Below are 288358 nucleotides of genomic sequence, written 5' to 3'. Positions count from 1 at the left end.
AGCCTTGATCTGATCAAGCTGATCATCTAACTCAGTACTCCGTTCCCACTTTATCCCCAAATCCTTTGAACCCCTTTGGCTCTAACAACCCTACATCTAACTCCTTCTAGAAAACATTCAATGTTTTTGCCTTGACTGTTTACAGCGGCAGAATGTTCCACAGCTCTACACTCTCTGGGCGAAATTTCTCCCCTGATTTATATTCTTGAACAATTAATCAACAAGATAATCAATAGTAATATGATTAAGTGTGGACTTGTTTCACTCAAGGGGTCCTTTGCAGCTACTGTTTTATTGAGCTGTTGTTTTGTACACCTCTTGCGAGATTTGTTAAAATAACATTGTTTTGTCCGTCTGCCATGTTCAGGGCAATTCCTGAGGCACAGAAACTGTGAAGGACACCCCCAGACTGATAGTGCCCGACCTGGCGTACCACAGTGCTTTAAAGACAGCACTGGCACCAGGCATGCACGGAGCTCTGGCAGTGCTGAGAGGAATCTACGAAGACCGAGGCGCCTCAGGGCAGGGTGTGTCAGCAATAAGGAGTGTTTCGGAGAAGAGTGTAAGAAAGCTCACTCAGCCTCACAGAGAGAAACCCTCAATGTACCATGACAAAACTGACACTTTGCCCATTTCTAGTAAAATTCAGCCCCATAAACTCCTCATTCAGATGACTGCTGTCAGTCTAATGTTTCAAGTTTATATGTGGCTTAAAATTAGCCATGCTTACTGTTGTGACTTTATCACAAGCATTGAATATTTCTTTCTTCTACACTTTGCCCTGCATTGTGATTACTATTAGAGATGCCTCTAGACAACTTGCACGAGAGACCCCCCTTTTTACAATCCATCATCTCCAGCCAAAGAGATTCTACATCCTTTTCTCCTGAATGATGTCATATCCAACCATTGCACCAATCCTATGGTTAATTTATAGGTCAGTCATTTTGAATACTTAGCAGTCATGGTCTTGTATGAACAACGTCCAATATAGCTTTTCTCTTTGCCACAGATGTAAACAATACTGTGAAACAAATGCATGCCACCTTCCACTCCCAGCTGGCTTTGTGATCTGATTGGTTCTAGATTTCTTTTTCATGGGATGTGGGCAATACTGGTGAGGCCAACATTTACTGCCTCATCACTGATTGCCCCAGACAACGTGGTGGTGAGCTAACTTCTTGAACCACTGCAGTCATTAAGATGTAGAGACACCTACAGCGCAACACCATTATTAATGCATTTCGAGAATGTTTAACGAGATCGGAACAAACTATAATAATTTGATTATTAAACATTGCTGTAATTTCCCAGTATTCAAACAGGAAAATGATCTTACAATATCCTGGAACCACCAGTGATTCAGAATTTCAAAAGGATAGGTTTACCAATTCAGACAATGAGCATATTAACATTGTAATTGCCTCCCAAGTATGAGCTGTAGAATTATTCATTAGATTTCCTGTCCTGTCAGTTACAGCGAATATGTCAAAATTTCCATGCCGCTCAGGTTAATAAGGGTGTGAAGTGATTTAGGAATTCATGTCACTGTATCCCCACCCAGTTTTGTATCATGTTAATTTCTTGTTGGGAGAGATGTCAGCCACTGTAAATGTCTAAATATTTAAAGTAATGGGCAACACCTTCTATTTTCCTGATGTGAATGACAGACCTACAAATTAAATGGCCCTTACTGTCAAGTCATTGTGATAAGGCAAAAATGAATATATATTGTGAGCTAATTTACAGAATATTGACATTACTCTGCTACAGTTCATTTTCATAAGGCCATAATTTTGCATTCTTTCTCTAATGCATTTTTTTTCATCCTGCTGCGTGCTTGATTTCTACAAACAGAGACTTTTCTTCCATGTGGAAAATGGTTGCACAAAAACATAGCCTTGGAGCTTTTGTGTTATAAATGACAGAAACTGGATCCAGTCACACATTTGTTGAACGCTGGGCTGCTTTGAGACAAGGCGTAGCCTAGTGGGTAGCTGCCAAATAAAAATGGTGTATTATTAAAAATATGTTTCTGTGGAGTCTGGAGGGTGAGAACTCTTGATCATACAGTCTGAGGGCTTTTGCTCAATCTGAGGGTCACAAAGAGCGGCAATCACTCTCACCTCCACCTGTCTTCACCCCCTGCCAGAGTTTTCGAAAGTGAGGCAAATGGTTCAAATGAGTTCATGGAAATTAGCAAACCATCCCTAAAGGAATGTCTGGCAACTATTAAAATAAGGTCCACATTTGGACCAGCCTTAGGAGCCCTGCTTCAGGTAAAGGCACAATCACTGAGGGATGAATTTCAGCCCTTCCTTGGAAGTAAGAGTCCTGTAATGCAAGAAACTTGAGGTGAAACAATGACAGAAGTGTTTTACTAAAAAGAACGCAAGTAAAACAAGCAACAATGGGCAAAAATCATCCCTGCCAGAAAACTTAAAAAGTGCTGCTTTCCTTTAAGAGACCTGTGTCTGCAGGCGCTGACTGTTTCATACCGGCAAGCTGTGCTACTGTCGAGAAGCTGGCCAGGAACATGCAACCATGGTGCAGCAAGGAACCTATTTAATTAATTGTTGGAAGATTAGTGCCATCAGCAAAGAATTCCGAATGCTGCTATGTTTTTTTTTTAACCACTGTGAATTGTGCAATCGTGCCTATGTGCCGATCACACAACATTCATGGGGAAGTGGCACAGTTTATTTTCCTTTCTCTAAGTTGGCGGCACAAAACCAATTGGAATGTTTCTCTTACACTTTGCAGCTGAGAGCAACCAAAGCAGCACAGAGAAGGAACTGGAATTTGTGACCTCGCCAGTCCACATCGCAGGTTGAGTTGCCAACAAGGCTATTGGTACAAGGCAATCCTGCTTTACTTGTAGCAGAATACACTGTTGATTATTCTGCTGCATTCAAACTGCACGGAAAATGTTGGGCCTCTGCTCATGCTCCTTAATTATACTTTTATTTTGCTTTTGCACAGGCGATAATGCTTGCAATCAATTCACATCACAATATGCTGCACAAAAGTACTGTACATTCTCTGCTTATTTTCTATTTTTCGAAAATTTCCACTGAGCATTAAAACACTGCTGCATCCAGGATCACTCTACCCATGGTCATTTGTTCTTACTGAAGTTCACAAGGGAATGACATACTTTCCATATTGTTCCACTGATCAGTGCCACCTTTATCACCATGTCTCACACACACATGTAAAGACAGTTCAGCTGCTGGCTGTGCACTACATATACTGTGGGTGAGACAATAAAAATGTTGCTTTAATGAAAACAACTTGGGTGTTGCAGGTTCTTGATTATTTTGTCCCATTCTTGACAAGACAGCAGGGAAACCACGTTAAATGGCAGAATTGCTCTCTGCTAGTCCTTCAAAATCTTTGCTGTTTGCTTCCCTGACATTTGTATCTCTCAAATGATGAATGTACTGAGCGATTCCTCCAGAAAAAAATGTTGAATGAACTTAAGAAATTGAGATTTAATACTTTACAAAGAAATAGCAAATGGCGTGCCTTTCTTAAATGTACCAGGATCATTCAAGGTCAAGTCCAGCAGAAATTCTCCTGAGCACATCCTCCACCCAGTACTTTAATAGCTCTCAGTCTAGACATTCAATATATCATAGAGCTAATAAACTTCTCTTTAAAACAAAAGACAATAAAGCAGTCATGTTAAAATGTAATTCACAAGGGCTCAAAGCAATAAGAATAGAAAGCTGCTCCCTTGAACATGTTGGGAAATGTTCCACTTGACAACATTCTGATATTTTTCACAATTTATCTTCATCCGCTAATAGATAAATGATGGAGAGAAAATGAGAAAGGCAACAGAACAGCGTTTATTCCCCTCAATGTACCTTTAATCTTCTGGAGGATCCGACCTGAGGAAGCAATGTAAACAAAAGCCCATCATTTGGAGTCCAAGTCTCTCTGAAGAGGAAGACAGGCTGACTTCTGTGAAACTAGTTCCACTGTCTGTTTTTTTTTATTACCACCGAGAGACATGTAAACAGTGGATGTGGTTGATGCTTGTGGTTCCACTGCCTCAGTGAAAACATTTTCACCATTTTGTGAAAACCACTCTGAATGAAAATAGGATTAATGAAAGTGTAGAAGCGATATGCCAATTTTCCAAAAGCTTCCATTAAAAGTCCAAAATTGGATGGGAAGTGCGCTTAAATGATTTCTTCATTGTCCACTCCAACTTCCTGCTGTCAACGTGCAGCTGTGAAAGTGAACGTTAATCCTCTAAATGGAATGAACAAAATAATCTGCAGTATTTTCCTGGCTGACCACTTCTAGTACTTTGTAATCCTTCCATCTCCACCAGAACGTGGTACTGGGTAAGGGTTGTTTGAGCTCATTTACTGTCACCAGGCCTCCTTTGCCCTAGCTTTGTTTTGGGCCTATCTTGTGATTAATGGCAGAGGACACACTCAAAGCAGAGTAATTGCAGAAGATAAGAAAAAGGTTTATTGCATGCTAGCAGTGAATACATCTACATTTGTTCAGGCACAATTAATAGGACCATAGGGAGCTGGTACAGATGCATATGCTCCATCCAAAAACTAGAGAATTCCTTATCTCCACTCACAGTCTGTGTGTGACATTTGTTGAATGGGTACAAGTAATATAAAATGAACATTAGAATTATTACTTATCAAACATAATAGAACAAATTATATATAGGCACCTTGCACCAATTTCCTCAGTGTTCATCTAATTTACAATCATGCATATTACTATGTTACATTTACCACTACCCCATTTCTAACTTCACAAATAGAGGCAGTCTGGATGTGTCACACTGTTGTCAGAAAGTACTGTCTGTACTTTCTCAGAAGAATGTTAGGTTTCTTGTTTGTGAACCATTGACCCCTGATTCTGATTTGTGGGTCTTTCCTCCATTGAAGGATCTTTTATCTGTTGGATATCCTTTGCAGGGATGTTGTTCTTTGAACACCTCATGTTGGCCCATTACTTTATTTGGAAGATGCTTAATCTCCTCACCTTCCTGCCTGGATGACAGCTGCAGTGTTGAGATAAATACTCTTTTACATGTAGTGTCCTAAATCAGGGAATCACTTTCTATAGGGAAGAGGCAGTCTCTTTTTTTTACAAGATCCTGGATGCTTAGATGAGGCAGTTCCTTCTTCTTGACTATTTCCCAAATAAATAGATGTTGTTCTAGTTCCCATAGAGGCATATTGAGTGTATCTTCTTGAGGTACTGAGTAAGCTGGACATTCTCAGTTACCCATTGTGATGACTGGTGAAAGGAATTTTTCAGATTCTCAGTCATGTTACTGAGAGACTGCTGCTCACTCAGTACTACATCTGTCATTGATAATGACCATTCTATTTTAGTAGACACAGAACTGAACATTTCGACCAGTCCTGTGAAGCCTGTGACCACCTCTCTTAGGTCAATATAAGTGATCTCACCGGGTTCTCCTGTTGGGATTCTGTCATGAGTATACAAAGCCCTAAGCAATCTTTGACTCGTTACCCCTGATTGATTGGTCCACCGTGGTTTGGTTGTGAACCAGAGAAGAATGTTATCGATGACCAAGCAATGTGGCCTGTGGCAAGATGTGTGGCACTATTGGGTGAGGCCCATCTCGACGTCAAGCCTACCTCACTCCACCTTTTAAGCTTTTTATAAGAGACATGGTGAATTCTCACTAGACACTGGCAAAATGCCAGTGATGACCATGATTGTTAACACCTCCAGTGGACCCCAACATCACAGATGCCAGTCTTTAGCCAATTTGATTCACTCCATGTGATATGAAAGAAACAACTGGAGGCAGTGGATATCACAAAGGCTATGGGTCAGACAACACTCCAGCAATAGTACTGAAGACTTGTGCTCCAGAAAATGCTGTTCCCCTCGCCAAGCTGTTCCAGTACAGCTACAACACTGCAGTCACAGAGTGCCTTTATCATGTGTGTACTGACTCAGTAAATCAACTAGAAATCGTTCCAAATGATACAGCCACTCCCTTGTTACATTCAGACTTCTAGACTCATACCTGATAGGAGCGGGTGGTCTGACTGGTTGAACAGGCTAGTCTGGAGTAAGAAGCGATTTGACTGAACCAAGTGAACTCCAGACAGGTTTTGACAAGTTGAATGTACGGGGGGGGGGGGGTGGGCATTTTCTCTTACGGGAGATTCCAGAGCCAGAACAGATATTTATTTTCTCTCAGAGAGTCATCAGACTTTGAAATTCTGAAAAAGCAATAGAAGCAGAATTGTTTAATACTTTCAAGACAGTGATGGACATATTCTCATTAGACCAGGGGATGAAAGGTTATCAGTCAGGAATGTGAATTTGGAATGCGTAGTTTCTGCCTGCTCCTTGTTTATGTGCTCACTTGTGTCATGTTCTACACAAAGCCAAGTTGAGACAATCCAAAACTCTGTTGCCTGAGAGGTAGCAGAAGAGCAATAGTGCCCTGAGTGCTACCTGCCCACTCCTGCCTGCTCCCATGACAATTTTACTACCAGGCAGGGAGGTGTTCATGACCAGTTTGCCGATAACCAATAACTAATCAACTAATGGCCACTTAAGAGCCCGAACTGCCAACGTGTGCCACGGGTTCAGTGAAAGGGAGGGTGAGGTGGAATGCCTTACCCATTGATGGCTCTTCCGCAGTGACTCTATCCTCTCAGTTTCCTCTCCCCATCCCTGGGCCGTCAACCTCTCACTGGCTATGTAGCCTGACCACAGTAAGAGCCCAGACTCACCTTTACAGCTTCACCGGCATCTCCTTTCCAGTACAGACAGCCATCCCAGAAATGGAAATGGGAATCTTCGCCCGTGGAGCCTCCAACTCTCTGTTGGCTGGCAGTTGTCCAAGGCAGGAATTCCTCATACAATCAGGTGCCATGCCTTCCTTGAGCCAGCTGTAAGCCTGGATGAAGGTGAGGACTGCAGATGCTGGAGATCAGAGTCAAGATTAGAGTGGTGCTGGAAAAGCACAGCAGGTCAGGCGGCATCTGAGGAGCAGGAGAATTGATGTTTCGGGCAGGAGCCCTTCATCAGGATTCCTGATTTTCCTGCTCCTCGGATGCTGCCTGACCTGCTGTGCTTGCCTCAGCCATAAGCCTGGCAGCTGTTAAATGGCTGTGGGGTGTGCTGGCCAAGTGATGGCAGACATGACCATAACTCTTCCATTAGTGATTGTGGGCCATGGCCTCAGTGTAACTTTCAGTCCTGAAGAAGGGTCACTGAACCCAGAATGTTAACTCTGCTTTCTTTTCATACGTGTTGCCTGACTTTCTGAGCTTTTCCAGCAATTACTTTGTTTAGTTTCTGATTCGCAGGTCTTTTAGATTTTTTTTGTACAACAGGCATCCCATCGCTCCGGGTTCAACAATGCCTGGGTTTTAAAGTGCTTTTCCATGTTTTCAAATGAATTCCTATCCTTATCCCTCCTTATCCCTGCAGTCTCCTCCAGCCCAGCAGTCATGACTACTCATGTGAGTCCAGACTTTTGAGTAACCCCAATATTTTGTTCTTTTTCTTCACCTGGAATCCTTAGGGTCTGGAATTCTCTCCCTGAGCCTCTCTGGGGGTCTCTGTCATGTCATGGTTTCTTTAAGATTCTCCTTAAAAATCTCTACCTTGCTCAAGCTGTTTGTCATCTGACCTAACATGGCTCAGTGCCTGCATTTGATCATGCTTATGTGAAGCACCGAGGTAAATTTGAATACATTAAAGGTCGTTGTTGTAGGAGATAGCAGGTGAATTGATTTCTGCTATTTCCAAGATTACCAGAGGGATATTTGTTCTTGAAATCTATCCATATCAAAATGGGAAAAAATATTCATCAAATAACATCAAACATTGCAGAGATGCCCTATTTAAAGCTAGTTCCTTTTTCTTCATACACGTGTTTTGGAAGGTTGTTATGCAACTGGTTGGCAATCCCTTATGAAAAAACTGAAGAACAAAGCTTAGAAAAAAAGTCTTTGACATTGTCTTCAGGGGTTGTTCATCCATTTCATTTGGGAACCCCTGCTGCAACTTTGCTGAGATTTCGTATTCTGGCTGTTGCAAACTCCTGCTTGCTGGACACGGCTAAATAAATGTGTGCTTGGAAAATGGGCCAGGGTCATGCTGGCGTTGGAATCGCACGTGGAAACCCTGTCTCAGTGAGAAATCACCGCAAAAAGCAAAGTCATGCTCAAACTGAGTCTCCCCTGTTCTCCTGAAAACAGCGATTAATGCGGCAACATGGTGTGGTGGACACTGGAATCCTGCTGTATCTCATACAAGTAAATGTTGTCAAGGTGCTCAGACAGCAACCACTGTATAAATTAATTAGAAAGAATCTGATACAATTCATTGTGAAGCTGCTACAACAATATAGGATAACACCAGCTCCTCTATCCTTGCAAGCTATTATGCTATAATCAGCTTCTATCTTGGTTGAGTTTCCATCTTCCAAATCCATGACCACTTTTCTAGAAACTTCCTGATTCTATTGCCACAGGCCGGGTTCTAGCTATTTGACAGTATGATAACCCAAGTCATGACTGACCACCTCTGGTCATCATTGTGGCTGATTGAAGCATTTTCCATCCTCATCCTCCTTTGCCTTTGGCATGGTCAGGCACACTTTCTTTATTCAATCTTACTTCCATTGTCCAGACTCATGGAAGTAACTTGCTTTTGGTTTGATTTTCACTAATCTGACTGCAGATAGAGACTGACCCCACCATCTCATCTTTCACAGGTATTCTCTGATAGCCAACTCTACCTCTTCATCACCTCACTCAACTCCTTTATTGTCTTTGGCTGGGTTATATCCTTGAAGAAGCTAGATTAAATTCCAGTACTTGATTTACTTTAAAACACCGACACAATCTTACACTGTCATTTGCCTTTGACAGTAGCACAATGGGAGGACTCCATTTACTCTGTTTGCAATAAATGTTCTCCATCCCTTCTTTTCACCTTTTGCTCTAATTTCTCCCTTAGAATCAGGTCTGTTGTAAACTGGTCTGGTATTCATCTGAAGTCATATTTTATAATCTTCAATTATTGTCGTGCTAGTTTCACTTAACACTAAAGGTATTTGGTGATCATGTCATTTCATGTTGTGAGTTTTAATTCTGTGTATAAAGGATTGTTTGAGTTTAATTTCAGTCTTAAAATTTGTTCCTTTCAAGCAAGATCGGATTTTCACCCTCGGCACATTTCTGCTCTTTGCCCATTGTACATGATTGGACTGGAACGATCATCCAACCAATTCGGGGCACTTTCTCTCCTCCAGTATTTCTTAATTCTATGTGATTGCCTCCAACTGATACTGACAGTATAACCATTCAGGCATCACTCAGACTGATGCTTCTGCATCAACTTCCATGTCCTCTCGGATTCCCTCCAATGTACGTTGGACTGCGATGCCAAGTGAATTTCCTTGAGCTTCTGACTGCACAGAGCTCAACTCACCCCATCGTTGACCTGCTCCTGGGCAACAATCATGTCCTTGCAACAGAACTTTCCCCATTTAGCTTCTTCTGACATGTCTTGGTGAAATGACCCTTCATTTTGCAGCTCGAGACTTCTGCATTTACAAATGGACAATTCCGGGCCCAGTGTTGGTCCAGACAATGGGAACAGGACTTTGTAACTGTCATTTATGCATGTATGGCTGGATAAGCTGGGAGCTTTATCCTTGGAGCATCCAAGGCTGGGGGAATGGATAAGGTGAATACCCAAGGTCTTTTCTCCAGAGTAGGCGAGTCCAAAGTTAGACAGCATAGATTAAAGAGAGGAAAGATTTAAAAGGGACCCTTACTAGTGGTGTACCGCAAAGTGGTCCACTGCTGTTTGTCATTTTTATAAACGACCTGGGTGAGGGCATAGATGTAAATTTGCAGACAACACTAAGGTCAGTACAGTTGTGGATGTCATAGGTTACAGAGGGATATAGATAAGCTGCAGAGCTGAGCTGAGAAATGGCAAATGGAGTTTAATGCAGAAAAGTGTAGAGATGATTCACTTTGGAAAGAGTAACAGGAATGCAGAGTACTGGGCTAATGGTGAGATTCTTGGTAGTGTTGATGTGCAAACTGATCTCTGTGTCCATGTACATAGATCCCTCAAGATTGCCACCCAGACTGGTGATAGGTCTATTAAGAAGGCATATGGTGTGTTAGCTTTTATTGGTAGAGGGATCGAGTTTCAGAACCATGAGGTCCTGCAGCTGTACAAAACTCTGGTATGGCTGCACTTGGAGTATTGTGTACAGTTCTAGTCACCATATTATAGGAAGGATGTGGAAGCTTTGGAAAGGGTTCAGTGGAGATTTACTAAGATGTTGTCTGGTATTTAGGGAAGGTCTTACAAGGAAAGGTTGAGGGACCTGAAGCTGTTTCTGTTAGAGAGAAGAAGATTGAGAGGTGACTTAACTGAGACGTAAGATAATCAGATGTTTAGATTGGGTGGATAGTGAGAGCTTTTTCCTCGGGTGGTGATGGTTAGCACGAGGGGGCATAGCTTTAAATTGAGGGGTGATGGATATAGGACAGATGTCAGAGGTAGTTTCTTTACTCAGAGAGTAGTAGGGGCATGGAATGCCCTGCTTGCAATGGTTGTAGACTCACCAACTTTAAGGGTATTTAAATGGTCATTGGATAGGCATTTGGATGAGAATGGAACAGTGTAGGTTAGATGGGCTTCAGACTGGTTCCACAGGTCAGCACAACATCAAGGATCAAAGGCCCTGTATTGCACTGTAATGTTCTATGTTCTATGTTCTATGACTTGGGGGGTAACTTTTTCACACAGAGAGTGGTGCGTATATGGAACAAGTGGCCAAAGGAAATAGTACAGGCTGTACAATTACAATATTTAAAAGGTATTTGCACAGGTACATGGACAAGAAGGATTTAAAGGGATATGGGTCAAAAACAGGCAAGTGGGACTAGTTCAGTCTAGGAAGCCTGGTTATAATGGATGAGTTGAGCTGAAGGCCCTGTTTCTGTGTTGTTTGACTCTATGACTCTATATTAGAGTAAGTCATGGTGGCTCAGTGGTTAGCACCGCTGTCTCACAGCACCAGGGACCCAGATTTGATTCCTGCCTCAGGCAACCATCTTTGTGGAGTTTGCTCTTCTCCCTGTGTCTGCGTGGGTTTGCTCTGGTTTCCTCCCACAATCCAAAGATGTGCAGGTCAGGTGAATTGGCCATGCTAAATTACCCATAGTGTTAGGTGCATTAGTCAGGGGAATGAGTCTGGGTGAGATACTCTTCAGAGGGCAGGTGTGGACTTGTGTGGCCGAAGGGCCTGTTTCCTCACTGTAGGGATTCTAATCTAAAAAAGTTCTAAGGCTGTGGTCTTCTACTCAATATTTATTGCTCAATGAATTTGACAAAAACAGATTATTTGATTATTATCATACTGTTGTTTGTGAGGGTTTGCTATGTGTATGGGAACCTCGTTTTTCCTACAATTCAACAGTGACCATACTACATCGGTGGTGAAGTATGTGGCATTATATAAATGGAAGTATTTCTTTCTCATAAAAGTTAGTCAAACCAGAACTCTTCCTCTAGAGATATATCTGATTCTTGCTGACTTACAGAGTGATTTTTGCTTCTTCAATATTTCAAGTTGAATTACTCTTGGTTACATCTCCCCATGGCCTCCATCTACTGTATCTTTGTAGCTTTGATCAACTCTGCAAGGTGACATAGTGACTGAGTGGTTAGCATTGCTGCCACACAGCCAAAGATATACAGTTTACCTGGTTTGATCATGGTAAATTTCCCACAGTGTCGATGGATGTACAAGCTAGATGGATTAGTCATGGGAAATTCAGGGAAGGAGTAGATCTGGGTGGGATGCTTTTCAAAGGGTCAGTGTGGACTCGATGGGCTGAACAGCCTGCTTCCATACTGTGGGGATTCTACAGCTCTCAGTGAACTCTCCATTTATGACTTCAACATCTTGTGCACCCAACCTACCTTGCATTTGCCACCTTTTGTTACAGATGGAATGTATGGCTTTTTACTGTTCATGACCATGTCATAGAGTCATAGAGTCACAGAGATGTGCAACATGGAAACAGACCCTTCAGTCTAACTCATCCATGCCGACCAGATATCCCAACCCAATCTAGTCCCACCTGCCAGCACCCGGCCCATTTCCCTCCAAACCCTTCCTAGTCATATACCCATCCAAATGCCTTTTAAATGTTGCAATTGTACCAGCCTCCACCACATCCTCTGGCAGCTCATTCCATACACGTAACACCCTCTGCATGAAAACGTTGCTCCTCCGGTCTCTTTTACATCTTTCCCTTCTCACTCTAAACCTATGCCCTACAGGTCTGGATTCCTCCACCCCAGGTAAAAGACCTTGAATATTTACCATATGGAACGTGTTGTATCTTTTCTTATCCCTTTGAGTATGAATTCCAAGTAATATGAGCAGCAGTAAGCCTTTGTTGGTTTAATAAAAATGCTGTCATTTATTCTGACATGCCCTGAATTAAACTCAATGACTTAAACTTGTTCTGACACATGGACTCATACAGATTCACTTGAATAGATTACAGTTATCTGAGTCACAAAAACAGAAGTTGCTGGACAAGCTCAGTAAGTCTGGCAACATCTGTGAAGAGAAATCAGAATTAATGATTAAGGTCCAGTGACTCTTCCTCAGAACTGATGGTAGCTAGGAAAATATCAGTTTATACGCAGAAGATATGATGGTGGAGGGGTTAAGGAGTAAATGATAGGAAGGCATAGAGCCCAAAGAGAGAGGAGAGCAGTTGGACAGACAGAGGAGTCAATAACAATCTGGCTGGGAAGGTGATAGCTGTTAGTAGACACTGTTAGTGGCTAACAATGGGTAATCTGTAATGGCAGGCTATGTGATAACTGGTTATCTTAGCCTCCAATTTACAATATCCAGTTTCCCATAGGGCAGGTCAATAGTTTTTTGATTGTTTTGATGCTTGGAAGTTCTTACAGAGTCATAGAGATGTACAGCTTGGAAACAGACCCTACGGTTCAACCTGTCCATGCTCACCAGATATCCCAACCCAATCTAGTCCCACCTGCCAGTACCCAGCCCTTATCTCAACAAACCCTTCCTATTCACATACCCATACAGATGCTTTTTAAATGTTGCAATTGTACCAGCCTCCACCACTTCCTCTGGCAGCTCATTCCATACACATACCACCATCTGCGTGAAAAAGTTGCCCCTTAGGTCTCTTTTACATCTTTCCCCTCTCACCCTAAACATATGCCCTCTCGTTCTCAACTCCCCCAACCCAGGGAAAAGACCTTGTCTGTTTAGACGCCAAAGGTCACATGAAGCAGCTATTTCAGCAGTTTGTTTATAACCAGTTTTAAAATATGAAATGTCATTTGAAGTTCAGAAGAGGACATGACAATGTAAGGGCCCTGTGTGGTAATTTGGGATTCTCTTACATGAGGAGAGGCTACTTCTGAATTGCAGTGAGGTGAGGGGGCAGGGTTCATATCCATGGCCTCAGCACCATCTTGGTGAGGATGCGAGGTTGCCATGACTATGTAAAAGTTCAGGCCCAAATCTCAGGCCACTTTCTATCCTTTCCTGATGTAGTGTCTATACGTTTCATCTTCCATGTTGGATCACTGGTTAGCAATAATGAAACATAGAATCAGAGGACTAGATATTGCATTCCCCTGTTAGTGGGGGCCAATCTCAGACATGTGTGAAATTTTATAGGAGTGGCTGGAAGGTGATGGGCATCCCAGCCACCCTTCGGCTGTTTGAAGTCCATAAATAACCAATTAAAGACCACTAAAGGGCCTCATCTTAGTGGCACGGTGGCTCAGCGGTTAGCACTGCTGCCTCACAGCACCAAGGACCCGGGTTTGATTCCTGCCTTGGATGACTGTCTGTGTGGAGTTTGCACATTCTCCCCGTGTCTGTGTGGGTTTCCTCCGGATGCTCCGATTTCCACCCACAATCCAAAGATGTGCAAGTCAGGTGAATTGGCCGTGCTAAGTTGCCCACAGTGTTAGGTGCATTAGCCAGGGGTAAATATAGGGTAGGGTGGGTTACTCTTTGGAGGGTCGTGTGGACTTGTTGGGCCGAAGGGCCTGTTTCCATACTGTAGGGAATCTAATTTTACTTGCATCAGTGTTTTACCTGCTGCTGGGGTGGGAGGGACAGAGTATGATGGACAGCTTTAACTGCATTAGAATAGGGCAAAGTGACAACCACTTTTTAGGGAACCTCTAGGCCCATCAGAGGCACTATTCCATAAGGAGTTAAGCCCTCTTAAAGCTTCCCCTGCCCTTTCAAACGCAGGGCCTCAGCCTCCCTCATCCATCCTAACCGAGGCCCCAAAACCCAGCCTTGTCTGGGCTCATTGGTGTGATGGGAATCCCATGGTCCCAGCAGTGGTGGCTGTTCACATCTGTCTCTGGTGGGATACAATGCAGCCAGCTCTCGGAGGCTGGACTACTTTCTGAAAAGAGATGAATGTTCACCTTCAAGCAATTAATGCTACTCTCAGTGTTAAATGGCAGCCATCAGAGCCATAGGTGGACTTGCTAGAGACTTACTTATGAAAGAAGTGAAACTAACATGATCATTCTAACAGGTGGGAGACCTATCAAACAATCAAGGTATTTTTCAATGTTTAATTTCAATTACATCACACTGTAAGCTTTTGCGATAAATTCTGTGTCTTACAATTGTGTCCTCCACAACCACTTGATGAAGGAGCAGCGCTCCGAAAGCTAGTGCTTCCAATTAAACCTGTTGGACTATAACCTGGTGTTGTGTGATCTTTAATTTTGTACACCCCAGTCCAACACCGGCAGCTCCAAATCATTGCTAGAGACTGTTAGCCAATTGGTTGGGAGGGCTCAAGGTGGACTGTAAAATCCAGCCTATAGAAACTTGAGTCAAAAGTCCCACAGCACCATATTATAATGCAAGAGTTTTATTTGAAATCCCAAGCTTTCAGAGCGCTGATCTTTCGTCAGGTGAAGTCACTTCTGACTTTGTCCACCCCAGTCCAACACCACCTCCACTTGAAGCAAAGAAGGAGGCTATTTGACCCATCATATCTGCTGCCTGAGAAACAACTGGATCGCCTCAGCAGCTTTCCAGTCTTGGTCCATAGCTTTTCAATGTAAGGCACCTCAGGTACTCATCTAAGCATCTCTCTAATGATGTTTTCTGACTCAAATATCCTTTCTGACAATGCATGGCAGGCACAACCCTGTGGATGGAAACAATTCCCAACTCTCTTCTAAACTCTTCCCAGTATCCCAGGTTTCCGGCCTTGCTGCTAGACCCTTCTCCATCTCGGTTCCTCATATTTTATACACACCATTGAAATTTTTCCCCTCAAACTCTGCCATTTCAAAGAAGATAAGCCCAGCCTGTACAATCCTTCCTCAGAGTGAAAATTCTAGGTGTCCTGCCTGATTTATTAGGTCAGGAATCTCACCTCTCAAACAGAGGACAACCACTTTGGGCTTTCCTGGCCTCTCCGTCTCAATATTTCGTCACATTGAACATTTGACTACTGACTTCTCATGGGATTCTGCTTTCTACCATTATCAAATCTCCCACTGGGCGAACTATAACTAATACATTGCTTAGTCAATTGCAGCCAACTTTGCAAATAATTTATTCAGGCAACCTAATAAACTAAGTTTTTGTATATTCTCAAACAGTATAACTGCATTCGTACTTTGATAGATCTAGACAGATTGATGTGCTGCACACATGTAATTTTGCCCAAATTGGCTGATTAGTCTGTCAATTTTATTTGCCCAACACACACCATTTATTTAATGCATGCAGAGCGATCTACAGTTTTTGGCTACAATTTACAAATTTTCGCAGTTATTTTACAATTAAAGCTCACTGTATTCTGTTTGTGAAAAAAAAAAGACAAGGATTTTTTATCAGGCTTATCGCAAAATTGCAATAACCCAAAGTGCTCTACAGCCAGTGAACTGCTTTTGACGTTTATTCACTGCTATAATGTCTCGCAATTCTCATATTTATGCGATAGCTGTAACATGATAAAACATCCCCCAGGCACTAGAGTATGAGAAAACTGTGCCACAGAAGGCAATCTGAGATGATCAAGAGCCTCAGCAGAGGTAGGTTTTAAAGAGGTTCTTAGAGGAGAAAAGTGATGCAGAGGGACAGACAGGTGCAGAGTCACTCCAGGGCTTAGTGCCTAAGCAACAACAAGTATAGCCACCAAAGGCAGAGCATTTAAAATCCAGGATGCTCGAAAGGCCAGAACTAGATATAGGCTCTTGTCGCTGAGGGACTGTGGGGTTGAAGGTAGTTACAGAGACGGGGAGGGGAGAATCTGAAAATAATTTTAAAATCAAGATGTTGCTTAACAAGGTGCCGAAGGAGTTCAGTGAGAGCAGGAGTTATGAGTGAACAGGGGTTGGTCCAAGCTAGCATAATGAAGTATGCACAAAGAAGATCCATGAATAAGTCTGTCAAAAGCAAAAAGTGAAGAATATTCATGCACCCATTCTTCCATCTATTCCTTCGATTGCAGTTTATTACAATTACTTCAGGCACAAGAGATGGAATCTTATGATATGAATCTTACGATAGTCTGAGCTATGTGGTCCAAGACAATGCATTTCTGTGCCTTGTCCCTGCAAGCAGAGCTCCGAGCTTATATTAATTCAGTCTTGCCTTGTCATTTGGTACATTCAGAAAGGCAAGAAGCTTGTCATGATTGGTATTAGGCCTCAGTCAAGTTATTGCTGATAACCTTTGCTCAGAGGTCCTGGATAATTCAAGGGCAGCATCCAATACTGGCTATGTCTTGGCCATAGTCAGTCAGCCAGTTAGGATGGTCAGAGTCCAGATCCTCTCCATACATGGGGTGGTGTTCTGAATGTTGGGCATCATACCACCTTTCTAAGTCAAACACCGCTTAATGGGTAACATCCAACTTTTTTGTAACTCATTTAATTTTCTTGAGACGTGATTCATCTTGATTTGATCATCCTTGCTGTCAGCTGTCTTTGTTGCAGGGGAGCAGCTTTTGTAGCTCTACCTTGAACATCCAATGAGGATCAAGCAGAACAATACTGACTAAACACCATGGGCAGCAGAGACAACAGCAGCAGTAGCACCAGGTGCTTTCTCTTCAGCTTTGTCCCACTTTCCAGGACTGAGGGAATGGTGTAAAGTTCCAGTTTGAAGTTGCCAATATCCTCATTATGAACAAGGGAGAGAGGGGTGTTGAATTATCTTTACTTTTCTCCTCTCTCATCCATAAACTGAAGTTTTCTCTAGTTGTTTTTTACTGGTTTTTCTTTTCCCTTTCAAAACAGGCTCTGCTGTATTCCCCCAAAACCTGTTATTTGTGAAGTCCAATTTTTGAATGACCTGCAACAAACCCTCTTTGAATTGAGTTGAAATCCGGGTTGATTGTTGTAGCACATCCATGCACACAAATACACAAGGAAGGCAGAAGACAAAATACTGAAAAGAAAAAAGGATATTTTAACGTCAAAGTTATGAACTTAAATGCATCTAGCAGGCAATCCCCAAGTATATTTATGTGAAACCTGGTCCTTTGTGCAGGGAGGTTGGCTACCATCACACGCAAGAGGATATCTACTGCATGGATGTGGTGTTCAGAGCTACCTGACATCATCCAGGCAGCATCACGAACAGGAAGGGTTATTGCTCCCTCAGTGTCCAGCCTCTTAATGACCACAGCTAACAATTCCTGCAGGAAGCCCAAATGTTTAATCTTCTACATCATCTCTCTAGGGCTGGTCAATGGTGACAAGGGGTACCCTCAGACAGCATGGCTCACGACCCCAGTGTGAAACCCTCAGATTCCTACTGGACTGTGTGACAATGCAGCTCACTCATCCACCGGCGGCCTTATTGAACAGACAATTGAACCACTGAGGATAAGCCTTGCTAGCCCTGACCACTCATGAGCAACACTCTTGTACTCCTGGGACAAGGTCTCTAGGGATTGTTTACTGCTTTCTGAACTGAGCTCAATGACAAGGTGGGAACGTAGAAGGGAATGAGCTGGATCTGCTGCCTGTCTCCTCAGATGAGGAAGCATGAGTTTGATGGAGTTGCTGAGGGAGTGAACACTGATACTGAAGGATTCAGGGTGACAGCGAGATAAAATAATAACTGGAAGTGCTACAGAAACTCAATGAGTCTAGCAGCATCTGTGGAAAAACAAACGAGTTAACTGTGAGTCCGATGTGAAGTGTCAAACTGGACTCAAAATAGTGTCTGTTTCTCCCTCTTCACGGATGCTGCCAGTTGATTTAGCAGTTATTTTACAATTAAAGCTCACTGTATTCTCTTCGTGAAAAAAGACATGGATTTTTATCAGACTCATCGCAAAATCGCAATAACCCAAAGTGCTCCACAGCCAGTGAACTCCTTTGAACAGTGTTCACTGCTGTTTGTCTTCACAGATGCTGCGGCTGATTTTCTGCAGCATTGTCTCTATTTCCGATTTGTTGCTGCTGTTGCATGAACATTTGTGGAGACTCTGAAGACATAGCGAGCTGTGTTTTAGGAGCCTTGCTACTCAGAAGAGGATGTCTGGGTTTTTTTTCATTACAGTGCAACTTCACATTGCTGTGGCTTGCCAGAAATTGTACCCTTCTTTGTTTCCTTCAAAGCTAAAGCCTCCTGTTCACTTTGGTGGCTGGAGCATCAGGATGCAGTTTCATGCATTTACACGGGGGCTGTACCTGTACCACACAAACGTTTATTTGCCAGGAACCTTCATCTATTACAGAGATGATGGAGGTCTCCACCATCCTAACTGACTCATGCAACATAACTACTGAGCAATCTCTTCCCAGATCAGGTGCGTGTGTCAATGTTCTTTGCAATGCTGTATATGATTTGCATATGAGGTGATCATCAACCCTCAAGTATTCTAGAAAGGAAAGCAAAACGGTTACAAATATAAGTAGATTGCACAACAATGTAGAAAATTATGGTGCATTTATTTACATTTCAGTGTTTCCCATATGATTGACACGCCTGCATTCAAAGTGAATTTGTATTCTTTCATCCTTCTCTTCCTGCCATGGCAGTGACTGCTATTTCAGCTGACCTGGCATAAACCTGTGTACTGCTTTGCTATCTCAGTACAGCATTCTCAGTATCTCCCGCACAGGGGGGGATCACAACCACCTGTGATTCCCTCGGCCTGAACTCAGGGAGACAATTCAGAGGGAAGAGTGTGCAGCAGCACATTTCTGGAGTGTGCTGAGGAGATAATAGCGAGGTGCTGTCTCTTGCTGGAATGGGGCACCTAAAATACCTTGGCCCATTCTGGTCAAGCCAGCGAATGAAAGCACCTATGGCTGGAGCAATGGAGTAAAGGTCTCTGTGCACAGCAGCAAATGCTGATTCTTCTACTGGGCCTGGCGCTCCATACTTGAGGCAGCCATCAGCTCATATGCCAAGGCCATTATGCCAGATAGTAAGTGGTCAGACTTCTCTGCCTTTCACTCCAGTCTAGACAAGGTCTCTGGCACCTCTGTCAGAAGTTCCCCTGCTTGCTACTGCATCTTCATTAGCTCATTAATGACTGGGTCCAAAGACTCACCATCTGTTCTGGACTCAACGCTGCACTGTTGCCTGTACTCTAGCAGACCTCAGAGCGTCTGAGACTTCAATCATGCCTTTCATCTCCAGCTGTGGGCCTGTGTCAGTGCTGTACAGAATGTGACCCTGAGACTACTCAAGATCAATTACCCACTGAGGAGGGAGACTGTACCTGTGGAAGATGAGGAGTAATACATTGTCAGTACTTACTCAGAAAGTCCTGAATATTCCTCCTTAGGGGTGTGCTGGGAGAGCAGGATCTACGGAATGGAATTCTTTGCCACTTTCGAAGGGTCTCCATTTGTGATCTGAAGGCTGCTGGGGCACGCTAGCCCCCGTCTTGGCGCACTTTCTCCAGTTGTGCATGATCTTCTCCAGCAGAAAGCTGATGCATTAAAAGACATCACTGTGGGGGCATGAACTGTTTGGGTGCATTGGCTGCATGAGAAGGAACTGTTCTGGGGAAAGGTGTGACTGGGATAGCTCTGAAGGAATGGTGGTTGTATGTGGTGAAAACATTACAACTGATGGATTTCAGTGAAGATTCAAATGATGCACATGTATGATTGTCACCTGAGGTGTCAGTAATCAAGCCACCGTGTCCTATTTCAACATTTAGTGAGAAACTACATGATGTCACAGTTTACAATACTTCCAAGTTTTGTGTCATCCAAAAACGTTGAAACAGTCTCCTCTGCACCAAGTTCGAAATCATTAATCTATGTCAGGAAAAGCAAGAATCCCAATACCAACACTTCGGGAATTCCAATTCAAACCTTTTTCCAGCCTCAAAATATATGTATTGAACATCACAGCCTGTTTCCTACTATCTCTCAGCTAATTTCATTTCCATGTCTCTCACTTTGTAACCATTCTCAACAAGTCTGTTGTCTGGCACTTCTGAATTTGGATGTTGTTTGGAAGTCCCTGTACATCATATCAACAAAATTACCTTCATCAATCCTTTCTGTTATCTTTCCAAAATGCTCCAGCAAATTAGTTTAATTTGATTTCATCTTTAGAAATCCATGGTGTCTTCTCTTAACCAACTCACATTTTCCATGTAATCTTTAGCTTAGTTCCAACTAAGCAACCAGTAAACTGAAGGCTGACATTGCTATACAGAAAACCTCAAGGTACCATTGCAGAAAGGAACAGGACTACAGAACCTATCTATCGAATTTGTGATTTGGACTACTGACACAAAACATTATTATTCTGATTGTAGTTTTACCTTCCACTTGCGTGTGTAGTAGTTTTAAAAAGGATAAAGTTTAAGTTGATAAATTAAAAATCCAGTTTTCTTACTGTTCTTGTTAAAGTTAAGAATGTTACAAGGAACAGAATTTTTTTTGTTGTTACTGGAAGAACCTGATGTGATTTTCTTCTATCCTGGGTCACAATCTGTCAGGGCGGGAAATGTGTTGCTGGAAAAGCGCAGCAGGTCAGGCAGCATCCAGGGAACAGGAGAATCGACGTTTCGGGCATAAGCCCTTCTTCAGGAATCCTGAAGGGCTTATGCCCGAAACGTCGGTTCTCCTGTTCCTTGGATGCTGCCTGACCCGCTGCGCTTTTCCAGCAACACATTTTCAGCTCTGATCTCCAGCATCTGCAGTCCTCACTTTCTCCTCACAATCTGTCAGAGGCAAACTTGGTCATTTCATTTGTCATGACTCTGGGAATAGTAGGACTTGATTTCCAGAGCAATACCCCAGTGGAATGTGATAAACTGAAATGCAAGTTAGACTTCTACATAGCTAAAATACCAGGAGGGTTTTGCAACAAGTGTGTATATTCTTTATTATGCAATACAATGATGGTTTTTGAAGAAATGAGCAAAGGGATTTGAGAATAAAAAGTACCAAAAGTCTTGGCAATTAAAGAAATTTTGCCTGAGGACAGCCTTCCAATTGGTTGAGCTACAGTTTATTACAAAGCTGTGGTGTAAGGGAATAGAAACATCTAGAAGCTATGAATTGAAAGCATGCATCTCTCCCACACTCTCTCTTCATCTGTACAGGAAAAAGACAGAAAACCCAAGATAGTATAAAAGAAAGAAATCTAACAAGAGCTATATTCATTGATCAACTATTGAAAACACCTTTGTTTTACAGTAATACCGTCGGTGCCAAAAATCAAGAGGAACTGAAGATGACACCATAAAAAGTCTTTGAAATCTGACGATTTGTAACTTGGAATTTTGCTTAGCTGGTCTGTTTTCTTTTTCTACCCACCATATTTGTGCCAAACTTTCTGTCTTTTGTCTGTTTTTATTATGTGCATGTGGTAGACGGATTCTGGGTAATCCAAGATGGAGGATGGGAAAAATTTCTGGCTGTTCCTTTTTTGAGGTATTTTAAGTGTTGGAGGTGATTTCCTCGAATTCCAGGAGCAGCAATTCCTGTTTTATATGCTGTTGCATTGTTTTGGAACTTTGAGAAAAAAGTCAAAACAACAGCAGTTTTAAAAGGGAGAAAAACAGACAAAGGCAGCAAGCCCATGGTCTGTAAGGACGAGAGAGAGAGACCCACACTGCTAACTGACACAGCAGTGAACCTGCACAGTTACTGCATTTGCTGTTTGAATTCATATATCGCTGGACATCGGAGTGTGTCTCGGAAAACTTAACAGCGAAATTCACAGCTAATCTTGGAGGAAACTGTTTGAGAGGGGTCACTGCACAGAAACAGATAAGTAAACAGTTCTAAGTGCAGCCTTGCTGTAAATCTTTCTTGATTATATGTTTTTATTGGGATCTGTCTCTTGATTAAAGTTTAAAAATATAGGCCATAAGTATTAAGTTAGCCTGGAGCAATCTTTTGTAGATCAATAAAATGGTGCTATTTCTTGGGACTGTAGATTGGAAGGAACAAAATGGCCTTTAGTAGAGTGATATGCTCTTCTTGTCAGATGTGGGAGTTTCGGGAGAGTTTAAGGGTTACAGAGGATTATATCTGCAATAAATGTTTTTGGTTGCACATCCTGTCAGATAGAATGGATCAGTTGAAAAGACAGTTAGAGGCAATGAGACATTTACAAGAGCAAGGGGATATGATGGATGTCAGTTATAGGAAGGGAGAAAATCTGCAGATACAGTCAGGTAGATGGGTTAACCTCAAGAAAGGTAGGGGAGGTAGGTGGGTAGTACAGGAGTCTTCTGCAGCTATCCCCATTTCAAACAAGTATGCTGTTTTGGAAAATGTAGAGAGTAATGGATTCACAGGGGAATGTAGCAAGAACAATCAGATTTCTGGTATCGAGACTGGCTCTAATGTAATGAGGGGTATGTCAGATTCCAAGTGATGGATTATGTTAGGGGACTCTCCAGTCAGGGGCAAAGACAGACGTTTCTGCTAGCAGTGAAAACTCAGAATGGTGTGTTGCCTCCCTGGTGCCAGGATCAAGGATGTCTCAGGGAGGGTGCAGAATGTTCTCAAAGGGGAGAGGGACCAGCAGGAGGTCATATTGGAACCAACGACATAGGAATGGAAAAGGTTGAGATTCTGAAGGGAGAATATAGAAAGTTAGGCAGGAATTTAAAAAGGAGGTCCTTGAAGGTAGTAATATCTGGATTACTCCCGGTGCTACAAACTAGCGAGGGTTGGAATAGGAGGATAGAGCAGATGAATGTGTGGCTGAACAGCTAGTATATGGGAGAAGGATTCACTTTTTGGATCATTAGAATCTGGGGTAGAAGTGACCTATACAAGAAGAATGGATTGCACCTGAATTGGAAGGTAAGTAACATACTGGCAGGGAGATTTGCTAGAGCTGCTCGGGAGGGTTTAAACTAGCAAGGTGGGGTGGGATGGAGGGTGGTGGTGGGACTCAAGGAGACAGTGTGAGGAAAGAGATCAATCTGAGACGGGTACAGTTGAGAACAGAAGTGAGTCAAACAGTCAGGGCAGGCAGGGACAAGGAAGGACTAATAAATTAAACTGCATTTATTTCAATGCAAGGGGCCTAACAGGGAAGGCAGATGAACTCAGGGCATGGTTAGGAACATGGGACTGGGATATCATAGCAATTACGGACACATGGCTCAGGGATGGGCAGGACTAGCAGCTTAATGTTCCAGGATACAAATGCTACAGGAAGGATAGAAAGGGAGGCAAGAGAGGAGGGAGATTGGCATTTTTGATAAGGGACAGCATTACAGCTGTGCTGAGGGAGGATATTCCCGGAAATACATTCAGCGAAATTATTTGGGTGGAACTGAGAAATAAGAAAGTGATGATCACCTTATTGGGATTGTATTACAGACCCCATAATAGTCATAGGGAAATTGAGAAACAAACTAGTAAGGAGATCTCAGTTATCTGTAAGAATAATAGGGTGGTTATGGTAGAGGATTTTAACTTTCCAAACATCGACTGGGACTGCATAGTGTTAAGGGTTTAGATGGAGAGGAATTTGTTAAGAGTGTACAAGAAAATTTTCTGATTCAGTATGTGGATGTACCTACTAGAGAAGCTGCAAAACTTGATCTACTCTTGGGAAATAAGGCAGGGCAGGTGACTGAGGTGTCAGTGGGAGAGCACTTTGGGGCCAGCGACCATAATTCTATTAGTTTTAAAATAGTGATGAGAAAGGATAGACCAGACCTAACATTTGAAGTTTTAATTTGGAGGAAGGCTAATTTTGACAAAATTAGGCAAGAACTTTCAAAAGCTGATTGGGGGCAGATGTTCGCCGGTAAATGGAGGTCTGGGAAATGGGAAGCCTTCAGAAATGAGACAACAAGAATCCCGAGAAAGTATATTCCTGTCAGGGTGAAAGGGAAGGCTGGTAGGGTAGGGAATGCTGGATGACTAAAGAAATTGATGGTTTGGTTAAGGAAAAGAAGGAAGCATATGTCAGGTATAGACAGGAGAGATCAAGTGAATCCTTAGAAGAGTATAACGGCAGTAGGAGTATACTAAGAGGGAAATCAGGAGGGCAAAAACGGGACATGAGATAGCATTGGCAAATAGGGTTAGGGAGAATCCAAAGGGTTTTTAGAAATACATGAAGGACAAAAGGGTAATTAGAATGAGAATAGGGTACCTCAAAGATCAGCAAGGCAACCTTTGTGTGGAATCACAGGAGATGGGGCTGATACTAAATGAGTATTTTGCATTAGTGATTACTGTGGAAAAGGATATGGAACATACAAAATGTAATAAATAGGTGGTGACATCTTGAAAAATGTCTATATTACAGAGGAGGAGGTGCTGGATTTCTTGAAATGCAGAAAAATGGACAAATCCCCAGGACCTGATCGGGTGTACCCGAGAACTCTGTGGGAAGCTAGGGAAGTGATTGCTGGGCCTCTTGCTGAGATATTTGTATCATCGATAGTCACAGGTGAGGTGCCGGAAGACTGGAGGTTGGCTAATGTGGTGCCACTGTTTAAGAAGGGTGGTAAGGGCAAGCCAGGGAATTATAGACCAGTGAGCCTGATGTCGGTGGTGGGCAAGTTGTTGGAGGGAATCCTGAGGGACAGGATTTGCACGTATTTGGGAAGACAAGGACTGATTAGGGATAGCCAACATGGCTTTGTACGTGGGAAATCATGTCTCACAAACTTGTTTGAGTTTTTTTGAAAAACTAACAAAGAGGATTGATGAGGGCAGAGCAGTAGATGTGATCTATATGGACTTCAGTAAGGCGTTCGACAAGGTTCCCCATGGGAGATTGGTTAGCAAGGTTATATCTCATGGAATACAGGGAGAACTAGCCATTTGGATACAGAACTGGCTCAAAGGTAGAAGACAGAGGGTGGTGGTGAAGGGTTGTTTTTCAGACTGGAGGCCTGTGACCAGTGGAGTGCCACAAGGATCGGTGCTGGGTCCATTACTTTTTGTCATTTACATAAATGATTTGGATGTGAGCATAAGAGGTACAGTTAGTAAGTTTGCAGATGATACCAAAATTGGAGGTGTAGTGGACAGCGAAGAAGGTTATCTCATAATACAATGGGATCTTGATCAGAATGGCCAATGGGCTGAGGAGTGGCAGATGGAGTTTAATTCAGATAAATGCGAGGTGCTGCATTTTGGGAAAGCAAATCTTAGCAGGACTTATACACTTAATGGTAAGGTCCTAGGGAGTGTTGCTAAACAACGAGCCCTTGGAGTACAGGTTCATAGTTCCTTGAAAGTGGAGTTGCAGGTAGATAGGAAAGTGAAGAAGGCGTTTGGTATGCTTTCCTTTATTGGTCAGAGTATTGAGTACAGGAGTTGGGAGGTCATGTTGCGGCTGTACAGGACATTGGTTCAGCCAGTGTTAGAATATTGCGTGCAATTCTGGTCTCCTTCCTATCGGAAAGATGTTGTGAAACTTGAAAGGGTTCAGAAAAGGTTTACAAGGATGTTGCCAGGGTTGGAGGATTTGAGCCAAAGGGACGGGCTGAACAGGCTGGGGCTATTTTCCCTGGAGCGTCAGAGGCTGAGGGGTGACCTCATAGAGGTTTATAAAATCATGAGGGGCATGGATAGGGTAAATAGACAAAGTCTTTTCCCTGGGGTGGGGGAGTCCAGAATTAGAGGGCATAGGTTTAGGGTGAGAGGGGAAAGATATAAAAGGGACATAAGGGGCAACATTTTCATGCAGAGGGTGGTGCGTGTATGGAATGAGTTGCCAGAGGAAGTGGTGGAGGCTGGTACAATTGCAACATTTAAGAGGCATTTGGATGGGTATATGAATAGGAAGGGTTTGGAGGGATATGGGCCGGGTGCTGGTAGGTGGGACTAGATTGGGTTGGGATATCTGGTCGGCATGGACAGGTTGGACTGAGGGGTCTGTTTCCGTGCTGTACGTCTCTATGACTCTATGTGGTGTTTTATGGAGAGTTATGGTTTATTGTGCATTTATAAATCCTTTCATTTCTCTGTCATTTGTTAAAATTAAACATTTTACAATAAATAGGGCAACCTTCTGTTAATGGTGAAAGCTGGTGTGAATTGCTTGTGTGCTTAATAGTTGTCAGGGAGAAAGTGAGGACTGCGGATACTGGCGATCAGAGTGAGAGTGTGGTGCTGGAAGAGCACAGCAGGTCAGGCAAAATCCGAGGAGCAGGAGAATCGAGATCTCGGGCATAAGCCCTTTATCAGAAATGTGTGGGGGAAGGGTGGCAAAGTGGCTAAGAGATAAATAGGAGAGTGGGGATGGGTCTGGGGGGGGAGGGTAACTTGGAAGGCGATAGATCGATGAAGGTGGGGGTGATGGTGATAGGTCAGAACGGAGGGTAGAGCGGGTAGGTGGGAAGGAAGATGGACAGGTAGGACAGGTCAAGAGTAGTTGGGGGGTTGGATCTGGGATAGGGTGGGGGAAAAGGAGATAAGGAAACTGGTGAAATCAACATTGATGCATGTGGTTGGAGGGTCCCAAGGTGGAAGATGAGGCGTTCTTCCTCCAGGCGGCGGGTGGCTAGGATTTGGCAGTGGAGGAGGCCCAGGACTTGCATGCCCTTGGCGGAGTGGGAGGGAGAATTGAAGTGTTTGGTATAGGGTGGTGGGGGTTGTTTGGTGTGTGTGTCCCAGAGATGTTCTCTTCAACATTCCACGGATCTATGAGTTGGTGTCCTGTCTTGCCAATGTAGAGGAGACCACATTGAGAGCAATGGACATGGTAGATGAGGTGTTTGGATGTGCAGGAAAATCTCTGCCGGATGTGGAAGGTTCCTTTGGACGAAGGTGAGGGGGGAGGTGTGGGCACAGTTTTTCCATCTCTTATGGTGCCGGGAATGGAGGGTGGGTTGGAGGTGGGCGTGGACCTAACGAGGGAGTCGCAGAGGGAATGGTCTCTGCGGAATGTTCATATGAGTGGGGAGGGAAATATATCTCTGGTGGTCGGGTCTGACTGCAGGTGGTGGAAATGGCGGAGAATAATGTGCTGTATCCGGAGATTAGTGGGATAGAAAGTGAGGACCAGTGTAGGTGGGGGTGTTTCTATCCTTTGCAGTCAGAGAGGTGGGATTCAAGGTCAGAGGTGCAGGAAATGGAGGAGATGCAATGGAAGCATTCTTGATCACACGGGAGGGGAAATTGCTGTCCTTGAAACAGGAAGCCATCTGGGATGTTCTGGAGTGGAATTCCTCCTCCTGGGAGCAGATATGGTGGAGTCAGAGGAATTGGGAGTAAGGGATAATGTTTTTACAGGGTGGGGGCGGGGCAACAGGTGTGCTCCAGTTAGCTGTGGGAGTTGGTGGGTTTGAAGTAGATGTCTGTGTTGGGTTCCTCACTGGAGATGGAGACGGAGAGATCCAGGAAAGGGAGGGAGGAGTTTGAAATGGTCCAGGTGAATTTGAGGTCAGGGTGGAAGGTGTTCATAAAGTTGGTGAACATTTCAACCTCCTTGTGGGAGTATGAGGTAGCAGCGATACAGTCAATGTAATGGAGGAATAGATGGGGTATGATACCAGACTAACTGCAGAAGATGGACTGTTCCACATATCCAATGAAGCGGCGGGTATAGCTGGAGCCCATGCGGGTGCCCATGGTTACCCCTTTGGTCTGAAGGAAATGGGAGGATTCGAAGGAGGAGTTGCTGTGGGTGAGGACCAGTTCAGCCTAATGAATGACGGTGTCAGTGGAGAAGTACTGTTGGGTTGGGGAGAGAGGAAGAAATGGAGGGCTTGGAGTCCTTTGTTATGGCAGATGGACATGTCCAGGAACTGGATGTCCATGGTGAAGATGGGGCCGGGGAAATGAAAGTCATGGAGGAAGTGAAGGGTGTGGGCGGTGTCCCGAATGTATGTGAGGAGTTCTTGAACCAAGGGGGACAGGACAGTGTCAAGATATGAGGAGTTAGGATTGGTGCAGCAGGCGCAGGTGAGACAATGGGTCAACTGGGGCAGTCAGGATTGTGAATTTTGGGTAAGAGATAGAACCGGGCGGGGTTGGAGGCTATGGATGGGAGATCCCCTGAGGTGATGAGGTTGTGGATGTTCTGGGAGATGTTGGTTTGGTGATGGGAGATGTGGTCATGACAGAGGGTGGAGTAGGAGGAGGTGTCAATGAGTTGATGCCTGGCTTCAGCGGTGTAGAGGTCAATGCACCAAACTAGCATTTGTCAGTCCCACTAATAGTTTTCAGTCAGGCAATTTGATCACCTTGGAGGTTTAATGGAGAATTTATACATTTTTTAACCAGTTGGCCGAACGATGGGGCATGGATTTTGTCAGGCAGTGATGACACACAGTGTCCAGGGATGCCCCTGGCTGACAGTGAGTGCCTGGGTGACAGTGAGGTCTGCAGATGCTGGAGATCAGAGTTGAGAGTGTGCTGCTGGAAAAGCACAGCAGGTCAGGCAGCATCCAAGGTGGTGGGGTCCGTTTTTAGTTGACGGAAATGTCGGCGAATGATGCAATCTAGGTGGAGGTTGGTGGGGTGGAAGGTGAGGGGGGGGGGGTGCGTTTCGAGGGCGGAGGTGCGGGATGTGAACGAGATGCACTGGAGGGCATCTTCAACCACTTGGGAGGGGAAAAGAAGGAGGCCATCTGGTGTGTTCTGTGGTGGAACTGGTCCTCCTGGGAGCAGATGCAGCAGAGGCGGAGGAATTGGGAATACGGGATAGTATTTTTGCAGGAAGTAGGGTGGGAGGAGGTATAATCAGGTAGCTGTGGGAGTTAGTGGGTTTGTAAAAAATGTCAGTATTAAGACAGTCCTCGTGGATGGAGATGGAGAGGTCCAGGAAGGGAGGGAGGTGTCAGAGATGGTCCAGGTGAATTTAAGGTCAGGGTGGGAATGTGTTGGTGAAGTTGCTAAACTGTTCAACCTCCTCACAGGAGCACGAGGTGGTGCCGATGCAGTCATCAGTGTAGCGGAGGAAAAGGTGGGGAGTGATGCTGGTGTAACTGTGGAAGATGGACTGTTCTACATAGCTAACGAAGAGACAGGCACAGCTGGGGTCCATGTGTGTGCCCATGGCTACCCCTTTTGGATGGATTGGAAGGAGAAATTGTTGAGGGTGAGGATCAGTTCAGCCAAACAAATGAGAGTGTCAGTGGCAGGATACTGGTGGGGACGTCGGGAGAGGAAGAAACAGAGGGCTTGGAGGCCCTGGTCATGGCAGATGGAGGTGTGAGAGGGACTGGATGAGTGCCGGAGTGCCTATTAAATTGAGTTCCAGAACCTTTGATGCCAGAGGGTCCTGGTGAGGATGATGGCATTGGGGATAACCTCTATTCACCAGTGACATGATTTGCTGTTAAACTGGTGCCTCAACATGGTTCCATATGAATGAAGCTGAAAAGTGTGTAACAGTGTGAGAAACATTGCTCCACCCTATGGTGAAAGTGATGTCTCTGAGATGCCTGAAACCAAATTTGAACTCAAGTATGCAAAATCCATGCCTAGATTCAGGCAATCCTGCCGCTCACTCCCTCAGCCACTCCAGGTTTCCTCTAGAGGCTGGTGTCACTCTCTAATCAGTGGTAAACAAAATGTCACTTCAGTCCTTCTGATTGTGTAGCAGGACCTCCGGGGAGAATGCCAGACCTGGAAATGCTCGGCTTTCCATGTCTCTTGTCTATTCCTGCTTGCTAAAGCCTTAGGAGGCAATGTAGAATTTGGCCATTCTAAGACTTGCCAGAGTACCATCAACCAGAGATCCTCACGTTAACAGATGGAGGCCATCCTCATGGGAGGTGATGGTCAAGTGGTATTATCACTGGCCTGTCAATCCAAAGGTCCAGGTAATGTTCTGGAACTCGAGTTCAAATCCTGCGCGCTGATGGTGGAATTTAAATTGTGTAAAACTCTTGAATGAAGAGTCAAATGATGACCATCAATTCATTGTCAGAAAAACCCATGTGGTTCACTAAAGCCATTTGGGGAAGGAAACTGCCTGATCTGGCCTACAAATGACTCCAGACCCACAGCAATGTGGTTGACCCTTAACTGCCCTCCAAGCAATTCAGGGTGGACAACAAATTCTGGTCTGGCCAGCGATGCCCTCATCCCATGAATGAAAAGGAATTTTCGTTGCGGTCTGTCATTGACCAGGAAACATGGAAGGTGAAGTCATCACTGTGGCTGAGTTCAAGAGCTAATGTTGAAGATTGGTGCTGTGATAGACAGTTACCCAACTGCTGCTTGTCCAAACCCAACTGTGAGCCACTATGAGTAGATTGAAGCTCTGTCCTCGTCAGATAAAATGATCCTTTATCCTAGTGATACAGATTGCAGGTGGAATGTAAGCTTTTGTGTACATGTCACCTGGTATTTTGCTTTCTTTCTACTGCATACGATTCAAGATTCTTGATGTTTTGGAGATTGCCCTACAGAAATTGTTCTGTTTATAATTAGGGCCAGTGATTTATTGGATACTGACTAAATTACTGAATAATATGTAGTTACAGGATTGTCTCGGAATTTTCTGTTGGTTGGGTTCTTCTGTTATCGATTTCTAGATGGGCGCAGTGTGCAGCGTTTCCAATATGAACAGAAAGTTGAAAAGTTCACAGCCAGAATAATTTGGTTCTGATGAATACACCAGAGGTGATTACAGGCAGAACATGGCTCAGCCTGGCACTTTGCCAAACCCAGTCATGATCTGCAAGCTATTCTTTCTAAACCCTCTCTCCACAACATATTGCTGCCACAGTCTACTGTAAACAAACTGGAGGAATGCAAATAGGTCACGACATTTTAATTACCAACCCTTCTATATGTGAGCCAAGCTCTCAGCTTTCATTGAGAGATTTTGGTGGCATCAAATTTCTGCATCACCGAGATATGATTCAGATAAAGACAGCACTAATCTCAGGAAAAATGTTGTTGGTGTGGTCAGACTATTCAATAATTATCTCGTTTTGAAACTGTGGATCGCAAGATGGGGTTATTTTAAAATGATTGGCAAGTGTCAATTTTGTAATGTCCTCTCCATGAGGACAGGTATGATTTCTTAACATATTGTATGAAGCTTTCCTCATTAACTACCCACCCCAGCATTATGGGGATGCTGTCACCCGATACTATCAGAGAACCTCAATGTGGAAACAGGCCATTTGGCCCATTGAGTCCATACTGACCCCCTGAAGAGCATTCCACTCATACCCACTCGCCTACCCTGTAATCCTGCATTTCCTATGGCTAATCCACCTAACCTACATATCCCTGGCTACTATGCCAATGCATCCAATCTGCTCATCATTGGCCTGTGGGGGAAACCAGAGCACCCAGAGAGTGCTCACGCTGACACAGGGAGAGGTGTAAACTCCACGCCCAAGGCTGGTGTCAAACCCAGATCCTGGTGCTGTGAGGCAGCAGTGCTAACCACTGAGCCACTGTGCCACCTCATTCTAGCCTGATTCTCCCACTTGTCATATCTGGAAGAACTCATCACTCATCAAATATCCTGGGATAGGCCAGTATACCCATGCCATATTTGAAAGGATGGTGATCACTAGGGTAGGCACTGGCATTCCAAAGCTGCCCTGCTTGGTACAGGACTGATTTGGAAGGATATTGGAAGAGGGGAAATTAGCACTGTTATTCTCTGACATGGACTTGGAGGTCCTAGTAACAGAACCACGCAGAGGGTTGTCCTCTTCCTGAATGACCAGCAGAGGAAACAGCAGAACCTACCAGCCTGCTCCAAGGATGCAAACCTGTGTCAGTGCCATCTCCACAATCTAGAGAAAGCATACAGGATGTAGGTTAATGGCCTTCTCCACTCCTTCAAGGGAGGTACCACACTCTTCTCTCTGCTACCTCACACTCACTTTATCTCTGCTATTGCATATACCTCCCACCAAGGCTCATGCTCTATCACTCTCACTGTTGTATACAACATCTTCCCTCGTTGACCCTAACTCTAATTCACACTATATATACCCTTCACATTGGCCCCCGGGCAGAAAGCTGGAGGAGTAAGTGACAAGTTAAAGTTGCCAAGTATCTGCTTGGACTTTCATGTCAGGAATTGTCAACATCTTTTGTGGTGTTTCCTCATGGTTAGTGGTAGAATAGGAAGAGGCATTTTAATGGAGTGAGATTTACTGTTTACGAGACTATATAAGAAGCAAAAATCCCCATTGATAAGAATCTCATGCTGTGCCCAGAGCTCTGTAAGTTGACATCAAGAAAGGCTTAGTTCACTTTCTCACGTGGTTCTCCTGAATCTCTCTCCATATCTCATCACTTCGTGCTCTTTAAAGTACTGCCCTATGTGACTTATTACCATTCCTTTTAAGTTTCATTGATATACCCTCACAGGTCTTTTTTTCTGTTTAATTTCTAAATAAATTATCATGTGAATTTAAATATTCTACTAAAAATTGCCTTAGCACTAAGTAGCAATATTAACATTTACTGACCCCCTTCCTCTCACCAAATCAGCACAAATAGTGAAAACTAATTGCCACAGAAATTTGTATCTTACTTAATAATGAAGAAGATGGTGTGAAGATTTACATACCCTTATACCTTAGTAAGAAATTATAGTTAATGCATACTAGTAACATCGCTGAATTAACTGTCAGCAGTTTAGATTTACTTTCATTTTTGATCTTAACTTCTAAGTAATGACTATGTTAATATATTTAAATATCATCTCAGTTTTTAATTCACATTTATAAGCCATAAAAGTATGCTTGACAATTCCTCTTGCTTCGTGTAGCTCTTCCACATTTTCTTCTGATCCTTTTTTACATGCACAGCACTCACTACTTTCCTGCTAAATTACCTCACTTTATCACATTTGGCCAAAGTTGAAACCTGCCTTCAACAAAATTCATTGCTTTGATTTCAGGCCATTTACTTCAAAATTAAACCAAGCTTGACAAAAGAAAAATCCTGAGAGAATGGCCTGCTGGAAACTTGAAACAAAGGCAGAAATTGCTGGAAAATCTCAGCAGGTCTGGCAGCATCTGTGGAGAAAAATCAGAGCTAACATTTTGGGTCCTGTGACCTTTCTTCTGTTCCTAAGCTTCTGCCAGACCTGCTGAGACTTTCCAGTAAATTTCTGATTTTGTTAAACCAAACTTGAATTATTTGAAAGGGATAGATCATGAATGGTACAGATTTCCAAAGACTGTTCTTGTCTGTTACTTCACAAAATATCATAAACATTTTTACCATTTAAATTTTATTCAGTCATCTTCTGCGTGGACACTAAGTTAGTTGGTGCCTATATTGTAATTTTTCTGCTAACATTCAGCTATGAGGACATACTGTAATTTGTCTATTTTCCCAAGAGAAACTAGCACCAGTACTATCCGGAGGTATTCAGTGTGGAGCAGAATGGATAATGTGGGTTTGAAAAACAGAAAAAAAACCTCAGCAGTGACTTAAATAACCTTCACCAATGGGTGCAGCTTTGGGCTTGATTGTGAGATGGAGGAAAAAGGAAACCTTGTTCAGCAAAATTGATTGCAGTGTTCCAAGTTGAGATTTTCCCCCTCCACTGAGACCTCTGCAATGTGCCCCCATACAGCTATGCCCCTGTTGATCTTACCTGCCCACATAGCCAATTTGCTCAGAGATCCTTTGCCCTACTTTGTCCACCTGTAGCTTTTAATATGAATGACCACACAATCTTCCTCTAATGGCTTTCACTGTCCTCCAGCTGCTCTTGTCTGATTCCAGTCTTACTGCTCTCGTCAAAGGCCAGGATTTCCATGCCTCAGGAGGAAGTCTGAGAGCAGGAACGTTTCATGGACAGAAACGCACAGCCTACCTTATTTGGAAGACTCACTGGGTCATCGATCAATAAGGCAGCTGATTGGCTGTCAGCGACCTTTCCATCGCAATGTAGAATATTGAACCAGGAGTTCTGCTTACCACCAGCTTGTGCTGTGATAAAATCACCACCCTCTAACCCCCATAGAGGATCAGAGTGGGAAGGGTAAGTGCTTTTTAAGGGTGTGGCTGCTAGGGCTCACAGGGAAAGAAGCCAGAGTGTGAGAAGTTGACTTTCCTGCTCCTCGGATGCTGCCTGACCTGCTGTGCTTTTCCAGCATCACACTCTCTGATCTCCAGTATCTGCAGTTCTCACTTTTGCCGCCTGAATTCTCTGACAGTCAATCTCCTGTAAATGTTGGCACCGGTCACTGTCCCTGTGACACTACAGTGAGCAACCTCCTCCTAAAGCTCTACATCTGCATGTTGAGAGCTTGTAGTGATCATGCGGAAAGTTAATTTCTCTTAAGTGTTAAACTAAAGGGTCCCAGCCTTTGGCAAACTTGTCTTGTTTATTTAAACACTCAATGCAATAAACTCAATCCTGGTAAACATTTCATCATGTTGTTTGCATGACATAAATAACTGGGAAATGAAAGAAAACCTTCCACTTATATCGTACTTTCATAACATTTATTCATCCCAAAGGGCTTTGCAGGCAATAAAATACTTTTGAAATGTAACCATTGTTATAACATAGGACTATTCCTGCTCCCCTCCCCCCCCAGTATTGCTTTATAACAGTAGTGCCACTATATTTTTTTTTAACCAGTGCAAATGTCTTCATAAAAGGAACAGCCACATATAAATTCTGACTGCACTCTTAACATCAAATAAATTCCTATCACACATAGAGCTGGAAACCAAACCACGTACATTTTAGTTCTGGAAGTTGACCTTACATCATGTCCCTCCTTGCATACAACGTGCGGATATAATAATCCAATAATTACAGCCAGTTTGTTTTCTTTCCATTTATTGCTCATCTCTACTTGCTATTCAGCTACCTTCTTGAACCAGCCAATGGGGTTAGAGACACCCACAGACAATGAGGAAGGGAGCTCCAGGATTTTGACTCAGCGACAATGAAGGAGTAGCAATATAGTTCCTTGTCAGGATGTGGTGGGGCATGGAGGTGGGGGAAGTGGGGCCAGTGGGATCATGAGACAGCATTTTCTGAGACCTTGATTGTAGCTTTGGAGCAACAGGTTGAACTGTGACAGTCTGGAGTGTTCCATTGTAAAAATCTGGCTGGTAATTACAAGGTCTGCTGGAGTTTAATCCTGCGATAGTCACCATTTGGTGAATGAGAAGGAAGTGTCAATGTTTCTGTTACAGGTACCTCCATTGGATAGCGCAGACTGAATTACCCATTTGAAGGAAGTTCTGTTGAAACATTGACTCCATTTTTCTTGCCACATATGCTGACAGACCTGCGGGAGCTTCTCCAGCACTTACTGTTTTTAATTCTGGTTTCCAGCCTCCATAATATGTTGTCCTTATTAGACCATAAGGCCAAGAAGCAGAATTTGGCCATTCGGCCCATCAGGTCTGCTCCACCATTTGATCTTGGCTGATACATTTTGCAACTGTAGCCCTTAATCTCCTTACTAATCAAGAATCTATCTATCATAGAATCCCTGCAGTGTGGAATCAGTCCCTTTGGCCCAACAAGTCCACAATGACCCTCCGAAGAGCAACCCACCCAGACCCATTCCCCCGCCCTATTTTTCCTATATTTACCCCTGAATAATGCACCTAACCTACACATCCCTGGGCACCATGGCCAATTTAGCACGGCCAATTCACCTAAACCTGCACATCTTTGGTTTGTGGGAGGAAACTGGAGCACCAGGAGGAAACCCACACAGTCGCCTGAGGCTGGAATTGAACCTGGGTCCCTGGTGCTGTGAGGCAGCAGGGCTGACCACTGAGCCACCGTGCCACCCCAATGGTCTAATATGTACAAACTATCTATCGGTGCCCTAAGTACACTCAATGATTCAGCCTCCACAACCCTCTGCTGTAATGAGTTCCATGGATTAACCACCCTCTGGCCGAAGAAATTCCTCCTCCTTTCAGTTCTAAAGGATTGCCCTTTCACTATAGGCCCTCAGGTTCTAGTCTCTCACACTAGTGGAAACATCTTCTTCACATCCACTTTACTCAGGCTTTTCCATATTCTATAAGTTTTAATCAGATCCTCCCTCATCCTTCTGAACTCCATTGAGTGCAGGCCAGAATCATCAACTGCTCCTCATGTGACAAACCTTTCATCCCTTGAATCATTCTTGTAAACTCCTCTGGACCCTCTCCAATGCTGGCATATCAGTCCTTAGATATGGGGCCCAAAACTGTCACAATATTCCAAAGGTGGTCTGACCACAGCCTTATACAGCCTCAGCAGGTACATTCCTGCTCTTATATCCTAGCCCTCTTGAAATAAATGCTGACAAAGCATTTGCCTTCCTCACTGCTAACCGAAGCTGCATGTTAACCTTAAGAGAATCCTGAACTAGGACTCCCAAGTGGAGGATATGAATAACACGCCAGTAATTGACAAAGAGATGAAGGTAGGTGAGGACCTGGAAACAATCATTATCAAAAAAGAGTTAGCGTTGGGCAAGCTAATGGAGCTAAGGGGAGACAAGTCTCCAGGTCTTGATGGAATGCATCCCAGGGTACTAAAAGAGATGGCAGGAGAAATAGCAAATGCATTGCTGGTAATTTTCCAGAATTCACTGGTCTAGGGCAGTTCCAGCAGATTGGAAAACAGCAAATGTGACTTCACTGTTTAAAAAAGGAGGTAGACAAAAGATGGGGAATTATAGACCGGTTAGCTTAACCACTGTAGTGGGAAACATGCTTGAGTCTATTATCCAGGAAGAAATAGCAAGGCATCTAGATAGAAATTGTCCTGTTGCTTTTAAAGCTAATATCTTGAACAGTAAAGGAATGAAGGGTTATAGTGAGAGATCAGGTATGTGGAGCTGAGGCCACAAAAAAACTCAAAGGGCCAGATGGCCTACTCCTGTTCCTAGTTCTTATGTTGTCAGTCCTTTTGTCCTTCAAATTTCCAAAGCCTTTTTCTCCTTTAGAAAATAGCCTAAGCTCTATTTGTCCTACAAAGTGCACAACCTCACAGTTTCCTACATTGTGTTCCACCTGCTATTTCCTTGCCCACCCTCCTCCTCTGTTCAGGCCCTTCTGCCAGATTGTTCATGTATAAAGAGAATAACTGTGGTCCCAACATTGCACTCTGGAATTCCATTAGTCACCAACTGCTATTGGCTGAAAAAGACCCCTTTATCCCTATTCGTTTTCTTCTGCCAGTCAGCCATGCAGGTACATTGCCCTGAACATCATGGACTCTTACCTTATTTTGCAGTCTCTTATGTGGAACCTTGTCAAAAGCCTGTCATCGATTTTCCTGCTCCTCGGATGCTGCCTGACCTGCTGTGCTTTTCCAGCACCACTCTAATCTAAACTCTGATTTCCAGCATCTGCAGTCCTCACTTCTGCCTAATCTCTTCAGCTATCTCCTTCAGAACTCCGGGCTATAGGCCATCTCTTCCAGGTGAATAATCCATCTTCAGACCTTTCAACTTCCCAGTACCTTCTCCTTAGTGATGGCCACTGCACTCACCTCTGCTCCTGACCCTTCTGAAGTTCTCGTATGCTGCTGGTATCTTCCAATGTGGAAACTGATTCAACGTACCTTTTCAGTTCCTCTGCCATTTCTTTGTTCCCCATTACTATTTCTCCAGCCTCATTTTCCTTGTGGTCAATGTCCACTCTTGCCTCTCTCTCACCTTGTAAGTATCTAAACTCCTGCAACCTTCTTTTACATTACTTAGTTAGTCTACTCTCAAATTTCATCTTCTCCCCCCTCATTGCTATTTTCGTTATACTGTGCTGGTTTTTAAAGGCTTACCATTAGTCAGTGATTTGGCCTCCACAGCCCTTTGCAGTAATGAGTTCCACAGATTACCCATCCTCTGGCTGAAGAAATTCACTCTCATAGCAGTTCTGAACGATCGTCCCCTCACTCTTCATCACATTGTTTTGTTTGCTTTTATGCTTGCCCTAACTTCCTTTGTCAGCTACAGTTGCCTCATCCTCCCCCTTGGTATATTTCTTCTTCTGTGGGATGAATCTCTGCAGTGTCTCCTGAATTACTCCCAGAATCCCCTGCCATTGTTGCTCCACTGTCTTCCTTGCTAGGCTCCCCTTTCAATCAACTCTCACCAGCTCCTCCCTCTTCTCTTTGTCGTTACCTTCACACAATTGTAATACTGTTACATCTGATTTCAGTTTCTCCATCTCAAGCTGCAGGATGAATTCTATCACATTGTGGTCAATGGTCCCTCGGAGTTCTTTCACCTTCAACTCCCTAATCAAGTCTGCCTCATTACACATCACCGAATACAGAACTGCCTGTTCCCTAATGGGCTATACTAACATCTGCTCCAAAAAAAAACATCTCCCAGACATTCTATTAATTTATTTTCTTGGGATCGACTATCACCCTGACTTTCGCAGTCTACCTGCATATTGAAGACCTCTTAATTATTGCAACCATGCCTTTCTTACATGTCCATTCTATCTCTTGATTTTTTTTTCCCGATCTCCTCACTATTGCGAGGGGGTCAGTGCACTACTTCAATCAGTCACTTTCCGTTTGCGGTTTCTCAACTCTACCCGCATGGATTCTGTGCCTTTCAATTCTGTGTCACATCTTGCTATCAATTTCAATTTTATTTCTTATTAACAAGGCAATGCCGCCTCCTCTGCCCACCTGCCTGTCCTTTCAGTAGGATATGTACCCTTGGATATTTAGATCCCAGCCCTAATACCCTTGCAGACACATCTCTGTAATACCTACATTGACTGCCTTCCTTCTCATAATTGTCTCCTTATCTACTATGCCTGAAGTTAGATTCCTGACCCTTTCCACACTCTCTGTCCTAATACTTATTGGGGAAACTTTAATAACCTCAGCTCAGCCCTCCCCCACTTTAACTTTTGACCATATACTGAATCCACACCATCCTGTTTAATTTAAAGCCCTATCCATGGGGTGATTCACCAAGACTCCGGACCCAGCATGATTCCATCAGAACAGCTCCGTCCTTCCCCAGTTCTGATGTCAATGTCTCATGAACATGACCCCATTTCTCCCACACCAATCATTGAGCCACACGTTTATTTCTCTAACCTTGTTGACCCTGTGCCAATCTGTCCAAGGCTCAGGTGATAGTGCGGAGACTATTACCTTTTCTGGTTCTGCTTTTTAATTTAGCCACAAACTGCTCACATTTCCTCAGCAGAACCTCTTTCCTCATTCAACCTACATTGTTGGTGCCTACTTGCAGCACAACAGCTGGACTTTTCCTCTCCCTCTCTAAATTCCTCTGCAGCCCAGATGAGCTATCCTGAACCCAGGCACCAGGCAAGCAATACAGCCTTCGGGACTCTTGATCCAGGCCACAGAGAGTAGTGACTATTTCCTTGACTGTGCTATAACTGATTACAACTACATTTCTCTTTTCTCCCCTCTCTTGAGTGGCTCCCTGTACCTCAGAGCTGTGTTCAGTTTGCTCACTGTCCTTACACTCTCCAGTCTCATCCACACAGGGAGCAGGAATCATGAATCTGTTAGCAAGACCAAGGCTCCAGCAGCACTATCTCCTGGATTCCTTGACCTGCCTCCCACCCTCCTGTCGCTGACCACACACTGAATTTGAGGTACTCAATCTAAGGGGTGTGACTGCCCCCTGAAACACAGCATCCAGGTAACTTTCCTGAACACTGCCAGATGGGTCACAGTGTTCGAAGCTCAGACTCTAGCTCAGTGACTCTGAGCTGGAGCTCCTCCAATAACCAACACTTACCAAACGTGTGGTCACTATGTAATATGTTTGTGGTTCACTAGATCCATAAATAGAACATGAAGTAATCGGAGGGTAAACACGAACAAGGAATGCTTTACTGTATGTCCTCTATGTTCCAAAATCAGCTTAAGATGGCCTCTCCTGGCTTCCAACTCAGTGTCACCTAACCCGCTCTCTTAAAGGGGCAACACTCACCTAACTACGTACATGATACCCTTCTCCCTTTATTTCAATACTCCACTCAACATTATACACTTACACATCCGACAATACAAATAAACATAGTCTACATTGACACTATCAGTCTCTCAGGGGATGGTGGTTCCTAGAAAACCACCTCCTTGTTTCAGGAATCTTTTCCAGTGCAGTCTCCTGATCTTCTGGACACTTCTATTGTTCCACAGATACATCCCTTTGTGATTGGCTGTTGCTAGGTTACATGAGATTCCCTACAGTGTGGAAACAGGCCCTTCAACCCAATAAGTCCACAAAGAGTAACCCACCCAGACTCATTTACCCCTGACTAATGCACCTAACACCACGGGCAATCTAGCGTGGCCAATTCACCTGACCTGCACATCTTTGGACTGTGGGAGGAAACCGGAGCACCCGGAGGAAACCCACGCAGACACGGGGAGAATGTGCAAACTCCACACAGACAGTCGCCCGAGGCTGAAATCGAACCCAGGTCCCTGGCACTGTGAGGCAGTAGTGCTAACCACTGAGCCACCGTGACATGTGATGCTGCTGTTGTCTCCTGTCTAAATATAGCCAGTCCTGACTCAGAGACCCATGATTCGGTCAATACTGCTAGTCCCACCTGGACCGGTTCGATATTGTAAGGGACCTCCCCACATTGGTGAGGTACAGTGACTAGCTGGTCCACGTGTCTCCTCCAGGCCGTTCATCCCTAGTCTATACCGTATATGACAATGGTCCTGTTTGAGCCATCACAGTCACTGGGATCTATTTTCCCCAGATGTATAGTTCTGCCAATATGGTCTCTCCTCTTTGGAACACCCTCAACAGTGAGGGTCCCACCTTTCTGAACATCTGTCCTTGGTGATTTCACTCTACCATCTCTCTGGTCTCTTCCAGCCGCAGCAAGTCAAACTTGGTTCTCAGTTGCTGGTTGTTCATTAAGGACGTCGGCGAGAACTGGATTGTCCCTTGAGGCGTGTTGCTCGACATGCTGAGGAACCTGTTCAGTCACCGTCCCACTGACCCCTTCCCTTGTGAGGCCTTTACGGCCTGCTTCAAGGTTTGTACAAATCTCTCCACTTGGTTGTTTATCACAGGGTGAGACAGAGCTGATTTCACATATCTGACTGTGTAATTTTCCAGATACACCTCAAATTCTGGGCTAATGGCAAGATTCTTGGTAGGAGAGATGAGTAGGCAGATCTCGATGACCATGTACATAGATCCCTGAAAGTTGCCACCCAGGTTGGCAGGGTTGTTAAGAAGGCATACGGTGTGTTAGCTTTTATTGGTAGAGGGATCGGGTTTCGGATCCATGAAGTCATGCTGCAGCTGTACAAAACTCTGGTGCAGCCGCACTTGAAGTATTGTGAACAAGTTCTGATCACCACATCACAGGATGCGGAAGTGATGGAAAGGGTTCAGAGGAGATTTACTATTTGCCTTGTACGGAGGGAAGGTCTTATGAGGAAATGGTGAGTGACTTGAGACTGTTTTCATTAGAGAAAAGAAAGTTGAGAGGTGACTTAATTGAGACATAACATGATCAGAGGGTTAGATAGGGTGGACAGTGACAGTCTTTTCCTCAGATGGTGATAGCTAGCACGAGGGGATGTAGCTTTAAATTAAGGGGTGATAGAGGATAGATTCCAGAGGTAGTTTCTTTACTCAAAGATTAGTGAGGGCATGGAATGCTCTGCCTGCAACAGTAGTAGACTTGCCAACTTTAAGGGCATTTAAATGGTCATTGAATAGGCATATGGATGAAAATGGAATAGTGGAGGTTAGATGGGCTTCAGATTGGTTTCACAGGTCGGCACAACGCCGAGGGCCGAAGGGCCTGTACTGCGCTGTAATGTTCTATGTTCTTTCACCACAAGCTGTGAACCATCATCACTCACGACTTGTTCAGGGTTCCCAAACTTGGCAAATATTTCATCCAGTCCGTCCATCATTGCTTTCACTGATACTGACTTCATGACCACCACCTTGGGCCACTTGGAGTGGGCATTCATAACCACTTGTAACATCCATCCCTCTACTGGTCCCACGAAAAACGACATGAATCTGTTGCCACAGTGATCGATGCCATTCCCATGGGTGAAGGGGTGACAATGGTGGTGCCTTCCTCACTAATGCACAGGAATCACATGATTGCATGTTCTCCTCAATCTGAGAATCCACATTCGGCCACCAAAAGTAGCTCCTGGCTATTTCTTTCATTTGCACCACACTGGGGTGGTATTGATGCATTTATTCCAGCATCTTTCCTCGTAACAGGATAACAACTCTTATTGCCCATCTTAAATACCCATCTGATACGGACAACTAGCACCTCTTGGACAGTAAGGGTGTCATTCTGGATGGTTTCTATGAGAAGTCCTTCCTCCCAGGACTAAGTCCACCACTTGGGTCAAAATGAGGTCATTCCAGGTAGAATTTCCCATTTGATTCGCTGACACCTTGCCTTCCTGGGAAAGATACATAATTTTCAGATTCCGGTCAGGAATATTCTTATTTCCCAGTCACGGTAACCTTGACAAAGCATCTACATTGCTGTATTTCTCCCACTGTCAGTATCTGATTTCAGATGAGTAGGCTGACAGAGCCAGCGCCCATCTCTGCATGTGTACTGCTGCCATTGACAGTATTCCTGTATGCAGGCTCAAAGTGGAGGTTAGCAGCCTGTGGTCTGTCAGCAGCACAAAGTGCCCGCCACAAAGGAAATGGGTGAACTTCTTAACACTGAGCACGATGCTCAATCCACCCTTTTCCACTTATCACACACTTCACCACCTTTGTTCATGACCTTGGTGCGAACGTGATGGGTCTTCCCCTTCCGTTCGTTAAGATGTGCGATAGTACAGCACCAATCCCGTAAGGTGGAGGCATCGTAGGCTAACTGCAGCGCCAACTTCAGGTTGAAGAGCATCAACACCTCTAACCTTTGTAAGGCTTGCTTCACCTCCCAGTAATTCTCCTCACATTTCTGGGTCCGTTTCCATGGCCGCCCTTTTCCCAACAACCAACTCAGGGCTTCTTAATATTAATAAACAAGTCTCAAGAGTGGTCTCAGCTCAGCCACATTCTGTGGTCTCGGGCCCTTCATGGTAGCCTCTATCTTTCTGAGCACCTTGTGTCAATCCCTCACCATTGATTACATAGCCAAAGTATTTTATGCAACCTTTAAAAATACTCGCATTTCTCCCTTTTCACTTGTAAGCTTTGCTCCTGCAATATTTTTCGGGTTTCTTCTTGATTTTTCAAATGCTCCTCTTAGAAGGAGACCGTAACTAAAATATCACCCAGGTAACACTTGGCGATCCACTTAATATTTGGTCCATGGTCCTCTGGAACACAAAGTTAAAAAAATCACCTGATGAAGGAGCGGCGCTCCGAAAGCTAGTGCTTCCAAATAAACCTGTGGGGCTTTTGCCTGAAACATCGATTTTCCTGCACCTTGGATGCTGCCTGAACTGCTATTCAGAAACCTGTTGGACTATAGCCTGGTGTTGTGTGATTTTTAACTTTGTACACCCCAGTCCAACACTGGCATCTCCAAATCATGACCTCTGGAACATGGAGGCACTGGTGTGGACAGAGTCAGAAGTTACACAACCACAGATTATAGTCTGACAGGTTTATTTGAAATCACAAACATTTGGAGCACCGCTCTTTTGTCAGATGAACTTGACCTGACAAAGGAGCAGCGCTCTGAATAATCCTGTTGGATTATAACTTGTGGTTGTGTAACTTCCAAGTCTGGAACAGAGGCAGTGTCGGCATGATTCCGAAAGGTAGTCGTTTGTAGTGGAACAGTCCCCTGCATTCACTGTCATCAGCAGTGGCTGGGACTTCTTTATGACCACCACCACACCATCCCCACCTACCTCCCCTCCACCCCCCCCCCCAACCCCCCAACTGTGGCTAGGCCTAGGACAGATCAGTTTTGAGAATTTCTATCTGCCAGTTCACTGACCAGGTCTACTATGAGTGGAAAGAATTTTTGGGGCGGGGCTGACTATGACCTTAAGGTCACCACAGATCCTCATTGTGCTATCTGTTTTTCAAGACCGGAATGAAGCGAGTGATTGTCTATGGAAACCATTTTTTATGCAGTTACTGTATAACCACCTGGTAATGCTTTCAACTCATTTTCTGCACAACGGAATGTCTGAAAACCCAGAAAGGGTTGCAGGAGCATGGCCTACAAGTAAAAAGGGAGAAATGTGAGGTTTTTAAAGACTACATTGAGTACACTTAGGCTATATAATCAACAAACCCTCCTAAAAGCTCTACACAACTTGATCTTAGCCAATAAAACATAAAATCCAGCCCATAATTGTTTTGGTGTTCCTGCAATCTTTTTCCCAGGTTGGTTACAGCAGCACCCAGGACATTGGTCTTTCAAGCCAGAAGACTCCAAATCAATCCTGCAGCATTTGTAATCCTTCCTGCAGTATTTGTAATCCTGTCATTTGGGAGGTTAATCTGTTGTGATGGTTAGTAAGGCCTATTCCAGGTCTTGATTTTACCAGAAAATTAGACTGTAGGAAACAGGCCTCATTTTGCAATGCATTCACCTGACAGGCTTCCATAGAAGTCTTGTGATCTGTGCAAGTGCTGCAGTAATGACTAATGCTTGCAGTGATATAAGAACGTAAGAAAAATGATTAGCATTTGGCCACTTAGCCCACAGTATCTGCTTGAAATTCAATGAGCTCAAGGTTAAACTTCCTGTATCAACTCCACTTTTCTGCATATCCCTAATCTGTGGAACCCCAAACATCTAGCAACTTCAGTCCTGAATGCAAACATGGCCTGTGCATCTAAAGCACTCTGGGATACAGAATTCAATTCAAATCACTTTCAGAGTGAAGACGTTTCTTCTCATGTCAGTTCTAAAATTATTTCTCCTGATAATGCGATCTGCAGTTCTACGCCCTGTCACAGTCTGCTCTGTCAAGCTCGAAAAAGCTTTATATGTTTCAATCAGATATTTCATTAGCATATCATACCTTGTTGTGAAATGATCCTGTTGTTCCAGATTACAACAGGAATCAGAGTATGGGAATTGGCACAGCAGCCCAATTCTTGGGCACTTCTTGGATTGCTGGGATTTTTGTCATTTTTGGCACAGCAAAAATAACTGAAGTGTAAAAAGCACCAGGGCAAAACACTTTGTAAAATGATCAACACAAAATCTGCAAATCAAGTTTTATTATCACCTTCAAATGTATTTCTGGTCCTCCCATAATACAGCGGTCAACTGGAATCAGCAGCCGATGGACTAAATTGAAAGGGATGTTGCCATGGAGGCCTGTTTCATTATGTTTTGTCCTTTTTTGCTAAAACTGCATTGCTGTTATTTTATTTCGCAGCAACTGTTTCTTTCTGCACTGTTTAACCTTACAGAACAAAGCAAGATTTTGAAACTTGTTGGGGCATTTGTGTGAGAACTTAAAGCCGGAAGGCATTTTTGTACTTTTTTTTTTCAGGAGTAGTTGTTCAAGAATTCATTAACATGCAAGTCATGGGTACCTTAATTTCTATCCGTGCGTCTCTGTTTGCAGATTCTGAAGGAGGAAAAGCATAGGAGATAGGTGAGATTGCACATTTGATGTTGTATTTGGATGCACACATTTACTTTGACAATAAGATATCTAATCTACGCCTACCTCAAGAAATGTGTCAGTGCTGATTTAAAGATTCCGTAAGTAAACTGTCACTAAAGTCTGCAAAGTACTGCAGACGGTCTTAAAGAGCTGCTTCAGCACATACTATCTCTGTCTTTAGCTGTCAAAGTTTTGCGATGCAGTCAAGCACAGAAACTCTCAGCCACCTCTTGTACCCTATAGTTCTCAATTTGAATCCAGTGGATAACTGGTACATTGTTTGGCTGTGCTGGGCTCTCAACACATGCCATCCGCAGAAAAGGCCTATCACTTCTGTAATGAGGCAGTGTCAGATTTCAGGATTTTGAGCACATTTCTACAGAAGTAATTGCAATGCAATTCATAAAGAAGAGTGTGACCTTTAAATTTAATTCCCGTTTTTCAGGGATTAACTTTAGTGCAGCAGCCAGACGGTGGGGAATAGTAAGTATATTAAGGGTAAACAGATCAAGTTGTGGAACGTTGCTGCACAGGTTGCCACCTTTAGCTGAGACAAAGAGATATGGTTGACTCTTCTTCATCTCGCTGATACTGAATTTTCTTATGAGTTCCTGAAAATGTACAGGGATGCAGATACAGGAATGTCAAGATGCTGGATCCCTATTGACTCGGCAAGTTTCTGGAGAGCTTCATAAGGAGTGAAAGCTCAGCAGGTCCATCCAGAGCAAGTGAAGTCAAAGTGATGGAGGAACTGGTGTTCAGGACTCCTCACACTGGAAGAACTTGCTTCCAGTCCAGGAGGGCCCCATTGTAAGACCGGGAACCAGTACACCAACAGAGATAAGTGAGGTCCTCACAGCACAGCAGCAGACTGAGTCGAAGTCTTGGTAATGGACTCATGCCAGAAAATCAAATAAAACATTAGGTGATTTGCACAGCCAGAACAACAGAGGGGTAGATTCACTTGTAATTATGTATTTTCTCAGCAGCTCCCATGACCCATTCATCCTGCAGAAAGCTGTGGTCCTATTCTTACCTGAAGAGCCAGGAAGGTAGAGGATGATGATGTGCTCTACAGCCCTAGCCCATGATGATGATCTATGATGTAAGGACAAGGAAAGTACAATGTGGCCCCCATGGTTGAATAAAGTTTCATAGATTCCCTTCAGTATGTAAACAGGCCATTTGGCCCAACAAGTCCACACTGACCCACCAAACAGTATCCCACCCAGACCCATTCCCCTATCCTATTACTCTACATTTACCCCTGACCTACACTACCTTATACACTATGGGCAATTTAGCATGGCCAATTCACCGTAACCTGGATATCTTTGGATTGTGGGAGAAAACCAGAGCAAACCCACACAGACACAGGGAGAATGTGCAAACTCCACACAGCCAGTCGCCCGAGGCTGGAATTGAACCCAGGTCCCTGGCGCTGTGAGGTAGCAGTGCTGACCACTCCGCAGCTGTGCAGCCTTCTTATTCAAAAACACATTGCTAGAGGCAATGGTTGTCTATATCATCTACTGCTAACCTTATAGAATCAGTAAAGGTGTCCTTTTCAGGTAAGAACCATTTTTGTCTCTCCTTTTTTCCTTCCACCAAGTTTTTTTCATGTAATCATTGGATAATCACTTTCATGCTCAACAAAAGGGACTGTCAGCTTCAACCCACGCTTCTGTCTGACTTTCACAACGTTTGCTGATTGCGGGTGGAGAAGGTTTGTCATCCAGTATTGCCATAACATTGGAGAAGGTACCTTTTTCTAGATCTTTCATTCAACCCTTCAAAATTCTCTGCATCAGAAGAACCTCCCACAAATTTAAAACTGGGTAATAGATTTCTCCATGTCCTCGAGGAGAAAGTGAGGGCTCCAGATGCTGGAGATCAGAGCTGAAAATGTGTTGCTGGAAAAGCGCAGCAGGTCAGGCAGCATCCAAGGAACAGGAGAATCGACGTTTCGGGCATAAGCCGTTCTTCAGGAAGGGCTCATTCCTCATTCCTGAAGAAGGGCTTATGCCCGAAACGTCGATTCTCCTGTTCCTTGGATGCTGCCTGACCTGCTGCGCTTTTCCAGCAACACATTTTCAGCTTTCTTCTCCATGTCCTCTTCAATTTCCAAACACAGGCCACATTAAACTTGTGCCTTTTGTGCCATAAACAGATTGAAAGTTCTGTATAGTGGCTCCATGTTTGATCCTCTCTGTCATCTCTTGAGTAACAACATTTCGCATTCTGATTGACACCCTCATCCATAGATTTCATTAATGACATTGCACTGGCAGGCAGGAAATTGCTAAAAATGTTACCATTCACTCACTCAGATTCATAAGGGCTCAGTGATTAATATTGTTGCCTCACAGCACCAGGAACCCGGGTTCGATTCCACCCTCAGGTGCCTGTCTGTGTGGAATTTGCACATTCTCTCTGTGTCTGAGTAGGTTTCCTCCCACAGTCCAAAGATATGCAAGGTTAGGTAGACTGGCCGTACTAAATTGCTCACAGTGTCCAGGGTTATGGAGGTTGGGTGGACTAGCCACAGGAAATGCAAGCTCACAGGGATTGGGTGGGGGAGATGGGTCTGAGTGAGATGCTGTTCAGACAGTCAATGTAGGCTCAATGGGCTGAATGACCTGCTTCCACCACAGAACACACCAGATGGCCTCCTTCTTTAGAGACCGCAATTTCCTTTCCCACGTGGTTAAAAATGCCCTCCAACGCACCTCGTCCCTCAGACCCCACCCCTCCAACCGTAACAAGGACAGAACGCCCCTGGTGCTCACCTTCCACCCTACCAACCTTCGCATAAACCAAACCATCCGCCGACATTTCCGCCACCTCCAAACAGACCCCACCACCAGGGATATATTTCCCTCCCCATCCCTTTCTGCCTTCCGCAAAGACCGTTCCCTCCGTGACTACCTGGTCAAGTCCACACCCCCCTACAACCCATCCTCCCATCCTGGCACCTTCCCCTGCCACTGCAGGAATTGCAAAACCTGCGCCCACACCTCCCCCCTTATCTTCGTCCAAGGCCCTAAAGGAGCCTTCCACATCCATCAATGTTTTACCTGCACGTCCACCAATATCATTTATTGTATCCGTTGCTCCTGATGCGGTCTCCTCTACATTGGGGAGACTGGGCGCCTCCTAGCAGAGCGCTTTAGGGAACATCTCCGGGACACCCACACCAATCAACCACACTGCCCTGTGGCCCAACATTTCAACTCCCCCTCCCACTCTGCCGAGGACATGGAGGTCCTGGGCCTCCTTCACCGCCGCTCCCTCACCGCCAGACGTCTGAAGGAAGAATGCCTCATCTTCCACCTCGGAACACTTCAACCCCAGGGCATCAATGTGTACTTCAACAGTTTCCTCATTTCCCCTTCCCCGACCTCACCCCAGTTCCAACCTTCCAGCTCAGCACTGTCCCCATGACCTGTCCTACCTGCCTAGCTCCTTTTCCACCTATCCACACCACCCTCCTCCCTGACCTATCATCTTCATCCCCTCCCCCACTCACCTATTGTATTCTGTGCTATCTTCTCCCCAGCCCCTCCCTCCTCTCACTTATCTCTCCACCCTTCAGGTTCTCTGCCTGTATTCCTGATGAAGGGCTTTTGCCTGAAACATCGATTTTCCTGCTCCTCGGATGCTGTCTGACCTGCTGTGCTTTGCCAGCACCACTCTGATCTAGACTCTGGTTTCCAGCATCTGCAGTCATTGTTTTTACCTCCACACTGTAGGGATTTTATGATAAAGATGAGTTCAACAATTATCTAGCTTCTCAGTCTTCTAGCTTGTTAACTTTTCTAAAATGTACTTAATTGTGGATGGAAAAACATCGTGAAATTATTCTTGTGAAAATGTCTATGCCCAATTTTGCATTACTCTGTGCACTGTAAATTACAGGAAACTGCGCACCACCTTTAATTAATCCAGGACACTTAAAATTTCCTAACAACCAAAAGGTTTATTTTGTGAGGCTGCAGCCAATTGCATACATAAGCACTGAAATTCTATCTTTATTCTGTTTCAAAGCAGTACAGTCAGATTCATTCACACCTGCCAGGATACATTTCAGGAAATAGCAACAACCTAAGTCAGTTCGGCCCACATTACAGATTGGAGCAAGAAATAGCTTATGTTCAGGATGAATTTGTTACAAAACTTTACAGTATCTTCCTGCAGATTCATGGCCAGCTGATCTCCATGCATCCAATACATCTGACCTTCAAATGATGTGACAACATTTAAAACATGAAAGCCTTCACGAAATGTACACGGTTCAGTCAATTTCATCTCCCTTTGAAATATTTTTGCTTTCTGAGTGAGCATTCAGCTGAAAATCGGGCCTTCCTCAAACATTTCAGTGGAAACCATTCACACAAAACACTTCTCAGCTCCTCTTCCTTTGTACTTTAGTACAGCATCCATTCAGAACTAGCAGCCAAAACTTCAGCAAATGTCCTTTTTAAACCTCAACTTTGTATTTCATGGATGAGCCAAAATACTGCTATCAAAACCCCTAATTCTCAACCTCTTCAATAGATCCACAGCAGTCAATCTGCGACTTCAACGCCAACACAACTTTTCTGCATGTCTTACCTCATCACTTCTCTAGTTCATTGGATACCATTATGTCAAGGTGAAGTTTATGTTGTAAAAATTAAAAATTACAGCGACAGCTACATACATGGAGTACCAGTGCCTTTAATGGAAACTTGCCAAGCCAGTACTGAGGTGACCTATCAGAGACCAAGCGAAAGCAGCTTCATGCTTTAGTGATACCTCCTGGAGGTTCTCCTAAATATGTCCAGGAGAGAAGGGAATTGATTTCCTCTGGGAACAGCAACTGGAGGCCACTCAGGGACAGCATTCGCAAACTTGACTGTAGTGCTGCAAAAGGATGACTGATCTGCTGCGCTCTACCACGTCATACACTGCCATCTACTCAATGCTTTACAGTTATGAAGAGGGCAAGTAACTGAAGAAATTGGTACTCAATGGAACTTAAAGGAAGAAATCTACCTTGCTGAAACATGCCTCACATAAATAGTTGGAGGTTTGGAAAACTAGCATTTCCTATTTTTGGCTTACAGAATTCTAGTTGTGAGTATAAATCCAGCAAGTTGGCATGCTAATGAGTATTCATGAGATGCTAATAAATGCAGGATAGGTTCCTGACCATGAAGCTGCAGAAAATCTGAAAGATACAAAAAAGCCAATCGCAAAAATGTAAACTATCGTTCAGAAAATGAATCTTCACCTCCTACCACAGTGCTCCCGATTATCCGTCGAAAGCTCTGGATGGGGAAGTACAAAGATTTCCACCCATCAAAACTGACCATTTATAACTTCCTCTTTATGTTCAGTTTTCATGTTAAAATCAAAACTGGATGAAGGTTTGCTCGCTGAGCTGGAAGTTCATTTTCAGACGTTTCGTCACCCTACTGGGTAACATCTTCAATGACCTCTGGATGAAGTACTGGTGGTATGGCCTGCTTTCTATGTATGTGTTTACATTTCCTTGGGTTCGTGACATCATTTCTTGTGGTGACATCATTTCCTGTGCTTTTTCTCAGCAGGTCGTAAATGGGATTCAAGTCAATGTGTTTGTTGATAGAGTTCCAGTTGGAATTCCAAGCGCCTAGGAATTCTCATGCGTGTCTCTGTTTGGCTTGTTCTAGGATGGATGTGTTGTCCCAGTCAAAGTGGTGCCCTTCCTCATCTCTATGTAAGAGAGAGGATCATGTCTTTTTGTGGCTACTTGATGTTCAGGTATCCTGGTGGCTAGTTTTCTGCCTGTTTGTGTAATGTAGTGTTTGTTACAGTTCTTTCAAGGTATTTTGTAAATGACATTAGTTTTGCTTGTAGTCTGTATAGGGTCCTTCAAGTTCATTATCTGCTGTTTTAGAGTGTTGGTGGATTTGTGGGCTATGTGTCCAGAAACCCTAGCCACTCTCCCCTATATCAAAGACATCTCAGAAATGACTGCCAGACTACTCAGACCTCTTGGCATCAGGAAATGACATCACCAGCCCAAGGAAACCTAAACACATAAATAGAAAGTGGACTACATCACCAGTGCTTCGTCCGGAGGCCCACTGAAGATGGTTCCTAAAATGGTGTCGAAACATCTGAAAACAAACCTTCCAGCTCAGCGAGCAAACCTACATGCAGAACCTCAACCTGAGCTACAAATCGTCTCAAAACTCACTAAAATCAAAACTTTCCATTCATTAATTCTTTGGATACATCAGGACTCTTACACACTCCAACATTTTTTTCCCAGCTACTAAAATTTAGCTTGTACCAAAAGACTATTCAGGATGCATTCCAATATCTATTGGCAGAACGTTTTGATAACCTATACAGGAGATAAAAACAAAATAAGAACAACATGGCTATGCTCTTGGAAAGGGCCTCCAAAATCCTTCTCCCTCATATTTCCTTTTCTAACCTCCACACCCGTTGGCCTACTTCTCATATGGACTAACTATGCATAGCTTTGATGACTATTTCCTGTTTGCGAGTGTTTCTTGTTACATGTTACCTTTTCCTGAAAACAGATGTGAAAGGTACTTTTGCAGGATAGAGATCAGAGACGGGAGGATTGGTTGTGCTAAAAGACCTGATACAGCGTTTGAGTGCCTGGCTATGCTGATGTAATGGAATACTTTATTGCGATGTAATTGATACTTAACATGTTTAATATCCAACAAGGGCAGCCCTCTGATACCATAGAATGACACAGCAAAACATAAGAACGTACATTTTGAAAGACCAAGGCAGGTTCCCTCCCTTGTCTCCTTGTAATTATAGTTAACAATTAAGTCAAGAGTTTAAAGGAACTTAGCAGAGAACCAACTAAGATGTTACCATATTAGAAAAGTTACACAATAACCTTACTTAGGACAAACAAATCTTTGACATCTGATCTCAGGTTGATGCAACAGATAAGATTACATTGGTAGGACCATCCGTCACCATGCAAGTTGTTTTGATACACTGCATAAAGCAACATTGATGCCCAGTAAATTTAAGGAGAGTGAACTGAGTGAGTCACTGTGAGTCATAGTATGGATTGACACCAATTGGTTATAACAAGGTAAGGAACAGGAATCTGTTTTTGCAGAAAGCCAGTTTTCATCTTCTACAATTCTTAAACTTTGGAGCTGGATATTCTCGTGCGTGAATGTAAAAGGAAGATGCTGTATGAATTGAATTGAATTGAATTTATTGTCACCTGTACCGAGACACAGTGAAAAGTTTTGTCCTGCGAGCAATACAGGCAGATCACAGAGTTAAGTAGCATAGATAAGTAGATAATAGGTAAACAGCAGCAACACAAAACCACAGGTACAGGCGAATGTTAAGAGTTTGTGAGTCCATTCAGTATTCAAACAACAGTAGGGTAGAAACTGTTACGAAACCGGCTGGTGTGTGTTCAGGCTTCTGTACCTTCTCCCGGATGGTTGAGGTTGTAGAAAAACATTGCCAGGGTGGGATGGATCTTTGAGAATGCTGGTGGCCTTTCCTTTACAGCAGGCCTGGTAGATGGATTCTGTAGATGGGACGTAGGCCTTTTTGATTGTCCGGGCCGAGTTCATCACTCTCTGTAACCGTTCCTCAATCCTGAATGGTACAGTTGCCATACCAGATAGTGATACACCCAGACAGAACGCTCTCAATGGTGCACCTATAAAAGTTGGTAAGGGTATTCGCCGTCATGCCAGATTTCCTCAGCTGCCTGAGGAAGAAGAGACGTTGTTGGGCCTTTGTAACCAGTGTATCCGCATGAAGTGTCCAAGAAAGCTTGTTGTGGATAACTACTCCCAGGAGCTTGACACTGTCCATTCGTTCCACCTCTGTGCTGTTAATGTGTAGGGGGGTATGAGTAACATCCTGCCAAAAGTCAATAATGAGTTTTTTGGGTTTTTTTTGACAGCATTGCGAGCGAGATTGTTCTCAGTGCACCATTTTTCCAGGTCTTCCACTTCCCGTCTGTAGTCTGTTTTGTCGCCATCTGAGATTTGACCAACTATGGTGGTGTCATCAGCGAACTTGTAAATGGCATTAGTCTGGTATTTGGTGACACAGTAATGGGTATACAGTGAGTACAGTAGGGGGATGAGTATACACCCCTGGCGAGCTTCAGTGTTGAGTGTTAGTGAGGATGAAATATTGTCTCCAATCTTTACTGATTGTGACCTGTGGGTCAGGAACCTGAGGATCCAGTTGAAGAGAGTGGGGCTTAGTCCGAGATCACTAAGTTTAGTAATCGGTCTCGAGGGGATAATAGTGTTGAAGGTTGAACTGTAGTCAATGAGTAGGATTCTTACGTACCTGTGCTTGGTGTCAAGATGTTCTAGGGAAGAGTGAAGGATAAGTGATACGGAAGCTGACGTGGATCTATTGGTGTGATAGGCAAATTGGAGTGGGTCAAGAGTATTGGGGAGGCTTTCCCCTTGTGGCATGTCCTAAGCACGATACAAAACGTGACAGTGATTGGAGCAGTCCACCTTCTCACATCTGTTTGGCTGTGCTAAATTATTTCTCAACAGCATCTACAGTAACTTCAGGGATACGTTCATCAAGTCCTTCAGGAAGGGACCTATCCTAGACAGCTATATAAAGGTTGCTTGAAGGAATATTTTGCAGCTATTCCAACAACACATTTTGCTCTGTGTGCCTCCAGTATTGCCCAGAGAATTATGTCAGGTACATCACCGCCCCAACTCCCAGTCAGTAACTCAGTATCTTGCATTGAACAGTCTGTCCTGAGGAGAAAGAAAAACAATGCTGTTTTGATAGTCAGTTTGAGGAAAGTGTAATGGTGAATTACAGACCACATGTGGAAGTTTCTCTGAGTGCACTGAATGTTGTTGTAGAATCAGGAGAAGTGTTCCAATGTCGTAGTGACTGACCCTGATGAACTTCAACTTAATGGGAAAATAAGCTAAAGGAAGGCGTTTCACAATCTTTGTTGTTGTATAGAGGCATCTGCTGATGGCTGAAGTAGCAGAAGTTGCTGTGTATCAGACTGATTCATTATTCAGACCCTTCAATTTCCCTCTCACTCCAAACCTCCAAGTACAAATGATCCCAGTGCCTACAGCTGCATTCTTGACACACCTATCGTCCATGGCTGTCATAATGTTATTAAGAGTCTATGTTGAAAAGGTTAACTGTTTCCCAGGTTGTTGATTTTTCCCTTCAAATTATCTACGCATATGGGTGCATTAGAGAAAAATAAAGGTATTGTGACCTACCTAGTGGCATTCATTTATCTGCAAAGTATTCTCCAGTGCTGCAGTAAAAAAAAAGAGGCTACTGGGCCCTTGCTGCATCTGCCATTTATTTGAAAGAGCTGTCTATCTAATGTAATTCATCCCACTCCTTTTTCTAAGTGTGATTTTCTCATTTTCAAATAAATATTCAATTCCTTTTGAAAGCTACAATTGAGTGCACTTGAAATCATAACAAATAGCCAACTAAAAGAAAATTCTCATTTCCCCCGGTCATTAGCCTTAAATTTGTGTTCTCTTGTTATAGATTTTATTAGAGGAATTTATTCCTTTAAAGCCCATTACTTTGAACATTTCCCTCATATTTCACCTTACGCACCGTTGCTTGAAGGAGAACAATCTTAGCTCTCTTCTTTGTCCATCAAAATTAAGTTCCACATCGCTGTGTTGATTTGCATATTACCCAAGGCCATGCACTTTCATCTCCATTGCACTGTCCAATTCCAGGTCTCCTTCACTTCCTATGCTGATGAATCTTCTTCCTTGCTTTGGTTATTGCCATCATCCTGGTCAGACTTTCCCCTTTCATACCTAAACTGTACATCACACAAAATTCTGCAGGCTTGGTCCTAACTAGCAGCAAGTCTCATTAACCCATCACTCCTATGCTTAATGACCGAGATTGGTTACTGATCCAGCAACACTTCAAGTTTAAAATTCTTGCCTCTGTTTTAAAGTTCGGGGCCATGAGCATCTTAAGTGTTACTTGAGTGCTGTTCCTGAGATGGCATCAGTCCAATTCTAGCAGACAGCACAACCCCGCCACTGTTTCTATAAAACAGTCTAGCCCTGAAAGGCAGCTTTCTGCAATGTACAGTAAAATTGTAATGACTCAAATCGCAGGGGGCCTGTCCACAAACTTGTGTTAATCGCAGCTTTGAGATAGTTGTGGAGGCCGCTGTGCAACCTGACTTTGCCTACAAACAAGCTCTATGTCATAAAATAAAATAAAAACAGTGACACAGTAAATATGTGAAACGTATTTATTTTCCAATATGTTCACACCTTACCTTGTACAGTGAAAGACATTGAAAAATGTTTAAAGTTAGCTCTGGGAAAACGCAGTAATATTTATCTGTTTAGTGTGCTATCTTCAGATGAGTGCAATACAGTCCACAATGTCGTAATTGTAGTTAAACATATTTTCCATGGTTTTGTGTTGCATTGCGAAATCCTGGAGCATCTCTATGGTCTCTGTAGCTTCAGCTAGGAAATCAAGTTGGTAAATGGACAGACAAACTGAGCTTGCTTTCATCGGAGTTTAAGACAAGACTTATTAAAGTCTGCAGGTTTCTCAATGGTCTTGATAAAGTAGAGGTGGAAGTGATGCTCCCTTTTATGGGGGAGACCAGAACTAGTAAGCACTATTAAAAAGTAAGGGGATCGATCATCTAATCATTTAAGACAGGAATGAGATGGACTTTTGTTTTCAATCAGAGGGTCATGATCCCTTGGAACTCCCTCCCTCAAAAGACAATGGAAGCAGAGTCTTTAAGTAATTTAAAGACCGAGATAAATAGTTCCTTGGCAAACAAGGTTATCAGAGTAGGTGGGAACGTGGGAGTTGAGGTTATCCATGATCTGAAGGGGCCTACTCCTGCGTTTAGCTCATATGTCTGTGTGGGAGAAACTCCACTATCCTGTCCACCAAGCCACAACAGAAACTACCCAGAGTGTCTCAGCCTTGACCAAACAGGCTAACTAAGACACTAGGCAGCAAACAGGAGATGACTCAAGCCACTTCCAGACTGGGGAATGCACCTCCCCAGACAGCCTGACAGTAGACTTGCTAGCTCTCAGTAAAGCACAACCGCCCCCGAAGCCCTAACAGCGGCTTCACTCCCCACACAAACTGGAACTCCACAAAGGGTGCCCAGACTGAAAGGGACCAAGGTGCCTCACTTGTGGACTAACCTCGACGGAAACCCATTGATGTCAGGATGAGAGACATTAGCACCTACTCTCACAGAGGAGCGGAATCTCCTGACTCAGTCACGGACTGACTGCTGCTACTGGACGGCTGATTGTCCTCCCACTGATTGTACTATAACTCACAACACATTACTGTACCCCTATAAAACTGCCTGGGCCCAGTGCTCGAGGAAGAGACCCCCTGATCTACCTGCACAGACTGTCAGTTTTGTGTCAGCCTCGTCGATTTCTCTTCCAGCCATGTCGCTTGTAATAAACAGCTTGTCAATTACACCCGCCCTGCGCTTGTGTGGCCTCTGTTCAATATGGGCTCAATTCTCCGACAGTTTGGATGGATACCATCACTGCCCCTCAAGACCTCCAATTAGTACAGCAAAGAGAAATTCCCTTTCAGAGCAATTGTAACCTCATCCAGTTGGACGGAAACTGATGTGTTCAGATCAGCTGCCCATGTTGCAAAGCAACCAAATGTACTTTCTGCTGGTAGAGAAAACTTAAATGCAGGTAAAACATGTGGCCAATCTGATTGCTTTTGTTCCTCACCAGTCAGACCAGACTGAAATTACTGTCCTGATTTTTTAGTTTTGTTTAGCTTTGTGAGAATCTGCAGGCATCCTCCCCACGTTGGAGAGAGAGAGCACCAGTATGCTTCCAATTAGGTTAGAGCACCTCTGGGCCACCCGGACGAACCAACCCAACCACCCTGTAGCACAGCATTTCAACTCCCCCTCCCACTCCACCGAGGATATGCAGGTCATTGGACTCATCCACCGCCAAACCACAACAACCCGACGGTCGGAGGAGGAGCGTCTTATCTTCCGACTGGGAACCCTCCGACCGCAGGGGATGAACTTGGACTTCACCAGTTTCTTCATCCCCCCTCCCCCCACCTTGTCTCAGCCGGATCCCTCCAGCCCGGCACCGCCTTCCTGACCTGCAGTCTTCTTCTTGACCTCTCCGCCTCCATCCTACTCCGACCTATCACCCTCACCTTGACCTCTTTCCACCTATCACATTTCCAACGCCCCTCCTCCAAGTCCCTCCTCCCTACCTTTTATCTTCTCCTGCTGAACACTCTCTGCTCATTCCTGAAGAAGGGCCTGTGCCCGAAACGTCGAATCTCCTGTTCCCTGGATGCTGCCTGACCTGCTGTGCTGTTCCAGCAATAAAGTTTCAACTTTGATCTCCAGCATCTGCAGACCTCACTTTCTCCTCCAATTAGGTTAGGGCTTGAGTATGCACTAAACCACCAAAAATGATCACCATGTCCCCATACGAGACTTTCCTCCACGGACATGGGATTCTTCCACCATCGTATGTACACAAACTGACGAGTTAGGTTTAACTGTGAAAGCTCAGCCTGCAGAGCCAAAGTTGCTTAACCACCTGGCAAGAGATGAAATGATCCGAGCATCAGTTCTAGCAGGGGTAACGTCACCAAAATATCTGTGCCTACCTTAAGAATGAAAAATGCTTCATGCCACAACCCTGTTTAGGTCTTACAAGATCAAACACACTTTACAAGGGGTTTGAATTAAGGTACCCCTGTCTCTTGAGTGCAATAGTCACCATTCAGAGCCTGTCTGTTTCAGTTGTGCAGCTGGTAAAATTGATGCACCCACTTTTTTTTACATTCTATGATCACATTGTGACCCTGGGTGGTTTGCACACTGAACTGATTTCTGTGGCTCTGTCAGAGATTAGATTAGATTAGATTAGATTACTTACAGTGTGGAAACAGGCCCTTCGGCCCAACAAGTCCACACCGCCCCGCCGAAGCGCAACCCACCCATACCCCTACCTTTACCCCTTACCTAACACTACGGGCAATTTAGCATGGCCAATTCACCTGACCCTGCACATCTTTGGACTGTGGGAGGAAACCGGAGCACCCGGAGGAAACCCACGCAGACAAGGGGAGAATGTGCAAACTCCACACAGTCAGTCGCCTGAGGCCCCTACAGATTGCAGGGGGCCAACTAGAGTTGTGAGCAACCATTGGCTGTAATTGAAACTGAACTGGACTAGCTATGAGAAAGTGAGGACTGCAGATGCTGGAGATTAGAGCTGAAAAATGTGTTGCTGGAAAAGCGCAGCAAGTCAGGCAGCATCAAAGGAACAGGAGAATCGACGTTTCGGGCATGAGCCCTTCTTCAGGAATCCTGAAGAAGGGCTTATGCCCGAAACGTCAATTTTCCTGCTCCTTTGATGCTGCCAGACCTGCTGCGCTTTTCCAACAACACATTTCTCAGCTCTGGACTAGCTATGTAAATACAATGATTACAAGAGCAGGTCAGAGGCTAAAATTCCTGCAGCAGGTAACTCACCTGCTGACTGGCCAGAGCCTACCTACCATCTACAAGGTGCATGACAGAAATTTGATGGAATGTTCTCACTTACCTCATGAGTGCATCTCCACCAATATTCAAGAAGCTTGACACCATTCGACTTGATTAGAACCACATCCAGAAAATTTAGCTCTTTCCAACACCGACACACAGTAGCAACAATGTGTACATCTACAGGATGTACTGTAGGAATTCAGTTAGGCTCCATAGTCAGTAACCTCGAAGGTCAGGGGGAGTGGATTGATAGCAGCACTGCCACCTGTGAGTTCCCCTACTGCTGCTCAATATTGGGACTTGGAAATATATCATCATTCCCTCAATGTCACTGGGTTAAAATCCTGGATCCCTGAATCACTGGGTTAAAATCCTGGATCCCTTAATCACTGGGTTAAAATCCTGGATCCCTCAATGTCACTGGGTAAAAATCCTGGATCCCTGAATTACTGGGTTAAAATCCTGGATCCCTGAATCACTGGGTTAAAAATCCAAATCTCTTAATCACTGGGTTAAAATCCTGGATCCCTGAATCACTGGGTTAAAATCCTGGATCCCTGAATCACTGGGTTAAAAATCCAAATCTCTTAATCACTGGGTTAAAATCCTGGATCCCTGAATCACTGGGTTAAAATCCTGGATCCCTGAATCACTGGGTTAAAAATCCAAATCTCTTAATCACTGGGTTAAAATCCTGGATCCCTGAATCACTGGGTTAAAATCCTGGATCCCTGAATCACTGGATTAAAATCCTGGATCCCTGAATCACTGGGTTAAAAATCCAAATCTCTTAATCACTGGGTTAAAATCCTGGATCCCTGAATCACTGGGTTAAAATCCTGGATCCCTGAATCACTGGATTAAAATCCTGGATCCCTTAATCACTGGGTTAAAAATCCAAATCTCTTAATCACTGGGTTAAAATCCTGGATCCCTGAATCACTGGGTTAAAATCCTGGATCCCTTAATCACTGGATTAAAATCCTGGATCCCTGAATCACTGGGTTAAAAATTCAAATTTCTTAATCACTGGGTTAAAATCCTGGATCCCTGAATCACTGGGTTAAAATCCTGGATCCCTGAATCACTGGGTTAAAAATCCTGGATCCCTGAATCACTGGGTTAAAAATCCAAATCTCTTAATCACTGGGTTAAAATCCTGGATTCTGGACCCCATCCCCCAATAGTATTGTAAGTATACATATAACAAATTGACTGCAATAGTTCAAGAAGGTAACTCGTTAACACCTTGTCAAGGGTAACTAGGGACAGGAAATAAATGGTGGCACAGCTAGCACTGTTCACATCACAGGGGAGGATGAAAAAAAGTGTTTTGATGTGAGTTTGATGGTTTGTTTGGCTGGTGGTGCAGGCTGTGTGTGTGTGTGTGTGCACGTGTGTGTATGCGTGCGTGTGTGTGTGCATGTGTATGTGCGTGCGTCTGTGTGCATGTGTGTATGCAGGGTGTGTGTGTTTATGTGCATATTCACGATCATGTGTGTGTGCGCGTGTGTGTACGTGTGTGTAGCGAGTGTGTTTGTGTGTGTGCATGCGTAGGTGTGTGTGTATGCATGTGTACGTGTGTGTGCACGTGTGTGTACACGTGTGTGTAGCGTGTGTGTGTGCATAGGTGTGTGTATGCATGCGTATGTGCATGTGGGTGTGTGTGCGTGTGTACCGTGTGTTTTTGTGTGTGCGCATGTGCGTGTGTGTGTGTGCACGTGTGTGTGTGTGGGGGGTGTTAGTTGGATATGAGTAATGACTCATGAAAGAGCAAGGTCAGGGTGGATGAAGCAGTTATGGTGAACTGTGATGAAGAGTGTGAGGTAAGTACTTCAGCAATGCAGCTAAGTCACTTGAGGATTCACCAATAGTGATCTTGACCACTTGTGTTCAGTCATTCAGGCCACTAGGTCAAGACGGTTTGCATTGACAGCAATAGCTTTCTGCTCCCATTGCCTCAAGACGTAGAGGGTCCTAACCTTATTTGGATACAGAGTGTCTCTCCTCTGCATCAAGATCTCTGGAGTGGGGTCTGAGAATATTCAAGCATGTTCTATTCCTCGTTGACTTCATTATTTGCTCTTTTTCCTGCCAGAATTTCTTCCCCAGTTACTTCTAAAATGCTCCCCAGAATATACCTCTGCATTAATGGATGCAAGCTGCCGTTGAATGGTCTAGGATAGCTTTCGGTGTTATTAACTGTGCACTAACTTGGGCTCCTTGTGAAGGTGCACAGCAGTTGGTTTTAGCTCTGGGCTGCACAATACCGAGCAGGAACCATAAAGCCTGCGTGCTGCTTGCATCCTGAGAAACAATTGTGCAACTTAATCTCTGACAAGTATGGAGCTACTGAATTTCATGCAAAGCTGTTACATTAAGGGCTATAAATGTGTCTGTGCATTTTGTAGACATGAAGACGTGTAAGAAGAATACTTGCATAGGCTATTTTCTAAATGGGAAAGGCTATGGAAATCTGAAGCACAAAGGGACTTAGGAGTTTTAGCTCAGGATTCTCTTAAGGTTGACATGCAGGTTCAGTTGACAGGTAGGAAGGCAAATGCAATGTTAGCATTCGTTTCAAGACGGCTGGGAAATAAAGCAGAGATATTCTGTTGAGGCTGCATAACACCTTTTCTGGATTATTATAGCAGCTTTGGGGCCTGTATCTAAGGAAGAATGTGCTGGTGTTGGAGGAGGCCCAGAGGAGATTTACAAGAACGATCCTGGGGAATAAAAGGCTTGTCATATGAGGAGTGGTTCAGGACTCTAGGTCTGTACTCAATGGAGTTAGGAAGGATGAGGTGGGACCTGATTGAAACCTACAGGATACTGAGAGGCCTGGTATGAGTGAATGTGGGGAAGCTGTTTCCATTAAGTGGAGAGACTAGAACCTGAGTGAAGGGATGACCCTTTCGAACTGAGATGACGAGGAATTTCTTCAGCCACAGGGAATCTTTGGAACTCATTGCCACAGAGGGCTGTGGAGGCCAAGACACTGAGTGTATTTAAGACTGAGGTAGATAATTTCTTGATTAGTAAAGGGATCAAAGGTTATGGGAGAAGGCAGGGGAATGGAGTTGAGAAACATATCAGCCAGGATCAAGTGGGGGAGCAGACTCAATGGGCTAAATAGTCTAATTGTGACCCTACATCTTCTGGTCTTCTGGTCCCTCAGTGGATGTTGCTTTCTGTTGAGAACTTCTCTCTCTCTCTCTCTCTCTCTCTCTCTGAGTAACTCTTTAAGGCACTACTACATCTTCACTGAATCAGTTTCCAGGCCAAACAGACCCATATGTTGGAGAAAACAATCTGAATAGAATTCATCAAGTTAGAACCATTTGCCACAATACTCATTCGACAACTTTTGTTATTTTAATCAGCCTGTCATGGTACACCTCTGCACAGGTGAATCCCGAACCTGGAGTTTCTGGTCTGGGAGTGGACAGTGACCTGTGCCATTAGGTGCTCTTAATGTGTAGCCACTTGCTGCTCAGGCATGGTATGCACATGGGGCATAAACCCAGATCTTCTGGCCCAGATGTAGCACCACAAAACCTTCAACAGTTTTAAACAGCAGTAGCATGCCAATCACTTTCCTAATGCAGCAACAACCAGCAGAAATCAATAAGCAAGTTGCTCTGATGATCCTTTGAATACTGCAAGTGCGGGTCCTTCCTGTTACTCAAACATGTTTAGCTGTATGAGAAGAAGCATTAGCTGCAGTGCTTAGGACAGGTGGTGGGGAAATAGTGCCAAATCAGCATTGCATTCCACCTGATACCACAACCTGCCTACTTGACACACGTCTGGCATATAGCTCCTGGGTCTGCACTAACACTCTCTCCAAAATGATCCAGTCTGGTCAGCATAAGAACCTTTCACACACTGTCAATGCCATCATGAAACTTAAGCATATCCACAGCCTCCAAGGCATATGTACTGTGCAACCTATTTTTGAAGCTCTGTTTTGTGTGTGTTTTATTTAACCAGCTGTTCAATTAGGTTTCACCAGTTGAAGTATGGGAACATGACATCAATCTGATGTTCATATAACTCTCATAATGTTTTAGAGAGATCTGTAGCAGGTGTACTGAGGCTAAAATGACTTTCTACCACATTGCAAATATCCCTGACCTCACCCCATGCATCTTCTGGCTACCTCTGCTGGCATACATCATCAAAGTGTAATCTTTCTTGAACCTTTCGGATTAACTGCTCTGGTGCCTGGCTGTTCCTGGGTAAAGGACACAACTTGACCTTTCCAAACGGTGTGGAGAAAGTGAGGACTGCAGACGCTGGAGAGTCAGAGTCGAGAGTATGGTGCTGGAAAAGCACAGCAGGTCAGGCAGCATCCGAGGAGCAGGAGAATCAACGTTTCAGGCATAAGCCCTCCATGACGAAGCCTTTCAGTCGTTATCCCTACCTACTGGTCTTTGAGATGCAGGACCACCCCACACACACTCCAGGCAGCACGGCAACTTGAGAACAGGGGGATGGCATTCTGTCTCCTGAGACTGGTCTGCAACCAAACTCCACACCCCTCCCTTAATCTTGCTTCTTCAATTAGAAATTGATCAGCATGAAACTTCCATTTGTATAAAAGAGGTCAAACCTTAACCATCTTGCATGTATAACAAAAAGTTCCCTAATTTTATTTCTAAACTTATATGTACAGGGCTCTTTGCCACTTTTTCTGGGCATCCTGCTAGTGAATAACCCAGGAGCTAAGAAAGAAGATTATTAATGTCCCCTGAAAACTCATTAAGCATGCCTCCAGTTGGCAAACATCGCTGCTTTCTTCAGGGCAACATGAAAAGGAGAAAGATTTGACATCTGGATCTTGGTTTCTTTCCCTATGAGCTCATAAGAATAACAGCTCCATCTGTAATGTGCATATTTTAATCAACTTCTTCAGACATGCAAAGGCAAATGGCTGGAGCAGATGGGATTCGAACCTAGCTCTTTAGGCACAGAGGTTAGGGACACTACCACTACACCACAAAGTTTCAGAAAGGGATTGGTTGGGTCTAACTTGCACAAGAAGTTGGAATTAGACTGCCCAAGGCTGTTTGCTGAATGCTCATGTAATGAGCAAAGTGGCACAAATAGGCACACCCAACCCTGTTCCCTGGTGAACATCTCTGCCTCAGGCTTGCTGCAGTGCTCTAGCACCTCATTTTCTGCTTGGGAACTCTACAACCTTCTGGACTCAATATTGAGTTCACCAGTTTTAAGATTTGAGGCACCTCCTCCCATGTCCTTACCCCAAACCCCACACACCAGGCCTTGTTATCACATGACCTACTATTACACACAATCCACTGTTAGTCATATTAATCCCCATTAGTAGCTAAAATAAAAGCAAATTACTGCAGATGCTGGAATCGGAAACCAAAAGAGAAAATGCTGGAAAATCTCAGCAGGTCTGGCAGCATCTGTAAGGAGAGAAAAGAGCTGATGTTTCATTAGTAGCTACTCATTATCCTATGCTAATTGTTATCTATTCCTTTGACTGTCCAACTGTTCTTCTCTCTCTTTGGGCTCTATCTCCAACTGTCATTGACTTCTTACCCCCACCCCATCTTCTGCGTAAAAACCAACCCTTTTCCCACCTGCCATCAGTTCTGAGGAAGGGTCACTGGGTCTGAAACATTAACTCTGATTTCTCTCCACAGATGCTGCCAGACCTGCTGAGCCTCTCCAGCAACATCTGTTTTTGTTTGTGACACAAGTGGATGCTGCTAACATTAACATTAATTAACATTAATTAACATTGCTCCAATTTGGAGAGCACAGGTGAGGTGGGTGATGAGGATTTTCTCCTTCAGTTCATGGAAGTCAGTGCTGAGCTCTCTTAGCCAAAATGCCCTCAGTTTTCAAAAACTCACATTAAATTTGCATATCTTCTCCTTTAAGTAAACTAAAATAATCAGTGCTTCAGCAGCCATATAAGATAAAATACTGTATTTAATATTTCAGTTTAGAAATCATGTTCTCTTTGTCACATTAAGTCTTACAATGCAATGTGTTTAAGGTAATTTCTTGTTTTTTTTTGCTTCAATAATTTTTTGATTAGTTTTGCATCGTCAAGGAATAAAATAGACATCTTACTTTCCTGAGGATGATTCAAACCCCAGGCTAAACAGACAATGTGTTGACTGCTCCTTAAAATGTGGTCAAATGTTTCTGGATCAAACTTTGGACTGTTCTCTTTCAAGAAATGATTTTGCTATCAAATCACCAACAACCTGGATATCAGCTTTCTTTAGGATCGGGTGCTTGTACACTGAAAAAGAAAATAAAAACAAAGAACTTATATTTGCATTGTCATATTTCTCTATTAATTAACAATTTAAACTGTTAGCCTTCAACTGATTATACTCTGTTCACATTGTGCCAATGGGAAATTTAAGCTATTGGTGAAACCAGGAAAGGGATTTTTCACCTTTAAGATTCTCCAAAGAATTGTTAGAAACTTTGGTGAGTTGTACCATAGGAGTGCCCTTCTGGGTCCCACAAGGAAAATGTCAGGCACCCCTGTCTACTCCTAGTAATGTGTCTTTCTGTAACCTCTTCCCTCACACTTATCTAAGTGCCAGGGACTTTCCCTTTAATCTTTGGAAGCAGCCTCTGATCACCAGATGTTTGTCTCTATCCCTCAAATCTAACCATTCCTAATGGATGCATGTGGGAGATTAAGCCTATAGAGATGAGGCCCAGAGGTTAAAATTTTCTAGGCCTAAAGATGTCAAAGTTGTGAGGTTGCTACCCATTTCTAAATATTGAAAGAGGGAGAGAGAGACATACAGACAGACAGAGAGACAGAGAGAGAGAGAAAGAGTTCCAGCTACAGGAAGAACCTCAAAGATGGTCATGACCTATGAAGTGCTAACATTAAGGGTCTTTTATCCTGATCAATGTTGAAGGAATTATGTGAGAAAAAGTACAGAGGGGGTTAGGAAATTCTGAAATGTAATCAGCAGAACATCCTTGACCAGTATGTTCTCAACCCAGTTAGCAAGAAGCAATGCTAGAGATGGCAGTGTGGAGCGAGGTAGGCCAAGGGAAACAATTGCAGCCGTGGGCCAAGACTTGAGTAAGAATGACCATAGGATCATAAAGTTTAGAGCAAAGAATAATCTTAATCGTAATCTTTAAACTGGAGCAGAACTAACTGAGGGGATGAAATGGAATCTAGCTTGGGCAAACCACAAGTAAAGACTGGTAAGTAAATCTGTAGGAGTGATCTTTAACAAAGATTGATTTCAAACACAGAATAGGTGATTTCCAACGGGGACAGAAAAACAACAAATTTCTTAAGTGATGACAGAGGTGGAGAATTTAATAAAACAAAAAAAAAGTGAATTCTTCAAACAAGCAATTGATCAAATACATGTTGACAGGAGAAATGAAAAGGAAAGTAAGACTGACAAAAAAGGGACTATGAGAATGGAATATGGCATTTAACAAAAGTGGTAGCTCAAAAATCTTCTACCAGCATGTGAATAAGTGGATAGCATGAAATGGTGTGCGTCCTGTTTATTATGCCTAACATACCTTGAACTGTAAGAAAGGTTTGAACATTTGATGAGTACTTTCTATCAGCAGCAAAAAGGCTGCTGAACAAAATATTGCTGGAAAACAAATTGTCAGAAGCACTATCTGGGATGAAAGCTGACAGGCTGCGTATGTGCTGGGTATGGATAACTCACCTGATCAAACTTGCATCCCAGTTTATTAAAGCAAGTACAGTGGAGATAGCAGAAGGCCTTTTCATGATCGTCTAATCATTCCTAAATACCAAGGGAAGCGCCAATAGATTGTAGAGGGGCAAATGTCACACATTTATCCAGGAAAGGATGTAACTACAGGTTGGTCAATTTAGCATCGGTGATGGGTAAGCTTTTGGAAACAATAACAGACAAAGCTCCACAGAAAAAAGCTTGTTCACAAAATTGAGGCTCCTACAATAGGAGGTTGAATGTCAAGTTGAATTAAAACAAAATTGCTTAAGGACAGAAACCACAAATCGTGGCAAATGATCTGTCTCTCAAAATGGAGGACAACAGACAGCATACCATTCCACTAATGTCATTCCCTCCCTCCCATCCATGCCTGTTAACAGCTATTTCGTCCTTCCCCTAAGTATAGTGACCAGTACTACACTCAGTACTCCAGATGTGGTCTCACCAATGCCCTATATAACTGAAAGATAATCTCCTCATACTAGCATTCAATTCCCTCACAATAAAGCATAACATTCTGATGGCTTTCCTGATTACTTCTAGTAACGACAGACAAACCTTCTGAGACTCATGCACTAGGACACACAGATCCCTCTGCATCTCAGACCTTTGCAACATCTCATCATATAGATAATCTGTTTCCTTTTCACTCTTTCTGCCAAAATTGACAATTTTACACTTTCTCACACTGTACTCCATTGGGCAGATCTTTGCCCACTCACCTAACCCATCAATATCACTTTTTAGGCTCCTTATAACATCTTCACAACTTACTTTCCTACCTATCTTTGTGTCATCAGCAAATTTAGCTACTTTACCTTCGAAGCCTTCAACCAGATAATTTTTATGAACGATAGAGGTTTGAGTCCTCAGTAGGGACCACGGCACACCATTTCTGACATCCAGCTAGCCTGAAGCAGCACTCACTTATTCCTACTCTTGGCTTCGTGTTAGCCAGCCAATCTTCTATCCAAGTCAATAGGTTATTCTCAACACCAAGAGCTTTTATTTTACACAACATCCTTTGATGTGGCGCCTTATGAATTGTCTTCTGGAAATCTAAATACAATACATCCACTGGTTTCCTTTAATCCTTTCACAAATTACTTCTTCAAAGAACTCCAATTATTTGGTTAAGCCAGATATGCCTTTGACAAAGCCATGTTAGCTCTACCTGATTACCTTGAACTTCCATGATCTCTGTTATAATACCCTTGACTGTAGTTTATAATATTTTCCCTATTGAGATATGAAGCTAACAGATTTGCAGTCTCCTGTTTAGCAAAAATCACTCTACTTTTGTGTTCTATGTTTCTATTTATAAAGCCAATTTGGTAGTTCAGTTTTCATTATGACATGTTTTAGAACAAACAATTATATACAACTTGGTCATTCATATTGTGCAATCAGCTCCACTTCTTTGATCCTGGCCACACACAATATCCAGATAGCAAAATCCAAAGAATTTGGCTTTGTTCTTAGTAAAAATGGGACGTTTATAATGAGTGGCCATTACTTTCTCATTTAGCCCTGACCATTGCCTACAGCTCCTGCTCTAGTGTGCAAGCAGTTTCCAACAACTATGTGGTGTCAATCCCACTGATACATCATGAACAGATGTTCCCGTCTGCAACCTGACCCTTAACAATTGTGGCCATGGCCTGCCAATTGTGATATCATTGTTGAGAAATATGAAAAAAAAACAAGAGTGATAACGTCCCTGGCCAGAGGGAGCCAAATGGTTCACTACCATCTTTTCCAACAGCACCAAATCCTGCCCCAGCACCTGCCAAGTTAATAAAAAGCAAGCATTTCAATTTGATAACTTGTGTGACAAAGAAGTAAAGTACTGACAGCAAGGAAAGAAAATGATGTTGAATAAAAATCAAGACCAGACTGTTGTGCATGTAATTTAAAAAAAAAATTAAAAGTGCAGGTAAATGGGAAACGAGCAAGGGGAATGGAATTAATAGGAAACCTCTTTCACAGAGCCAGCAGACACATGAAGGATCTAATGGCTTTTTCTGTGGTATGTGATTAAATGAGAAATAATTTAATTTCACTGAGTACAGATCAAATGCAAGTTACAGTTTATCACACAGCTGTAGACAGGTATCGATATGGCATCATGTATTCCAGGGTCCTTCAGGTTCTTCATAATCTAAATTGCAATTTTAGTGCATTGTTGTCTCCTGAGCAAAATTACAATTAAAAATATAAAATTGACAGGAAATTAATGGGTTTCTTCTGATAAAGGCTGCTGCTGCGACAGGATCAGGGAACATTAAAACAAGACATAGCTCACAATCTTATGCTAATCTGCTGTGGCAGAGCCTGAGATGCAAAAGTAATTAGAGGGAAAAAGAGCTCTTCAGGAAACAGTCGACAGCACATATAAAACAGTAATCACAATCAATTGGTAATTGCTTATTGAATAAACAGTACGTCAAATAATTATTTAAAATAGATGATTTAACTTGATGCTTAATTTACACTGTGAGTAATCACACTTGTGTCAATTAATTTTATGATGTGAGCTTTGCCGACACAGCCAGCATTTGTTGCCATCCATGACGGTCTTGAACGGAGTGGTTCGCTAGACCTTGTTAGAGGGAAGTTCAGAGTCAACTATATTGTTGTTGTTGGTCTGAAGTTACAGAGAGGCCAGACCAGGTAAGGATGGTTGATTTCTCTCTTCTACAAAGAACATTGGTTTATGGATTATTTTTAAGTAGTTGTTAATGATACTTGACAGTCATCAGCTATGAGACCAGTTTTTCATTTTACATTTAGTAGAGTCATAGAGATGTACAGCACGGAAACAGACCCTTCGGTCCAACCTGTCCATGTTGACTAGATATCCCAACCCAATCTAGTCCCATCTACCAGCACCTGGCCCATATCCCTCCAAACCCTTCCTATTCATATATCCATCCAGATGCCTCTTAAATGTTGCAATTGTACCAGCCTCCACCACATCCTCTGGCAACTCATTCCATACACGTACCACCATCTCAGTGAAAAAGTTGCCCCTTAGGTCTCTATTATATCTTAGGCCTCTATTATATCTCTCTCACCCTAAACCTATGCCCTCTAGTTTTGGACTCCCCCACCCCAGGGAAGAGACTTTGTCTATTTACCCTATCCATGCCCCTCATAATTATGTAAACCTCTATAAGGTCACCCCTCAGCCTCTGACGCTCCAGAGAAAATAGCCCCAGCCTGTTCAGCCTCTCCCTGTAGCTCAGATCCTCCAACCCTGGCAACATCCTTGTAAAGCTTTTCTGAACCCTTTCAAGTTTCACAACATCTTTCCTATAGGAAGGAGACCAGAATTGCACGCAATATTCCAAAAGTGGCCTAACCAATGTCCTGTACAACCGCAACATGACCTCCCAACTCCTGTACTCAATACTCTGACCAATAAAGGAAAGCATACCAAATGCCTTCTGCACTATCTTATCTACCTGTGACTCCACTTTCCAAGGGCTTCAAGGCTTTTTACGAAAATTATAGCCAATAGATTAAGTAAAGTCATAAATTTAAATAAAAGGCAAAAAGGTTTTATGACAGGTGTGGCAGGGTGTGAAGAAAATATTAAAATCCTGGAGAATATCATAAATGGAGCTAAGAAGAATAAAATTGATTTAGCAGTGGTGCATTCCAAGGGCTCGTTGTTTAGTAACACTCCCTAGGACCTTACCATTAAGTGTGTACATCCTGCTAAGATTTGCTTTCCCAAAATGCAGCACCTCGCATTTATCTGAATTAAACTCTATCTGTCACTTCTCAACCCATTGGCCCATCTGATCAAGATCCCATTGTATTATGAGATAATCTTCTTTGCTGTCCACTACACCTCAAAGTTTGGTGTCATCTACAAACTTACTAACTGTATCTCTTATGCTCACATCCAAATCATTTATGTAAGTGACAAAAGGTAGAGGGCCCAGCACTGATCCTTGTGGCACTCCACTGGTCACAGGTCTCCAGTCTGAAAAACAACCCTCCACCACCACCCTCTGTCTTCTACCTTTGAGCTAGTTCTGTATTCAAATGGCAAATTCTCCCTGTATTCCGTGAGATCTAACCTTGCTCACCAGTCTCCCATGGGGAATCTTGTCGAACGCCTTACTGAAGTCCAAATAGATCACATTTACCACTCTGCCCTCATCAGTCCTCTTTGTTACTTCTTCAAAAAACTCAATCAAGTTTGTGAGACATGATTTACCACGCACAAAGCCATGTTGACTATCCCTAATCAGTCCTTGCCTTTCCAAATATATGTACATCCTGTCCCTCAGGATTCCCTCCAACAACTTGCCCACCACCCGACTGTCAGGCTCACTGGTCTATAGTTCCCTGATTTGTCCTTACCATCCTTCTTAAATAGTGGCACCACGTTAGCCAACCTCCAGTCTTCCAGCACCTCACCTGTGACTATCGATGATACAAATATCTCAGCAAGAGGCCCAGCAATCACTCCCCTAGCTTCCCACAGAGTTCTAGGGTACACCTGATCAGGTCCTGGGGATTTATCCACCTTTATGCATTTCAAAACATCCAGCACTTCCTCCTCTGTAATATGGACATTTTTCAAGATGTCATCATCTATTTCCCTACATTCTATATCTTCCATGTCCTTTTCCACAGTAAATACTGGTGCAAAATACTCGTTTAGTATCTGCCCCATCTCCTACGGCTCCACACAAAGGCTGCCTTGCTATTCTCTCCCTAGTTACCCTTTTGCTCTTAATATATTTCTAAAAACCCTTTGGAATCTCCTTAATTCAATTAATCAAAGCTATCTCATGTCCCCTTTTTGCCCTCCTGATTTCCCTATGAACCATACTCCTACTTCCTTTATACACTTCTAATAATTCACTCGATCTATCCTGTCTATACCTGACATATGCTTCCTTCTTTTCCTTAACCAAACCCTCAATGTCTTTAGTCATCCAGCATTCCCTATACCTACCAGCCTTCCCTTTCATCCTGACAGGAAGATACTTTCTCTGGATTCTCGTTATCTCATTTCTGAAGGCTTCCCATTTTCCAGCTGTCCCTTTCCCTGTGAACATCTGCGCCCAATCAGTTTTTGAAAATTCTTGCCTAATACCGTCAAAATTGGCCTTTCTGCAATTTAGAACTTCAACTTTTAGATCTGGTCTATTCTTTTTCATCGCTATTTTAAAACTAATAGAATTATGGTCGCTGGCCTCAAAGTGCTCCCCCACTGACACCTCAGTCACCTGCCCTGCCTTATTTCCCAAGAGTAGGTCAAGTTTTGCACCTTCTCTAGTAGGTACATCCACATACTGAATCAGAAAATTTTCTAGTACACATTTAACAAATTCCTTTCCATCTAAACCCTTCACACTAAGACAGTCCCAGTTTATATTTGGAAAGTTAAAATCCCCTACCATAACCACCCTATTATTCTTACAGATAGCTGAGATCTCCTTACAAATTTGTTTCTCAATTTCCCGCTGACTATTAGGGGGTCTATAATACAATCCCAATAAGGTGATCATACCTTTATTATTTCTCAGTTCCACCCAAATAACTTCCCTGAATGTATTTCCAGGAATACCCTCCCTCAGCACAGCTGTAATGCTATCCCTTATCAAATATGCCACTCCCCCTCCTCTCTTGCTTCCATAACTCAATTTAAGTTCCAGCAACTACCATAGTAGGATTTGAACCTGTGAGCATCAGCTAGGTTATACTCACCAACACATCGTTTTGATTCTTCATTGTTTATATACAGGTCATGCTGCTATAATGCGACAGCTGTGTTCTTCTGTAACCTCATACTATAGAAAATCACACTATGGAAAACTGCTGTAGAAAATCGTGCAGTAAAAGATCACTAATAGAAAATCACTCTACCCGGTCAGTCGAAAGTTTGCATTATTCAAACAATGCCCATAATTCGTCAGTCGCGTTATAGCCAATTCACGCTGACGTAACGTGTGTTATAGCAGAACAACCTGCAGTTTATATCTATTTGCTGACTCTTGTCCTTGGGTGCTAAGTTTAATTGGAGGGCATTTTGCCAGACGAATTTGAGATCAATATGCATATTTACAACAGCATTAAATGAATGTTGATAACAGATTAGGGCTTTTATAACAAGCTCACCATTTTGAATTTATTTGAACTCTGCACATTTTCTTTTGTTACGACACGGGGTAAACACCCCCCCCCCACCCTACCACTAATCTAAACCAGCAACACAGAAATGATTTACCCCGTGCAGTATTCTGTGCAAATTCAAGAGGCAAAGAATTATCCCAAAAGTCACTCTTTAAAGTAAAAATTAACAAGTTTATTTTTTAAAGTCTAACAGAGAATAATTAACTAACAACGATTTACAACTCATCTATCTAAATCTATCTTTTACTGTCTCCTCTCCAAAACTGGCCCAATAAAACCCTCGATTATGATTTACATAAAAATTCAAATTTCAAAACCAGCCAGCTGTCGAATCTTCTCTTGGGACCTTCCTCTGCAGATTTGCTCTCTCGGTCTATGTTGATGTTTCTCTCTGTGCAAACCCCTTCTCTGGACAGGTACCTCTCAGACAGTTTTGACTAGCAGCCTACATCTGTCGGTCTTTTGGCAGTTCTCTCTCAATTGTTCCATTTTTTCCAGTTTTATACCCCAAAACATTGGATCATTTCATTGATTTTAATATTGTCAAAATAGCAAATTCAAACTTGTTTGGAATTTGGTATCTTGGGGTATAATTTAAACTGATTGGCTGAATTTGAATTTGTTTTTGTCTCATAGCAACCCAGCCAGTGCTAGCTGTTCTGACCAAGTGTTACATTTTTACCTTGTTCCTGATTCTCTGTGCCTCTCTATGTCCTTGTGAGCTGTCAACTCTCTTAAAGGTACAGTACCCCTTACACCTTCCTAACACTTTACAGGGTTGAATTTTGGGTTTGTGTAAGCAGCTTGGTAACATCCATCCTTCATTCTATTCCCACTTTTAAAGGTCAATTTTCTAAAAGAGATTTGTTGATTAGGGTGAATACTGGGCTCCAAAAGCAGCAGATATTCAGAAAATCAAAAGTACAAATTAGTGGGGGTGGGGGTGGGGGGGGTGGGGGGTGGAGGGTGTTTACCCCGTGTCGCAACAAAAGAAAATGTGCAAGGTTCAAATAAATTCAAAATGGTGAGCTTGATATAAAAGCCCTAACCTGTTATCAATATTAATTTAATGCTTTTGTAAATATGCATATTGATCTTCAAATTTACCTGGCAAAATGCCCTCCAATTAAATTTAGCACTCAAGAACAAGAGTCAGCAAATAGATATAAACTGCAGGTTGTTCTGCTATAACACACGGTACGTCAGTGTGAATTGGTTATAATGCAACTGACGAATTATGGGCATTATTTGGATAGTGCAAACTTTCGACTGAATGTCTATAGCGATGTTCTTTTAGCCATGGAGGTTTTCCATAGCGTGATTTTCTATAGCGCGAGGTTACAGAGGAACACAGCTGTCACATTATAGCAGAATGACCTGTATATAAACAATGAAGAATCAAAACAACATATTGGTGAGTATAATGCTAGTGGATGAGTAATTCAGACATCCTAGCTAATGCTCTGTACTGTATTTCAAATTGAGATTAGGTTTTCAAGATGAAAAATGCCCTGAGCTTATATGTTGATTTCTGTGGGAATTTAAATCACTCAGCAGGACTTTAAGAGAAAAATGACTACATTATGTTACATTCCTGACGTGTACCTTATAAACGATAGCATCTGAAGATTCAGGAAGTGAGTTTCTTGCCATAGAATGCCAAGAATCTGTCTTGTTGTCATGCTGGTCCAGTTAAATTTCTGGTCATTGATAATGGGGGACCCGGTGATGGTAATACTGCTGAATGTCAAAGGGAAATGGTTTGATTCTCTCTTGTTGCCTGGCAGTTGTGTGGCATTCAAGTTATTTGCCACATATCACTCCTGAATATTGTCCAGGATTGCTGGAAATGGAAATGGATTGTTTCACTTTTCCCTCATATCTTTTGATCCTTTTACCTTCAAGTACTATATCCAAAGTTTTGGTCTCAGCTGCTTTCTGTGGTAATGAATTCCACAGACTCACCACACTCTGGATGAAGAACTTTCTCCCCATCTCGGTCCTAAAAGTTTATCCCATATCCTTAGCCTGTGACCCCCCAGTTCTGCACTGCTCTATCATCATGATCATCCTACCCTGTCCAGTCCTGTTAGAATTTTTAGGCTTCTACAGGAACTCCCTCTCATTCTTTTGGAATCCAGCTAATATAATGCTGGCCGGTTCAACCACTCCTCAGATGTCAGTTCTGGTTTCTAAGGAATCAGTCTGGTAAAACCTCTCACTACAGCAAGGATGTCCTTCCTCAGACAAGGAGACCAGAGCTGCACGCAATACCTCAGGTGTGGTCTCACCAAGACCTTGTACAATTACAGCAAGACATCTCTGCTCCTGTCCTCATATCCCCTCTCTATAAAGGCTAACATATAGTTTACATTCTTAATCACCTACTGCCATCTGCATGCTTACTTTCAGAGACTGGGACACCAAGGTTTGGTTGCAATTCCTTGTCTCAATATATAGCTGTTCAGATAACAATCTGCCTTCCTGTTTTTGCTCCCAAACTGGATAACCTCACATTTCTCCACATTTTACTGCATCTACCATGCATTTCCCCACTCACTGAATTTGTCCAAATTATACTGCAACATCTCTGTATCCTTTTCACAGCTCACTCTCCCACCCATCTGCCATCTGCAGATTTGCAGAAACTGTACTCAGTTCCTTCATATAAATCAGTAAAAGACATTGTGAACAGCTGGTGTCCGAGCACTGATCCCTGCTGTACTCCACTAGTCACTGCCTGCTATTTGGAAAATAAACCCATTTATTCCTACTCCTTGTTTCCTATCTGTCAATCAGTTTTCTATCCACCTCAATACACTACTTCTAATTCCATTTGCTTTATTTTTACGCTCTAAACTCTTATGTTGGATTTTTGTTGAATGGGTTCTGAAAATCTGAATATTGTAAGCCACATCCACTAGCTTTCCCTCATAAACTCCAAATCACACGCTCAAAGAATTCCAGTTGATTTGTTGAACACGATTTTCGTTTTTAAATCATGCGGAGTCTGTCTTTTGTCACAGTTTTCCAGGTGCTCAGCTATTAACTCTCGATAATAGACTTTGGCATTTTCCCTACTACTGACATCAGGTTGACTGGTCTATAATTCCTCATTTTTTTCCTGCTTCCATCATTAAACAGAGGGATTACATTAGCTTCCCTCCATCAGAGAATATAAAATCTTGAAAGATGACTATCAGTGCATTCACTATTTCTACGATCACTTTCTTAAGCGCTCTGAAATGTAGATTATCAAGCCCTAGGATGTATTAGCCTTCAATCCCATCAATTTCCCCAACATCATTTCCTTCAGTTCCTCCCTCTCACTAAACCCTGTGTTCCCCAACATTTCAGCTATCCTATTCCTGTCCTCTTTTGTAAACACAGAACCAAAATATTAGTCAGTCATCCATTTCTTTCTCGTCCACTATAAATTCCCCAGTTTCTGACTAAGGTCTTCACCAATCTGTTTAAGCTTTAGTGTTTAAGTTCCCCATAAGCTTATTCTAGGACTCTTTTTTTTTCCTTTCTTAATCAATCCCTTTTTCCAACTTTGCCGAAATCTAAACAGCTCCCACTCCTCAGGACTGTGTTTTTTTCTGGCCAATTAGTATGCCTCTTCCTTGGATTTAACACGATATCTAATTTTGCATCTCAGCAATGGTTTGGCCCATCTTACTTCATGCCAGACAGGAATGAACAACTTTTGCAGTTCACCCATGTGCTCTTACCATTGCTTTACCACCATCATCTCTTTAAGTAATGTCCCCCAATCTATCATAGCCAATTTGTGCCCCAGACTATTATAAATTCCCCTATTAGATTCAGACGTTAGTCTCAGAATCAACTACATCTCTCTCCATCTTAATGAGGAATTCTGTTTATGTTATGGTCATCCAAAGGCCTCGTTCAACTAGATTGCCAGTTATTCCTTTCTTATTACAAATACCCAGTCTAGGATGGTCTGTTCTCTAGTTGGCTCCTCAATGTATTGGGCGAAAGTGGGTACTGCAGATGCAGGAGATTGGAGTCAAGATTAGAGTGGTGCTGGAAAAGCACAGCAGGTCAGGCAGCATCCGAGGAGCAGGAAAATCGACATTTTGGGCAAAGGCCCAGAAAACAAACCCACGTCCACATTTGGATCAAGGCCATAATGAACTCAAGCCACCGATTTGGCTGAAGACTGGCATCTGTAATGCTAGGGTCGCACAGTGATGACTCATTCACTCTGCACATTTAGCTAAAGATGGTTTGAAATGGTTCCATTGCTTGCATTGAAAATGATTAGCCCCCCTATGATTGAGGATGTGGATGTTCAAAGAGTCTGTTCTTTTGGTTAGTTGTTTAATTAGGAGAAAGTGAGGACTGCAGATGCTGGAGATTAGAGTCGAGAGTGCGGTGCTGGAAAAGCGCAGCAGGTCAGGCAGCATCCGAGGAGCAGGAGAATCGACATTTCGGGCTTAAGCCTTTCACCAGGAATTGTTTAATTGTCCACCACTATTCATGGCTGAAGGTGACAGAACTACAGAGTTCTGACATGCTTAGTTGGTTATTGTGCTTCGACATGCTGCAGTTGCTGTCTGGCATGTGTGGATTCCTGTGTCGATTTGCAGATTGGCATTTCATTTTCAGTCTGCCTGAAGCGATACCCTGGAGGGCCAAACATATGGAGGAATGTGAAAATCAGAACGGGAATTTTAAAATCAAATTACTTCCGAACCAGCATTGTAGGCCAATGTCCCCATGGTGCTGGACAAATGGGATTTGGTGTGAGTGAGGACACTGGCAGTAGACATTCTGATGGCCTCAGAATAGAACGTGGAAGGCTAGCCTGTAGTGCTAGTCAGAAGCAGTCAAGTCTGGAAACACCAGTGTCATGGATGAGGACTGGTGTAGAAGAAGAGCTGAAGCAATGGTAGGACAGGCAACGCTAGAGAGGGCAGTTTTAGTGATTCTGTGAATTTGCAGTTGGAAGTTCATCTCACAGTCAAATATGACAGCAAAATCGCAAACAGTTTGGTTTAGCCCCAGACACTTGCCAGGACGAGTCAGAGAATAAGTGGCAGATTTGTTTCTGGAAACCAAAGGTAATGGGCAGGGATGAGGTCTTAGGTTCCAGATTGCCAGAGTGCAACAGGAGGAGAGTTCTGATCATGGACAATTGCTGAGGCCTAGATCCTAGGTAAGAGTCCAAATTGAGGGGGTGGGGAATTTGCATGGCATTTCGAGAGTTCCCAATCGTGGAAATCAACAGTGATTGCAAGCCTGGAATTGGTCAGCAGGATGGTGGAGGCAATGTGGTTGGTTGTCCACTACTGGATTAGATGGAGTCTGGGTGCAGGGAGGGGGAGGGAGGTTGGTTAAGTAGGGAGATACAATAATAGCAGATTGTAGGATTTGGGTTTTACTGGCTAGCTTCTCAGGCTGATTGGAAATACTCCTGTTCCTCCTCCTCCATTATCACTTGCCTCACAACTCGGCCCCACTTGCCTCTCCTAAACTGCCAAGTTCCTTGGAACCTCCAGGAGAATGTGAAGACCACAGATGCTGGAGATCAGAGTCGAAAAGTGTGGCACTGGAAAAGCATAGCAGGTCAGGCAGCATCCAAGGAATAGGGGGAAGTGTGGGGGGAACACTTTATCTTCTATCTTGCGACCTTCCAACCACATGGCACAACCGGTGATTTCACCAGTTTCCTCATCTCCCCTCCCCCCACCTCAACCCAGATCCAACCCTCCAACTCGGTACCGCCCTCTTGAACTGTCCTACCTGTCCGCCATCCTTTCCACCTATCCGCTCCACCCTCCACTCTGACCATCACCCCCACCACCTGCATCTACCTATCACCTTCCAAGCTACCTTCCCCCAAGCCCCACCCTCCCCTCCTATTTATCTCTCACCTCCCCACCCCACATTCCTGATGAAAGGCTTATGCCCGAAACATCCATTCTCCTGCTCCTCAGATACTGCCTGACCTGCTGTGCTTTTCCAGCACCACCCTTTTTGCCTCAGAAATCAAGTCATGAGTGAAAAACAAAATGGTTGTCAAAATGGAGGCAGGCAGCCCTCATGATACCATTTAAATATACTACTCATTTTTTGTGAACAATCTGATTTTAATAATGACAATAAATCGAAATCTGATTGTGGTCACTTGCCCTGCCTTCACTAATTCTGGAAATGGTCGTGCTGTAGGCCATTGGGATTCCAGTTTCAGATTTCTCACATTTTAACCTCTGACATGATCCCAAAATATATGTATTTGGGAGCTAATTACAGCCCTTTGCTCAAGTGAGCCCAGGTATTTCATTTTTGTACCAAGAGAGACAGCAGATGTTACATCGGTCGTTCAGCCACTTGGAACTGCTCTACCATTTGAGTTGGATTAATTCTTCCAGGAATCTAACTGTGCTGTTTTGTAGGCTAGTGACATAGGTCAACCTAATGAAGACCATAAGACCATAAGACATAGGAGTGGAAGTAAGGCCATTCGGCCCATCGAGTCCACTCCGCCATTCAATCATGGCTGATGTGCATTTCAGCTCCACTTACCAGCGTTCTCCCCGTAGCCCTTAATTCCTCGAGACAACAAGAATCTATCAATCTCGGCCTTGAAGACATTTAGCGTCCCGGCTTCCACTACACTCCGTGGCAATGAATTCCACAGGCCCACCACTCTCTGGCTGAGGAGATGTCTCCGCATTTCTGTTCTGAAATGACCCCCTCTAATTCTAAGGCTGTGTCCACGGGTCCTAGTCTTCCCCTATTATATATCTCTCCCTCAAGAAAATGATTTCTTTTCATACAGCACAGGAAAACTGAATCATGGCTCCTCCTCTTTGTGCACTGTACCAAAAATCAGGTTGAAAATTTCTTTTTTGGACTTGTATAAATTTTCCCTTGGAATTTGGAAGATTTCTGAATTATCAGCCCAACTCCACGGCACCACCTCCTGAAAATACTTTTTGTAGTGACACGGCAAACATGAAGTTGATGTTCTTATCTTTGAACTAAATATTCGGTCCACTCAAAGTTGGTTATGGTACAGCTTTGGCTAGTGTGATTGGAGGTTTTTTTTTTTACTTACATATGTATTTCTGTCCCTCTTCTCCTTCCACTATTGGCTTTCTCCATGTTGACAGGTGAATGGACCTATTATCCAATCTGGCTCCAAGAGGTGGATACATCGTAAATGCCAATTCTAACACTTGATGCTTTTTCAATTTGTCAGGCAGCTTCACAGAGGAGTCTAACAAAAGGGAAATATAACATAAAGTTATAACTTTTTAACTAGTTTTACCCTAATAAAAATCAGGCCAAATTTCATTACATTGATAGAGATTTATTCAGTCACTTTAATATGTATTTGTTTCTTACTCCTCTCTTAGCCAATCCAGTTTCCTTTTGTCTGCCTTAAAGGATCATTGAGGAGAGCGAAATCTATGATTGCAACTCCTTGTATAGTCCACTGAACAAAAAGGGAAACTATCAAGTCTCACAAATCTCCCTCCTTCCACTCAAAATCAAACAACCAAAAAACAAAATTCATTCTCCAGAAGACCAGGAGGAAGTGATGGAAATTCAACTGATATTTATTGCCTTTGCAACTTGTGCTCTCCATTCCAATTCAGTGACCTCGCACCATGAGCAGATTTCAGGGGTCTTGATGACAGCAAATAAAATTAAGTTTGAAAAGTATAATTTAGCCTTCATTAAAATTCTAAAAAACCTACTAAACTTCAAGTGGTTAATTTTCTATAAAAACAAACTTCTATTCGAAAGCTTATGCCAAAGCCAACTAATTATTTCATATTCTCTTTAAGTTGCCAATCAGTGAACTTCAAACTCACTGCTGAAAAATAAGATAGCTTTTGGAAATCAGCCAAGTATTCATAATGAGCACTTAAGGAAATGTAAACAGCCCTTTTTTAACCTTACAGTCACACTGGTAGGATGTTTCTTTTCAACATTGAAGAATAGGCAGCACGGTGACTCAGTGGTTAGCACTGTTGCCTCACAGCGCCAGGGACCTGGGTTCAATTCCAGCCTTGGGTGACCTTTTGTGTGGAGTTTGCACATTCTCCCCATGTCTGCGTGGGATTCCTCCCACAGTCCAAAGATGTGCAGGTTAGGTGAATTGGCCATGCTAAATTGCCCATAGTGTTCATGTGCATTAGTCAGGGGTAAATATAGGGTAGGGGGAATGGGTCTGGGTGGGTTACACTTTGGAGGGTTGGTGTGGACTTGTTGGGCCAAATGGCCTGTTTCCACACTGTAGGGATAATATTGTGTAAGATTTTTAAAATCGTCATATCATCACAGTTCGAGTGACATTATGCAGTCTTTTACAGCTTATGTGTCTACGCTGTAAATTTGTGACTGTCATAAGTGAGAGTTAATACTCATGATACATTCAAACTGGGTCACCACTGAATTCTGGAGTGAGCCTGCAGCTGTCCCCAGATGCAGATCAGAGGCAGCCAAGTGGCAAGCTAAAAGTTCGATCTCCACTCTTCAGAAATGTCTTAATTATGTTGTAGAATTTTGACCCTCTAGTCCCCATGCAGCTCCTAACCAGATGAGCTTGAGCATCAGATTATTGCTGAAATGGTTACTAATTCAAGAGTTACGACCCCAAGAGAGATAGATGGAGATGGTCAACAAAAAGGTCCACTTCAGAGCAAAAAAAGAAATCACTCAATCTCAAATGATAGCCCCACCATAACACACTTATTACATTCCCTTGCAAGAAGAGGAGGGCTGTCCTGTTTTTGGAGGATGTCGACAAGAGGTCACTCTGAGTGACCAAGGTTACATGGAGTGAGTTAGCATCGCACGTCAGTGCCCACTGAGAGACTGGATTCAGTCCTGCAAGAGGATGAATGATGTGCTGTGGTTTGGATGGTATCTACTTAATACGCTTGGCCCTCTAAGCAAAAGGGTGTACAATGCTAACTGACGTACACGCTACCAGTGGACTGAAGTTTCATCATCACTCAAAAGACCTGGTCTGGTAGCTTTCCAGCAAAGACTGAGGTGTACAACAACAAAAGGTATCTTTGGGATGAACACCTCACAAGAATATCAGGTATTCACGTCATATCAAGGCTTATTCATCAACCCTGCAACCAACCCCCAGATCAATTATAATTCAATTATATGCAATGTCAAAGTATCTTATCATTTAAGATTAAAAATGTAAAAATTCCCTTGAAGACAGGTTAACTCTTCCAAGTATCTAAAGCAATCATAAAAAGTCATTTAGCCTCAAGTCTATTCGGTATTAAATTTTTGTGGGCCTGTGTGCCTCATCTCACTGTTGAGATTAGAGCGGTGCTGAAAAAGCACAGCAGGTCAGGCAGCATCCAAGCAGCAGGCAAATTGACGTTTCGGGCAAACGCCCTTCATCAGGAATTCCTGATGAAAGGCGTTTGCCCGAAACTTCGATTTTCCTGCTCCTCGGTAGCTGCCTGACCTGCTGTGCTTTTCCATCACCACTCCAATCTAGACTCCGATCTCCAGGATCTGCAGTCCTCACTTTCACCTCATCTCACTGTTGCCCTGGCTTCCACAATCGCGTCATCAGCAGTGTCAGCTTTCTTGGCAACTGTGAAACGCCACTTCTTCCTTATCTGAGGAGACATCTCCCCCTGGTGGCTGGTCCAACTCCCCTCTCTACTAAGTTCTGACCCAATCATTGAGCCAGTTGTGCAGGATGGAGCAAGCAATGGAGTGCTGCTCTTGAGCAGTGCACGCAACAAAGACACATCTTCAAAAGCTGGGCTATCTGTTCAGTAATGGCCCCAATTGCATGGGAAGCACTGAAACATTGTTCTGCAGTTGGCCAAGTGTCTTGCACTGGGGCCAATGGCCATTCTTTCTGGTGTATTCCTTCCCTCATCCTCCAGCCATGGAGATGATGCAAGGTGGGGAAAAGCATTTTCAAAACCTGGGAATTGTGCAGTACGTTAAGTATTATGACAGCTCCCCAGGTAGTGGGTGGACAACTTCAGGATGGGGAGCATGTGGTCACAAACAAGCTGGATATTGAGGAAGTGAAATCTCTTCCCTTCTTGAATAAGACTGGATGGTGCCAGAGCTCTGATTGCTGCATGTGTATAACCTCTTGTACCTGAAGGAATCCAGCGATGGCCACAGATCCCATGGTTCAAACAGCTTGGTTCTCTGCACTGATGGTAATCTGGACAAATTGTGTTGCTTTCCTGGATATGACACTGATAAATTCTCAAATGCATTTGTGAATTGCAATTCGGGAGATGGCATACTTGTTCCCCAGTGAGATTTGAAAGTAGCTGTGGAAAGAATTTATGATACAGCTGTAACCTTCAGCAGCACTGGCATTACATTTCCTTCCAAGCTGACTGACCACAGATCTGCCTGTTGGCAGATGAGGATGATGACTTCTCTACTGGAAGATGCTTCCAGTGTTGCCTGAGGGGAGATGGAATGACATTTATAGACCATTCCTCAGTAAATTGATCAATGGCATTGAAGCCTTTTGCTCCCCTCTTCAATGTGCTGCTGACTTGGCCACACCTGCAACCCGTGAGCCCCAAGCTCCTGATTCTGTTGTTGTAGTAATTCTTCTGTATTCTCCGCCTTCGTCTTCTAAATATTGGAGAAGTTAAGACAACTGTTAGTTAAAGTAGATCAAACATGTGACACAGAAGTACCGATCTATTAAGAAATATCAGGAATCAGATGTATGCTTTTCATTCAAGATACTGACATTATCATCACAACTAGTGAGCCTTTATCTGGTTCATCATGTGTTGGGTGACAGCTTGTCCTACAGCCATCTCTATAGGACGAGAACATCCTTCATGATACATGGCTGGTGTTCCCCTTCTTGATGCTTCCATGTACGTACATATCTGGAGCAAAATTAGACCATTCAGACCATTGAGCCAGTAATATCATTCAGTAAAATCACAACTGATCTGACTGCAACCTAAAATCTGCAATTCCTCTCGGGTAACTGAAGAGTTTGGGATTGTTAAAAAGATAGAGAGAGAGAGAGGGGTGTTTTGATCTCTAACAGAACAGGAGCTGTTTCTCTGTTCTCTGTCATCAAAATTCATTTTAAACCTGAAGCCAACCAGTTGATCTTTTCTTCAGCAGTTGTTGTAAACTGTGACATTTAACTGATAAGACAGAGAGATTTCATCAGTGAACCAGCCACCGTGTGTCGCTTGAAAATAAGGGGATGCATCTAGAGAAAGATGATTGCAAAACAACTTTCTGATTGGCTAAGAACCAAAAGGATCATCTCAGCAACCCATGAAAAAGAACCACTGAACTGCCTCTCAGATTCCCTTTGCTCATTATCACTTTTCTCTGTCTCTTTGTGAGTGTGCATGTGTGTATGTCTGTCTATCTATCTGCCTGTGAGAGCACGTTTATAAAGAGATTAGATTTTTAAATTGTAGTGTTATACGATGATGGTTTATAATTGGTTTTTTGTAGCTAGAGTCTACTTACTTGTAATAAACAGCAATTCTTCTTAAGTACACAAACCTGGCCCATGCTTTCCATCAACTCTGAAAATTGGGGAATATTATCACTTATTTTAAAATCTTTAACTTTTCTGAGGACTTGGGAATAGCAAGGCTTGATTTCCATCTGGAAACTCTATTTCTGCCTCCCACTCAATTAAATCCCCCTACCAACCTTTGAAAAACCAAAATGGGCCCAGAAGATTCCTCCTTTCTCTATAAAGTTCTCCCCTTTAAGCTTTGCTTTATGTTAGACAGCTCCACCTGAAAATAATTACTTCAGTTCCACTTCTTTTTTGAATACACTATTATTGTAGATTGTAAGATGGCACCCATCCAACCTTTGCGTAAAATACCAACATCAATCCTTGAAATGGAAGACTAAACATTAATATTAACCAACATTACCAATGTTTTTAATAAAACATATGTTGAAATAGCAATACACGCTAAAACGAGAATTAGCCACATTAAAGTCAGCATAATGCATAAAGAGGTTGTGCAACTCCAGCCTACATAATAGATTGTTTTCTGTAATTCACTGCTTCTCAGTATGTACACTATATTAGACTTAACGTGCTGATATCAAACAGTTACGAGCTTCGACAGGATGTGGATCACTGATTTCAAACAAATTAAACAAGCATCTGGTAAAATTACTGTACAAGAATAGACATATTCTTTGAGTTCAATAAATGGAAGGTGTGTGTCACCCAGTACTAGCTGCTAGTGAGGATGTTGGTGTGAACATAGAATGCCTTTAAAAGTTCTTTGTGAAACTGGTTTCTTATTTTGGTAACTTAATAGTAATTACATTCAAGCAAAATTTTATTTTGAATATTCAAAAAAATACTTGCCAATCGATCATAAAACTTTAAATAAATCATGGAAAATGATGATAATAACAGTACGACATTCAATCCATCACACCCATACTATTTGGGTCTGCATTTACAACATCACTTACTCTTACTCCACTCATAAACCTACAATTTTACTTCTCAGATAATTCCCTTTTAAAAGTCAAAATTGAATCAGTTGCAGGCCATGCATTGTGGATCCTAATCCTGCATGTTGCTCATACAGCTGGAGTACAAACACACATTGAACTGCAGTGAAAGCATCCTCCTCAAAGAACACCACTAGCTGACAGCAACAAAACACTTCCATTGACCCAGCATGAATAAAAAGTTGTTTTGAATCCCTTACCCACTATCAGAACACACTCCACGCACTGCAAACGGATGACAGCTCCACTGTTTGACGGTGCACATCCTGCTTGATTGCAGTTGGTGATGAAGCCCCAAGCTTCAGACTTGTTCGGAAAATCTGGGCAACTCTAAACTGCAACAGGGAAGGTGTGGTCAATAGCTCCACACAGAGAACAGTGCGAATTGTGGGAATTCATACCTGGGGGATTATTACACCTGGTCCCAGTGTGTCAGCTGAAGCTCTTGAAAGGATTGTTAACCTGGAAATTGAGCTATAATTGCTTTCCCAGCCATTCAAATAAAAACAAGGCACTGCATAAAGAACTTTTTCCTGATGCTTTGCCAAAAACCACCAATGGAAACAATTTTCCCTACCTACTTTGTCTAGACTTCTCATCATTCTGAACACCGCAATCTTAATGTTTTCTCCACAATAAACAGTACCGGCTTTTCCTAACAAGAATCTATCTACTTTTGCCTCAAAAATATTCAATGGCCATCCCTTCCCATCCCACCTCACCCACCTCCCCCTCTCCCCACCCCAGAAAGAAAAGATATCTCCTCACCACTGTCCTAAAGGAATGACCAATAATTCTGGACTAACTCGCAAGAGGAAACATCCTTTCCACATCTATCTTATCAAAGTCATTTGGGGATCGAATACGTTGCAACCAAGTCACGCGTCACTCCTCCAAACCCCAGTGGAAATGAGCTGGGTTTGTTCAACTCATCCTCAAAGTGAACTTGCTCATTCCAGGTAGCACACAAATATAGTGGTTACAGGGGCAGGTCAAAGGCTAGGAGTCCTGCAGCGAATAAATCGTCTTCTGATTCCCCAAAGCCTGTTCAATATCCATGGATTTCCTCTCAACTTCCAGCATTTTAAATGAATTTGTCTCACCTTGTCACATTGGAAATACCTTCTGATTTTCAATTCCAACTTTAGTGCCTTCACTTCTGATCTGAGGAGGAGACCTTGGGGCATGCCTTCTCTTTGCTTTCACATTTTCTAACCCTTTCGTATTTATGAGGGTGACAGAAAAAAGGTTTTTTTTTTGTATTCATAATAATCATCACCATTATGTTTTGACACCTCTGGTTCTGCAACATCAGTTCTTAGTTCAGGTGGTAATGAGTTTTACAATTCCTCTAAGAGAATCATCTCTCAGCAGCTTGACATGTGAATTCTGTATAAGAACATAAGAATTAGGAGCAGGAGTAGGCCATCTGGTCAGTCGAGCTTGCTCTGCCATTCAATACGATCATGGCTGATCTTTCTGTGGACTCAGCTCCGCTTGGCCACCCACTCACCATAACCCTCAATTCCTTTGCTGTTCAAAAATCTAACTTTTCCTTAACCCCAAGCAATGAGGTAGCCCCAACTGCTTCACTGGGCAGGGAATTCCACAGATTCACAACCTCTTGGATGGAGAGGTGCACCCTCAACTCAGTCCGAAATCTAATACTCAATGCACCTGTCAAAATTACTTTGCTTAACCCTTTCGAATTTGATATAGGTTGCCCTGGCTGTTCCCTTAAATCCCAGAATTGTCGCCTATATGCATTAGGCACTAATCTGTATGTAGCCAATGCAGTCATCTTTATAGCATCACAATCCCTAGCAGCTGCATCTGACAGTAAAGCAGACATTTCCTGTGATTTACCTCTCAACGTACACTTTATGAACAATATCCAATCTGCATTTGCCCAATTTATTTATCTGGCCATTTCCTCAAATGACATGAAGAATCCCTCCACATCCTTCTCCTCTAATTTTGGTAGGGCATGTACAAAATTAATCATTTCCTACTGACCTTAAATTAAGATTCAGTTTCTCCCCATCCATGCCTGCATCAGCACTTGACATCTCTAGTTCCAACTGTCTAATTTTAAGTTTATATTCATATTGTGTCTCTTGCGATTCTAATTCTTATTTTATCGTTCCAATTCTTTTTAATTCCATTTCGCTTTTTTTTTATTTCTCTGCTTTTTCTTGGTTGTCTTTTCCCTCTATCTATAGTTTCTTAATTCTCTCCTCAAGCTCTAGCTGCTTTAACTACAAATGACTTGGATAGTTCATGACCCAGAGTGTGTGGTTTCTCTTGTATTTCCTCCAAACCCAAATGCCATGCTAGTACCTTAGCTTTCTCTGCCGTCCTCATTCTGTCAGTCAGTGCTACAACCGGTTTACCCATCAAGCCAACCTACCTGTTCTTTGAAATTTTCCTTAAGGCTGCTGGAACAACACTGCTACCTGCAGGAAATCCTTTGTTGTACTTTGTCTTAAACACTGGATAGAACCTGGTGTTTTCCTTCACCTGCCTTATTTACGAGTTTCACACCAAAATCCACATTCCTTCTGTTTGAAGATAATCTCAGATGAGCCTCCAAACGTTGTCGTGCCTGACTGGGCAGCATGGTCGAAAATGGACTCTGCTATTCCCAGTGTCATCACAAAAGTTAAAGATTTCAAAGAGTGTGCTTATCTTTTACTCATCTTTTAGACACAGGTTCATTGAAATCATGGAACAGACCTCTGAACTTAGCAAGATTACTACTTATTATAAATAAATAGACCACAGCTACATAGCGCCTCATTCATTTTAACCTCACTTAGAATCCTCTTCCAAGAATGCCTATTTTGAAGACGTTCTCCTTCTCAGTGAATCTCTCTCTCACCGCAACTCCTAGGTCAGGCCTCATACCTGACGAAGGGCTTTTGCCCGAAACATTGATTCTCCTGCTCCTTGGATGCTGCCTGACCTGCTGTGCTTTTCTAGCACCACACTCCTGACTCTAATTTCCAGCATCTGCAGTCCTCATTTTCACATAGCTACATATAAACAATTATGAACCATTGACATCTAACTCTACTAGTTAAATCTTTAATCTCTTATAAACACCCCTTCATATATACAGACCCCAACAGAAAGAAAAATGGGCGGCATGGGTGGTGGGAAAAAATGGGAAAGTGGTTCAATGGGGCCTTTTTACAGGATCTGGTGAGATGATTCTGATCAGAATGTTACTTCTCTGTTTTCTTTCTCTAGATGCTTTCATTAGTTTGCAGGCAAGCACAGGGTGGTTGCGTCACACATTTTATAGATCTCTGACTTATGAATTGAAAATCACGGCTATATGCAACTGGAGAAGGAAGAATAAACTGGTTTTCTTCAGTCTTCAGGTTTTGCTGCAGATAATTGAGACAGTTCCTGAGCTGGGTGGAGAATGGCTCACTTCTTCCTAGCCTCATTACAGCTCTAAGCTATCTGAGAACCAATTACAATAATGGTTGGCAGGCAGAAAGTCTTTGTCATCGATAAATGGTCACTAGCTAAAAAATGGTGGCAAACAATTAAACAACTAACAGGAGGAGAATGCTCCACAAATCCTCCCATCCTTAACGATGGTGTAGGCCAGCACGTTAGAGTAGAAGTTGAGGTTGAAACATTAAAAATCATCTTCAAGAGAAATGCTGAATGGATGATCCATTTTTGTTTCCTCTTGAGCATCAGAGATGTGCCAATTTGATTCGGTCAACGTGATTTTAAGAAATGGCTGGAGATGTTAGATGCTACAAAGCCTATGGGTCTTGTCATACCCACGCAGTAGCGCTGAAGTCTTGTGTGCCAAAACGAGCCAGACCTCGAACAAGTACAGCTACAACACTGGCATCTTCCCCACAATTTGGAGATTGCCCAGTACGCCTTGTACGTTAAAAGTAGGTCAAATTTAATTTAGCCCATCACCAACTCACGAACCAACTCTCAACTATTAGCAAAGTGATGGAACGCTTCATTGACAGTGATTTCAAGTGGCCCTTAAACAGCAATATCTACCCCCGTAATGTTCAGTTTGGATTCTGCCAGCACCACTCATTTCCTGAGCTTGAGCAACCTCTCACCCTCACAACGCGCAGCCCTCCAATCCCTCTGCTCTAATCCCAACCTCACCATTAAGCCAGCGGATAAAGGGGGCGCAGTGGTAGTCTGGCGCACTGACCTCTATACCGCTGAAGCCAAACGCCAACTCGAGGACACCTCTTCCTACTGCCCCCTCGACCATGACCCCACCCCCCCATCGCCAAACCATCATCTCCCAGACCATACAGAACCTCATCACCTCAGGAGATCTCCCACCCACAGCTTCCAACCTCATAGTCCGGGAACCCCGCACTGCCCGGTTCTACCTCCTTCCCAAGACCCACAAGCCTGACTACCCTGGCCGACCCATTGTCTCAGCATGCTCCTGCCCCACTGAACTCATCTCTACCTACCTCGACACTGTCCTATCCTCCCTAGTCCAGGAACTCCCCACATACGTTCGAGACGCCACCCATGCCCTCCACCTCCTCCAAGACTTCCGTTTCCACGGCCCCCAACGCCTCATCTTCACCATGGATACCCAATCCCTCTACACCTCCATCCGCCATGACCAGGGCCTCCAAGCCCTCCGTTTTTTCCTCTCCAGGCGTCCCCAACAGTACCCTTCCACCGACACTCTCATTCGTTTGGCCGAACTGGTCCTCACCCTTAACAATTTCTCCTTTGAATCCTCCCACTTCCTCCAGACCAAAGGGTAGCCATGGGCACACGTATGGGCCCCAGCTATGCCTGTCTCTTTGTTGGTTACGTAGAATAGTTGATCTTCCGTAATTACACCGGCACCACTCCCCACCTCTTCCTCCGCTACATTGATGACTGCGAGGAGCCGACTTTTAAAATATCGGCATCGGGGGTGTGGATGTGTCCAACCCCTTGCCGAAAGGGGGGACTGCAAGCGGGCATCAGAGCCGCCCTGCTTTTGCCACGGGACTATGCCTACATCAGGAAACTATAAGAATTCATTTTGTGTTTTAAACAGCAGTCGCAGCTTTAAACCCACAGAACTCAGCAGCTGCCGGTCCGCCCACGTGACTGGGAGATAGGAGGCAGAGGACAGATCAAATCCATACTAGACCAACACTACCCATGACTCATAGACCAAAACTCCGGAATTAATTAATATGGAAACCCATCTCCTAATCACATCAAGAGACTGATATCAGACCAATACACACCAACACCCCAAGGGAACAAAGGGGGGTGCTAGTCCCTGCCCTCACAGAGAGAGACAAGCAGATAATACCCGGACCCGTTTTACATAAACCAATTAGCACCCTATTGTGCGTGCCCTGCAACTCTCCTGGGACGGCAGGAAACATTCTATTTGCACCTACTCCAGTGATGATGGGGAACTATCATCCCATTCATCCTCAAATCCCACACATCCTGACAACTAAAAGTATATAATATGTAGCTGCGCGCGGGAACAGCATAGCAGCCGAGATTCGGACCTCGGTTGGTCTCCGCCGGCGTTACTGTAGCAATAAACGTTACCGATTGTTGAACCGCACTCTGGGCTCGGACTGATATCATTTCATCTGCGCTAACAATTGGGGGCTTCGTCTTGGTTAACGACGTCTGCTGGATCCCTGCGACGGCACTGGGTGAGTATCTTTACTCTTTTACTTCTCGTGTAAAAGTCTCCCAGTGCCCCGCAAGGGACTTCACTGCCGGCCGTTATCTGAACCTGTGAACAGAGTGAGTCCGGCAGTCGTGTAATGGTAGAGTACTCTTTAAAAGTGTGTGTGTGTGTGTGTGAGTGTGTGAGTGATCCTTCGCGGGTGGGCGATTGGGGTCACGGAACACTAGTAAAAGTGTGCGTGATTATTATTATTGTCGTTTATTGTCAATGTGCTACTGTGACTGACGGACTATCCTTGGACCGACGACTTTAGGTACGAGACCTCGACAGATTGACCCCCCTGTTTAAAAACCGACCAAACAAGCCTTCCTGGTTGACCTCTGCAGTGGGAGTTAGGGGACCCCATTGTACGTTGAGCCCGGTTTTAGCGTCTTCCTTGCGTACGCGGTAGAGGCTGGGAGGTCTACGCGTGCTACAAGAAGGGAAGTCCTCCAAACCAGCCCGAGATACGGGGCCTTTGGGCCAACCGGCGGTTATACGCTCTGCCCATTGACCTCGCGGTCCCGAGGTATTGGCCTCTGTAGGATCAGGCGCGGTTAGGTCTGACTTCACGCCCCCCCCTTGCACACTGGGGTACACACGGCCGCTGAACGTCAGGCGGTGAGAGGGAGACTCACGGAAACCCGGGGTTGCACGCTCGGGAATCGACACGCGCCCCGTCTGTAACTATTCCCCCCCCCTGCCCAGGTTGACCCGCGGGGCTAGGGTTCGACTTACAGGGAGTGGGCTCCCCGACTGGGAGATTAATAAGCCAGTGCCAGCAACATCCCTTATCACGCCTGCTGGCTTTACTTTAAAGTAGCTTCTGTTAAGTTACACCTGCTGCGCCCCTACCATGGGTGGGAGCGCGGCCGAAGACCTAGACTGGGGGCCAGAGGGTTCCCTTACCCGTTTTATAGCCGACAAGAATAAGAAACTTATTAAGGCTATGCTTCATTTCAATCCTGATGAGTGCAAGCCAAAAAGCTTCAACCTCATGTCTCTTTTTAGACATGTTTTAAGTTCAGTACTACCAAACAATTATTTTTACAAGATGGTTACATTTTGGGGCTGTCAGTAAATTAGGGTAACATAAAGGCAGATTTGAATTTCACCGACAGGAAACTGGATTGTTAAGATTAAAGGTGTCCCTTAGTTGTTTTCGTGGGAAGATATTCACACTTGTAGACAATGGTAGATTATGTTAAAAGTGAATAGACTGTTAGTCTCCAAGTCTCAGATATTGAGAATGCCAGACTATAATTTTTTTTTGCTTTAAATTAGTTACTTGAGTCCAATAGTTGGAAACTAAAGGTTAGCTAATGAACATTTCTATCTGGCTGGATACAAGAAGACATCCCAGAAGTTCACAAGTTAATCTGCCAGAATCGCAGAGGAAGCCAAATAGCAAAGTTAACAAGAACAAATTTCTATGTTTACCTTGCGGGAATGCAAGATGGAATCTCATGCTCAAATTGGAAAGGCCAAATTTTTAAGGATTTAAAATGAGGCTGCAAGATTTGCTTAACTTGAGCTGGGGAGATAATGTCCAGGAAGCTGCTGGAAAGGAAGACTATTAGCAAAAATATGACAGAACAATTAGAATTTGAGCTTGAATTCCACATTGACTAGACCCAAATACTCCATACAATGAAGGTGATGAAGGGTGATTTAATTGGATTGTGTAAGATAACTAAAAGAGTTGAAAGGGCAGACAGAGAGAAGCGATTTCCTCTGGCAGGAGAATCAAGAGCCAGACTGTGTAAAATTAAAGCCAGACAGCAAAAGGATAATGTCAGGAAGCATTTCTTCACACAAAGAGTATAAGAAACCCTAACCTTTCACTTTGTAAAAAGCCTTGGACCCTGCAGGTCAATTCAAAATGTTTAGACTCAGACCAGGGCACACGCTTCACCGGACGCGCAATGAAACTGGCCTGCCGCCTCCTGGGCATTCAGGGAGCGCTTCCACGTCCCGTTCCATCCCCAGAGCTCCGGGATGGTCGAGCGCATGAACCGGACCCTCAAAGCTGCGATTGCACAGGCGATCGCCGAAACAGGGCAGGGTTGGGTGGACGTTCTGCCCTGCATACTGATGCGCTTAAGGGCCACCCCGGGCCGCTCCACTGGCCTCACTCCCTTCGAGCTCATGACAGGGAGGGCCATGTGACTACCAGAGAATGTCATGGTCGGGGGGGAAGACATGGCCCCCCTGAGGGACAGGGTGACGTGCTATATCAGGCAGCTGGACACGCAGCTGCGGGCCCTTAGACAAACTGCGCGCGACCAGCAGGACATTAGGGACCAGGCAAAACTGCAGCCGCATCTGCCCACCCAACCCCTTCCCAGCGTTGGGGACAAAGTTCTGGTCAGGGCCGCCCCCGACCGGCCTGGCTTCGCCCGCCCCGGTGGCTAGGACCGCACGAAATCATCCTCACCAGCGACACGTGCGCCTGTGTCGACATGAAAGGAAAAGGGCAGGTGGAAACACTGGTCCCAGCTTAAACCCTACGCTTAAGCCCCGACCGGACAGACACTCCCCCCCCCCCTTTTGACTTGACTCTAACCGCCCCTCTTTCTCCTTACAATGCAACGGGTGGACCGGTTCCAGGGAGACCTGCTCCTACATACACTAACCCTACACCCTTGGTAAGGGTGCCTCTCTCCCTCTCTTCCCACAGATCATGCTTCACCGGTGCACCGCTCTCCTCCCTGCTCTCCTCTTCGCCCTACGACTAGTGCCTTCCTTCCCCGAAATATATGACAACTTCTACCGCCACGGTGTTGCCTTCAACGCGTCCGACGCCATCTGTATTCCTGCAAGGGACAAGCCCGATGTGATCGACGCGTTCTACAACCCCTGGCTGGAGGTCCTCCCGGGCGTACAGACACTCTGTCTATTCTGCACGTCGGAGCACGACCCGCGGCCGACCTGCCTCGGCGTGCTGAGGCGATGGACTTGGGGGGGTTACATGTTCGGGACAATGTGTGCCATGCCAGAGGACCTCTCCTCTGCCCCGGCCTTTGATGCCTTTACTGTACGGGATCTGTCTGTTTGCGGATATTACGAGCCTACTAATGCTGCGGTAGTCTCTTTGTATTTGTGCTTTTCCACCCGCCCCGACCACACCGCCCCCGACCACGACTCCCGAGATATTGCCATGCCCCACCCTGGGACCGGGGCCCGCGGGGGGCCTGGTATTGTGGGATGAGGGAGAGGCCCTTTATGGCAACGTCCGACATGAGGTCGTGCCTGTGCTGGTCAATATATCGGGCATCTAGGTACCGGACTATTGCACAGCACAGGTACGCAACCTATACGCCATGATGGGGAAGGAGGTTATAGAGAGGGCCATAGACGCCATGGGGGAAACCCACTACCGAAATGACATACATAACACGCACACACAACGACACAGACGGGACATAGTCAACGATGCTCTCACAGGACTCAACACGGGGACATCCGTAGTAAACTCCCTAGACATCCAGGGCTTTAACGAAAAGATCGAGCAACTAAAAGGGGTAATGAGGGACCTACTACAGAGGTCTCTCACAAATCAGGCAGACCAGGCACGCCTGGGGGAAGAGGGAGCGTACACCCAGCTCGACGGCATTGCAGTCCTGGAGACACACGCCTGCACCATTAACCGCCTTATAGACCGGGCCATGCGTATGGCCTGTGGATGGTAGCCCAGATCCGGCATAATCTTGACCAGGTCCAAAGGGGGGAGGTGCCCGATAGGATCGACAGTGCCAAACTGGCCTCACTCGCGGGGCGCTCCGGGCCGCTCGACAACCGGACTCTGAAGGGTATGACCAGAGTATACCAAGTGATGCCCGACTTTGAGGTCAGTGAGGCGACAGGAGTCGGGATTGTCCTCCTGACCCCCGTGGTCACCCCAGAGTCGGGGCCATTTCCCCTGTTTCACATTGAGAACATCGGAGTCATACGGGAAAACGCTTCCCTCAAATATCGATTAGCTCACCCCCCAGCTATATCTCGAAACGGCGCTGTGTACGGGGTGCAGCTTACAGGCTGCAAGCAGCGGGGGGCAATTACCATCTGCCCTCACCCCTTACAAAGGAGTAAAACAGCGGACTGCGGGTTCAACCGGACACAGGGCTGCACCCTTGAAATCGAACCCACAGGCCCCCACTTCACTAGGGCGGGGTATGGTGGGGGGGGACGATATTGTGTCTCCACTCTTGAAACCTCATTTTGGTATAATGGACTGCAGTGCCCGATTCCCCAGCACGAGTTCTGCTTCACCCCCAGGCGTCCAGTCACGGTTGGGCAAGCTCACATCTCAGAGGTCGGACGACGGAACCCCGAGTCCATACAAACTACTGATAAATTCAGGGACACCCTCAGGGAATATCAGGAGCCTGAACAAGCCCCCATCCCACATTTGGCTGAGGTCTTACGGGAGCTTAGGACCCGGGTAGGACACTCAGTGAAATTGTATCACCAGTTGCGGTCGCATGTAAAGGACCTAGAGGAGGACTCAGACACAGCTCTGCAGTCCCAGGAGTGGGCACAGAGGGTGTGGGATTGGGGCCTGAACGTAAACATCTATCCCTGGATCTGAATCATCTCGCACACCATTGTAGGCACACAGTTACTGCTGACTCTGGCCTGGCTCCTGGTGGCGTGTCATTCATGCCGCCAGCACAAGAAACGAAAGGCCAGGAAGACCATGCTCCACACCATCGACTCCTGGCGGGCAATCAAGCACCGTGAGCTCACAGGGCTCAAGTTAATGTGACCATCTCCCGGGGCTATCCAAAGGCCCCATGACTGCAGCATGACGGCCGGCGGAATGTACCGGGCGAGGAGCCGACTTTTAAAATATCGGCATCGGGGGTGTGGATGTGTCCAACCCCTTGCCGAAAGGAGGGACTGCAAGTGGGCATCAGAGCCGCCCTGCTTTTGCCACGGGACTATGCCTACATCAGGAAACTATAAGAATTCATTTTGTGTTTTAAACAGCAGTCGCAGCTTTAAACCCACAGAACTCAGCAGCTGCCGGTCCGCCCACGTGACCAGGAGATAGGAGACAGAGGACAGATCAAATCCACACTATATCAACACTACCCATGACTCATAGACCAAAACTCCGGAATTAATTAATATGGAAACCCATCTCCTAATCACATCAAGAGACTGATATCAGACCAATATACACCAACACCCCAAGGGAACAAAGGGGGGTGCTAGCCCCTGCCCTCACAGAGAGAGACAAGCAGATAATACCCGGACCCGTTTTACATAAACCAATTGGCACCCTATTGTGCGTGCCCTGCAACTCTCCTGGGATGGCAGGAAACATTCTATTTGCACCTACTCCAGTGATGATGGGGAACTATCATCCCATTCATCCTCAAATCCCACACATCCTGACAACTAAAAGTATATAATGTGTAGCTGCGCGCGGGAACAGCAGAACAGCCGAGATTCCGACCTCGGTTGGTCTCTGCCGGCTTTACTGTAGCAATAAACGTTACCGATTGTTGAACCGCACTCTGGGCTCGGACTGATATCATTTCATCCGCGCTAACAGCAGGAACTGTAAAACCTGTGCCCACACCTCCTCCCTCACCTCCATCCAAGGCCCTAAAGGAGCCTTCCACATCCATCAAAGTTTTACCTGCACATCCACTAATATCATTTATTGTATCCGTTGCTCCCGATGTGGTCTCCTCTACATTGGGGAGACTGGGCGCCTCCTAGCAGAGCACTTTAGGGAACATCTCCGAGACACCCGCACCAATCAACCACACCGCCCTGTGGCCCAACATTTCAACTCCCCCTCCCACTCTGTCGAGGACATGGAGGTCCTGGGCCTCCTTCACTGCCGCTCCTTCACCACCAGACGCCTGGAGGAAGAACGCCTCATCTTCCACCTCGGAACACTTCAACCCCAGGGCATCAATGTGGACTTCAACAGCTTCCTTATTTCCCCTTCCCCCACCTCATCCTAGTTTCAAACTTCCAGCTACGCACTGTCCCCTTGACCTGTCCGGACTTGTCCAGCTCCTTTTCCATCTATCCACTCCACCCTCTCCTCTCTGACCTATCACCTTCATCTCCTCCCCCAGTCACCTATTGTACTGTATGCTACTTTCTCCCCACCCCCACCCTCCCCTAGCTTATCTCTCCACGCTTCAGGCTCACTGCCTTTATTCCTGATGAAGGGCTTTTGCCCGAAACGTCGATTTTGCTGCTCGTTGGATGCTGCCTGAGTTGCTGTGCTCTTCCAGCACCACTGATCCAGAATCTGGTTTCCAGCATCTGCAGTTATTGTTTTTACCTTATAAATAACACAATCCAACTCAAAAGGTGAAGTGATGGTGACTTTGACATCAAGACATCGGCATTTGATTTAGTGTGGCAGCAAGAAACCTGATCAAAACTGAAATGAGGGAAGCTCTCCACCGGTTAGAGTCATACCTAGTGTCTCTTGCTGATTAGGTCAGAAATATGGATGTTCACTGATGATTGCACAGTCTTTAATACTATTTGCAATGCCTTAGAGGCTGAGGCCATTTGTGTTCTTATGCATCAAGATCTGGACAACATTCAAGTTTCGGCTGATAAGTGGCAAGTGATATCTGTGCCATATAAGTGCCAAGCAACGACTATTTCCAACAAGAGAATCTAACCATCTATGCTTGACACTCAATGGCATTACCATCCCTGCATCCCCTGCTATCAGCAGCCTAGAAGTTGAAAATGCTGAGGCAAGTTACTCAACTCCTAACTTCCTAAAACGTATCCATCATCTATTAGGCACAAGACAGGAGCGGATGAGTGCAATTCTGACAACACTCAAGATTTTCAACACTATTCAGGCCAAAGTAACCTGCTTGAATGGCATCCGGTCCATCACTTCTGTCTTTATCATGGATCATAATCCTTTTTTAAAAACTCATTCACATGATGTGGGCATCGCTGGGCCAGGGATTTACTACCCAGTGGACAGTTAAGAGTCAGCCACATCACTGCAGGTGTGGAGTTACATGCAGCTCTGCCGACATAAGGATGCCAGTTTCCTTCCCTAGTGAGCCACATGGGTTTCTCCTGACAATGAAGCGGTTTTGTGTTTCAACATTAGATTCTTTCCAGATTTTTATAAAATTCAAATTCCACCATCCACCATGGCAGGTCCCTGCAGCATGACCAGAGTCTCTGGATTAATAGTCAAACAATAATAAATTTAGGCCATTAGATAATTTCAATGGATTTTAACAATTAACAGCTGTTATATCGTTGCCATTAGGCCAGGTTTTTAATCAGATTTATTTATTGAATTCAAATTTCACAATCGGGATTTGAATCCATGACTAGTTCTAGTGACATCACAAATATGTCAGCATGACACCCCCCCCCCCCAATTAGATTTGATTAGATTACTTACAGTGTGGAAACAGGCCCTTCGGCCCAACAAGTCCACACCGACCCTCCGAAGAGCAACCCACCCAGACCCAGTCCCCTACATTTATCCCTTCACCTAACACTACGGGCAATTTAGCATGGCCAATTCACCTAACCTGCACTTCTTTGGACTGTGGGAGAAAACCGGAGCATCCGGAGGAAACCCACGCAGACATGGGGAGAATGTGCAAACTCCACACAGACAGTCGCCTGAGGTGGGAATTGAACCTGGGTCTCTGGCGCTGTGAGGCAGCAGTGCTAACCGCTGTGCCACTGTGCCGCCCAATTCTATGGAGATATCAAGATTTTAAGCACAGCATTTTTTTTTGTAAAATAAAAGACAACGTACAGTCAAAAGGTGACTGAGAATATACAAAGCAATTCAGGACTGCCAGGAAGGCACTTCAGCCTTGAGAGTGACCCTGAAATGTCATATCTGACCAATATCAAGGAAACTTCAAAGATACGGACTTCAAAGACAGGAAACACATGGCAAACTGGATAGTAATATCCTGTGCTTTATCTCAGTCTGCGATGGGAGCAAAGAGAGCTGTCTGGGGGAGTGACTCGTTTGTGTTTTTCCCTGCCAGGAGTACACGAGAGCAGGGATTGAAAACCAGTTTCAGTGTTGTTCTGTGTGGACAAATGAGTAAAGGTTTGTGCTGTAGGGTCTGAGAAATACCCTCATCATCATCGCGCTGCAGGTATAACAAAAAAGTCTCTTTCTTTGATCAAAGCCAGAAAGTAAGTGAAACCTGAGTCAAAACAGGACAAAGGCCTATTAGCTCACCTGCAAAACCAAGCATCTCAAATCAACCAGTGACCTGCCAGAATCAGTGCTACTGGTATCACCCAAAATGACAGCCACAACATCCCATTATCTATGCATCTTGGAACTCAGATTGATCCACATATCTCTTTTAGACCTACCTGTCATTTTGAATCTGTATGCATCTAATTTGCTTTATTATTTCCATTTTCATTTAGTAACTGATAAACTTCACTTCCTCTTTAACTGAAGAAAATCTGGTTAAATTGACTCCTTTTAAAGTGTAAAATAATTTCAATCTTGGAGAAAGGTGTCCACAAGGAAAAGCCAGCTTTTGTAATGAACCTTGCGGCAAACAACCAAGAGGGAGAGCTGCCAAATTTAATCCACTGATTTTCCATCTATTATTCAATCCAAAAAAGACACTTGCACAAGGATCATATGAATACATATATTGTCAACATACACAATAGATTGTTTCTTCATGAGTTGAAGAAGAAAATAAATTGCAACAAATGATTGTTGGACTTTCAATGTGGATCAACAAATGTTCATAACTAAAGGGGCCAGTTTTTGTGTCCTCAGTTTCAATCTGAGTGGCTTTAAGGAGTGCATGACATCAGTTATTTACTTTCCTTTCATTATTGCCAGAAAAAACATTTAGACCGGCAGTAGTCACAGAAGTAAACAAGGACCAGGCAGAACCTAATGGGAAAAACAGGTTTTTAAAATTTGACAGTGAGCCCTTTTTCAAGAAAAAGACAAACTCCACAGCTGTGGTAGTTAACTTTAACATTTATCGAGGTTACATAGCTCACTGGCTGCTAGTGAATAAAATCATCATTGTTACAAGCATAATGTGACTGGTTTTGCTGACGCTTCTACGAACTAAATTGCATTCTCGCTAACGCAGTGCACATTTCAAACAATTCTGTAAATGGGCTGAAAAGTGAACATTTAAATTATTGTTACACTGTTTGGATTTAGTGTAAAAAAAAGTCAGCCCCCAGATTTTTATTCAGAATTCATGGTAAGCAGATGATAAAATGTTAAGGTATGAACTTAAGCCTTTCCTGCTGCAATCAGCATCACTATTTTAATATTACGAGAAACTAATATGAGAGTCTGCGATCCAATAACGCCTCCATCTTATTGAAAGCTCCAAACAATCTGAATGTTAGAACCAAATGTCTGCACAGACCATTAATTTAGAGCTGAAAACTCCAGCAATTTCCTCAAGAGCCCTTTCTCATCCTTGTGCTCAATTTAACTGACTTAACAGTTCATTGCAAATTCACTGACATCAAGATGTAATGTGTCCTTAGATGAACTCAGATTCAGTGCCACGAGCTCAGACTGCCAACAACATACTCCAGCTCTTGATAATGCTGCATTTCTTTTATTTGCAATAAAACTTTTTTTCTCTCTCTCTTGAATTTTCCTCTTCTGACACGTCCTGCCCTGAGCAATGTGGCTTAATGGGAGAATGGAAGTCTTGTTTCCCAAACTGAGGCGAACATGTATAAGGCTTGAAACAGTCACTTCTGGAGCCACCAATTGAGGTGGGCTCCCAAGGCAGACTGGATTTTCACCACAAGCCGACTAATATTATCCTCATTTGGCTGGACCCTGAGAAATTCAACAGGAACAGCGTGGATAAGTGCAGTGCGTACCACAGCACCGAGTTTGCTGGATTTTTGTCCAGGCTGATATCAGATGGACAAATGGCATGCTGAGGTTCTCACCAATTTATAGTAATTAATGCTTATTCAGGTCCGTGTTGACTGCCCAACTCACCTCATTGATATTCCAGTTGAGACCTTACCAAATTCACCCAACAATCTAGATGTGAGGAAAACCAGACATCGAGACCAGAATGGGTGGTTGATGGGCCAGATGACATCAATGTTGAACACTGGATACCAACATTTCATGGTCTATGGCCAATGGCCCAAAGCATCCCACCACTGTCGATGGACAATGATGTCCAACATGTGCCAGACTCAAACCTCATGGCACATCACTGATTTGCTTGTAGGGTGTTTCTGCATCAGAAACTATTGTTTTAATGCTGCAGCAAAGTCACTACATGTGGATTGAACCAGGATGCACCTCCGGGCTCTTCCTCACTACCATAAAACTCAGTCAACCTCATCCTATGTGGATGCTTACGGGATCCCTACTCTGGCATTGCCATGCCTTGTGTTTTTGAGCTTTGCCTCCTCAACTCCTGTTACTACTGTCTTGCCATCATTTAGCATGGATACAAAGTCAGGAAGCTCTTCACTGTTGTCAGCAGGCCTCAATCCACTCAAGGTAGATAGTGTTCTCTCAAGGGATTCTGGCACAGAAAGTTATGGGCGTCTCCATTACCAGCTTAGGGCCTGCTCAGGGCAGTCACAATCAGAATCCTTACCTCACGTGAGGTGAGGAGCTGAATGACAGGATTTCTGCCTTATTGTGGGCTTTCCTTCTGAAAACAAGAGAGACAGGTATTACAGATGGTGCAAATAGGTGGCACATCTATTACAGTTGGTGAAGGTGGGGAGGTGTGTTGAAGGAGAGAATAAGCAGCATAGAGAGCATGCAGGGCTAATGCTGTCAGGGGTGGCAAGTGGGAAGCTGCTGCTGGCAATCGTGAGAGTGATAGAGTATGACGTTTGGTGGGAGTTGGGTACAATGGCAGAGGGAGTGTGAGGCCTTGGATAGAAGGTGGCAGCACTTGCATTGGTGGGAGATAGACCTTCTTCCCACCATGCTGGGTTTTCCTTGAGATAGCTAAGAATTCTTCAACCAACCTCAGCCCAGACTGTCATGGCTTCCACTGCTGGTCCTCAGAGCAAAAGGACATACAGCCTATGCATCACCAAATCTAGTAGAAGCTCAATGTGCCAGTCCCTCTCTGTCTTCCATGTGGGGGCAACTGTCAGAAAATGCCCAGAGTAGCTCCAGATTTGCTGTGGTTCTGTTGGCCGAGCTGGAAGTTTTTGTTGCAAACGTTTCATCCCCTGTCTAGGTGACATCCTCAGTGTTTGGGAGCCTCCTGTGAAGTGCTTCTGTGGTGTTTCCTCCGGCATTTATAATGGCCTGTCCTTGCCGCTTCCGGTTGTCAGTTTCAGCTGTCCGCTGTAATGGCCGGTATATTGGGTCCAGGTCGATGTGATTGTTGATGGAGTTTGTGGATGAATGCCATGCTTCTAGGAATTCCCTGGCTGTTCTTTGTTTGGCTTGCCCTATAATGGTAGTGTTGTCCCAGTCAAATTCATGTTACTTGTCGTCTGCGTGTGTGGCTACTAGGGATAGCTGGTCGTGTCGTTTCGTGGCTAGTTGATGTTCGTGGATGCGGATCGTTAGCTGTCTTCCTGTTTGTCCTATGTAGTGTTTTGTGCAGTCCTTGCATGGTATTTTGTACACTACGTTAGTTTTGCTCATGCTGGGTATCGGGTCCTTAGTTTTGGTGAGTTGTTGTCTGAGAGTGGCTGTTGGTTTGTGTGCTGTTATAAGTCCTAGTGGTCGCAGTGGCCTGGCTGTCATTTCAGAGATGTTCTTGACGTATGGTAGTGTGGCTAGTCCTTTGGGTTGCGGCATGTCCTCGTTCTGTTGTCTCTCCCTTAGGCATCTGTTGATGAAATTGCGAGGATATCCGTTTGTTGCGAATACCTTGTATAGGTGTTCCTCTTCCTCTTTTTGCAGTTCTGGTGTGCTGCAGTGTGTTGTGGCCCTTTTGAACAGTGTCTTGATGCAACTTCATTTGTAGCTCCAGATTTCTTGTGCTTGTCTGGGTGCACAACAGCTTTGTAATATAGTACCTGTGCTTGGGTGCCAGTCAACTCTGGGACATCTAGTGAGTACTGAGCTGTTCCAGGTACTGCACATGGTGAGATGGGTGGACATTGGATATGATATATAGTATAGAGGCAAGAATGTCAAATAATGAGGAGATTCAGTGAGAAAACTGACTTGATCTTGCACTAAGAATCCTACCAACAAACCTGATTTGGATTTAACCAAAAATCTGTAAGATTCAGCCCTGTGTGTTCCTGAGATTTGGGCACAACATTTATTGCCCATTCTTAATTATCCTGGAGAATATAGGAGCATAAGAAATAGGAGCAGGAGGCCATTCAACAGCTTGAGCCTGCGTTGTTACTCAGTAAGATCTAATCTGATTGTGGCTTCAACTTCACTTCTGTGTCTGTCCTCCCATAAGCCTAGACTCCCACTAACAAACCTCGGAAAGAAGACATTTTTGCTTACTTCTGTCTTAACTGAGACATCTCTTATTCTGAAACTGCATCCCCTAGTAGAACATCTTTATCAGCATCAAATCTGTTAAGCCCCCTCAGAATAAAAATGTAAGAATATAAGAATTTGGAGCAGGAGTAGGACACTCAGCCCTTCGTGTTTTGCTGCACACTTCAATGAGATTAAGGCTGATCTTCCACCTCAGTGCCACTCTCCTGCACTATCCCCATGCTCCATGCTAGCTTTAATATGTGAAAGTCTACTGATGTCAGTCTTGAACATACTCAATAACTGAACTTCCACAGGTCTCTGGTGGTGAAGACAGTTCCAAAGATTCACCACCCTCTGACTGAAGGAATTCTTCTGATGTCAGTCCTAAATGGCCTACCTCTTATTATGAGACACTATTTCCTGGTTCGCGATCTCCCAGTCAGGGGCAACATCTTTCTTGCATCAGCCCTGTTAATCTCTGTAAGAATTCTGTAATCTGAATGAGGTCACACACCCCCATTTTTCTAAAATTCAGCGTATGTACACCCAGTATATAATATTGATTTTCCTTCATTAGACAATCGCAGGAAATAGTCGGTGATGTTTTGTTTCACTCCTGCTATGGCAAGTATGTTTTTGTATGCATAAGGAGATCAGACTGAACACATTTCAGAAGTGTACTTGCTAAGACACAAAACAATTGCAATAAGAATTCTTTATTCCAACACTCAAATTATCTAGCAATGAAGGCTAAACATTCCATTTGCCTCCTTAATTGATGCTGTAACTGCATGTTAATTTGCCATAATCCATGAACAAGAATACATTTCTATTTCAGCATTTCCCAGTCTCTGACCATTTAAGAATACTTAGTTCCCAACCATGATCTCTTTGTGGCGATCAGTAATGGCTATAAGATCATGTCCATTAACCTCTATTTGTGCCGTCGATTCATTTCTTTTGTTCTGAAGACTGTGTGCATTTAAGTAAAGATCAAGTAATGTTGCCATGTTACTTTCTGTTCCTACTTTAACCTTATTTTGTTTTAGTACTTGCAGTGCCGCTCTAGGTAACATTATCAAAATGGTTGCCCTGCAATCCTGCCTTATCCTTTTGCCTTGCAAGCCTGTGTTCCCCACCCCAACCCTCTCAATTAGTTTGAAGCCCTCTTTATATTTCTACTGTACAATTCACCAGATCACACTCAAATGAAGCCTGTCCAACTGGAACAGCTCTCTTCTACCCCAGTACTAGACAATTGCGGAATGTTTTAAGGGTATGAGTGATGTGTACAATGTGGAATTGAGTGTAGAATCATGCGAAGAGTCCACAGAGGCCTACATCCACGTTGAGAGAATTTTGCTGCATCTCTTTTGCCTTTGCAAGGTGGTGAGAATCTCGCTGGGGAGTGGTGAGTTGCCGGTTGACAGGGATTATAATTTGTTAAACACATAATTAATCCTGCAACTTGTCGCATTACTCTTCAACTATGTTACCAAATCGGTCGAACAGATAGACGTCAAGAGAACTTGACAGAGAAATCAGAGTGGGTACCTGATGAATTCAACTCCACTGGCTCCATTGCCTTCTGACTAACTATCATGACACTGTCTGGACTCTGGCTGGCCACTTAGAAACTGCAGATCTATATTAGAGGGTGCATGCCCAACCTGATGTAAAATGTTACTACAAGGACCAGACCAGGCCCCCTCAAAATATTTTAGGAAGATAGATTAGACCCTAGATATGAAGTGCTGTGTTCCATTGCAATGCGACTGGTAGGACTACTTGATGTGATGCAAAACACAATTAATTTAAACACTATAGTTGAATAAAAACAAAAGAAAGAGGAATTAGTTATGACTTAACTATTGGAAACCTTAACTGAATAATAGTACAGTACCTATTACTAACTAACTGTCCAATATAGTAACATCACAAAAACACACTGCTTGGCAAAAAGGCAAATTCAGACACAGATTCTCACATGCAGGTCTCCAATCCAGGAGGAAAAAGACATCAAGAGAAGATTCAGAGTGTGAGGCAGCCAGGAGACATTCACTGAAGCCCCCACTCTTTCGAGACCTCAAAGGCTTCTCCTGAAAGCTAAACCTAAAAACTAAAAAACAGGAAAGCCTGGTCTGAGAGAGCTGGCCACACCCAGGCTGTTTCCATTGTTCCAACCTTCAAAAAAGAACTTCCAAGGCCTGACATGTTATTTACTTTCTTAGAGACAGCTCGGTAACTCTGCCTTACAACCTCTCTTCAAACAAAAAAACAGGACAAGATGACAGCATCTTAAAGTGATAGTGTCATCACAAAGGACATATAGGGACAGCCAGCCACGTCACAGATTGGAGCTGGCTGCATCTCAACGCTGCTTGTTCTTCTCCGAGCACCTACCTGCCTACCAAAAAACAATTGCCCCTCGGCTTGCCATGCCAATTAGCATAGTCACAAAACCAGGCTGCTGGCTTACTGGTCACCCAGTCCTGTTAAGGGGTGCATGTTTTTCTATATGGCAGTGGACCATGTCAATCTCACACCTGCACCATTTGCCAGCAGCTTTGCTATCAAATACTTGCAGCTTGTGATGTAACCATGACTCAAAATCTCAGGAGAGTGGGCCTCACCCAAATCCATGGAGGCACCCATCAATTAGGGAGTCCCAGCACATTAAGTCCAGGCCAGTCTCTGATACTATTCCAGGGAATTGACTAAGGTCACTCAGCTGCTTAGGGCAGTCAGAGTCAGGATCCTGTTCTCCTAAAGGGTGAAGAGTCAAAGAACAAGCAGTCATCACCATCTTGATAGTTTCTGCCGTACTATGAGCTGTTGTTCTCATGAAATGACAGAGGCAAGTATTAAGGGAGATGAAAGCTGTTACTGTTAGAGCAGGGTGGGTGGGGGTAAGGTCAAGCAGGGCTAGTTGTGCCAAGATTGGAGCGATGACAACGAGTGAGCAAGCATCGAGCATGAGCCTTGATGGCAGGTGGCTGCAGAGACACAGATAGTTTGACTGTGAGGTTTCAGGGAGAAAACAGTAGCACTTACGCTGGCAGGGTGGAAGTCACTGACCGTCTCCTTACATCGCTGTCCTCTAGATGGCTGAGACTACAGTGACCCCCAGGGTTGCCCTCAGACCAGACTGGCAAAGTCTGATAGTGTGGTCTGTGCTGCTAGTACTGGTACCACTCTGTCCAGCAGGACTTCCTAGTCTGAGCCCACAAAGTGGGGCAGACCAGGGGAATTTCCTGCCACACCTGGGAAAATGTTGTGACTGTGCAGGACAGCTCTGATCTGATCACACTTGTTCAGGTGTGCAAGGACACTAGTGTGTCACTAGTGCTGGGGATGTTGGTCAGTTTTGAACTATCCTAGCAGTGGTGAATTGTTTCGGGAATGGTGCATAGTAAGATAATGCCAGAATTGCGTGAGGGGTGCCATGGGGTAGAGCAGGTAGGTAATTAGGCAAATTTGGTAAAATATGGTGAGAAACGTCATTAGGCTTCACAGAGAGAAACAATCCGAAAATCCCAATGCTTCACAGATTTAGCCAAAACAAAATAGGGCTCACCCAAAGTGACAGAGCCAGAGCAGTTTTTCAGATAAAGCCAGAAGATGGTTTTGAACAAACAATATGATGATATTAGCCCTTTGCTTTACATGAAATGTATCCAGCAAGGTCATCCTCTTTTTAGTATGATAGCATCCTGTGTTACATGCACTAACTTTATTCAATGTGGAAATGCTGAGATCACTGATTCAAATGTATTTGTTCCACTGAATGTAGCAGAAAATTAAACAAATGAAAAACTACCCGCACAAGGTCAAATAATTTCACCTACTTGAAGCAGATCAGAAAAAAGTGCTATAATTACACAATTCCTTATCTCAAACGTGTTTTGACCTTCTTCGTCCATTGTTTGCACGCTCACTTTGCAACCCATCTTTCCAACCCCACCTCCATCCAACTCACCAGTAGCCTGGTCTTTCCAAGAGTTTGACATCATGGGTAAATGCTCAATGACCTCACCGGTCACATCAAAGCCAGACCACTGTGACAGGGAAACAATGCCAATTCATTAGAACCATCTGGCACATGGGCTCCATTCCTCCTTCCTGGGTAATTAGTTGTGGTGTAAAAAGCATGTCCATTTAACAAGGCAGTTCTATCCTATTTTACAAGAAGTCTTGTCTGGACTTGTTTCAAAGACAAATGCATACTATAAACAAAAATCATACCAGCACAGTTGTCTAATTTAATTTTAAAATACTAATTAATCTGAGCTTATTTCCAATTAGATTAGATTCCCTACAGTGTGGAAACATGCCCTTCGGCCCAACCAGCCCTCCGAAGAGTAACCCACCACTCTCTGACTAATGCACCTAACACTACAGACAGTTTAGTACAGCCAATTCACCTGACCTGCACATCTTTGGAAGGAAACCGGAGCAAACCCGTGCAGACATGGGGAGAACGTGCAAACTCCACACAGACAATCGCCCGAGGCTAGAATCAAACCTGGAACCCTGGTGCGGTGAGGCAGCAGTGCTAACCACTGAACCACCGTGCCACACCACTATGACTACTGAATAAGACTTTGTGATAGAGGTAAAAACAATGACTGCGGATGCTGGAAACCAGATTCTGGATTAGTGGTGCTGGAAGAGCACAGCAGTTCAGGCAGCATCCGAGGAGCAGTAAAATCGACGTGAAGGGCAAAAGCCATTCATGCGATAACCTAATTTTAAATTCGCAATATGCTGATGCTGCATTGTTTAAGAAAGACTGTGCGTCTTGTGAGCTTACTTTTTTTATTTCCAATGGACAAATACTGCTAATATTTTGCTTTCTAAAGCTAATTGCAACACATTGCACTGAATGAAACAAATGTTTGTGTCTTGTGACATTTTTAATGCAAAGGATTATGAAATTACAATATTTTTAATTAGATAAAGCATCTTCACATGTTTTGTTTTTCCTCAGTGCATAAATTTAAACATCTAATCTTTTGACTTGACAAATTAATAAATAATTCACAGTGCAGAACCTACCCCACTAAGTTCGGGAAGTACCAGTTTTGCCATATTTTCATTTTCATCACCTGCAGCTGCTGTTTCCAAATTTTCCACAAAAGAAATGACTTGTCCATCAGGCTCAGGGTGCATTACTTCCTCACCACCTTCTAGGCTTATGGAACTCTGCAGAGACTTGGACTCTGCTGCTCCCTCACCCACACTAGACTCATGCTCAACAATTCCTTTACCATGCAGCACCATCCCACTGCCTGAGAACTTTGCAACCCCAATAAGCAGCCAGCAGTAGTCCATGCTCTCATGATGGGCTAAGAGACAACAACAGTGACCGGGTTCAGGCGGGGCTGAATGGCAGCAGTTGGGAGTTGGGTCCAGAAATGGCGTGCGACAGGGATCCCCACTCTGGAGGTCAAAGGTTGTGCCCTTGTTAGCCTGAACTTCAGGAACTGGCTGAAAGCATGAGATTGAGATTAGATCAGATTAGATTCCCTACAGTGTGGGTCATTTTGCCCAACCAGTCCACACCGACCCTCTGAAGGGTCACCCACCCAGACTCATTTCCTGACATTTACCCTTGACTAATGTACCTAACACTATGGGCAATTTAGAATGGCAGATCCACCTAACTTGCACATCTTTGGACTGTGGGAGGAAACTGAAGCACACAGGAGGTAATCCACGCAGACACGGGGAGAACGTGTAAACTCCACACAGACAGTCACCCGAGGCTGGAATCGAACCCGGGTCCCTGGTGCTGTGACACAGCAGTGCTAAACCAAGGTGGCACAATGGCTCAGTGGTTAGCATTGCTGCCTCATAGCACCAGAGACCTGGGCTCAATTCCACCCTTGGGCAACTGTCTGTATGGAGTTTGCACATTGTCTGCGTGGGCTTCCTCCCACAGTCCAAAGATGTGTAAGTCAGGTGAATTGGCCATGCTAAGTTGCCCAGAGTGCTAGGTGCATTAGTCATGGTTAAATGTTGGGAAATGGGTCTGGGTGTGATACCCTTTGGAGAGTCAGTGTGGACATTTTGGGAAAATGGCCTGTTTCCACACTGTAGGGAATCTAATCTAACTGAGACTGCATATAGCATCAGTTACAGAAAGACATAGGTAGAAAGTCAGAATTCCACCAAATGGCATAAATGTCTCATCTGTGATAGCATGTTATATGTGGTCAGACCAATATGCTTTGTAACTTTGTAACTACTCTATCCTATTGAAGTAGACATCAACACTTCACTTGTCTTCTAGTTAATTGGATCTGCACACTAACATTTTGTGATTCTTGTATAATGACACCTATATTCGTCCTTGCAGCATTCTGTGGCCTCTCTCCACTTAATGAATATCCTATATTTCTATCCTTCATGACAAAGTGGATCACTTTACATTTCCCCAAATTATGTTCTATCTGCCAGCATCTTGACCACTCATTTAAAGCTTCCTGTATTCCTTTGTAGAGGGATTCACGAGGAGGCGATTTGTCGTGGTAATATCACTGGAACAGGAATCCATAACCCGATTAGAACTCGACTTGGGTGTGGATCCCCATGTAGCAGATGGTGAAATTTAATAATGATCTGGAAATAAAGAGTTAGCCTAATGGCAACGAAGTGATGTTGATTGTTTTAAAAACCCAAAAAGGTCACTTTAATCGAGAGTGGCCTCTAGGAGCCTTAGCAAAACAGAGTCAATGGGAATCAGGGAATAAACTCTCTCCTGGATAGTCATGTTTGACAGAAAAGAAGATAGTTGTGGTTGTCAATTGGACAGTGAGATATCAGTCATCACAGCTCTAGGACATCACAACAGGAGTTCCTCAGGCTAGTGGCCTAGCCCAAACATCTTCAGCTGCTTCATCAATGAATTTCCCTCCATTACAATAAGAACAGAAGTGGGGATTTTCACAGATGATCACACAAAGCTCAGCACCATTTGTGACAAGTTAGATACTGGGGGCATCCGTGGCCAAATGCAGCAAGACCTGGACATTATCCAGGTTTGGGCTGCCAAGTGGCAGGTGATATTCATGCCACACAAACTCCAGCCAGTGACCATCTCCAATAACAGACAACCGAACCATCACCCCTTGACATTCAATGGCATCACCTTCACTGATTCCATCACTATCACATTCTGGGGCTTACTGCTGACTAAAAATTGAAATGGGCAAGCCATTTAAATACTGTGGCTATAACAGCAGGTTAGAGGTGAGGAAACCTTGCAGTGAGTAAGTCTGCATCCCAAAAATCTGTCCACTGTCAGGAACAACTCAGGAGTCTGATGGAATAGTCTGCAACTATCAGATTGAAGATATATACTCGAGACATCCTTACCCATATGTTTTATGGTCCAAAGTGTGAAATGTGCAGCTCCTATACAATGTACAGGCTTTGGAACCTTGGAAGGTGCTTGTAAGTTTAATGATGATATATCTTTCCAGGCAGCAACACATTGCTTACGCATCACAACTGTTATGGACTAGGCCAGACCACTCAAAACATCCTTAAGCAGGTAGCCCACACCATAACTTTGCAACTTGTTTCAGTAAGTGTACAGTGAAATTACCCAAAGTTAGCTAGGTTGACTACCAGGTTTTAAAACAGGCACAAAATTATTCACAAAATTACACAATGAAACACAAAGAACAGAATAGAATCTCTACAGAACTCAGTCTATCCAAACTAGACCTTATTACACTGTTCCAAATATACACAACAGTTCCAATAAGCAAATCCCCTTTAAAAAGAAAATAAAAATGGAACAAATGCGTACAGGTTGAAGTTAGAAGGGTAGAAGGAGAGAGAATTTAGCAACCTGTTTCCACACAGCTCACTGTTGAACTCCTAACTAGTTCTGGACTGAACTGCTCAGCTAGAGAGCTGGCCGCTCCCCTTTCATTATAGGTCACTTCTAAAACATGACCACTTTGGCCTGAAGTCTCATCTGTTTACATATAAACAAAAGGCCTCTCAAAATCCTTTAATCTCTGTACCAAACTAGTCTAATCAGAACTGGGAGCAGTTTACGATCCTGCTAAAAAAAAAATAAAGGACACATCATTGAGAAAAGGAACAGGTTATAGAAAAAAGGGACCAGCTTTGTGACATCTCCCCCCCTTAAAAAAAAACTTCAATATCAAAAAATGGCTTAATTTTTAAAGCCCTTCAAAAACAAACTGGTTACTAGTCTAAAACACACATATATACACAATGCTAACTATACACATGCAAACATGCACAACCATATGCAAATCCCAGCCACGGTACACCCACCACCAAATGCCTTCGTATTTCATTCAAGTCTCAATAACGCATCAGCAATCACGTTTCCGTGACCTGCCACATGCACAGTTGTCAAAATGAATGGCTGCAACAACAGGCTCCATCTAAACAGTCTGGCATTTTGGTCCTTGAATTTCTCCACAAATATCAATGGGTTATGATCAGCGTGTATGATTGTCTCAGCTGCACTGCTGGTAATATAAACAGTGAAATGTTGTAAAGCTAACACCAAGCTTAAAGTCTCTTTCTCAAACTGTCGAATATTTCTGTTGATGAACATTCAACTTCCTGGAGAAATACCCACTGGGTTTTTCTATCCTCTCATCATCCTCCTGCAGGAGCACCACACTGACACCCACATCACTGGCATTAATAGTCACATTGAAAGGCTTCGTGGAATCCGGTGTGTAATACTGGGGCAGTGGTTAACACAGTCCTCTGTCCACTGAAACTTCTTGCCCTTTTTAAAGAATTCAGTGAATGGAGCAGCCATACTGCTAAAGTTCGGCACAAACTTTTGGTAAAATCCACTCAATCCCAGGAACTGCAGCACTGCTCTCTTCATCGACGGAGTGGGTAATTCCCCAATTACTTTCATTTTCACATCCCATGGGTCATTTCTCCCTGTCCAATAGCATGGCCCAGGAAGGTGACTTGGGCTTTGTCAAATTCCCTTTTAGCTTGGTTTACCACCACGCCTGCCTTCAGAAGTCAATCGAACAGGCCCAATAAATGCTGTAAATGTTCCTTCCCTGAGTGACTATAAATCACCAGGTCATCAATGGGAACAACACAATTGGGTAACCCAGCAATGACCTTATTAGTCAGTCCCTTAAATGTGACTGGACCGTTTTTCATACCATAGGCAAGACTTTGAACTGATATAGTACATTTGGCGTTATAAAGCTGAAATTGCCTTTGCTTTCTCTGACAGAGGTACTTGCCAGTAGCTTCTGAACAAGTCCAATTTAGAAATGTAAGTTGCTTGTCCCACTTTTTTGACACAGTACTCCAACCGTGGAATTGGATATGCATCAGTCTTTGTAACGGCTTTGACTTTGCGATAGTCCATACATAACCACTGGGTACCATCTGGCTTTGGCACCATGACTATGGGTGAGCTCCAGTCACTGTATTATGCCATCTTGGAGCATGCACTCTATCTCCTTCTGAACCTGTGCCAACTTTAGAAGATTATGCCTCTAAAGTTGCTTAATCAGAACACAATCTCCTATCTCTACATCACACACAATTAGATTAGTACTTCCCAGTTTATTTCTGCATATCTCCCCATGTGATAGTAATAATTCTTTCAGGTCATTTCGATTTTCTTGTGGAAGGTAACTCAATAAGTTATCCTGATTTTTGACAACTTCCTCATTGTCCAATTTGATTTGAGGCATGTCCAATTCAGAATCCTCTGAACTTTGTTCTTCCTTCTGTGCTGTAATCATTAACACCTTCTCCTCTTGCTTTCCTTCTCTATCAAAATACCTTTTGAACAAATTCACATAATGCACTCTGTGATTTTTTTCCTGTCTGGATTCCTTATCAAGTAGTTCACCTCACTCAATTTCCTCTCAGTTTGATAAGGTCCATTAAACCTTGTTTTTAAAGGCTCACCTGTTACTGGGAGTAACACCAATACTTATCCCCAGTTGCAAAATTGCAAATTTGTGATTTTTTATCCGCTTCCTGTTTCATTGTAGGCTGTGATACTTTTAAATGCTGTCCAGCCAACTCTCCAGCTCTATTTAATCGTTCTTTAAAATTTGACACACAGCCCAAATGGGTGGTCTCTGAATTCTGACTTATTAATTTCTCTTTAATCAATTTTAATGGTCCTCTTACTTCATGCTCAAAAACTAATTCAAATGGACTGAATTTGTTGATTCATTTGGTGTATCTCTGATTGCAAAAAGTACAAACGGAACTCCCTTATCCCAATCATCGGGATAATCCTGATCATATGCCCTCAACATGATCTTTAATGTTAGGTGCCATCTCTCTATAAGACCATAAGACCATAAGACATAGGAGCGGAAGTAAGGCCATTCGGCCCATCGAGTCCACTCCGCCATTCAATCATGGCTGATGGGCATTTCAGCTCCACTTACCAGCGTTCTCCCCGTAGCCCTTAGTTCCTCTAGACAACAAGAATCTATCAATCTTGGCCTTGAAGACATTTAGCGTCCCGGCTTCCACTGCACTCCATGGCAATGAATTCCACAGGCCCACCACTCTCTGGCTGAAGAAATGTCTCCGCATTTCTGTTCTGAAATGACCCCCTCTAATTCTAAGGCTGTGTCCACGGGTCCTAGTCTCCTCGTCTAACTGAAACAATTTCCTAGCATCCACCTTTTCCAAGCCATGTATTATTTTGTACGTCTCTATTAAGTCTCCCCTCAATCTTCTAAACTCCAACGAATACAATCCCAGTATCCTCAGCCATTCCTCATATGTTAGACCTGTCATTCCAGGGATCATCCGTGTGAATCTCCGCTGGACATGTTCCAGTGCCAGTATGTCCTTCCTGAGGTGTGGGGACCAAAACTGGACACAGTACTCCAAATGGGGCCTAACCAGAGCTTTATAAAGTCTTAGTAGTACATCTCTGCTTTTGTATTCCAACCCTCTTGAGATAAGAGACAACATTGCATTCGCTTTCTTAATCACGGACTCAACCTGCATGTTTACCTTTAGAGAATCCTCGACTAGCACTCCCAGATCCCTTTGTGCTTTGCCTTTATTAATTTTCTCACCATTTAGAAAGTAGTCTATGCTTTTATTCTTTTTGCCAAAGTGCAAGACCTCGCACTTGCTCACGTTAAATTCCATCAGCCATTTCCTGGACCACTCTCCCAACCTGTCTAGATCCTTCTGTAGCCTCCCCACTTCCTCAGTACTACCTGCCTGTCCACCTAACTTCATATCATCGGCAAACTTCGCTAGAATGCCCCCGGTTCCCTCATCCAAATCATTAATATATAATGCGAACATCTGTGGCCCCAGCACCGAACCCTGCGGGACACCGCTCGTCACCGGCTGCCATTCTGAAAAAGAACCTTTTATCCCAACTCTCTGCCTTCTGTTAGACAGCCAATCCTCAATCCATCCCAGCAGCTCACCTCGAACACCATGGGCCCCCACCTTGCTCAGCAGCCTCCCGTGTGGCACCTTATCAAAGGCCTTTTGAAAGTCTAGATAGACCACATCCACTGGGTTTCCCTGGTCTAACCTACTTGTTACCTCTTCAAAAAACTCCAACAGGTTTGTCAGGCATGACCTCCCTTTACTAAATCCATGTTGACTTGTTCTAATCAGACTCTGCTCTTCCAAGAATTTAGAAACCTCATCCTTAATGATGGATTCTAGAATTTTACCAACAACCGAGGTTAAGCTGATTGGCCTATAATTTTCCATCTTTTGCCTTGATCCTTTCTTGAACAAGGGGGTTACAACAGCCACCTTCCAATCATCCGGGACCTTTCCTGACTCCAGTGACTCTTGAAAGATCTCAACCAATGCCTCTGCTATTTCCTCAGCCACCTCTCTCAGAACTCTAGGGTGTATCCCATCGGGGCCAGGAGATTTATCAATTTTAAGACTTTTTAACTTTTCTAGCACTATCTCTTTCGTAATGGCAACCATACTCAACTCAGCCCCGTGACACCCTTTAATTTTTGGGATATTACTCATGTCTTCCACTGTGAATACTGACGCAAAGTACTTGTTAAGTTCTCCTGCTATTTCCTTATTATTTCCCTAGCGCTCCCTGTGATTCTGGATGGTACACAGTAGATTTGGATTGCTTTATTCCCAAGTTATCCATAACTCCTTGAAAATTTGGATGTGAAGTCTGATGTTTGATCTGTCTGGATCTTTATTGGTAGTCCATATCTCATAAATAATTTAAGTAGTTCTTCCACAACCCTTTTTGCTGTGATGTTGCGTAATGGGATTGCCTCTGGAAAGTGAGTCGACACATCCATTACTGTTAATAAATACTTATTCCCACTATGTATTTGAGCTAGGGGACCTACTAATTCAATCAAGACTCTCGTGAAAGGTTCCTCAAATGCTAGAATAGGTATTAAAGGTGCAGGTTTTATTACTGCCTGTGGTTTTCTGACACGTTTGACGCATCTGGCAAAATTCAACTACATCCTTGTGTAGTCTAGGCCAGTAAAAATGTCTTTGTATTTTAGCCTGTGTTTTCCTCGCTCTTAAATGACCTCCAAGTGGTAGCTCATGCACCACTCACAGCACCTCCTTTCTAGACTCTACTGGCAAAACAATTTGAGGAATCTCTGTCCATTTCTCATCTGCTTGACTGTGCGATGGTCTCCATTTCCTCATTAAGACATCATTTGTTAATTAATAACACACAGGAATGTTGTTGTGGTTCTGTTCGCCGAGCTGGGAATTTGTGTTGCAGACGTTTCGTCCCCTATCTAGGTGACATCCTCAGTGCTTGGGAGCCTCCTGTGAAGCGCTTCTGTGGTGTTTCCTCCGGCATTTATAGTGGCCTGTCCCTGCCGCTTCCGGTTGTCAGTTTCAGCTGTCCACTGTAGTGGCCGGTATATTGGGTCCAGGTCGATGTGTTTGTTGATGGAGTTTGTGGATGAGTGCCATGCTTCTAGGAATTCCCTGACTGTTCTCTGTTTGGCTTGTCCTATAATAGTAGTGTTGTCCCAGTCGAACTCATGCTGCTTGTCATGTATTTACTCTCCTTCTCTGTATATGCCTTTTGATATAACTGTTTTAAATCCTTATCTTTCTGCTGTAACTCAATAAGCGTGGCAGAGCTAAAGATACTTGCATATTTACCTATTTGCTCCTTCTCTGTTCCAGTTATTTGATCAAAGAATGCTTCGGATAAGACTATTTCAGCTTCATTATCTGTACCTTTTGATCTCTTCTGGTTAAACATCCTTCATTTCTTCAGTTGCCTGCGTCTCCACTCACTTTTCCACTACAGTAGGCAGCACGCCTACTGGTGAATCAGTGATATCATTCGCAAGGACATCTTGAATTCCTGGAGCTGGGAGTTTGCCCAGTACTCCCACCACAAATTCTCCACTCTTCTCTGGACTCTCTAGCCTCACTTTACATAATTGAGTGCTTTTTTGTCTCACCATGAGTTCTGGTTACCAGTACCTTTACTGGCAATAGTCCCTCAGGAGTACATGTCTCCTCATCCTTCAGCATCACAGACTGAGAGGATCCTGTGTCCTTTATTATTGTAACCTCATTACCTACTACTCCTGGCCTATGTGAATAAACTTTACCCTTGCATGTAAATTTTTTAAAGCAGATCTGCCACTTCCTCCTTACTCAACCTCTGATCATCTTGTACACTCTGAGGCAGTTGTCTAATTTTTCTTCTGCTTTTTGTTACTAGTCCAACAAAACTCCTAGGCTTGTCTGGTTTTCCTACACCTGGCTTTCTCCTAGCCCACCAACACTGTTATTTCGTGTGGCCCATGTTTTTACAATGAAAACACCAGAGTTTTTTAACTTCTTTGTCCCCTTCAACAGTTTCTTTTTTACCCTATGGTAAGTTATCCCAATGATCTTCACTGAGATCTACCTTTCCCTTTCCATGTGAGGATTTCTCTTTGCCCTGACTTCGATCCCTCATGGACTATAATTGATTCAGGAAGCCAAACCATGTAATCATCAGCCACTTCAGCTGCTAACCTTGCTGCTTTAACTCTCTGCTCTTCCTCATCAGTTCGCATTACTTTCTCATTAAGGTTACCTTCAGCCGTTATCACCAGCCTTTTAAGCTGACTTTCCTTTTTAAGTGTCAGTTTCTGAAGTTCAAACTCTCTCTTTTTCTTTCTCTTCTGTTGCTCTCTCTTTTTCCCTCTCTTCTGCTTTTAATTGTAAGTCAAACTGTTTCATTTCTGCTGCCTTTTCCTTATCTCTCGCATCTAATTTCATTTGCAATTGAATTCTTGCCATCTCTATAGATTCTGATGGTTTCTCTGGCAAGTATAAATGCTAAGTTGCTGCTATATTTATCCCTCCTTTCCTCACAGAAGCAGGCAGGTCCAATCACAGCTGGCCTGCTAATTCCTGCAGCTTAGTTTTATTCATCTTTTACAAAACTTCCAAAGTCACTGCAACCAATTCCACAAAACTTTTGGTGACTGAAAGAGCTATTATTATCCCAAGCTTTGTCTACCTGACCAAACCAACACCTGAAATAAAGACACTGGCACCTGCCACTCACTGTTTAAAATCCCGCAAAGACCCCCCAATCTGTTATGGACTAGACCAGACCACTCAAAACATTCTTAAGCAGGCAGCCCAGAGCATAACTTTGCAACTAGTTCCGGGAAGTGTACAGTGAAAATTACCTGGAGTAAGTTAGCTAGGTTGACTGACAGGTTTTAAAACAGACACAAAATTATTCACAAAATTACACAATGAAACACAAAGAACAGAATAAAGAACCCCTACAGAACTCAATCTGTCCAAACTAGATGTAATTATGCTGTTACAATTATACACAGCAGTCCCAATAAGCAACCCCCTTTTAAAAAACAGTAAAAATGGAACAAATGTTTACAGGTTGAAGTTAGAAGGGTAGAAGAAGAGAGAATTTAGCAACCTGTTTCCACACAGCTTACTATTGAACTCCTAACTAGTTCTGGACTGAACTGCTCAGCTAGAGAGCTGACCGCTCCCCTTTCATTATACAGGTCACTTCTAAAACATGACCACTTTGGCCTGAAATCTTATCTGGTTTACATATAAACAAAAAGGCCTCTCAAAACCCTTTAATCTCTGACCAAACCAGTCTGATCGGAGCCAGGAGCTGTTTACAACCCCTCTGAGAAAAACCAAGGACACGGTATCCTTGAGAAAAGGCACAGCTTTCAGAAAAAAGGGTCCAGCTGTGACACAACCACTAGCAGGATTGAATCCTAATGCTGCAGGATGTGGTGAAAGGTGCTTGGGGCCAGACAGTAGGTTAATGTTTAAGGTTCACATGCAGCATTTAGCGCTTTCAGGTGCCTTCCACTTGCACAGTGTGAGTGTCTGACTGGTCCTATTGCTCTCTGATGGGAGCAACCTCTGAAGGTTACGTTGCTCCAAACTGAAGCCTTACCACCCCCCCTCCCCACATTTACTCCACCTACTCCAGATATGTTTGTGGCCATTTTCAACTCCATTGTGACTTTCTTTTTGCATCACAATAGAAGGAAACAGTGGTTACAATTCATGCTCAGCTTTTCACTTCAGTTGCCCCCCAAATCTTTACACTGCCTTCTGGTTGACCTCCACATCAAGATATTGGCTTTGACCTTCTCCATGGTCCTACCCAATCCATTTATCTCCGCACTGTTCATTTCTGCACTTTACTGCCTGAGCCCAAGTACATTGAACCATTCCTCCAGATACACCAGTGTCCTGATGGCCCATTGAAGTAAGAGTGGTGGTGACTGTCAATGGATGATACTTCCCTTTCCACACTACCCATTTCCCTCCTGTGCTCTATTGTCTCTCCCTGTTACATGTTGGTTTTGCCTCCTGCACAATTGTTTTCTGCTCTGCATCCCAGCGTGCAACCTTCTAAACCAGCGGGCCACCTAACATTCACTTATATCAGGACTATTCCCCTTCGGCTTTGCGACATGGCCATGTGCACACGCAGTATGTTTGTCACATATGCTGTTGGCACACGGTGCAGGTGTGAGACTGATTGATGTTGCATAGAGTGTTAAAGCAATATGTCCACCCCATTGACTGATGACCACTGACAACCACGACAGGTCAATTGGCTAAAAGGCAAGTCAAGACAGAAGAAATGTGAGCCTATCAACCAAGAAGGTCAAATATAAAAAGGCAAGAAGACAAGATGCTGTAACTGTCAAAATAAATACAATGTGCATGAGTACAAAGAGAGCTAACGTGGCTCCCTGATAACCACCCTGGTCAAATTCATGCCTGTCCTTGTGCATAGTGCCCTTGCTGCACTATTACAATGATAGCTACAAAGCGCAGAATGAAAATGCAGAATCCCCTTGCAAATGGATCATAGATATGCCAATATTTATGGATGAGTATTGCGGGTGGTCAGTGTCCATGGAGTGTGTCCTCAGATACTGACTGGTATCTAAGGTGATGGATTGAAGGAGCAGGTGCAAGAAAATGCAGATATTTAACTGATTGTTAGTAACACTTTCACTAATGGCATATTATAAAATTGTGCAGCTTTTCCATTCCCTGCATTGGGGAAAATCTTATGTTCTGTTGAATAAAATGTTTTACCAGTAATGTAAATAAAGGCATGCATGTGAGATTAGCATCACTTTGTTGGAAACTGTTGTACCAAATCTGCTGATAAAACCACAAGACAAAAAAAAACTTGACATTCATTGCCAAATAATAATGTAGACTTAATGACAGGGTTGTCATGACCTTTGATGTAAGCCAAAGGAGAATGCAATGCCTGACCGACCTATCAGATTTCAGCCACTGACCCCCGAAATGTTTCCAAATGTAAGTACTGTATGTTTTGCAGCTATACAGCTTCTTGTGAGAAGCGCAAATGCTTTCCTCCCCATATTTCCCCCAAATAATGTTATACCTTGGTAACCAGTTAGTGAAGGAAGAAATCAGAGCCAACCTTGGAATAGAATAATTCACAGACTGAAAGGTCCATATCTCCAGATTCCGTTCTACTCTTGTGTTACTAAGTAAATATGCTCCAGTAATCATCCAATCAATGCCATTCACTTCTATGTAGTTAACCTCATTTGATACAATTAATTGACTTTCTTTTCATATAAATAAAACTAAACATGTTGGGGTAATGTCCCGACCTCTAGCCAGAGATCTAAATTCAATTCCTACCTGCTCCAGAGATGTCTAATAGCAACTCTGAACAGGTTGACTGGAAAATCTAAACACTTAATAATTCAATAAACAAATTCTATATTGCTTCTTGTGTCCCCAAAAATAATTGACAAATTGAATGCAAACTCCTCTGCTGCCACTTCTGCAGCTGAAGTATGTTATACAACTCTTTTTATTTGCTTTGCTTCAAGGCTAAAGGGCAATGTTTTTCATTTTCACTCATCAAAACCATGAAATCAGCTGCATCTGAATACCCGTCAGGTAGTTTAGGGCATGAAACATCACTAAAAATGAGTAATTTCAAGATCGTTAGATCGCCCAAGCCTGAAAACTTAAGTGCATGTTTCTCCATTTTTTAAATTATTTTTTTTATGGCCCATAAATCATCCTTAAACATTGGGGCATTTTCTTGCAGTACTTTAATATATCAAAATTAACTTTAATATATCAAAATTAGCCTCTGCTTTTATTTGAGTGCAAAACCCATTTAGTTGAACAAATAAACTCCATCACTGCTCTGGCTATTCTTTGACTATAACATCATCTTTTGTGATAACCAGCAACTAGGATACAATCAACATTCCCCAGCTCGGAATGCTGATTTAGCATAATTCCATACTGTTCTTTATATTTAGACAGTATATTTAAAAGTTTTAGAAGACTGACTCCTCTTAAATCCCCTCTCAATCATATTAAAAACACACTTTCCAAATTCTGCAACCATATTCCATAAGACACAATTAAGATGCATCATGAAGAGACCTTTTGCATCAATTAAAATCTTGTGGGAATTGCATTTCGTTGGACACAGTCTATTTTTCAATCTCTTCAAAAACATCCTGGAAGCACCTTTCAGGGTACAGATACATTTACTTACTTCGCCTAGTTTCACTCCTGCACTGCTTGTCTCTTCAGATGGTTTCTCTGAAGGTTATCAGCCTGCAGAATTATGGTTTTTATGTTGATTGATAGGCACACCCATGAATACGGACACAAAAAGACAAAAAATATTTAAACTATTCTTTAGAAATAATTAGATTGAATTTGAATCGTTCACTTTGTTTCTCGCTCCACAGATACCGCTAGATCTGCGTTTCGCCAGTACTCCCTATTCTTGCTTCACTTATCCTCCATCTGCAGCATTTTGCTTTTCTCTAATCATCCCACCATTCTACAAAACCATTTGGAATGAGTCTAGATTTGCCTTACACACTCCATTCTCAATGATTTATTCTGTAAAAATTCACCTATCTGGTTGTCTCCTATCTTGTGGTTTAGAATTAACTCCAAATTCCTTCCAATTATCTAATTCATTTAAGCTTTACCTCTCATGCATTTATTCTCAAGTTTAATGGCAGCCAGTAATGATTCACAGTCATGTAGATGGCTTCTTCTTGTCCTACCTTGAGACTGTCTGTAACATTGTGAAATCTATTCACACTATGGTCTCGATTCATACTTTGTTTTAAGGCTATTCCTGTAAAATCTCTATCTTCCCCATGGCCAAAGACTTTTTGTTGGGTACATAGTATTGTAACCATATGGTCACTTTCAGGCCCTCAATTGGAGCTTGTACTGCATTTTTTCTCTTTACGTTTTTTTTGCCAGACCATGGACCTCATTTCTTATCCATCATTTTGAACATTCAGCCAATATTTAAATTTACCCAGTAGCTTTCTCATGCATGTCTTACACGTGATGCATCCCTCCATTCACCAGGCCTCTCTGAAATGCATGTTGCCCAAGATCCTTTCAGTAGGCACTTGTTAAATGGATGTGCTAGCCCTTTCGTTAAAGACTAATCACTTACCTAAAGCCGATCAAATTTTTAATCTATTGCATTCTCTTCTCTGCTACCATGGTGAGAATGCAGTTATCGAGACGTGATATGCCTAACCATCTTTTACCATCTTCTCAACTTCTGCAATTTTACTTCAATCGAAACAAAATTGATTGACATGTTGGACGACCATCACAAACTACTATCTTACCAAAACTTTCCCATTCCCCATACTTTCCCTTTTGCAATGAAATAAATTACCTGAATTGAAGTCCACCTCCGACAGTCTTATATAATGCATTAGAGCTCTCCATTTTTTTTCTGTAATGTCAGCTTTAATGAAATAATTTCTCCATGTGTGTAAAGTGTTCAAAGGTGCAGAAAAATACTGGACTAACAGTAGCACCTTCTCGAGCATGAGGAATACTGGCCGTCACACAGGGTAGTTTTAGATTTCTTTCATAAGACCAATGGTAAGGACTATAACCTCCAACCATCTGAAGTGAATAATGTCTATGAACTGTCCATGCTAGTAGTTGTCAGCTAGCAATTTGGTTAATTGACTAAGATTTTATGCAACATTGATCAATGCAAGATTTTTTCAGAGTCTACTTTCATAAGTGATAGTCTTAACCATAATGTTCATATTTTCACATGTCTCTCAACATGCCATTGGTAAATTATGTTCCATTATCATTCAGGGACTTTACTGGTGCCAGTCCTGAGTTAATCCCCTTGACATTGTCTACAATCATCCTTTTGTCCTTCCTCTCTATAATTTTAGAAGGTCTAAAATTGCCATTTCTAGAAAATATCTAATGAAGATATTTCTATCTCTGTCCCATATCTTCAGATCCATGGCAGATACCTTATTAATGTTATGTGCTAATTGAAGGTTTACAACTGATCATGATGGCATCCTCCAACACGTTTACAGATCTCATATATTTTATTAATCCCTTTTATGAGCCCCACTTAATCTTCATTAATGAAATCTGCAGCTTTTACCAGATATCCAACGCAAATGAGAGGGTGAGCAAATGTCTGTGTAACTTTAACTTTTGGGGTGGCACGCTGGCTCAGTGGTTAGCACTGCTGCCTCACAGCGCCAGGACCCTGGGTTCGATCCCTCCCTCGGGTGACTGTGTGGAGTTTGCACGTTCTCCCTGTGTCTATGTGAGTTTGTTCTGGGTGCTCTGGTTTCCTCCCACAATCCAAAGATGTGTAGGTTAGGTGAATTGGCCATGTTAAATTGTCCATATAGTGTTCAGAGGTGTGTAGGTTAGGTGCATTAGTCAGGGGTAAATGGAGAAGAATTGGTCTGGGTGGGTTACTCTTTGGAGGGTTAGTGTGGACTTGTTGGGCTGAAGGGCTGTTTCCATAGTGTAGGGAATCTAATCTAAATCTTTAAGACAATTTGTTTTCACTTCTCTCTGAAACTTCATCCCTGATGCCACTAAGATTTATCTAACACTGATTAGGAACATCAGGTACTGTTAGTCGGATGCAATAATGCTCTGATTGAGTAAAGCACAGATCCACTGACATTCTCAAAACAATGATCTTATAATGCTCCATGTTTAGTTACATTTATGCCTTTGTCTTGGAAGGCTTACTCAACAGCAAGCCTGTACTGGAGAACAAGTCAATACTAACAAAGTGATTTTCTCTAGTTACTTTGCATGGAATTACCAGTCATCTTAGTGACCTCCATATCAGTAAGCTAAAATCAAGTAGAATTTTCATCTTCCTTAATCTTACATTGATCCTCACTACTAAGTGAATCTAGGCAATATTTTAATTAAACATACGAATTAAGGATGTATGCCAATTAGCTTCTTAAGTCTTCATCACCATTCAATAAAGTCATTGTTAATTTATCAGTGCATTGAATTTCATATTTCCATCTATCCTGACAACCATTATTTCCCTTGCCAAACAAAAATAGATCATCTTCATCTTAAAACTATTTAATGACAATTTTTGAGGCAGACAGTTCTCAAATCATATAACTGTCTGAGAGAAAAAAACCTCTCCCCGTTTCTGTCCTAAAGGGTGACACTTAAAAGTGATGCAGTTCCTCCTTGTTCTGTACTCACACACAAGAGGAAGAATCATTTCCACATGGACCTTGTCAAGACCGTTCAAAATTATATATCATAGAATCCCTACAGTGTGGAAACAGGCCATTTGGCCCAACAAGTCCACACCAACCCTCTGAACAGTATCCCACCCAGATACATTCCCCATTATTTTACATTTACCCCTGATTAATGCACATAACTTACACATTCCTGAACGCTATGGGCAATTTAGCATGGCCAAGTCACCTAAATTGCAATTCTTTGGATTGTGGGAGGAAACCAGAGCAACCCCACACAGACACGGGGAGAATGTGCGAACTCCGCCAAGACAGTCATCCGAGGCTGGAATCAAACACGGGTCCCTGGCCCTGTGAGGCAGCAATGCTAACCCCTGAGCCACTATGCAGCACACAGTACATATTTCTAAAAAGTCACTAGCAATCTTCTAAATCCCAGCGAAAACAAGTCTGATGTGTTTCACCTTTCTTCATAAGACTACCTGCTCACACCAGATGTCAATCCAGTAAATCTCTTCAAAATCATCTCCAACCTTTTTGCATCCTTCCTTAAATAAGGGGACCAAAACTGTGTATAGTATTCAAGGCATGGTCTCACCAATGCTCTGTATAACTGAAGCATTATATCCTAACCTTTACATTCAAATCCTCTCTTCATAAAGAATAAGAATCTGCAAGCTTTCTTATTTACTTGCTGCATCTGCATACCATCTTTCTGTGACACATGCCCTAGAATACCTAAATCCTCCACATCCTGGAATTCTGCATGCGTTCTCTCTTTCCACAATACTCTTTTTTCATTATTTCTGCCAAACTGAGCAATTTTACATTTCCTATATTGTACTCCATGTGCCAAATTTTTGCCTAGTCAGAACTTTATTTAAATTGATCTGTAACTTCCTTAGGTCCTACCTGTCTTCGTTTCACCTGCAGACTTAGCCACTGCACCTTTGTTCTTCATATCAAAGTAATTAATGTAAATTGCCATAAGGTTAAGGTCATAATACAGATCCTTGCATGACTCTACTCATTACATCCTGCCAATCAGAAAAAAATACCAATTTATGTAAACCTTCTGTTTTCTGCTTTCCAATCTTTTATCCATATTAGCATTTACCCCTACACCATGTGCATCTATTTTGTATAATAACCTTTTAAGTGGTACAGGTACACAATCCTTTATCCGAAACACTCGGGACCAACTAGTTTTCGGAAATTTGGAATTTCTCAAATACGGAATAAGTGACAGTTTGACGGTGAAATATAAACAAAATCTTACCAAACAACAGCTTCACTGTGAGCACTATAGGCCCTGAGACAGAATTGAGGCCTGCCAGTGTTGGGCCATATCCCCACGTCACACCTGAGTGACACACATCGATTAGGTATGGAGTTGGGTTAACTGTTTGTACACCAAACAACCTTGTTAATGAAAAACAAAACTTCACGAGCAAACCTTCGGATTTCGGAGCTTACCGGATTTTGGGATTTCGGATAAACGGATGGCTACCTGTACTTCATTAAATGCCTTCTGGAAATCCAAGTACCGTATATTAACAGGCTTTACTCCATTGATACCACTTGTTACTTCTTCAAAGAATTCCAGTAAATTGTTTAAACATGACTTTCCATTTTACAAAATCATGCTGACCTTTTTGATTGCTTTGTTTTTGTTTTATATATGCCAGTTATAACCACCTTAATGACAACATCTACATAACAGACCTCAAGTTAACTGGACTCTAGTTTCTTGTTTTCTGCCTTCATGAATCGAGAAATTGTATTACTTTCCAGTCTGATGGAACCTTTCCAGAATCTAACAAATTTTGAAAAACCACTAAGAATGCATCCACTACCTCATTAGCCACTTATTTTAAGGCCCTAGGATGTTGGTCTGTACAACTTCCCTTGTGAGTGTAATTTCACCAAATTCTTCCAATTGACAGCTATTACTGGAGTGTTTCTTGTATCTTCCAGAGTAAAGACAGAAACAAAATATTTGTCCATTTGGTTTGCCTTTTCTTCATTGTCTACTGTTAACTCCTCATTCTCACTCTCGAGAGGACCAACATTGACTTATTTTAAATAAAAACTGAACGAACAGTGGACGCTAGAAATCAGAAACAAAAAGAGAAATGACTGGAAAGGCTCAGCAGGTTTGGCAGCATCTGTGAGAGAAATCAGGGTCAGTGTTTCAGGTTTAGTGGTCTTGTTCTGGACCTGTTCTGAGGAAGGGTCACTGCAGCTGAAATATTAACTCTGATTTCTCTCCACCAAAGCTGCCGGACCTGCTGAGCCTCTCCAGCAATTTCTGTTTTGGTTCCTCATTTTATTCTGTTATTTTTTTTTAAATGCTTCTTAAAACTCTTGCTATTTATTTCTACATTGCTAGCTAGCTTCCTGACATCCTGTAACTCTTTCACAGAATCCTATGTCAAATAGTGCAGAAGAGGCCCTTCAGCCTATCTAGTCGCTACGACTAAAAATACACCACTACCTACATGAGACTCACTTTCCTCCATTCCTGAAGAAGGGCTTTGGCCAAAACGTCGATTTTCCTGCTCCTCGGATGCTGCCTGACCTGCTATACTTTTCCAGCACCACTCTAATCTAAACTCTGGTTTCCAGCATCTGCAGTCTTTACTTTTGCCTTGTTGATTTTAACTTTACTGCAAGAATGCCTACCATGAAGAAGTTCTCCTCCTCTCTCTACAAGGATCTCAGTGAGTCTCTCTCTCTCTCTCACTGCAAACCCCAGGTCATCTCCTCTGCCCTGAAGCTCTTCAACCATGTACTGAAACAGACTCGCTACCACAGCCACATTTGCTTCCTCAGTGCCTGCCTCCGTAATCAACTGATCAACCCCAGGGCATCAATGTGGACTTTACCAGTTTCCACAATTCCCCTCCCCCCACCTTACCCCAGTTCCAACTTTCCAGCTCAGCACCGTCCTCATGACATGTCCTACCTGCCAATCTCCCTTCTCACCTATCCGCTCCTCCCTCCTCTCTGACCTATCACCTACATCCCCACCCCCATTCACCTATTGTACTCTTTGCTACCTGCTCCCCAGCCCCACCCCACCCCCAGTTATCTCTCCACCCTGGAGGCTTCCTGCCTCTATTCCTGATGAAGGGCTTTTGCCCAAAACGTCGATTTTCCTGTTCCTGGATGCTGCCTGACCTGCTGTGCTTTTCCAGAACCACTCTAATCTAAACTCCACTTTCCCATAGCCTTGAATACCATGACATTTCAGGAACTCATCTAAGTACTGTTTAAAGATTGTGAGGTTTCCTATCTCAACTACCCTTGCAGGCATGCATTCCAAACCTCTTTCTCCTAATTATTACTTCAGTCATTCTCTACGATTCTTTTTGATGAACCATTTGATATTTGCACTATTATATGTTTTGGCCTTAGATTTGTTGCTTTCCTTAACCTATTTAGTTAACCATATGGTGAGTCCTCCAGTGTGTGGTGTTGGAAAAGCACAGCAGGTCAGGCAGCATCCGAAGAGCAGGAGAATTGATGTTTTGGGCATAAGCCCTTCATCAGGGGAATACACCCTGATGAAGGGCTTATGCTTGAAACATCAATTCTCCTGCTCCTTGGATGCTGCCTGACCTGCTGTGCTTTTCCAGCACCACACTCTCAACTATGATCTCCAGCATCTGCAGTCCTCATTTCCTCCATGGTGAGACCTCTTCTTGGAATCTTTCTGTATGGTCAGCACATACTTATTCTGAATATTCTGAAATATCTCCTTAAATATCTGTCACTGATTCTCCAATAATCTACTTCATAGCCTAGCATTTCATTTCTCTTCTGCTAACTCAGTTTTCATGCCCACTCATGCCCATTTCCATTTCCCTTTCAAACTTGATGTAAAATTCAATGATGTTGTGATCACTGCTGCCTAGAAGTGCCTTTACTCTGGAGTCATTAATTCATCTTTCTCATTACACAATAACAAAAACATGGTCTCTCACTGGTTCCAGAACATTTTCATTCTTCCTGTCTGTACTGTTCTAATGTACTGGAACCAATATCCACTACCTGGATGATTTTGAAATCCAGCAAGGATTCTTCTATTCTTTGTAGCCCCACATGGAAACCACCATTTATTCCATCAAGACTGCTTCCCCTGGAACGTTTCTTAAGGCAACGTACATTCAGTCCAACAGAGTATATTCCTAAGAATTGGATCCTCATTAGAATCAGTAGACTATGCATATATCACACCCGAACACAATCAGGCAATTTAAATGTTAACAATGAACTAGGAACCTCTAATTTAGATTGTTTCATCCTTTCCAGTCTATTAAAGGCCGTGATATATTCCTGGAATTTTGGAATGATTGTCTGTCTTTTGAAATTATCAAAGTTTGGTCAGGCTACGTCATCCAATAAAGCATATTTCTTGTAAATTTAATCCATGAACCACTATAGGAAATCCAAACCTACATCAATATCTAATTAATGGGTTCACAAAGTATTTTCTTCTAAATTTACTTTTATTAGCAAGTGGCAGTACCAAGATCAAGCCTTATTTCTCCTTTAAATTGTGTCCATATATCCACTTCATTCTTCTGCTGATCGGAGGATAATCATACACTGACAGTTTTCATTTGCTTTCTGCTACTTTCCAAAATGGCCTCTTGAATTGTGGTTTGTTGTTTGACAAATAGAATCGTCTGCCTTTGATCCAACTGTGGTTGTGACCATAAAAACAGGAGGGAGGCCTGCTCTCGCCATAAATGGGAAAGCTCACTGAATTTCGTGCCTTTCGGTGATCACAAGTGGTCAGTCAGTGAGCTTTCCGCTGGGATCAGTTTTAAGGGCCGTGATCATCCTAGCTAAACAGAGCACAGCAACCCAGACATCACTCAGCAGGCTTGCACAGCAGTACATTTTAGGTTGGGGGTCGGTGCGGTGGGGGAGGGTGGTGCTAGTTTCATGATGAAGAGGTCATGGGGAGAGGGAAGTCACAAGTAAGGTCACGTGCTATGCCTTTTAGTGGCTAGCCTCCTCCCCCACCAATCCAGATTGGGGCACATCCTGCTTGGATTTCACACCCAGAACTGAATTTTGGTGGCAGTAGAGATCTCCCCTATACTAAGCTGCCTAAATGTCATCTGCTACCTTGCCCTCCACTTTTCAAGCTGAATATTTTGCCTTTAGTTTCCAACTTTCACTTTTTGGTAACTATTTTCTACTACCATCTTCTAGTCCTGACAGTCAGTTATTGAAGCAAAACACCAGAAGGGACCACCACCCATAGCTTTTCAATCACACAGCATGTGGCCATCTGCACTCTAACTTCCTCTTCAGCATTGCCAAGGTTCCAATCTATACGTAGGAGTCAAGAACATCACTGAGCATCAGTGATAAGGAAACATCAATATGTCCTCAGGATACGCTTCCTTTTGCATTCTGGTGATGAGTGATGAGGATGGACACCATCTAGATCTATCTTTTCTCATGAACACTGTAACGACGTGTCATTTTCTATATTTTTGATTGCAGACTGAATTAGGAAATGGACTATGGAAAGAAACAAAGGATCGTGCAAGGGATTGCTACACTTCTAAAACAGCAAGTAACTAAAACTCATAGTAATTGTGAGAGACTGTTTGCAGATAGGCCAGCACCATGGAGTGTGTACAAATGAAGTTCAGCTGACAACAGGTTACTAATTGGTTTTGGAGTTGTGACCATTATGGATGATAAGGGCTACTATCATGACAATAATTATCTGTTTGAGAGAAAGTGAGGGCTGCAGATGCTGGAGATCAGAGCTGAAAATGATGTTGCTGGAAAAGCGCAGCAGGTCAGGCAGCATCCAAGGAGCAGGAGAATCGACATTTCGGGCAAAAGCCTGAAGAAGGGCTTATGCCCGAAACGTCATTTCTCCAATAATTATCTGTTTGCCTTCTATGTAGCTAAACAGCTTGTGGGTGTGCACGATACTGACAGAAGCCTTCAGAATGTTGAAAGAGGCAAGTAGTGTATGTCTTTCTCTCCAGTAAAAGACTTCAAATCTGAAGATAGCCAGTTTATTTTCTAGCACCAGTTGCTGTAATCTGTGGTATTAAACCAGTAACTAGAAAACTTTGCAGTTAGTGTACTCATTGCTTCACCTGAGGCCCACTGAAGATGCTACCTAGTAAGGTGACCAAACGTCTGGAAATGACCCTTCCAGCTCAGCGAGCAAACCTACATCCAAAACTCATTGCTTGTGCTCCTGCAAAGAAGTGAAGAGAAATGAAAGAAGAGCAACCGAACAACAGAAATTCCTGGCAAGCAAAAGGACCACCTCAATAAACCTGTGGATTGGGTTAATGAACTGCTTCCCCAATTATTTTCCCCTCCATCCATACCACCAATTTTTTTTTTGTGTGTCTATCTGTATGACTGTGTACAGGATTTTATAAAGGGGTTAGGGTTGAACTAATAGTTATATGTCAACAGTTCATCGTTACTTGCCAGTGGTTAGTATCCAATTATTTGTAATGAACTTATTTGTTAAGTACAGAAACCAGGTCCATCTTTTTTCTGCCTGGTTTTAATGTTTTTAGGTTTTGTGATGACGTCAGGAACAGCAGTACTTGATTTCCAGTACACTACCCAGAAATGGGTGACACTACACAACATAACTCTGGCCATGTCAAACTTTAATTACAAAGTGATTTTCATTTAAATTATACAGTCAAATGTTGATTGCAAATGTAAATTTAGTAGCTGTCTCATAGGAGGGACTCAACAAAGTCATATCTGACAAGAAATCAAAGAATGACAAGAAATCAAAGAAACTTAAAATGCTCTCACAAACTGATCTTCTAAGTTTCTGAGAGTATCTCAGTCTGTGAACATGATAGTTAAAAAAAGACAATAGTCTGGGTGAGAGACAACTTTGTGATTTTCCTCCTTTTCAAGAATACATAAAAAACTGGAATTAAAAGTAAACTTCAACCCTGGTTTGTTACTGACCTGACATCCTTCTGTATGGACTTGTACAATAGGAGGGTCGCAGCTCTGAGAACAGCCACTTAAACAACCCTGTACTGCAGGTTGAGAAAAGGGAGAAGAATCTCTCACTCTGAGTGCTGCCTATCAGCCATTGCCAAAACAAATCAGGACAAAAGAGTTTTAATCAACCTATAAAATATGTGATTCTCAAATCTTACTGTTCAACTACTTCTGTTAACGCTACTGGCAACATCCACTGCAATGACCACAACATCCAACTATCTGCTCTTCACAAATAATACACAAACTGATTGGTTTTAACTCACAGAATTCTGGGTGGAAAGAGGCCATTTGGCCCATCAACTACCCTCTGCGGAACATCCCACCCAGACTCAGACCCCTACCCTATCTCCATAACCCTGCATTTGCCATCCAACTTACATATCCTTGAACACTGGCCGATCCACCTAAATTGCACATCTTTGGAATGTGACAGGAAACCGGAGCACCTGCTGGAAACCCATGCAAACACAGGGAGAATGTGTAAACCCTCAAGGTCACCCTAGGATGGAATTGAAACCAGGTCCCTGGTGCTGTGAGGTTGCAGTGCTTAACCACTGAGGCACCTTGCTGCTCCTGTTTTATTTTTTTGAGGTTCACTCTTATTTATCCTGAATTACTATTTCTCTTGCAATTAATAATTAATGAACTCACTAGTTTCTTTAATTCAAGAAAGCCTGGTGAAATTGGCTATTTTTAAAGCATATGTTCTTTTGGGTTTGAGAGAGAGGTATCCTCAAAGCAAGGGATCATTTTAAAATTGACCTTTTTTGTGACAAATCGAGGGACCAGGTGAATGACCAAGACAAGCCAATTCACTCCCTCCTCACCCAAGAGCTTAGTGGTTTGAGATATTCTATGCCTAACCATAACAAATGGGAAACCTCACCGGGGATCAATCATTACACCTCGGACTCACCTTCCCAAACATTATACATTGGACTCACCTTCACAAACATTACACCTCGGACCCACCTTCCCAAACATTACACCTTGGACTCACCTTCCCAAACATTACACCTTGGACTCACCTTCCCAAACATTCCACCTCGGACTCACCTTCCCAAACATTACACCTCGGACTCACCTTCCCAAACATTCCACCTCGGACTCACCTTCCCAAACATTACACCTCGGACTCACCTTCCCAAACATTCCACCTCGGACTCACCTTCCCAAACATTACACCTCGGACTCACCTTCATAAACATTACACCTCGGACTCACCTTCCCAAACATTCCACCTCGGACTCACCTTCCCAAACATTACACCTCGGACTCACCTTCCCAAACATTCCACCTCGGACTCACCTTCCCAAACATTACACCTTGGACTCACCTTCCCAAACATTACACCTCGGACCCACCTTCCCAAACATTACACCTTGGACTCACCTTCCCAAACATTACACCTCGGACACACCTTCCCAAACATTACACCTCGGACTCACCTTCCCAAACATTACACCTCGGACTCACCTTCCCAAACATTACACCTCGGACCCACCTTCCCAAACATTACACCTCGGACTCACCTTCCCAAACATTACACCTCGGACTCACCTTCCCAAACATTACACCTTGGACTCACCTTCCCAAACATTACACCTTGGACTCACCTTCCCAAACATTACACCTTGGACTCACCTTCCCAAACATTACACCTTGGACTCACCTTCCCAAACATTACACCTTGGACTTACCTTCCCAAACATTACACCTCGGACTCACCTTCCCAAACATTACACCTCGGACTCACCTTCCCAAACATTATACCTCGGACTTACCTTCCCAAACATTATACCTCGGACTCACCTTCACAAACATTACACCTCGGACCCACCTTCCCAAACATTACACCTCGGACCCACCTTCCCAAACATTATACCTCGGACTCACCTTCCCAAACATTACACCTCGGACTCACCTTCCCAAACATTACAAGCATTGAAGCAGTCCCAGCACTGCACCCAATTTTCTGCTGCTGACCTCATAGCCATCTGGAATGTTGGGGCACTTTGCAGACTTCCCGTTATTACTGGCAGGGAATTGATATTTTTGCATTTTGTCACCACCAACAACGGCATCAAGAAATTAGGGATCAAGGGGTTGCATTGGCCCAGGAGGCCTCTTTTATCTAATTAGTTCCTTTTTCCATCATTTAGGAACAAATGGGACTGCAACAATGGTTGGCTACTCGTTTCTGACTATGTCCTATTTACTTCTATAGATACATGGCAAATGCAGCATTAGGTCAAATAGTATCTTCCATCCTGAAATTGCAATGCATGCATGTTTCCGATATGGGAAGGGATCAGTACCTAAAAATGACTGTTACAACATGGTTTCCATTTCAACCTTGGAATGAAAGTCCCACCTATTGTGTTAATTTCACACTTTAAGACTGACCAGCAGAATGGTGCAGGAATGAGGGAATTCAGATTTTTTAAGCAATCCTGATTACTCTCAAATAAAACAGAAAAATGTTGAAGGGCGATTTAATATAGCTGTTCAAAATTAAGAATATTTTTGTGTAACATGTGGAGTAGCAGCCTCCATTGGTGGGAGGGTTATTAATCAAAGGACACAGAGTTAAGATAACTGCCCAAAAAAGGACAGTGCAAATCAGGGTATTTGTTTTAATTGAACATGCAGTTATGATTTGAACATTTTTGAAAGGATGATGTAATTGGATTCAATAATAACTTTAAAAGGGAAAACGGATATATAAAGAAACAACCATTATATTCTACAATTCCCATCAGGTCCTCTACCATCTCATTACCTGCCTTTAAATTTGATTAAAACCTTTTTTGCAAATGCAAAGCACTTCAGAAATGCAAATTGCTGAGGTGCCTTATAATGCTTATTAGGATCTTTGCAGTGTTTTAATTGTTAGCGATTCCACAGTTTTCCCGTGCAAAAACATGCCAAATATAGCCTGCGTGCAAAATACTGGTGCAAAGTACAGTTACGTAAATTGGTAATAAACATTCTGTCACTTCTATGTACTTTTAAAGGTCTGATCCTTGTTCCAGTCTCCAGGTTTCCTGGTTTGTTTTAAAACTAGGTCACAGGACTGAAATCCAGCCAGCTGTGATGTACAAACCTCAATTACTGCTGACATGCTAAAAGTTAACTGTTGATGACTGACACAGCATTGTATACATTGACATTAAAATTATTGTTATGAATTTGGGAAGGGAAGTGACTCACCAATAAAGGTTCACTTTAGATTTATGTTTTCCATCTTGCATTAATTTTCAATGCTATAATAATCCTGAGTTCCATCCAAATCTGGGAGAAAATGAGGACTGCAGATGCTGGGGATCAGAGTCAAAAAGTGTGCTCTTCCTGATGAACAGCTTATGTTCAAAACGTTGACTCTCCTGCTCCTGCCTGACCTGCTGTTCTTTTCCAGCCCCACACTTTTTGACATTATCCAAACCTTTACCAGTACAAACAGTCTATGCTTTCCTAGAGCAGTCCAGTTTTGGTGGATATTGTTCTAGATACAATTTTCACAACAGGTTTATGTTTGTTTTTGAGGAAACAAAAGGGTTTTTTTTTGTGAATATCTGGTTAAAATTATAATGCTGGAGAGAAATTGTGAATATGCTTAATGTTTCTATGCCGAAGGTATTAAGCATCACAATGGATGATCACTTTTTTGTATTGAATTCTGCATCCACAAATACAATGACAAACCTCACATGACAATCAAAAATGGGGCAATTTTAATCTGATAAGGTGAGTGGGGTTGCATATGTTTTTGCAGGGGATAACTGTGGAATCGCTAACAATAAAAACACTGCAAAGATCCTAACAAGAACCATACCCAATCTCAGCAATTTGCATTTCTGCAGTGCCTAGCATTTGCAAAGACAATTTAATCAAAATTTAGCACTTTGCATTAGGAGAACACAATAATGGACACTGAGCAAGAGTAATAAGACAGAAATTGCTGCTATGTCAGACAGCCTACAGGAACACAATGACATAAACCTTTGACCTGAGCATGATCTGCTGCATATTGGAAACTGCCATCAGGAGAGTCACCTATTTATTTCGAGGAACTAATTATCTTCATCTTCCACCCTGAATTCACACCTTAGTGTTATGTGCACAGATTTCCCAGGCTTCTGAAACTCACCAGAGTAAAAAAAAAGCAGGAGGACATTAGGATTTGAGGAACTCAGCAATTTACAGACAGGAAATGCTTTAAGTAATGAGCTCTCACATCTTCCCTGCCTAGGTGAAATGATTTTTCTCACAGAATTGTTCTCATGCTATACTTTAGTAGCTTTGGAGGTGATTTCCAATATATTGGATGCTGTTCTCCACCAGAATCTCCAGAATCTATACAATAACCATCATCACTATTGAGCTCCACTTCCTAGCAGCCAACCTTCAGATCACCATGACAGCCACTTAACTCAACCTTTGACCTCATATAAGGAACAAGATGAGCAGCAGCAGCAGCAGCAACAACAACGCAGCTTTTATCTTAACAACAAAAGGCAATTAGCTCAGAGATCAAGTTCACAAAAGGAATATCTCCAACACATGGGCTAGACGTAGCAAATGACTGAGAGCTGGTTACGCAGGAGGTCCAGAGTTTTTCTATTGGTTGATCATTGATATTTGCAGCCTTTTGGAGGAAGGCCCCCAATCAAGTGGAAACAAGTCAGTGCTGGTCAAGGCCAGCACACAACCATTGATTTATTTTTCTCTTGCTCCATCCAAGGATCAGCACTTCAAGTCTGATGAGATCAGTAAGAATGAAACATAAATAGAAGTTTTGAGGACTGGTCACTAGACTTGAAATGTTAACTTTGATTTCTCTTCACAGATGCTGCCAGACCTACTGAGCTTTTCCAGCAACTTCTGTTTCTGTTTCTGCTTCTGATTTACGGCATCCGCAATTCTTTCGATTTTTATTCGGTCAGAATAAAGTTGTGCTCAGATTTTGCTATTCCGGCTGGATTCCCAGAGGAATCTTGGCTGCACTCATATAATAGTTAAGACATGTTTAGGTCACTCTGAGAGTTTGTCAATTGCAATGGATCCCACTTTATCAATGTTCACTTCTCTGCAGTCAACAAAAGATAATCCTTCATGGCTGGGCAAAACCCAAAGATCTGTCATTCTGTGTCAGTCAGATTTCCCGAAATATACAAACTTTAAAGCAAAGCTATTGACTAGCACCTTGGAGAGAAGGGCCACATCTTGAAGGTACAGCTGATGGCAGCTTTGAAAGCTATGACACCCAGAAAGATGCAGTAGAACCCAGATTATCAGAACAGTGACAGGGCAAGTGCTCGGAATGCTGAACATGTGAACCAGATGGTGGGCAGATTGGGTGCCAATAAAGATATCCACAATGACAGTGGTCTGTTATACCTTGCATGAACATAATGCAGCAGTAATGGCTCTAGATATAGCAGGAAGGAGAGACTGAGGACCAGCTGTTAGGAAATGATGAGAAGAAGCATATTAGATTAGATTCCCTACAGTGTGGAAGCAGGCCTTTCAGCCCACACCGACCTCCGAAGAGTAACTTACCCAAACCCCTTTGTAGTGAGGGAACCGGTGCCACATCATGACTGCTTGTCACGCCCATTTCAGGCAAATTTCACTTAATACTGACAGTATGCCCACCTGACACACAACCTCGGAATGCATGGCACAGCCCAACATGCCATCCTCACCACAACATCCCTAACCATCATCATAAAACACAACCACAACCAAGCATTCCTTCACTGACACTCAGCACTTTCCTTAACTCTTGCCCTACCCGTTATCCGTAAGTGAGAAGACCATTTTGCAGGCAGCAGTCAAAAACATAACCTTGGGAAATGATGGGCCAGTGAAATAAAATGGAATTTAAAAATTAATTCACAGGATGAGGACATTGCTGGCTGGGCCTGCATTTGAAGTCCATTCCAGAGGGTAGGTAAGAGTAAATCAGATTGCTGTAGGTCAGGAGGCACATGTCCAGACCAGGTAAGGATGATTTTATCCTTCCCTAAAAGACATTATGACAGTGCATTCATGGTCATCATTAGACTCTTAATCTGAGATTTTTATCAAATTCAAATTCTATTATCTGCTGCATTTGAACATTACCTGGATCTCTGGATTAACAGTCTGGCGATAATACCATTGGATCATTGCCTCCCTAATGGTGCATGCATACATTTAATTTCCCTGGCCCATCATTTCACAAGGTCATTTTTTGACTGCTGCTTACAAAATAGTCTTCTCATATACAAATAACAGTAGGACGAGAGTGTTGGGTGAAGGGATTCTTGATTGTGGTGCATATATAGAAAAGCAGAAAGAATAATGCAGGAATATGGTGTTAAAGTGGAGAGGCTGAACAGGCTGGGGCTGTTTTCCCTGGAGCGTCGGAGGCTGAGGGGTGACCTTATAGAGGTTACAAAATTATGAGGGGCATGGATAGGATAAATAGGGAAAGTCTTTTCCCTGGGGTCGGGGAGTCCAGAACTAGAGGGCATAGGTTTAGGGTGAGAGGGGAAAGATATAAAAGAGACCTATGGGGCAACTTTTTCACGTAGATGGTGGTACGTGTATGGAATGAGCTGCCAGAGGAAGTGGCAGAGGCTGGTACAATTGCAACATTTAAGAGGCATTTGGATGGGTATATGAATAGGAAGGGTTTGGAGGGATATGGGCCGGGTGGTGGAAGGTGGGACTAGATTGGGTTGGGATATCTGGTCGATGTGGACGGGTTGGACCAAAGGGTCTGTTTCCATGCTGTACATCTCTATGACTCAACACGAGTGACAGTTATCTGCTATGCAGCTGCGTAAAATTAAATTCTGTTACCATGTAACTGGGTGACTCCATCTATTCATCTGTACTGACCATGCATGCTGAGACCCAGATTAGCTCCAGCACCTCCTCCTCTGCAGTGGAGATGGCTAGAGGGCTATTCTGATTTCTGCCTTTCCCTGGTAGTTTAGTCTCTGTTCTGTTGCATGAAGATGTGGAAGAAGCGTACAAAAATGTGAGAAATGGAATACCTCGAGAGGATGGATTGACAACATTCATGGATGTCAGTATGAGGATAAAGATCTTTGGTGGTTACTCAGATGGAAGTATGAGGAGGTGCCCAGTTAGAGAGAAATGTGCATTTGCAAGTTATGTTCATGTGACACAATTGACTCAAAACTATTTTGAAGATGATGCTCTTATTTCAAGAATGACAATTTTCGGGTGCTAGCCTGGTGGAAAACCACTGAACTATTCATCCACATATGCAGGTTAATGGTCTAATCCCACAGGATGTTGGTGGAATTTAAACACAATGAGTAAAGTCTGGAATTAAGAGCCACTCTCAGTAATGGTGACAATCTACCGTAATGAAAAACCAATCAGCTTCACCTAAAGCCCTTTAGGAATTCCTATCTGGTCTGGTTTTTAAGCGATTCCAGACTCACATAAAATGTGGTTAACTCTTATCTACTCTCTAAAGTAACCTGGAAAGCTGCTTCGTTCAGTTAGGGTACCCACAGTCCATGAAAGGATACTCTGAGTGCATCTCACTCTTAATTGAAGGAAAACCATTAAAAGTATGTTCGATCTTCCAGCACATATTTGAATTTACAGTTTTCTAAAACTTTTGTGTTTAGTTGACATTCACAGGCCTGATGAAAACCTGCATCTCTTTTTCATCTCTGTCAGCTGATGAAGAAATGAAAATAAAATACCTCAAATCATCCACTGTTTAGAACATTTGAGTTTATCCCTAAGTGTTTTTTTTTGTATAATATTATCAAAAACAACATCAAGCACCAATTTTAGAACTATATTTGAGGTACTGTTACAGAATCATGATGTAGCCTTTGATAACCAGTTATTTACCTGTTTAATAAATAAAACATATTCTGTATGAGGTGCACAATACTTTGATAAATGTAGCTTTGCCACTATATTATTCTAACATTCTTTGAAATGTAAACGAATACTAAATAGTTAGATCTGTTATAATTGTTTTTATTAGAACTGTTATAAATGTTGTTATCCAATAACAAAGGAAGAAAACATAGTAGTTTCTGGAACAAATGTACTATTAGTTGGTTGTGAAAAGGTGTTATATCAAATATTTCACTTGGGTTTAGTACCACTTTGCCATTGTACTTATTTATTTCATCAAGTGTCCAAATCCAATTCTAAAACCAAAGTTATAAAAGAACTATTTGTTTAATATAGGACATGGTGTGTTTGATAGCAGAATACTTTTAAGAATAATTAATTGCATGTATATGTTGGGAATCCATATTCATATTAAAGGACTATATGAAAACTAGAAGATATGGAACTGTTTGGATATGGGTGGGAAAGGGTTCACCGTATGGCTTTCTGCAAAATATATCAACAGTTTAATGTCGACTATAAGCCACCTGCTGTTTGAAGAAAATCAAATGACTTTGGAAAATTAACCATGCAATAATTTTAAGGAGATAAATGTTGAGGTTTCTTGCCTTATTACTGGTAAACCTGGTTTTAAAAAGATTATAGAGATTCCTGAGCTAATGGTTATTCACAACTAATTTGGGACCCAATTTTCAGGTTTACAGATCTAGGTTGTGATTAAGGAAGAAAACCTCAGAAGATGCTACAAATGTCTCCCCATTTCTCAGTAGATGTCCATGGGAAACTGATAAAGCTTTCATATATAAGTATTTGTGACTACCTTATAAATTGGTAAAGCTAAGCTATGGCCACTTTCCAAAGATTCCGATCTATCTTAATTTAAACCTGAATTTACAATTTGGCCATCAATAATTCAAGTTTCTCATCAACAAACCCAACGGACTTTGAGAAGTCAACACGTGGATACACAAACTGTTGTATCTTTGTGTTGTTTGCATGTGTCCAAATCAGAAGTCAAGGGGATACAGGTTTAATTTTGAATTTTATCTGAAACGCTAACCAGTGCTTGTGATAGGGTTAGGGTTTGAATTAAGAGTACAATTTATGTTATAAAAATAGATTAATTTGAGTTTATTAGAAAAAGTTTGGTGAAAGAATCTTTTAGTCTGGGTAGTCGTACAAAGAGGATGGATTTGCCATCCACGTTTTTATTAATGGTGAAACTGGTAAAAGCTGGGTTTTTTTAATTTACCAGTGGTTTCTCCTGTCATTCTTTTAACATTTCTTGGGAGCTTGGAATGGGATCCTGGATGTTGAAAATGGGAAATGAATAGTGATTGATAATGGTTACAAGGACAAATACCAAATTTTTCTTACTCTCATACCAGAATGGCAATGGAAGTGGCTAAAACATTGTTGTAGGTGGAGGTTGGGGTGGGGGTGTATCCCTCCCTGGTTTACAAGATTTACCTGAGGCTATGCTACTGGAAATTGCAAAGGAGTTGAAAGTAGAGGTGTCTGCAAAAGCCAAGAAAGCAGGGATAATTAATACATTGGCATAGTATTTGGAATTGATGGAATTACAAGTGGAACAAGGTCAATCAGGTGATGAGAAAATTGAGTTGATGAGAATTCAATTGCAGTTAAAGCTGTTTGAGCATGTAAAACAAAGTGAAGCTGTTTAAAATGGAACTCCAAACAGTAGAGAAAGAAAAAAGAACATTTACATTACATTACATTTTTAGATTACATTACATTTACATTACATTACAGTGTGGAAACAGGCCCTTCGGCCCAACAAGTCCACACCGACCCGCCGAAACGCAACCCACCCATACCCCTACATTTACCCCTTACCTAACACTACGGGCAATTTAGCATGGCCAATTCACCTGACCTGCACATCTTTGGACTGTGGGAGGAAACCGGAGCACCCGGATGAAACCCACGCAGACACGGGGAGAATGTGCAAACTCCACACAGTCAGTCGCCTGAGGCAGGAATTGAACCCGGGTCTCCGGCGCTGTGAGGCAGCAGTGCTAACCACTGTGCCACCGTGCCGCCCACAACCACTGTGCCACCGTGCCGCCTCTCTCTCAGAGAGAGAAAAAAAGAAAAGAAAAAAGAACTAAAGAGAGAGGAAACGGAAAAGGAAAAGGAAAAGGAAAGAGCATTTAAGAAGTTGGAACTAGAATTGCAAAAGGACAGGGAAGAGAAAAGACGAAAGAATGTTAATACTGCCTTAGAAGACCGGAACTGAAAAAAAAACCTTGAGTGCAACAGAATGTTCTGAAGAGAAAAGGCCTCCTTATAATCCAAAGTTGAGGAAGGAAATTTTTAAATGCATACATACCCTACCAAAATTTGAGGAAAAGCATGTGGAAGCATTCTTTCTTTAACTTGAAATGGGGAGCAAATCAAATTAATCAGGTGAGGGAAACTGGACACTGCTCACGCAAAACAGATTAACCAGTACAGCACATGAGATTTGTGCAGAATGTTCTTGGAGGCTTCTGTTGATGATGGTACAGTTTTTGTTTTAAAGAAAAGCTATTCTTAGGTATGAATGTGTTAGGTCATGAAGTGTTGCACACAAACATTTTGAAACATAAAGCTACAGCCTGAACAGCCAGAAAATATAACAGATCAAATTGTAGTTTTACAGCTATACATCTGAGAGTAATACTGTTGTGAGTGCAGGAGAAATCATAAAATAGATAAGAGGCATAAAGGATATGTGCCATAATGAAAACTAACCCCTTTGTCAACAAATGCTACAGCTAAACCTGTAGAAATATTAAGTGTTTAAAGGAGTTACTCAAACTCTTTTGTTGGATAAAGACATAGTCCTTCCTCCAGAGAACATATTGGAGGCCAAAGTTTTGTAAATGGAGTAACTGGAGAGTATGTACCTGTTCCTTTTTACTGAATGCACTTAGAATGTGGCTTAATTTCCAGAACACTGATATTAGGCATTGTTCAGAAATCACTCTTCGATAATAGTTTGGCAGGAATTAAAGTTGTAGCTTCACCCATATTCACAGAAATTCCAAGTGAGGTTAAAGAGACAGAATAGTTACAAGAACAAATTCCAAGTATCTTTCCAGCATCTGTAGCAATGGCTCAGCAAAATCCATCACCAGGGCTCATTGAAGAGTTTAGAAGGTCTTCTTCAATATTGAGGGTTAGGGCTAAAATCATTGAGCAAACCTGGAGTTAAACAAGTTAAAACAAACAGTCGACCGTGAAGATAAAGCTAAAGGAACTCTGGAGTGCAGGATTCTGATAAGGCGGTGGTCTGATAAGGAAGTAAAGACTTACTCACAAATAAAGAGAGTGGAGTTTATCAGCTCATGGCATTATCAGATATTGTAGAAAGATTGCAGGTAGCATATGAAAATCCTATGGCAGGATAGGTAGGAATATAGAAAATTCAAGCATTGGTATTGTTACTGGCTGAATCTTCATAAGGATGCAATCCATACGTGCAAACTTGTGTGAAAGCCTCAACCTCATAAAACCAGCATCTTTAATACCTGCAACGGTTTTTGAAATATGAATCAGCAACTGTCAGTAACTGTGTAGGACCATTTCTAAACAAAATAGCGGGACACCAATATATCCTTTCTATTATGGATTGGACAACTCAGTTCCCACAGGCATTCCTTTAAAGACAATCACAGCTAAAGTAGTGACAGAAAAATTGCTTCAAAAAAATTGTTGCTCATTATGGATTTCTAATGGAAATACAGTCCCACCAAAGTTCCTGATGTATGTCTAAGATTGTCCAGACATATCCCAAGGTCAGGCAGAAGGGATTAGTTTATTTTGGTGTCATGTTTGGCACCACATCGTGAGCCAAAGGCCCCGTTCCTCTGCTGTACGGTTCTATGTTCTATCCATGCATAACGAGGGTATAAAACAATTGAGGTCCACAGTGTGTCATTCACAAAGACAGGGAACTTTAGAAAGAATACTATAAAGCATATTGTCATGAATATATCCATGATTGGGATAAAGATCTGGAACTTCTATTATTTAAGTCCAGTCACCAAATTAATCCATTGGAATTGGTTGATTCAAATAAGTTTATGGCCATAAAGTTATAGGTGTATTAAAATTGATAAAGGAAAACATTTTTGGACAGTAAGACAGATGTAGGCTTCAACGGCTGGACCAGCATTTAATGCACATCTGTAGTTGCCCTTGAGAAGACAATGGTGGGCTGCCTTCTTGAACCAATACAGTCCATTTGATGTAAGCTATGAACACCCTATATGGTGGGGTGTGTGCAGATCAGAGGATCTCTTCATTCAACTGCTCCTGGGCTTGGTTGACGTGTCCATTGTCAAGTCCAGGAGGTGGGCTTTGAAAGGGTCATAGCACCTGTTTGTCCTATTTGTGCTCAGTGTCCATGGAGAGGGAGCATAGGTAGTTTGCTGCCATATTGAAGGCTTTAAGGGCTGGTGATCCCCACAGTGACTGGGGTGCAATGTCCTCCATGGTAACAACATTTTCATTTAATTTCAAATTGAATTGAATTTATTGTCACGTGTACCGAGGCATAGCGAAAAGCTTTGTCTTGCGAGCAATACAGGTAGATCACAGAGTTAAGTAGCATAAGTAAGTAACTAATAGGTAAACAGCAGCAAAAACAAAAACACAGGTACAGGCGAATGTTCAGAGTTTGTGAGTCCATTCAGTATTCTAACAACACTAGGGTAGACATTGTTTTTAAACCAGCTGGTGCGTGTGTTCAGGCTTCTGTACCTTAGAGATAGAAGTTTGATTCATCTGGATCACGTTGACATAAGTAGGGAAGATGTGTTGGGTAGGCTAGAGGTTATTAAGGTGGACAGATCCCCAGCACTGGATGGGACCTATCCCAGGTTGCTGAGGGAGGCGGGAGAGGAAATAGCTGGGGCCCTGACAGACATCTTTGTGGCATCCTTAAATACAGGTGAGGTGCCAGAGGACTGGATTGTTGCTCATGTTGTCCCCCTGTACAAGAAGGGTAGTTGGGATATTCCGGGTAACTACAGACCAGTGAGCCTGACGTCGGTGGTGGGGAAGTTGCTGGGGAGGGTACTGAGAGATAGGATCTATTTATAGTTAGAAAATAATGGGCTTATCAGTGATAGGCAACATGGTTTTGTGCGGGGGAGATCGTGCCTTACCAACTTAGTAGAGTTCTTCGAGGTAGTGACCAAGTTGATAGATGAAGGAAGGGCTGTTGATGTCATATACATGGAGTTTAGTAAGGCGTTTGATAAGGTTCCCCATTGTAGACTAATGGAGAAAGTGAAGTCACATGGTGTGCAGGGTGTTCTCGCTAGGTGGATAATGATCTGGTTGAGCAACAGGAGACAGAGAGTAGTAGTTGAAGGGAGTTTCTTGAAATGGAGAAAGGTGACCAGTGGTGTTCCACAGGGGTCAGTGCTGGGGCCACTGTTGTTTGTGATATACATAAGTGATCTGGAAGAGGGCACTATTGGAATGATCAGCAAGTTTGCAGATTACACGAAGATTGGTGGAGTAGCAGAAAGCATAAGGGACTGTCAGAGAATACAGGAGGATATAGATAGGCTGGAGAGTTGGGCGGAAAAGTGGCAGATGGTTTTCAATCCAGACAAATGTGAGGTGATGCATTTAGGCAAGTCTAATTCTAGAGCGAATTATACAATAAATGGAAGAGCCGTGGGAAAAGTTGATGGGCACAGAGATCTGGGAGTGCAGGTCCATTGTACCCTGAAGGTTGCTGCACAGGTGGATAGAGTGGTCAAGAAGGCATATAGTATGCTTGCCTTCATTGGATGGGGTATTGAGTATATGAGCTGGCTAGTCATGTTAAAATTGTGCAGGACGTTGGTTCGGCCGCATTTGGAATACTATGTACAGTTCTGGTCGCCACATTACCAAAAGGATGTGGACACTTTGGAGAGGGTGCAGAGAAGGTTTATGAGGATGTTGCCTGGTATGGAAGGTACTAGCTATGAAGAGAGGTTGAGTAGGTTAGGTTTATTTTCATTAGAAAAAAGGAGATTGAGGGGGGACCCGATTGAGGTTTACAAAATCATGAAGGGTATAGACAGGGTGGATAGAGACAAGCTTTTTCCCAGGGTGAAGGATTCAATAACGAGAGGTCACACTTTCAAGATGAGAGTGGAAAGTTTAAGGGGGATACATGTGGCAAGTACTTTACACAGACGGTGGTGGGCATTTGGAACGGGTTTCCAGCAGAGGTGGTAGAGGCAGGCACGGTAGATTCAGTTAAGATGCTTCTGGACAGATGTATGAGTAGGTGGGGAGCAGAGGGATACAGATGCTTAGGAATTGACCAACAGGTTTAAACAGTACATTTGGATTGGCTCAGGCTTGGAGGGCCGAAGGGCCTGTTCCTGGGCTGTAAATTTTCTTTGTTCTTTGTTTTTTTTTTGATAGAGGTTGTAGAAAACCATTGCCAGGGTGGGATGGATCTTTGAGAATGCTGGCGGCCTTTCCTTGACAGCGGGCCTGGTAGATGGATTCTATAGATGGGAGGTTGGCCTTTGTGATTGTCCGGGCCGAGTTCACCACTCTCCGTAACTGTCTCCAATCTTGAATGGTACAGTTGCCGTATCAGGTAGTGATACACCCAGACAGAATGCTCTCGATGGTGCACCTATAAAAGTTGGTAAGGGTATTCGCCGTCATGCCAAATTTCCCCAGTTGCCTGAGGAAGAAGAGATGTTGTTGGGCCTTTGTAACCAGTGCCAGTGTAACATGAAGAGTCCAAGAAAGCTTGTTGTGGATGACCACTCCCAGTAGCTTGACACTGTCCATTCGTTCCACCTCTGTGCTGTTAATGTGTAGGGGGGTATGAGTAACATCCCGCCAAAAGTCAATAGTGAGTTCCTTGGTTTTACCGGCATCAAGAGCTAGATTGTTCTCAGGCACCATTTTTCCAAGTCTTCCACCTCCCATCTATAATCCGTTTCATCGCCGTCTGAGATTTGACCGACTATGGTGGTATCATCAGCGAACTTGTAAATGCCATTAGTCTGGTATTTGGCGATGCAGTAATGGGTATCCAGTGAGTGCAGTAAGGGGCTGATAAGTTTCCATTGTAAATTTCTGTTGACGTTTTGACGTTTTTGTTAGTAGCCCACCAGGATTATCTAACCTGTTTAATATTTACTTTAAATGAGTAGAGATTTCTTCTCTCCCAATTGATAATTTTGACTTCCAGTTTATCCTTGTAGCACCAGTCAGAATACATATCACTCAGCAGAGGACAATGGGGAATGAAGGAGGCAGGATGGCAGATTTTACAAGAGCACAAATAATAATTGACTGTATTTGCATTTCTTCTTTCTCCTTTTCTTGACGTAGATATGAATGTCAATAAGAATGGATTCCAATTTCTTCATGTGCAGCTGATCTGAAGCAATATGTCTTCAAATCAATAACTCCACTAGTAGTTATGAAGCTGTCATCCTGTATTTGTCCTCAAAATACCCTCACTTCCTCACAGCTCATTGGATGTAGGACTGTAGCTCGAGATATTAAATATACCTGATGAAAGGGTTAGGATTGTGACCATGGCTCACTTCTCCTACCAGTAACCTGAGCACAGAAACGGGGGTGCACAAGAATTGGAGACATGAATCCAGCAGATCTGTGATTGGGCAGAACATTGGACTTCTGAAGCAGCAGTTCCACTGAGCAGTCCTGCCTTACATAATCTGTGACCATCAGGTGCATGCTCCATAACTCTGCCTTCCATACAGACACCCCTTCCCCTTGGAGAGGAAGGAGCAATGGGTAATCAATCATGCGAGCTGTAGGGCAGCAGTACTTTAAGAAGAGGTTCATCTGAACAATTCCTAACCTTTCCAAAGTGCAAAACAATGCTCCTTGCTCCCTTCTCACTCACATCTCTTCAGCCACAATGCTAGTGGACTCAAAGTACAAATCTTCTTCTGTCTCATCTCACCATCAGTATAAAAGCTAAAGGAACAACTAACAAACAATTTATAGAAGGCCAACAATATGAAGGTGATATGTTCTCCATTTAATTAAACAACAAAAATAAACCTTAGGCAATTAGTGGTGGATTTTTAACTGCTGTCAGCCTACATCACACCTGACAAATGGCCTGCATGGAGTCTCAATTGAAGAGTGTGGTGCTGGGAACATCGAGGAGCAGGAGAGTCAACGTTTCAAACATAAGTTCTTCATCAGGAAAGCTTATGCTCAAAATGTCGATTCTCCTGCTCCTCGGATGCTGCCTGACCTGCACCACACTCTCCAACTCTGATCACCAGCATCTGCAGTCCTCAGTTTCTCTTGCATGGATTCTCAAGGCCAGTCCTACGTAATATTTACCTATGTCTGGAATTGGATTAGCAGCATGCCAGCTTGTTCCAAGTTAGATGCTATTCCTATGCATAAGGTAGTGTCATACTCAGATAGTAGGACCCCAATTGTAAAACTCAACATGCATCACCAAAGGTCTGCTCTTTTATACCAGATAGTGGGTGCTGAAGCCTGTGGTCCTGAAAGGGTCCATGGATAATCATTCTGTAAAAGGCTCAGAAATGTTATTGGGCTTTGTTTATGTCAAAGGATCAGAAGTTCTGTTTGAAAAATAATGCAGATCATCACTGGTCCATGATCATACCTCATCTTAAGACAATATCAGTTCTCCCCAAACTCAAGAGAGCCTGGCAACTAGATCAATGGGGAACAGCAAATGTCCTGCCCTATCATAATCAGCAGACTGTAGTAACACACTCAATTGGCAATCACATTTAATCAACCAAATTAGAATGAGCCTGAATCCAGAATCATTCAGCACTCCAAACTCCACTTGATGAGGGCATGTAGATTGCTAACCCTACAACAATGTCTTTGAATCTCCAGAACTGAAGACTAATCTGCTGGACAGTGCTGTAAGTAACAAGGGTGAAAAATCATAACAGTATTTCAACATTTTTGCACTTTATTCTCGTTCTTTGAACACTACTGTTTAATTATTAGAAAATTACTACCAATGATAAAAAGACTAGTGTTGAATTATCCAATTGGGTAATGAAATGTCTTCTTACTTTCCAACTGGTGTGAGGTAAGCACCAACAGAGGATGGGGAGGGGCACCACAAGCATCAGCTTGCCTGCTGATGAATGGTAGTGGTGTGGACATGGAACAGTTGGCGGTCATGTGTTGAAAATTCCAAGAACACAGTCAGAGATGTGAATACGTGGCAAACACAACAGCCACTCTCCTGACTTTATGACTGTTTTGAGATGGAAGCGGAAAATCTTGCCCTCACAATAACAATTTGTAACTGAGCGATCTTGATATTCCGTAAGAGAGGAAGAAAAGCCCATCATTTCCTGCTCACTTTGTTAATCCTCAAATAATCTTGCCTTTGTCTGAAGAGGAGAAAAGCCGCTGCTCATGTCAAGTTAATTGCAATGGCAAGATCAATGAGAAGCTCAGGCAACTTGTGACCCACAATTTTCCAAATAAAAGATAGAATTTCACAAACAATGCAAAGAGCACTAGGTTTATTGCTCTTGATGTAGACTCAAAATTACCAATTCAGATAGCTTTAGCATCACTTACATTGACAAGAACGAAACACTTACTATGCTTATGTGATGTACCGATTATTAAAAGAACATTTCTGCCATTTTAACTTTACACATGATGCAGCTACACAAATCAATAAATCATGTTTGATGCAGCTGCACACATTGATGCATTATAAAATGCAGCTACACACAGTGGGGTACAAAGTATGTTTTATGGCAATTGTTTCCACAAATGAAAGGTCATTTAAGATTAATAAAACATAAACTTTGCAAAGGAAGATTAGAAAACAATTTTGTAACAGGTGCATGCACCTCAGGAATCAGCATCTAACAAGATATTCAAAGATATCATTCATAATAGAGACCCTGTAATGAAAAACAAAATCACAGGAGGCATTCTCTCCCATAGCAAGAATCTGTTGAACATGATCCTGCATTCAAGCTGATTAATTACTGGAAGTGTGAATTATGTAAATGAAATCTGCAATAAACATCCTGGGACTACTGAACAAAATAGATGAAATATGGAGCTCCCTTGTAGACTCAGCATAACTCTGACTACCAAAGCAAAGTGTTCTGCGTCTCGTAAATATTCCAGGCATTTGAAGCAATGGAATTACATGGCCGGAGGGAATTCAAAGATGTTTAATTAGAAAATGAAGGTCGCTGAACTTCGGATCATTCGGGAGGCGGAGGGGGTTATTGAGAGGAGTTACAGGGAGGTAGTCACACCTCAGGTACAGGAAAAAGGCAGATAGGTTACAGTCAGGGGACGGAAAGGGAACTGGCAGGCAGTGTATGGATCCCCTGCAGCCGTTCCCCTCAACAACAAGTATACTGTTTGGATACTGTTGGAGGGGATGACTTACCAGGGGAAAGCCATGGGGCACAGGTCTCTGGCATAGAGTCTATTCCTGTTGCTCAGAAGGGAAGGGGAAGAGGAGCAGAGCATTAGTCTTTGGGGACTCCATAGTTAGGGGGACAACTAGGAGGTTCTGTGGGAACGAGAGAGACTCACGGTTGATGTGTTGCCTCCCAGGTACCAGGGTTCATGATGTCTCTGATCGTGTTTTCGGGATTCTTGAGGGGTAGAGGGAGCACCCCAAGTTGTGGTCCACATTGGCACCAATGACGTAGGTAGGAAAAGGGTAGGATTTAAGGCAGAAATTCAAGGAGTTAGGGTAGAAACTTGGAGCTAGTTCAAACAGAGTTGTTATCTCTGGCTTGTTAGCCGTGCCACGGTGCTAGTGAGGCAAGGAATAGGGAGAGAGAGGAATTGAACACTTGACTACAGGGATGGTGCAGGAGGGAAGGTTTTGGATTTGTTGATAATTGGGGCTCATTCTGGGGTAGGTGGGACCTCTACAAACAGGATGGTCTTCACCTGAACCAGAGGGGTCCCAATTTGCTAATACTCTTGAGGTGGGTTTCAACTAACTCAGCAGGGGGATGGGAACCTGAGTTGTAGTTCCAGTGTCCAGGCAGTTGAGAGTAGTGAGGTCAGAAATAAGGTTTCAAAGTTGCAATAGTGCACCAGCAAGCAGGAAGATGCTTTGAAGTGTGTCTACTTCAACCCCAGAAACATCCGGAATAAGGTGGGTGAATCTGCAGCATGGGTTGGTACCTGGGACTTCGATGTTGCGGCCATTTCGGAGACATGGATACAGCAGCGACAGGAATGGTTGTTGCAGGTTCCAGGATTTAGATGTTTCAGTAAGAACAGAGAAGATGGTAAAAAAGGGGGAGGTGTGGCATTGTTAATCAAGGACAGTATTACGGTGGTAGAAAGAATGTTTGAGGACTCATCTACTGAGATAGTATGGGCTGAGGTTAGAAACAGGAAAGGAGAGGTCACCCTGTTGGGAGTTTTCTATGGGCCTCTGAATAGTTCCAGAGATGTAGAGGAAAGTATACCAAAGATGATTCTGGATAGGAATAAAAGTGACAGGGGAGTAGTTATGGGGGCTTTAACTTTCCAAATATTGACGGAAAATACTTTAGTTTGAGTATTTTAGATGGGTCAGTTTTTCTCCAATGTGTACACGATAGTTTCCTGACACAGTATGTAGACAGGCCAACAATGGGTGAAGCCACATTGGATTTGGTAATGGGTAATGAACCCAGCCAGGTGTTAGATTTGGATTTAGGTGAGGACTTTGGTGCTATTGACCACAATTCGGTTATGTTTACTTTAGTAATGGAAAGGGATAAATATATATCTCAGGGCAAGAGTTATTGCTGGGGGAAAGGCAATTATGATGTGATTAGGCAAGATTTAGGATGCATAGGATGGGGAAGGAAACTCCAGGGATGGGCACAATTGAAACATGGAGCTTATTCAAGAAACAGCTACTGCAGATCCTTGATAAGTGTGGACTGGTCAGGCAGGGAAGAAGTTATCAAGCGCGGGAGCTGTGGTTTACTAAAGAAGTTGAATTGCTTGAGAAGAGGAAGAAGGCGGCTTATGTGAGGATGAGATGTGAAGGCTCAGTTAGGGGGCTTGAGAGTTACAAATTAGCCAGGAAAGACCTAAAGAGAGAGCTAAGAACAGCCAGGAGGTGACATGAGAAGTTGGCAGGAGGATCAAGGAAAACCCTAAAGCTTTCTATATGTATATCAGGAATAAAAGAATGACCAGAATAAGATTAGGGCCAATCAACGACAGTAGTGGGAAGTTGTGCGTGGTGTCCAAGGAGATAGGAGAAGCACTAAATGAATATTTTTCTTCAGTATTCACACTGGAAAAACTCAATGTTGTCGAGGAGAATACTGAGGTACAGGCTACTACACGAGATGGGATTGAGGTTCACAAAGAAGAGGGGTTAGCAATTCTGGAAAATGTGAAAATAGATAAGTCCTCTGGGCCAGATGGGATTCATCCTAGGATTCTCTGGGAAGCCAGGGAGGAAAGTGCAGAGTCCTTGGCTTTGATCTTTATGTCATCATTGTACACAGCAATAGTTCCAGAAAACTAGAGTATAGCACATTTTGTCCCCTTGTCTGGGAAGGGGAGCAGAGACACCCTGGTAACTATAGACCAGTGAGCCTTACTTCAGTTGTGGATAAAGCATTGGAAAAGGTTATAAGAGATAGGATTTATAATCATCTGAGATAGGATTTTTAATCATCTAGAAAGGAATATGTTGATTAGGGACAGTCAACATGGTTTTGTGAAGGGTAGATCATGCCTCACCTTATTGAGTTCTTTGAGGAGGTGACCACCCATGTGAATGAGGGTAAAGTGGTTGATGTGGTGTATATAGATTTCAGTAAGGCATTTGATAAGGTTCCCCATGGTAAGCTATTGCACAAAATACAGAAGCATGGGATTGAGGGTGATTTAGTGGTTTAGATCAGAAATTGGCGAGCTGAAAGAAGACAGAAGGTGGTGGTTGATGGGAAATTTTCATTCTGGAGTTCAGTTTCTAGTGGTGTACCACAAGGATCTTTTTTTGGGACCACTGGTTAGATAGGGTGGACAGTGAGAGCCTTTTTCCTCAGATGGTGATGGCTAGCACGAGGTAAGTTGAGGGGTGATAGATATAGGACAGATGTCAAAGGTAGTTTCTTTACTCACAGAATAGTAGGGGCATAGAACACACTGCCTGCAACAATAATAGACTTGCCAACTTTAAGTGAATTTAAATGGTCATTGGATAAACATATGGACGAGAATGGAATAGTGTAGGTTAGATGGGCTTCAGACTGGTTCCACAGGTCGGCGCAACATCGAGGGCCAAAGGGCCTGTACTGCGCTGTAATGTTCTATGTTCTATGAGTCTACAGTCAGCTAATTGTACTTGTTTTCACTCACCATTCATGCTTGTTCATAAGCAAATGCCTGAAATTACAAGATGCCTATTGGTCCCACTGACAAAGTCAGTGTTATTTATTTGTGCAAACATATTGCCTACACATCCATTTCTACCTAAAGATTTAAGTTAATGGAAATAAGTGTTATTGCCATTTGTAAAGTTTCCATGGACAAACAAAACATCCTGTGTTTCCTGCATCTAGCATGTTTCATGTACTTAAACTCCCCAAATTGCAAAGTAGAGGTGTTATAAAACATAGTCAGACACCAAACCACATAAGAAGACACAAAGGTAGATGGCAAAAGGTTTCGTGAATGAGAAAGTTTTTAAAGAGTGTCTTAAAAATGAAAAGAGAGGTTCAGAAAGGGAATTGTAGAGCCGAGACAGCTATCGGCATGGCCACAATGATGCAGTGATTAAAATTTGAGATGCTTGAGTCCAGATGAATGCAAATACCCCAGCAGGTTTGGGGCCTGGATGAAAGGGAGAGGCGAGGCAGTGGAGGGATATGAGAATAAGGATGAGAATTTTTAAATTGAGGTGTTTAAATGAGAGCTGGCAGAGGTCTGCAAGCCCAAAGCTTATAACTGAATGGTGTTTGATGCAAGTTAGAGCAGAAGTAGCAGAGGTTTGGATGATATCAAATGTTCAGAGGGTACAACGTGGGAGGTGAGCGAAAGTGAATTAAAACAGTTAAGTCTGGAGGTAACAAAGGCCTTAACAGGGACTTCAGAGCAGAACAGTCTAGGCAGGGGTGGAGTCAGCTGCTTATTGTGAAAATAAGAAAGACTTGGTGATAGCATGCATATGTAGTTGAAAGCCCATTTTGGGATAATATATGGGATTATAAGTTTTCAAACAGTCCGATCCAGCCTCAAACCTGTGTCAGGAGAGGAATGGAATTGGTGGCAATAGAATGCATTAGTTCACAGGGACTCTAGACAATGGCTTCTCTCTTGCCAATATTTAATTGGAACCAACTTCTGCTCAACAAGGTCTGGGTGCAAGATAAGTAAATCTGAAAATTTGGATACAATGATGGTATTGAGCGAGGTGGTGTTAGTGTAGAGCCTGTCACAAAGCTAGTCCCTTTTGTTTCTAAAAGCTGTTCCTGGGCTCAAGGGGACTCTGTCCTTGATGTTTTTCAGAAGGGCAATAAACCTGGCCGAGCTCCGATCAGTCTGATTTGGTACAGAGATGAAAAGGATTTTGAGAGGCCTTTTGTTTATCTGTAAACAGATGAGACTTCAGGCCAAAGTGGTCATGTTTTAGAAGTGATCTGTATAATGAAAGGGTATGGCCAGCTCTCTAGCTAAGCTGAGCTGAGTAGTTTTAGTTCAGTCTTGAACTGGTTAGAAGTCCAACAGTGAGCTGTGTGGAAACTCTCTCTCTCTTTTCTGCCCTTCAACTCCAACCTGTAAGCATGTGTTCCATTTCTACTGGGTTTTTAAAGGGGGTTTGCTTATTGGGAGTGTTGTGTATATTCAGGACAGCATAATTAAGTCTAGTTGGACTGAGTTCCGTAAGGGTTCTTTATTCTGTTCTTTGTGTTCATTGTGTAATTTTATGAATAAATCTTCGTCTGTTTTAAAACCTGTCAGTCAACCTAGCTAACTTACTCTGGGTAATTTTTACTGTACACTTACTGAAACAAATTGCCAAGTTATGGTCTGAGCTGCCTGCTTAAGGATGTTTTGAGTGGTCTGGCCTAGTCCATAACAAGCTAGATATTGACATACATTCAAAAACTGGCATCATTTTCTAGGATGCTGCTGACAGACAACATGGAGATGAAAAATACAGAGCGTCCACAGATCAATCCTTGGGAGACACTAAGAGTAACAGTGCAGCAATCCAAACATAATCCATTGATCAGAGTGTGGTGCTGGAAAAGCACAGCTGGTCGGGCAGCATCTGAGCAGTAGGAGAATTCATGTTTCAGGCAAAAGCCCTTCATCAGCTCTTCCTGGCTTTTGCCTGAAACATCGACTCTCCCATTCCTCGGATGCTGCCTGACCAGCTGTGCTTTTCCAGCACCACACTCTGGACTCTGATCTGCCGTATCTGCAGTCCTCACTTTCTCATAATCCATTGATGACAAATCTCTGGCTTCAGCTAAATTAGAATAACAACCAGGTCTGGTGATGGTCAATGGTGGGGTGGGGGGAGAGGATGGGTGGAGATAAGGAGGGGGTTGGGGGGAGGTTGGTGAAGCAGAAGCGGGGAGAGATTGTAGGGGGAACGAGAGGAGAGGTTAGAGCTGGTGATAGGATTTTTAAGCCATGGAGGGATATAGCATGGACTGTAGTCATGGTCAAGGGGGAAATGGAATGGTCAAGTGGAGAAGGGTGGTGATGAGGCACAGATAAGATGGTAGAACACGACAGTGGTGATGGGGGCAAGATGGCAATTGAGCCAATGGAAATAATGGGGAAGGATAGGAGAATAAGGCAGTGGGTGAGTGTCATGACAACAGTTGCTGACAGAATACGATTGTAGTAGAGGTGGTAATTGTTCGTTTAGAGACAATGTCTCCTCCATCGAGGACGAGCAACAAGAAATATTTCGGTGAACAAGGTGGTGGCAGGGATGAAGACGAGGAAGGAGGGGTACAAGGTGGCGATTGGACAGGGATAGGAGTAATTGAGATAGAAGTCAGGGTAGTGCAAGATGGTGGCCAACCAATGATGAGATGATCACGGAGAAATGGACACAGAATGGCACTAGTACTACTGCTGACTAAGGTGGTCAAATGCTTCAGGATATAATTGCTTCTGTCTGCAGTAAGTGCGGAGAGAACCAAGAAGGAAAAACTTACATAACCTCATCCTCACCATCCTACCAGCTGGAAATACATCAGTCCCAGCCAACATCGACTGAAGCGAACACAAGAGTCCTTGTGGAGATAATGTCCCATCTTTGCCATCGATCATAATGTGTGGCAATGCTGCCAAGCTAAATGCGACAGATTTCAAATAGCTCAAGCAACATGAAATGGCTACCAGTGAGGCACTGTGGATCATAAGCAGAAGAACTATATCCAATCTGTAACCTCTTGGCCTGGCATGTCCCCAATCTCTCCTTACCATTGTCTTGAGATCAATAAAGAGTGCAGGAGAGCATGCCAGAACCAGCACCAAGCCTACCTAATAAGATATTAACCGAGTGAGGTTATAACACAGGGCTACTTGCATGATAAGCGATGGAAACTGCATGCAATGGACAAGTCTGAGAAATCTCAAACCAGTGGATTGGATCTAAGCTCTGCAGTCTTGCCACATCCAGTGGTGGTGGACAATAAAACAACTCAGTGGAACAAGAGACTCCACTAATATCCTTAATCTTAGTGACTGGGAAACTCAGTATATCAGTGCAAAAGCTGAAGCATATGATTCATCTTCAAGCAGAAGAGCCAACCAGATGATCCATTTTGGCCTTCTCCTGAGCTTCCCAGCATCACAGATGCTCGTCTTCAGCCAATTTGATTCAGTCCATGTGATATCAAGAAACAGCTGAAGGCCCTGAATGCTGCAAAGGTTATGGAGTTTGACAACATTCTGGCAATAGCACTGAAGGCTTGTGCACTAGAATTAATTGCGCCCCTCGACAAATTCTTCCAGTATAGCTACAATGCTGGCACATACCCACGTGTGGAATGTTTCCAGTGTGGATAACTGCATATCCTGTCAACAAAATCAGGAGAACTCAAACCCAGCTGCTAACCTATCTACTCTCATCATCAGCAAGTGATGGAAGGGATTGTCAACAGTGTAATTAAGCAGCACTTGTAAAGGAATAATGTGTTAATGATGCTCAGTTTGGGCCAGAGCCACTCAGCTCCTGATCTCAACACAGCCTTGGTCCGCTTACAGACACAAAAAGCTAAAAACTGGAGGTGAGGTGAATTGAGACTGCCTTTGACATCAAGGCAGCATTTGATCAAGAATGGCATCAAGAAGCCCCAGAAAATAAACAGGAGATATGGGGCATTGTGGATCTCTTTGTCATACCTAGCGTGAAAGAAGATAGTTGTGGTTGTTGAAGATCACTCGTCTCAGCTCACAGCAGGAGTTCCTCAATGTAGTGTCAAGGGCCTAACCATCTTCAGCTGTTTCATCAATGAACTTCCCTCCAACGTGAGGTTCAGAAGTGGGGATGTTTTCCGACAAATGCACCATGTTCAGCACTATCCATGACTCCTCAGGTACTAAAGCAGTCCATCTCCAAATGCAGCAAGGCTTGGATACCATCCAGGCTTAGGTATTAAGTGGTAAATAACATTCATCCCACACAAGTGCCAGGAGACAGAATCTAATTATTGCCCCTTGAAATTCAGCCTCATTATCATCACTAAATTCTCAATATCAACATCCTTGTGGTCTGTTAACCAGAACTGAAATGGACTAGCCATATAAAAATGGTGACTACAAGAGCAGGTCAGAGGCGAGGAACTCTGTGGTGAATAACTCACTCCTGTCTCCTTAAAACGCCTGCTCACCATCTATAAGGCACAAATCTGGAGTGTGATGGAATACTCTCTACTTGTCTAGATGAGAACACTCAAGAACACTCAAGAAGCTTAGTATCATACAGGACAAAGCAGCTATTTGATTGTGTCCATACTCAGCACCTCAATATTTTGTCCCTCTATCATGCACAATGGCAGAAGTGTCTACCATCAACAAGACACACCACAGTAACTCAGCAAGGCTCCTCTGAATGCACCTTCTGACCCATAATCTTTACCACTTGGAAGGACAAGTGTAAGAGATAAATCAGAACACCACTACCTGCAGGTTCCCCTCCAAGTCACACACCATCCTGACTTTGAATTATTTCACCATTACTGGAACCTCCTTGCTAACAAAACTGTGGCTGTGGTCCACTTCCCCAAGCACTGCAATTGTTCAAAATGATAGCTTATCACCACATTCTCCCGGCTAATTAATAATGGGCATTAAAGCAACAGCCACATCCTATGAAATAAAGAAAAACTACTGACATGCCTCTTGTAAATGGATTGGTGCACATCCCTGTGGCACCATTAAAACTAAGAGTCAGTTTGTTTGAGTTGTTGTAGAGTCAAGGTTGAAATATGACTTTTGTTTCCATTCAATGCAACCCTAAAAATTTTGGTGGGCTCTAAATTACTCACATTGTTAAAAATCACGCAACACCAGGTTATAGTCCAACAGGTTTATTTGGAGGCACTAGCTTTCAGAACGCTGCTCCTTCATCAGGTAACTAGTGGGGCAGCATCATAAGACACAGAATTTATAGCAAATGACCAGTGTCATGCAAATAAAATGATACATTGAACAAACCGAGATTGCTGTTAAGGCTTTCACCTTTTAGAATGGATTGGGTTGCAGGTTTCAGTTCATTAATATGTAAATCCCAGAACTTCTTGCAAGTCACATTCCTGAGATAACTTAGGGTTTAAATAAAAAGGTGACATCTCAGCTCATGTATTAAAGGTGTGAGGTTAGAGTCTGTCTGTACTCCAGTCTTGAGTCAGACAGGTTCTATGTCCAAAGTAGGAATTTATAAAATGTTACATGGATTGACTGTCTGCATTGACTGCCTGTAGGTTGTGTGCTATTTGAGCAAAAATAAAATGTATCTGCAAATACAATTCTGCAAATGCAATTGTTTTTCCATAGACTTATATGTGTATGTGTGTGCATGTGAGGGAGAGAGAGAAAGAGAGAGAGAGTGTGTGCATGAATGTGAGTGCATGTGACAGCATGTGTTTGCGTGTGTGCATGCTTGTCAGAGTGTGTGTTCGAGTGTAACGCAGTATAAGCCTGTGAGAGGGGTGTGAGTGTGAGGGGTGTATGTGTGTGTGTCTGAGCGAGCGTGTTTATGAGAGAGGTTCTGCACGAGTGTGTGAGTACGTATGAGTGTATGTGTGTGTGTAAGAGTGTAGTTCGGTACCCATGATGATAGCCTCAACCAGGACCTTGGTTTAATGTCACACTACAGGTTACCCCACTACAGTACACACACACACACACACAAACACACACTCTCTCTATTACATACTCACACACTCACGTAGACCCTCTCTCAGACACACACACACACTCTCAGATACACATTCGTGTACCGCCCCACACAAATCCATGCACACACCCTCTCACAGGCTTATACTCAGTCACACTCACAACACACTCTACCAAGCACATACACATGCAAACACACATTGTCACGCGCATTCACACTCACATGCACACACTCACACGCTCTCTGTCTCTCTCCCTCACATGCACACACACACATATAGATCTATGGGATGAATTTGCATTTGCAAAATTAAATTTGCAGATACATTTTATTTTTGTTCAAAAAGCATACAATCTACAGGCAGTTAATGCAGGCAGTCAATCCATGTAACATTTTATAAAGTCCTACTTTGGAAATAGAACCCGTCTGACTCAAGGTTGGGATACAGACAGACTCTAACCTCACACCTTTAATGCATTGTCTAAGCCAAGATGTCACCTTTTTTTAAAATAAAACCTTAAGTTATCTTGACTTAAAAGAAGTTGTGGGATTTACATATTAATAAACTGAAACCTGCAACCCATTCTAAAAGATGAAAGCCTTAACAGCAATCTAGGTTTGTTCAATATATCATTTTATTTGCATGACACTGTGATCTTTTGCTATAAATTCTGTGTCTTATGATCCTGCCCCACTAGCTACCTGATGAAGGAGCAGTGCTCCGAAAGCTAGTGCTTCCAAATAAACCTGTTGGACTATAACCTGGTGTTGTGTGACTTGTAACTTTGTCCACCCCAGTCCAACACTGGCACCTCTACATCAAAATTCACATTGAATAGTCCCTTTGAAAGAATCACCTTGAATAAAATTTTCAAAAATCAACTTTAATTGTTGGAGAGTAAGTTTTCCAATATATTTCAGTATTCCCTGACCTACGTTTTGAAGACATTGAAACAGTGAGTAAGAACCTGAATGTTCCTCTCATCAAGCCCAGTACAGGCATGTTATACGATAAACTTTCAGTCAATCCTTCTAAAAAAGTAAGACACAAACAAGCTGTTAATATGGTTGCTGTAAATCACATTACCCTTGGTATTTCTAATTAAAAATGGATGTAAGTGAGGGGTCCTCACAGTTATCTGTGGAATCTACACATATCATTGTTTAAGGTTGGTCAACATTTAAAGAAGGTGGAGTTTCCAGGTGATGTTACACACTGGTCGAATGAACTTGCCATTGAACCACTGAGGAGAAAGTGAGGGCTGCAGATGCTGGAGATCAGAGCTGAAAATGTGTTGCTGGAAAAGCGCAGCAGGTCAGGCAGCATCCAAGGAGCAGGAGAATTGATGTTTCGGGCATAAGCTCTTCTTCAGGAATTGCTTTGAGCAGGAGAATCGACGTTTCGGGCATAAGCCCTTCTTCAGGAATGCCATTGAACCACGATGGCCCACCAATCCAAATTTAACTGGGTGCGCCTCAGAACACAGATGTTTCACTGGAAGTATTAGTCATAAGGCAGTCTGAAAACCAGACTCCAAAATGAGCTGTAAGCCATCAGTCAAAATATTTAAGTTGCTCACTTTCAAATGTTGCCTGAGAATCTCCTTGGTATTTGACGACAGGAAACATCACACCCTTCGTGAATTCTTTGCTTTACAAGACTCTCAGCTCAACTTTAAAGCATAAAATTCATTCAAAACCACAGGCCATCAATTTGAGACAAAACAGTTCATAATTCAGAAATGTAAAAAAGTACAATCTTTATCTGTAGCCCAATCCTTGTGAGAATATTTTTGTGCATGTTGTGTAGGAGACTGAACCAGGAACATAGGAACAGGAGTATTCAGTTCATCGAAACTGCTCTGCCTTTTAATATGATCGTGGCTAATTAAATATTTCAATGCCTTTTACCCACATCATCTTTGCTAACCAATAAATATGCAAATAATAATCCAACATTTACCAAGCTCTAGATTAAATATATTTAAATACTGAGTTTCTACAGCCTCCATGATAAGTAATTACAAAGTCTGACTACCCTGAATGAAACATTTCTCCTCATTGAAAACTGAAGTGGCATCTTCCTTATTTTTAAATTGTGCCCCAAGTACCGCACTTCACAGGAAAAATCTTCACTGGCCAAGTCTATCCCTTTTGGTATTTTGTAAGTTGCAATTAAATCATCTCTCATCTTTCCAAACTCTCAAGGATGCAAGTCCAGTTTTCCCAACCTCTCTTTGTATGATTGTCCTGCCATCCTGGCAAGAAGTCTGATGAATCTTTGTCGCTCCCCGTCCATTGTACAATATCTTTCCTGAGATAAGCTACAGAGCTGAAAATGTGTTGCGGGAAAAGCGCAGCAGGTCAGGCAGCATCCAAGGAGCAGGAGAATCGACATTTAGGGCATGAGCCCTTCTTCAGGAATCTCACTTTCTCCATGTGAGATAAGCTACACACAATATTCAAACATAGTCAAATAAATCCTCATTTATAATTCAGGCAAGACTGCAACACTCCTCGACACAAATCCTATTATGATAAAGGCAAACATTCCATTAGCTTTCCCAATAGCTTGCTGCATCTGCATGTGATGCGACTTATTAACAAGGACACCAGGTTCCCTTTGCACATCTTCACTTTGCAATCTCACATGATCTAAAAAATGTTCTGCACATCTGTCATTTCCACCAAAATGGAGAACCTAAAGTTCTCCCGCATTAGATTCCATCTGCTATGTTCTTGCTCAATCACTAAGCCTGCCAACTAGTCATATTCTGCCAACTTGAGAATCACCTATTTATTCATATTCTCTGTTTTCTATCTGTTAGCCAATCCTCAAACCATGCAAGTTGGTTCCTCTTATACCTAGCTGAAAATGTGTTGCTGGAACAGCGCAGCAGGTCAGGCAGCATCCAGGGAACAGGAGAATCGACGTTTCGGGCATAAGCCCTTCTTCAGGAATCTCCTGTTCCCTGGATGCTGCCTGACCTGCTGCGCTGTTCCAGCAACACATTTTCAGCTCTGATCTCCAGCATCTGCAGACCTCACTTTCTCCTCCTCTTATACCTATGCACTTTAATTTTGCTAATCAACCTCCTGTGGGGGACCATAGAAAAAGCCTTCTGAAAATCCAAGAAATACTAGAGCCACAAGTCTTCCCTTTATCAATTATCTGTAACATCCTCAAAAACCTCTGAACAAGTTTGACAAACCCAATTTTCCATTCACAAGTCCATTCTGACTATGCCTAATTATATCATTTTTATCCAAGTGGCCACTTATCATGTCCTTCATGATGGATTCTAGAACTTGTAGTGTTCTATTAATTCAGGCTAAATGAATGCGAATAAACAAGTTTTATTCAATTTTAAACTCTCAGAAGCTTACTGCTGCTTTATTTAATAGGAATACATTGATACGTCTGTGAGTAAGACTTCTTCCCTCACAAAATATACTGATTACGAGCAGTAATAAAGCACATATATTCTCTTCATGACTTTACAAAACACATGAAAATGAGAAATGTTGAAAATTCCATTGAAGTAACAAGCATAAGCTCAGATCCAAAATAAACTCTACAGGGAAATCCTTTCCTGGTTTTAGAATTTCCTTTTTTTTTGCAGCTGTGCTGTGTTAATTTGGGAATCGTATTTGAATTTTATGGAATATTTGAGAATTTTTCATGGAAGAGATTGGAAAAGATTGTTTTTGTGTTTTCTTAGGACCAAGGGCACACAGCCAGAGTACGGTTATTTTGATGAATGTGTCTCAGAGCCTAGCATTAAGTGATTGGTAAGCTTATCTAGTTAAAAAGACCTCTTTTGCTTATTACGTTGAAAACCCCCTGATCTCTGCCTGACTGTGAGGTGCCTATTATCAGGAGAAACACAGACACAGAAAAGATATTCTGACTTTTGATAACATGGCAAAATGCATGCAGTCAAGCAAACGATAGGATCTTGCAAAGAGGGCAAGTTTTGCCCTGAGAATGCAAAGGGATTAACCTGTCAGCCTGAAGGAAACGGGAGCCTAGAGAGGAGGCAAGGGCCTAGTGGTATTGCCATGACACGATTAATCCAGAGATCGAGATTTGTCCTGGAAACCCAGGTGTGAATCTACTGTGGCAAATTTGAATTCAATAAACATTTGGAATGAGAAGTCGAGTGATGACCACTGTCAATTGTCACAAAACCCATCTGGTTCTTTAGGAAAGGAAATCTGCCATCCTTACCTGGTTATAAACAAAAAACAACCCTGCAAATGCTGGAATCCAAAGCAGACAAACAGGAGGCTGGAAGAACACTGCAAGCCAGGCAGCATCAAGAGGTGCAGAAGTCAACATTGCAGTCCTGAAGAAAGATTAATCCCAAAACGACGATTTCTCCCAGCCTCCTGATATTGCCTGCCTTGCTGTGTCCCTCTCCCTCCTGATGCTGCCTGCCTTGCTGCGTCCCTCTCCCTCCTGATACTGCCTGCCTTGCTGTGTCCCTCTCCCTCCTGATGCTGCCTGCCTTGCTGTGTCCCTCTCCCGCCTGATACTGCCTGCCTTGCTGTGTCCCTCTCCCTCCTGATGCTGCCTGCCTTGCTGCGTCCCTCTCCCTCCTGATACTGCCTGCCTTGCTGTGTCCCTCTCCCTCCTGATGCTGCCTGCCTTGCTGTGTTCCTCACCCTCCTGATACTGCCTGCCTTGCTGTGTTACTCCAGCCTCCGGATGCTGCCTGCCTTGCTGCGTCCCTCTCCCTCCTGATACTGCCTGCCTTGCTGTGTCCCTCTCCCTCCTGATACTGCCTGCCTTGCTGTGTCCCTCTCCCTCCTGATGCTGCCTGCCTTGCTGTGTCCCTCTCCCGCCTGATACTGCCTGCCTTGCTGTGTTCCTCACCCTCCTGATACTGCCTGCCTTGCTGTGTTCCTTCCCTCCTGATGGTGCCTGCCTTGCTGTGTTCCTCACCCTCCTGATACTGCCTGCCTTGCTGTGTTACTCCACCCTCCTGATGCTGTCTGCCTTGCTGTGTTACTCCACCCTCCTGATGCTGCCTGCCTTACTGTGTTACTCCACCCTCCTGATGCTGCCTGCCTTGCTGCGTCCCTCTCCCTCCTGATACTGCCTGCCTTGCTGTGTCCCTCTCCCTCCTGATACTGCCTGCCTTGCTGTGTCCCTCTCCCTCCTGATGCTGCCTGCCTTGCTGTGTCCCTCTCCCTCCTGATGCTGCCTGCCTTGCTGTGTTCCTCACCCTCCTGATACTGCCTGCCTTGCTGTGTTCCTTCCCTCCTGATGGTGCCTGCCTTGCTGTGTTCCTCACCCTCCTGATACTGCCTGCCTTGCTGTGTTACTCCACCCTCCTGATGCTGCCTGCCTTACTGTGTTACTCCACCCTCCTGATGCTGCCTGCCTTGCTGTGTCCCTCTCCCTCCTGATGCTGCCTGCCTTGCTGTGTCCCTCTCCCTCCTGATGCTGCCTGCCTTGCTGTGTCCCTCTCCCTCCTGATGCTGCCTGCCTTGCTGTGTTCCTCTCCCTCCTGATACTGCCTGCCTTGCTGTGTTCCTCTCCCTCCTGATGCTGCCTGCCTTGCTGTGTTCCCCCAGCCTCCTGATTCTGCCTGCCTTGCTGTGTTCCCTCTCCCTCCTGATGCTGCCTGCCTTGCTGTGTTCCCCCAGCCTCCTGATACTGCCTGCCTTGCTGTATCCCTCTCCCTCCTGATGCTGCCTGCCTTGCTGTGTCCCTCTCCCTCCTGATACTACCTGCCTGGCTGTGTTCTCCCACCCTCTTGATGCTGCCTGCCTTGCTGTCTTCCCCCACCCTCCTGATGTTGCCTGCCTTGCTGTGTACCATTCCCTCCTGATGCTGCCTGCCTTGCTGTGTTCTCCCACCCTCCTGATACTGCCTGCCTTGCTGTGTTCCTCTCCCTCCTGATGCTGCCTGCCTTGCTGTGTTCCCCCACCCTCCTGATGTTGCCTGCCTTGCTGTGTCCCATTCCGTCCTGATACTGCCTGCCTTGCTGTGTTCTCCCACCCTCCTGATACTGCCTGCCTTGCTGTGTTCCTCTCCTTCCTGATGCTGCCTGCCTTGCTGTGTTCTCCCACCCTCCTGATGCTGCCTGCCTTGCTGTGTTCCTCTCCCTCCTGATGCTGCCTGCCTTGCTGTTTTCCTCTCCCTCCTGATGCTGCCTGCCTTGCTGTGTTTCCCCACCCTCCTGATACTGCCTGCCTTGCTGTGTTCCTCTCCCTCCTGATGCTGCCTGCCTTGCTGTGTTCTCCCACCCTCCTGATGCTGCCTGCCTTGCTGTGTCCCACTCCCTCCTGATACTGCCTGCCTTGCTGTGTTCCCCCACCCTCCTGATGCTGCCTGCCTTGCTGTGTCCCTCTCCCTCCTGATGCTGCCTGCCTTGCTGTGTCCCTCTCCCTCCTGATACTGCCTGCCTTGCTATGTTCCCCCACCATCCTGATGCTGCCTGCCTTGCTGTGTCCCTCTCCCTCCTGATACTGCCTGCCTTGCTGTGTTCCCCCACCATCCTGATGCTGCCTGCCTTGCTGTGTCCCTCTCTCTCCTGATGCTGCCTGCCTTGCTGTGTTCTGCCACCCTCCTGATGCTGCCTGTCTTGCTGTGTTCCTCTCCCTCCTGATGCTGCCTGCCTTGCTGTGTTCTCCCACCCTCCTGATGCTGCCTGCCTTGCTGTGTCCCTCTCACTCCTGATACTGCCTGCCTTGCTGTGTTCCCCCTCCCTCCTGATGCTGCCTGCCTTGCTGTGTCCCTCTCCCTCCTGATGCTGCCTGCCTTGCTGTGTTCTCCCACCCTCCTGATGCTGCCTGCCTTGCTGTGTTCCTCTCCCTCCTGATGCTGCCTGCTCAGCTGTGTTCCCCCACCATCCTGATGCTGCCTGCCTTGCTGTTTTTCCCCGAGCCTCCTGATGCTGCCTGCCTTGCTGTGTTCCCCCACCCTCCTGATGCTGCCTGTCTTGCTCTGTCCCTCTCCCTCCTGATGCTGCCTGCCTTGCTGTGTTCCTCTCCCTCCTGATGATGCCTGCCCAGCTGTGTTCCCCCACCCTCCTGATGCTGCCTGCCTTGCTGTGTCCCTCTCCCTCCTGATGCTGCCTGCCTTGCTGTGTTCTCCCACCCTCCTGATGCTGCCTGCCTTGCTGTGTTCTCCCTCCTGATGCTGCCTGCCTTGCTGTGTTCCTCTCCCTCCTGATGCTTCCTGCCTTGCTGTGTTCCCCCACCCTCCTGATGCTGCCTGCCTTGCTGTGTTCTCCCTCCTGATGCTGCCTGCCTTGCTGTGTCCCTCTCCCTCCTGATGCTGCCTGCCTTGCTGTGTCCCTCTCCCTCCTGATGCTGCCTGCCTTGCTGTGTCCCTCTCCTTCCTGATGCTGCCTGCCTTGCTGTGTTCTCCCACACTCCTGATGCTGCCTGCCTTGCTGTGTTCTCCCACCCTCCTGATGCTGCCTGCCTTGCTGTGTTCTCCCACCCTCCTGATGCTGCCTGCCTTGCTGTGTTCCTCTCCCTCTTGATGCTGCCTGCCTTGCTGTGTCCCTCTCCCTCCTGATGCTGCCTGCCTTGCTGTGTCCCTCTCCCTCCTGATGCTGCCTGCCTTGCTGTGTTCCCCCCATCTTCCTGATGCTGCCTGCCTTGCTGTGTTCCCCCATCTTCCTGATGCTGCCTGCCTTGCTGTGTCCCTCTCCCTCCTGATGCTGCCTGCCTTGCTGTGTTCCCCCACCCTCCTGATGCTGCCTGCCTTGCTGTGTTCCCCCCTCCTGATGCTGCCTGCCTTGCTGTGTTCCTCTCCCTCCTGATGCTGCCTGCCTTGCTGTGTCCTTCTCCCTCCTGATGCTGCCTGCCTTGCTGTGTTCTCCCACCCTCCAGATGCTGCCCGCCTTGCTGTGTTCCTCTCCCTCCTGATGCTGCCTGCCCAGCTGTGTTCCCCCACCATCCTGATGCTGCCTGCCTTGCTGTGTTCCCCCAGCCTCATGATGCTGCCTGCCTTGCTGTGTTCCTCTCCCTCCTGATGATGCCTGCCTTGCTGTGTTCCCCCACCCTCCTGATGCTGCCTGCCTTGCTGTGTCCCTCTCCCTCCTGATGCTGCCTGCATTGCTGTGTCCCTCTCCCTCCTGATACTGCCTGCCTTACTGTGTTCCCCCAGCCTCCTGATGCTGCCTGCCTTGCTGTGTCCCTCTCCCTCCTGATGCTGCCTGTCTTGCTGTGTTCCTCTCCCTCCTGATGATGCCTGCCCAGCTGTGTTCCCCCACCCTCCTGATGCTGCCTGCCTTGCTGTGTTCCTCTCCCTCCTGATGATGCCTGCCTTGCTGTGTTCCCCCCTCCTGATGCTGCCTGCCTTGCTGTGTTCCTCTCCCTCCTGATGCTGCCTGCCTTGCTGTGTTCCCCCACCCTCCTGATGCTGCCTGCCTTGCTGTGTCCCTCTCCCTCCTGATGCTGCCTGCCTTGCTGTGTTCTCCCACCCTCCTGATGCTGCCTGCCTTGCTGTGTTCCCCCACCCTCCTGATGCTGCCTGCCTTGCTGTGTCCCTCTCCCTCCTGATGCTGCCTGCCTTGCTGTGTCCCTCTCCCTCCTGATGCTGCCTGCCTTGCTGTGTCCCTCTCCCTCCTGATGCTGCCTGCCTTGCTGTGTTCCCTCTCCCTCCTGATGCTGCCTGCCTTGCTGTGTCCCTCTCCCTCCTGATGCTGCCTGCCCTGCCTTATGTCCCTCTCCCTCCTGATGCTGCCTGCCTTGCTGTGTTCCTCTCCCTCCTGATGCTGCCTGCCCAGCTGTGTTCCCCCACCATCCTGATGCTGCCTGCCTTGCTGTTTTTCCCCGAGCCTCCTGATGCTGCCTGTCTTGCTGTGTTCCTCTCCCTCCTGATGATGCCTGCCTTACTGTGTTCCCCCAGCCTCATGATGCTGCCTGCCTTGCTGTGTCCCTCTCCCTCCTCATACTGCCTGCCTTACTGTGTTCCCCCAGCCTCCTGATGCTGCCTGCCTTGCTGTGTCCCTCTCCCTCCTCATACTGCCTGCCTTGCTGTGTTCTCCCACCCTCCTGATGCTGCCTGCCTTGCTATGTTCTCCCTCCTGATGTTGCCTGCCTTGCTGTGTTCCCCCACCCTCCTGATGCTGCCTGCCTTGCTTTGTCCCTCTCTCTCCTGATGCTGCCTGCCTTGCTGTGTTCCCCCACCCTCCTGATGCTGCCTGCCTTGCTGTGTTCCCCCACCCTCCTGATGTTGCCTGCCTTGCTGTGTTCCCCCACCCTCCTGATGCTGCCTGCCTTGCTTTGTCCCTCTCTCTCCTGATGCTGCCTGCCTTGCTGTGTTCCCCCACCCTCCTGATGCTGCCTGCCTTGCTTTGTCCCTCTCTCTCCTGATGCTGCCTGCCTTGCTGTGTCCCTCTCCCTCCTGATACTGCCTGCCTTGCTGTGTCCCTCTCCCTCCTGATGCTGCCTGCCTTGCTGTGTCCCTCTCCCTCCTGATACTGCCTGCCTTGCTGTGTCCCTCTCTCTCCTGATGCTGCCTGCCTTGCTGTGTTCCCCCACCCTCCTGATGCTGCCTGCCTTGCTGTGTCCCTCTCCCTCCTGATACTGCCTGCCTTGCTGTGTCCCTCTCCCTCCTGATGCTGCCTGCCTTGCTGTGTCCCTCTCCCTCCTGATACTGCCTGCCTTGCTGTGTCCCTCTCTCTCCTGATGCTGCCTGCCTTGCTGTGTTCCCCCACCCTCCTGATGCTGCCTGCCTTGCTGTGTTCCTCTCCCTCCTGATGCTGCCTGCCTTGCTGTGTCCCTCTCCCTCCTGATGCTGTCTGCCTTGCTGTGTTCCTCTCCCTCCTGATGCTGCCTGCCATGCTGTGTTCCTCTCCCTCCTGATGCTGCCTGCCTTGCTGTGTCCCTCTCCCTCCTGACGCTGCCTGCCTTGCTGTGTCCCTCTCCCTCCTGATGCTGCCTGCCTTGCTGTGTCCGTCTCCCTCCTGATGCTGCCTGCCTTGCTGTGTTCCCCCACCCTCCTGATGCTGCCTGCCTTGCTGTGTTCCCCCCTCCTGATGCTGCCTGGCTTGCTGTGTTCCTCTCCCTCCTGATGCTGCCTGCCTTGCTGTGTCCTTCTCCCTCCTGATGCTGCCTGCCTTGCTGTGTTCTCCCACACTCCTGATGCTGCCTGCCTTGCTGTGTCCCTCTCCCTCCTGATGCTGCCTGCCTTGCTGTGTTCCTCTCCCTCCTGATGCTGCCTGCCTTGCTGTGTCCCTCTCCCTCCTGATGCTGTCTGCCTTGCTGTGTTCCTCTCCCTCCTGATGCTGCCTGCCATGCTGTGTTCCCCCATCTTCGTGATGCAGCCTGCCTTGCTGTGTTCCTCACCCTCCTGATGCTGCCTGCCTTGCTGTGTTCCCCCCTCCTGATGCTGCCTGCCTTGCTGTGTTCCTCTCCCTCCTGATGCTGCCTGCCTTGCTGTGTCCTTCTCCCTCCTGATGCTGCCTGCCTTGCTGTGTTCTCCCACACTCCTGATGCTGCCTGCCTTGCTGTGTTCCTCTCCCTCCTGATGCTGCCTGCCCAGCTGTGTTCCCACACCCTCCTGATGCTGCCTGCCTTGCTGTGTTCCTCTCCCTCCTGATGCTGCCTGCCCAGTGTGTTCCCCCACCATCCTGATGCTGCCTGCCTTGCTGTTTTTTCCCGAGCCTCCTGATGCTGCCTGCCTTGCTGTGTCCCTCTCCCTCCTGATGCTGCCTGCCTTGCTGTGTTCCCCCACCCTCCTGATGCTGCCTGCCTTGCTGTGTTCCTCTCCCTCCTGATGCTGCCTGCCTTGCTGTGTCCCTCTCCCTCCTGATGCTGTCTGCCTTGCTGTGTTCCTCTCCCTCCTGATGCTGCCTGCCATGCTGTGTTCCTCTCCCTCCTGATGCTGCCTGCCATGCTGTGTTCCCCCATCTTCGTGATGCAGCCTGCCTTGCTGTGTTCCTCACCCTCCTGATGCTGCCTGCCTTGCTGTGTTCCCCCAGCCTCATGATGCTGCCTGCCTTGCTGTGTCCCTCTCCCTCCTGATGCTGCCTGCCTTGCTGTGTTCCCCAACCCTCCTGATGCTGCCTGCCTTGCTGTGTTCCCCCACCCTCCTGATGCTGCCTGCCTTGCTGTGTCCCTCTCCCTCCTGATGCTGCCTGCCTTGCTGTGTCCCTCTCCCTCCTGATGCTGCCTGCCTTGCTGTGTCCCCCCAGCATCAAGATGCTGCCTGCCTTGCTGTGTCCCTCTCCCTCCTGATGCTGCCTGCCTTGCTGTGTTCCCCCATCTTCCTGATGCTGCCTGCCTTGCTGTGTTCCTCTCCCTCCTGATACTGCCTGCCTTGCTGTGTCCCTCTCCCTCCTGATGCTGCCTGCCTTGCTGTGTTCCTCTCCCTCCTGATACTACCTGCCTTGCTGTGTTCCGCCAGCCTCCTGATGCTGCCTGCCTTGCTGCGTTCTCCCACCCTCCTGATGCTGCCTGGCCTGCTGCGTTCCCCCACCCTCTTGATGCTGCCTGGCTTACGGCGTTCCCCCACCCTCCTGATACTGCCTGCCTTGCTGTGTCCCTCTCCCTCCTGATGCTGCCTGCCTTGCTGTGTTCCCCCACCCTCCTGATGCTGCCTGCCATGCTGTGTTCCCCTCCCTCCTGTTGCTGCCTGCCTTGCTGTGTCCCTCTCCCTCCTGATGCTGCCTGCCTTGCTGTGTTCCTCTCCCTCCTGATACTGCCTGCCTTCCTGTGTCCCTTTCGCTCCTGATACTGCCTGCCTTGCTGTGTTCCCCCACCCTCCTGATGCTGCCTGCCTTGCTGTGTCCCTCTCCCTCCTGATACTGCCTGCCTTGCTGTGTTCTCCCACCCTCCTGATGTTGCCTGCCTTGCTGTGTTCCCCCACCCTCCTGATGCTGCCTGCCATGCTGTGTTCCCCTCCCTCCTGTTGCTGCCTGCCTTGCTGTGTCCCTCTCCCTCCTGATGCTGCCTGCCTTGCTGTGTCCCTCTCCCTCCTGATGCTGCCTGCCTTGCTGTGTCCCTCTCCCTCCTGATACTGCCTGCCTTGCTGTGTTCCCCCATCTTCCTGATGCTGCCTGCCTTGCTGTGTCCCTCTCCCTCCTGATACTGCCTGCCTTGCTGTGTTCCCCCAGCCTCATGATGCTGCCTGCCTTGCTGTGTCCCTCTCCCTCCTGATACTGCCTGCCTTGCTGTGTTCCCCCATCTTCCTGATGCTGCCTGCCTTGCTGTGTCCCTCTCCCTCCTGATACTGCCTGCCTTGCTGTGTTCCCCCACCCTCCTGATGCTGCCTGCCATGCTGTGTTCCCCTCCCTCCTGTTGCTGCCTGCCTTGCTGTGTCCCTCTCCCTCCTGATGCTGCCTGCCTTGCTGTGTCCCTCTCCCTCCTGATGCTGCCTGCCTTGCTGTGTCCCTCTCCCTCCTGATGCTGCCTGCCTTGCTGTGTTCCCCCATCTTCCTGATGCTGCCTGCCTTGCTGTGTCCCTCTCCCTCCTGATGCTGCCTGCCTTACTGTGTTCCCCCAGCCTCCTGATACTGCCTGCCTTCCTGTGTTCCTCTCCCTCCTGATACTGCCTGCCTTGCTGTGTCCCTCTCCCTCCTGATGCTGCCTGCCTTGCTGTGTTCCCCCATCTTCCTGATACTGCCTGCCTTGCTGTGTTCCTCTCCCTCCAGATGCTGCCTGCCGTGCTGTGTCCCTCTCCCTCCTGATGCTGCCTGCCTTGCTGTGTCCCTCTCCCTCCTGATGCTGCCTGCCTTACTGTGTTCCGCCAGCCTCCTGATACTGCCTGCCTTGCTGTGTCCCTCTCCCTCCTGATGCTGCCTGGCTTGCTGTGTTCCTCTCTCTCCTGATAGTGCCTGCCTTGCTGTGTTCCGCCAGCCTCCTGATGCTGCCTGCCTTGCTGCGTTCTCCCACCCTCCTGATGCTGCCTGGCCTGCTGCGTTCCCCCACCCTCTTGATGCTGCCTGGCTTGCTGCGTTCCCCCACCCTCCTGATACTGCCTGCCTTGCTGTGTCCCTCTCCCTCCTGATGCTGCCTGTCTTGCTGTGTTCCCCCACCCTCCTGATGCTGCCTGCCTTGCTGTGTTCCCCTCCCTCCTGTTGCTGCCTGCCTTGCTGTGTCCCTCTCCCTCCTGATGCTGCCTGCCTTGCTGTGTCCCTCTCCCGCCTGATACTGTCTGCCTTGCTGTGTCCCTCTCCCTCCTGATACTGCCTGCCTTCCCGTGTCCCTTTCGCTCCTGATACTGTCTGCCTTGCTGTGTCCCTCTCCCTCCTGATACTGCCTGCCTTCCTGTGTTCCTCTCCCTCCTGATACTGCCTGCCTTGCTGTGTCCCTCTCCCGCCTGATACTGTCTGCCTTGCTGTGTCCCTCTCCCTCCTGATACTGCCTGCCTTGCTGTGTCCCTCTCCCTCCTGATACTGCCTGCCTTGCTGTGTCCCTCTCCCTCCTGATACTGCCTGCCTTCCTGTGTCCCTTTCGCTCCTGATACTGCCTGCCTTGCTGTGTCCCTCTCCCTCCTGATACTGCCTGCCTTCCTGTGTCCTTTTCGCTCCTGATGCTGCCTGCCTTGCTGTGTTCCCCTCCCTCTTGATGCTGCCTGCCTTGCTGTGTTCTCCCACCCTCCTGATGCTGCCTGCCTCGCTGTGTTACTCCACCCTCCTGATGCTGCCTGCCTTGCTGTGTTCCTCTCCCTCCTGATGCTGCCTGCCTTGCTGTGTTCTCCCACCCTCCTGATGTTGCCTGCCTTGCTGTGTTCCTCTCCCTCTTGATGCTGCCTGCCTTGATGTGTTCCCCTCCCTCCTGATGCTGCCTGCCTTGCTGTGTTCCCCTCCCTCCTGATGCTGCCTGCCTTGCTGTGTTCCTCTCCCTCCTGATACTGCCTGCCTTGCTGTGTCCCTCTCCCTCCTGATACTGCCTGCCTTCCTGTGTCCCTTTCGCTCCTGATACTGCCTGCCTTGCTGTGTCCCTCTCGCTCCTGATGCTGCCTGCCTTGCTGTGTCCCTCTCCCTCCTGATACTGCCTGCCTTCCTGTGTCCCTTTCGCTCCTGATACTGCCTGCCTTGCTGTGTCCCTCTCGCTCCTGATGCTGCCTGCCTTGCTGTGTCCCTCTCCCTCCTGATACTGCCTGCCTTCCTGTGTCCCTTTCGCTCCTGATACTGCCTGCCTTGCTGTGTCCCTCTCGCTCCTGATGCTGCCTGCCTTGCTGTGTCCCTCTCCCTCCTGATACTGCCTGCCTTCCTGTGTCCCTTTCGCTCCTGATACTGCCTGCCTTGCTGTGTTCTCCCACCCTCCTGATGCTGCCTGCCTTGCTGCGTTCCCCCACCCTCTTGATGCTGCCTGACTTGCTGCGTTCCCCCACCCTCCTGATGCTGCCTGCCTTGCTGTATTCCTCTCCCTCCTGATGCTGCCTGCCGTGCTGTGTCCCTCTCTCTCCTGATACTGCCTGCCTTGCTGTGTTCCCCCACCCTCCTGATGCTGCCTGCCTTGCTGTGTTCCCCCAGCCTCCTGATGCTGCCTGCCTTGCTGTGTTCCCCCACCCTCCTGATGCTGCCTGTTTGTCTACTTTGCCATTCTTACCTGGTTTGGCATACATGTGACTCCAGAGCCACAGCAACATGGTCGACACGTAACAATTAGGGATAGGTAATAAATGCTCGCCCAAGCAGCGATGGACACATCTCATGAATGAATAAAATACAATAAAATACAACTGTCTGAACGTATGCTCAGAACTGCAGGAAGAAAATTATAATCTTTCTCCAGTCTGCTAGCATTAACACCACCATTATCAAAGCTTATAATCACTCTGACTGTTACTGGCAACGTCTGCCCGCAATTGCTTTCACCCAGCAGAGCCCATCCCTGCAAATACTCACCCTGTAATGCCTTCTGCACTGCCTACTTACTCGGGACAGCTCCCCACCTGCAGCAACAGTAACAGCTGTGGCACTTTCACCTTCCACAACCCTCTCTCTCATTCCAAGGGCAAAACAGAATATATAGAGCTGAAAGACTCAAGACAAAAACTGTGCCACCCATCTTCAGCTGCTCACCCTTTATGAGGACAGGATCTTGACTCTGATCGCTTTAAGCAGAGCCTGAACTGATATTGGACAAGGCCCCAACTTGCCATTGGGAAGCCCCCAAGCAAGGGCTGCTGACACCGATGACAAGCTATCTGGCATTGTGCCTCTGCTAAATGCAAGGTGGCGGTTTATGAGCTGTGTGAATGTCCTTGCTGCAGGATTATTATAACAGTTGCCAGCACAGCGCAAGATGCAGCGCTCAAGCACTGACACATCCTGTAAGTAGTTCAGAGGTGTACCCATGAAGTTTCTTAAGAGCTGGCTCGTGTCTGTGAATGTGGGGTGCATATGGCCAGGGTGAGCTCTGATGTAGAGTCATCTAGACTTTAAATGTTAGCTTGCTCTCGCTCCATGGATACTGCCTGACCCACTGAATCTCCAGCATTTATTGTTTTCTCTGTGGGACATGCCCTGATTTGCAGTGAACCTGTTTCCTGCATAGATGTGGTTTAGAACAAACAGCAAGCTGAATCCACCAGGTATCCACTCTGGCTTCTTAGTCAGGTTTTCCCAAAATCCTCGAAAACTATCTGATTGATTTTACACATCTCTATCCTCTTCGCCTTGTTTATTCTTGGCAGAGTTCTAGCTTCTCCATTTAGATCCATGAAAATGTTACCCTACATTTTGAGAAGCACTCGAAAGAATATTTTCTGTACCTTCTCCAAAACCTTTAAATGTTTCCTGAAAGGTAGCATACTCGAAGAATGTGATAAGATAGATATCTGAATATGAATGAAGCAAGTGAACAGGGCATTTACCAATTAATAATGAACATCAACTGGCTTGTCATTGTTACCTAGCAAGAATTCACTCGGTCACTTCCGAAAAGCATAAAAGGTGACGGGAGATGATTTGATTTGAAGAGTGTGGTGCTGGAAAAGCACAGCAGGTCAGGTAGCATCCGAGGAGCAGGAGAATCGACGTTTCAGGCATAAGCCCTTCATCAGGAATGATAATTTCTGGAGTCAACTCTCTGGTTCCTCGGTTCATGATGAAGGGCTTATGCCCAAAACGTTGATTTTCCTGCTCCTCGGATGCTGCCTGACCTGCTGTGCTTTTCCAGCACCACACTCTTTGACTCTGATCTCCAGTATCTGCAGTCCTCACTTGCTCCCTGACAACGATTTGATGTCAGGATGGGCCTTGCTGCACTTCTCTTCTGATTCTGCTACACATTGTGTCATACCATGTTGCTCAAAGCCCTATAAAATTCTGCCCTGTGTAGTTTTAAAATGTTTCCTCTGACTGCCTACATGTTTTTCAAAGCTGGAAATGTGTTGCTGGAAAAGCGCAGCAGGTCAGGCAGCATTTAGGGAACAGGAGAATCGACGTTTCGGGCATAAGCCCTTCTTCAGGGCTTCAGGGCTCATTCCTGAAGAAGGGCTTATGCCCGAAACGTCGATTCTCCTGCTCCTTGGATGCTGCCTGACCTGCTGCGCTTTTCCAGCAACACATTTCCAGCTCTGATCTCCAGCATCTGCAGACCTCACTTTCTCCTCCTACATGTTTTTCAAGCCTTCCAATATTCCCATTAATTTCATAGAATAATAGCATAATACAGCAATGAAAGATGTAATTCAGCCCATCACTTCTGTACTGGTAACATACTTTCATAAAAATTATTAATTAATCTGTATTCATCAACCTATCAAGCAGTACAGTCCACACCTTAACCATTCATTCACTCGTTCATTAAAGTATATTTTCCTCATGCCACCTCTGTTTGTTCTGTCAACTTTCATTTTAAATCTATGGTCTCCAATTCATCACCCTTAGATGTGGAAACAGATTTTATTAATCAACCAACTATCTGATTGATTTTACACATCTCTATCCTCTTAACCTTGTTTATTCTTGGCAGAGTTCCAGCTTCTCCATTTAGATCCATGAAAATGTTACCCTGCATTTTGAGAAGCACTCGAAAGAATATTTTCTGTATCTTCTCCAAAACCTTTAAATGTTTCCTGAAAGGTAGCATCCAGAATTGAACACAATACACCAGCTGGGACCAAATTAGTTTATTGTAAGTTTAACATAACACCCGAGGTTTTGTACTGTCTGCCTCTGTCTACAAAGTGTAGAATCTCACATGCTTCCTGAGCTGATTTCTTATTCTTTCTTATTCCTAAGACTGGTGCTCATATGTTTGTTGGTCTGTTTGCTCTTGCACTTCCTTTAAAATTGCACAATCTGGTTTTTATTGTCTCTCCTCAATCTTGCCACCAAAATCTATCTCCCCACACTGTTTAATTGCATCTGCCGACATGTTCATTTATTCCTCCAGCCTATGACCTTTTTGCAATCCATTACCTTGCTTGCTGTTTACTAAATATCTATGCTTTGTGTCATCTGTAAATTTCAGAATGTGCACTGTAACTCAATGCGAGCATAAGAGGTACAGTTAGTAAGTTTGCAGATGACACCAAAATTGGAGTTGTAGTGGAGAGCGAAGAAGGTTACCTCAGATTACAACAGGATCTGGACCAGATGGGCCAATGGGCTGAGAAGTGGCAGATGGAGTTTAATTCAGATAAATGCAAGGTGCCGCATTTTGGGAAAGCAAATCTTAGTGGGACTTATACACTTAATGGTAAGGTCCTAGGGAGTGTTGCTGAACAAAGAGACCTTGGAGTGCAGGTTCATAGCTCCTTGAAAGTGGAGTCGCAGGTAGATAAGGTAGTGAAGAAAGCGTTTGGTACGCTTTCCTTTATTAGTCAAAGAATTGAGTACAGGAGTTGGGAGGTCATATTGTGGCTGTACAGGACATTGGTTAGGCCACTGTTGGAATACTGTGTGCAATTCTGGTCTCCTTCCTATCGGAAAGATGTTGTGAAACTTGAAAGGGTTCAGAAAAGATTTACAAGGATGTTGCCAGGGTTGGAGGATCTGAGCTATAGGGAGAGGCTGAACAGGCTGGGGCTGTTTTCCCTGGAGCATTGGAGACTGAGGGGTGACATTATAGAGGTCTACAAAATTATGAGGGGCATGGGTAGAATAAATAGACAAAGTCTTTTCCCTGGGGTTGGGGAGTCCAGAACTAGAGGGCATAGGTCTAGGGTGAGAGGGGAAAGATATAAAAGAGACCTAAGGGGCAACTTCTTCAAGCAGAGTATGTTACGTGTATGGAATGAGCTGCCAGAAGATGTTCAATTGCAACATTTAAGAGGCATTTGGACGGGTATATGAATAGGAAGGGTTTGGAGGGACATGGGCCTAGATTGGATTGGGATATCTGGTCGGCATGGACGCTTTGGACTGAAGGGTCTGTTTCCATGCTGTACATCTCTATGACTCTATGACTCATGTTATTGATCTAGGTCATTAATATTTAAGAGAAACAGGGATGTGGTAATAGTGAGCTGCAGGGAACTTGACAGTTTATGTGCTTCCAGTCTGAAAAAAACAGTCAGCCATTCACTATAACACTCTGCTTTCTAATCCTCATCAAACTTTGGAAATCAAGGATACTTTGAAACGTGTCTGCATGGACTTGAATGGGAGGGGCCTCCAAACAGTTGTTCGAACGGGAGATAACTTGCCCATCAAATTGCAATGAACTTTGAGTTATAATGTCTTAAAGAGAATTCAGAGCAGGGACAGAGAAGGAAAGAAAAGAAAAGCGATCCTGCACCCCGGATGCCATGACCTGTTGGACACCGTGCCCATGTGCACACAGATCTGTTGGTCATGAATCAGCCCATTTCACTTCTACATGAAAACCCACGACAGATTCTCATGACTCTGCGTAGACTTCATGCTCAAATAAAGGTAGAGTGAAGGCACGCAGCTCTACATATGCTTACCTCGGTTTCAGATGAGGCATGAATGTTGCTGAATATTGGGTGAACATCCCTTACTCCTGAGCTTTGATTGGAGGAAGATGATTGATGAAGCAGCTGAAGAGTGTTGGGCTAAGGCACCACCCTGAAGAACTCCCACAGTGGTGTCCTAGGACTGAGATGATTGACCTTCAACCATGCACATATCTTTTTTTCTTTTAGGTATGATGCCAACCAAAGGAGATGTTCATCCCTCATCCTAAATGAGCATAAGGGCACAGCAACACTATCTAGTAACAAATGCTGCTGGTTCCCTGCTCTGAAGTTGAGGTTGGGGCAATAGAATTTGTCAGATTTCGGTAAGAACATCCTTTGTAAGTGTAAATGTCACAAACATATTTGTTCACTGATATTTAAGTTGCAAAATGTGTTCCATTGACTATCCTTGTCAAGTATAACTTTCAGCTGAGAGGCCTTCTCTCCCCACCCCCCTCCTCCCTCTTCCAGCAACTTGTCTTGCTCTGCATGGCCCATGCTCGTTCTCCCAGTCATGCGTTTTCCCAAGGGGAAAGGTCACTAGGTCACATTTGTGGTATCAAAGATACCAAGCCCCATTTCTCACCTAAAATGTTTTGAACTGTCACTGTTCCTAGCCTTGCAAAATTGAACAAAAATACCCAGACCTACTTTATGGGCTTGAAGGAGATGAGATCATAATTACCTGCATTGAAATCTACCTGCCAAAACTTTGCTCACTCCCCTATTCATTATTGCTTTGTAGTTTTTAAGATTCAATCTGCACTATTTACTATACCAACATACTTTGACCTATGGCTTCTGACTGTGTTATCTAAATCATTAATACTCTTTCATGAATAGTTTTGGTCCAACACAAATCTCTTTGAGATGCCACGAGTTCCATCCTTCCAAATTCAAATAAATGCTTCATATATGTGCCCTTTTTCCAACTGCTTAATGAATTCCTTACGTGGGTCAATAATTTGCCTTCTATTCTATCAACTTTAATGTGGTTAACAGTCTTTTAAACTTCAGCAAATACCTTCCACAAGTCAATGTAAACTACATCCACAGATATTTTACAGTCAACTATTTTAATTACATTCTCAAAAAGCAATTAAAAGGTTTGTTAGGCATGACCTCCCATTAAGCTATCTATTGTTTTTTTTCTCTCAGTAAACTGCTCAAACTTCTCTAATTGCTCTGTACTCCAGTTATAGACCCGAATAATTTCCCCTCAATGGATGCTAAACTTATCAGTCTATAATTTCCAGGTTTCTTTTTGTCCCCTCTTAAATAATAGTTACACTTGTAGTGTTTCAGTTGATTCGTTAGTTCTGAGACTTGTTGGCTTTTCAGTGTGAAAATACCGTTGGCACATTACACAGGAATGGTCACCCTGCAGCTGAATGACGTTTTTTAGATCACACCTCTTTCCCTTGCTGCTTGTGGTTATGTTATTACACATTTGGTTTCTCAGCTGTTATGCTTGTCGTTTCTTACACAGTGCAAATTTTCTCCACTTTGAAGTTCAGATAACACCTTTTCTTTCCCTCCTCCCACGATATTTTGGTTATTAGTTTTCATGCATTTCAGCTGCAAAAGCTTTAAAAAAACGGCAACACGCGTCATGAGCATGTATTAGCATATATTATCCATCCCAGAATACTTCTTCTAATAAACTTGATTTTCATAGATCTATCGCATTTCAGCTTAAAATAGCTGATGTGAAAAGCACAATTTTCTCCCATCGTGTCATGAATAGTGTGGCTTTGCACTTGATAAGCCTTGGAATGTGGAAGCATAAGTCTTTTTCACAAAGTTGTTTTTAACTTTATCCAACTTCACAAAATACAACATAAATAACAATACCAAAAACACAATCAATGGCTGGAAATCAGCTATATCAGAGGGTCGCAGGACAGGGAGATCTAAAAAATGTACAGCGTTTAAGTACAATACCATGATATAAAGAGAAATAATCTAATCATGGAAACAGGTGAAAGAATGCAGTGTTACCTGTTGAGGTAAGGCAAGTAGGTAGTAAGGGGAAAGGGACACCTGCTGTAGCTTGGTCTTTCCCTGATAAATTCTTTGATAACAGTAGAAAAGCAGTCTTAATTCCAAAGAGGATTCCTTATGCAAGCTGTGAATAACTATGGCTTGCTGCACCAGGAACCATTTTGAATCAGAGCAATTCAGAACTCCGTGAACCTCATATTTAAACAACTACCCAAGCAGCAGAATTTCAGTCCTGGAGAAGTGTGTAAATTTAGAATCTGGGTTGGTGAACCCCAGAAATGAGACAGGAGGTTACCACATGCAGAAGCAGTTTGGGTGCAAAATCTGCCTCAGCGCACCGCCCTGTATTTCATTTTTAGAAGAAAAAACACAAAACAATGTCATCCTTCACACACACTCCCCATGCCTCATATCACCACATGCCCAGTGCCTACCTGATAACTCCTCATATCCTCCATGTCAATGCATGCTCTAGCCACCCTCATAACTTCACACCATCTGTACAACCCGATAATATTTCATGCCCTCCATGCCAGCCTATCATCTGTACCAACCTCCTAAAGCTCTTTACAGCCCTTTTGTTAATTCATGGCAACTTATAATCCCCTTTGCCCTTAAAGCTCCCAAGCCAACACATCTTGTATCTACTGTAAGATAAAGTTCTGTGTATCTACAGCAGGCTTCATTTTATTGAAAGGCACTTTCACTCCTTATAAAAAAAACTGCATTTACATTCCTTCAGCTACTTAATGATTTATAAGAACAAACATTTCAGTCAAATGCACAATCCCTTTTAATAAGCATTAGAATTTCTTTGTAGCTCCAGTCTGTACTGACTGCCAATCAAACTGTGAAGTAGCAAGCAGTCTAGAATCCCTACAGTGTGGAAGTGAGCCATTCAGCCTATTGAATCCATACTGACCATCCAAAGAACACCCCACCCAACACCTATAACTCTGTATTTCCCATGACTAACCCACTTAGCCTGTACATCCCTGGACACTATGGGCAATTAAGCATAGGCAATCCACCTAGTCTGCACATTTTTATGTCTGTGGGAGGAAATGGGAGCACCCAGAGGACACCCACTCAGACACAGGGAGAGTGTGCAAACTCACACAGACAGTTGCCTCAGGCTGGAATTGAACCAGGTCCCTGGAGCTGTGAGGCAGCAGTGCTAACCACTGAGCCACTGTACCCTCCTGTAATAAAGGAAGGTTCTTAAGTGAACCATGGAGCACTAATTTAATCCGGGAAATCCTCCTCTTGATGTCAACAGACAGTGTGAAACTGCAAACAATGGTTATTTTGACACGCTGCACATTATTTTCAATGATGAAAACGGTAGGAATTTTAATTGCCTTGGCATAATGACAGCTATCTTTGAATACTCCCTTGGACAGGTCCATTTGATAATTGGTTTTTAGCAGGTCTGTTGGCTAGACCCCAGTAAGCTTGACAGGTCATGATTATGTATTTTTCTGCACATTGAACAAGGGCATCTTACCTACATAAAGGGCACATTATCACCTCAAATTGCACGTAAACATTCCTAATGATGTCCCAGGATCATATCTAAAAGGGGTATGTTATCTCTCCAAAAGATGTAACCTCTTGATCCAAATAAATTCACAAACCCGCTTAGATTATCTCTCAGCAGGTCTATTGTTATGCCTTATTGGGGTAACACACTGAAAATCAAGCTCCCTTATTTCCAGAGTCATCACAAAAGTTAAAGATCTTCTAAAAATATGTAAAACTTCCCAATTTACTTGCCTTTTAGATCCAGGTTGACAGAAAATATTGACCAGGTCTTTGCACTTTATAAGAATTATTATTTATTACAAATAAATAAATTTTATCTACAGACATGAGATAGCTTTGGCAAATAGAATTAAGGAGAATCCAAAGGGCTTTTATGAATATATTAAGGACAAAAGGGTAACTAGGGAGAGAATAGGGCCCCTCAAAGATCAACAAGGCAGCCTTTGTGTGGAGCCACAGAAAATGGGGGAGTTACTAAATGAGTATTTTGCATCATTATTTCCTGTGGAAAAGGATATGGAAGATATAGACTGTAGGGAAATAGATGGTGACATCTTGCAAAATGTCCAGATTACAGAGGACGAAGTGCTGGATGTCTTGAAATGGTTAAAAGTGGATAAATCCCCAGGACCTGATCAGGTGTACCCGAGAACTCTGTGGGAAGCTAGAGAAGTGATTGCTGGGCCTCTTGCTGAGATATTTGCATCATCGAGAGTCACAGGTGAGGTGCCAGAAGACTGGAGGTTGGCAAAAGTGGTGCCACTGTTTAAGAAGGGTGGTAAAGACAAGCCAAGGAACTATAGACCGGTGAGCCTGACCTCGGTGGTGGGCAAGTTGTTGGAGGAAAACCTGAGGGACAGGATGTACATGTATTTGGAAAGGCAAGGACTGATTCGGGATAGTCAACATGGCTTTGTGTGTGGAAAATCATGTCTCACAAACTTGATTGAGTTTTTTGAAGTAACAAAGAAGATTGATGAGGGCAGAGCAGTAGATGTGATCTATATGGACTTCAGTAAGGCGTTCGACAAGGTTCCCCATGGGAGACTGATTAACAAGGTTAGATCTCACGGAATACAGGGAGAACTAGCCATTTGGATTCAGAACTGGCTCAAAGGTAGAAGACAGAGGGTGGTGGTGGAGGGTTGTTTTTCAGACTGGAGGCCTGTGACCAGTGGAGTGCCACAAGGATCGGTGCTGGGCCCTCTACTTTTTGTCATTCACATAAATGATTTGGATGCGAGCATAAGAGGTATAGTTAGTATATTTGCAGATGACACCAAAATTGGAGGTGTAGTAGACAGTGAAGAGGGTTACCTCAGATTACAACAGGATCTGGACCAGATGGGCCAATGGACTGAGAAGTAGCAGATGGAGTTTAATTCAGATAAATGCGAGGTGCTGCATTTTGGGAAAGCAAATCTTTGCAGGACTTATACACTTAATGGTAAGGTCCTGGGGAGTGTTGCTGAACAAAGAGACCTTGGAGTGCAGGTTCATATCTCCTTGAAAGTGGAGTCGTAGGTAGATAGGATAGTGAAGACGGCGTTTGGTATGCTTTCCATTATTGGTCAGAGTATTGAGTACAGGAGTTGGGAGGTCATGTTGTGGCTGTACAGGACATTGGTTAGGCCACTGTTGGAATATTGCATGCAGTTCTGGTCTCCTTCCTATCGGAAAGATGTTGTGAAACTTGAAAGGGTTCAGAAAAGATTTAAAAGGATGTTGCCAGGGTTGGAGGATCTGAGCTATAGGGAGCAGCTGAACATGCTGGGGCTGTTTTCCCTGGAGTGTCGGGGGCTGAGGGGTGACCTTATAGAGGTTCACAAAATTATGAGGGGCATGGATAGGATAAATAGACAAAGTTTTTTCCCTGGGGTTGGGGAGTCCAGAACTAGAGGGCATAGGTTTAGGGTGAGAGGGGAAAGAAATAAAAGAGATCTAAGGGGCAACTTTTTCACGCAGAGGGTGGTACATGTATGGAATGAGCTGCCAGAGGATGTGGTGGAGGCTGGTACATTTGCAACATTTAAGAGGCATTTGGATGGATATATGAATAGGAAGGGTTTGGAGGGATATGGGTCATGTGTTGGCAGGTGGGACTAGATTGGGTTGGGATATCTGGTCGGCATGGACCGAAGGGTCTGTTTCCATGCTGTACATCTCTGTGATTATATAAGCATTACAAATCTTCAACATATAATTCTACTGATTAAAATTCTAACCCCTTTAATAACTCCTGCTACACACAGACAGATGATGCAAAATGGGCTTCATAGGCGGCGGGAAAGACTGGGAAGGCAAACAATGATCCTTGTCCACAGAATTGTTGAGATAATCCTTTTAGTTTTCGACCCGCTGACCAATTTTCCTTCTCCATTTGAAGAATACTCAGGACGATAGGTTCACATTCACAGCTTACAAAAATTGATGAGGGAAAATAAACTGGCTTTGCTCAAGATTGAGGTGCTTTCATGGAGAGAAAAACAGGCAGCTCCTTCCTTCTCAGCGGTCTGCTGGCTTCTGATCCAAACATTAACACCCACTAGCTTTTTGTCTATTTGGGAGCCAATCAAATAGTCGCTAGCAGACAGAACGCCATTGTCATCGACTTTGTCATTGTTATCCACTTCATGGATAAATCAGCAATTTGTCGCCAGCTGAATCTCAATTCATACACACTCTCTCCTCTAGCTTGTATTTAATAACCTCCTTCACTGCTTAAACTAAACAGCAGTGGAAACAGCACTTAAAGTGAGTTTGAGGTAATTTGTTTTTAAAAAGTAATCTTTCTCCAATCATTGGTTTTTAAAACAGTCCTTTTCCCATTACAGCCCACAATCAAAAGTGCTGAACAAGAGAAAAGATATGGTAGCTACGCTATCCCGCACATTTCAGGTTGCACACTCCTGCAATACCAATGCTACACAGGAATGGAGAATTGAGCCAACTCAATTTCTGGCCCATGAAAATGGTAACTGCAATTTGGGGTCAAACAAATTCCTCTTCTCAATGGCGAATGCCCAGGCCCAGTGCAAAAGAATGATCCATGCCAATGTTTTAAAGGGGAGCTTGGAAGCTTCTTGACAGAAGAAAAAGGAAAAGATATCAGGAAATAACCAGGAATGTGAGATGAGTAAAATGACTCATGCCAAGTAAGAAGACATGGGACTTACAGACTGGACAAAAATGCCTGTTCCCAGAATGCAATTTGATATATGATTCAATAATTTTTGCCTACTTTGAATTGTCCTAATTACCATACTGTCCAAACACCATATCCATACCAAAGCTGTTGTGTGTTATTTACAAGTAAATAATAGAGAAAGGATGAGAGAGAACCAGAAATCAATAAAGAAAATAATCAGTTCACAAAGGATTAAATACACATTTTGAACTACATTTCTGGTTCAGAAATCAGGTTTTGGGTGAAACATTTTTCAACAAGCAAACACTGAGCTTAGATAATGGCAAGTTCTGCACAAATACTTATTGAAATGAAATGAAATGAAAGTTGAACAATTGGGGCAGTGTTTTTAAGTAAAAATAAAGGACATGCTCCAGCACAGACCTTACCCACTGCATGTCTGTATTTTGAAGGCTGCTGTTTCTCATGTATATAAGTGTTTATAACAAACTTTTCAATTCCACAACACCTTCTCTTCAATAGTTCCTAGTCTTAATTTAAGAGGTTGCCTTTTTCAATCAGCAATGCTTCACCCACATAGCTTACCATTATTCTTTCAGCAGCATTGGAATTAAGGATCCATCAGGACCACATTTCATCAAACAGCAACCCCTGAAGGGGATAGGCCTGTGATTTCAAGGCAGCTGCCAGGCTTTCCAAAGAGGCAGACGGTTGTTGGATTGGTTGCACTTCTCCAGCCTCTGAGCAATGACAGCTAGTGGATCACAGTATTAGCTGTATTGTACCAGCTTCTTGCCTGCGAAGACCAGTGCTTCTTGTATAGCCAGCTGCTGCTGCTGTTCCCATCTTTGCATTTCTTACTGAGTGTCAGTAGCTTGAGGCGTTTCTCCCTCACCCACCTGTGCAGCAGTTGGAGCCTCCGATCCCACACTCATTACACCTATCAACCACACTGACATTTTAGTATCAGAGCTAGTCTAGGAATTAGTCCTATTGATGCTTTGTCCCAGCCCTGGACACTGATGATAAAATCCATGCACAAGCTTACAAGCATTGGCAGGGAAGGCTTAGTGTGGCGGTATTTGGTTTCAAGTCCCACCTACTGCAGAAGTATGTCTGAGCATCCCTGAGCAGGATGATTAAAAATACCTATAAACATCAAACATTGCCTGTTTAAAATGTTCCTCTGACACACAGGCGACTACTTTTTTTTAAAAGCTGCCCTGTCAAAACCCCTTGCAACATTAAGGGCCAGCATGTTTTGCTTACTTAGCTGCGGTTTTCAGAACTCAATATCAAATTCAATACTTTTAGAGCCTGAACACATTTTCCATGTCCTTCACCCATCCTACACCCCAGAACTGTCAGGACATGGGTTGCTTTCAGCAAACCAACCCATCTTCACCTACTCATTGTCCCCATTATCAGTTTTTCTCCTTCCCTGGCTTACCATTCCTTTGTTTATCTTTTTGTTTTCTTGCTCTCTTGATTCTGTCTCCACACATTTGCTCACACCAGCATGCTGTACGTACCACCCACCCACCACCCACTCTACCCCCACCACAACGTCAACCCCCCCCCGGATCTGCATATAGACCACATTTTCCATACTACTTTCAGCTCTGAAGAATACACACTGGCCTCAAAGCATTAACTCTGTTTTCCCTCCATAGATGCTGCCAGACACACTGAGTTTCTCCAACAATTCCTGCTTTTATTTTAATGACCAACACATTTTGGCTCTCCATCTACTTCCACAAATGAGGTAAAATGTCTTTTGATATGCAAGTCTAGGCACTAAGTATACATAGATTCTTAGTTACTGTATATACCCATGTAAAAGTCGAATTTTTAGACTATTTTTAAAGCTTCGATTTACAGGGTTGACTCTTACACAGGCACTAGTTTTGAGGGGCTGAAATTCTTCTGCAGTTCAAAATACCGCATTATTAGCAGAAGTCGACTTGATCATTCAACTAATCTCGGGTAAAGAAGAAAAACACAATGAATTACAGTAAAGGTGATTACTGGATAAAAGCAAGAGAAATAAGAATGAATTACTAGTGGGAAATTTTATTTATACATACTGGTACAAAAATTTAACATGTCAAAGATTCATTGAAATCCTGCAAAATCACACTGTTCAACACCGTCATTGCCTGGTATAATAGCACACTTAAAATGAAACATTTATTAAATTCTGAATGTGTAACTGTCTTGAACTTTCCCGCCAAATTATTCTGTTTCCCTCCCATTTACTCTCGTTTGTTATGAACCTTAACAAGATTAACAAATTTGTCAAAGAATTAAAGACATAGGTAGCCAATATATTTCAGTTTTAGTCAGATATAATGGCACAGTTTAAAATGATTAACTGTTTAACAATATTAACTTTTGGATGTATAGTGAACAAAGTGCGATAAGTACCGATAGATTTCATACCGGTCTGAATGAATGAATCAAACTGTGCTGTAGTAAACCGATTGGGCTAAGTAGTGCTATGAATGAATGAATAGAGACACAAGAGAGTGAACAAAGAGTGATGAATAGAGTTACCAGTTTGAATGAATGAATGCAATTTTGTTTAAGTGGGAACATGCAGTTTCCTTTGTAAGAGGTTTATAATGTGATATAGTCGGGTCGACATTTACAAGAGATATATGGAAAATACAAGACTTTTTGGCCAGAAATAAGGGGTCAACATTTACATGAGGTCGACTTTTACATGAGCATATGTGATAAATTAAAACTATTATTGGAATCAGAATCATCATTCAAAATATTACTGCCTCCTTCCTTCTCTACTTTAAGCTTTTCTTTGGCTAACTCATGTTCTCTATTTTCCCTAGCTCTTTGGAGTTCAGGAGTTTTATGTCCCGATGACTCTGTATCCCTTTCCACTAATATTAAAGAACAGTACAAACCCATCAACTCACCAAGCCTGTACTGACACATAACACCTTTCTAAACTAAAATTCTTTTGCATCTAGGCAGCCTCTAATTCCAATCTATTCATGTGTCTGTCCAGATGCCTCTTAAATCTTAATATTGTATCTGCTTTTAGCATCCCCTCTGGCAGTGCATTCCTGGCATTTATCATCCTCTGTATAAAAACTTGCCTCTCACAGCTCCTTTAAACTTTCCCCCTTTAATCTTAAACTTATGTCCCCTAGCAACTGACATTCCTACCTTGGGAAAAAAAAGACTTCAACTATCCATCTAGGCCTCTGACCTTCAAGTTAAAACAACCCAAATTTGTACAATCTCTCCTCATATCTAATACCTTCTGAACCAGGCAACATCCTGGTAAACCACTTCTGTACCCTCTCCAAAGCTTCCACATCTTTCTGGTGGTGTGGTGACCAGAACTGTTGGCAATATTCCATATGTGGCCTAAGTAAAGTTCTATACAGCTGCAATATGACTTGCCAATCTTTATTCTCTATGCTCCAACCATTGAAGACAAGCATGCTGTATACCTTCTTGGCCAACTTAACCAGTTGTGTTGCCACCTTTAGGGAACTGTGGACCTATACGCCTAGATCTCACTGCATATTAATGCTGTTAAGGGTTCTGCCATATTCTAGACATTACCCTCCTGCATGAGACTTTCCAAAATGCATTTCCTTGCATTTGTCAGACAAACTTCCATCTGCTATTTCTCCTTCCAAATCTCCAGCCTAACTATATCCTCTGACAATCCACCTCGCTATCCACAGCTCCGTCAATTATTGTGTTGTCTGCAAACTTACTAATCAGACCACTAAATTCTCCTCTAAATCATTTACATATATTACAAATAACAGGGGTCCGAGTAGTGATCCCTGCAGAACACCACCGGTCACAGATTACCAGTCAGGAAAACACCCTTCCATCACTACTACTTTTATGACCAAGCCAGTTCTGTATCCATCTTACTAGCTCACTGTGGATTCCTTGAGACCTCACCTTCTGTACCAACCTTATATCTGTTCCATTATCATCCACTGGCAGTTGACATGTCTGTACTTCAACCCCAAAGTGATTGCATCCTTCCTAATCCTAAACTGTATCCATATGGTAGAGATATTCTCCCTGATCAGTATCACAATCTACCCCTCTTATGTTCCTTTCTATCTCGCCTGAAACTTCTAAATCCTTGAACATTAAGCTGTCAGTCTTGTCCTTTTCTCAACCAAGTCTCTGTAATAGCTACAACATCATAGTTATATGTCCTAATCCAAGCTCCAAATTCATCTGCCAAATTCATGTCATACTCCTAGCTTTAAAACAGAAATACTTCAGACCACCAATCCCCACCATGTTCATTAACCTTTCCATGTCTAGTCTTCCTTTTAATTTTTTTCTGGCCTTAGTCTCAGATGCCTCTCAGTTACTTCACTTGCTGACCCAGTGCTCTGGTTCCCATCCTCTTGCCAAATTAGTTTAAATCCTCCTGAGTGACACAAGCAGCCCTCCCTGACAGAATATGGGTCCCCTCCAGTTTAGGTCCAACCCATCCTTCTTGTATGGATCCCATCTACCCTGGAAGAGATCCCAATGATCCACATATTTGAAGACTCCTTCCTACACCAGCTCTTTAGCCACATATTTAACAATACTACCTTCTTATTGCTAGCTTCACTGGCAGGGAACTAATCTCAAAATTACAATCCTTTTCAATTTATTACCTAACTCCTTGAACTCCTTTTGCAGAATCTCATCCCTCTTCTTGCCTATGTTGTTAGTACCAATGTGTACCATGAACTCTGGCTGCTCTGAGAATCTCCGAGCATGCTCAGAGACATTTGTCATCTTGACATCAGAGAGGTAACATGTCATCCTGGAGTCTCGTTTCCAGCCACAGAACCTTCCTGTACTCCTAACCATAAAGTTCCCTCGTACTACTGCCCTACAGTGGAGATAGCTGTGGTGCTACTGCTCTTGCTGCTGCTGTCACTCTGAGAAGTAATCCCCACCCCCAGCCCCCACTCCCTACAACAGTATCCAATCCCTTTTACGGAAGAGGTTAGATACAGGGGACTCCTACATTGTCTGCCTTCTCCTTCTGGCAGTCACCCATCTATCTGCCTGAACTTTGGTTGGGACCACCTTTGTACCTCCTGCATGCTCCTAAGTCTATCCAGTTGCTGCTCCACCTGATCGACACCCTCTGCCAGGAGCTGCAACAGGATATACTTCTTGCTGATGTAGTCGTCAGGGACATCTGAACTGTCTCTGATTTCCCACATGTCACTGAGAGAAACACAATACCCTGCTGACTGCCATTTTTACCCTCTAGCAGCTGCTGAATTAAAAATAAATTTCTATTAGATTAATTTACAACTAACTGGATGGACCCTAGTGTTAGCTTCTCACTAAAAAATACTAACTACACTAATCTGTAAACAATAGTCCAAATACTACTCTATATCCCAGTACTGTACTACTTACCACTAGCTTAAATCCGACTATTCTAAAACAATGTGGGTGTGAAAATGTTAGTGGAAATTGAAGGTAAGAAAATAAACCACCTGACTACTACTTACCAATCAGGGGCACTTCTGTCCATTACATCACCTTCTGAACTTATAATGTGTTGAAGTGCCGTTCCCACAATATTCCCTATATAATGGGTTAAAAATCACATAACACTAGCTTATAGTTTACTAGCTTTCAGAGTGCCGCTCCTTCATCGGGGTTTGTGGAGTATAAGATCATAAGACACAGAATTTATAGCAAAAGGGTTACAGTGTCATGGAGCTGTCGTCAACTTGTTGGACTATAACCTCGTGTTGTGTGACTTTTAACTTTATCCACCCCAGTCCAACACCAGCACCTCCAAACCCCATGTAATAGATCAAGATAAAGTTGCTACTTGAAACTAGCAGTTGTGTTTCTGTGGCCTCTTCCTCCTCAGTCACTTCTCATTGGTGACCTCGAATGGATGCTGTTCCTCCTGTTGAGCATTAAGTCCTCAGCAATCCCGTTCTCAGTCCTGGTGACTCCGCCGGCTTCTCCCAGAATCCACCTCAGTTGCCTCTCACTGGCACCCGCTACCCTCTACTTCTCTGTCTCCTTATTTCCATCTTCTACTGTTTCTTTTCCACCTCAAGTCTTTTCATTTCTACCTTTGCTAATTCCAGCCATTAGATTTGCTTTCTTCCAATTTTAAATACTGGATAATCTTTTGAAGCATTTTGTCCTCACAAGATCCTATTTTTAATTCTACTTTCAATTTATAGGACATAGAACCATCCAGCACACAAATGGATCCTTTAGCTCACAATGTTGTGCCGAACATGATGCCAAATTAAGCTAATCTCTTCTGCCTGCCCTTGGTCCATATCACTCTATTTCTTACAGATCCATGCGCTTATCTAAAAGTCCCTTATTGTATCTGCCTCCACCATGACCCCACACACAGCACTCTCCATGTAAAAAAAACCTGCCCCGCCCATCTTCTTTGACTCCCCCTCCCCACCTTAAATGCATGCCCTCTAGTAATAGACATGTCAACTCTGAGAAAATAACGTTTAACATCAACCCTCCCTCTATGCATCTCATCATTTTATAGATTTCTATCAAGTCTCCCCTCAACCTCTACTGCTCCAGAGGAAACAACCTGAGTTTTTCTAGCCTTATCTCCTGACTCTTTAACTTCAGTCAAAAATGTGCAACACTCCATTGCTCTGTATTACTCTTCCAGAAAATGCTTAACAAAAGCCATCTCCAAATACTGTGCAATAAACACAACTGTTTTATGTCCAGAGCCACTGTGCAACTCTTATTTTCAAACGAAAGACACAGAACCCTCTTAAATCCAGTGAATATAAATCCTGCAAGAGCCCAATTTTGTTGCAATCCCAGATGATTTTACTTCTGGACAAATCAGAACCCAGTCTGAAAATTGGTTTGATAGATTTTTCCTTTTTTTAAAATTTAGTTGTCTTTCTTCCAACTTCCTTTCTGTATGCTGTATGGTTCCCTGTTTTTTAAATTGTAGGTAGAATTAAAAACAGGATCTTTTTAAATTAGATTACCTACAGTGTGGAAACAGGCCCTTCGGCCCAACAAGTCCACACTGACCCTCCGAAGAGAAACCCACCCCCCTATATTTATCCCTAACTAATCCACCCAACACTACGAGCAATTGAGCATGGCCAATTCATCTAACCTGCACATCTTTGGACTGTGGGAGGAAACCGGAGCACCCGGAGGAAACCCACGCAGACACTGGGAGAATGTGCAAACTCCACACAGTCAGTCGCCCGAGGCGGGAATTGAACATGAGTCTCTGGCGGTGTGAGGCAGCAGTGCTAACCACTGAGCCACCGTGCTGTGTGGTCAAAATGCTTCAATAGTTTATCCAACATTTAAAATTGGAAGAAAGGAAATTAATGAAGTTGTCTTTCACAGAAACATAAGCATACAATGTTTAGATTTGGTTTAAACAATACAAGTTCAAGTGAAATGTTATTGTACAAAAACAAATAACTATTTATTTATAATATGAAATAACATAGCAAAAATACAATACCATCTATTGTCACACCATCACAGTATTCAAACACCAGATAGTTTGCTTATTTATTATATTGATATGATTTGATTTATTGTAGTCACATGTATCGAGATATAGTGAAGAGTATTGCTTTACATGCTAACCAGATAAATCATACCTTACATAAGGACATCAGGGTAATAGAACAGAATGCAGGATATAGTGTTACAGCTACAAAGAGGGTGCCGAGAAAGATCAACTCTAATGTAAGAGAGGTCCGTTCATAAGTCTGATACTACGACTTTCAAGGAGGAGTTTGGTTAGCTCGGTTGGCGGGCCAGCTGTTTTGTGATACACAGTGGTGCCAACAGTATAGGTTAAATTCCCACATTGGCTGAGATACCTTGGCCCTTGCCTGTGGCATGGCGCCCCTCAGGTTACCCTCACCAGTTGTCTATCTCGGATGAAACAGTGGGACTTTGGTGTCTTTACCTACTTTCAATGCCAAATCTTGAGTACTTGGTAGCATCTTCCTTGATCAGTCACACAACTGAGTTAGACTTTTTCATTTTTGAAATACTTCTTCAGCATTCTAAACAAATAATTGTGGTCTAGAACTAAAATCCTTACACTGAGGTAACCGATTTCCTAATAGCTTTTGAATCTCGAATCCCTACAGTGTGAAAACAGGCCTTTCAGCCCAACAAATCCACACTGACCCTCCGAAGAGTAACCCATCCAGACCCATTCCCCCTACCCAATATACCTAACCTACACAGCCCTGAACACGATGGGCAATTTAGCACAGCAATTCACCTAACCTACACATTTTTGGCATTGTGGGAGTTAACCCACACAGACATGGAGAGGATGTGCAAACTCCACACAGACAGTCACCTGAGGTTGGAATTGGACCTGGGAGTTTGGCGCTGTGAGGCAGCAGTGCTAACCACTGAGCCAGCGTGCCAGCTCTAAGTCATCGCCTTTTTTCAAAATAAAACTAGCTCACCAATTAACATCTGTCAAGTCCCCTGCAAACTGAGAAACAACAAGATTTCTAAGATATAGGACTTCATGAAGAAAAAATAATGCTGATCATTCTAAACAGAAAGCAAGCTAATACTGCTCAAAGTTTACTCTGTTCACTTGTAAAAAAAATTCCCACAGCAAACAAATTCCCATTGTTAACCCAGGCCCTCTGTCTCTCATATTCATTTAAAAAAAACCATATCACTAGAAATACTGACAAGTCAATCTTTAAACAACCTCATACACATAGAACATAAGCCACATACCAAAACCTAAACTCTAAAATAATTTACATTAAAATATGTATAAATCACACATATACATCATAAAGTCAGCAATGTTAAAAGAGTAACTGGAGAAAGTGAGGTCTGCAGATGCTGGAGATCAAAGTTGAAACTTTATTGCTGGAACAGCACAGCAGGTCAGGCAGCATCCAGGGAACAGGAGATTCGACGTTTCGGGCACAGGCCCTTCTTCAGGGACCTGTGCCTGAAACGTCGAATCTCCTGTTCCCTGGATGCTGCCTGACCTGCTGTGCTGTTCCAGCAATAAAGTTTCAACTAAAAGAGTAACTGACATCACCAGGGCACAGCACAATATATTGGGTGTGTCATAGCTGGAATTATGTTTGCGGGTACCTTATGAAATAACACAAACATTTCAGAAAGGTACAGAGATAAGCACTACAGACTAAGACCTTCAGATAGATTTAAGCCTTTGGTCAGCTGGGCTGGCTGAGACACAAAAATTTCAAACACAATGAACTCAGAGTGTCTTAAAGGTTCAAGATTTGTTTGAATAGAGAAAAATTGAGCCTTAGGTACAAAACTGGCATTTCAGTGCAAAGCACTTGTTTGGGGCCTTAAGAATTAGTTCTGCCTGGTCTGCAGATAGGATCTGCAAAGGAACTGAGAGAGGAAACACAGTGAGGACCAAATTTGTCTCAGTAATACTCTTCAATATTTTTATGTGACCAAGACAAAAAAGAGACCTAAGGGGCAACTTTTTCACGTGGAGGGTGGTACATGTATGGAATGAGCTGCTGGAGGAAGTGGTGAAGGCTGGTACAATTGCAACATTTAAGAGGCATTTGGATGGGTATATGAAATGGAAGGGTTTGGAGGGATATGGGCCGGGTGCCGCCAGGTGGGATTAGATCGAGTTGGGATATCTGGTCGGCATTGACGGGTTGGACCGAAGGGTCTGTTTCCATGCTGTATATCTCTATGACTATGACTCTATGACAAGCACTTCTGCTCTTTTGGTTTAACAGAAGTATAACTTGAAAAGCCTTTGGGGCTGTATTTAGATTAGTGTCTCTAAGGACCACTGCTTATCTGCTCAACATTCAAGAGTGTGTAGCATATCCTTTGTTCATATGTTACATATAAGTGCCATCAACTTTGAAAAATAAGAAATGACTGCAGACATTGGAAATCAGAAACAAAAATAGAAATTGCTGGGAAAACTCAGTAAGTCTAGCAGCATCTGTGGAGAGAAGACAGAGTTACTGTTTTGGGTCCAGTGATCAACTGCTTTTGCTTCTAACTTTGAATTCTTCTTGAGAATTAGCTGCATTATGAATTTCCGCATTTCCAGCCATGCATTTGTGATATCAATAATTGCCATTTTGTCTCACATTTGAAGTTTCACAAGAGTATTACTAACTTATTTGTTTGGAGGGAATTTCAATCCAAATTACAAATAGATTGGGAGCACAGTGTAACTCAATTCCTGAAGTTCTATCTTTAAGTTGAACAAAGGTACATCTCAATGTCAGTTACCAGCACTGGATCAGACAAGTAGTTACTGCTGCATTTTATACCCTTAGAAGATTTAATGAAATATTTTTAATTCATTTTTTACTTGCCTACAAATTGTACTTGAGCAGATAGGTTGTTGTCGCTTGGAAACCAACAAAGGCAAACAGAGGTAGAAATAGGCAGTAATTCAAATGGATTATAGAATCTAATATATGGCTGGAACAACTGGTCAGAGATGGGAATATTCTGGACAGGTTTCAAATTCAGTCCTTTTTCACTATCATCACTGTCCTGGACCAGTGCAATATCACTCCTATCTCTCAGATACAAACAAAATGTTTGAACATAAGTGACAGGTTGTAAGGCTGAAAATGTGTTGCTGGAAAAGCGCAGCAGGTCAGGCAGCATCCAAGGAGCAGGAGAATCGACGTTTCGGGCATGAGCCCTTCTTCAGGAATCCCTCATGCCTGAAACGTTAATTTCTCCTGCTCCTTGGATGCTGCCTGACCTGCTGCGCTTTTCCAGCAACACATTTTCAGCTCTGATCTCCAGCATCTGCAGACCTCACTTTCTCCTAGACAGGCTGTAAGGCCACTGGTAATGTGTTTGTTGTCATATTGAAGGAGCCTGTCAAGCTTTCATCTAAAGTTTGCAAGGTCAGACTCATTTGAAAGCATTAAAACTTTATGGAAACAGATTTACAAAATAGTTATTTACTTGATCTTCTCTTAGAATGGGAAATAACCTAGAAGAATTATACATACCTTTGTTAATCAATGCCCAGATTCTTTTAATATCATGCTGGGAAGGATAATGGTTGCAGTCCTCAAACAAATTTATTAATTCATTCCGAGTTATAAATTTCTGAAATGCTCTCTTTGTAAACAGATCTTCATATTCTGTGTTCAAACAAAAATCATTCATTATGACTTCTATTAAGGTTAAACAATTTTCACAACTGTTTTAGAAACATATTAATTCTTGGTAGAAAATGATTTCAAATTAAATTCACTGGAACTATAAATTAAATTCACTGGAACTATAAATGTGGGACCATTTAGTCAGGAAATAAACTGCAGAGGATTGAAATCCCACTGTAATTTTTTCATATAAAACTCGACAAATTACAATGTGAAACAGATGAATTAACATCATTTCATAATTAAATGGTTAGGGTCTGTAATATGCTGCCTATCAGGGAGGTAGAGGTAGATCTGATTCTGGCTTTCAAAAGATAAGTATCCAAAGAGAATAAATCTGCATAGTTACACTGAAAAGGAATAGGACAGGCTAAGTTTGCTTATGCAGAAAACCGACTTGAACTCAATGGGCCAAAGGCTTCTTGCTGTACTTCCACAATCCATGATTCTATCTGAAATGCAATGGATGATGACCAGAGGAAAAGTTTACTTCATAGAAGCAGGGAGACTAAATTAAAATCAAATAAATTAAAGGGTGGGTTCTGAAAATATTTGTGTTTTACAGTTGCATATATAGGATTGAATAATATATTAGTACTGCACACCACTCAATAGCAATCGTAACACATGCAATTTTTATTTATTGATAGTGTTTTTACTACTTTTTTAAAATCGGCAAATGGAGAGGTAAAAGAAAAAATGATTAATTCTGTCTGCATATCTTCCATCTACATAAACTGCACTTTGAAACAACAGAGCAAATTCAGTAAATATTGACTGGGAACGTGGCTATATGCTTTGTTATGGTAGAATTGGAGTTGCATCAGTGGCAGTACGATGGAAGGTGGTGGTTACATAAAATTACCAGATCACCTTTTGGGGTGGAGGCAATAACAGACATTAATTGGCACTCAAACTGACATTTTCTTTGAATTTCTATCAGTGCTGTTAGGGGTAATACAATGTCAATTTCATGTAGCTTAAGCAGTTAGTGATTTGGGGATCTTAAGAAGGAGACTTCATGGTTATTTTATTCTCAATGACAAAAGTATTAACAGGTTTCATCAGTGGATTGAGATCGTATCTATCATATGAATTTCAACTTAAGAAAGTAAGGAACACAAAACAGTGAAAATGAAGGAATTACACAATAGGTGAATCAGCTTCTGAACTGTCAGTTAGGTATTCAACATTATTTGTTTATATTTACCAACATTACAACATTTTCAGTTTTATTTCTGTATTTGAAGTATTTATCGCATAGTTTCCTGAAGTATTTATCATACAGTTTCACTCAGTGGCCTGAGTGCTGAATATTTTCTATCATGTTACATTTTCATGAAATCATATTGTGGGTTGCTGGGTCAATGTATGTATTTGCAATTCCTCTCTCTGTTCTTTTAATCAAAACATGAATGCACATTTTTATCTGTGCAAACATTTGTTAAAACAGTAGTGCAACTTTAGATGAATTGTTAAATATTCATGAATAGGTATGAACTCTTGGTCACATTTCTTCTGGCATAGAAATAGAGAGAACAGTAGGCTAATCAGTTCAGCAAGCCTATTATGCCATTCAATTGCATTATCATTAATTCTTACCTACTTGCCACAGGTCTATACTCTTTAAATAATCATCTATTAATCTCAGTTTTGAAATTATCAATTGACCTCATCTCAACAGCATTTTTAGTGAAAGAGGTTCAGATTTCCACTACTGTTTATGTGAAGAAGTACTTCCTGATATCACTCTGAAAAGCAGACTTCTAATCTTAAGGTTAGGTTTCAGCACTCTGCCGGAAAAAGGAATAGTCTATACCTACCCTTTCACCTATTTTGATAATCATAAACATCTTAGATCACTGCTTAACCTTCTGTAAGCCTGTTCATGCAACCTGTTATTATAGTTCAACCCTGTCAACCCTGGTATCAATTTGACAAATTTGAGCTGCACTTCTTCAAGGTCAGGACAGTCTTCCTGAGCTACAATACCCAGGCTGAATGCAGTGTTTCAAATTGGGTCCAGCCCAATTTCTGTAATATAACCTCAAAAGCTTTGTATTTGAGGTAAAGGTTAATAACACATTACCTTTCCTAACATACTTGTCCGTGATGAGGCTTTATCGAATTCTGTTCTCAGACCCAAAGTTCACTCTGCTCATTCACAGACCCTAGCTTCCCACCATTTAAAAATGCTCTAAACTATCTTTCTAATGTCCAAAGTGGGAAACTTCACAATCACATAACTGAACTTCCTTTTCCACTGTTCTGCCCATCCGATTAATCAATTAGCATTCCTTTTCAAATTTCTGTTCCCTAGTACACTATTACTCTAATCCCGAAATTAGTGTCAATGAAAAATTCAGCTTTTATAGAAGAAAACAAGCAATAATGAAATTTGAAGCCCCTCGTGTGGAGTAGAGTTAACTCGATCTTTACACTAAGAATAGCCAGGGTGTTCAAAAGGAGCTTTCATAGTAAAGTCAGATCATATGGCACTGGAGTCTAAGTCTGTAGGGCTCCAGAAGATGTCACTTCTTAATGTCACTTCAATATAGTTACGTTGAAGGAAGTCTGTTAATGTTCACTCACCCGAGTAAACCCAGAACCCACTTTAGTAGCTACATAGGTCCTAATATATTCCTTTACTAAGCTCCTGCTTTTACAGTTTGATTCCATAAAATGTTTCAAGATGTTGTCATGCACCTGCAACTTCAACAAAATCTTAAGTGAGAAAGACTGCATTATTCATATCCACGGCACAAAGTCAGCTCTGCACATTCATCCAGGAGCCAGCTAAAACTTGAAAAAATGTGACATCAATTGCTGATCATACATGAATGAAGATTATGGAAGAGAAAACCTCAACTTGCTTATATTTGAGTTGGTAAGTCACTTACTTTTCTTCTTGTCAAGCCAGTCTTCCAGTTCTGAAAACACTAATGGTATTTGTTCCTGGGGAGCATTAAAGCGTCTTCGCAGGCGGGTCATCATATTGCGATACTGTTTTACCACGAGTAAAAGGGATGCTCCATGGTCTACAGACTGTAATTAAAGAGACCTTAAAACTTCATGTTAAGAGTTCCCTGTTAACTGTTCTGTCACAGAACTAGAGCCACAGTATATTACTAAAATATATCCTGTTTTTCACCTTGAGCTAATACAAACTGTAAGTTACCTTATTGAATAACATTTTGTCATTATAAATCTTAATGGATTTATTAATGAGGAAAGCCAGAGGTAGTAGATTTCTCCCAGTTTTCTCACAGTTTGACACATAGTACCATCAACGGATAAGAGTATTACTGCCATTTTATCAGGTGTTGTTCACGGCAACAGTCACATATCATATAATGAGGGGTTTATATTCTTGTTCCAGACTTCTCTCCTTTTCTGAAGGCATTGAATCATACTGGAGTTTAAATCCAAAGATACTGGCAACTTTTTACTTTTCAGTCTGCGAACAGATCGTGAGTGTTACTGACATATTCCACTTATCCTTAACGTTTATGTATCCTTTTAAAGTTGAACGCTTTGGACGACGATTGGACAGGAAGCCATTGAGAATTTTAATGAAAGCAAAGACAAGCCAAGACGCTTTTTCCTGCTGTCACTCACAAAGTTGTGTCTAGAAGCAAATAATAAGAAAGCTTGGAATGTCAGAGGAGGAGGGTTTTTTTAAGGCTTTAGATCACTGGGGAAAGGGTGACTGCCACTTAGAATCTGAGCAGAGGCACTGACTGTGGTAATCAGAGTTGAGAGTGTGATGCTGGAAAAGCACAGCAGGTCAGGCAGCATCCAAGGAGCAGGAGAATCGACATTTCGGGCATAAGCTCTTTTGGCTACTTCTGAGCTGAAACAGTAGCATTAACATTATTTTTTCTGAAAATCATGGTTTTATTGAATAATTCTATCACTTTCTCATTGGGCAACAAAATGAGAGGGCCCAGCATTTTATGGATTATCACTGACCAGAAGATGAACTGGAACTGCCATAACGATGCAGTGGCTATACAGCAGCTCAGAAGCTAGGAATACTGCAGCAAGCAACTCACCCCCTGACTCCCCAAAGTCTACAGGGCTATCCATAACCATCAAAATAGGATCTTGCAAGTAAATATATATGAGGCAGTCTCAATTAGACTTTAATCTTAATTCATTGCATTGGGATTCATTAAAGAAGTCAGAAAGTCTTGGATACCATTTTATCATTATTCTATTTTGACAACCATGAAAACTGATGGAGGCCCATGAAGCTGCCGGAATCAACACATATGTTCGCAGAAATTGATGCATCATGGCTGGACCAACCCCTTTATATGGCCTTCCAAATATTCCTTTTCAAAATAGTTATCCATTCCATTTTAAGAACGACTGTAGATTCTGTATGCACCACCAATTTTGGTAGGTAGGTAGGTTAACGTTCGAAAACCCTCTCCTCAAAAATGATTCTCTTAAGCATTGGTCTCAGCTTGTGTTTTCCAGCCACAGATCCACTGACCAGTGAAAATACTTAACTCCAGGATATGAAACCCTCTCTTTTGCTAAGTTTGTTCTTGGAATGTGGGTGTCGCTGGCTAAGCCAACAACTATTGCACATCCTTAGAGTCATAGGTAGACCAGATAAGGACGGCAGAGTTTCTTGCCTAAAGGACAATAGTGAAACAGATGGGTTTATATAACAATCAACAGTGGTTACATGCTCTCAATGAGGTTAGCTTTTTATTCCAGACTTATTGAGTTCAAATTTCACCATCTTCCATAGTGGGATTCAAACCAAGGGCCTAAAGCATTAGCTAGTGACATTACCACACTGTGACCATCTCCCCAGGTTCAGACATCATACCTTTGTACAGCCGAGCATGAACTGTTTTCTGATCCCTCAGTGTGAAGTTTCAGTCAGTGTGTAATACAGTGAGAGAAAATACGGTGCCCAGATATAAAACATAGTGTAATATTGTCTGATTTTATCTTGGCAGAGCTCTAAAGGCGTTCCATCTGCCTCCAGGTCCCCCAGACATTCAGGACTATATTTATCCCGAAAGTCATCTCCTTCCAAGCAGTCAACAATCTTCCTTCTGAAAGAAGAAAGTTCAACAGATGGCTCCAGTCCTCTGTTGTAATTATTTTCTTAACAATACCTCAAAATACTTTTCAGAAAATCAATCAGATTTGTTGATTTCTACGAGAATTTTTCTTTCAAAAGAATGGGACTGAAATCAGATTTCCAAACTGGATGAAGGCTACTTTCAATAAGATTAGATATGATTGGCTAGAGTGGACTGTAAGCAGATACTCTAGGGTAAATAGGGTCATAGAGATGTACAGCATGGAAACAGACCCTTCGGTCCAACCCGTCCATGCCGACCAGATATCCCAACCCAATCTAGTCCCACCTGCCAGCACCTGGCCCATATCCATCCAAACCTTTCCTATACATATACCCATCCAAATGCCTTTTAAATGTTGCAATTGTACCAGCCTCCACCACATCCTCTGGCATCTCATTCCATACACATACCACCCTCTGTGTGAAAAAGTTGCCCTGTAGGTCTCTTTTATATCTTTCCCCTCTCACCCTAAACCTATGCCCTCTAGTTCTGGACTCCCCGATCCCAGGGAAAAGACTTTGTCTATTTATCCCATCCATGTTCCTCATGATTTTATAAACCTCTATAAGGTCACCCCTCAGCCTCCAATGCTCCAGGAAAAACTGCTCTAGCCTGTTCAGCCTCTCCCTGTAGCTCAAATCTTCCAACCCTGACAACATCCTTGTAAATCTTTTCTGAACTCTTTCAAGTTTCACAACATCTTTCCGATAGGAAGGAGACCAGAATTGCACGCAATATTCCAACAGTGGCCTAACCAATGTCCTGTACAGCCGCAACATGACCTCCCAACTCCTGTAATCAATACTCTGACCAAGAAAAGAAAGCATACCAAATGCCTTCTTCACCTGCAACTCCACTTTCAAGGAGCTATGAACCTGCACTCCAAGGGCTCTTTGTTCAGCAACACTCCTTAGGACCTTACCATTAAGTGTGTATAGGCATCCGGATGGATATATGAATGGAAAGGGTTTGGAGGGATATGGGCCGGGTGCTGGCAAGTGGGACCCCCTCAGCCTCTGACGCTCCAGGGAAAACAGCCCCAGCCTGTTCAGCCTCTCCCTATAGCTCAAACCCTCCAACCCTGGCAACATCCTTGTAAATCTTTTCTGAACCCTTTCAAGTTTCACAACATCTTTCCGATAGGAAAGAGACCAGAATTGCACGCAATATTCCAACAGTCTATAACCAAAAACAAAAGCAGAAAGAAGCTCTCGCCCCTGCACTGGATTCCCACTCTGTTTTATATTCCCAGATAGAGACACTCACTCTGCTGTGTCTAACTCAGGATGGGTTCTTTCCAAACTGCTCCGACCTTACTGGAAGCTCCAGCTGCACACAGCAATCATGGAAATAAATCTCATTCTTCACAAATTTAATGTTCTGTCTACACTACAATGAATGGGCAGGAGTAAATCTTACATTTAATCCTCATGTACACTTTCAGGACTTGTCTAATTTAACCTTTTTGTATCAGCTAGACAGCTCAAAAATAAATCAGTGTGAAATAACTACTATTGAACACACAGGCAGCTGGGACTCATTGAATAAACATCTTGTGTCTTTTTGGTACTACAAAACACTTGATACATCCTGGAGACTATACATGCTGGAAATGCTAGCAACTATTCCAAGTCAAGCTGAGGGATTCTGAACACTGAGGAGCTGGTACCACTACAGTGCAGTACAGGAAATCGTTTTCTGGATGATCTGATGTGACATTTAACAGACATTGGCAGAATAGAACTAGATATAATTGATATTGAACAGCTCTTGTTCATGAGGGCTCTTGCTGCACAATTGTAGTGTCCCTATTTCTGAGCCAGAAGGTCCGGTTTCAAGTCCCTCCTGCTCCAGAGGTGTCTTATAACATTTCTGAACAAGGTGATTAAAAATATCTATGATGTTACATGTCTAATAGGATATATAATATAACATCTGGTTTGGAGAATTGCTGGATTGCCCCTAATGGTTGCCTTATCATTTCTTATTCTTAGATGGAAGGAAATTCCTGATAGGAAACTCATTACTGCCTGTCTGGAAAGGCTTCACAGGAAAATGATATAGCATGTGACAACAGATATACATACAAAAAAAAACCACCAGAGAAATGAGGTTTCAACTGAAATGCTCATCCATTTCAATTTATTCATGCCTTTGAGGCAGTAGATAGCAAACTGGAATTAACTTTTATTGCAATGATTAACATTTATTTAAAAATATTGGAAATGGGATATCAACACTTTATTAAAATCTTATTTCCATGATTCTCCACATATAGGAATGGGCAAGGGCATAGAAATTTATGCGATCACTAGAATTAGTGAGGAGTTAGCCAGCCTGTATCTAATTAACACCTAATTAATCGTACATGTCAGCAAATTTATGTGACTATACTGTAGCTTTGTGTTATTTTATTGCCAGTATTTATCATTAAGAAGTACCCAACATGAGCAAGACGAATGTAGTGTACAAAATACCATGCAAGGACTGCACTAAACACTATATAAGACAACCAGGAAGACAGCTAACAATCCGCATACATGAACATCAACTAGCCACGAAACGACACGAACAGCTATCCTTAGTAGCCACACACGCAGACAACAAGCAACATGAATTCGACTGGGACAACACTACTATCATAGGGCAAGCCAGACAGAGAACAGCCAGGAAATTCCTAGAGGCATGGCATTCATCCACAAACTCCATCAACAAACACATCGACCTGGACCCAATATACCAACCACTACAGCGGACAGCTGAAACTGACAACCGGAAGCGGCAGGGACAGACCACTATAAACACCGGAGGAAACATCAAAGAAGCGCTTCGCAGGAGGCTCCCAAGCACTGATGATGTCGCCTAGCCAGGGGACGAAACGTTTGCAACAAAAACTTCCAGCTCGGCGAACAGAACCACAGCAGAAGTAACCTTTTCCAGAGTTTTTATGTATAAAATATGCAATATTGCAATTACACATATACTTAATGTTTGCTTTCATGCAGCATTTTCCTTCATTAAAAGCTGCTTCCATTCTCCAGGAGACACATTGAAATATTTTATCGCTTAAAAGAAACTGTGAAGAATTCAGATTAATGTGTAAATTCATACATCATTTTAATGCATAATTTCAGTGTTTATATAACTAGTAATTGATTTTGAGAACTAAATCACACAACATATTATGACAGAAAATGTGTATTGCAATTAAGAATACATTTTTAATTGCTCAGTACCTTTTTAGCTCTTAATCTTATTTTTTTGTGAATAAAGTCAAAAAATATTTACTCTGTTTCTAGAACCTTTTGTTCTGTCTAAAGGAAATAAAATTTCTTGGTTAGCGATGCCTCTGACATGCTCTCTATTTTCCACAGTCAAGGATTCTGTCCACATGGTTGACAGGGCCCTCAGCCACATCCATTTCCCACCCTCACCCCTCGCTTCCTTCCCACAACAATGGTAGGCTTCTTACAGTGCTCATTTTCTACCCAACTAGCTTCAAAGGAGGTTGGAAGCATTCAAGTATTCATTGGATCATCATCCACCATTCCTGCCACTTCTAGGAGGATGCCATGACCAAACACCTCTACCGCTCTCCTCCTTGTGTCAGCATTCAGCAGGTACACTTCTCTCAGTAATACCCTGATCCACTCCTTTTCACTTACAACACTTTCTGACTCCCTCGTGACACTTTCCCACGCAGTCACAGGTGCATCCCTTGCCCTTCTACCCTCCTCACTGTAGAGGGCCCTAAACACACTTTCTAGGTGGGGTAGTGTTTTACTTGGACTTCTCTCAATTTACTACCTTTGCCACTCACAATGTGGACTCCTCTATACTCTGATGACTTTGTGGAACACCTCTGCTCTGTTACTAAGAATGATCCTAACCTTCCAGTTGCTTGCCACACAAACACACCATCTTGCTCTCATGCTAACATTTCTGTCTTCGGCCTATTGCAATGTTTCAGCAAAGCCTACGCAAGCTGAAAGAACAACGCTTCATTATCCACTTAGGCACTTCATAGTCTTTAGAACTTAAAACTGAATTTAACAGCTTCAGAGCATTAATGTTTTCCTCCATTTTGATTACACACCTTCTCACCACTCCTCCCTCCATATCTTGTTTATAGAGTTTATTCTCAGAAAAGCTGATTTATTTTGTATCTCATTGGAGAGAAGAAGGCTAAGAGGGGATTCGATGGAGACATACAAGATGATCAGAGGATTAGATAGGGTGGACAGTGAAAGTCTTTTATCGAGGATGATGATGTCAGCTTGCACGAGGGGGCATAGCTACAAATTGAGGGGTGATAGATTTAAGAAAGATGTCAGAGGCAGGTTCTTTACTCAGAGATGGTGAGGGCGTGGAATGCCCTGCCTGCCAATGTAGTTAACTCAGCCTAATTTGGGAGATTTAAACAGTCCTTGGATAAGCACATGGATGATGATGGGATAGTGTGGGGGACCAGCTGAGAATAGTTCACAGGTCGGTGCAACATCGAGGGCCGAAGGGCCTATTATGAGCTGTATTGTTCTATGTTCTATTCACATCTATTTTACTAAGATTTCACTACAGTATTACCATCAGCTTTTCTCTTTCTCTTTTGTCCTGGGCATCTTCACCATCTGTTCCACCTTTCCTCTTTCCTCTTTTCCCTTTGCCAGCAGCATTAAAACCGTAATTTTTCAGCCCCCTTTTTCAGTTCCAAGGAAGAGTTATAACAGACTTGAAACCTTCTCTTTCCACAGATGCTGCCATACCTGCTGGGTTTCTCTGGCACTGATTTTTATTTCATATTTCCAGCATCTGAAGTACTTTGCTTTTATATGATTCTTGGTTAATTGTACATTTTGGAAATAGGCCATGAAAATAATTCTGGTTTTGCTTCATGAGCGACGATTGCCCCTTTTGGATCAGTAGGTATTGAGATGCTTTAAACTTATCCAAAATTAACATTGTTCACCCATTGGGTTTTCACCTATTCTTAGGGGTAGCATAGATTGAAGCACTGAATTAACTCTAAAAAACTGAGCAAACACAGAACAAGGGGCTTGGAACCTTTGGGTGAAAGAGTCAAAACTGCGCTGTTGGAGCTGATCAACATCAGCACTGCAACCTGGGAGTTTATCCTACTGAGCAGAAAGAATGAGGTGCAAGCATACTTAGGACAAGACTAAAATCCCTTAATCCCTAAAGAGGAGACAGCTTTGTGAGAAGGTCATTGATCAGTTATCGACAACCTGGAGAAAATTAGACACTGTAAAAGTTCAGGAAAAGATTCAGAGATGCGATCGTAATGAACCATCAGGGAAAATGAAACACTGGAGTGAATCTACAAATACACCAGCATTGAAAGTGACTTATTTATAGGTAGAATACAAGATGTGGAAAGGCTATTTTTGTAGATTTCAACATGAATTTGATATGCAGTCTAGTATGTATTGTTTTGTACAGCTCATGATTTGTGAATTTAGTTAGCAATAATTTCTGTCCTATTATGTCCTGACAACAGTCAATAATTATTTCCAATTAACATTAATTCATAAGTTTTGATGTTCTGGTGTTGTAGCTTGAAAGCTACAACATAGGGTCAGATTTTCCAAGGCATGACAATCAGATGCAGTCCATCCTCTCTTTAACAAACTTTTGATTGGAGATCCTGATCAGAAATCAGAAATGCAGAGGCGCATCCCCATTCCGGCAGTTCTAAAGTAACACTGAACTGTCAGAGCAAGGCACAGTATGCCCCATTTAACAACTAGTTAGTTGCCGTGTTCTGAAATGCAGAGGTCTGCTGCTTCTGACAAAGCTGTCTCCTCTTTAGGGATTAAGGGATTTTAGTCTTGTTCCAAATATGCTTGCATAACATACTTTCTGCTCAGTAGGATAAACTCCCAAGTTGGAATGCTGATGTTGATCAGCTCCAACAGCGCAGTTTTGATTCCTTCACCCAAAGATTCCAAGCCCTTCTACATTTCAGAACACAGCAACTGACTGCTGTTAAATGGAGTGTAGTTTGCTTTTCTCTGACAGTTCAGTGTTACTTTAGAACTGCCAGAATGGGAGTATGCCTCTGCATTTCTGAATTCTTATCAGGATCTCCGATCAAAAGTTTGTTAAAGAGAAGATGGACTGCATCTGATTATCTGCTGCTGTTAAATGGTAACTCCGTAGGTAATGTTAGGGTTTCTGGAGGGTAGGATACCAGATTGATAGAGGGTAAGGCACCAGGTGAGTAGAGTGCCAAGTGGGAAGGGGTGGGATGCTTGCTGTACATTATGGCATGGACAGCATAATATTTGGCTTATTTGGATTGATATATCAATAACCCATCATCAAAAACCTTTGAATGTTTATCTTCACAACATCAACTGCACTGCCCTCAGTCACATTATTTGTTTAACTTCATCAGAAAATTTAATTAGTCAAATATCAGTTGCCCTTAACAAATTCTTGTTGGCTGCCCTTTATTCCTTACTCATTCAACTAGCTGTTAATTTTCTGCAGGGTTAATGTTGCAAACACTTCCCCACCACCACCTTGACTGGCTTGGAATCGTCTAGTTTATCTTATAATATTTGGAATAAGAGTGCAACCTTTGCAATCCTCTAGCTTTCTCTGACCCTAACCATAAACAGTAAGCTGGGCATAAGGGAATCAGGAGCAGACTTTACTTTTATTACTAGCAGGAGAAAGTGAGGTCTGCAGATGCTGGAGATCAGAGATGGAAATGTGTTGCTGGAAAAGCGCAGCAGGTCAGGCAGCATCTAGGGAACAGGAGAATCGACGTTTCGGGCGAAGGGCTAATGCCCGAAACGTCGATTCTCCTGTTCCCTAGATGCTGCCTGACCTGCTGTGCTTTTCCAGCAACACATTTCCATCTTTTATTACTAGCAGGTTTGTGGACATGTGTTGAGGGAGCTGCAACATTCAGTGAATGTTCTTCTTCCAGCCTTCTTCCCACTCCAAGCTCTCCATACTTTTGCAGTGGAAGGAGTGAGGTCAGCCCATCTACACACCAATCAAAGTTATTAAACAGCTGAATAATGACCAACTTGAGGCCATTTCCTGCATGGATTCTATTTTCAGGCTGACTGGACAAGTTCAGCAGCTGGGCGTAGTGCTGCCCAAACCTCAGGTCAGAAGGGGGCTGTGCCTCCCATCAATGTCCTCCACTGCCTACCAAGGTCCTTCCCATGGGGGCTCCCAACAATACTGTGGCCTCTCCACCAACGCCCTCACTGCCTCTCTGTCATTACCAATCACCAGGCCTCAGTTGTCCGCCCTGCTCTGAAAGTCCCACAGTGATCCGATTCAGGACTTGATTTTGGGGGCATCTTGTGGTCCCAGTCTGCCCTCGACAGATTCTGCTATTGCTGTGAGTAGACAGCTCTCAGCCAATCAACCTGAGATCAGACTTTTTTTTTTCTAAATAAGAGATGGAAAACTCCAACTACTACCAATTCACACTCCATGAAGCATTAAATAGTTCTCCATGGAGTTGCCCTTCAGTGAACACCAGAATTTGGTACCTCCTGCAAAGCATCCTTGCTGTAGCATTACATTGTTAATTGCTGGTGCACCCCAAGGTACAGCACTGAAGTACAGAAATACACAGAAAGTGGAGCCATGAGAGTTCTCAGTGGCTGGTACATGGGTGATGCCAATATTCTTGAACATGGGGTATGTGGAGCATACCTGAAGATGTTTGAGCCTTGTGTCTTAACATGGAGGATGCTTGGTGCAAGGTGTGAGCTGAAGTCATCAGATATTGCTTTGACCTCCACATTGAGAATTTTCAGCATTCAGTTTGCTTGCAGTGGATATTAAAATATAGGCAAGAATATTAATACAGTGAGAGCTGCCATTAATTAGGTCATTAACAAACAATGATGCATCTTAATAGGCAACTTGCTACTGTCCACAACAATTTCACTACAACACTCAGAACTTGGTTAAGAGATGCAGCTAGACTTGCCTGACATCAGAATAGGCCTTGCTAGACTTCTCACATGATTCTGCCACATTTCTTGCCAAAGCCTACATTGTTCAGGTCCCTATAATATTCCACTCCTTATGTCCTATTCATCAGCACTCATGCTGACTGATATTCTCACCCGTGTCTTATGAATGTCTTGGTTGATAAGCACAATGGAGATGATGGACATAAAGGCCGGGATTTGATGTTAACATGTATAGTTAAAATCTTATTTTCCCTCAAGCAAAACTGATGACAACACAATGAGACCGTGCCAGTTTACTGAGTGACTGGATTTCCAAATCCAAAGGAAATTTACACACACATGGCCATATGGCAAGTCACTGCTTGAGATTATGCTCTGTGATTTTGTAATGTTGAACATTAACTCCAAAAGACAAGGGATTTCCTGCAATATAGTTCAGCTATGATTTCAAGATTCTTAGTGGAGGACTTTGCCTTATAATTTGCCTTGGAGAATTGTGATGCTGCTGCTCCTTTAACAAGGTTAGCTGGTCCTTGATGTTTTTTTCAAGAGGCAGAGATTCCGATTTGTCTGGGATTTGGAATCTTTGCTAATAGCTAACAGGTACTGCCTAAGGCAACAATCAGAGAAAAGACTTTTAGTTTTCTTTTTAAAAAAAAACTGTTGTACAATGAATGGGGAGTGGCCAGTTCTCCCAGTTCAGGGATTTTTCTAATTTGGTTTAGTTTTAGCTGTGGGGACCAAGAGAAACAGCTGCAATGGAAAGAGGGTCCATGCCTCAGCAGATGATCCCTGGCTGATCCTTTCTCTCTCTCTCTCTCTGACATCTCTCCTGTAAGAACCTGCATTTGAATTTTCCTTTTTAGCCAAGGGGTGTGTTTATAGGGATGTTGCACGGAGTTGGAACAGCTCCTTTATTAAGTTGAAGGGGATATTGTGTCAGTTGGGTTTTCAAATCGTTGTTATTCTAAATTCTGTTTTCTTTTGTTTGTGTTTCATTCGGTGGTGTGTAAATAAGTTCTGTTTTATTGAAGCCGAGTGGTTTGACCAGCTGCATCATTCCTGGGATACCCACCTTACATCTGCCTGAAACAACTAGAAAAGTTACAGTCAGGGCTACCTTCTTAAAATATTTTGAAGGGGTCTGGCCTGGTCCAGAATTAAGACCTCCAAGAAAAGCAAGTGGCATTAGGAAGAGAAGTCAAACCACCAGATTAAACAGGAAACAGAAAATAATTTATTGCCAGCAATAGACATTTATGTCATGTTGAAACAGAAGAGCTAGTCTGAACTATGACATCTGGCAACTACATGAACATGCCTTCCTGCCAGAAATATGCTATCATCTACAGAAAATTGTCTTTATCCATTATTCCATATAGTTCACATTTATGTGGTATAAATTCCAAAAGTATTGTCTGCCAGTACAGCATGGCTACTATAATTTTCATGTTTTTTGAGTCTATCCTGTGCTTCATCTTGATGCATATGTATGAAATGCGTACTCTTAAACCAAACTATGCCTTACTGAGGTGGTAACAAGGATACATCAGGTAGCTGGCTGTTACAGTCCAACAAAATGCTCTTGGGACTGATACAGCCCTTACAGCATTCTAACATCTAGAGATTTGATTCAGGCCGTATCCTTTGCGTTGCTGCATGGGAATCGAGAGTACATAAGCCTCATTCCTGATGAAGGGTTCTTGCCCAAAACATAAATTCTCCTGCTGCTCGGATGCTGCCTGACCTGTGTGCTTTTCCAGTACACGCTCTTGACTCTAATCTCCAGCATCTGTAGTCCTCACTTTCTTCTAGTTGCTGCATGGGGAGTCTGGTTTATCAGCTATTTTGAATTTTGTCTCTGTATCTTGTTAAGAATCATATTCACTCCTGTAAAGTTCTCTAATGCATCTATTTTCAAAGTTCAAGTTTATTGAGTTAACTGCCAGAAGTCTCTCTTTTGACAGTGGGGAGCAGCTTTATTGCTTTCTCTTGGACTCCTTCCCGGCCTAACTAGCTGTTCGTGTCATGATAACCAGAACAGTATGACGTGCTCCTCCAGCTGTAGCCTGAACATACAATGTTAGCCTGACCTCTGTAGATTTTAGCTCAAATTCCGTTGGCTGTAAAACAATTAGTCATTGTGGCTGAGGAAGGATTGGCACTTGCATTAAGAGTAACTTGTTCTGAAGTTCAATAGGTTTGGCAGAGAAGAGACCAGCAGGTCTTACAGAATCATATTGATGCTGTGTGTGGGTGGTCACCGAGGGAAACTTCAACATTGCCACTGCACAGGACTCCTTCAATATGGATTTTCTAATAGCTAATATCCAGGGATCAAAAGAAAGTTCCTGTGAAGCTACAAACAGGTTATTTTACCAGAGACACTGGGCTATAGAATGTAGCTGAAAATGTGTTGCTGGAAAAGCGCATTAGGTCTGGCAGCATCCAAGGAGCAGGAGAATTGACGTTTTGGGCATGAGCCCTTCTTCAAGAATCCTTGGATGCTGCCTGACCTGCTGCACTTTTCCAGCAACACATTTTCAGCTCTGATCTCCAGCATCTGCAGTCCTCACTTTCTCCTATAGAATATAGTATGTATTTCACCCATGGGTCTACAAAGAACACACAAAACACATCAATTTAGCAGTGGAACTGATGCCTGTACAGATTGGGTGCAGATCGGCCTGCTGATGAAGTTCTGGAATCTGTCTTATGTGTTATGCATAGAACTTTAAAATAGATGCTAAATATGTTATTTAGGATCTTGATGCTCAACAATGAACCTCATCCAAAAATTAGTCAGCAATGAATAGGTCAAGAGTTGATTGTGCCCTCAGCCACCTCAGCCCTAAGACTTCCTTCCTTAAATCTCTTTGCTTTTCAACCCTTATTGCTCAACAAGGTGCTCCTTAAAACTCTTTGAGTAAACATGTGCATGCTTGTCTGCCCTCTGTCTCTCAGTGTTAAATTTGGCTTGATAATCCTCTTGTGAAATGATTGGGAACATTGTCCTATGTTAAATGTACTGTACAAATATACATCATTGCATGTTAGTTTTTCTCCTAAAAAGAATTCCCTGCAATCACGAGGAATAAACATAGTCCCATGGTTCTGCCAATCCTTCTTCCACCCTCTTTCCATTCTCAGTAGCTCACTATAATCCTTGCAAATGGCCCAAGATCAAAATCTATTCCTAATTGAAATGATCTGATTGTGTTAAATAACACATTTCTTTCTTCAGTTATAGTCCCACTACCACAAACTCTTGTTAATCTGGCTCTGGCCTTTAGTGCATCTTTCATTCCATCACAGTGGTATTTTAGATTAAATTACTTACAGTGTGGAAACAGGCCCTTCGGCCCAACAAGTCCACACCGACCCTCGGAAGAACAACCCACCCAGACCCATTCCCGTACATTTACCCCTGCACCTAACATCACGGGCAATTTAGCACGGCCAATTCACCTAACCTGCACATTTCTGGACTGTAGGAGGAAACCAGAGCACCCGGAGGAAACCCACACAGAGAATGTGCAAACTTCACACAGTCAGTCGCCTGAGGCGGGAATTGAACCCGGGTGTCTGGTGCTATGAGGCAGCAGTGCTAACCACTGTGTCACCTTGCCACCTAACTTCATACCCTGAAATTCCCTAGTTAAAACTTCCTGCCTGCCCTGCTTTAACACTTTCTTTAAAATCTCTTTCATCCAAGAATCTTTTGGCGACACAATCTTAGTATCTTCTTTGGCACTAGCTCCATTTCTTTCCGATTGCAGTCTTGTGAAGTTCTGGTCACAATTATTCTACATTGAAGTATTATATAAATGCAAAATGTTGACAATCTCTGCAGCATTAATACATTTTTCAACAACTAAAATAGCCACAAGAAATTTCCCAATAATTACAAAAAGACACTGCTGAAGTACCAAATGCAACTGAAAAACTAAAGATAGCTTGTAAGGTAAAGCGCTCACCTTGATTTTAATTCTGTTGTATTTAGTACGCACAAGCCAGCCTTTGATATACTTCTGAATGAAGATGGCTGCCATTTTCCTTTCATAAGCAGATGGACCTGTCTTCTTAGGTTGAAAAGCATCTAAAAGATCCTTATGTGGTCTTACCTTCTCCAGTCTTCGAGCACATACAGCATTGAACTTCTGCAAACTGCAAAATGTTCAAAGAAATTAATTTAACATGTGTTTTATATTTTGAGATAAATATGGTCTCAATCTTATCCAAGTAGTGTAGTAAGATTATTGTCTCATTTTGAGCATTATCAGTAACGGTTGCAGGTAGGCAATGAATTATTCCATAGACAGGTCTGGCACTAGTGAGTTACTATTAAAGGAAAGAATAAATTTGCTGACCAATGTCCTAATTTATTTTTCATTTATTAATTTTAAAAATATTGTGAAAAATCAGGCATGATTGAGCCGATCTTATTCCTGGGGCAGTGAAGCGATGCACAGGATTTTAAAAAACTCTTCATTCTCGCAATCTGTCATTGGAAAAATGCTATAAGCTATAATTAAAAATGTTAGAACAGGGCACGTGGATAAATTCAAGATAATCTAGCAGAGTCAACATGGATTTGTCAGAGGGACATCATGTTAAATTAATTTATTGCAGCGCTTTGAGGAAGGAACTTGTGCTGTTGGTAAAGGGGTGTACTGTTTTCAGAATTCCAGAAGGCTATTGTGGAAAATATAAGCTCATGGCGTAGGGGGGTAATGTATCGACTTGGATACAAGATTGGTTTACTCACAGGAAACAGGGATTAGGAATAAATAGGTCATTTTCAGACTGAAGAGAGCACCACAGGGGTCAGTGCTGGGGCTTTAATTCTTTACAATTTATACAAGTTATATGGATGAACGGATAAAGATATAGTGGCTAAATTTTCTGTTGACACAAAGATAGGAAGTAAAGTGAATTGTGAGCAGGTTATAAGGATCCTGCAAAGTGATGTAAATAAGTGAGTGGACAAAGATCTACCAAGTGGCGTAAAATATATGAATGTCAAAAATTGTCCATTTGACAGAAATAATAAAAAAGAAGCATATTATCTAAATGGTGAGAGATAGCAGAGCACTGAGATGCAGAAAGATTTGTGTCTCCCAGTGCATGAATCACAAAAAGTTAATATGTAAATACAGCAAGTGATCAGGAAAGCTAATAGAATATCATGGTTTAATGGTAAAAATACCATAGTTCCAAATGCTCTTCCATGAGAGAGAAACTACTGGCACTGGACTCTCACACCCACGCATGCACCTTCTCACAGGCTTATGCTCTGTCCCACACACACACACACACATACTTTACCAAGCTTACAAACTCGCAAGCACACATTCTCTCACATGCAGTTACACTCACATGTAAACACTCACATGCACACACTCACTCTGCCTCTCCCTCCTGCACATATACACACATATAAGTGTATAGGGTGAATTTATATTTGCAGAATTATATTTGCATATACATTTTATTTTGCTCAAAACATGCACAGTCTACAGGCAGTCAATCCATGTAATATCTTGTAAATTCTCTTTAGAAATAGATTGGGACAGAGACAGACTTTAACCTTTAATGCATTGCCTAAGCTGAGATGGTACCTTTGTTATCTTGAGAATGTGACTTAAAGAAGCTCTGGGATTTACATATTAAAAATCCGAAAACAGCAAATCCATTCTAAAAGATGGAAGATTAAATCTAGATTTGTTCAATATATGATTTCAGCTGTATGACACTGTAATTGTTACACTGCTAGAAATTCTGTGTCTTATGGCCCTGCTTCATAACCACCTGATGAAGGAGCAGCTCTCCAAAAGCTAGTGCTTCCAAATAAACCTGTTGGACTATAACCTGGTGTTGTGTGATTTTTAACTTTGCCCACCCCAGTCCAACACCAGCATCTCCAAATCATGATAGCACCCACACTCGCGAATTCCCCTCCTCCTATCATAAAACCCCTGAAAAAAGGAATGTTGTGTAAAAATGTCTCCATGGTGCATAAGTACTTAAGAACACAATTCCAAGATATCTTTGTGTCCTTAATAAGATCACAAGATCACAGGAAAGATCACGGGGAGCAGAGTAGGCCATTTGGTTCCTCAAACTTGCTCTGCCATTCAATTTATCTGAACTGTATATGCAACTATACTTTCCTGTCTCCAAACACCCTTGACTCCCTGTATACCTCAAGCTTGAATAAATTTACAAACCACATGCAATGTCTATACAGTTTTATTGTTCCATGTGTTCAAATAGTGTCATTGTTGAAGTTCACGTTTATTTCACAGTGAACTCTGTTAATTAGTTGTTCTGTGGTGAAACAATAGCTGGTGATGATACAGTGTCTAATGATACTGCTGATATAAATATTTTTAATGGACCAGAAGCTGTAGCCTTCCTTCAATGTAGCACTGTATGATTTCTCAATAATGGCAACAGACTTATACTTCAACAAATGAACAAGATGGCCTACTATTGACCAACTTAATCCTTAAGCACAAAAATACATTAATTCACAAGTAATAAACTATGCTGAAAAAGCAATTTATAATAATTAGTTTGAAGTCATATGGTTAATTCTAATCAGGAAGGGAAAACATGTCCTAAGGACATGATGAATTCTAAGTATTTGGGGCTCTATTGAAAACAAAATAGATCTGAATGACGTGACAAGAAACCATATGTTAATTGGTTGCTCTGTGAGTAGGTTAGGCCTATACTCATTGGAGTTTAGAAGAATAAGAGAGATCTTGACAGGTTAGATGCAGCTTGGATGTGTCTCCAAGAAATAGAAAGGGAGCCTCAAAAATAAGCAGTCTTTCATTTAAGAGATGAGATTCTTTTTCAGTCAGAGGTTCATTAGTCTTTGAACTTGGTTTCCTGTGACAGCATTAGAGCCTAGGCCATTGAATAAACTAAATATAGGCTTATGCTCGAAACGTCGACTCTCCTGCTCCTTGGATGCTGCCTGATCGGCTGTGCTTTTCCAGCACCACACTCTCAACTCTGAGCTCCAGCATCTGCAGTCCTCACTTTCTCCTTATTTAAAGTTATGTTGCATGTATTCTATATATCAGGATTACAACGGATGATTGAGTTAACAAACCCCAGACTCCACAGAAGTTGATCATTTTAAATGACATTTTTAAGCTAAGACTCCAGAAACACTGTTTGCTGGTATTCTTTGTCCCTAATCTAGTCTAATTATTCACAAGTCCTTGTCAGACGTAGCTGTAAGTTAGCAGTCGAGAGTGTGGTGCTGGAAAAGCACAGCAGGTCAAGCAGCAACCAAGGAGCATGAGGATCAGGCAAAAGCCCTGCATCAGGAATCCAGATGAAGAGCTCTTGTCCGAAACGTCGATTCTCCTACTCCTCAGATGATGCCTGACCTGCTGTGCTTTTCCAGCACAACACTCTCGACTCTGATCTCCAGCATCTGCAGTCCTCACTTTCTCCCTGTTATTTAGCAGTGTTTTGCAAACCAATTTTCTTCAGCGAGCACAAGTGCAGGAGCAGTTCCTATGCAAAATTCCCAACTTAAGCATAGAGAGGCAAAATTCCACAATGGTCAAATCTGATGAGATATATGTCTGGAGCTTGAAGTACTTCTCAGCTCCAAGCCATTGTGTTCATCTCCATCACATTGGAGGCTTGTCTTTGCAACCATTACCTTTCCATTCTAATTGGAAACTAATCAGGTATTCTTGTTTTCTCAGTAGCTTCTGATTTTGTCAAGTGGGCTTCTCCCCCTTCATTTTTTAAGCTAATGAATAAAAGTGTTAAAATAAAATGAAAAGAGAAAATATTTGTTAACACCGCCAGGATGTTTCTCTCTGTTTGTGACACCCAGCAGCATTGTGAAGATTTATTTATAATTTTGATAGATTTCAAACAAATTTGAACGGTTGATTACTTTAAAGAGACAAATGTGAAAATTAACAAAATTATTCCTTGGAAATCTGACACAGATATCTGCATTAAGTTTGGAAAAAAATACAACATTTAGTCCACATTAATTTTTGAAAAAAGGATTTCAACCAAGCTAACATTATATTTCTAAATTATTAAGGTGAGAAATTAGTGTTCACAGACAGATGGTGAGAAAAAAAATACAGACAACAGGATTACTAGAAACTGTTATTAACAACAGTTTAATGTAAAATACTTTGGCAAAGAATCAAATTACTCTTAACTTAGAACTTCTTTATGCAAAAGTTTCTTTTGTTCCAAAGAAACTTTCTATTTACCAGTAAGACTTTTCACCACTGTCAAAAACCATACTTAATTCAAAAGTTCGCAACTATAATATTCAAATGTCATCTTTTTGTATTATGTTCAAAAGAAGCAGCATTCTAGAGGAATATTACATCCTGCAAGTTGTGATAAAACAAATGGCAAAGGGAGTTCAATTGCAGAAAGTAAGATTTATAAAATTTTGATTCTTCTTGTTCTATAATTAGGTATGATATTTTATGTAAATAAGCAATGACTTGAAAGAAATGATTTATTGAAGATTGATAGAGCAAATTTTCATATTTAGCACACTCAAGTTGTGGTGGTTGGAGTGATTGGAACATCTGTCTTATGTTGTTACTCAGATTATCAAGTCATTTTGACATGCAGTTTTCTTTTGAATTTCCTAGCAAAGTTATCTGATGGATGTATGGGTGAACTGGCTATCCAGCAAGCACAACATTGACTTGAAGCGATCTTGTATCGCTTAAAGATGTCAGTGAAGAATCATATCTCTTCACCTGATAGTTATGGATTCACATCCCACATCAAAAACTTGCAATCTAGGCTGACATTGAGTAAGTGCTGCATTGTCAGTGGCAGTATCTATTGATCAGATATTAAAACAAGCAGCTGACTTCTCAAGAGGATAGCAAGGATTCCAACAAATTATTTAAAGTTGCAGGGGAGTTCTCCCCATGTGCCAATCGACAGTTATCCATCAATCAGTAGCAGTGTAATAAATAATTAGGCCAGCAGAAAAGGGAACATCAGAAGTTAAAACTTCTACGCAAAGCCACACCCCACCTTGACTTAGATGTGTACCACTGTTCCTTCACTGTGGCTGCATCAAAACCCTGGAGCTCCCTTCCTAACAGTACTGCAGCAGTCCCCGCACTGGACGAACAAGACAGGGTCAAGGAAGGTGATTACTGCACTTTCTCAAAGGGATGGGCAACAAATGAGGTCCACATTCCAGAGCAAAAAAATCCCACTGCTCTTATGGGACCTTGCTCTGTTCAAATTGGCTGAGGTGTTTTCTTTACTAAAGCAATTACTATATTTCAAAAGTAAAATATTGGCTGTGAAATACATTGTGATACTCTCAGGTTCTGGAAAGTTTCATGCAAAAGTAATTTACTTCTTCCTCGTGCGTTTCAGAGTTATAAGTTTCAAGATTTTTTTCAAAGGACTTTCCCCTGGGGTGGGGGATTTTAAGACGAAGGGGCATACCTTTAGGGTGAGAGGAGAAAGATTTTATAAAAAGACAGAAAGGTCAATTTTTTTTTACACAGAATGTGGGTGGTATGTGGAATGAACTTCCAGAGGAAGTGGCGGAGGCGGGTACAGCTAAAATGGTTAAAAGGTATTTAGATAAGTACACCAATAGGAAATGTTTAGAGGGGTGAAAAGATGGTGAGGACTGCAGATGCTTGAGATGTCAGAGTTAATAAAGTGTGGTGCTGAAAGAGCACAGAAGGTCGGGCAGCATCTGAGGTCAAGAGTTGACATTTCGGGCTTAATCCTTCATCAGCACTGCGGACGGAGGAGGGGGCCGAGAAACAAATGAGGGGGTGGGGCTAGAGGGTAGGTAGTTGGGATGGTGATAGGTAGGAGGCGATTGTGATAGGTTGGTGGGAAGTGTGGAGCAGATAGGTGGGAAGGAAGATGGACAGGTAGGTCAGGTCAAGAGGAGGGGAGCCAAGTCAGACAGTTGGATCTGGGATGGGGTGGGGGGGAGGGAAGATTTAGAAATGGGTGAATTCAATATTGAGGCTATGGAGTAGTAGGCTCCTGAGGTGGAAGATGAGGTGTTCCCCCTCCAGTTTGGAGATGGCCTTGTCTAGGTGGTGGAAGAGGCCCAGAATGCACATGTCTTGAGGGGAGTGGGAGGGAGAGATGAAATGGACGGCTACAGGAAGGTGGGCTTGTTTGGTGTGTACGGACCAGAGATGTTCTCTGAACCATTCTGCGAGAGTGTGCTCTGTGTCTCTGATGTAGAGGAGATCACATCGAGAGCAACGGATGCAGTAAATGAAGTTCGAGGATATGTGGGCCAAGTGCAAGCAGGTGGAACTAGTTTAGTTTGGGTTTACGGTTGGCATGGACCTCTCTGTGCGGTATGACCCTATAAGTGAAGACTGTTTCTTTTGAGATTCTTGTATAACATGTCAGAGTTAGGGAAGGATGTCCCCAACCTTTTTAATGGCAAGGTGGTGCCTGGAAAGAGATGGCTGAGCATGTGAATACGCCAAGAGTTTGAATACAATGTCATATTTAGTTCAAAGACCAGACCCAGAGACAGAGCAGAGAATTTTCTTCTCCTGCCATTTTCCTCCAAATTAAGCTTTGCAACACATTTCCTCCCAGTACTTGCAATCCTTCAGTTTGTCATGGTACACGGTTCTTCAACTGCAGTACAAATTGCAACATATTTCTATTCACAGGCAACATACTCAACACATGCTGCTGCAGTCAGAACTGGTGTTAGCTGGTCGCTACTGTGCTCATCACTGCTTTTTTATTTCACACAGGAGCCACATGCTTGTGAATAATCACCTCCCCCACTTCCTCAGAACTTGCCACTTCCCCCTTTCAGTAATGCCGAGTATCTGAAGCTGCCTCACCATGTCTAACCCTTTCAAGATCCATAAACTAAATTAACTCCCGCCCTTCTGGCAAAACAAATTGATGGTCAAGAGAAAAGGGAAACTGGAAATGCAAAGCTTCAGTCAACATTCAAGCCTCACTCCATGAAAGAAGCAGGTATTAACTCCCATGATTCAGGGATGAGGTATAGCGGCAGTGGCAAGATGCATCATTAATTTGCATTGCTGACTTAAATGTAGATGCATGGGAACTAACGTTAAACAAATTTCACATGGTACCAAAAGGTATCTGTGAATTCGGACTGTTGATCAACAACAAGATGTGGGTGTTGTGTTTTATCTATATGTACCAGTGTTTGCCATATTTAACTTGGAAAATAAAATGTCAAATATGTGGACATATAGGGAACAGAGTGAAATCAGTGCTGAAAGAAAGGAATTAGCTATTATAAATTCTCTAAAAGTTCAAAACTATTGCCATGAAGCTACAGCCTAAACAAACAGAGATCTGGCTTGTAGTTTATAAGACAATTTACTATAAAACCAAAATTACCCTTTGTCTTTGCACAGAATTTTGGTTAAGGGCTTAGTTGCATGATGGATCCAAATGTTTTTCTCCTCACATGGGGTTAACAGTGAAACTTAGAGTCAGAGTTGTACAGCTTGGAAACAGACCCTTCAGTCCAATTGGTTAATGACACCCAGATATCCCAACCCAATCTAGTCCCACCTGCCAGCACCCAGCCCATATCCCTCCAAACCCTTCCTTTTCATATACCCACCCAAATGCCTTTTAAATGTTGTAATTTTACTAGCCTCCACTGCTTCCTCTGGCAGCTCATTCCATACACGCATCACCCTCTGCGCGGAAGTGTTTTCCCTTAGGTCCTTTCTATATTTTTTCTATCTCATCTTAAATCTATGCCCTCTAATTTTGGATTCCCCTAACTGGGGAAAAGACTTTGCCTATTTATCCTATCCATGCCCCCCATGATTTTATAAACCTCTATACGCTCACCCTTCATCCTCCGACGCTTCAGGGAAAAACAGCCCCAGCCTATTCAGCCTCTCCCTATAGCTCAAACTCTCCGAACCCAACAAAAGCCTTGTAAGTCTTTTCTGGATATTTTCAAGTTTAACAACATATTTTCTATAACACAGTAGGGAGACCAGAATTGAATGCAGTATTCCAAAAGTGGCCTAATCAACGTCCCATATAGCCACAACATGAAATCAATCCACTGACCAATAAAGGTAAAAATCACTCAATACCAGGTTATAGTCCAACAGGTTTATTTGGAATTACTAGCTTTCAGAGCACTGTTCCTTCATCAGGTAGCTGTGGAGCAGGATCATAAGACTCAGAATTTATAGCAAAAAATTACAGTGTCATACAGCTGAAATATATATTGAACAAACCCGGATTGCTTTCATAGATAATCTTTCATGTTTTAGAATGGGACTTAACAGCAATCTGGATTTGTTCAATACACTTTTTCAGCTCTATCACACTGTAATCTTTTGCTATAAATTCTGTGTTTTATGATCCTGCTTTATAACTACCTGATGAAGGAGCAGCTCTCTGAAAGCTAGTGCTTCCGAATAAACCTGTTGGACTATAACCTGGTGTTGTGTGCTTTTTAACTTTGTCCACTTCAGTCCAATACCGGCACCTCCACATCCTGACCAATAAAAGCAAGGATACAACCAACACCTTCTTCACTACCCTGTCTACTTGTGACTCCACCTTCAAGAAACTATTAACCTGCACCCGAAGGTCTCTTTGCTCAGCAACTCTCCCCAAAACCCTACCATTGAGGGTTTAAGTCCTGCCCTGGTTTGCCTTACCAAAATGCAAAACCTCACATTTATCTAAATTAAACTCCATCTGCTACTCCTCGGCCCATCAGCCCATCTGATCACGGTCCTGTTGTACTCTGAGATAACCTTCTTCATTGTCCACTACACCACCAATTTTGGTGTCATTTGGAAAGTTACTAACCAGACCTCCTATATTCACAAACAAATAACTTAAATAAAAGACAAAAACTTGGGAAGGCTGGAGAGGAGGGCTTAATTCCCAGGCTCAGACAGCTTTGTTATTTAGGTTGAGTTAAAGATCTGGATCAATAAACCTGAGTGTTGGTTCGATTAAGGATTATAAATAATGGAAGACCAAATTGTGTTTATTTTGATCAATGGGAGGATTGCAAATATTGTGCCCTCTATTTTAAAAATCAACCAACTACAGGCATTTCAGTTTAACATCAGTGGTAGAGAAATGTTTAGAAAGAATAATCAGGGGGAGAATTAATTGGCATTTAGAAAATTATGACGAGTAAGTGCAAGTTTGAACAGATCTGATAAAGGTCAATTATGTATGACTAACTTAATTTTATTTTCGATGAAATAATGGAGAGGGATTTATAGAAGTATTGCAATTAATATTGTTATATTAATATTATAAGGACTTCTAAAAGATGCTTGGTAAAACTCCATCAAATAGGTTTGTAAGTGGTAAATGAAATTAAAGATTGTGTGATAGCTGGATGTGGAATTATCTGAGGAACTGAGAGCAAAGACCAATGGTGAACTGTAAATGTAATGCCTCCAGGGGTTAGAGTCACACCTAGTCAATTTTTTTGATACATATAAATGATCTGAATTTGTACAGACAGGCAACAATTTTAAAAAAATGCTCGTCAAAAAACTCAAATGCAAAAGAAAAGGATTAATACTGACTTCAGGAGGATACAGGCAGATTGATGAAATGGATATAAGGCAGATTAAAGTTACTGTAGAGGAGTGGAGAAATGATATATTTTGGTAGGAGGAATGAAGAGGCATTATAAACTAAATGGCGCAATTTTAAAGGATGTGCAGGAACAAAGAAACTTGGGCAATATGCACACAAATCTTTGAAATGGCAGGTGCAAGTCAACAGTTCCAAATATTTTTCGATATTTGCCATTGTTAATAAATAAACCTAAAAATAAGGTTTAATAGAATTTCCTTTTTTTGCATTCTATACTTCTACTAACAAAGGCAACTATTCAAAAATATTTGTATGTTAAAGCTTTAATAAGGTTTAATAAATTCATTCGGCTTCAACTGAGTTTGCCTTCAATCCTGGAGTGCCAAGACCCAAGATATAGTGCAGGTTAGACAGGTTAGGCTGATATCTGCTGGACTTTAGAACAGTGAGAGGTGATTTGATTGAAACATATGAGATCCTGTGACGTCTTAACAGGTGGATATCGAAATCATATTTACCTTTGTGGGAGAAACTAGAACTAGAGATGACTATTTAAAATTAAAGGGTCACCCATTTAAGACAGAGGTGATAGGATAATTTTCTACAAAAATTGGATTTTTGGAAACTATTTCCCGACAAGATGCTGGAAGTAGAATTTTTAAATAGTTTTAAGGCAGAGGTAGATTGATTCATGATAACCAAGGAGCTGAGAGGTTATTTTGGGTAGACAGGAATGTGGACTAATGAGATCAACAATGGTCTCATTTAATTAGGGAGCAGGCTGAAGGTGCTGAGTGGTCTGTGCCTACTCCGATATTATATGTTACTCTGGCATGATACAGCACAGCTTAGAACATGAGTCAAGAGTGGTGCTGGAAAAGCACAGCAGGTCAGGCAGCATCCAAGGAGCAGGAAGATCAATGTTTCGGCCAAAAGCCCTTCAGAGTATGAAAAGTTTCATTTAGGAAGGCATTATTTAGTAACTTTAGGATCAGAATTCCACACTATAACATGATTGTAAATCATTAAAATATGACACCATTTGCAACAGCTTGTTTGTCCGCAAGGTGTTCCTGCATGATATCATGCACATTCATGCTGTACAAGAACTTCACTGCAGAGTGGACAGATTTGGAAGTATGTTGCTCAGGGTTGTTAACTCTGGATGTAGTGGAGGTGGGAAGTAAAGATTGGATTAGATGAAGGACTGAGCAATGAACTTGCTGGCATGGAGTTCCGGCTGTAGCTTGATGCTGGTGTTCTCCTGCTTCTGTGACACCATTGCTATCAAAGGGCATTCTTCAGCTGCTGCACTGTGTTAAGAGTTAAGCATAATACAACAGAATATCATAATCAAGGACACACCGCCTGGGCTGCGTTGTGGAAAGTTCACCAGCCTATTTGTGCAGCAGAAGCACTGTTTCTGCAAATTGTGACAAAAAGATGGCTTCTGTGGACTAATACGTCTGGTTACACTGCATTTCTGCTGGCCAGCAGATGTTTGAAGAAAGGTCAGGAGCAAAGCATGAGGAATCTAGCCTTTGTTGCCAAGCAACCAGATTCTGATGGGTCTTCAGGGAGAATGGTAGCTTCCAAGACAGGGGGTCACAGATCTGCTTTATATACCAGTGCAATCACAAAGCAGCTGGACATAAAGGGAATGAATACCCTTACTGGCGTAAATATTATTGCCTCATTCTCAGGCTAAATAGGTGCAGGCAATGACACTCTGTAATCGGGGAATGTGTGCAACGGAGAAGGTTTGACTTGCTTGGCTTTTGCAAACAGGAGCTTAATCTTAAAGGGATCTGAGCAATGTGTGGGCTACAGGTGAGATATGTGGCAGAAACAGACAGGAAATTCAAAGCCCTCTATCTCGATGTTGGCCGCATCTTGCTTTGTCTGTTATACTTTTGAGGAATGGTCTGATGAGGTTCTCACTCAGCGGGGATGAGTAAGCATTTAAGGAGGGCTACAATCCTTATTAACAGCTCAGCTTGCTTTTGTACATTCAGCTTCTACCTTACCAAATGTGTCAAACAAGCTAGACATCAAGAAGTCAGAACAGGTACCTCGTGGCTTCAACTGATTACTGAGAGTGAACAGCTTCCATGCTGCTCAAACAGTGTCATAGAGCATGATCTACAAGCACCAACTGCAGGCACCTCTCAATCACGATATTGGCATCTGACAACTGCCAACCCTTTCAAGACTATCACAGAATCTCTCCAAAAACATCTGCAGGACACCAAGGAGGCACAGAGTTGCCTTGCAGAAAGTACCGGTAACTCATACTGAAAAACTGCTGCAGGGACACACAGGGGGACAGGCATCTAGCTCACAGATTAAACCAGGCTGCATCATACGACTGCACATTTTCTAAGCACTCGTGCACATAGTGCCTACCTGGATGCTCACCCCATTCATACTTTGCCTTTCCTTGACTTGCCGATTAACGCAGTCACACAAAAAGACATCTTGCCTTGCTGTCTGCAGTCAAGTGATCAGTCACCGCCCCCATGCAACAGTGTGCTTCATCAGTCTCACACCTGCACCCTGTGCCAGCAGCTTATGTGCCAAACACAGAGCATGGGTAGCAGCAAATGTACAGCCACGTCTCAAAGTCTTATGAGAATTGTCATCATGTAATAGTCATCCTGACTCCTGACGAAGGGCTTTTGCCCGGAACGTCAATTTTCCTGCTCCTCGGATGCTGCCTCTGATGCTGCTTGACCTGCTGTGCTTTTCCAGCACCACTCTAATCTAGACTCTGATCTCCAGCATCTGCAGTACCCACTTGCGCCATTATGTAAGTTTGTCAGTCATCAGGTCTGTACATCTTCAGTACCAATCCTGCAGACTGGGCACAGTCAGACTCCCACTCTTGGTGCTCTTGTTCATGCCGAATGGTGGTGGATCCTTCCTCTGCAGTCTGCAGGGTGTGAGTAGGGCTAATGGGATCGGGGAAATATATATAGTCAACAGGTAATGCAGTAGGCTATGTATTGGTCCGAAAGGTTGGTGGAAAAATGAGAGCAAGTGAGGGGAACTATTGTATTCAACGGTGAGAGCAGCAGAGCGTGAGCCTGAATGGGAGATGGGTGCAAAAGCAAAACTAGTGTGAGGTAGCAGAGAGAAGCGTGGCACTTACTCCGGTGGAAGAGAGAAGGTCCATAACTTTCTTATAGCACCACTGGCTCTTTCTCCAGACATGGAGACAGTACGGACCCAGATCGCGACATTGGATGAAGTTACCAGAGGCTGGTAGTGTGGCCTCCTCTCCCGTGCACCACCTATTTGAGCAGGACCTCCAGGTGACCGTGGTGCCATCTTCTCTTCTCCAACATCTTCCATCTCCACCATCGATCAAACATGATAACTTCGGGATGTCAGTGCTTGCCTGGGTGCACAGCGGTCTTTTAAAGACTGTGGGGGCCAGAGATGCTGGTCTTTCGAAGAATAGCTAGTGAGTGGCGAGTTGTTCGGGGAATGGTGCGTGGTAAGATGGGGATAGAATCAGACCTGAGGGATATTATATGGGTGGGGTGAGTAGTTAGTAAGGAGCATTTGACAAAATATAGTAGGAAATCCTGCTGGCCCTCATAGGGTGAATCTCTCCAAAAAAACTCAAATCAACTTGCAGTTAGTCAAAAAGATTCACTCCACAGTTTCAGTCACCTGGTTAATGCTGGCAGGAGTTTCAGACTAACTGTTGTATATTTCTTTATCTTCCCTATTGCTTATCAACCTCCTGCCCTCTCATCAGCATCACTGAACAGTACAATGTCAATTTCACATGTCGGTTACGAACACATGGCTTCCCCTCACCATTCCCTATCTCAATTCCTCCTCAGTTTTTGATTTGTCATGCTGACTGTCTGACACTTAAGATCAGATTAGCTGAAACTTCCTCTCATAAAGACTCATTCTGCTACAAACTTTTCTCTTTTATGACAACAAATTGTGTTTGTTCAGCACATTTCACGGTGGCACAGTGGTTAGCACTGCTGCTTCACAGCGCCAGAGACCCGGGTTCAATTCCCGCCTCAGGCGACTGACTGTGTGGAGTTTGCACGTTCTCCCTGTGTCTGCGTGGGTTTCCTCCGGGTGCTCCGGTTTCCTCCCACAGTCCAAAGATGTGCAGGTCAGGTGAATTGCCATGCTAAATTGCCCGTAGTGTTAGGTAAAGGGGTAGATGTAGGGGTCTGGATGGGTTGCGCTTTGGCGGGGCAGTGTGGACTTGTTGGGCCGAAGGGCCTGTTTCCACACTGTAAGTAATCTAATCTAATCTAAAAAAAAACATTCCAAGAAACTTCACAGGAGCATTATAAATGAAATCCGATCCTGAGCTACACTGGGTAATTTTAAAGCTGGCAGTCAGAGCCCTAGCGAAAAGAGGTAAATTCTAAGGAGTGGTTTAAGGAGGCAAATGAGAGAGAAGTGGTGAGGTTTAATGAATGAATTCCAGAGCTAGAGGCTTGGGAAATTAAAAGCATAGCCATTAATGGTGGAGGGATTAAAACTGGAATGGTCAAAAGGCTGGAATTAGAAGTTAGATCTCACAGGATCATGGGGTGGAGAAGATTACTGATATAAGGAAGAACAAGAATTTTGGTACTGAGCTGATTCCTGGTAAAATTTAACCCTTTTTTTTTGAAAGATTGTCTTTTGAAATCACCTTAGCTCCAAAAGCCTTCTGATATACTCTGTCCAAAGTTCTACAAATATTATGGTTGATATGTGGTTGAAATCCTGAATCATGCAGAAATTATAGAAAGACAATCACCACACTATATATACAGTTGACTACAAACAGCATGATTCATAGCTGTGAGTTTTCCAAGAACTCTATTCAGAGACAAAAGGTTTTACCAAGTAGGTGTAATTTGTTTACCGTCTTTGATATGATAGGAATTTCCGTCTTCTATCGATTTTGTGTTGAATCTTTCTCTTGCGCAGATATTTTTGCCTTGTCTTCATTTCCATGTTTTGTGGTCGGCTATAAATCCACATGAGTGCATTTTTGTGCAGTTCATTTTGCCTAAAGGGGAAGGTACCCAAATTGATTTAATGAATGGCACTCACTCAGCAGCCAAGGAAAATACAACTCAGAAATACATCTAAATATAGTTATAATGGTGGAAGTAAAAACATGGATTGCATTTACAGTTGAATAAAAATGCTTGGTTAACGCTTTATATTATAATAGGTAAGATGTGCTAATAAAGGCATCTTGTCCCATGATAAGTCTCCTCCCATCTGTCTTTATCTAACCCCCCTAACTTATCCTTCTTTTTCTTATGTCTCTCTTATGCTTACCCAGCTTCTCTCTTTATGCACTGCTGCCAATTGCTGCGACTACTCCAGTGGACACAGTTTAAAAATAAAGGGTAGGCCACTTAGAGCAGAGTGGAGGAGAAACTTCTTCACCCAGAGAGTGGTGGGTGTGTGGAATGCTCTGCCCCAGAAGGCTGTGGAGGCCCAGTCTCTGGATACTTCCAAGAAAGAGTCGGATAGAGCTCTTAAGGATAGTGGAATCAAGGGTTATGGGGATAAGGCAGGAACAGGATACTGATTGAGGATGATCAGCCATGATCATAATGAATGGTGGTACTGGCTCGAAGGGCCGAATGGCCTACTCCTGCACCTATTGTCTATTGTCAACTATTCCTGTGGTCACAGCTCCCTATTGTAAACACGTTTTATTTAAAGGACTTTGTCCTGAATTTCTTATTGAATACTATGCTTCAACCCAGGTTTTTGCCATGACCAAGAGGCAGAACTGTCCAAAATTTGGAAGCCCTGCCCCTGAATATTCCAGCTCTCATGTTCATGAAGTTAGCGCTTGTTTCACACATGCATGCTTTCACAAGGCTGCTAGTTGTTTAAATTAACAGGACTTTGGAGTGTGAAACCTGAAGTGTGCAAATTCCTTTACAAACAGCCATCTCTGGATGGTCAAAGGACCTTGGAAGGAGGCAAGGAACTATGGGCTCTTCAGTATCACAAATGGCAGCTCTTAGGATAAGTGTAATCCTCCAAAATCAGAGCATTGATGGGCACATATAATTTGAGCATTGATGGAGTGGAAACCTTTTCTTTAATGAACTCTCCAGGTTGGAGATAGAACAAACTGAAAGTAACATAGGTGCAGTCTAATGCACCCTTTATCTCAGAGAAACCAGTGATGGTGGACAATCGCATTGTCTGGATTATTTGGTTCTGCTCGTTATGGGGGAAGGGTGTGAACAGCTACATCTGAAGAAAGTGGAATCATCAAATCTGGATGCATTTTTGAGTCGGAGGTGGGGAGATATCACACAGATCTGCCATTTGCATCTTATAAAAAGCAGCTTTAAGGACATCCTTAATCTGCACTTGCCCTGTCTTTAGATCTTCTCCTGCTGTTTGTGTCCCTCTAGAAGCTGTGCAGCTGCTACTGGAGGTTCCTCTTCTTGCAGGGCTTGCTAACTATGTTGAACTCCAAGATGAAATCCTTAAGGGTTGAAATGGTGGGAGAGTTGAACCGAGAGCAGACATGATCATATGGTGAGGCTGTTGGTTGGCTGATGCATGGATGAAAGGTGGAGGACGATAATCTCCAGGGAGCAGGTAGGAATGTTGTAGTGAAGATAAAAAAGTGGAGACAACCAAACGGCAGTCTACTGCCTCCAGGTAACTCTCCTGACATTCATGTCAGAAATTGGGCTTGTCGAGTTGCTCACGGAAGGACAGACGAATTAGAGGTCACATATACATGAGGTGACTTGGGCTAATAATGAGATGCAAATGCTTGGAAAGAAGATACGTATAACTTACTAGCAAGCTTCTGAAATTGCCATTTGAGTATCCTCAAGGGGAAATCCGGAATTTGTTCTCCAGACTCACGTTTCCATCGTTCTTGTTCTCACTCTGTTTTCCCAACTTTCTCACCACTGCCCACTTTACTCAATGGAGTAGAAAATTCCACTGCACGTGTTGTGCACTAGACTAGGCTTTCCTGGCCAACAGAATTCATCCTATCTGACATTGTTCTCCCTTAGCCCATCTCAGTCTCCAGTATTAACTCCCTCATGTTTTCTCAATAAGTCACTCCAACTCAGGTCTGTACATATCCTTTACTTAATCACTGAAAGAGGGCAGCATGCTGGCTCAGTGATTAACGCTGTTGTCTTACAGCACTGGGCAAATAGCAACATGACTGGTATTACAAGGAAAGTGTAATAATGGTATGTGCATAGGAAATATTAAAATTATCATTTGAAATGGGCTGTACAAGCCATATAGCAGTGTTGTATGACACAGATGACTTGCAATGATGGGTGCTGGATTCCAATGTTACAAGTATGGTTCAGCCAACATGTTTCTTTTTACCTTCCATTTAATGAGCTCAATCTCTTGCACAGAATGTTTGCTAGTTATCCCACCTATTCAGTAGACCTATTGATTTAAACAATTGAGATGTCAGTGGGAAATGGAAGTGTTTCAGGAAATACTTCTCCCAAAAAGTCCAGTTGAAATAATATATGTTAAAAATTTAACATATATATTTGCACGTTGCATCCAATATAAAATAACAATGTAGAAAACAATAATATCTGCATACCTTTAACTTCATAGAACATCCCTAAGGACTTACAGAAGCAAATATCAAGGAAAATTTATATTCAAGGCACTTAAGGTCTGTCTGAGAGGGTGAAGGAAATGGCAGAGAGGTTTAGGCTGAAACTTCCAAAAGTTAAGATGTAAATATTGGGTGCAAACTGAAAAATATCTTATTTCCCTTCCCAGAGCAATATCTCATATTGAGCAGCACAAAAACTCAGTCTATCTAATTGTGGAAGTATACCTTTCTCTTTGCAAATGTCTCTCCCATAGGTTCAAGTATTTTTCACTCTGAATTGATAGAAACTTCAAGAGATCATTCCGATTGATATATCCTGAGAATAAGTCATGGATATTCACGGCTGCATTAACCCTTTTCTGAAGTTCAAAGGCTTTTGTTATTTCATCCTATAATGTAAATGTGACACAAAGAAATTGATGCAACAGTTAGAAAATAAAGTAAAGGGCCATTGTATCCTATGAAAGACATATAGCAATTGCTCTGAAGGAGTAACTAAACCATATATCAATCTGAACATGAATTTCCTCATTTAAAAATGCTCCACCATCAAACATTGAAGACTATGATTAGAATTTATTGTTAGGAATGACCAATTGAACACTGTTGGACGATGTCCAGGAATACCTGGCGAAGTGATAATAAAGGCTACTTAGGATTTTCTTGGAGAAAGTAAGGATTGCAGATGATGGAGATCAGAGTCGAGAGTGTGTTGCTGGAAAAGCACAGCAGGTCAGGCGGCTTCTGAGAATCATCGTTTTGGGCATAATTCCTGATGAAGGGTTTATGCCCGAACCATTGATTCTCCTTCTCTTCGGATGCTGCCTGACCTGCTGTGCTTTTCCAGCATCACACTCTCGACACTACTTAGGATTTTCCTCTGGCTAAACAAAAGACAAAATTCTGCAATAATTTAATGAGTGCCTTTTCATTAAATTGTAATGAGAAAGAAGTCCTTCAGCCCATTGAGTCTGCACTAAGATGGAATACTCTAAATATACACTAGTTACCAAAGCCTTGAGTGTTGACAGTTCAGATGCTCATTGAAGTCCTGTCTAAAGATTTCTTTCACATTTCCCTTATATTTATTAAAGGTCTGTCCCAAATTTTAATGCTGTAGTTGTTCTTCTGTCAAATTTCTTGAAAAAAGGAAAACAAATTGAACGTACAAAATAATGCCACAGTGCTGTTGATGACTGGAAAGCTGTGCTGTCAACTGCATCAGGTTTAACAGCACTGAATTATCAGAATTAACTGGCTGATGATGCACATCAGTGTTTAATATGTTAAGGTGAGATGGGAATTTAATCACCAGTCAAGTATTTTTCTTAAAGACTGAATACTTGTCAACAGAAATACTTGGTAATGGAATAAGAGACATTAACCCTTGTGTTGGCTTCATATCAATTTGAAATTCAAAAATCTGACAGTTCTGAAGAGATTGTCTTTTTATATGATTGTAATCTGTTTCTGGAATTTAACTGTTTCACTGGAGTTTAATATTATAGCCATACAATTTAAACAAAAGCAACTATGAAGAAAGCTGAATGCCATTATTAAAAATGACTTGTATAGAATATGTTTCAAAAATCAGTGTGTATTTAATGTAACTATTTAATCAGTTAGTGATAAATTAGATATGTTGATAGAAAATGAAATGCATTTCAAGGATTCCTTTTAATTTTTTGGTGATGATTTAATGAATGGTATGTTATAAATGTAAAACAATGAATTGCAGATGCGGAAGGTACAAAACAAACAAAAACAGCAATTGCTGGAAAAACTCAGTAGGTTTTGCAGCATCTGTGAAGATAAACCAGTTAACATTTGGAGTCCAGTGACCCTTCATCTGATCTGAGTTCCAGCATCTCTTCCAAAATAATCTATACTGTAAGGTAATTTCATCTTTCTTTGCTAACGTGGAGTATGCCTAACGATGGGAAGGCACAAAATATTTGTGGTAAAGCTATATTCCCTTAACATACTTCTAAGCATTGTGGTTCAGCTAATTTCAACCAATAAGAATCTTATCATTTTCCCACCAGCTCGGTCCTATATGAGGTCACGGTCCGGTAGAATGGATGACAATAATTTTGCAATGCAAATCAAAGTTTAAACTATCCCTGATAAATGCTGATTTGTAATTGTAAGATTGTTCTTATAATCCTAGCTGATGTTATCACCGGACAAGTTACATCCCAGATTGCAATCTGGCTTGACAGGTCTATTGGCTTTAATGCTATCATCTTTCACTGAAATATATGTGTACAATGGTGCAGATTTGGTAAATATGTAAGTTTATTATGCAAAACAAATTAGGATAAAATAGAACAAAAAGAATTAGAATCAGACTATTTATATGCAGTATAAATGTAATCATGTCCAAATATAATAAAATTCACTTCTATTAATCACAAAAAAACATTCATTGGCAATACATGGGGGGGATTTCTTTTGTCTTTCTTAGCTACAGGGGTTAAGTTAATTGTAACCACAATTCCCCATCCTGAGAAACTGATAGCCACTTCCTGGGGCCTTCATCCAACTGAGTCTAGACATTCTCTGCTTTAAGTAACTCCTTCAGGATTGTAAGCAAGAACTCTTACCTTTGGAAGGCTGGTCAAAAAGGTACAAGCCCATAGGATCAAAGGAGGTTAATAAACTGGATCCAGAATTGGTTTGCAAAGAGGAGGCAAAGGGTGATGGTGGAAGATTGTTTTTGTGATTGGAGGCTTGTGACCAGTGGTGCACCACAGAAATCAGTGCTGAGACCCTTGCTGATAATGTACATTTATGACTTGGATGTGGATGTTAAAGATATAATTAAAAATGGCATGAAAATTGCTCATGTAGTTAATGAAGAGGATGGTCTCAAGCTACAGTCCAATACTGATTGACTGATAAATTAGGCAGAGCAATGGCAGATGGAATTTAATCCTGGTAAGTGTGAGGTGTGCATTTTGGGTGGTCTAATAAAGGAAGGATAATTACAATGAATGCTCGGTCCCCTAGAGAGTACTGAGGAACAAAGAGACCTTGGAGTACAAGTCCATAAATCCCTGAAGGTATCAGTACAGGTAGACAGCATATGGGATGCTTGCCTCCCGGAGCATAGAATATCAAAGCAAGGAAGTCTTGTTAAAACTCTACAAAACGTTGGTTAGGTCACAGATGGAATACCGTGGGCAGTTCTGGTTGCTATACTATTGGAAAGACATGATTGCACTGAGAGGTTGCAGATGAGTTTCACCTGTATGTTACCTGGGATAGTAAGTCTCAGTTATGAGGAGAGACTAGATAGAGTAGATTTGTTTTCCATGGAGCCGAGGAGGCTAAGGGGGGAATACAAAATTATGAGAGGCATAGACAGGATAGATAGTGAGAAACATTTCCCCCATAGTACATGTGCCTAAGACCAGACGGTTTAAGGTGAGGAGTTAGTGGTTTATAGGAGACATTCTTTCACCCAAAGGGTGGTAGAAATATGGGATGCCCTGCCAGAAATGGTGGTGGAGGTAAGTATTAACACAACATTTAAGAAGCATCTGAATGATCACATGAAATGTCAGAGCATTGCAGTCTATGGACCAAGGACAGGGAAATGGGATTAGTGTAGTTTCATGTTTGCTGGTTGGCATAGATATGATGGGCTAAAGGGCCTGTTTCTGTGCTGTATGACAGTGTGTTTCTGTGACTCCTGATCTGAAACTGCAAACTAAACTTGCTTATGCTGATGTAGCCTATTTCTTAAGAGTTTTAAACCACCTTCTTTCCACAGAGCAATTGTTTTACACATTCAAATTCAGCCGAGACTTTTGTGAAACTGTGCAATTCAAGAAGACTTTTACTTCAAGCTCTGGGTGCTTCCCTTAATCAGAAGAAAAAATAATCACTGATCTTCGAAACTGGAATCTGAATGCATGACTGTTTACTTCAAACACTCATTAAAAAACTCTCCCAACGTAAATAAATTCCCATTAGCCTCCACAAACTCTCTCTTTTAGGCTGTCTTTAAAATAAATTGCCATGGCTACAGAAATACTTACAAGTTAATCATTAAAACCCTTTACAGGTGAAAAGTAACACTCGTTCTAATCCAAACTCTCAAACAAATGATATTAAAATTTGAATAAATCACACACATTATACTTACTCAGAATATGTGCAACTCTTATAATATGAAGTATTTTAGAAATCAGCAAAGGGCAAACAAACAGTTTATAAAAATGGAAAAAAGGATGGGAGAAAACTAAACAGATATATGAAAATAGTTTGGGAGTTTTTACAAGTATATATAGGTATGTAAAAAAGGGAGAAACTAAATAAACTTTGGTCACATAAGAGAGGCAGGAGAAATCCAGAAGAATGACAAAATGGTAAAGATATTGAACTAATTTTTTTTTGTCTGTTTTCACAGAAGACGACAAGTTATACACCATGAATATAGGGTCTCCAAGGGCTATTTCAAATAACGTCCTTAAGATAACTAAGAGGTGGCATGGTGACTCAGTGGCTAGCACTGCTGCCTCACAGCGCCAGGGACTCAGGTTTGATTCCTGTCTCAGGCGACTGTCTCTGTGGAGTTTGCACTTTCTCCCTGTGTAGTGTGGGTTTCCTCCGGGTGCTCCAGTTTCCTCCCACAGTCCAAAGGTGTGCAGGTCAGGTGAATTGGCCATGCTAAATTGCCAAGTCAGGGGTAAATATAGGGTAGGGGAATGGATCTGGGTGGGTTACCCTTCGGAGGGTCGGTGTGGACTTGTTGGGCCAAAGAGCCTGTTTCCATACTGTAAGGAATCTAATCTAATATAAACAGAGGGAAAAGTACTAATAACAATTAAGTGCTTAAAATCCAACATATCACCTGATGGCCTAGGATTCTAAAAGAAGATGCAGCAGAGGTAATGAATGCATGATTGTTCTTGATTTTCAAAACCCCTGGATTTTAGAATAATCCCACCAGATAGGAAGCTTTCAAACATAAGACCAGTATTCAAAAAAGGATTAAAGAGAAACGCCAGAAGTCAACAGACTAGTTCGCCTGATCTCAGTCATAAGGAAAATGCTGGAAACTGTTATTAAGGAAATCTAAATACATAATGCACTGAGAAAATCAAAGTACAGTTCAGAGACAATCAATATGGTCTTGCTAAAAAAACGTTCAACCTGACAAATTTACTTGGGTTTTTTGAGGAGATATCTAGTTGGGGCATTCAGAAGGTCATTGCAAAAGGCATTCAAAAGGTCATTGTATATCTCATGGAGTTGGGGGTAATATATTAGGATGAATAAGGATTCATTACTGGACAGAATATAAAGAATAAGGATATAGGAGGTATTTTGGAAGTTGGCAGACTATGACCAGTGGAGTTTTGCAAGGATCAGGTGAGACCTCAGCTATTTTAATCAACACAATGAAAATCCCTTTGATTTGCAATTTGCAGCATACATATATGGATGAAGAGCCAGTTAAATCCCACATGAAATCTGGTACCAAACACAACCTTTGTTAAGCTTTTTCAATTACACTATTGCATAATAAGGTTACAGAGGAATAGTGTAAGTACTCTCCTGAATATATGATGTAGGAGCCACTAGTGTGAATTACCATCACTGCTGAAACTGAGAGAAAATCCAATGCTAAGTCTAACAACTATTACTCATAATCCACCCTCTGAAAACCGGATAGAGCAGGATTTTACAGATGGTTGAAAGAGTAATGCAAAAACATGGCTTCATTATGAAGAGCCAGATTGCATCTCTTAAGGGAAAACGATGTTAAACTAACTTGGAATTTTTTGAAGAGAGGCTTGCTGAGGATAGTGCTATAGAGTACATTGACTTGCAAAATTCATCTGATGCAATGCCACATTACAGAAATGTAAGTAAAGTTATAGCTCATGAAATACAAAGGACCATAGCAATATGGATACAAAATTGGTTGAGAAATAGGGAAAAAGAGTAATTGTTAATGGGTTCTTTTCAGACTGGAAAAAGGTTTTAAGTTAAGGTCCCCAGCAGTCTGTATTGGGACAACTTGTTTGATTGAGAACCTGGTGCACAGAGCTAAATGCTGATTGCAGGTGGTGGAAAAACTTGAAGCACTGTCAACTGTGAGGAGGATAAAGTAGAACTCCAAAGGGACTTAATGTGGGATAGGCTGAGAGGTGGCAGATAAACTTCATGTGGACATGTGTAAGGCGTAGAGAGACAGTGTAAATAAGGCGTACAATTCTGAAGCAGGTGGAAGAGCAGAGGGACCTGGGTGTATATGTACATAAGTCATTACAGGTGGCAAGACAGGTAGAGAAAGCAGTTGGTAAAACATACTTGTATAAGACACTTGTTAAAAATTAGCTGGACTACTGTGTAAAGTTCTGGGCACCAAACCTTAGAAAGAATGTTAACATATGAAACAGAATGCAGAAAAGGATTATGAGAATGGTGCCAGACATGAGAAACATCAGTTATAAAGACATATTTGGATTCCTACAGTGTGGAAACAAGCCCTTTGGCCCAACAAGTCCATATTGACCCTCCAAAGAGTAACTCACCCAAACCCATTCCTCTGCATTTACCCCAGACTAATACACCTAGCCTATACATCCCTGAACATTATGGGCAATTGAACATGGCCAATTCACCTAACCTGCATATTTTTTGGATTGTGGGAGAAACTAGAGCACCCAGACAGACACAAGGAGATCGTGCAAACTCTACACAGTCACCCAAGGTGGGAATTGAACCCAGGTCCCAGGCACTGTGAGGCAGAAGCGCTAACCATTCGACCTCGATGCCATCAATATATTGGAGAAGTTTAGATGTTGGGACTTTTTCCTGGGAGAAGGAAAGGACGAGAGGAGATCTGATAGAAGTTTCCAAAATCATGAGGGGCCTTGACTGAATAGACAGGGAGACACAATTCCAACTTGCAAAAGAATCAAAAATGAAAGGGCAGAGATTTAAGGTGTTTTCAAAAGGAGCAAGTGTAATGGGAGAAAACAGTTGTCACACAGCAAGTCGTTTCAGTAAGTTCAGCTGAGGTACTGAAAAAGGCATTTGATGATTATCTGCAAAGAAATAATAAACAGAGGAATGAGGAAAAGGCACAAGATTAGCACTAAGTTATAGTGCTTGTTTGGAGAGCTGGGGTGAACATTAGGAGCTGATTAGTCCCCTTCTGTGCATAACAATTCTTAGATTCTATGAAATTTATATGTAAAGAGAAAAGAGCCAGAACTAAATAATTTATTGAAAACATCAACTTTTGTTTGATTGTTTAATGAGATAATGCTTTTATTCGTAGAAAGAAAATGAATCCTTACTTTGTCTTTCGGTTGAAAATACAAGGCCAGCGGTCGTCCTACTTTAGATGGTTTCTTAGCGTGTGCTGGCAATTCAGGTCTTTTTATGATATCATATGCCAGTTTAGGATATTTTTTAACTTCCACTTTTGGAGGAACCTTTAGGGGTAGACGATGTCCTAAAACTGTCATTTGAATAGTTTGCATTGTTTGTTGGTAATCAAAATTGGACCTGGAACAGTCAGGTAAATCAATTAATTTCAGCAAGGGGAAAAACATATCCTGATCTTGATGCATGATCAATGGATATTGTTCTGCCTCAGATGTAAATGTTAAGTAATCTTCATTGCACGAAATCTCTGGAATATGCTCTTTAAATGCTTTACCACTTTGATATGATTGAAAATGGGTATAGTCATTCTGACTAACTCCAAGGCTGTTTTCTCCTCCATGAATAGATGAGATCCAAGTTCCATTTTTACCTCTCTTCTCCATATTACCATCTTGCATTGGCTTGTTTCCAGTCGTGACTGTAGATATGACACTGTCATTAAATTCTAATCCAACATTAATGCTTCTGTCAAGTTTGTGTTTGATAGGCCCGTCACTGTTTTGGTAAATCAAACTCTGGGTGTCAGAAGAACTTTCAATAGTAGTGACCTGCCCTCTAGTTGCTTTACATGTGTCTTCTAATTGACCTAGAATCTCAACAGATATGAAATCAGTCTTTTTACAATCGCAAAATGGTTCAGCACCTACTTCAGACTCCAGTAAGTATATGTCAGTACTGTCAAAACACTTCTGTTCTATCAATATATTTGCATTTTGCACTTCATCGATTCTTGAATCCGGACAGTAATCTGAGAATTGATTTCTGGGATCTTTTTCCATGTGGAGTCTTTTAATTTCTTGTTGAACCTTGTCAAGAGACAACAAAGGATACGAACTACCAGTAGGCTGGTCAACCTGTTCAGGCTCGCTTCTCTGTGACCTACAAAAGGTTTTTCACATGAACAGAAATGTGATAAAGTAACAAAATCTCATTAATGAAGACACTATCAGCTAAAATAAAATAGGTTCACAAATCTATTTTAGTTTCGTTGAGTCCAATTCTGTAAAAAACAAAGTTGAAATATTATTGTGGTACACGCACCTTGCTGGAAAAGTTATGGTGAGGTCACAACCTATAGTCACAAAGAAGAAAACACTGTGGATTCAAACTGCCGTAACTCACTGGTGAATGCATTCACTCCATGATTTACTGTACATAAACGGCAAGGTCACGTCGACATATGTATCCAGCATATGCTTTGTGTGCACCAGGAGCTTAAAATTGGACAGATCAACTCATTTTGATGCATTATCTGCCATCTTTGGCCATATTGATGCTATAAACGCCCTCCCGAAATCACTCTAAGTCGACGTGTGCAACTCCTACCAGTACTATATGAAGGGCTAACCGTATGAGTCCAAATGATAATTCAGACTTTTGAATTTGTGTTGTGTTATCAGAAGATTTTTCCTTTTTTGAAATTTTCATGGAAGTGGTGCTACAGACTAACAATGAGGTCAGAGGTTCCTGTAAGTGAATTTATGTGGACTAAGACTGCCATCTCTCTTGGGCTGCAGTATGACATGGAAAGAGATCACAGGCAGCGGAACAGGGAGACAGTGTGCAGAGGGAGGAGCAGGGGTCTTATTATCAAGGTGCTGTAAAGTAAGTGTCTGTTGCAAGGACATCTCCGAGCTTAATCTCTATCAGGAGTTGTGTGTAATGTCACTTTTCAACAAGGAGGCTTCAGTCTGACTTGCAATTTCACAATTAATGATGAGGAGGGACATGTTAGTGGCTGTCGAGGTCAGTGTTCCTCGAAATTCTTATGCCAGGGAATTCTTCCAGATGGGTGGAGATGAAATTAACAACAATTCAACATCCATTAATGCATTAATTAAACCACAAAGTCTATGTATGTAATCCAAAGAACATTACCTAATCTTTTGATTAGGAACTTTATAGCCTTTTGGATTCAACGTTGATTTCAACAGTTTCAGGTCATAACCTGCTCAAATGCAATTAGCAACTGACAAAAAATGTTGGCATTATCAGTGACACTCACATCCCATGAACAAACAAACGCCTCTGGACGACCTGTTTACCTTCTTACATTGTCTCATAGAAGGTGAGCATCAATGGCAAGGCCAGCATACTTTCCCATCCCTCACTCATTTTAAGAAGGTAATATTAAGGCCATTCCTAAACCACTGCAGTCCATCTGGTGTAGGCATACCAGCAACTGTGAAAGAACAGTGATATAGTTACAAGTCAGGATGGGGCGAGACGAGGAGTGGAACACACAGATGATAATGTTTTCATGCATCTTCTGTCTGTAGGTGATGGAGGTCACAGGTCTGGAAAAGGCTGCCAAAGAAAGGTGGTCAATGAGGTGCCGATTATGTAAGCTGTACTGTTCCAGATGCTGTTGAGCTTCTTGTATGCTGTTAGACACTTATTGAGCCCAGCTAGCGGAGAGAATTCCAACAAAACCTTGAACTGCCCCTTATCAGTTCACACCCTTTAGAGAGTTAGAAGGTGAACCATTCACCACAGAATTCCCGTTCTTGATGCCATAGTACTTATGATAGAGAACTGTTTCTTTACAGACGTCGCATTATTTCATTTTGCTCTTGGTTTTGCCTTTGGACAGCAACTGTTCATCATTCTGTCAATGACGTCTTCTCTGGACACTCTCTTGTTTCTTGGCCCATTACCACTCCCTTTGGCCTACCAACTCTTCTGTTAATTGATGTCTCCTGCCTTTGAAAGTATTATGGACCTTCCCTTTTGCTGTTTCTCATATCACACCTGCCATTCATTTGCTCAGAAACTATTGCATTTTAACCATGCCCAAGTTTTGAGCAAGAACAATAACCGGAACCATTAACTTTGTTTCTTTCTCCAGATATGCTCTCTGATCTATTTCTAGCATTTCCAGTTAATACTGAAATTTTGAGCATTCTGAGTAATACTCAGTTTTTCTGTTATCTCTAGAAGAAAAGAAACTTCATAGTCTTCCCTCCAGCCAAAGAGTAGTAGGGAGAGAGAACCAGACAATTTGCCATGATAGCAGGATCCTCAGTGGTGCAGGGTGCAGTCAACTATACACATGGTTCTGTAAACCCCACACTGGGACTCAGCCCCTAAGCTCATTACAGCCTTGATTCAAACATGGACAAAAGAGCTGAATTTCAGAGGTGAGGTGAGTGACAGCACTTGACACCGAAGCTGCATTTGATTAAGTGTGCCATCAAGAAGCCCCCCTTAGCAAAATTGGAATCAAAGTTTAATTGGGAATGAGGAAGGAAAACTCTCTATTGGTTGGAGTCATGTCTGGCACGTAGGGGGATGGTTGTGGCTGTTGGAAATCAGTACTCTCAGCTCCAAGACAGTGTGCCTTTGACAAGAAAAGCCTTAGAAGCCACCAAATTCCTGATCTATAAAGCTGTTTTGTGGACCATACTCCACTACTATTGCAAAATTTAGATGCTGCATTAGGGTCTTGGAGAGCTTCCAACAGTGGTGCCTACCTCGAAACTGGAGAATCAAATGGAAGGACCACTTGATCAATGCAAGCAATCCACAATGAGGTTGCTTCAACCAGCATTTAAGACCTGTTCCCATGGATGAGCCATTGTGTCTGCCAAGCTGCTTCTGTTGGCAGGTTATAGTCTCCCAGCTCTCCACTGGCCAATGCCAAAAAGGCAGCAAAAGGAAAACGTACAAGGATACACTCACGGTCATCCTAACACACAGAGGCATTGACATTAGTGACAGGGAGCTGCTGACCACTTGGCACAGCATCTGCTGATCTGTTAAGGCATGGGCCACATCAGCTATGGGGTGCAACAGCATCAGCAAGAGAAGCAGAAGCCAAGCCGGGCTGCAAGTCCCATTTCCCTAAACACCATGTCCCCACTGCAGAAAACCTTGTGGATCCGAAATCAGGCCCACCTGACATCTGAAGGCTCATTTACCCTGACAGACATCAGCCTCAGCTTGGAGGGACCATTGACGATCATGATCAAGAAGTCTGTTCATGTACAGGAACTCTATTGCTGCTTAATTGCTGAGTTTAGGAGCAAGGGCATCGGCATCGACAATCATTCACTAACAAGAATTCCTCTTCACTGGTCATGGGTTTGGTGGGTCATTTGTGGCTGGTGAACCAGTTTCTAGAGCATCATTTACCATCCCACATTTAGCAGGTGTGCTTCCAGGAGTAGCCCTTGGCCTTGAGATCACTCCTTTCTCTGGTTCCCCTTCAGTACTTCCCTTTGCTCTGTTTCATTTTGCCAACAGGTGTTCTTAAAGAATCATGTCCCTTCATACAGAAGGTTCGTCTAAGTCAGTTTCTTCTGAATGAGGGTCCCCCAGACATTGATCTTTATGTTGCATTTCTTAAGCGACACTTTCAGGGACTCTTTGAAGTGCTTCTTTGTCCTCATCTCATTTGAGTGCTTTCTTTGAACTGGGCAAAGATGATTAGTTTTGGCAGTCAAACTCAGGCACCCTAAGCATGAGACTAGCCCAGGGGAGTTGCTTTCAGATGACCTTGAAGCTGGGGTGGTTAGTCGCTTCAAGGACACTAATGTTCGTATGCAAATCCTGCCAGCTGATGCATAGAATCCACCTCAAACACTTCTGCTGAAGAAGTAAGAGCTTCACCCATCATCGGTGGAAGATCTGACTGTAGGACAGTACAATATTTTGTTTCAACTGGTGGTTGAAGGATTTATGCAGGAAGGAAACATTTACCTTTGTCGACAACACAAGAGCATTTTCAAACAAAGGTAAGTTTTTCAGAACGGATTCAAACTGCAGAAAGGCTTAGGAGCTGAGACATATAACATTAAGAAAGCATCAAGAAAATCATTGGGATTCCCATCGGTGAAAAGTAGCAAACAAGCAATAAAAACCTTCACATCAATGCCAGGAATGTTAAAGATTATCGCTATGAACTGGAGAGGCCTCTGGAGGTGTGCTGGGAGGCCGGTAGGTAAGTAAACATTATGAAAGGCAGTAGAAGGGAAGTCCCACAACTTGCTGGCATCATGGGCAAGAACAACACTGGCTCTTCTGTTCAACAACTGCATGTGGGCAGCCAATGAATTCACTTACCTAACCAAATCATGACCATTTTACTCAGTTTTCTGCTGACATTTAACCAGCCTTGAATAGCCCCCATTCCCAGGGCTCTAGTGATACATTGGTAATGTCCTTACACTGGGCGAGAGACTCTGGTTCAGCTCCCACCTGCTCCAGAGGTGTGTCGGAACAAGTCTGAACAGGTTGACTAAAAATATCTAGCCCTCATCTGTGTCAGAAGGCACGCCAGGGCAGTCTCCCAGTAGATTCTTTGGTTGGGGGAGGGACAAACGGAAATTCCTTTCTGGAAGCTCTTGGTAGCGTTGCCAAGCCTGCAGAGCTACCAGACGTAATTATACAATGGTCACAGGAGTGACCTCTTACTTGGTCACTGCCAGTAAGATTCTCTGTCTGTTCCTATCATTTAGATGCATGGATTTGATCCCAGCGATGGAACCTGTGGTACACCAATAAAATTCTGGCCAAAGCGTTCTGCGCTAACCAGCCATCGTTTGGATGAATTAGACACAATGCTTTTGTGATATCTCTAAATATAAATAATGGATTCACATTTCAAAAGTATTTACAGGGTAAAGATTGAACAGGATAAAAAGGATGAATGCAGCATAACTCTATTTGTTAAGTGAGCTCTGATTGTACTGATAGATGGACGTGAACCTGGAAAATCTGGCAGGATGTTGGATCAAGGAACTAATTGTGAAATTGTAAACCAGTGAACGCAACATCTTGAGTTGGCAATCATTTGAGTTATCATTCTGAATAACAGGTTATTCTTCCAAATCCATTTCCAAATCCTCACTCATATGCTTCTATGTTTCACCAATTCATCGAAAGGAACCCTTTCTCCTATGCTATTTAAAAGAGATCTATCAGGACTGGTGCTTGCCAATATAGGAACAGGTGACACATAATAAGGTTGTTGCACTTAATGCTTTGGGCTCAAACAGATCCTCTGAATAGACAGCGTGTGGAAGAGGGGAAGCATATATTTTATAAGGAGACATTTCTTAAAATAGAGCTCAGCCTGATAAGATATGGTAATGCCCTGTGCTGCAATTTGTACCTGTGTGAGGGAACGAATGAATAACTAAGTGGACCAAGTCATAATAAAAGAAAAGTACAACAATATAGCTCCAAAATTTTACTCCATCACCTTGGAGACATTTAGCAAAAGTCAGATGAATTGAGGGGACGGACTCCAATTCTGCTGCCTTGCTGGCAGATCTGAATATTAATTTGTCCTTTGAGAAGGCAAACTGACATGTAACAAAGCAGCAAAGCTCTGCTTTAAGAATTCTGATCTCAACACAGTGGCATTGTTGGGATCCGCTCCACATTTTGAGCCCAAGGCCTAAAGAAGAGATCAGAGTCAGCTTTACCATAAGGACGATGTTCTGACCAACAAAAGGATCAGGAAGTAAGCATTTTGTTTTTAGTTGAGCTATTTAGATTTCTTTGTGGACCAGTAGGAGCAGGAATGTTCATGATGAATTCTGTCACCTCCCTCCTCTGTCACTGTCCCAATACAGGCCTCAGCATCCTCATTGCTCAAACTCCTGGTCAACCTATTACCACTTGCATGATTATTCAGTGTCAGCCCATGCAACATTGGCCTTCCCATGAACTTTCACTCTCACCCAACAGCCAAGGAACTCAATTCATTGAAAGTTATGGCAACAAGCCTGGCCATTAAGCACAAATGGGCCTCCATTAGCCTAGACGACTCAGATGTACTACCTGCCTTGGGTTTCGTGTCCACCTGCTCCCTTTAAAACTGGGGCCTTAATGAGTTTCAGTGAGGGCTAGGACCTGCCTTTCTTCACTTGGTTTAACAGGTTCATGTTCATAATTTGTAGATGCTCTTCTAATCATAAGCCAATGGATTTCAGCATAGCAGACCAGTTTCAAGAGCTATGAGCAATTATATCCAGCCCTTTGTGAAGATGTTAAGAAGGTACTTAAGTTGGAAAAAGGAACATTAGTACTGGAAATTCACCCATGTTATGCTGTACCAATATCCTCTACTAATCACACAAAACAAACGAGTTAACTTTACCAACATTGCACAGCTTGGAAAATTTCTTCATCAGCTTTGAGGGTTGTACTAAGGGTCGGACAGCATTAACTTACTCAGCAACTTCCATCCATCTAGTAGTATTCTTGACTGGAGAGAGCCTTGCAGCCAAACAATTGCTGCTTTGATCACATTGATGAAGTAGCACTGAGCCAGCAGTGTCATAGATGGTGTTTTTGCACTTCAGTTTTTCCAATTTTAAGCCTCGTCATCAAGTAGCTTTTTAGTGTGATGAAATATTTCCCATTCACATGGATGATTTTAACTCCAATGAGTCTTGAGAAGCTTACTACAATCTTCCATGCCAAAGAAGCCTGCTTGACTGATGTCCAATTCATCACCTTGATCATGCACTCCTTCCACCACTGGCACATCATGGCATCACTACAAGATGTATGGCAGCATCTTGCCAAGGCTGCTTCAATAACTGGCAGCCTCTGCAAAAGTGTAGCTCAAGGGAAGCAGATGCATCATGCCCTCCAGGTCACACAATCCTGACTTGGTCTTTTATCACAGTTTATTGCTGTAGGGCTAAAGTTCTGGAACTTCCTCCTTAAAAGGACTGTTGGTGTACCTACACGACATGGACTGCAGCAGCTCAAGAAGGTGGCTCACAGTCAGCCTTTCAAGCATAATTAGGATGGACAATAAATGGTGCCTTTGCTCATAAAGGCTGCATTCCACAACTGAACAAATAAAGTTGCAGATGTATTTAACTCATCGAATCTAAATATTCAGGGGAACTCTATCAACAAACACATTGACTTGGATCCCATTTACCACCCCCTGAGAAAAAGAACAGGAAATGAAAGCATCATAGGACATGATGTCACCACATGAAATGACAATATCAACCCGAGGAAACTCAAACATATAAATAGAAAGTGAGCTACACCACTAGTGCTTCATTTGGAGGCTCACTGAAGATGTTACCAGGTACGGTGATGAAACATCTGAAAACGAACCTTCCAACTCAGCGAGCAAACCTACGTCCAGAACCTCAACCTGAGCTACAAATCTTCTAAATACTCAACGTCTATATGGATTAAAACTCTCATTATCAAGTCACTAGTCCAGGCCTCCGATGAACTAATGTCATAATGTACATACTATGTAGCTACAATCTTAAGCAAAGCATCATGTAAAGGTTAACATTGTAGAAGTATATTAGAAGACAGACAACATATATAGCATTTACATTAGATAGAAACAAAATAACATTGTTTCTTTAACAGGTCTCATAAACCTATAAATGCCAACTGTATACTAACACTTAGATGTTGATTTATCAGTGCCTGAACTAAATAATCAAGTTGTCACCATGAACTGAAGATTCAAGATTATACAAAAAAACTTACTTTGGACTTTCTGGGCTTGCCACTGCAGCATCTTTCCACAGTGTTTTTTCAGGAATACCTTCTACTGATGCCCCCTGAAAATAATGAGAAGTATGAAGTTTTGGATTATTTTACCCAATATGTGAAAATAAATTCTAGTGTATTTTTAAAAATATAGCTATTTTTTCTAATCACCCTGTTCAGTGATGTTACTACACAGTTCTAGAGCAGGTGCGACTTGAACCTAGACTACACTGTCCAGGGGGTAGGGCCTTACCACTTGTGCCATAAGTGACCAACCTCCCCCCCTCCCCCACCAATCCCCAAATAAATGCTATTTTTTCTTAAAATAACCTATTTTTCCTAATCAATTCATTCTGAGATGTTATTATACACCACTGGAACATGTGGGACTTGAACCCAGATCTTCCAGTCCAAGGTTACAGGCACCACCACTTTATCACAAGACGGCCCCCAAATAAATGTTGAACTTTTTTTTCTAATCAACCTGTTCAGACATGTTAGTACATATGGCTGGAGCAGGTGGGACTTGAACCTGGGCCTGGCTGGTTTAGGAGTAGGGACACTACCACTGTGTCACAAGAGAACCCCCTTTTATTAGAGTTCTGGAAATTATTTAAATCAACATGTTGAGCAATGTTAGTACACACATACCTGGAGCAAGTAAGACTTGAACCTCTGAGTTTCCTGACTCAGAGGCAAGGACACTACCATTGCACCACAAGAAGGCCCCCAAACAAAGGCTAATTGGTTGCTATGTTTGTGGGAAATAGCTTGTTTAAACGTTTTGGTTTAATGTTTAATCTTTTCAAATATAGTCCCCTCCACCACTTCTATGACGTCTTATATAATCCATGTCAATCTAACCATCCACCTACTCATTAGGCCCCTTTTCAGCTCAATTTGCTAACTATAATGCCAATGACTCCTTCTCACTGTATTACATCTATATCAACTTGGTACTGAGTTATGCCAATGTATGGCATTCCATTTTCCCTTGCTCTCTTCATGCCAACTCACTCAGTATACACTATACACAGAGCCCCAAACACTATGCTGAGATGCAATGAAGTTGTAAGCATCTATTGCAGACTTCACTATATTATAAAAGGACAGAAATTAATTCAATAAAATCAATCCTTGTAAAAAGTGACATTTCTATTCATAACCCCACATTAATATCAGGTAATCATTTTAAAGCCTCGTGAAACTTTCAAACTGTGAACCTATAGGCACCCCACTGAGATGATTTCAAGTCGCATCACATCTGCTCCAGAAATGTATCATACTGTGACTGAACAGGCTGAGTAAAATCATTCCTAATTATACCCTCATATTGATGTCAATACAGAGCCACTGAAATCATAAACACTGCTTCTTTTTCATCTCAAAGTCACAGTAGGTGGTTATTTCTTTACAAAGTTTGAAGCAAAGGATTTAAATAATGACAGCTTGAGAGTTTCACAGACATTATCCACGTTTTCTGCACGTTTATTTCTAATTGTTAACAAATATAAGTTACACTGTGTTGGAAAATGGACTTCACTCCAACAAAATCAAATTTGTTTGAAGTTAGCACTGAGTTCAAATGGCCTTCCTGGTATGTGTATAAATCACCTCTGCCCATTCTTCCTCTCTTCAGTCCTGGTGTAAATTGCATCTATTGTAAATGGGCACGGAATCTCTGGTGATTTAGGGGCTCTTCCATCACAAAAAGCATTTGGGAATATTAGATTAGATTACTTACAGTGTGGAAGTAGGCCCTTCGGCCCAACAAGTCCACACCGACCCGCCGAAGCGCAACCCACCCATACCCCTACCTTTACCCCTTACCTAACACTATGGGCAATTTAGCATGGCCAATTCACCTGACCCGCACATCTTTGGACTGTGGGAGGAAACCGGAGCACCCGGAGGAAACCCACGCAGACACGGGAAGAATGTGCAAACTCCACACAGTCAGTCGCCTGAGGCGGGAATTGAACCCGGGTCTCTGGCACTGTGAGGCAGCAGTGCTAACCACTGTGCCACCGTGCCGCCCATTGTTCAGATCAAAGAACTATCTGTAGCATTCCAACCAAGAGGGATATTGATGCCTGCTGGACCGGTTATCAATTTACTTGAATGATGATGAACAGTTACCTGTCACCAAGACATCACAAAGTTGAACAGTTTAAGAGTTTAAGAAGAAGATCAATTTTTCAGTTCTAAAACAGCTTGACCAAAGAGAGGAATACCAAGCGCAACTCACAACCAATCTGGGAAATCTCACGCATCCAACCAATTAGAGAACACTGGCATAAAATAAAGATAGAAATGTGTTGCTGGAAAAGCGCAGCAGGTCAGGCAGCATCCAGGGAACAGGAGAATCGACGTTTCGGAGACTCGGATTTCACCAGTTTCCTCATTTCCCCTCCCCCCAGCCTGTCTCAGTCAAATCCATCAAATTCAGCACCGCCTTCCTAACCTGCAATCTTCTTCCCGACCTCTCCGCCCCCACCCCAGTCTGACCTATCACCCTCACCTTGACCTCTTTCCACCTATCACATTTCCGACGCCCCTCCCCCAAGTCCCTCCTCCCTATCTTTTATCTTAGCCTGCTGGACCAACTTTCCTCATTCCTGAAGAAGGGCTAATGCCCGAAACGTCGATTCTCCTGTTCCCTAGATGCTGCCTGACCTGCTGCGCTTTTCCAGCAACACATTTCCATCTCTGATCTCCAGCATCTGCAGACCTCACTTTCTCCCCATAAAATAAAGATAGCCACACTGCGTCAAGATCATTGAGTTAGAGGATCATCATCACCAGGACTAGTTTGATGAAAGTGATATTAAAAATTTGAAATCCTACAACAAAATCGAGGCATCTTCATTGTCTGGTTATAAAAAAACAAGGTTGCAAATTGGAAGTATAGCACCACTGCCATTCCTCACTGTCACTGGGGCAAAACTAAAGAACTCCCTTCCCAACACCACAGTGAGCATACCTTCCCTCCATGGTCTATACTGATTCTGGAAGGCAGCTCACTACCACCTCCTGAAACACAATAGGAGATGAGCAATAAATATTGGCCCATATCCATTGATACAATTCTTTTGAAAAATTCTCAACCTGACCTAAGCAAGTGAATCAGTAAATCACAAGATTTTGTGGATTGTGCTCCAAAGATTTGGATGACCAAGCCATTTCATCACAAACGTGCAACTGCTTTGTGATGGCATGACTGACAGCTATTTTCTGTGGAAAATCTGTAAAAGATACTTTCAAAGGTTGCAATGGGCATCTATCTCATCAAAGATCAACTTCCCTCTACTTTCAACATTGAGCACCACATAATTGGAAAAATCTGTTCCTACACCATCTATAACAGATTTTCAATTCACTCTATTTTTTTTCCAATTCTGTACACAATAAATTTGACCTGACCTTGAAAATTGCCAAAATAAAACTCATATCAACCCACACCCAGTCAGCCATATCTCCCATATCAACCCACACCCAGTCAGCCATATCTCCCATATCAACCCACACCCAGTCAGCCATATCTCCCACAGCATTCTACACCCAGTCAGCCATATCTCCCATATCAACCTACATCCAGTCAGCCATATCTCCAATATCAACCTACACCCAGTCAGCCATATCTGCAATATCAACCTACACTCAGTCAGCCATATCTCCCTTATCAACCTACATCTAGTCAGCCATATCTCCCATAGCATTCTACACCCAGTTAGCCATATCTCCCATATCAACCTATACCGAGTCAGCCATATCTCCCATATCAACCTACATCCAGTCAGCCATATCTTCCATAGCATTCTACTCCCAGTCAGCCATATCTCCCATATCAATGTACATCCAGTCAGCCATATCTCCCATAGCAACCTATACCCAGTCAGCCATATCTCCCGTATCAACCTACATCCAGTCAGCAATATCTCCCAAGTAACCTACACCCAGTCAGCCATATCTCCCAAAGCAACCTACACCCAGTCAGCCATGTCTCCAATATCAACCTACACCCAGTCAGCCATATCTCCCTTATCAACCTACATCCAGTCAGCCATATCTCCCATAGCATTCTACACCCAGTCAGCCATATCTTCCATATCAACCCACACCCAGTCAGCCATATCTCCCACAGCATTCTACACCCAGTCAGCCATATCTCCCATATCAACGTACATCCAGTCAGCCATATCTCCCATAGCAACCTATACCCAGTCAGCCATATCTCCCGTATCAACCTACATCCAGTCAGCAATATCTCCCAAGTAACCTACACCCAGTCAGCCATATCTCCCATCGCAACCTACAGCCAGTCAGCCATATCTCCCATAGCATTCTACACCCAGTCAGCCATATTTCCCATAGCAACCTACATCCAGTCAGCCATATCTCCCATAGCAACCTACACCCAGTCAGCCATATCTCCCATAAGAACCTACACCCAGTCAGCCATATCTCCCATAGCATTCTACACCCAGTCAGCCATATTTCCCATAGCAACCTACACCCAGTGAGCCATATCTCCCATATCAACGTACATCCAGTCAGCCATATCTCCCATAGCAACCTATACCCAGTCAGCCATATCTCCCATAGCAACCTACACCCAGTCAGCCATGTCTCCAATATCAACCTCACCCAGTCAGCCATATCTCCCAAGAAACCTACACCCAGTCAGCCATATCTCCCAAGCAACCTACACCCAGTCAGCCATATCTCCCATATCAACGTACATCCAGTCAGCCATATCTCCCATAGCAACCTATACCCAGTCAGCCATATCTCCCAAGAAACCTACACCCAGTCAGCCATGTCTCCAATATCAACCTCACCCAGTCAGCCATATCTCCCATATCTATTGAAGGAGTGACCCTGAAATATCTTGTGTACTTCCCACCCCTTGCTTGTCAGTTTTCTCAAAAGTGCACCACTGGTAAGAAAACCTCAAACCAGATTAGATGCATCAACTCAGCCTTTTACAAACTATTAGAATAAATAATTGACAACAAAGAGCTTTGCAATTCAGCATCGATGTTCCCATTATCACATTACATATCCTGCTACATGTGCCCAAGGATGTAACTGGCCAGATCTGTCACATGAAGATCTATTGCAGAAACCCTGTGTTGACTCTATTTTCTAATTAAGAGATGGCCAACAATGAGTCCTTCCAGGGTTACCATGACAAGTCTACAGCAGCAAAGTCTACATAACTTCTGTGATGAAAGGTGGGACAGTTAAAAATGAGGTGTAACAGGGGATCAATGGTAAGCACTGCTGTCACAGCGCTATGGACCCAAGTTTGAATCGAACCTTGGCCAGCTGTCTGTGTGGAGTTTGCACATTCTCACCGTGTCTGCATGGGATTCCTCTGGGTGCTCCGGTTTCCTCCCACAGTCCAAAGATGTGCACGTTAGGTAGATTGGCCATGCCAAATGTGAGGTCACACGAATAGGGTAGGGGTCTGGGTCTGGGTTGAATGCCCTTTGTAGGGTCGGTGTGGAGTCGATGGGCTGAATGGCTTGTTTCCACACTGTAGGTATTCTATTATATCATTTTTGTGGCTTGGGTTTCAAAAGAGTGGCAAAGACCTGGCTACTTTTGTTAAGCAGTTTGTGAAAAAAATACCAGTACTTATGGAACAGTGATCTAATCCAGTATGTGTCAGAGAGTAGGGAACGACTTGGAATGCAAGTGGGAAATGGCTTTTACTGTTATGGTTTACATTAGATGGAGTAAATATTGGAAGCATTAGTTTGTAACTCACTAATTTGCTGGTAACCATATTATTCTGCCACTTGCCACCCTAACCATTATGTCACCTAACATCATCTACCATGTCCCAAAGCTTTTTTGTTAGTTAGTGAATGAATGAATTGAACAGCAAGTGGCAGTTTGTGTTATAAAAAGGGGATACATCTTGGCTCTCCACCAAAAACCTGCACTACAGAAAAACTCAGAAACCAGATATTGGTTCAGAAGACCAAACCAGAAATACTGAGTTGCAAATTATCTAAAGAAAGTACGGATCAAGTGGCAATCTGATGGTGATTGCTACTAATCAGAAGATTAGGCACACAAGTAAATGGTATCCCATATCTTTAGTGAATGCTAGCTGGCAATTGAATTGTCAATCAAAATTTTACAATTTCTCAGACACCTGTTCCGAGAAAGTGCTTCAACTCTTTTAACAAGCTGGCGTCCTGCACTAAACATGGGTATAACTACACCTTATGTCCCCACTTTGGAATCTAAGGAGGCTGGTCAAAATTGCACCCTTTGGGTTGCATTATATAATCATTAAAGAAGTGTATTTTGACAGCCATAGTACTGTGGCAGCACAGGGTTCCAGAAAGCATCACCATGCTCTGGTTTTGGATTTACCTTCAATACTTTTCATTGTTGGAACTGATTTAGTGATTTGAATCTCTGGCCAAATTTTCTAAAAACTTAACCATAGGCAGAGTATGGTAAATCTAACTGGAAAATGCACCAAGGGAACAATCAGTTTGCTCATAAATATGATTACAGGTCTATTCTGGGTCCCCAGCTGTTCACTCACTCAATGATATGGAAGACAGCACGCTTTGTAGTAATGCAACATTTCCAATGACAAGATACACTGTGTGGTTATAAACATTTTACAATGTGACCCAGATCAACTATACAGCTAAAGACAGCAATTAGATAGGTAATAAGGAAATGTATACTTGGACAAAAATTTATTTTTGTAATTATTTAAGATGTAAAAAATAAAAATTAATGTAATTATTATTGAATTACTGGGAAGTTGGCATTAAATAATTGAGATGCAGAGATGTATAAATATTTTGGAGTTTCCTTCAATCGAATCAAGAAGTGTGCTTTTTAACCTAGAAATGTCTGTCAGGCAACGCTTTTATAATCTTGTAGAAGTGCAGCTACTGCCTTAGTATCCTTTTTTCATCTCACTCCATGTGCTAAGTTATCAAGAAATATGTATACAGTGCATATAGAGTTTCTTCTTTGTGCAGATATCACAACTGGATTCCGGGAGTTTTTGACAGTTGAGGGTGAGAATTGAAAACTGTACTATTGCAAACTAATGAACATTTATTTAGAATTTACACAACAGAGACATAAATCAGCAGCACTCAATTAGAACCTTCGTCATCATGTCCTGGTTCCATGTGATCTGACGTCTTTGACAACATTGATGAGGCAATTTACCTTTTGGTATAAGAGTTATTAACCTCATATACTACATCACCTCCCAAGTCTTTCATTCTATCCCTTAACTCTTTACGTTTTTATCTTACTCTCACTTACCCTCCCATCAATTTCTCTTTCATCAAAGGTATGAATCTTCAACCATATTCTCAACTCCTTCTGAGAAAGTGAGGCCAGTATGCACTGCATTACTATCTCTTTGGAACACAATTATTGGCAGACTAGGATGCCAGCTTCTCTCAATAGCTGGCATGTGGGCTGAGAAGCCAATTAAGACTTTAAGGCAAAGACAGTGAATACTAATCAAATGAGGACAGATGTGAAAATCAAATCTTCAGGACTTGAACGATCAAAAATTGATAAGAAGAAAGACAACAAACTGAATTTGTCATTCAGTTCTTCTGCTTTTCAATCGCTTCCATTCCATTAGTTGGGAGGGGTGGGGGGTGGGGGAGGGGGAGTTTAAAACACATGCATGAGAAAATGAAGCACTTTCAGTTCCCTTGAAGAACTTCACAACTGTACCACTGACTGCTGCAACAAGAACAAAAACATATACTCTATGCCTCCTCCAGGAATGAGTTGAAACTTTATTGCTGGAACAGCACAGCAGGTCAGGCAGCATCCAGGGAACAGGAGATTCGACGTTTCGGGCACAGGCCCTTCTTCAGGAAGGGCCTGTGCCCGAAACGTCGAATCTCCTGTTCCCTGGATGCTGCCTGACCTGCTGTGCTGTTCCAGCAATAAAGTTTCAACTTTGATCTCCAGCATCTGCAGACCTCACTTTCTCCTCCTCCAGGAATGAATCAGATGAAAAGAACAAAGTCTGTTTCAAAGACTATTTATTTTCCTTATGACTCCTGGAGTAGGAATTCCCATTTTTGTAGTTCAAGCTACGACCTCTACAATCTGTTCAGCTTGAACCTGCTCCTCTGCAGACAGTAACATCTCAGCAAGTCTAGCTGAATATAGGATTTCACCATCATGAGGAAATTAGACCCTCTTGGAACTGATGGCAACATTCAGCTGGATTTAATTGAACACTCAAAGCTCTTCACCATTGTAGGTGTCAGAAAGAAAAATTCTATCTACCTTTTCTGGAAATATTTTCAGTGATCACACCCCCTTAACTCTCTAAAGTTGAGAATTCCAGACATTTGCTATCCTCTGGGAGAAGAAGTTCCTTCACATTTCAGTTGTATACTCAGTTGTATTCTGTAACTATGTCCCCAGTTCAATATTCCCCATCAGTGGAAATATCCTCTCACCATCTAAACTGTTTCCTCAGAATTCTGTATGTTTCAATAAGATCACCTTCTTCTAAACAGTGATAAATACTGGTCTAACCTGTTTAGCTGCTTGTAATAAGTCATCTCTACCTACCAGGAACTAACCTACTCAATCTCTATGGAAGCATCTCCAATGGCAGGACATCGTTTAGAGTCATAGGGTCATAGAGATGTTCAGCATGGAAACAGATCCTTCAATCCAACCCGTCCGTGCCGACCAGGTATCCCGGCCCATATCCCTCCAAACCTTTCTTATTCATATACCCATCCAAATGCCTCTTAAATAATGTAATTGTACCAGCCTCCACCACATCCTGTGGCAGCTCATTCCATACACGTACCACCCTCTGTGTGAAAATGTTGCCCCTTAGGTCTCTTTTATATCTTTCCCCTCTCACCCTAAACCTTTGCCCTCTAATTCTGGACTCCCCAACTCCAGGGAAAAATCTTTGTCTATTTATCTTATCTATGCCCCTCATAATTTTGTAAATCTCCATAAGGTCACTCCTCAGTCTCCAATGCTCCAGGGAAAACAGCCCCAGCCTGTTCAGCCTCTCGCTATAGCTCAAATCCTCCAACCCTGTCAACATCCTTGTAAATCTTTTCTGAACCCTTTCAAGTTTCACAACTTCTTTCCAATAGGAAGGAGACCAGAATTGCACACAATATTCCAACAGTGGCCTAACCAATGTCCTGTACAGCCACAACATGACCTCCCAACTCCTGTACTCAATACTCTGACCAATAAAGGAAAGCATACCAAACACCTTCTTCACTATCCTACCTACCTGTGACTCCATTTTCAAGGAGCTATGAACCTGCACTCCAAGGTCTCTTTGTTCAGCAACACTCCCCAGGACCTTACCATTAAGTGTATAAGTCCTGCTAAGATTTGCTTTCCCAAAATGCAGCACCTCACATTTATCTGAATTAAACTTCATCTGCCACTTAGCCCATTGGCCCATCTGATCAAGATCATGTTGTAATCTGAGGTAACCCTCTTCGCTGTCCACTACACCTCCAATTTTGGTGTCATCTGCAAACTTACTAACTGTACCTCTTATGCTTACATCCAAATCATTTACATAAATGACAAAAAGTAGAGGACCCAGCACCGATCCTTGTGGCACTCCACTGGTCACAGGCCTCCAGTCTGAAAAACAACCCTCCATCACCACCCTCTGTCTTCTACCTTTAAGCCAGTTCTGTATCCAAATGGCTAGTTCTCCCTGTATTCTGTGAGATCTAACCTTGCTAATCAGTCTCCCATGGGTAACCTTGTCGAACGCCTTACTGAAGTCCATACAGATCACATCACCGCTCTGCCCTCATCAATCCTCTATGTTACTTCTTCAAAAAACTCAATCAAGTTTGTGAGACATGATTTCCCACACACAAAGCCATGTTGACTATCCCTAATCAGTCCTTGCCTTTCCAAATACATGTACGTCCTGTCCCTCAGGATTCCCTCCAACAACTTGCCCACCACCGATGTCAGGCTCACTGGTCTATAGTTCCCTGGCTTGTCCTTACCACCCTTTCTAAACAGTGGCACGTTAGCCAACCTCACCTGTGATTATCGATGATACAAATATCTCAGCAAGAGGCCCAGCAATCACTTCTCTAGCTTCCCACAGAGTTCTACGGTACACCTGATCAGGTCCTGATTATCCACTTTTATGCGTTTCAAGACATCCAGCACTTCCTCCTCTGTAATCTGGACATTTTTCAAGATGTCACCATCTATTTCCCTACCGTCTATATCTTCCATATCCTTTTCCACAGTAAATACTGATGCAAAATACTCATTTGTTATCTTACTCAGCTTCTGCAGCTCCACACAAAGGCCGTCTTGCTGATCTTTGAGGGGCCCTATTCTCTCCCTAGTTACCCTTTTGTCCTTAATGTATTTGTAAAACCTCTTTGGATTCTCCTTAATTCTATTTGCCAAAGCTATCTCATGTCCCCTTTTTGCCCTCCTGATTTCTCTATTAACTATACTCCTACTTCCTTTATCCTCTTCTAAGGATTCACTCGATCTATCCTGTCTGTACCTGATAAATGCTTCCTTCTTTTTCTTAACCAAACCCTCAATTTCTTTAGTCATCCAGCATTCCTTATATCTACCAGCCTTTCCTTTCACCCTAACAAGAATATACTTTCTCTGGATTCTTGTTATCTCATTTCTGAATCCTTCCCATTTTCCAGCCATCCCTTTACCTGCGAACATCTGCCCCCAATCGGCTTTCGAAAGTTCTTGCCTAATACCGTCAAAATTAGCCTTCCTCCAACTTCATCTTTTAGATCCGGTCTATCCTTTTTCATCACTATTTTAAATCTAATAGAATTATGGTCGCTGGCCCCAAAGTGCTCCCCCACTGACACCTCAGTCACCTGCCCTGCCTTATTTCCCAAGAGTAGGTCAAGTTTTGCATCTTTTCTCATACGTACATCCACATACTGAATCAGAAAATTTTCTTGTACACACTTAATAAATTTCTCTCCATCTAATCCCTTAACACTATGGCAGTCCCAGTCTATGTTTGGAAAGTTAAAATCCCCTACCATAACCACCCTATTATTCTTACAGATAGCTGAGATCGCCTTACAAGTTTGCTTCTCAACTTCCCTCTGACTATTAGGGGGTCTATAATACAAATTTCTTCAAATTCCGAACCAAAATGGTATATAGTGAGGTGTAGCCTCACCAACACCCTATAGAGTTGTAAACAGACTTCCCTATATTTAAAGTTCAACACCCAGCAATATAAGGCTGAACTTCCATTCACCTTCTTAACAGCTTGCTGCACTTGGAAGTCAACTTTTTTTTATTTCATGCACAGAAACACTTAGGTCCATAAGACATAGGAGCAGAAATTAGGCCATTCAGCCCATTGAGTCTCCTTCACCATTCAATCACGGCTGTTACGTTTCTCAACCCCATTCTCCAGCTTTCTCCTCATAACCCTTGACCCCCTTGATACTCAAGAATCTATCTCTCTCAGTCTTAAATATACTCAATGACCTGGCCTCCACAGCCCTCTGTGGTAGTGAATTCCATTGATTCACCAGTCTCTGGATGAAGAGGTCTCTCCTTATCTCCATTCTAAGAGCGCTTCCCTTTACTTAAGGCTGTGCCCTCGGGTCCTAATCGCTCCTACCAATGGGAAAAATCTTCCCACCATCTACCCTGTCCAGGCCATTCAGTATTCTGTATGTTTCAATTAAATACCCCCTCATCCTCCTAAACTCCATCAAGTATTGACCAAAGATCTTCAAACATTCCTCATAGGTTAAGCTTTTCATTCCTGGAACCATTCTCATGAACCTCCTCTGAACATGCTCCAGGGCCAGTACATCCTTCCTGAGATATGGGGCCCAAAACTGCGCACAATATTTCAAATGTGGTCTCACAACAGCCTTATGGAGCCTTAGAAGTACATCCCTGTTTTTATATTCAAATCCTCTCAAAATATATGTCGTAACTGCATTTGCCTTCCTAACTACTGACTCAACCTGCAAGTTTACCTCGAGTGAATCCTGGACTAGAACTCCCAAGTTTCTGCAGTTGAGACTTCTGAATTTTCTCCCCATTTAGAAAACAGTCCATGCCTTTATTCTTCCGACCAAAGTGCATGACCTCACACTTTTCCGCATTGTACTCCATGTGCCCATTCTCCTAACCTGTCCAAATCCTTCTGCAGCCTCCCCGCCTTCTCAACGCCCATCACTCTACCTATCTTTTTATCATCTGCAATTCACCAGAATGCCCTCAGTTCCTTCATCTCAATCATTAATGTATAAAGTGAAGAGTTGTGGTCCCAACACTGAGCCTTGTAGAACACCACTTGTCACCGGCTGCCATCGTGAGAAGGGCCCTTTTATCCCCACTCTCTGCGTTCTGCCAGACAACCAATCTTCTATCCATGCACCTTACCTCTAACACCATGGGCCCTTATCTTACTCAGTAGCCTCCTGTGCTGCACCTTGTCAAAGGCCTTCTTGAAGTCCAGGTAGATAACATCCATTGGTTCTCCCTGGTCTAACTTGCTTGTTACCTCCTCAAAGAATTATAGCAGATTTGTCAAGCATGAACTCCCCTTGGTGAAACCATGCTGACTTTGTCCTGTTTTACCATACACTTCCAAGTATTCAGAAATCTCATCCTTCACAATGGATTCCAGAATTTCACAGAGGTTAGGCTAATCAGTCAGTAATTTTGCATCTTTTGCCTTACTCTCTCTTTTGGAGTCCCTGTCCATTTCAATAATAAGCTGCATTTTCATTCTTCCGCAACTGCAAGATCTCAACTTTCCTACATCGAATTCCATCTACTACATTTGTGCTGTCTCAGTCAACCTATCTATATCCCTTTGCAGACTCTTTATGTTCTCATCACATCATGCCCTCCCATCTATTTTTTGTATCACAGCCAAATGTGGATACATTTCACTCTGTTCCCCTCCTCAAGGTCATGAATATTGGTAGTGAATAATTGAAACCCGAGGACTGATCCTTGTGGCACTCCACTAGTTACTTACTTCCAACCAGAGAAAAGACCCTGAATACCCCAATTCTGTATCTTCTGTGAATTAGCCAATCCTCAAGTCATGCTAATCCATTACCCACAATAGTTCCTTCCTTAGAATGCAGAAATACAGAAGCAGGAGTGAGTCATCCAACTTTTTAAGTCTTTGTTTCCCATTTTATTTTTATGCCAGACTGGAACATGCCATTCCCTATCAACCATCACCTCTTTAAATAATGATCCTAAATTTATAACTACTCGCTCAGGCCTCATGCCATCATAATTTCCTCTACTTAAATTCACAACCCTTTGCGCAGAAACAGCTACGTCTCTCTCCAACCTATTAAAGAATTCTATCCCATTGTGGTTACTCTTCCCTTAAGGCCTATGCATAACGAGATTATTCCTTCCTCATTATACAATATCCAATCAAGTATCACCTTTTTGCTACCTGGTTAATCAGAGCATTGATCCTCAAAACGATCCCGCGTGCACTCCAATCATTCCTCCTCTGGTGTTTGCTACAGATTTGATTTGCTCAACCTGCACTTTTCTTTCTACCCCGTCCTATCACACTTTTTGATTTTTATTCACCTTTTCACAACCTTGTACCTCTGCTCTCTTTTCTCATTCTAATTTATTTTTTAAAAACATCCCTTCAATTGAACCTTCCTTCCATAATTAGTTTACAGCACCATCTACCAACCTTAGTTATATGATTCACTAGAGAAAGTGAGGAGTGCAGATGCTGGAGATCAGAGTCGAGAGAGTGGTGCTGGAAAAGCACAGCAGGTCAGGCAGCATTCGAGGAGCAGGAGAATCGACGTTTTGGGCAAAAGCCCTTCACCAGGAATTCCTGCTCCTCGGATGCTGCCTGACCTACTGTGCTTTTCCAGCACCACACTCTCGACACTTATATGATTCACCAGGATACTGGTTCCAGCATGGTTCAAACGAAGCCTATCCCAGTGGAACAGTTTCTCTTTCATCAGTACTGGTTTGATGTATGTAGGAGATCATGGTACCAATGGACTGAAATTTAAAAAATCACTATTATTTAAAACAAGAGTGCAAATTCAAATGGTTATCAATCAATAATCCATGTCTCAAAAATGAAGCAGCAGCCTCCGAGCCATAAAAGTAAACATGTATGAATAGCTCAAGTACTCAAGTTGGTTACTTGGTGATTTACGTAGATCTATTTGCCTCACTGGACTATTGCCCAGCTCCTGCCTTTTTGTAACTGACCTTCTAGCCTGTGACAATTATAGTCTTCCCCTTCCTCATTGCAAGAGATGTCTCAATTTCCCGCATGTTCATTTATCAAGTTATTCCCCCATTTTGTCAATAAGATAATGGAGGGAATGTGACAATGCAGGACCCTCTTTCTGATCCATATTGCCATGCATCATCTAAGTAGTCCACTTTGGATTCTCATTTTAAGCAGTCCTATCATTTACTCAATTACAATCCTTGTGGAGGCTTGTGCAGCATTGCACCTCTCAGTCTGAGGATTCTTGACAGGAGTCATCAGCCAGGGGGAGACCTTTATCTCCAACCAACCAGCCCTTTATCTGGTGAGAGGCTTTAAAACTTGCAGCCACCTGCAAGCGATCCAAAAGTGGGAGTTGTGACAGTTCCCTGGATATCATATCGCAAAGTGTGGCGCTGGAAAAGCACAGCAGGTCAGGCAGCATCTGAGGAGCAGGAGAGTTGATGTTTCAGGCATAAGCCCTTCTTTAGGAATGTGGGCGGGGGAGGGGGGAACTAGGGGAAGGGGGCTGAGAGATAAAGAGGGTGGGGGTGGGGGGAGATAGCTGGGAAGGCGATAGGTAGATGCAGATGGAGGGTGATAGTGATAGGTTGGAGAGGAGGGTGGAGTGGACAGGTGGGAAAGAAGATGGACAGGTGGGATAGTTCAAGAGGGTGATGCCAAGTTGGAGGGTTGGATCTGGGATGAGGTAGGGGGAGGGGAGGTGAGGAAATTAGTGTTGCCATGTGGTTGGAGGGTCCCAAGGTGGAAGATGAGGCATCTTTCCTTCAGTCGTCAGGCAGCTTGGATTTGGTGGTGAAGAAGGCCCAGGACTTGCATTTCCTTGGCGGAGTTGAAGTAGTCAGCCACAGGGTGATGAGGTTGTTTGGTGAGTGTATCACAGAGATGTTCCCTGAAATGTTCCATGAGTTGGTGTCCTGTCTCCCCAATGTAGAGGAGACCACATTGACAGCAATGGACACAGTAGATGAGATGTTTTGATGCACAGGAAAATCTCTGGATATGAAAGATTCTCCACTCCCTCGGCTCCAACCCAACCTCACCATTAAACCAGTGGACAAGGGGAGGGTGCAGTGGTAGTTTGGCGCACCGACCTCTACACCACTGAAGCCAGGCACCAACTCGAAGACTCCTCCTCCTACTGCCCCCTTGACCACAATTTCACCTCCCATCACCAAACCATCATCTTCCAGACCATCCACAATCTCAGCACCTCAGGGGATCTCCCATCCACAGCCTCCAACCTCATCGTCCCGGAACCCCACATGCCCCGGTCCTACCTCTTACCCAAAAACCACAGCCCTGACTGCCCCGGTCGACCCATCGTCTCTGCCTGGTCCTGCCCCACAGAACCCATCTCCTCATATCTCAAAACCGTCCTGTCACCTTTGGTCCAGGAACTCCCCAGATACATTCGGGACACCACCCACGCCCTCCACTTCCTCCATAACTTTTGTTTCCCCGGCCCCCAACGCCTCATCTTCACCATGGACATCCAGTCCCTACACATGTCCATCCACCATGACAAACCCCTCCGTTTCTTCCTCTCCTGCCGACCCAACAGTACTTCTCCACTGGCACACTCATTTAATTGGCAGAACTGGTCCTCACCCTCATCAACTTCTCTTTTGAATCCTCCCACTTCCTTCAGACCAAAGGGGTTGCCATGGGCACCTGCCTAGGACCCAGGTATGCCTGTCTCTTTGTCAGATATGTGGAACAGTCCATCTTCGACAGTTACACCGGCACCATCCCCTATCTTTTCCTCTGCTACATTGATGACTGTATTAGCGCCACTTCACACTCCCATGAGGAGGCTGAACATTTCATTAACTTCACGAATACCTTCCACCCTGACCTTAAGTTCACCTGGACCATCTTGGATACCTCCCTCCACTTCCTAGATGTCTCCGTCTCCATCTCCGGCAACTGACTCAACATGGACATCTACTTCAAACCCATGACTCCCACAGCTACCTGGAATACACCTCTTCCTAACCCCAAAAAGTGCTATCACTTACTCCCAACTCCTCTGTCTCCGCTGTATCTGCTCCCAAGAGGAGCAATTCCACTTCAGGACATCCCAGATGGTGTCCTATTTCAAAGATGACAGCTTCCCCTCCTATGCGATCAACAATGCCCTCCAGTGCATCTCCTCCACTTCCTGCACCTCCGCCCTTGAATCCCACCCCTCGAACTGTAACAAAGATAACACCCCCTGGTGCTTACCTTCCACCCCACTAATCTTTGGATACAGTACATCATCCGCCACCATTTCCGCCACCTACAGTCAGACCCTACTAGAGATATATTTCCCTCCCCACTTCTATGAACATTCCGCGGAAACCATTCCCTCTGCGACTGCCTTGTAAGGTCCACATACCCCACTAAATGGTTCTCCACTCCCGGCACCTTCCCTTGCCACCACAAGAGATTGAAAACTTGCGCCCACACCTCTCCCCTCACCTCCATCCAAGGCCCCAAAGGATCCTTTCAAGTCTGGCAGAGATTTTCCTGCACCTCCACCCACCTTGTCTATTGTGTCCACTGCTCTCGATGTGGTCTCCTCTACATTGGGGAGACTGGCCGCTAACTTACAGGATATTTCAGGTAACATCTCTGGGACACCCGCACCAACCTACCCCGTTGCTCCATGGCTGAATACTTCAACTCCCCCTCCAACTCCACTAAGGACATGCAGGTCTTGGGCCTCCTCCACCGCCAAATCCAAGCCACTGACACCTGGAGGAAGAATGCCTTATCTTCCGCCTTGGGACCCTCCAACCACACGGCAGCAACAGTGACTTCACCAGTTTCCTCATCTCCCCTCCCCCCCACCTCATTCCAGATCCGACTCTCCAACTTGGCACCGTCCTCTTGAACTGTCCTACCTGTCCACCTATCCACTCCACCCTCCCCCTCCAACCTACCACTGTCACCTCCCCCTTATCCACATCTACCTAGCGCCTTCTCAGCTACCTTACCCGCCACCACATTCCTGATGAAAGACTTAGGCCCGAAACGCTGACTCTCCTGCTTCTCGGATGTTGCCTGGCCTGCTGTACTTTTCCAGCACCACATTTATCGACTGATTTCTCCAGCATCTGCAGTCCTCACTTTCCCCGGATACCATGTGCAGAATTGGATTATTTTGCTGATGTAGTCACAGGTGACAAGAATTTTCAGGGAGTGGAATCCTTTTTACAAGCAATTGAGTGTTGCCAGGGCACTCTGAATGCAATGTGAGTGCGAACGATCTCACTCACATCTCTGGTAAAACCGCTGAGTCAGCAGACCTGATCGCCCCAGTTGCCTGGTTTCTTGCATCCAATGGAAACCTCATAAATTTGTGCACATTATTGAATCGAGCATCAGTTATCTGGATACATTTATCTGGCTACCTGTTTGTAGAGTTCTCCAGTAGCTCCCTAAAATTATCCAGTCATGTGGAAGTTGAGGACCACTATTATCTTCAAGAGAACTGGCATTGAATTGCCGTTCAGCCCTTGTGGCTGCCAGTCCTTGTCATCATCTACCAGATGCGAGACAACATCTCATGGGTCACGCTGAGGTCCCTCCTTGCAGTGACATTGGCTGACTTGGTTTCTGGCCAATGTTCATTGTCAACATGATCCCTGGATGCTGTAGTCTACAGGCTGGTCTGCAGCTTTCGGCTGTTACTACTGCTCCTGCATCCTTCGATGCTGTCCTCCTCAGCAGGAACATAACCAGAATAAACACTGGATTAATCTGTACTGTTGTGTTGTCAGTTTAGGGAGACCTATGAAGACAGTTAATTGGTGCAAGCAGTTATCGCAGAACTCCAGAACTGTCATGGTGAGGTAAGAAGCCACTCAGCCCATTATGTTTGTATCGGTTTTCCACATGAACAACATCACTTAGTGCAATTCTCCCTCCCTATCTGTGTAACTCTGCATATTATTTCTATTTAAATAATCATCTAGTGGCCTCTTGAATGCCTCAGTTGAACCCACCTCCACCATACATCCAGGGAGGACTTGAACAACATACTGCATTGAAAAGATTTTTCTTATCGCATTTAGTTCTTTTGCAAATCATTTTAAATTTGCGATCTATCTCTTGCTCCTTTTACTAGTGGGAACACTTCCATTGTGTCTACCCTGTCCAGACCTCCCAAGACCTTAAAAACTTCAATTAAATATCCTTTCTCTTTCCAAGGAAAACAGTCCCTCCAATCTATTTTTATAACTGAAGTTTCTCATCTCTGGAATCATTATCATTATTTTTGAAGTTTTCCCTCCAAACATGCACCATGCTGCCTTGATAAGTCCTAGCAATTGGCCTCCTCCCCATCCAACAGTTTTGTAGCTATTCTGGTTAGTTGTGAATGGAATCAGTTAGGCATGATTCTCCATCCATCCAATGAAAAATCATCATCAACTAAAGATTCTAATCTTAAATTTTGGTCACAAAGAAAAGCTTCCTTTTACAAAGGCAAGCGACTTTGGATAAGTACTTCAAGATGGTAAGAGTGACTTCCATTACTAGAATGAATATGTTGAACCCTCCCATAATACCAACCAATTCTCCCCAATTCTTTACTTCCCAGAGTGCTTTGCAAGCCCCTGTCATCCCTGAAACCCTGGAACCTCCACGTTTCCACAAATCCCACCCTTGTTTCCAGTAACCTCATAATTTTGCTGAGTAAGCCCCTAACATCCATCCAGCTCCCATTGCCTGTCTTAACCCTCTTCACTCACTGTTGAAGTGTTACAGGAACTTCACCTCCCATGACCTCCTCCTATGAGAATGTAAGCCTTCCAACTATCACCTTCAACACCCCTCAATCAGACCTAACTCCTCTCTATCACGATCAACATACTCATTGTAATCTAATATTATCGAACATGAGCTTCCCACAGCAAGGACCATACCCTGTAAACCCAGCTCCCGGTGATTTTCACTTGCCAACCATCATCCCAAACATCCCAGGACACGATTTTAAAAGCGACGAGGTCGACCCTTTGACCCTTTAGACAGATGGTGCCCATCTTTGCCTGAATAGTGCCTCACCTTTGTCCAGACAATGCCCCACCCTCGTAAAGATAGTATCACACCCACGCCTGGACAGTATCCCACATTGGAGTAACCGATCCTCCATCTGCTTTAGCTTCAGTCTCACTGCCATTGCCAGCCTTTTCCACTTGGCTATTTGAATTGTACTTAGAGATTAAACACCACAACTTAATGCAACCATCATTAAAAACCGCATTGGTATAAAGATAAATTATCCGGTAATTATTCTGAAGTTCAAGAAGTAGTGAAAGTACCAGATGCCCAGCTGCTAGATGCAGTCAGATATCTGAAGGGATGGATTTCTCGATTTAGTAAAGTTAATTGGATGCAAGCACTTAATTTCAGTGAGTTGTGCTTTAATGAGATGCAAATGCATGGTGATGGTCTTCCCATTATTTACTCATAAGACCATAAGACATAGGAGCAGAAATTAGGCCATCCAGCCCATCGGGTCTGCTCCACCACCCAATCATGGCTGATACGTTTCTCAATCCCATTCTCTTGCTTTCTCCCCATTAACCTTGATCCCCTGGATACTCAGTAACATATCTATCTCTGTCTTAAATATACTCAGTGACCTGGCCTCCACAGCCTTCTGTGGCAGTGAATTCCATAGATTCACCATTCATTGGCTGAAGAAGGTTCTTCTTATCTCCGTTCTTAAAGGGCTTCCCCCTACTCCAAGACTATGCCTTCAGTTCCTAGTTCCTCCTTCCAATGGAAACATCTTCCCAACATCGACACTGTACTGGCCATTCATGCTCCAGGGCCAATACATCCTTCCTGAGATATGGGACTCAAAACTATGCACAATGTGGTCTGACCAGAGCCTTACGCAGCCTCAGAGGTACATCCCTGCTTTTATATTCAAGTCCTCTCAAAATAAATGCCATCATTGCATTTCCCTTCCTAACTACTGACTCAACCTGCAAGGTTACCTTGAGAGAATCCTGGACTAGAACTCCCAAGTCTCTTTCCATTTCAGAGTTCTGAATTTTCTCCCCATTTAGAAAATAGCCCATGTCTCTATTCTTCCCACCACAGTGCATGACCTCACACTTTCCCACGTTTTATTCCATCTGTCATTTCTTTGCCCACTCTCCTAACCCGTCCAAATCCTTCTGCAGCCTCCCCGCCTCTTCAATGCTATCTGTCCCTCTACCTCCCTTTGTATTGTCTGCAAACTTAGCCAGAATGCCCTCAGTTCCTTCATCTAGACCACTAATTTACCAGAAATCTCATCCTTCACAATGGATTCCAGGATCTTACCCACAACTGAGGTTCGGCTAATTGGTCTGTAATTTTCCGTCTTTTGCCTGACTGCCTTTTTAAACAGGGGTGTCATGTTAGTGTTTTTCCAGTCCTCTGGGACCCTCTCTGATTCTAGTGATTCCTGAAAGATCGCAACTAACACCTCCTCTACCTCTTCAGCTATCTCCCTTAGAACTCTGGGGTGTAGTCCATCATAGAGGAGTGAGGAATTAAAGTAAACGAACATGATCCAAATCTGACACTAGGCTACCTGAAATTTTCAAAGAGCTTCTTCCTGCTTTTCAGCACATATATTACTATTGTACTTCTCTGATTGAATTACAAAAGTACATAATACACAACAGAACAATGCAATTGAATTCTTGCGATGAAAGGTCCTCATTGAGAGAAAGAGAGACTGGTACAAGAGCAGGGCTAACCCATTGGGTAATGTTCTGAAAATTGTTGTAACAAGATTCTTTGTGTTTCTTACCCTGAGAAAATAATTTTGCTTGGGGCAGAGGAGGGGTTTCCAGAACTAGAGGGCATAGGTTTAGGGTGAGTGTATACCCATTTCAAACAGGTATGCTGTTGTGGAAAATGTAGGGGGTGATGGATTCTCAGGGGAACGTAGCACAAACAGCCAGGTTCTGGTATTGAGACTGGCTCTAATGTAACGAGGGGTACGTCGGCTTCCAATTGTGTTAGGGGATTCTGTAGTCCGAGGTACAGACAGACGTTTCTGTGGCCAGCAGAGAAAAAGCAGAATGGTGTGTTGTTTCCCTGGTACCCAGATCAAGGATGTCTCAGACAGGGTGCAGAATGTTCTCACGGGGCAGAGGGGCCAGCAGGAAGTCATTGTCCACATTGGAACCAACGATATAGGAAGGGAAAAGGTTGAGATTCTGAAGGGAGATTACAGGGAGTTAGGCAGAAATTTAAAAAGGAGGTCCTCAAGGGTAGTAATATCTGGATTACTCCCAGTGCTATGAGCTAGTGAGGGCAGGAATAGAAGGATAGAGCAGATGAATGCATGGCTGAGGAGCTGGAGTATGCGAGAAGGATTCACATTTTTGGATCATTGGAATCTTTTTTGGGGTAGAAGTGACCTATACAAGAAGGACGGATTGCACCTAAATTGGAAGGGGACTAATATATTGGCAGGGAAATTTGCTAGAACTGCTTGGGAGGATTTAAACTGGTAAGGTGGGGGGGGGGGGAGGGGGGGGGGACCCAGGGAGATAGTGAGCAAAGAGATCAATCTGAGATGGGTACAGCTGAGAACAGAAGTGAGTCAAACAGGGCAGGCAGGGACAAGGTAGGACTAATAAGTTAAACAGCATGTATTTCAATGCAAGGAGCCTAACAGGGAAGGCAGGTGAACTCAGGGCATGGTTAGGAACATGGGACTAGGATATCATAGCAATTACGGAAACATGGCTCAGGGATGGGCAGGACTGGCAGCTTAATGTTCCAGGATACAAATGCTACAGGAAGGATAGAAAGGGAGGCAAGAGAGGAGGGGGAGTGGCAATTTTGATAAGGGATAGCAATACAGTTGTGCTGAGGGAGGATATTCCCAGAAATACATCCAGGGAAGTTATTTGGGTGGAACTGAGAAATAAGAAAGGGATGATCACCTTATTGGGATTGTATTATAGACCCCCTAATAGTCAGAGGGAAATTGAGAAACAAACTTGTAAGGAGATCTCAGCTATCTGTAGGAATAATAGGGTGGTTATGGTAGGGGATTTTAACTTTCCAAACATCGACTGCCATACTGTTAAAGGTTTAGATGGAGAGGAATTTCTTAAATGCCTACAAGACAATTTTCTGATTCGGTATGTGGATGTACCTACTAGAGAAGGTGCAAAACTTGACCTACTCTTGGGAAATAAGACAGGGCAGGTGACTGAGGTGTCAGTGGGGGAGCACTTTGGGACCAACGACCATAATTCTATTAGTGTTAAAATAGTGATGGATAAGGACACACCAGATCTAAAAGTTGAAGTTCTAATTTGGAGAAAGGCCAATTTAGACGGTATAGGCAAGAACTTTCAAAAGCTGATTGGAGGCAGATGTTCGCAGGTAAAGGGACGGCTGGAAAATGGGAAGAATTCAGAAATGAGATAACAAGAATCCAGAGAAAATATATTCCTGTCGGGGAGAAAGGGAATGCTGGAAATGCTGGATGACTAAAGAAATTGAGGGTTTGGTTATTGGTGTAAATATTATTGGTGTAAATGTTATAGGTGTAAATTTTATAGGTGTAAATGTTATAGGTGTAAATGTGTTTGGAGTAAATGTTATAGGTGCAAGTGTTATAGGTATAAATATTATAGGTATAAATATTATAGGTGTAAATGTTATAGGTGTAAATGTTATAGGTGCAAGTGTTATAGGTGTAAATGTTATACGTGTAAATGTTATTGGTGGAAGTGTTGTAGGTGTAAATGTTATTGGAGTATATATTTTAGATGAAAATGTTATAGGTGTAAGTGTTATTGGTGTAAATATTATATGTGTCAATATTATAGGCATAAATATTATTGGTGTAAAGGTTATAGGTGTAAATGTTATTGCTGGAAATGTTATAGGTGTAAATGTTATTGGTGTAAATGTTATAGTTGTAAATGTTATAGGTGTAAATGTTATAGGTGAAAATATTAAAAGTGTAAATGTTATAGGTGTGAGTCTTATTGGTGTAAGTGTGATAGGTGTAAATATTATAGGTGTAAATGTTATTGGCGTAAATGTTATAGGTGTAAATGTTATTGGTGAAAATGTTTTCAGAGCAAATGTTATAGCTGCAAGACCTATAGGTGTAAATATTATAGGTGTAAATGTTTTACGTGTAAGTGTTATTGGTGTAAGTGTTATAGGTGTAAATGTTATTGGTGTATATATTATAGGTGTAATTGTTATCGGTGTAAGTGTTATATGTGTAAATAATATATGTGTAAATGTTATTGCTGTACGTATAAATGTTATTGGTGTAAATGTTATCGCTGTAAATGTTATAGGTGTGAATGTTATTGGCGTAAATGTTATAGGTGTGAGTCTTATTGGTGTAAGTGTTATACGTGTAAATATTATCAGTTAAAATGTTATAGGTGTAAGTGTTATAGGTGTAAATATTAGAGGTGTAAATATTATAGGTGTAAATGTTATTGGAGTAAATGTTATTGGCGAAAATGTTATAGGTGTAAATATTATAGGTGTCAATGTTATAGGTGTAAATGTTATTGCTGTAAATGTTATACCTGTAAATATTATTGGTGTAAATATTACAGGTATAAATGTTATAGGTGTAAATGTCATTGGTGTAAATGTTATATTTGTAAATATTATAGCTGTAAGTGTTATAATTGTAAACATTATAGGTGTAAATGTTATTGGTGTAAATATTATAGGTGGAAACGTTACAGGCGTAAATGTTATTGGTGTAAGTGTTAAAGGTGTAAATATCATAGGAGTAAATATTACATGTGTAAAAGTTATTCGTGTAAATGTTATTGCTGTAAGTGTTATAGGTGTAATTGTTATATGTGTAAGTGGTACAGCTGAAAATGTTATGGGTGTAAATGTTATTAGTGTAAATGTTTTAGGTGTAAGTATTATAGGTGTAAATATTATTGGTGTAAATGTTATTGGCGTAAATGTTATAGGAGTAATTGTTATATGGTAAGTGTTATAGGCGTAAATGTTATTGGTGTAAGTGTTATAGGTGTAAATGATTTAGGCGTAAATGTTATTGGTGTAAATGTGTTAGGTGTAAATATTATATGTGTAAATGTTGTAGGTGTAAATGTTATTGGTGTAAGTATTATAGATGTAAGTGTTATAGGTGTAAATGTTATTGGTGTAAGTGTTATAGGTGTAATTATTATAGGTGTAAGTGTTATAGATGTAAACGTTATACGTGTAAATGTTACAGGAGTAAATATTGTAGGGGTAGATTTTATAGGTGTAAATAGTATAGGTGTAAATGTCTTAGGTGTAAGTGTTATAGGTGTAATGGTTTTAGGTGTAAGTGTTATAGGTGTAAATGATTTAGGTGTAAATGTTATTGGTGTAAATGTGTTAGGTGTAAATATTATAGGTGTAAATGTTGTAGGTGTAAATGTTATTGGTGTAAGTATTATAGGTGTAAATGTTATAGGTGTAAATGCTATTGGTGTAAGTATTATAGGTGTAAATGTTATTGGTGTAAATTTTATAGGTGTAATTATTATAGGTGTAAGTGTTATAGGTGTAAACATTATACGTGTAAATGTTATTGGTGGAAATGTTATTGGTGCAAATGTTACAGGAGTAAATATTGTAGGGGTAGATTTTATAGGTGTAAATAGTATAGGTGTAAATGTTTTAGGTGTAAGTGTTATAGGTGTAATGGTTTTAGGTGTAAATGGTATAGGTGTAAATGTTATTGGTGTAAATGTTATTGGTGTAAATGTTAATGGTGTAAATGTTTTCGGAGTAAATGTTAGAGGTGTAAGTGTTATAGATGTAGATATTATACGTGTGAATATTAAAGGTGTAAATGTTACAGGTGTAAATGTTGTTGGTGTAAATATTATAGGGGTAAATGTTATTGGTGTAAATGTTATTGGTGTAAATGTTATAGGTGTAAGTGTTATTGGCGTAAATGTTATTGGTGAAAATATTATAGGTGTAAATGTTATATCTGTAAATGTTATAGGTGTAAGTGTTATGGGGGTAAATATTATAGGTGTAAATGTTATGAGTGTAAATATTATTGGTGTAATTGTTACAGGTGTAAATGTTATAGATGTAAATATTATAGGTGTAAATGTTATTGGTGTAAATGTTATAGGTGAAAATGTTACTGGTGTAAGTGTTTTAGGTGTAAATGTTATTGGTGTAAATGTTTTCAGAGTAAATGCTATAGGTGTGAATATTATAGGTTTAAATGTTATAGGTGTAAGGGTTATTGGTGCAAGTGTTATAGGTGTAAATGATATTGGTGTAAATGTTTTCAGAATACATTTTACAGGTGTAAATATTGTAGGTGTAAATGTTATATGTGAAAGTGTTAATGGTGTAAATGATATTGGTGTAAATGTTTTAGGTATCATTGTTATAGGTGTAAATGTTATAGGTGCAAATATGATAGGTGAAATGTTATAGGTGTAAATGTCATTGGTGTAAATATTATAGGTGTAAATGTTATTGGTGCAAATGTTATAGGTGAAAATGTTACTAGTGTAAGTGTTATAGGTGTAAATGTTATTGGTGAAAATGTTATGGGTGTAAGTGTTATTGGTGTAAATGTTATTGTGTAAATATTTAAGGTGTAAATGTTATACGTGTAAATGTTATAGGTGAAAATATTATTGGTGCTGAAAATGTGTTGCTGGAAAAGCGCGGCAGGCCAGGCAGCATCCAAGGAACAGGAGAATCGACGTTTCGTTCATAGGCCCTTCTTCATTCCTGAAGAAGGGTTTATGCCCGAAACATCGATTCTCCTGTTCCTTGGATGCTGCCTGGCCTGCTGCACTTTTCCAGCAACACATTTTCAGCTCTGATCTCCAGCTTCCGCAATCCTCACTTTCTCCTTAAATATTATTGGTGTAAATGTTATACGTGTAAATTTTATGGGTGTAAATGTTATTGGTGTAAATATTATTGGTGTAAATGTTGCAGGTGTAAATGTTATAGGTGTAAATATTATAGGTGTAAATGTTATTGGTGTAAATGTTATAGGTGAAAATGTTACTGATGTAACTGTTATAGGTGTAAATGTTATTGGTGTAAATGTTTTCAGAGTAAATGTTATAGGTGTGAATATTATAGGTGTAAATGTTAAACGTGCAAGTGTTAATGGTGTAAATGTTATTGGTGTAAATGTTATTGGTGAAAATATTATAGGTGTAAAAGTTATATGTGTAAATGTTATAGGTGTAAGTGTTATAGGTGTAAATGTTACAGGTGTAAATGTTTTAGGAGTCAATGTAATAGGTGTAAAAATTATTGGTGTAAATGTTATTGGTGTTATTGGTGTAAACATTATAGTTGTAATGCTACAGGTGTAAATGTTATTGGTGTAAATGTTATAGGAGTAAACGTTATTGGTTTAAATGTTACAGGTGTAAGTGTTATAGGTGTAAATGTAATTGGTGTAAATATTATAGGTGTAAATGTTAAAATTGTAAATGTTATAGGTGTAATTGTTATAGGTTTAAATGTTATAGTGGTAAAGGTTATAGGTGTAAATGTTATTGGTGTAAATGTTATCGGTGTAAATGTTATAGGTGTAAGTCTTATAGGTGTAAATGTTATAGGTCTAAATATTATGAGTGTAAATGTTATAGGTGTAAGTGTTATTGGTGTAAATGTTAAGGGTGTAAATATTATAGGTGTAAATGTTACTGGGGTCAATGTTATGGGTGAAAATGTAATCGGTGTAAATATTATAGGTGTAAATGTTTTAGGAGTAAATGTTATAGGTGCAAATATTGTAGGTGTAAATCCTAGAGGTGAAAATGTTATTTGTGTAAATGTTATTAGTGTAAATGTTATAGCTGTAAGTGTTATTGGTGTAAGTGTTATAGGTGTAAATGTTATTGGTGTAAAAGATTTCAGAGTAAATGTGTTAGGTGTAAATATTACAGGTGTAAATGCTGTAGGTGTAAGTGTCATTGGTGTAAATGTTATATGTGTAAGTGTTATAGGTGTAAATATTAGAGCGGTAAATATTATAGGTGTAAATGTTATAGGTGTAAATGTTATAGCTGTAAATGTTAATAGTGTAAATGTTTTCGGAGTAAATGTTAAGAGGTGTAAGTGTTATAGATGTAAATATTATACGTGTACATATTATAGGTGTAAATATTATAGGTGTAAATGTTATTGGTGTAAATGTTATTGGTGTAAATGTTAAGAGGTGTAAGTGTCATTGGTGTAAATGTTATAGGTGTAAATGTTTTCGGAGTAAATATTAAGAGGTGTAAGTGTTATAGATGTAAATATTATACGTGTAAATATTAAAGGTGTAAATGTTATTGGTGTAAATGAGATTGGTGTAAATGTTATTTGTGTAAATGTTATTGGTGTAAGTGTAATAGGTGTAAATATTATAGGTGTAAATGTTATAGATGTAAATGTTATTGGTGTAAATATTATAGGTGTAAATGTTATTGGTGTAAATGTTATTGGTGTAAATGTTAAGAGGTGTAAGTGTCATTGGTGTAAATGTTATAGGTGTAAATGTTTTCGGAGTAAATATTAAGAGGTGTAAGTGTTATAGATGTAAATATTATACGTGTAAATATTAAAGGTGTAAATGTTATTGGTGTAAATGAGATTGATGTAAATGTTATTCGTGTAAATGTTATTGGTGTAAGTGTAATAGGTGTAAATATTATAGGTGTAAATGTTATTGGTGTAAATGTTATTGGTGTAAATATTATAGGTGTAAATGTTATTGGTGTAAATGTTATTGGTGTAAATATTATATGTGTAAATATTATAGGAGTAAATGTTATAGGTGCAAGGGTTGTTGGTGTGAGCGTTATAGGGGAAATTTTATTGGTGTAAATGTTTTCGGAGTAAATGTTATAGGTGTAAACATTATAGGTGTAAATATTATAGGTGTAAGTATTATAGGTGTAAAAGTTATTGGTGTAAATGTTTTCAGAGTAAATGTTATAGGTGTAAATATTAAAGGTGTAAACGTTATAGGTGTAAGTGTTATTGGTGTAAGTGTTATAGGTGTAAATGTTAATGGTGTAAATGTTTTTGGAGAAAATGTTATAAGGTGTAAATATTATAGATGTAAATGTTATAGGTGTAAGTGTTATTGGTGTAAATGTTCTAGGTGTAAATATTATAGGTGTAAATGTTACTAGTGTCAATGTTATTGGCATAAATGTTGCAGGTGTAAATGTTATAGGTGTAAGTGTTATTGGTGTAAATGTTCTAGGTGTAAATATTATAGGTGTAAATGTTACTAGTGTCAATGTTATTGGCATAAATGTTGCAGGTGTAAATGTTATAGGTGTAAATATTGTAGGTGTAAACCCTATAGGTGAAAATATTATTGGTGTAAATGTTACTGGTGTAATTGTTTTCGGAGTAAATATTATATGTGTAAATATTATAGGTGTAAATGTTGTACGTGTAAGTGTTATTGGTGTAAATGTTATAGGTGTACATATTATAGGTGTAAATGTTATTGGTGGAAATATTATAGGTGTAAATGTTACAGGTAAAAATGTTATTGGTGTAAATGTTATTGGTGTAAAAGTAATAGATGTAAGTGTTATAGGTGTAAATGTTATTGGTGTAAAAGTTTTCAGAGTAAATGTTATACGTGTAAATATTATAGGTGTAAATGTTATAGTAAAAATGTTATTGGTGTAAATGTTATTGGTGTAAATGTTATTGGTGTAAGTGTTATAGGTGTAAATGTTATTGGTGTAAAAGTTTTCGGAGTAAATGTTATACATGTAAAAATTATAAGTGTAAATGTTATCGGTAAAAATATTTAATGTATTAGTGTTATAGTTGTAAATGTTATTGGTGTAAATATTAAAGGTGTAAATGTTATAGGTGTTAGACTTATTGGTGTAAGTGTTATAGGTGTAAATGTTATAGCTGTAAATGTTTTTGGAGTAAATGTTATAGGTGTAAATGTTATAGGTGTAAATGTTACAGTTGTAAGTGTTATTAGTGTAAATGTTATAGGTGTAAATATTATAGGTGTAAATGTTACAGGTAAAAATGTTATTGGTGTAAATGTTATTGGTGTAAAAGTTTTCAGAGTAAATGTTACACATGTAAACATTATAGGTGTAAATGTTATCGGTATAAATATTTAAGGTATTAGTGTTATAGTTGTAAATGTTATTGGCGTAAATATTAAAGATGTAAATGTTATAGGTGTAAGAGTTATTGGTGTAAATGTTATAGGTGTAAATATTATAGGTGTAAATGTTTTAGGTGTAAATGTTATAGGTGCAAATATTGTAGGTGTAAATCCTATAGGTGAAAATGTTATTTGTGTAAATGTTATTAGTGTAAATGTGAGAGGTGGAAGTGTTATTGGTGGAAGTGTTATTGGTGTAAGTATTCTAGGTGTAAATGTTATTGGTGTAAATGTTTTCAGAGTAAATGTGTTAGGTGTAAATATTACAGGTGTAAATGTTGTAGGTGTAAATGTTGTAGGTGTAAATGTTAATGGTGTAAATGTTTTCGGAGTAGATGTTAGAGTTGTAAGTGTTATAGATGTAGATATTATATGTGTGAATATTAAAGGTGTAAATGTTATTGGGGTAAATGTTATTGGTGTAAATATTATAGGTGTAAAAGTTATTGGTGTAAATGTTATTGGTGTAAATATTATAGGTGTAAAAGTTATTGGTGTAAATGTTATTGGTGTAAATATTATAGGTATAAATAATATAGGAGTAAATGTTATAGGTGCAAGTGTTGTTGGTGTAAGTGTTATAGGGGAAATTTTACTGGTGTAAATGTTTTCGGAGTAAATGTTATAGGTGTAAACGTTATAGGTGTAAATATTATAGGTGTAAATATTATAGGTGTAATTGTTATTGGAGTAAATGTTTACAGAGTAAATGTTATAGATGTAAATATTATAGGTGTAAATATTATAAGGTGTAAATGTTAGAGGTGTAAGTGTTATTGGTGTAAATGTTATAAGTGTAAATATTATAGGTGTAAATGTTACTAGTGTCAATGTTATTGGTGTAAATGTTGTAGGTGTAAATGTTATAGGTGTAAATAATGTAGGTGTAAACCCTATAGGTGTAAATGTTATTTGTGTAAATGTTATTGGTGTAAATATTATAGGTGTAAATGTTACAGGTAAAAATGTTATTGGTGTAAATGTAATAGGTGTAAATGTTATTGGTGTAAAAGCTTTCACAGTAAATGTTATACATGTAAATATTATAGGTGTAAATGTTATCGGTATAAATATTTAAGGTAATAGTGTTATAGTTGTAAATGTTATTGGTGTAAATATTAAAGGTGTAAATGTTATAGGTGTAAGTGTTATTGGTGTAAGTGTTATAGGTGTAAATGTTAATGGTGTAAATGTTTTTGCAGTAAATGTTATAGGTGTAAATGTTACAGGTGTAAGTGTTATTAGTGTAAATGTTACAGGTGTAAATGTTACTGGTGTCAATGTAATTGGTGTAAATGTTATCGGTGTAAATGTTGTAGGTGTAAGTGTTATAGGTGTAAATATTATATGAGTAAGTCTTATAGGTGTAAATGTTTTAGGTGTAAATGTTATTGGTGTAAATGTTATAGGTGTAAGTGTTATAGGTGTAAATGTTACAGGTGTAAGTGTTATTAGTGTAAATGTTATAGGTGTAAATATTATAGCTGTAAATGCTGTAGGTGTAAGTGTCATTGGTGAAATATTATAGGTGTAAGTGTTATAGGTGTAAATATTAGAGCGGTAAATATTATAGGTATAAATGTTATAGGTGTAAATATTATAGCTGTAAATGTTAATGGTGTAAATGTTTTCGGAGTAAATGTTAACAGGTGTAAGTGTTATAGATGTAAATATTATTTGTGTAAATATTAAAGGTGTAAATGTTATTGGCGTAAATGAGATTGATGTCAATGTTATTGGTGTAAATGTTACTGGTGTAAGTGTAATAGGTGTAAATGTTATTGGTGTAAATGTTATTGGTGTAAATATTATAGGTGTAAGTGTAATAGGTGTAAATGTTATAGGTGTAAATGTTATTGGTGTAAATGTTATTGGTGTAAATATTATAGGTGTAAGTGTAATTGGTGTAAATGTTATAGGTGTAAATGTTATTGGCGTAAATGAGATTGATGTAAATGTTATTGGTGTAAATGTTACTGGTGTAAGTGTAATAGGTGTAAATGTTATTGGTGTAAATGTTATTGGTGTAAATATTATAGGTGTAAGTGTAATAGGTGTAAATGTTATAGGTGTAAATGTTATTGGTGTAAATGTTATTGGTGTAAATATTATAGGTGTAAGTGTAATAGGTGTAAATGTTATAGGTGTAAATGTTATTGGTGTAAATGTTATTGGTGTAAATATTATAGGTGTAAATATTATAGGAGTAAATGTTATAGGTGCAAGTGTTATTGGTGTGATTGTTATAGGGGAAATTTTATTGGTGTAAATGTTTTCGGAGTAAATGTTATAGGTGTAAACGTTATAGGTGTAAATATTATAGGTGTAAGTATTATAGGTGTAAAAGTTATTGGTGTAAATGTTTTCAGAGTAAATGTTATAGGTGTAAATATTAAAGGTGTAAAAGTTATAGGTGTAAGTGTTATTGGTGTAAGTGTTATAGGTGTAAATGTTAATGGTGTAAATGTTTTTGGAGAAAATGTTATAAGGTGTAAATATTATAGGTGTAAATGTTATAGGTGTAAGTGTTATTGGTGTAAATGTTATAGGTGTAAATATTATAGGTGTAAATGTTACTAGTGTCAATGTTATTGGCATAAATGTTGCAGGTGTAAATGTTACTGGTGTAAATGTTTTCGGAGTAAATATTATATGTGTAAATATTATAGGTGTAATAAATGTTGTACGTGTAAGTGTTATTGGTGTAAATGTTATAGGTGTAAATGTTATAGGTGTACATATTATAGGTGTAAATGTTATTGGTGGAAATATTATAGGAGTAAATGTTATAGGTGTAAATCTTATAAGTGTATGTGTTATAGGTGTAAATGTTATCGGCGTAAATGTTATTGGTATAAATATTATAGGTGTAAATGTTACAGGTAAAAATGTTATTGGTGTAAATGTTATTGGTGTAAATGTTATAGGTGTAAATATTATAGCTGTAAATGCTGTAGGTGTAAGTGTCATTGGTGTAAATGTTATAGGTGTAAGTGTTATAGGTGTAAATATTAGAGCGGTAAATATTATAGGTGTAAATGTTATAGGTGTAAATGTTATAGCTGTAAATGTTAATGGTGTAAATGTTTTCGGAGTAAATGTTAAGAGGTGTAAGTGTTATAGATGTAAATATTATACGTGTAAATATTAAAGGTGTAAATGTTATTGGTGTAAATGAGATTGATGTAAATGTTATTGGTGTAAATGTTACAGGTAAAAATGTTATTGGTGTAAATGTTATTGGTGTAAATGTAATAGGTGTTAGTGTTATAGGTGTAAAAGTTATAGGTGTAAATGTTATTGGTGTAAATGTTATCGGTGTAAACGTTATAGGTGTAAGTCTTATAGGTGTAAATGTCATAGCTGTAAATGTTATTGGTGTAAATGTTATAGGTGTTAGTGTTATAGGTGTAAGTCTTATAGGTGTAAATGTTATAGGTCTAAATATTATGGGTGTAAATGTTATAGGTGTAAATGTTATTGGTGTAAATGTTAAGGGTGTAAATATTATAGGTGTAAATGTTACTGGGGTCAATGTTATGGGTGAAAATGTAATCGGTGTAATAATTATAGGTGTAAATGTTTTCGGAGTAAATATTATATGTGCAAATATTATAGGTGTAAATGTTATTGGAGTAAATATTTACAGAGTAAATGTTATAAGTGTAAATATTATAGGTGTAAATGTTGTAGGTGTAAGTGTTATTGGTGTAAATGTTATAGGTGTAAATGTTATAGGTGTAAGTGTTATAAGTGTATGTGTTATAGGTGTTAATGTTATCGGCGTAAATGTTATTGGTGTAAATATTATAGGTGTAAATGTTACAGGTAAAAATGTTATTGGTGTAAATGTTATTGGTGTAAATGTAATAGGTGTAAGTGTTATAGGTGTAAATGTTATTGGTGTAAAAGCTTTCAGAGTAAATGTTATACATGTAAATATTATAGGTGTAAATGTTATCGGTATAAATATTTAAGGTAATAGTGTAATAGTTGTAAATGTTATTGGTGTAAATATTAAAGGTGTAAATGTTATAGGTGTAAGTGTTATTGGTGTAAGTGTTATAGGTGTAAATGTTAATGGTGTAAATGTTTTTGCAGTAAATGTTATAGGTGTAAATGTTACAGGTGTAAGTGTTATTAGTGTAAATGTTATAGGTGTAAATGTTACTGGTGTCAATGTAATTGGTGTAAATGTTATCGGTGTAAATGTTGTAGGTGTGTTATAGGTGTAAATATAATATGAGTAAGTCTTATAGGTGTAAATCAGATTAGATTAGATTACTTACAGTGTGGAAACAGGTCCTTCGGCCCAACAAGTCCACACCGACCCGCCTAAGCGCAACCCACCCATACATTTACCCCTTTAACCTAACACTACGGGCAATTTAGCATGGCCAATTCACCTGACCTGCACATCTTTGGACTGTGGGAGGAAACCAGAGCACCCGGAGGAAACCCACGCAGACACAGGGAGAATGTGCAAACTCCACACAGTCAGTCGCCTGAGTCGGGAATTGAACCCGGGTCTCTAGGGCTGTGAGGCAGCAGTGCTAACCACTGTGCCACTGTGCCGCCCATTGACACCTAAAATGTTTTCAGTGTAAATGTTATTGGTGTAAATGTTATAGGTGTAAGTGTTATAGGTGTAAATGTTACAGGTGTAAGTGTTATTAGTGTAAATGTTATAGGTGTAAATATTATAGCTGTAAATGCTGTAGGTGTAAGTGTCATTGGTGTAAATATTATAGGTGTAAGTGTTATAGGTGTAAATATTAGAGCGGTAAATATTATAGGTATAAATGTTATAGGTGTAAATGTTATAGCTGTAAATGTTAATGGAGTAAATGTTTTCGGAGTAAATGTTAAGAGGTGTAAGTGTTATAGATGTAAATATTATACGTGTAAATATTAAAGGTGTAAATGTTATTGGCGTAAATGAGATTGATGTAAATGTTATTGGTGTAAATGTTACTGGTGTAAGTGTAATAGGTGTAAGTCTTATTGGTGTAAATGTTATTGGTGTAAATGTTAATGGTGTAAATGTTTTTGGAGTAAATGTTATAGGTGTAAATGTTATTGGTGTAAATGTTATTGGTGTAAATATTATAGGTGTAAATATTATAGGAGTAAATGTTATAGGTGCAAGTGTTATTGGTGTGATTGTTATAGGGGAAATTTTATTGGTGTAAATGTTTTCGGAGTAAATGTTATAGGTGTAAACGTTATAGGTGTAAATATTATAGGTGTAAGTATTATAGGTGTAAAAGTTATTGGTGTAAATGTTTTCAGAGTAAATGTTATAGGTGTAAATATTAAAGGTGTAAAAGTTATAGGTGTAAGTGTTATTGGTGTAAGTGTTATAGGTGTAAATGTTAATGGTGTAAATGTTTTTGGAGAAAATGTTATAAGGTGTAAATATTATAGGTGTAAATGTTATAGGTGTAAGTGTTATTGGTGTAAATGTTATAGGTGTAAATATTATAGGTGTAAATGTTACTAGTGTCATTGTTATTGGCATAAATGTTGCAGGTGTAAATGTTATAGGTGTAAATATTGTAGGTGTAAACCCTATGGTGAAAATGTGATCGGTGTAAATGTTACTGGTGTAAATGTTTTCGGAGTAAATATTATGTGTGTAAATATTATAGGTGTAATAATATTGTTCGTGTAAGTGTTATTGGTGTAACTGTTATAGGTGTAAATGTTATAGGTGTACATATTATAGGTGTAAATGTTATTGGGGGAAATATTATAGGAGTAAATGCTATAGGTGTAAATCTTATAAGTGTATGTGTTATAGGTGTAAATGTTATCGGCGTAAATGTTATTGGTATAAATATTATAGGTGTAAATGTTACAGGTAAAAATGTTATTGGTGTAAATGTTATTGGTGTAAATGTTATAGGTGTAAATATTATAGCTGTAAATGCTGTAGGTGTAAGTGTCATTGGTGTAAATGTTATAGGTGTAAGTGTTATAGGTGTAAATATTAGAGCGGTAAATATTATAGGTGTAAATGTTATAGCTGTAAATGTTAATGGTGTAAATGTTTTCGGAGTAAATGTTAAGAGGTGTAAGTGTTATAGATGTAAATATTATACGTGTAAATATTAAAGGTGTAAATGTTATTGGTGTAAATGAGATTGATGTAAATGTTATGGGTGTAAATGTTACAGGTAAACATGTTATTGGTGTAAATGTTATTGGTGTAAATGTAATAGGTGTAAATATTATAGGTGTAAATGTTATTGGTGTAAAAGTTTTCAGAGTAAATGTTATCGGTGTAAATATTATAGGTGTAAATGTTACAGGTAAAAATGTTATTGGTGTAAATGTTATTCGTGTAAATGTTATTGGTGTAAGTGTTATGGGTGTAAATGTTATTGGTGTAAAAGTTTTCAGAGTAAATGTTATACATGTAAAAATTATAGGTGTAAATGTTATCGGTATAAATATTTAAGGTATTAGTGTTATAGTTGTAAATGTTATTGGTGTAAATATTAAAGGTGTAAATGTTATAGGTGTAAGAGTTATTGGTGTAAGTGTTATAGGTGTAAATGTTATAGGTGTAAATGTTTTTGGAGTAAATATTATAGGTGTAAATGTTATAGGTGTAAATGTTACAGGTGTAAGTGTTATTAGTGTAAATGTTATAGGTTTAAATATTATAGGTGTAAATGTTACAGGTAAAAATGTTATTGGTGTAAATGTTATTGGTGTAAATGTAATAGGTGTAAGTGTTATAGGTGTAAATGTTATTGGTCTAAAAGTTTTCAGAGTAAATGTTACACATGTAAACATTATAGGTGTAAATGTTATCGGTATAAATATTTAAGGTATTAGTGTTACAGTTGTAAATGTTATTGACGTAAATATTAAAGATGTAAATGTTATAGGTGTAAGTCTTATTGGTGTAAGTGTTATAGGTGTAAATGTTAATGGTGTGAATGTTTTTGGAGTAAATGTTATAGGTGTAAATGTTTTCGGTGTAAATGTTACAGGTGTAAATATTATAGGGGTAAATGTTACTGGTGTCAATGTTATGGGTGTAAATGTAATCGGTGTAAATATTATAGGTGTAAGTATTATAGGTGTAAAAGTTATTGGTGTAAATGTTTTCAGAGTAAATGTTATAGGTGTAAATATTAAAGGTGTAAATGTTATAGGTGTAAGTGTTATTGGTGTAAGTGTTATAGGTGTAAATGTTAATGGTGTAAATGTTTTTGGAGAAAATGTTATAAGGTGTAAATATTATAGGTGTAAATGTTATAGGTGTAAGTGTTATTGGTGTAAATGTTATAGGTGTAAATATTATAGGTGTAAATGTTACTAGTGTCAATGTTATTGACATAAGTGTTGCAGGTGTAAATGTTATAGGTTTAAATATTGTAGGTGTAAACCCTATGGTGAAAATGTTATTGGTGTAAATGTTACTGGTGTAAATGTTTTCGGAGTAAATATTATATGTGTAAATATTATAGGTGTAAATGTTATAGGTGTAAATGTTATAAGTGTATGTGTTATAGGTGTAAATGTTATCGGCGTAAATGTTATAGGTGTACATATTATAGGTGTAAATGTTATTGGTGGAAATATTATAGGAGTAAATGTTATAGGTGTAAATCTTATAAGTGTATGTGTTATAGGTGTAAATGTTATCGGCGTAAATGTTATTGGTGTAAATATTATAGGTGTAAATGTTACAGGTAAAAATGTTATTGGCGTAAATGTTATTGGTGTAAATGTAATAGGTGTAAGTGTTATAGGTGTAAATGTTATTGGTGTAAAAGTTTTCAGAGTAAATGTTATACGTGTAAATATTATAGGTGTAAATGTTACAGGTAAAAATGTTATTGGTGTAAATGGTATTGGTGTAAATGGTATTGGTGTAAGTGTTATAGGTGTAAATGTTATTGGTGTAAAAGTTTTCGGAGTAAATGTTATACATGTAAAAATTATAGGTGTAAATGTTATCGGTAGAAATATTTAAGGTATTAGTGTTATAGTTGTAAATGTTTTGGAGTAAATGTTAAAGGTGTAAATGTTATAGGTGTAAATGTTACAGGTGTAAGTGTTATTAGTGTAAATGTTATAGGTGTAAATATTGTAGGTGTAAACCCTATAGGTGAAAATGTTATTGGTGTAAATGTTACTGGTGTAAATGTTTTCGGAGTAAATATTATACATGTAAATATTATAGGTGTAAATGTTACAGGTAAAAATGTTATTGGTGTAAATGTTATTGGTGTAAGTGTTATAGGTTTAAAAGTCATTGGTGTATAAGTTTTCGGAGTAAATGTTATACATGTAAAAATTATAGGTGTAAATGTTATCGGTAGAAATATTTAAGGTATTAGTGTTATAGTTGTAAATGTTTTGGAGTAAATGTTAAAGGTGTAAATGTTATAGGTGTAAATGTTACAGGTGTAAGTGTTATTAGTGTAAATGTTATAGGTGTAAATATTGTAGGTGTAAACCCTATAGGTGAAAATGTTATTGGTGTAAATGTTACTGGTGTAAATGTTTTCGGAGTAAATATTATATGTGTAAATATTATAGGTGTAAATGTTATTGGTGGAAATAATATAGGAGTAAATGTTATAGGTGTAAATCTTATAAGTGTATGTGTTATAGGTGTAAATGTTATTGGCCTATATGTTATTGGTGTAAATATTATAGGTGTAAATGTTACAGGTAAAAATGTTATTGGTGTAAATGTTATTGGTGTAAATGTAATAGGTGTAAATGTTATAGGTGTAACTGTTATTGGTGTAAAAGTTTTCAGAGTAAATGTTATACGTGTAAATATTATAGGTGTAAATGTTACAGGTAAAAATGTTATTGGTGTAAATGGTATTGGTGTAAATGTTATTGGTGTAAGTGTTATAGGTGTAAATGTTAATGGTGTAAAAGTTTTCGGAGTAAATGTTATACATGTAAAAATTATAGGTGTAAATGTTATCGGTAGAAATATTTAAGGTATTAGTGTTATAGTTGTAAATGTTATTGGTGTAAATATTAAAGAAGTAAATGTTATAGGTGTAAATATTATAGGTATTACTGTTATAGGTGTAAGTGTTATTGGTGTAAATGTTGTAGGTGTAAATGTTATAGGTGTAAATATTGTAGGTGTAAACCCTATAGGTGAATATGTTATTGGTGTAAATGTTATAGGTGTAAATATTATAAGTGTAAGTGATATTGGTGTAAATGTTATAGGTGTAAGTGTTATGAGTGTAAATGTTATAGGAATAAATATTATAGGTGTAAATGTTATTGGTGGAAATATTATAGGAGTAAATTTTATAGGTGTAAATGTTATAAGTGTATGTGTTATAGGTGTAAATGTTATTGGTCTAAAAGTTTTCAGAGTAAATGTTATACGTGTAAATATTATAGGTGTAAATGTTATCGGTATAAATATTTAAGGTAATAGTGTTATATTTGTAAATGTTATTTGTGTAAATATTAAAGGTGTAAATGTTATAGGTGTAAGTGTTATTGGTGTAAGTGTTATAGGTGTAAATGTTATAGGTGTAAATATTATAGGTGTAAATGTTATTGGTGGAAATATTATAGGAGTAAATGTTACAGGTGTAAGTGTTATTAGTGTAAATGTTATAGGTGTAAATATTATAGGTGTAAATGTTGTAGGTGTAAATGTTACAGGTGTAAGTGTTATAGGTGTAAATATTATAGGTGTAAATGTTACTGGTGTCAATGTAATTGGTGTAAATGTTATCGGTGTAAATGTTGTAGGTGTAAGTGTTATAGGTGTAAATATTATATGTGTAAGTCTTATTGGTGTAAATGTTTTAGGTGTAAATGTTATTGGTGTAAATGTTATAGGTGTAAATGTTATACGTGTAAATGTTATAGATGTAAATGTTATAGGTGTAAGTGTTATAGGCGTAAGTGTTATTGGTGCAAATATTATAGATGTAAATGTTATTGCTGTAAATGTTATTGGTCTAAATGTTACAGGTGCAAGTGTTATAGGTGGAAATGTTATTGGTGTAAATGTTATAAGTGTAAGTGTTATAGGTGTAAATGTTATGGTTCTAAATGTTATTGGTGTAAATATTATTTGTGTAAATATTATACGTTTAAATGTCATTGGTGCAAATGTAATTGGTGTAAATGTTATAGGTGTAAGTCTTATCGGTGTAAATATTATAGGTGTAAATGTTATTGGTGCAAATATTATGGGTGTAAGTGTAATTTGTGTAAATGTTATTGGTGTAAATGTTATTGGTGAAAATATTATTGGTGTAAATGATATAGGTGTAAATGTTATAGGTGTAAGTGTTATTGGTGTTAATGTTATAGGTGCAAGTGTTATTGGTGTAAATGTTATAAGTGTAAATATTATAGGTGTAAATGTTTTTGGAGTAAATATTATAAGTGTAAAGGTTATAGGAGTAAATGTTATTGGTGTAACTGTTATCGGCGTAAATGTTATAGGTGTAAGTGTTATAGGTGTAAATTTAATGGTGCAAATGTTATTGGTCTAAACATTATACGTGTAAATGTTATTTGTGAAAATGTTATAGGTGTAAATGTTAATGGCGTAAGTGTTATTGGTGTAAACATTATAGGTGTAAATGTTATAGGTGTAAATATTATAGGCGTAAACCTTATGGGTGAAATTGTTATTGGTGTAAATATTCTAGGTGTAAATGTCCGAGGTGTAAATGTTATTGGTGTAAATGTTATTGGTGTAAATGTTACAGGTATAAATATTATAGGGGTAAATTTTATACCTGTAAATATTATAGCTGTAAATGTTTTAGGTGTAAGTGTTATAGGTGGAAGTGTTTTAGGTGCAAATGTTATAGGTGTAAATGTTTTTGGAGTAAATGTTATAGATGTAAATATTATAGGTGTTAATGTTATAGGTGTAAGTGTTATTGGTGTAAATATTATAGGTGTAAATGTTATAGGCGCAAGTGTTATTGGTGTAAGTGTTATAGGGGAATTTTTTTTCTTGTAAATGTTTTCGGAGTAAACGTTATAGGTGTAAATATTATAGTTGTAAATATTATAGGTGTAAATGTTATTGGTGTAAATGTTATCGGTGCAAATGTTATCGGTGAAAGTGTTATAGGTGTAAATTTTATGGTGTAAATGTTATTGGTCTAAACATTATAGGGGTAAATGTTATAGGTATAAATTTTATACGTGTAAATGTTATTGGTGTAAATGATATTGTTGTAAATATTCTAGATGTAACTGTTTTGATGTAAATGTTATGGGTGGAAATGTTATTGTGTCTATGTTATTGGCTTAAATATTATAGGTGTAAATATTACAGGTGTAAATGTTATAGGTGTAAATATTATTGGTGTAAATATTATCAGTGTAAGTGTTATAGGTGTAAATGTTACTGCTGTAAATGTTATTGGTGTAAATATTATGGGTGTAAATGTTTTTGTTGTAAATGTTATTGGTGTAAATGTTATAGCTGTAAATGTTATTGGTGTAAATGTTATTGGTGTCAATGTTACAGGTGTATGTGCTATTGGTGTAAATGTTATAGGTGTAAGTGTTATAGGTGTAAATATTATACGTGTAAGTGTTAGAGGTGAAATTGTGATAGGTGTAAATGTTATACGTGTAAATATTATTGGTGTAAATGCTATTGGTTTAAGTGTTGTAGGTGTAAATGTTAAAGGTGTCAGTGTTATAGGTGTAAATGTTACAGGTGTAAATGTTAATGGTTCAAGTGTTATAGGTGTAAATATTATACGTGTAAATATAATAGGTGTAAATGTTATTGGTGTAAATGTTCTAGGTGTAAGTATTATAGGTGGAAATATTATTGGTGTAAATGTTATAGGTGTAAGTGTTATAGGGGTAAATGTTATAGATGTAAATGTTATAGGTGTCAGTGTTACAGGTGTAAATGTGATAGGTGTAAATGTTATTGGTGTAAATGTTATTGGTGTAAATGTTATAAGTGTAAGTGTTATAGGTATAAATGGAATAGGTGTTAATGTTATTGGTGTAAAGGTTATTGCTGTAAATGTTATAGGTGTAAGTGTTATAGGTGTAAATGTAACAAGTGTTAATGTTATTGCTGTAAAGGTTATTGGTGTAAATATTAGATGTGTAAGTCTTATAGGTGTAAATGTTATGGGTGTAAATGTTATTGGTGAAAATATTATAGTTGTAAGTGTTATAGATGTAAATATTATGGGTGTAAATGTTATAGGTGTAAATGTTATACGTGTAAATGTTATAGGTGTAAGTGTTATAGGTGTAAATGTAACAGG

At 42.2% G+C, this 288358-nt stretch overlaps 1 protein-coding gene and 1 long non-coding RNA gene across 2 annotated transcripts; one reads left to right on the top strand and one right to left on the bottom strand.

Annotated features, from left to right (window-relative positions):
• Window positions 1-65223: 65223 nt before the first annotated feature.
• LOC122554457 (IQ domain-containing protein M-like) lies at window positions 65224-199363 on the bottom strand. Its single transcript, XM_043699525.2, has 4 exons — window positions 199255-199363; window positions 196199-196333; window positions 80607-80768; window positions 65224-65898 (listed from the first exon to the last, which is right to left on the bottom strand). The coding sequence occupies exons 1-4, from the start codon at window positions 199346-199348 to the stop codon at window positions 65804-65806; spliced, it is 486 nt and encodes a 161-aa protein (XP_043555460.2). The 5' UTR covers window positions 199349-199363; the 3' UTR covers window positions 65224-65803.
• Window positions 198891-204752, top strand: LOC122554465 (uncharacterized). The gene is made up of 2 exons (XR_015757045.1): window positions 198891-199241; window positions 203887-204752. It is a non-coding gene; the product is annotated as an uncharacterized LOC122554465 (long non-coding RNA).
• Window positions 204753-288358: the final 83606 nt, after the last annotated feature.

This window comes from Chiloscyllium plagiosum, unplaced genomic scaffold (genome assembly GCF_037043375.1).
Source record: "Chiloscyllium plagiosum isolate Xiang-an unplaced genomic scaffold, Cpla_swu_hap1 HiC_scaffold_1, whole genome shotgun sequence".
NCBI classification, from domain to species: Eukaryota; Metazoa; Chordata; class Chondrichthyes; order Orectolobiformes; family Hemiscylliidae; genus Chiloscyllium; species Chiloscyllium plagiosum.
The sequence above is the reverse complement of the archived record's forward strand: the minus strand, read 5'-3'. Positions and strand labels throughout refer to the sequence as shown.

What these genes read in the sequence shown, in the direction of transcription:
- LOC122554457 (XM_043699525.2), bottom strand. Translation starts at nt 199,348, where the DNA reads ATGATGACCCGCCTGCGAAGACGCTTTAATGCTCCCCAGGAACAAATA. An exon ending in CTGGCTTGACAAGAAGAAAA is followed by an intron (nt 196,334 to 199,254) that starts GTAAGTGACTTA and finishes GTTTGAACACAG; the next exon opens with AATATGAAGATCTGTTTACA. An exon ending in AGAGGGACAGAAATACATAT is followed by an intron (nt 65,899 to 80,606) that starts GTAAGTAAAAAA and finishes TTTCTTTTTCAG; the next exon opens with TGTACAAGCACCCGATCCTA.